Genomic DNA, 288,358 nt, shown 5'->3' on the forward strand with positions numbered 1-288,358 from the left:
ACAAGAGCTTGGGGGTGAAAAGGAGGGGGCAGAATCTCTAGCGAGTTCTGAACTCACACCTGAGTGTTTTTCAGGTTTGGAAAGATTTTACAGAAAACAGATGCAGTATATAATGGTGTAAACTCCATGTTTCTGTGGAAGAGAGTGCTGAGTGTGTTGTGCACATGCTGCCCTTGCTGTTCCTAACTGGAAGATGCGTTTCCGTTATGATTTTGGGTATTGCACTGTCAATGGTGTGCTGTCCTGTGCTCTACCTGCTCATATGTTTTGCCAGTAGCTGTTAATAAGTCGCACAAGTGTCTGTACTGAAGACCACGTTGGTGTTCTTTTGCTGAATGTTTTCTTTTTCCATTACTGTGACTGCAATTATGACTTTTACCAGAGTAACTACACAGACTATGGAAATCGAGTTATTGAGGGCATCAAGTAGCTTTTATTTAGAAATCGCATCCTATGGAGGAAAAAGCAATAATAAGTAAAAATATCTTAAATTCAATTACTGAATGCTTAGCTGAGGCAAAGTGGGAACATGTCATCTAAACTAATATAATAACCAAAACCCATTGTCCTAATTGTCTTGACTAAATTATAACTACTGAAATCTTGCAGTGGAGAGCAAGGTATGTATCCATGATACATCTGAGAACATGGAAAATTAATGTATTTTTTCCTTTTTTTTTTTTTTTTTTTTTTTAGGTAAGTAACCGAAGGGGACATGAAGAATTGACATTTAAATGGCCAGCATGTTGCAAAAGGTATTTCAATTTATATTCAATAAGAAATGTGCAAATAATTAATTTCAGTACATATTTAATGAGTATTTCCCCCCCTTTTTCTTTATTTGCTCTATTGAGACTGTCTTGTCAGAGAAATTAAAGAACCTGGGTCTAGCTAGTTGACTAAAATTATTTTACTTGCTATATAAGTAGTAGTAATAATAATAATAATATGATGGTGATGATGAATGAAATACTTAAGTGTCGTTCTTGAAATCTCCTTTTGCATTGGCCATCACTGGAAAGTCTGTTTAACATACTGATTATAAAGTGATAGATGCATTGCATCTGGTTTCTAAGACCTGATACCACTAAGTAACTCTGAGGAAGCTAAACCCAGATTTGATACCTAAACAGCTCCTTCCTTGGCAGCCAAATGGATATGGAGGTATGTGAGGCCTTATCTTGCGTTGGGAAATAAAGTCTGTAAATATGCTGTGAACAAAATGCCGCTGGTGACGCCCACACAGAAGCATCAAAGAAAACCCAGCTATATTTCATTTGCAATAGCTCTCCTACCAATTATTTTTTCACATCACTGATAATTGATTATGATTTTGTAGAATGTTTGTTGCCACGTTGCTGTCTGTGAAATCCCATGGGAGAGTGTAGGTTGATGGGAGAGAGGTGGTTACAGAGAGCAGTTCCTGTTAATACCGATTAGGGGTTGGTAATGCAAAGCTGTTTGGAAAAATCCTCTCGAAGTCTGGTTAAAGGAAGATGAATCTGGCTTACAAAACTGTCAGTATTTCCTAATTATTTCCATTAGAGTGAAAGTTATACTTCTTAATCTTTTTGACAAAAGGGTGCAAAGAAGAAGATAGACCTATTGATTAGGAAATGTCTGGGGATAGATGTGAGTTTTGATTTCAGTGAGGCAACTGAGATTTATCCCTGAATTTCCTACTTCTGAAAAGATTATGGAGTCTAATGGATTGCTATCTGTTCCCTTTCTATCAATTTTGAGTTAAAACCCCCAGACTATACTGGACACAAAAATCAAGTATTCTCTGACAAGATTTTCAGCTGAAAAACTCTGGTTTTGTCTTTTAGAGACTTTCCAATATTGGCTGCATGTAACTACTTTGTCTTTCTCTGCTGTTTTTCCTGGTTTTCCTTTGTCTGCGCTGGGATTTTGTTGACAAAGAAATGTCATGGAGAAACAAAGCTTCACCTGAAGCTGATTTAGTGAACTGAATTTGGGAATATTTCGGTTTAAGATCAAATCTGTCCAACTGAAACTTTGGTTGTACTTAATTATTCTGATATTAAGAAGTGTTTTGAAAGATGGGGTATAAATGTGTTGCAGCCAAGCAAGAAAACAAGTCAGTTTGTTTCTTTCCTGAAGCTTGCTGCAGTTTTACTGTCTCACAGGTCTTTGTGAACAGAAGCACAAACATACCAATGTGTACAAGTTCTGCTTTTTATCAGTGAATAAGTGCCTTTGTGGGAACTAAAAGGTCTTTTCTATTCCCCAGAGAATTCCACAACATCATTTTGGCCTTTGAAAAGAGAAAGTTCTTGGCTAGCATTAAAACAAAATGCTGCCGCTTGTGGCCACTCTAGAGTTGTTTTTTTTGTGTGTGTGGTGGTGTTTTTTTTTTTTTTAATTTGAGGAGCTAGACACTTAAAAAACCCCTTTCTGTTATGAAGGGGAGGCAAAACTTGCGGAAATGAAGGAGAAACCTACAGTGCAGTGCAGTCATTGCTTTCTGCATGTGGAGTTCTGAGCACTAATAACCCCTGGTTACTTGAAACTGGTAAAAATCTATATAAAATCAACATTAATTACTTGTGCACTACTTTTATATGGAAAGCAACAATATTAGATCTGCTGCAACGCTTAATGAATGCTGCATATATTTGCTAAGTGTAAAATGAATTCAAGTTGGTCCTGGCTACATTTATGTCCCATGGGCTACACTAGGATACATTGTGGGGAAACAGATATAATGGTATCAAAAGATGAAATTAGAGTGATTTGTTTCAGGCAATTTAGTTTATTACATTTGACATCTTATCAGGTCTCTGAAACATAACTAGAAGCTTTCTCTTGGAAACATGTAGTGTCCTGTCTGTCTTAATGATCATCAGAAGTGGGTTGTTAGGCCTTTGCTGTAATTATGTACCTTCCATCAGAAGCCAGCAGAGACTCTGCTGTTGAGGAATACAAAATTCCTTTTTTTTGGAATAATAATATTATGCCTTGGTAAGTTTTCAGAGGTCATTTCAGTAAACCAGGCATTGCTCTGTGAGCTACATCATCACCACCTTGAGCAATATTGATTCTTGAAGTATAGATTGACTTTTTTATTTCTTTATTTTTAGTTGGTACATTACATTTCTGTCCAGCCATATGTGCGACTCTGAGCTGTCAATAAAAGACTTTACCATTTCAGTGTCATGTTGTCAGTTAATTCAGATAAATGCCAAACAACATGCTAAGGTCAGGGATTCACAAAGGTAGGTCAAAATCCTCTAGGCTTTCAGATTCTCTGGGAATTTTGCCTTGCCTTTTAACATCACCAGTTTCTAGCCTGCATGATCATGGAGGTAGCAGTGGAAACGTGGACTGTGTTCACATGGATTTCTCCAGAGGTAGGTGTTCTCTTTTTTCCAATATACCAAGGACTTGGTAATCAAACCTCTGTTTGTGTATCTGTTTTTATATCCCAGATGAAAATGTATTTATTTGCCTTTGGTTGTGCTATGCAGCAGGGAAATGCTGCTATGTCTATTATTCTTCAAGCTTTTGACGAAAGATACTTAAGCATTTTTGGCACCTGGTCTCCTCAGCTTTCTATGGAGTGGGGCAGCAGACAAACGTCATCCATTCTTTCCTCTTGTGTCTCTGGCTCGGCTGTAAGCAGCTGCATTTTTTCTTGCTGCTGAGCCTGAACTGGGGCAATTGCACAGCATCTGATAAAATGCTGAGAGAAGCAGTAATTTTTCCTTGGAAAATTGAGGTGACTGGTGGGGGGGTTGAATAGCCAGCTTCACAAGAGAACTTGTCAGGAGTCTCTTAACATCATTCCTGTGTTTTTTTAGTACTGGAGAACAACAACAAAAAAAGCCTGCAAATAATAACTGACTGGAAAGATCTGATAGATCTGCTAACTGAGAGATATTTATAATGTCTTATGATTTAGATTGTGTGTTTGCTGTGTCTTTTTGGTTTTTGAAATGTCTGACAAATCCTGTAGCTTGCCAATTTACTGCTCGTATTGATGCCAGTAAGGCATTTAAAAGTGATTTTATTTTTGTAAGGACTGGTATTCATCATCACCAAGTAGTGGTGACATGTAGGTAAAGAAGTTGTCCAAAGAAAGGAAACTTGTTTTTCCAGACCTTGAACAGTTGATCTGCTTACCAAATATTTTTGAGCCTGAGTTGTTGTTTAACCCAAGCTGATTCTGAGTTCTTGGCTGTTTGACTGAGTCCCACACTCTGGTAGTGGCATTTTTGTTTAGATAATTTCATTGTCATAGTAATGAAAGAGGCTGTAAGTGGAGGACCTGTGTGCTTGTATTAAGTTTTTTTTCCAGTGAGCAATGGAAGTTTTAGAACTGTCAGAAGGCTCTTATGTCTGCACCTTTATAATATTTTCCTGCTTTAAAAAAATGGATGCAGCATTTTAGGACTTTTTCATCCTGAAGTACATTAACAGTGAAACTACATCTTTGAGATCGGTGTCAGAAATGCTTGTATGTGCGAACATATCTTTAAATTCTCTCTAGATATATAATCATTTTAAGTTGTGTCCCTTGTCTCCCTGTTTGGATTTTCTAAGGAACAGATACATACATCTGGAAAAAAAAAAACAAAACAAAAACCAAAAAACCAGGATTGAATTTCACATTAAGCGCTGTTTTTGTTGGCAGCCTAACAGGACATGAAAATTTAAATGGGCATAATGAATAAATTACTCTTTGACTTTAGGCTGTTCCTTCAAAACAAGGGTGGAATGGTGTGTGGTATGTTTGCATTGCTTTTTGCCTCTTTGTAAGGGGCTCATTTTCTTCATGATGAGTTTAATCTATCACGATCTCCCCTGTACTCATTTGGTAACCAAAATGAGCATGGAGAAGTCATGGTTATTTTCTTTTTGTCTTCTTGAGGTCTGTGAGTATGAAATGGGAGAAATTCCAGAGTCTCTATGAAGTCTTGAAAGTATTTCAGGTTTGCTATTGATTTTCACATGGAATGCGTTCAGATGCTGGGACAATTAGCAGCTGAGCTAAATGCAACTGAGGACAGGCTCTGCTCCACCAGAAACTGAAGCTAATGGGCCATAAAGGCAGGGAGGATAATTCCAGTGTCCAGCACTAGTCTGTAGCTCGACTGCCATCAGAAGGAGTGGGAGGCGGGATGCGCTGGCCAAGGGCTGAATGCCGCACGCGCGGTGACTCAGAATTTGCCGCTCTAAGAGATTGTGTAGCCATGCTTGAAAACTGCTTCCACTTTAGTGGCTGGGAAGGAAATGAGTGTGGAAAGCAGCTCTTGCTTGAAGCAGTCATGGTTTAAGAAGCAGATTTTATGTGGCCCTTTGGTGGCTTCTTCTTCTGATTTGGATTTTTTCCTTCTCTTTTTCCTTGAGCATAAAAATAGAAGGAAGAAGCAAGTTTGTATAGGCTAAAATCTCCCAAGGTGACTTTGCTTTGTTTAAAAAAGAGCCCAAATACTGGGGAAGTGTTTCACATGGTCCAGAGTTTTTCCACAGCTTATTTTCCAGACAAAAAGTAAAACCTGACATGTGAAGTATTGACTGCAAAGATCAACAGGTTAGCTGCCAAATTTTTTAGTCTATATTAACCTTTCTGCCAAAAATCTTATTTGTTTTATTTTACCACAAGCATGGCAGATGAAAGAACGTTGTTTTTCCAGTGAGGGAATGGGTAGTTTTTATCAGCCTGACTTCTTATATTCTGTTTGTAACCATTTGTTCAGAAAACACTCCATTCTAATGCAGCTTTTGCAGTTTCTTAATTGTGCCAGAAGAGATGAAAACGTAGGCCTGGCCACTTTTGCAGAGCTGCTTTTGAAAATATTCTCCTGGCTTTAATATTTCAGACAATCTCAGATAAGACGAAAATGCAGAATATTGTTGCTTTTTCTTTTCTCCATCTGTGTTCCAGTGCTATTTCTGGCACAGGTAGAAGTTGAAGATGGGCCAAGGTACACATCCTTGCCATGATTTCAAACACCACTGAAGATTTGGGAGTGTCGAATGTCATCCTTTTGAGCTTGTGCCTACTTCTAAATGTGTTTGTGTACAGCAGAATTTTCACTCCTAAGTCTTTAAGTGCCTCTTAAAAATGTACATCTAACCTTGTGTCAGTCTGAGTGTTTCATGCATGCTCTGCTCCCTCTGAATATTAGTTTAATTGGCTCTATTTCAAGAGTCAATGGGAAATCCACTGGAAGTGAGATTTGTGTTCAATACAAGTGTTAATGGTAGAAAGTTTTCCACAGACACCGTTGAGGGCAAACTAGGTCAGTCTCATCACTCTTCTTCCTCTAATGGATAGGCCTGGGTTTTTTCCTTCCTAAAGTATCAGTGCCACATAGTTAATACATCTGTTCTCATAAATAATTTGCTTCCCTAGGCTATTCTACAATGGCATGAAATAGTAATTAAAAAATGATAATACCCCCGATTTTTTCATCTATTAGAAGAGAACTAGCTGAGGTAACAAAATCCTCCCCCTATGTACACGTTAGGTTAGGAATGAGAAGCTTTTAATGAACTTCTAATGTCCAGGTAAGTCATCAGTATAATCCCCCACACAATCTGTTGTCCAGGTTTCTCTGGGAAGGAGGAAAAGAGCTGGCATGTATTGTATATATTTACAAAAACACCGTAAACCTGGTCTCACCGTAAACCATGGTAAACTCATGTCTGTAACATCTCCGGGCAAAGGCTGCATGGCTGCAGAGATGGAAATCCAAAGGCAGAGGAAGTGATTTTGATTTGCTTTCTGTACTCAAGCCTTTCAGCTGAAGAAATGGTGAAAGTTGGGCTGCTTTGCTGCCTGCTCTTATTTTGATCAGACTGTAGCATCACAGCAGTTTGTGTCATGAATTTGTAACCATGAGAACAAATTATGATCTGCTGTAGCGGTAATTATATTAACTGAAATGGTCATAAAATGATAGAGAGGAAGCTGCATGTATCAAAGCTGTGCAGTCAGTATTCTCCTCAAACATTTCTAATGAAAAGAAAATATCAGTGTGTGTGCGTGTATATATGCACGTGAGTGGGTGTAGAGTGTGTAAGTGTACGTTAAATAAAACAAAGTCCATCTTCATAATTTGAGATTAGCAAGTGTTAATGAACTTAAAAATTCTCTGAGGCAAGTCGGCTGATGTAGCTGAACTAAAAACTCAAGGCCCTTGGATAAAACCCTGCCAGGGTAGGCAATAGACACTTTCTGCTACATTTAGCTCTTTTCCTTAGGCGTAACCAGATATTTTGTAGATGGGAATTTGGTACAGACTCTTTAGAGTCTGTTTGCAGTTTGTTGTAGAAGAGATTGTCAAGCAAATGCAAATAGTGGATTGAAATCAAGACTCCTAAACAGGGTCTTTGGAATGCTGTAAAGCTGAGGTTGGTGGTTATGGAGCTGCAGAGGGGCTTCAGCTGCACCTTCTGACTGGAGGAATTGCTTGAGGGTGCATGTGAGGCAACATGCAGTGGAAGGAGCTGCTGGGATCCCATTTAGTAACTGTCCAAGGAAAGCAGTGCATGGTTTCTGCACTGATCCACTATTCTTTCAAAATTTAAAATGGAGTAGTAGCTGGAAAACCTGAATTTTGTTTAAGAATTGGAAAAATACTAAGCAAAAGATTGAAGTAGGATTCTCTATAAATGATATTCAAGGTTGGACATGTGTTCTAAAATGTATCGGAAACAGAATGACACAGACTTCCCAAGGAAGGCCTGTACTGTCCAGCAGAGCAGAGGGGGTGTTTGCAGGGGAGGGGGAAGTAGAAAGGACCCTCCTATTAAGAAAAAGGTTAATAAGGTTTGTTTATATCCCCCTGTTAGGAAGGTTGGCTGGGAGCTGCCACTTGTTCCATATCTTCTCATAACTCTACACCAGTTAGTCTGGCTGAAGATTGGGCTCTATGGTGGCCAAACATTAAAAACCACTTAATTCTAAATCCTTTTTCTACTGTGTTAAATGGTGAAAAATTACTTTGGTGATAGTCTTGAAATCATATATAATGCAATTAATTAATGAACTGTTGCCTGCCTTGTTCCTCAGATGGGCTGAAAACCTGCAGTGAAATAAACTTTGGACATTCAGATCCAAACCACATTTGTCATCCATAAAAGCTGCACTTCAAGATCAAACCTGAGAATCTGTTTCTCAGTGTTTTCTCCTCAACAATATCTGCAGCCTGGTTCTTGGGGAAGAATAGGAACAGGGCAAAGCATATCTGATCCTTCCCCTAAATAATCTCCTGGCCTCCAGCTGTTTTTGGCTCAGAATTTCCTGAGCTGGATATTGACTCTGTGATTTAATAACCCTCAGAGACTTTTTCTTTCATGAAATTGTCCCTCCTTGAGCTGAGGTAACCCCCTTCCCCCAGGGAAATTCCTGCCACCACCTCTGTTCTGGCCACTGGGCTGGGACACACAGAGTCTGCTCTCCTAGAATATGGGATGTGTTCTTAGGTCCAGGAAATATAAGGTTTAAAGAGGAAAGTAATCATATTACAGAATATGAATAGTTATTGCTACAGTTGATATATTATTCTGAATACAGGCATATGGTCAAGAACAAGCCCAAAACACTTTAAAAAGAGAATACCATGTACCAAAGACAGGAATCCTTATCCAAATGACGAGGCATTTGTGTCTTGGCAGCGCTTGACTGTTTGTCTTGTCAGTTCTCTTGCTCTCCTAAGTATGGCTTTATTTATAAAATATTAGCTTTCCAAAGGAAGCCATCAGGAAATGAATAACTGTAGTCACAGCTGGGTTTAAAAAGGGAAGATAAAATAGGAAGCTCCTTCCATTTTGTGTGCTGAGTGATGCAGGAGTTTTGTGAAAAAGCTGCTATTGATTTCATAACACAAGAAATTAATGTACTTGGTTTTCTTATTTTTGGCATTACATGTTGTTCCTGTCTTTCATTTCAAACATTGATAATGTGTTTTTTTCCTACTTTTTGGTACCTTCCTGGTTTTAAAGTAACTTTGTTGCGGTATAGAAACTTAGAAAATTCATCAAAAGTGGGCCTTATTTGGCCTTATTCCATGGAGTCCGTTCCCTTTGGGTAGGTCCCTGCTGAGGCAGCACTGCTCAGCAGTTTATCCCACCTTATTTCCCTCCTCACAGTACACCCTGGAGCACCAGGACACATCTGGGCTTTAAGATGCTCTAACATTCACTGTAAGCTGTGGTTATAGAGGTTTGTGACTTGTTCAGCTTTGGATGAATTCTCTTGGGGATAGCACAAAGCCTGTTTATCCCTGATATGGCAGCCAGATTTTTTAAGGCTGTGCTCCAAAGCATGAATATTCTACAGGTTTTCGGTGAAAGGCTGATGAGAATTTTCTTAAAATAAGCTGTTCTGCACACATAGTTTTTTTATAGGCCTAGACTGTCAGCTTGAGATAGATGCCAAGCACTGGTGGGAGGGTTTTAAATCTGGTATAATAAGAAACAACATGCCTGATACTGTAAATCACTGGTCAGTCTGCAAGTGTTGCTCTCTGCACCGCAGCAGTACCAGCTGTTGGTGTAAGAATTTACTCTGGTTTGTCTAGTCCCTAGTCAGGGTCTTTTAAGAAAATGTTTTGCTGTTCTTGAAACAATTTCTACTTTAATTGCAAGTGGGTGGAATTATGAAAATGCAGAGAGCTGAATTGATGTTTAAATAGTTCGGCACATCATAGCGCTGTTTTTTATTGCTATTAAAATAAATACTGCCAAAAGGCATCTGTATAATACCAGGGATTGAGTTTGAGTCATGAGTGGCAGTACCTTTGCATAGAATACAAGTCCAGATATTTATTTAAACACTATGGTGATGCTTGCATTGCTTACTATTCCTTTAATACTTATAAGCTCTTTGGGATATTCTCTCAAAGCTGAGGTGCTCTCTCCAGACGTATAGATCAGTCATAGTTTTTTGTTACATCATTGGGATAAAATCAGCTTGAAAATACCTCGTTTTTGAGTGTGTGACTGTTTTCATGATCTGTCAGTCATTTATAACTTACTAAGAGGTACGGACACAAAGAATTAAGAAAAAACAATGTTTAGGAGTTATTAAATTTTTTTAAGTGAAGTGTCCTGCATACCTTTCTTGAAACAAAATGAAAAAGTTTAATTAGTTTGTGCTGTTTAATGTACTTTATATTTGCCAACCACCAAAGAACAAGCTGTCTCTTACTCATCATTTCCCTCAACTGAAGTCCCTTATTAATGTAGTTGTAGCGTGTAAGAAGCAGTTAAAGCCCAAAGCACACGCAGATCCCAGTTTCCAGGGGAAGCAAAGTTATTTATAAGGGACTGAAGGGCAGCATTTCTCCGACAAAGGGCAGTGTTCTGAAATGAAGGTTAAATGGGAATGATGATTCCCTGCCAGCCTGCTGGAGAGTGGAGACCATGTAATGTTGTCACTAAACCAGGCGACAAGCCAGGGCAAGAAATAGCATTGAAATAATTTTCCTTATCTGTGAACCAGTCAGGAAGCTGTAGCTGGGACAGCAGTGAAATGTAGTTATTTAAAAACACTGATAATTAAGACATTTTAAGTGTTGGTTGCTCTGTTATGCAGCTTACCCTTTAACATTGTTTTAAAAGAATATCCAATATGTAGTTAACAGTTTGTTACCTGTGTTACACTTGAGTTGCTTGTTTTTGCTCGGTAATAAAAAGTGATTAGTATTTAATCAAAGCAGACTTATTCAGAAAGTGTCAACCAATAATTTTATTAATTGCTGCTGAGGGGGGATCATTGTGCCATGATTTATTATTTTAATCCCCTAATCTCAGTGGAGAAAGGGTGTTGATCAGACAATTTCTATGCTAAAAACCCCTGAAATTACAGCTGCTGAGAGAGATTTCTTTACTATTTTGGCAGAACATGTGACTCCCTTACTATGGCTTTTCTGTATATTCATTTTCCCTCTGCTCCTTGTTCTGTGTGTCTTATCATGGTATTTAAATGGTCAGTTTAATTTTTCTTTAAAGAATGTTAATCTTTCTTTAAAGAATGCTCTCAGGTACATGATGCACTAGAATGTTAAATAGTTTGAAATCCCAATTTTATTCTCTTTGCCACTTGGACAACTTTTTATGACATTTAAGTCTGGAAGGCTTTTTAGGATGTCAGATATCTTGACTATTGCAATTTGCTTCATTTTGTTGGTGTTTTAAACCTTGATCTTTTGCAGTGATAGAGAAAATGATGTGTCTATCAAAGGATTTGCTCCTGGGATCCTTTTAGTGGTGGGTGAACAGCGACCAAATCCGTGGCTGTATTTATAGCTCGGTATTCGCCCGGCTCCCCAGCCAGCAGCGCTGCGTGAGATACGGTCCCAGCCCATTGGGGCTGCAGCCAGGAAAGGTTACTTAGCACGTTTTAATCACTGTACAGGCACTCAGGAAGACTCACGTCTGCCTGCTGCGTATCGGCTTCCAGCTCAGGTGATTGATGGGGCACGGAGACCTGCCAGTCCTGGCCATGGGCGCTGCTCGTGGAGCCAGGGAGACCTGCCCTCGTGTTTTGCTTCTCGGTTCTCCTCTGTTCATTGTTGAGGTGGAAAGTTCAACCTCTGCCCCTTTTTCATCCGGCTGCTGTCACATACCCCACTCTTAAGTGATGCTGGTTGACGTGGAGCACCCGTGGTGTATGTGTGAGGGGGAGTACATGCATGTGTAACTTAAATGTGCACATTCCTGGGGTTTCAGCTCTAGGTACCTGTACCATTAGCTCTTAAATCCAAATAATTGCTAGGCAGCATGGTTCTGTGGGCTTTAATTTTGTGTGATTTATCGGGGCAGATGAGGGCCATTTCAAAACCTGAAGAGCTGGGGTTGGTGTCCAGCTGTGGGCAGCGCCTTGGGCAGGTGCTGCTGGCTGCTGAGCTCCAGCAGGGGAAGGCAGGGCAGGAAAAAAATCTGTTACACTCATGTGTTCATGTTAAGAAATATCTTCATTTCAAGTGATTTGAAACCAGAAAAATCTATGCAGAACTTCAAAATAATAATGATGACATGAAACTTGGGAAGAACTGCTTTCTGTGGTGCATGGAGATTAGTCTTTGCTTGTCATGTTAAATGTGGCAACTCGGGAATATTGCACAGGAGGCACCAATGAAATTTTTTCCTCCTCACTGTTTTTTTTTGTTTATTTGTCTCTGTCAGAAATGCGGGGGAGTAGGGCCAATCCTATTTGCCTTAACATCTCTTGAAAAGGCAGTGTGTGCCTGCTTTGCCTCCCTTTGGCCGAAAGAGGGAGGTCTTTGTCTTCCTCAATCCCTCCTTCATGGTTATAATGGAAATGAGCATTTCAGATAATCCTCGAGTATTTGGGAAGTCTCTACAAACCTGTATGAAATGGCACTTTCTGACCAAAACTTAAAGGCTTAACTACAAACTTCAGATGAGCCAGATTTCTCTGTACTTACCTGGTTAACAGTGAAACGTTACACTGAAGTATTCTTAATCTTGGCCAGAGTAAGAGGATGTTTTCCATACACTTTCCACCAGTGCTCAAGAGATTATTTTTTTAGAAATTCATGGGAATATTATTGTATAAAATGTAATGACACTTTTCCACTCTAGCTTTAAGATAAGTGCTCATAATGTAGCTTTTCAGCTGAAGGAGGTACATAAGTTTATAATAACTTTTTATTGACAAATGACACAATCCCCCCGTTTCCTGTAATTTTCCAACAGATGCAGGGAGCACACTGAAGTGCTTATGGTAGTCTTGCAATCATGTCACCTACCTGAGGAGAAAAGTAGACCTTTTACATTTGCTTTTACCCAGGGCTAATGCAGCCATAAGAAATCACACCTGTATCACATTGAGTTTTCAGCGGAGGTACACAATAGACACACAGTGTGTGTGATGCGGTGAGAGTGAGCATCTATTTGGGAATAAAGTGTATTTAGATCTGGTGCTCTATTGCCACCTTCTGCTCATCCATCTTCCCACTGCACTCACGATGCAGTTACGTGTTGCACCTTGCATTAGGGGTGACATTTGATTTTACAGCACGTTAAGGAAGCTGTGCCAAAAGAATGTGTTGGTTCCTCTTCTGGATTCCTCAATACAAAGCCCTGTTTAGATAAGACAATGAAAATACCTTCCGTAGCAAAATGAACAATAGTTATCATCGTTTTGAAAACGAAGATGTAAGCCTTTTCTCTGGCACAGGGCAACTCAGTCTGATATCCATTACCTTAAAAGCTCACAAATCACAAACTGAAGCATCATTATTACTTTATTGCATTGTGATTTGCAAAATCTGAGAGTAATTTTAGCCTTTGGATGCTTTAATAGGGAGTAGAAGCAATTGTAGAAGTAGAATTGATTACTTAAAGTGCATTGATTTGTTCAGAAGGTTTCTACTTGGTGGTCTCTGCAAAGTGTTCCCCTAAATGTTTACCCTTTTGGCATTTATGACTTATTCTATGGTCTAAACAGTGGCTTTACCTCCTGCAGTTCCATTAGGAGCTCAAGAAGAGAGAAATAGAAAATATCAGCTCCCTTGCGATGCCACTAGTAAAACTCTGTTCTTTTTAAAATGATGGAAATAATGTGCTGTTTAAATTATAGCTGAAAGGCATATTCATTCTCTAGTAAAATTCAGGGTAGAGAGGGAACAGGGGAAACTCGATAATGTTCTTAACAGGTAATTTTAGCCAGGAGAATTGGATAGGAAGAGAATCAGCCTTGAAACTTCACAGATTGAGATCCACAGAAGGAAGCAGGTGTATACACTTATTTCTTCTTCCCCTCTTACTTAGAAGCTCCAAGTAGCAGGTTCCTTTTGTTTGCTCAACACCTGCAGTTTGTGAGGGTAAAGAATTCAAAGTTAGAATTGTGGGAGAAGTAAGCCCAACCAGCTATCAGGAAGTATGTGATATAGGGGGGAACGGCAGGTCCCCAAATGCATCATATTTTACCTGTGTTTATAAATAGTGCAAAATAACGGTTGTTTTGCACAAATTATGTGATTACACATCCAGTTATTGGGGTTATCGTATTAGCTTTCAAACTATGACAGTAGCATTCTTTTCAGGAGCTCCTATTTTAGTTTTCATTGCTTTCCTGCTTGGGAAATTTAAGTTTGATCTTTCTTGGATGTCAACTTTTATTGCTTTATTTTAATTTATAGTGCACTAGATAACAACCTCATCAGCATCTGGTCTGTAACTTGCAATGGTCTTCTTAAAGGCTTAAGAATTGCAAATTAGATTGAGGCTAATGTAAAATAACTGGGTGATCACAAAGTGTCATTTTGGTCAATATCTGTATTTTAGTACCATTTAAAAAAATAATTCTGTTGTTTTTAAGTGCAGTATCACTAAATGCATTTAAAAATTTGATCTGGCTTGCAACTATTTTTTAGTGAGTGATTGTTTCAGGGTGTAATGATATCTTGACATTTAGTCAAGCTTTGACATTTTCTGTTAGAGCATGTTAAACCTTCCTTCGTGAAGGTGCATTTCAATAGACCGGATCATGACAGTCAGAGGGTCACCTTTGCTTCTGATGTAACGTCTGACTTTTAGGCAAGAAAATATCAGGATGGAACTTGGTCTCTGTCTGGAGCTACAGGGTGAGTCAAATGCTTCCATGGACTGAAACTCCAAAATGCCGTGTTACTTTCTGGTTTTAGTGTAACACTAAGCTCTAGCGGAGCCAGTGCAATTCAACAGAAACAGAAGTGTTTGTTAATCGTTGTCTGCTCGATGCATTGTGTTGATTTCTGTGGGCACATTCCTGTCAAATTGTTTCATCCAAGTTGTCAGAAAACTCGATTGAGGCTTTCTGCCTGTCTTTGATTGTCTTCTTGGTCACTTCCACAAGGCATTTCTGAGTGATTCTGGAAAACTTCCTTCTGATTATCTAGGCAGAACAAATGGGAATTTCAAGTTACAGAATCTTTTTGCATCATATGAAGAAAGCCAAACCTATAAAAAATGAAATTCTACAAACTATTTTGGGAAGAAGTTTTTGTCTAGGACGTAGAGGAGGTAGGAGAAGTACTGATGAGCTTTTGATGCTCTGTCTTTGGGAACCTGAGTGCCAGCCGATGTATAGAAAATTTGCATACAACTTGTCTCTCTCAATGTGTGGGACGTTGTTTTGTATTGAATTTGGTGTACAGATGCAAAGAATAGGATTCTGCTGTCTTGTTCCCATAAGGAGCTGGTGGGGATTTTTTTCCCTCTTTATCTCATAGAGGCTGGATCCCAGCTGCATTTTTGTGCATAGAAAATCAAAGGTCGGGGGAGGGCATGGTCTGTTTTTGCCAAAGAAGCGTCTGTGACCTGCAGAACAAGATGATTGCCCTTGGACTGGAGTGAGGAGCTGGCTGCCCAGTGTCCTGGTATTTAACCCTGAGGAGTCAGGATCTAAATGAAACAGGCACGTGGTTGGGTGACAGCTGCTGAGCCTCTTCGGGAGGGCAATGAAGGAAAAGGCAGACAAGATTTAGCAAGTTCAGGGGCTGAACTTCCCAGGAATTTTAGACTGAGCATCTTAACCCAGTTGTTCCTCAGATTCCCAGGGTTAAAACCGAAGAAGGATGTTCAAACTGCCTGTTAAGATTAAATTAATCACTGTTGATGTTCAGAGAGGTTTAAACTGCTTGGAAAGTCTGCCTGGAGTGTGTAGCTCTGCCTTCCCTCTGGTTTCCTTCAGGTCACTCTCTACCCCAAGCACTGTGGCAGCAGCAGTCACGCACATTACTTCCTGTGCCGGTTTACACTGGATGATGCTCTTGCACTGTGGCTTGGAAAAGATGGACTTTTTCTTAGTTAAATTCTAGTCTGCCCAACAGAATAGAAATGTCCTCAGGATACCAGTCAGGGATACATCCTGTTAGGTTGAATGAGGTCCTTGTGAAGTGAGGGACAGAGCTCTTGTGTATCAGCCGCAGAATGAAACATCTGCTTGGAGTTTTTGATGAGCTAGTGCTAAAATGGAGCAAATTTTCACCATTTGTCCACGTTTTATTTCAGTGAGCATTGAGGTAACATTTTCCTTCAGTGGAAATTTTGGAATATCTCTTGCTGTTGGTAAGAAACACTGCCAGAAAATCTTAAAGGACTGAGGGTGTCTGATGTAGGAAGTTCTGGCAGCAGATGTGTTTGAACTGCAGCTTGTGTCTTCTCATGTGTGCACTGGATTCCTCATCAGGTCATGGCTGTGTCAGGAGGTAAATGGCCACAACTGCTGAGACCGTATCCTAGAATCTCCTCCTGCGTTTAACTCTTCTGGAGCTATTTGCAAGTGCAGGAAGCAACAGGCTCCTTTTGGTCATCTTTTGGCAAAACAAGCTGTGACAAGTGGATAGATGCATTAGAGCTGTGTTTGATTTAGGAACATGGAACTCGGAATTGAATTAATCAAGGAAAAGACAATAATACCAGAAATAACACCAGAAATGGAGGGAGGGTGTAGGAACGGGGCAAGGAAGAGTGAGGCAAGATAGGAGAAAACAAAGAAAGGAAGATCAGGTAGTGAAAGGTTGACCAAGGTTTGTCCTGCTTACCAGTGCCTTATGGTGGGAGTTGAGGGTCCTTGGGATAACTATGTCCTATATCCTTAATAAAACGCAAAGGGTGTAATTTATACTTTGGGATAATTTAAGATTTCCTGTGGTATCTAGGTATTGGAATCTTTTCCCAAGCTTTATAACATATCCTCAAGTGAGGGTCAGTGCATCCTGATTAAGCATGTCTTTGTTGCAGTGATAAGCAGTACACTTCCAACTTAATTTGTATCTTTGGGAAATGTGCATTATGGATAATGAATGAAAGAAGGTCAGCAGGAAAGTGACCATGGCAACTCAGCTGTCATCAGCTGTTAGAGCACAAACCTATTCCCTAATGTTTTAGTACAAGCACTCTCTTCATTCTGTGTGAGGGAAAGTCAAGGAAATGGCTCCCTAGTTTCATGGATGTGACTCCTGGGTTGATTGGCAGATTGGAAAATCATGTTGCATGCTCTTCTGGGCAGGTAGAGAAGTCCATTAGGAGACCCTGTGTGTAATGGGGCTGTGTACAAGTGCTCATCTCTTTTAGTATCCCAGTGGTCATTCCATGGCTATAGCTGTGAATTTGGCATACTTTCCACGGGTTCAGATACCACAACTAATGGCCAGTATTAACCTCTGTTTGAAATAAGTTGGTGTTTGCTATTGTGTAGATCCCATGTCTCTTCAGCCACAGGGGTGGGATGTTCTAGCGCAGCGTTCCAAACCCTAGATGGATTCCCAGTTGTCAAAAGCACTGATGATGAGTCTGCAGGATCTGCTGAGGGCAGGGGAAGAAAGAAGCTGCATAATTTCATTACCCTTTTTACTCATAGAGAGCACATGCTTTATAACCTCCTCTCCTCATCAATACTAATGCCTGTGGAATCCCTTTGCTGCATTAAACCCCAGCCAGTTGAGGAATGCCCCTCTGAGGCTGCATTAGCTCACTTCAGAGCCTGGCATTAAGCTATACTTAGTTTCTGGGGTCATAATCCCAACATATCTCTGCTTTTCAATTTCTGCTCAGTTCTAGTCTTTAATTGAAAATGAAATGTTTTATCCTTAATTGTACTATTGCTCTTTCTATCCTGTCCAAACTGACTGCTGTTCTTTCTGAGCAGCATCAGCTTTTGGAATTGAAAAATGCTGGACTTTTCATTCCAGTAACTGAATTTTTAGTGATTTTGGAGTTATTCCTTACATGATAACTCCAGTTGTGTAAGCCAGGAGCATTATTTTCTGGGAAGTTGTTGGCTTGCCTTTTTCTCTGCACCATCACTCAAACAGTCAGAAGGAATCTGGTGAGATGATGGCTTTCATTGTCCTGTGGAGCCTTTTCCACAAAAAAAAATGGGGTCTGGTTTAAGTTGGTAGTAAATATGTGATAAGCCAAGAGCCAGTGAAGTTCCCTGCATTTATGTGACCAGTGACACCGTGTTAAACGACTTTGTGGTATGAAGTGATGCCATCCAAGAATGGCATCTTTCCCTTGCTTTTTAAATTATGAATAGGCAGTACTGTTGGATTTGAATGGAAATCTCCGTGAACTTATTTAATTGAAGTTACTGGAGGCTTACAGAAGTGCAGAACATTTTTTATATGCTAATTTGTAATTAATTCATTATTAATGAAATACTTACATTAACAAACCGCGTCTTTATGATTTTTTAATAGGGACTATGTTATTGGAGGCTTATAAATTTCAGGGTAAACCTTGTGATCATGGGCTTGCTTGCTTGCCTTCCTATCTTTATTATAGTAATTTTCCTCTAATAAAGGTTTTTCTTCTCTCCCCCCCTTTGGTAGTGTCTTAAGTCCTTCTGGGTAAACAAAGACCTGCTTGTTTGGGTTATTTGAGGGCGATGTAGACCTAATTTTTCTTCGTTTCTGGTTGTGAGCAGGAGATGGCTGAGTCATTTTTCAAGAGGAGCCTTTTTTTATGTACAAATCCTGACCCTTTATGTTGCTGTCAGCCATTTGATAGCAGGATTAATTTACTCATAATATTTTGCTCTATTAAGGCTCCTGACACATTTTAGAAACATTATCTTGGTGTTATTGAGAGATGCCTGCCAGCCAGTGCAGTTAGCAGGTCTGTATAGAATTAGTGTATTGGGTAAAAATACAAGAACTTTAATGTGTTAGAACTGGTTTCACCACAGCAGTAATCCCAGTCTTTTTCTCTGTATACACACAAATCTCTAAAATTTGAGTATGTATATTTTTTCCCATTTTCTCAATAACATATGGTTTGACATGACTGCAAATTATGGATCAGTGGATCATTTTATTTGCGTTCAGAGGAGTTTCAGTGGTGTTTCACATTTTACATGGGTAAGATTTGCACACAGCAAAGAGCAATGTCCCAAACCCAGATGTTATTTGCTCTCTGGATGCACAGAGTGGACTCTCTGAGGAGTAATATTTTTCAAGGTGTTGGAATTCTTTGGTCTTACTCTTTCATCAGGCTAGACATAGATCTCTGAAAATAATTTGAACGTGAGGCCACAAAAATGATTTTTGAAAGGTATAAGTGTATCTCAAATATATGTGCATGTTTCAGTGATGATCAATATTTGCCAAGAAGAAAGACAGATGCTCTTTCTTCTGTGGCAGCTGAGCTGAAGCCAGTGCTGATGTTCTTGTTTACAGCATGTCATCCTAGAAACAGACTATTCAGAAGATTCCTTGTTTTCTTTCAAGTCATTTGAAGTGTTAATTGTCGTATACTTCAGATTTTCTTGTCTTGAGATAATGGAATCTAATCCTGACATGAGGCAATGGCAAGTACAACCCTAAGATGCTAATGAAGCCACATACTGTCATTACTGCTTGGAAAATTATCTGTTGAGTTGTCACTGACCAGTGGCGTTTGATGTATCTGTTGTTTTGAAGAGGGTTTTTTTTTTGTTATGTTCTTTTTTCTTTTTGCTTTAGATTTGTGTTTTCCAGCCCCTCTCAGTTTGGATGCAAGACGTGCACTGTGGGAGGAGGTAATGAGAGGAGACAATGGCATCTGCGTTCCCTGCTAATTTTAACCTCCAGCTATCTCTCCTCTCAGGATGCTCCATGCACACAGAAAAGCTTGTGGGCAAATAGGGAGAAAATTATTTTCCCCAAGTAAACTAATTATATGCCAGACAGAAGTGATTCTTCCAAAATGACTGATCTCCCTCCAATCATTCCAGGAGATTTTTTTCCAGCTGTCAAGGTGGGGGGAGTAGGAGTCTCATAGGTAGTAGCTGTGTTAGTGGAAGCTCTGGCACAATCCAAATAAGTATGACAGACCTGAGCCTTTAGTGGGTGTGTGCTGTGTAAGCCCTGAAGTTCATTACTTGAGGTTGCATGTTTTGTGGTACTCATTCCACATACAAAGTTCCTAAATGAAATGTACATTTTGGGACAAGCAGGTAAAAGCAGGAATCTATGCTAGGACTCTCATACCTCTGTTTGCAAGTGCCCTGGGTATGTGATTATAGCTGAGGAAGACAATTTCCAGTAACAATTTGCTTGATGAATGAGCCTTCTTTCTTGATTGCAGATTGTCTGCAAACAGATTGGCATTTTAGGAAACTTGTTTGTTATTTATCATAATTTTGTGTATAATAACCCCCCCTTCTCCCATGAAAATTGCTGTTGATAGTGAGATTTACTTAGTGGTCCTGAGAGGATGCTGAGAGCAAACCCTTCCCTTAAAATGTCAAGAGTCCATGAAAAACAGCAACTGTGGCAATGCAGTTGGAGCAGAATCATACAGAAGTCATAGGGATGTCTGCATATAATTTTTCTCATTATTAGTTCAGCTGTAACAGCGAGGGAAAATCGACCCTGCCTAATAGCTGTTCTAATAGGCTGTGTAAAATGAGCCCGACGGGCTCCGGGGAGCTCCGGCAGCCGGATCCCCATCTCTGGGATCGCCTCCCCAGCTGACGTTAATTGACAAGCCCTGCTCGCTGCAGAGACCGAGCAGCGCGCGGCTCTGCAATCTGAGCGGCGTTTTCACGCAGGGTTTGGTTCTTGTCAGAACTCGCTGGGGAAATGCTGCTCAAACAGCACGCCAACTTTATGATACCACTTCTTACTATGCCTGCTGTTATGTTCCTAAGAATGTGCTGTGCTTCATGGATGTTGCTATGGTATCCTTCCTTCTTAGCCATTTCCCTACAGGTGTTGTGATTCTATTCCACTACTTAGCCACTTTCCAGCCAGAATGGAACCGGTGTCTTTTCTGTTCGGTCTGTTTGGTGGGGCTGGGAGAAAATGCCTGTGATTAGAGTGAACTGAAGAGCCTGGAAGGTTTCTGTTTACTGGGACAGCAGAGAGCTCTGGTACGAGCTTCCAGCTTTGACTTGGCAAAGCTGTTACAGAAATGAACAGGCCCTTGAGTTCCTGTCTGGCCTCCCTGCTAGGGCTGCTGACAAGGGCTGTGTTTGTACACGTATTTCTTATGACAGTTCCTTGTCTTGGAGGAATTAGAAAGAGATCACCGGCTTGTCATGGAATAATGACCCTATCCCTGCAGTGCTGAACAAGCTCTGATCCAGCTATCCTTTAGCCAGCTAACAATTTACTGAGCCTTTGTGCCTCTTATTTAAAATTGATAAAAAAATCGTATTCCACATGAGAGCTGATTCTGTCCAAAGGTAGACTAAAAATGCTTTATTTTAGTTCTTTCCTTCACAGTTTGGTTTGCCACAATAGATAACATGAAGTGTAGACTGGAAAGAGGCCAGGAGACCCATCTGTTAAAAAAAGGGATCTTCCTAATTACAATCCAGTCGGCAGAGCCTGGGGATAATGATATACCTTTCCTCCTATGAATATTTTCATGAACTTGCCCATCTGGAGAGATTCCCTCAGTGCCCTGCTAAATTGGGTTGTTTGTGTGGACACGAAGAAAAACAACAGAAGAAAAACTGCAGTAGTACTGTAAACTCTGTATCTTCTCACTCATTAAGTAGTAAAAGGATTCTACTCCAGCTTATGAACAAAACATTGAAACATTGCTGAAGGTCAAGGCATTTTTGTGTTCTATGCAAGTATGTATTTTCATGCTCTGGCAAATTGGATCTGAGACAAAATTTCTTGCATTGGTTGCTGTTTTAAAGTTTTTGGTAACTGACTATAGAATCAAAAAGAGCATTTAAACGTTCCTCCTGTAGTGACTACTGTTGTGTCTATCCACCTTTTATACATTTCCAATGTGCCCGGCTCAGTGTGACACCTTTGCTGGTCTTTAGACCTGATTTTTAGTTTCAAGCAGTTTTGTGGTTGAAACCAAGATGCAGTGAAGCAGTGGGGTCTTCATGTGTGTGCTGGGAAACTAGTGCAAATGGAGATAGTTATTAAAAAAAAAATTAAAATGGCTATTGCAGTGCATATATCCAGGTCACATCCGGACAAATTCACAACAGTGCCATTTTTTTGTTGTTGTTTGGGACAATAAAAATATCTGTGAAGAGGCATGTTGCACACATTCAGTAAAGAACAAACATAAAGAAAAACCCATCTGAGGTAACCTTGCAATCCCATCTTCTATGACCTCTCTTCATCAGTAATTCTGACTGCCCTGATTCCCAGAGCTCATAAATATTCCATTACATCAGCAGCACAAAAGAAATTCCCTTGTAGCATTTCACAGGGAGACCAAGTATCTTATTAATTTTGTAAAAATAATATTTCTCCTGATGCTGAAACTTAAATACAATAACTCCTGAGCATTGCTGTTTGGATTGGCTTTGTTGATTTCCTTAATTTGTAAGTGGACTAAGATGTCTGTTAACTCCAGTGGTTCCTTCATGTATTCCTGTGTTATTAGAGCAATTCTCTTTTTATTGTTTTGCCATTTCACTTGCAGCTGATGACTCAGGGATTGGCTAGAACCTAACCTGATGTTTAAAAATAATAATTTTTTTAAAAAGGAGATGTTATAGAACCACAGCTGTAGCAGAGTGATTTCTAATTTCCTCGTGCTAATGGATCAGATCCTCTTGATACAGAGTCAAAATAGCTAATCAGCTCTGCAGCTTGTGTCCTCTTGACACTTGCTGTGTTTCAGGGCTCTTTTATGTTCATATCTGGTCCTGCAAGATTGCTTATGAACAGGGCTCTGACAGGTCTCTGCTTTTTCACTCACGTGGAGAATAAGTATACCACTAGAGGAGGAATAAAATAAGCAAGTGATTAAAAACCCATTTCAGAGACCTACCCTGAACTTTTTATCACTTTAATGTTAGATAGAAAAATTGAAAGAGTTTCTATTTCAGTTTAGTTTGATTCTGTTTTGATCTCTGTGTGAGACAATGCTGTCACTTTATGACCTTTTAACTACTATTTGCTTTGGTATTTTATGATATGGGTTTCCCCTTATGTTTTTGTTTCATTTCATCATCATGCTGCAAATTACTGTGGGAAAGAAGCTATTCAGTAGGAGGAGTTCTAAACAATTTTTAGCTCATTGGAATTTTGAGGAAGTAGCATTTATTTCAAATTTTTAAGTTGAATAAAAAAACCTGTATTATATTCAGTAGCATGCTTCCACTCAGAGAAATTATTAAAAATGTTTTTTAAACTATATGTAAGTGATGAATGTTGGTAAGGTGTGTAAGTCAGCTAACTGCCTGGGGTAATAAAATTAGCAGAAGGGTTCACCAATGTGAAGCCACTGACCTTAGAGACTTAGGTGGTTTTAGGCAATCATATTCAACAGCTTTTACTCAAACAAGTAATTCTATTGAAACTTTTTTTTTTTTTTACAAACAGTATTCTGTGTTAGTAAGATGTGCTACATCAGACTCCCATGTTACAGGAACTACAACCATTTATAGATTAAAAAGGAACGTAAGGAAATTGGTTATTGTTACATTTGTGCTGCTTGGTTCCTTTGATGTCCTTTTCGCAAAAATTTTTTCTAGACCCTTTCTATTGTCAAAACAGCAGTGGCAAACCCTTTGGAGTATGAAGCAGATCTTTCTTTTAATCCTATAGCAGCAGCTTGCCATCAGGGCTGTTGTAAGGGCATGGAGGAGCTGTTAAAGACAGATTTGAAGACTAGGTTTTGTTTGTGTAGAAAACAAAGGAGTAGAAATAACTTTGAGTGACTGGTACATTGTGTGTCTCCATTTTCCATGCTCTGTTCTGCATCACCAAGAGTTTGGTGAGCAAACATTAACGTGGTGTAGATTTGTCCTGGATTACCAAGGAGTGACCTAAAGCACAACTTAATGGCATTGGATTGAATTCCGTGTTATCACTTTAGCAGAGTTGTGGGTTTTTTTTTAAATAACTGGTGTATCCAGTGAGTGTACATATTGAAATGGAAATACAGACCAAACAATCGTGTATTTGGGAGAGTCTACTTAGAACATTGACTTACCTCTTCTTGCCCACCTTGTAAGCTTTTCAGCTGCTTGAAGAACAAAACATACTTTTAAATGTCAGAGAATAAAAATCTGATATGTGAAGTAGTCTGTTCACCCTGGGAAAAATTCATTTAGCACAGAACACTTAGTTTTGCTCAATTTCATTGGATTTTAATGACACACTTTCCACTCTACACTGAGCTGTACCTTGAGCTGACTGGAGAAAAGCAAATACCAGGTCAGGGAGCTCATAATTTGTTTTACTTTGGAACAGTAACACAGGCCAATATGTGAAAATTGAGCCCAAGTTTGACAGCTGAGAGAAACAGATATGTTAAAAGCAACATGGAATAACTAGACTGAAGGATATCATCTCTGACTACACCACAACATGCTCTGCTGAAAGTTTTTTTGTATTCAAGATGACATAATGTTTTAGTACATGCTGCAATATGAGTGTATAAAACAGATATAAAATTGCTTTTTGGTATTTGATCATTTGCACTTCTGTTAGATAAATGAAGAATTTGAGAAGATAATTTAATAAATGTGCTGTTCTATTAGAGCTCCCAATCTCAGTGTATGATAAAGCATCTTACTGTGGTGCTTGAGTTGGGGTTTTGAAGTTATTTAAGCTCCTGACTGCCATTCATTTCACCTGTCAATACATTTTGTGCACTGGCAGATATCCAGTAGGTAGAGAGACAAGGCATTGAATTACAACCCAGCAGTTTCTAACGATTTTGGAGCTGAGAGCACCTACTCTGAGGGATTTATAACAATACACCACCTAAAGATTGGGTCTGAAAGGTGGAGTAGACCCAGTGTTAAGACTGCCTATGAGTGTACAGGTATCCTTGAATTCCCATTGCAGCACAGTTTGGTTCACGTGATTCAGTATTGCTAGTATTAGTTAAAAATTAAAGAAAAAGCACATTCTGAGGACAGATAGCTGTGCATTAACTTTGCAAGCCTGTGTGTACTGTCTGCCTCAACCCAGCAACGTAAAACATTTATAAAAACAAGGGGGATGAGAAGTAATACAGCCCTAGTTCAGTGTAAGATCATTCGAGTGGGGCTTGAGAAAGCTTAACCTGCTAAGTTTTTTTGTCATAGATTTGGGAGATTTGAATCCAGGCTTCCAACCTTAACCTGGTTGAATAATCATCTTACACACAATACATCTTGTTTCTGCATAGAAGAGCAATGCTTTATAGGTGTTGCTCCTCAGATTTTACCAGTGCTGCAGAGGAGGGGATTGGGTTCATCTCTCTGACTCACCCTAACACATTCAGCCCTGGAGAGCACAGGGGTGCAGCTATCAAGAGGACTTGGATGACTTACCCACTACCCACTATAGCTTTTTCTCTGCCCTAAATTCTTTTCTCTGCTTTGTTTGTGCTCCCACTCAACAGTATTAGATAGTGTGTAGTGGCATTGTATAAAAACGCCTCATTTTTTGCAATTTGAAATGTTGTACTTACATTTTCTTATGCTGTATCTTTTTATTTTGTGTGTTGCTATTTTATGGGTTTATTGTCACTACAAACAAGCCTGCTGCTCTCTTTTTATTATCTCTGCAAAATTAACATGGACTTGCCTGGCTTCTGACAAGCCTTTGAATTTTGGTATCAGCTGTGCATTATTAATATCTCTGAGGCTTTTGTTGTTTTGAATTTTTTTTAGCATGACCTTACTCACTTTATAGTCATGTTCATTGCTTCAATTTTTTTTCCTTGTGGGAGTTCTTAGAGTTGTGAACTTCTTGAAGTAAGGATAGCAGAAGTGTCTCTTCATGCTTACAGAATAGTTACATTATTCTTTTCATATAGATATACTTTATATATAATTCTGAAATTAATACTCATAAATTCGTAAACTTTCAATAATGTAATCACTATAAAAATTGTAAAGATGTGGTTTGTTAATATAAGTATTTAATTCATAATAAATGAATTAATTACAAATTAATATAGAAAATGTTCTGTATCTCTCAGCCAAAGAAACAGCAGAAGGAGATTTGCTGGATTTGAGAAATAAGTGGTTGGAATTTGTGCATATTTACTCCATATTTTAGTGCTGATTTTAGCATGAATAAAAATTAACTTGTACACAGATCTCTCCTTAGGGAGGAAAGAGCCATGGCAAAGCTTGGAGTGTTCTGCAGTGTTGCCACTTTGGACAATGCTTTAATATTTTGAAGTGGAATTAATTTTAGCTGGTTACTCATTTTGGCAGAATTAATGGACTGTTCAAAAGTCTTGTGGATGTGGCACCTGAGAACACGATTTAGCGGTGGCGTTGGCAGTGCTCGGTGAAAGTTTGGTGTTAAAGGTCTCGTCCATCCTCAGTGATCCTAGGATTCTATAATCAGAAGGTAAATCAATAGCTATTGATTATGGCCTGTACTGTTGGTGGATAACCCAAGGATTAGAGGTGCTCTCTCTTTACAGGAGGGATCATTCTGGCAGTGGTTGTCCTCATGATCTCAGCTCATGTTTCCGTTTTCTGAGCATCTTGTCTTTAGACTTGGATGGAGATTCCGAAGTTCGGTTAACTTGAGCTCGCACCAGAATAGAATGGCTAAAATAATGTTTCCTCACAGACGTATTTTAAGTAAAAAGTTTTGCAGGAAGATTGTTTATCAATTTAATAGACTAATTAGAAACAAGTAAATTAGGTCCTTGACCTATTTCTGTGGAGCAATGCAAATTTAAGTTATACACCACAGAATATACTGGCAAACTTTGTTGTTAAAGTTTTAGCTAGAAATTGTTAAAGTACAGCCAGATCAGCCTTTAGGTTATTTATGTATAACTAAAGGAGCCATCCCCTGACAGCTGACATGGCTCAGGATCACTTCAGTCTGCAGTGAGGAGAGTACTGGAGAATTCCTGCTTTTTTTCTCAGGAGTTACTCTGTGTTTCTGTGATAATATAATTTTACCCTGTTTTTAAACAACGTTTCCTTCCCTGAGTTCCCTGCAGCAACCCAGTGGAAAGAATACATCAAAAATAAAAGGAATAACATTAATTTGAATCTCTCATCTTAAAAACACCAGGAGTTCCCCATTAGTATGTACATCTCACTCCAAGGGATTTGAAAATTTACTGAAGAAATCTTTTGACCCTGTCAAATCTCATGTGAACCAAACCTGAATATACTACATCACCCACTCAGCTGTATTTTCAATGAGCCTTTGCAATGTCTTGAGAGAAACTGGAGTGGGAAGAGGAAGCTGGGGGAAGGGAGAACAGGGCCCAATACTCTTGATGAATATCTTTTTTTTTTTTCTGCATGGTTCCTTGAAAGAGCTCCATCTTAGGGCAGGGTGGGAAGGGAGTTTTGCCCTATGTCAGAGATGTGGTCCCATTAATAAAAACTGATATCTACAAATAAAATATTTTCACCTTTATTGACTTACTGCATTGCGTTATTAGGGTTAATGAGCCCTGGAAAATTGACTGGTAAGCAGATGGAGGTTTGGTGAGACTCAGGCTTGCCTGTTTAGTATAGGTCCAGGAGGGAAAGAGGTTGGAAGTTTTGGGACAGGAGGTCCCCGATCTTCCCTCCTTCCTCACTGTTGTGGGGGTGCAGCAGTGGGGTCTTTCCTGACCTGGATTGCTGTGTTGGCTCTGCTGCCTTTGAACTAATCCTGCCACGGGTGCTGGCGTCTCAGCAGGTCATGCCTGCAGGGCATTGAGCTAAATGAGGCATCATCAATGGTAAAATAACACCAGCATTCATTGGCCTGGTGACAGATTTTATTCATTTTCTACTTAAGTTCCAAGCAGAGCAGCAGGCAGTTTCCTAGACACAGTAATATGACGTTTATATGATTCCTGTGACCACATGATTAGCTACATAATTTATTGCCTAATTTTCCTAAACACAGTATTGCCAGTGGTAACCTATTAAAATAATCAGAAACAGTGGCCTGGTATGAGGAAACAACAAATCCATCAAGAGGATTGAGTTGTTGTTAGATTTTAGGCCATCTGAGTTATAGCTTGTTGACGTTAAAAATAGAGCTAGTGAATATTCTCATTACAAACTGTTTTATGGAGTAGCAGTTATGTGGCTTTTGCTTCCCTGTTGGGATTTTCCATATAAAGAAAACTAAAGGCAATCCACTTTTGTTCCCTTTAATGTATTTTCTTAATAGTTGGAAGAATTAAAAAGATTGCAGAAGTGCTGAGTTGTGGTTTGAATGTTTATACGTGGTCTAATAAGGGTATAGCCGGTGTCCTGAGAATTAATTTCATACCTTCTCTCTTCAGGGTTAGCCTTTCAACTGCTTCTTTTGCTTTGTAAACATCTAATTGTCCCACACAATTATTGTTATTGTCTGATTTTCTTTGTCCTTCTAACAAGTGTTCCTATTTCTTACCTCTTTTCTTCCCTCCTCCTCCTGTCATGGCTTTGATGCTGTGGTTACTCCTCGGAACCAGCCTGCTGCATTCCCACTCTTGTGCCATAGCCATGAGCCTCCCCTGTGCCCAGGCCAGCATTACATCTCGATTATCAAGGAGATTTTAGAGTAATTCAGCTAAGTATGTATAAAATCTTAGCCTCTCTCAGCTATGTAGGGCATATCCCAAAAGGGTTTTCATAAAAATCTTCCTTTATTTGTATATTTATTTATTTACTTTGGGTTAGAGCTCAAGGCTTAACAGCTTCTGAAAAACCAACACTTTGAAAATTAAAATGCATAGGAAAAAAAAAACAACATGTAAAGGCCTGGGGATAACCCTATCTTCTCCCTTTAGTTCTCTGAGAAGTATAGTCTGAAAATGTGTTAATCAGGTGCTACAGGGCAGGATTTTTATCTGGTTCCCTTTTTTTAAACTCAAGCACTCTAGACTAACATCACCATCCCAGCTGCCTCCCAAAAATCCAGTAAATAGGTAATTTACCATCTTTTTGCAAACATTGAATGGTCTGGGAATGAATTCTGTCTAGTTTAAAATATTTATTCCAAGTTATAAGTCTATGGAGAAATTCTTATGAGCTCTATATCTCTTATTTTATTACAGCTTAAGGTTTGTGATGGTAGGGGTAAGACTTAACAAACCTCAGTTTCTTTCTTTGCTAACTGATAACAGATGGAGCTACATTTGCAAGTGCGTGTCTTCCAAGGCAAAAGCATGAAGCTGTGCAGGTTTGCAGGGTCATGCTCTGAACATGGTCCTAGAGTTAGGTGCTGATTTTCAGGTGTGAAGTGAGGTGCAGGGGGATGGACTGAGATGATCTTTAAGGTCCCTTCCAGCCCCAAACATTCTGGGATTCTGTGACGTTATGTAGGTGCTCCACTGTGGAGTGTGTGGTGGTCATGTGATGTGTCACCTTCTCACCCCGGCACACAGAGGGCTGCAGGAGCTGGCTGTCTCCTTTCCATTTTTCTTCACCTGCTGGTGACCTTTGCTGCTAGCATATTTCCCACCAGAGTTTTTTTTCTGACGCTGTTTATATTCGTGGTGCACATATTCAATGTTACGTTACAGAAGGAGCTGGGCTTACTGGATTCTTATTCAAAAAATTGACAAATAACCTTTGATAGGAACAGCATTGCCTCACTGTATCACACATGAATTGTCAGAAGTTTGTGAACCTTCCCTTCCTAGTTCTTCTATTTTGCATGACTCAGATATGCTTTAAAAACCCTACAGTGCTGGGTCTGATTTTGCCATCCTTTGATGGGTGGAGTTGGGAGAGGAGAACTGCCCACGAGAGGGATGATGATCTGAGCGTTCTGGGCCACATGGACGGGGTGAGGAGCAATAACAGCTCTGACACTGGACACAAAGACACTTTGTTAGAGAAAAAAAACCCGACAAAAAACAACCGATGAAAAGAAAGAACAGGGCCAAAAATAGAGTGAAGGAATGGTGATTGGATGAGGCATCCCCTAATTACTATTGGATCTTATGGAAAAAAAGACTCTGTTCTATAGTATTGTGATAAACAACCTTGGTATATACAAAAGGGCAGATTCAAACTGTGTAATTCTGGCTTACCTTCTGCAGGAGTTTGTGGAATTGCAGTAATGATGTTCTTTTAGCACCGTTTCTTTCAGTGTGACATGAGCAAATTTGTTTAATGCACCATATGCTACTGGTGGAGAGCTCCTAACATTTTCTCACCTTGAAAAACAGAGCTTTATAAGGAGATTATTGAAAGTAAAGAGGATAAGTTGTATTGGGTCGGTTGTGGTATCATCAGTCTTGTTTTTATTTATTGAAAGCACTTTGGAAAGGTTAAGAAAGGCAAATTTGCTGTCTTCAAGGTAGAATTTTTAAAATATTTCTTTTCACATATTCGGAATGAAAATGTCCAGAATAAATTATGTAAGGGTTCCTCACATGGGGGTCCTGGCTCAACACCATCAAAGTGACATAACTGTGAAAATCTGTCGATTGGCATTTCTTTGGTCTTAAGGAAAAAAAAAAAAAAGGCAAAAAAAAGCTTGTGCATATAAATTGGATACTGCAATATATTCAGCCTTAGCTTTGATTCCAGAATACATTAAGCCAAATGGCTAATATGATATGCTCTGTGGAATCTCTTTGATGGCTGGATTAAATTGCAAATACAATATGTAGGTAACTGTATCGTTTTAGATATTTCTAACATTTCCCTTTTGTTATCTGTGCTTAATTGTGGGACAAAAAACAACACAAGTAGATGTCCAGTGTACGCTCAGAGCACCTGCAACCGCAGGACTCTGCTGCTTGTTCTGTGCTGTGCGAGGAGATCTGCAGCCAGGGCTTGCAGGCGACTGCTGAGAAGAAATCTGTGTCAGCTGTGATTTTCCTTTTCTAGACTAGAAAGCAAAATAATCAGCTATATATAGCACACTTGAAAGAGACCACAAAATCTGTCCAAGTAAATACAACGTTGTCGGGCACTTTGCAATGCTGTATCTTGCATCTTCCTAGGATCCCTCTGAAGAGAAATATGCAGGAAATGGAGAAGTAAAGCATTAACTGATATTTATTGAATTGTCTGTGTGCTACCTAAACATCTGGCAGAAGTCTGCTTATCTTGCACTTGATAAAAGTAGCAAAACTGAAATGTCCAGGTCAATCTCCATTTATTCTGGTATACTAAAGGCAAGCCAGTGTGGTTCTGGAAAATTGTCTTTGATATGGGGTCAAGATCAGGATGTTTGCCAAGCAGCTGTTGTCCTCCTGCGATATTTCTCACAAATTGTAGATTTCATGTGTCAAACTCGGGATGCTTCATTATTACAGCAGGGAACATTCAGAGAATTCTGTTCAGGAAAGGAGCCAAAATTTTATCAGGAGCTTTCTAGTCTAGGAATGCTGAATAACCTCATTTAGTGACAGTCTCCTATTCCACATTTGTGATGTGAATGTGTTTGAGTCCATAATCTTAATTGAGACATGTAATTTACCATAGTGATAGAAAAAAAGGTAATCTGACACTGAGAACACACCTGAAAATTGTCATTCTTTGTTTTTTGGAAATACAGACAAAAAAGACCTTCTAAATGATGTTTCTTTGTGGTGTGGTGCTCTTACTTCAGATTGTGCCATTACATTGCTTGCTGCTTTTAAACCTTCCCTTTGGAGAGACCTCCCTGAAGGTCTGCTTCCATAGAATCACTTAGGTTGGAGAAGACCTTTAAGATCAGAGCCCAAACATTAATACATGCATCGAAACTTGCAAAGTATTTTCTCTTACTTCTTGGGCATGTGGTTAATGTTTTGTAATGGATTATTTGTTTTGAGCGGGTTTTTTATTTTTTGTTACTGATCTTATAAGTGATATGTTTAGTGAGTAGCAGTCCGGAACAGAGCAGTTGGGTCATCAGGTTTTGTGGTGCAGCTGCCAGTCACATCAATTTCCTTGCTCTTGGCACTATTGAGTGCTTCTAGTGGTAGCACATCAGGTTTGGGCCTGCTAGCCAACACCAAGCCCAGAGTTTAATTAGCAGCTGCTCTATCTGTTCCACTTCCTCCTCCACCTCCACTAGAGTAGTATTTACTTCCTTTTTGCATTCCCAGATGAAGCCCATAAAGCTTTACCTGCATGAGGATCCGTAAGCCACTCGATCCTACGTGGAATCAGCGTGAGCACTCAGGCTTTATTTTGGGTTTAGTGGAGGGAAGCCCAGCCATAGGCAGCAGTGGCAGCACACAGCCTCCAACAGGAAGTGAGGGCAGTTGCCAAACACAGTGTGTGTAGCTGGACTAACACAGGTGTTGTGGTTTCCTGATTTATCTTCAGCTGGCTCAGAAGCCTGTTGGAGTACAGTGTGCCTAGTCTTGTGCAATAGAGGCAGTTGTTAATAGTGTAATAATTAACTGCTCCCTTGCTGTGTGGTGTAAAACCTCAGGCGATGTCTTATATGCATCTTCTGGTGGTTTCAAGCACGCAACTTCAGAGTGACTTTATCAAAAACTATTTAACCCAAAGGAATGATAGTGAACTAGGTATGTGTATGAAATTAAGGTAGATTTTTGTGGTCTTGGAACATCACAGGCCCTCACTGCTCCCCTGTTTGTGTCCCCGGGATCTGAAGGCATTAGCAGAATAGGTCCAGCATGACTCTCTCCCCTGCTCAGTGTCCCGAGGCCAAGTGTGCGTTTCATGTCCTCTCATTGGCAAAGCATGTTGTACTGGTGGATCAGGTACACATCCGGTGTGCCTGTGGAGAAGGGACTCCAATTTGTGAGCTCATGCTGCTCTAGTGATTCTGCTGCTGGTCAGTGGGGTTTTGGAAATGAGGTTATACGCAGCTCAGCCTTGGAGGAAAGCGGGGAGTGCTGGGGATGGAGAGTTAGGAGCGGTTGCTAAGAATATCGGATCAGCCCGGATCACTATGGCAACGGTGTTGCCAGGATGAAAAACTTCCCCTGCAATCCATCTGAATTCATAAGTACCAGTGTCTACCTGTGACGCACTGGGAAGTCAACCTCAATTTTTTATTCAAAGGATATCTTTTATTAAATCCTTAAGGATCCATATTCTTTATGTGCTAAGCAGTCTGGTATAGGGGGGAAAGAAAGCATCTATGTGAAGTCAAGGAGTGCTTGAGGGGCCGGGTCAGAGACGCATTTGCAGAGACAAGCATATGAATAATCAGGTTGTATTTGTATTACTCCTTGGCTGGGTGTTCAAGTTTTTCATTCCAGGTGATAAGATGAAGTGAGTCCCTCTTGGTTTTGGGCCAAGGCTTATTTCCAGCAGCATATTCCTTTGGGTCTGTTTTGTGTTTGGTTTTCTTTACTAGTTTAACACTGAGAGATTTGGATTGTGAGCACTGGTGGGGCATGACAATAAGCACACAAACTCTAAGAAATCTTGTTGCTTTACTGTTCACCTCAGATAGCTGTTCTTACTGCAATTTAATTTCACAGACAAAATGCATGGAGAATGTCTAAGTCTGTGTCTGTGCAAGTTGACTTGCCTTTTTTTTTTTTTTTTTGGTATATCTGACTGTAGGCTAGAGTGAATTGTAGCTGAAATTAGCTGTATTAGTGAGTGTCCTGTAGGTTAAACTATTACCTAACTGGTAAAGTATTTCACACCTTGTGATCGATGCACTCTGCTGTGTTATGCCAGTGACATTCTCTCATTGTGTACTGGTACAGTCTCAAAACAGAGGATATACAGATGCATCTCTGACTTATCCTTTTCAGACACAGCTTTTCTTTCTTGTGGCTCTTTTTGCCTGTTGGGGATGGCCACCTTTCCAAGACGCATCTGTCTGATCTGTCAAGACCTGGTCAGCCAAGTCTGTGTGGTGCTGGAGTTCTGAGCTGAACAGCAGAGACCTATGAATAACCTGGTGCCTTGTGGTGCTATCCCTGTGACAGGCCCTTCCTGTTCCAGCTCTCTGGCTTTGCTCTGAGCCAGGCTGTTGTGTCACCCAAAAGAACTGACGCATGTTTAGTCTAAAGAAGTGGCCCAGGATTTATGGTGGGTCCTATTGAAAGCTCTCTAGCAAATTACAGTTGAGTGCGTTGCAACCTTTGGTCCGGAATGGCTTGCAGGTGGTTTTGATGAATGCACGGGTCAAGACAAAGACTGACTGTAAGTGAACAGCTCATGGTAGCAGAGCCTTTCATGAAGTTAGTTTATTTACAGGTGACAGATGGAAACTGCTGCCCAGGCTTGGGGAGAGTTTGCTGTAATTCCCTCTCGGGTTTCAGGATAACCATAACTAAAAGCACGGCATCAAGCCTGAAATTTAAAACTGTTCTCTAAAGGCCCTGTGTTGTTTGAGGTATAAAAAATAGCTTTCAGCCCAAGCGGATTTTCTTTGCCTGGTGACAGGGAAAGTAGGTGATGTAATGATTTGCCTTGACTTGGTGCTGTTGGGTTCACTTAGCTCTTTCAAGCAGCCTGTGCTGTAGAAATAGTAAATCAGAGGTGGAAGGGCTCCTGGGAGGAATCACATTTAGAGCCTTCTGTTGAAAATCACTAGCACAACTTATTTGTTCCTAATAAAGCACAAATTTTCCTCAATTTGGAGCTTCCCTTGGTCTTCAGTACAGGATTTCCCTGCTGAAGATTAAATGTGTGCTCATGTTCTTGAAGCTGTATTACTTTGGGTTGTCTGGGTTCTCAAAAAGGAGTGAATCACAGGCTCATGTATGGAAACATCTTTGGGAAAAAGAAGGGTTTTCTTTTAATTTAAATGCGAGGCGAAAAACCATACAGGGCTGGTACAACTGCCTTTTCCCTTATTAATTTTATTCTTATTCACAAATAATTTCTGTCGTCACACTCAAGGCTGTTAGACACAACATTGATGATGAAATTTTCTTCTTGTGTGTGTGATGAAAGGCCAATGTTAAAATATTTTCTCTGCAATATGTAAAGCTTGTGGCATTTTTTCCCCTTGGAAGCCTTGGGGCTAATTGGGGGATTAAAAAAAAAAAAAAAAGTAGAAGACTGCTTTGGTGGAGAGATGCCCAGGTTCATTGTAACTAATACTGTAGGAGCAGGGAGGGTTTCTGTGGTGGTTTTGTTTCTACATTAGATGAGTCATTATTAGAAGGTACCCTAATGATAAATTAATAGAGAGTGTAGATTAAACACTCCCAGGAATTCTTAGTTAACAGTCATTTGACCAGCCCTGCAGAAAGCTTGTTTTCACTAAAATCCTGAAATTGAAGAAGCGATGATGTAAGCCCTTCAAAGACCAGAGAATAAAAGGGAATTTTTTTCCACCCTTTAATGAAAAGAGGCTTTTGTTAGGGAAGGCAGAGCTCAGAGTGTCCGGGAGCGGGAACATGCCATTCCTTCTTGTTACTGCTGCCCCTCCACCAGGACTGGATTTCTTCAGTATGTCATTCTCTTGTGGAAAGGGATTGATTTTCCTTAAAAAGTGCATGTGAAATTGGTGTGGATGTTAACAGGAATCGTGCATTTTGTCTAGGAAAAGGGGGTACGTCAAGGGCTCTGCTGGGAGCTGTGGATGATGCTCTGTGCAGAGAGAGTGAGCAGGACCTGTTTTGGCCACTGTTGTGCTCCTCTTGGAGTTTCCATGTCAAACACAAAGCTTTGCTGTGTCATACATGCTCTTTGTGCTGTAGTTTTTCTCTTAAGGGTTTGTTAGACAAGTAAAGGCACACAAAGCAAGCATCCAGCATTCTAGAAGTGAGGAAACCAAAAGCACTGGTGCAGTTATTATAATAATTAAGAATGGGGCTGTATGTACTAGGCACTGTATGGATTTAGAACAACAAGCAGTCCTTTTCCTGAAGAATTTGCTGCCTAAATGGATGATTCATACACAGGGCAACAGAAGGCCTAGAACAAACAAACTGCAGGAGGGTTGGTAAACACTCAGAGTGTGTCATTATTAATAAACATACACACACATTTATATGTACACCCACACATATATACGTGTATATATTTGGGTGCAGTTTACCTAAAGGAGGAACTGTGAACAGAAAACACAAGAGAGGAGAAGGAGGGAAAGAAGGGAAGAATTTGTAGGGGAAAAATAGGACAGAAAAAAAATTATATGTAGGACAGGAGGAGCTGAATAAAAGTTAAAACACTTGAAATTACAAACCGAGGGAGGAAGTACAACAGACAACTATACAACTGTATGGAATCAGGATACTATATGGTGGCAAGAAAATATCAAGGCAGTTATCCATCTTCTTGAGAGAATTAAACTTTCTCTTGTGTCCCTGCAGAAGCTCCTAGACATGCCTCTATGGCCCCTTCTCTGAAAGAATTTGTTTGGCTTGAGCTTCCCACACTTTTCTGGAGTCCATGTTTTCAAAATGTATGGTACTCATGGAAATGTGCTGGAGAACACCACCAGTTCTAGACTGGCTCTCCTGAGTCTCTGCATGTCAGTGTGAGCCATGGCTGTCTGGACCCTCAGCACACCTTGGGCTTTCTCTTCTGCCTTCAGTGGAGAGGCCTACTGCAAGTGGATTTTCTTTCTGGAATTCCTCCTTTTCCCAAATGTCAAAATCCCCAGATCCATTCTTCCCTAAAACACTGATCTTGTGATCAGGTTGACCTTTGCAGCTGTGGGCAGGGAGACAGATCTGGTTTATGTTCTGAAGAACTATTGATTAGAGAGATCAACAACCGAAAGCAGCTTTGGAGGGAAGAGATCCTGCTAGAACATAGCGCTGGATATGGGAGAACTGACCTGGCAGTGTTTTCTGTGTGAATTCATTCCAGACCTCTAATAATAGCAGTTATATCTCAGTCTTTGATGTGGTTAAGCTCTGTGTATTATCAGGAGATAAAAATATGTAATGGTAATACTTCTATCTCTATTTAGGATCCTGCTCCTTAATGAAAGGACTTGAAGTTTAATTTTCCTCTTTTGTTGAACACTGGTCCCTGACTTCACTTTAAATAAGTCATATAACTTATGAAACCATAGACAACAATATAAAAATGCAGAGTTTGCCTTCATCTATGATTGATACAACAGACTACACTAAGCTGTAGGAATTGCTGAAAAAGAGAGAAAGAAACCCCTTCACCAAGATTTTGTTTAGTTTTGTTGAACTTTTTATACACTTTGTAAATTGAGCACTTTGACTTCTGTGTTAGAAGCCCTATGTAAAATTATTGGGTTTTGCTTGTTAATGATAATGTGCAGCTGGAGTAATACAGCCGGTTTTATGTTTTAAAAGTAAAATAAGCCAAATTCTATACTGAGAAATGGTGTTTCCCAGTTGCTTTTCACCATTTTTCACCATAGCCTGCATTCCATTCAGACATGCTACCCAGGTTTTATGCCAATGTCAGCAGTGCAAATATTTCCATTAAAACTGAAAACAAGAAAGAGTTACAAAATTGTCTTCTTGTGTTTCTCAAATGTTATCAAAACACATAGTGTTTTTCTAACATTACAAATACTGCAGGGAAGGAACAAAAACTCATCATCAAGTGAGAAATTAATGAAAGTTTTTCTGCTGGAATAAAGTCTGCATATTTGACATTAAATTTTTTCATATTTCAGATATGATTCTCTAGCTCTGTCTTTAGAATCTGAAAACAGTTCTGGGCATACACATCCGAATAATGTTTGTCTTCTCTGGTAGGAAGCAAATCTGTCTTTTGACAACCAATGAGGTTTGTTTACTGTGTACTTGTTTTGGTGGAACTGAATGTCCTTTTCTTGTACCAGATTTTGATTCTCATCCTGCGCAGTAAAAATCAAGAATGTGTTTGTGGAAACAAAGAGTGAAAAAACTGTGTGAGATAAGATGTACATCTGCCACTGGAAGAAATTCATCTGGCAGATGAATAAACTGGTTCTGACTCTGCTAGGATCAAGAAACCAGTCAGTAAAAAGCTGCCTGGAGTGAGCGCCGTGACTGTGGGCCAAGCCTGGTGCTCCCTGGTGGTTTTTATGCTCCCACATGACTAGGGATCCTTTTCATCCCTTGCGCCGTGGTTTCCGGGTTGTTTTGACTATTGTGCTTTCAAGTCTGCTTTAGGCCCTTCAAACATGAACTTATGAAATTCATAGTAGGTTTCAAAGTATGGAAGGAAAAAATACTGCTGAATTTTCCCTCTGTGAAAGGTTTATCACAAAGGAAATGAAAACCTACGGTTACCACTCTGTGCGTTGATTTCCGAAATGACTGAAAACCAGGCTGGTTCTCCTGTAGCTAACTGTTCCCAGCTGTTGTTTCACATTCCAAATTTTATTAGTATTTTTGCTAGCAATAGGAAATATTTTCAAGTCTTTGCAGGATAAGGTATCCATTTATTTTACATAAAATGTTTTGTTTACCTTTTCTGATTATTCTGCATGTGGAAATCTTGCCTGTGTTTCCAGAATGGGAATTCACAATTGCATTTACAGAGAGTTAAAAATAACCAGTTTCCCAAATGCTCTATTAGCTCTGATGTTTTAAATAAGATTGGGTTTCAAAATTGTCTGTGCTATTGTAACTGGTTTTCTGGGAGAGAAGTTGTAAAGCCACTCTGTACTCTGTCTGTGCTCATTAAGAATCCTGACTTTAGTGCAGAAGGGGAAGAAGCCATTATTAATATATCTCTGTTACAAAAATGCAGCAAAACATATACTAAATGTATATTGCCTATTTCAGTGAGAGCTGCTCTGTAATTTTATAATCCAAATTTATTTGCCACCTGTTGTGTCCTCCTTTTGTTGGACTCAAACATTTCAGGCTTTTTCCCAGATAATTACATATGTTAATTGCTGGTTTGCAAAGAGTGTGTTTATAACCCACGGTTTATAGATAAAAGATCTTGCTTCGGAGTTTTCTGGATTTGCTCTGAAGTTGGGTTCTGCTCATTTAATTCACCAGCTTCACGGTGTCTTATCAATTATGGATGAGGGCAGAACTGTCTTTGTGTTTATTTGCTTTCCTCTCTATTTTGTTTGTTTCTTTGCACCAGTAGAATAATTCTTGTTGTGCTTGGACTGACCCCAGAGTCTTCCACTCTCGTGTCTCAAGATCAAGTGGTTCTTGTGGCTGCAGTAGAACTGTCCCTGTGCCACAAAGCTCTTCAGATGGCCTTGTTCCTTCCCAGATTTTATTTCTAGGGACTTTCCAAGTTGGACTTTTCAATCTGCTGTAATACCTCCAGAAATGAGGCAAGATAGTTACTATCCCAAAGTGGTGCTTAAAGAAAAGTTGACAATACCTCACAAGATATAGATGTTTTAGAGTTTTTTTTTTTAATTGACAAAGACATGGACCATTTACCAAAGTATTTGGTAGTAAATAGTGTGTTACCCAAAAATGTGGATTTTTTTGTTCTTCTTCATTTGAAGGCTATTTAAAATGCAATAAGTTTAGCAAATGGTTTGGAAGAAAAGAAAAAATTTGGACTATGATGAACAAAAATAGTAGAGGGGAGGTCACTCTTCCTTCTCTTAAACTAATGTAGCTGTCAGCAGAAAAATGTTTTTGTGAGAAAATGAGCTCTTTTTGGATGAAGGGTGGGCTCAGCAAACCAAAGGTGTGTTTGGAAGAAACTTGGATAGCATTATTTTCCCCAAGTCTGTTTTGTTGCTGCCACTGTGGAGTGAAAGGGTTTTCCTCACAGAAGCAATAACTTCTGGAAAACTTTTCAATCCTACTGTCTGAGAACCAACTCAGATTTGTACTTCGTTACTCCATTTCCCCGAGCAGGTGTCTCAAACTATGGCAACTGTGAACTTTTTCTTTATGGGCAGATTTATCCTACATCATGTACACATCTTCTAGATGACCTTCATCTTCCAGAGCTTTGCAGATGAACATTTCTCCAGCACAGTATTTGTATTCTTTTTAAAATTATAATTATTTTCTTAACTGAAGGGAGCTTCTGGTATGCAGCAGAGGTGTCTCTTCCCTCTAATCCCTCTTCCTGTTTTACACAAATAGGAGAAGATTTCTCCCAGGAGCTGAAATTATCAGATAGTGTAAGCTGGGTCATCTCAAGTACCTATGTGGGCAGCAATGACGCCAACACAGCTCTTGGGGAGAGCATTTATTGAGGAGGATGATGTGAGAATCATCTCTGGTTGCTGTGAGTGGTGGCTCCAGACACCGCAGTCTCCCAAATCCAGGGGGGTCCCCCACCATCCCCAGGCTTGGCACTGGAATTAACAGTGGTTCAGAGACTGTCCTTGCTCTTCACTGTCAGTCTCCTATTTTGACAGGGAGTTAAAAATAAAGGTATTCATTGCTTTATATGCTTTGGCTTAGGGTACTATAAAAGCGCAAAGTGATTCTAAAATCACTTTGTGATTGGGCTGTTGGCATTATGGTGTGTGAAGGAACAACCTGTTTGAAAGCAGTAGAGTAGACTGTGCAGCCATTTCCCTTGAAAAATTTGGGGGGTTTTGCTTTTGTTAGAATGATTCATCCTGTTCCTCACCGTGGGTGTGTTAATTGCTACCTGGTAAGAGCAGTGTCACCTTCTTAAGGTGAATCTGAGAGAGTCAGGCTGATACATGCAGTAATTTTTGTTGGAGGAAGTGTAAGCTATAAAAGATGGTCTCTTCCAGTGTGTTTGCAAAATGGAGCTTGCTGTTGGCCAGCATGATCCAATGTTAAACTGATGTTTTTATTTAGGACTCATCTTTGGTTTGATGATTAAATATAATTTACTTGTAAATTGTTATATATCTTGAGCAAGTTCTGCTCAAGTGCAACTTTGAAAGCAGGAACAGCATTTGTTTCATGCTGTTTAAGAATTCTGACTTAAAAACATTTATGGTTTAAAGATTATTCAATCAAGGTAAAAAACTACAGAGAATTTATGTGCCATTGTTTTGCACTGTAATTTGCAGGACGGATAATCTTAAAGGCTGCTGTGGAAGGTTATTTTATAATTACTCCCTCCAGCATGCATTTTAAGATCATCATGATACAGAAAAGCACTTAAATGTGATTAAATGCTTCACTGAATTAAAAGATCGCCGAATGTGGTACTTGGCTGAGGACAGAGCAAAAGGGTCATCTGAAACTCAATTTCTCCTGTGTTATTTGCTGGAGTAGCTCAGGGCAGCCTCAGGACTGGGAGGGATCTCTTGTTGGCCTTGGATGACCAAAGCACATCCACAGAAAATCCCTGCACAGCCTGGGCCTGAGCTTGTCTTCAGTCCAGCACTGAGGATCTAAACAGCTCTGTGCCCTGAGTGTCTTATATGAACACAAAGAGAACATCTTATGACTCCTATTTTTTTCCTAATATTGTGAAAGATGATATTTTAAAAATATTTTTTTACAGACTACAATACCTGTGGGTGAAAATAAAAAGGAAGCGCTTCCTACTTTTTAAATGTGTATTTCATTAAGTACATATTGGTACAGTTCCAAAGAGAATATTTTCTAACAAGATGGGTTTTCAGTAGAAGAATGTCAGCTTGACAAGCTGAAGTCTTCTTTTACAGTAAGGGAAGAACAAATTCTTTGTTAAACATTACTCCAGTTTTTGTTGCTAAATATATAGACATGCAATTTTTCTCTGGAAGTTGAAGGAAGTGTTTTTTCACTCAAGGCAAGAAACTGACCCAGATATTTGACTATGTCACTTCAAAATGGAACATTGTGACAGGAAAATTGGGGTGCAGGGAGATGCCAGTGTAGTGAGGCATTGAATTTGAAGCTTTTTAGGGGGCAGCTATCGTTCAAGGTCGCAGTACTTTGTGATTCCTCCTTGGGCCTGGAGAAACAGGACTGTGAAACAGCTTGAAGGAATTTGTCATGTAACAGTCATAATAATAATTGAAAATAAAACCTTGTGAAGAGCAGTAAAATCTTCTAGAGATTGTGACTTAGCAGAAGGTTCCCACCGCTGCGCTGTTGGACACGACAGAGCCACTCCTGGAGTGTCAGGGATTGGCTCTGGTGATGCTTGCCAAAGGAGCTGGTGTCAGTGCCGGTTTAAGTTAGAAGAGCTTGTGTTTTGCCTTGCCTGTGGAATATATATTTTCAGTTAATCAACCTTTTCTTTTGCTTCTGAAGTAATTCTTGCAAGCCCTTTCCTGTTTTGAACAACATTCTAATGATAGATTTGACATTTGGTACCTAAGAGTTGAGATCACTGAAATGACAGGGGCTGTCAAATCAGGAAATCTCACTCTCTGATCCAATCTCATACTTGAGTCCTTACTGATATACATAAACACGCTTCAAAACAATGCTGGAAGTAGTTAATGGAGAGTGCAGAGTTAAGAGAGGCTTTTGCAACCTCTGTTTGACCCAGTCATGTCTCAACATCACTCTACAAGCTTCAATTACACATGCCCCTAATACTTTTTCCACCAGCTCCTGCTGCATTTGATGAACAAACTAATGATACACGTTTAATGAACAGCTATTCCACAGCTTGTTTCCCACTCGTTGCTCGATTTTGTGGCCCCAGGCCTTATTTAGAACATGTTGTTTAAACATCCCTTTGAAGACAGAATTATTAGTCCCTCAGGGTTCATCTATCATGCTCGTCAAAGTCCTATCCAGTGTGTGGAAAATAATGAATTAATTTTCATTATGTTTCTGTTAAGTGACGAGATACAATTATTCCTGTTCAGTGGATGGAATGCTGAAAGACAGGGAGATAAATGAGACTCAAAAGTTTTGAGTCTTTGGACCCTTAGCTGAGGAAAACAGGCTTTTTATTTTCCAAGTTGGTGTATTTTATCTCACTGATCCCAGGTTGAAACTGTCCTTTTGACTGTGATTATACCTGAGAGTTTTTAACCCTTGGTGGAAAAGATCACAAGGTGGATGACGAGCGTCCAGAAAATTATGTGAACAGCTTTTTTTTTAAGCACCTGTCTTGTATGAAGCATGAGGGGGGGACAGATGGAGCAGCATGGGGTGCTGTTATCTGCTGTGCTGATGGGTTGTTCTGGCTGTTAAGACAATGTCTTGTTCCTTGTTCTACACTATGTATTCCAATTTCTCTGAATTTATCTGCAAATCAGACACCAGATGCCCTTGCTCTGAATCACCTGTGGATCCCTAGGTGTGGCCGTCTTGGCCCTGGTGAAGTAACAGATCCAAAATTATGTTATGAGGGTATATAGAGCATCAATAGAGGTAGAACTAAAGGTACATGGGTACTTTTGCTAGTTAGTTTTCCTTACTTCTGGAACAGCAGACAGCCATCTGATCCTCTTGACCTTTTCCTCCCTGCTTTTGGAAAATATTAGTTTTAGGAAGCACTGAGTCTTCTGTCTATTTCCCCTTTTTCAACCTCCAGGGTAATTTCTCTGCCCATCCTGTGCCATCAGTACTATTCCCAGATTCAGTCCTGGTGGTTCTTCTTGCCAACATTGTTGGCAATCCTGTTACCCTTTTTTTTTTTTTTTTTTTTTTTAAAATCCAAAACATGTGGGTGTAAAACTTCTAGTAGCTAAGCTCTTTCAGATGAACATTTCAAATTCCTCTTGAGGCAGTATCAAAAACCTTAAATTCAAGAGATGGAAATTTGATCAGAATATTTTACAGGAAAAGGAAAACAGTACCTAATGAGAGAAGGTTCTATGTAGCAATCATATCTAACAGCCATGCCCATAGTAATGGCAGCATTAGAGGCTCATTTGAGCACTTGGAAAAAAACCCCTAATTTTGTTACATTCTACTGAAAATGTAACACATTTCTCTTGTAATTTGTGTATGCTAAATAATACAAATACTGTATTTTATCAACCCATGACACAAAGCTGTGTTCTAATTTTCCTTTCTGTTAAAACAAATTTCAGATTTAACTTCTTGTAGTCTTTTCTTTGCCAGATGAACACAAGAAAAAATTTAGATTATTTTACTCCAAAATAAAACATAAATTAACAGTTATCAGTAGAAAAATAATTGAAGGCATAAGAGAAGAATGCTTTGAGCTAGAAAGTCTCTATGGCAAGTGTCTGGTTACTATAGCAATCGCCATGGAGCATGTGACCAGCATGATAATTGCAGGGGACTTAAGAGCCTTTTCTCTTGCTGAAGTTTGATGTCTTCTCAACAGAGGTGTTACATGAGGTCACATCCCCGCGCTCCTGACTCCCAGATGGATGGATAATGCAAACGATCAATTCGCAGCTCCCACTGGGCAGAAAATGCTGCGTTCAGTTCATGGGTTTTAATTTGTTTGATCTACAGCACACCACAACTGAGGACAGGAATCTCTTCTCCCCGGTCCAGCATGTTTTAAATCTACATTTTGACTATTGGTTTGTGTACTGATTGCTGTGTACGTGTTTTGTGGAGCACTTTGAGCCCGGCAGACTACCCTATCTCTGCAGAACTTGATGGATAATTTTGATGAAGAAGTACAGTAGAATCCCAGCAACCCAAAGGTGTTAATATTGAGGGACAAAGTAGCTTTTTGTTACATTAAAATAACCCGTTGTTTTAAAGTTATTTTTTTCTTTTCACATTTCACATTTACTCCCTGTGTCTAGTGAGCATAGTGGCTTGGCTTCAATAATGAGGAAAACATTGTAGAATTGTCTTTGTAGAAAGAAAAGAATGTCAAATTTGCATTCTGCATTACTTAATTTTTATTTGGTATTTGGATAGGTAGCCTCTGATTCCTTGCAGCATATGGCACTGCTCACTTGACTTTCATCAGTGTTTAAAGGCTGTTGAGAATCCCAATAGAACATGTTAAATATTGATAGTTCCTTGCCACTTTCATGGAATGATGCTTTTCTAGAGGACAGGAGCAATAAGGAATAGAGCCAAGTGATTAAATATATATTTAAAACACATATTCAAATTGTTAACAGTACCAAACTCAGATGTTAAATTTTCATGATTTGGAAATATTTACATTGGAAAGAAGACCCTTTTCTGTAATCCACACTTTCAGTATGACTGCACATTGTCAACCATGTCATATGTGACTGATGATGACAGGGTACTATGACCTATTGTTCTTCACACAAGGATGCAGGGACATCCTTTTTGTTTTGAGGTTGCTACCAGCAACAGATACTCCTCCGAGGAAATGAGTCACCCAAGTGTATTTGCCACAGAAATATTTGCTCTCTTTGTGCTGTGTGGAATTCAGTGATGTGAGATGTTTGTGCTGTGCAGGTGTCAAGGGTCCATTCCCAGAGGCTCTCTCCAGCCTGGCACAGGGGCTGTCCAAGGCAAAGGTGCTGAACTGAAGAGTTCTGAGGAACTATTTTCCTCATAAATGGAGCTGGGAATCCTCATTAATTGTATTCTTACTGGTATTCCTTTTCAAACATGATTTGTTAAAAGAGTGGAAGGACATATCAGATGTATTTCCTGGAAGTTGGCTGCCTATTTTTTGGCTATCCTGCTGTCCTGAGATGATTAAATACCAAGTCAATCATGACCGTGTAACAGAAATCCAGACTTAAGAAAGATCACTTTGTTTTTTGTTTTAGATTTAAACTCTGTAGCATTCCAGTACTTCTTAAACACTTTTTCTACAAGGACAAGGATAAGGGGGAATGGCTTCAAACTGGCAGAGTGCAGGGTTATATTGGGTATTAGTAAGAAATTGTTCCCTCTGAGGGTGATGAGACTGAGGCTCTGGCTCAGGAGGTTGCCCAGAGAAGCTGTGGTTGCCCCGTCCCTGGAAATGTCCAAGGCCAGATTGGATGGGACTTGGAGCAACCTGATCTAGTGGAAGGTGTTTCTGCTCCAGACAGGGGAATTGGAACACGACGGTCTGTAAGAATTCTGTGATTTTTAATGGAAAGCTACGATGTGGTTGGAGGAATCTGCTTATTAGTAATTTATGTTTGTCCTTTATATATTGAGGAGGAAATAAATAGAGAGTTTTACATAACAGTGTGTAAGAATGCTTATTTGGATGATAAGTGTTATTTTACTTAATCATCAGAAAAATAATTTTTCAGATTTTTAAATATAATTAAATAGATGCATAGTTTATCTCTTTGCTATTACAGCTCAGTTTAATGACTCAGTAGTAAACCATAGGCAGCTTTTTCATGCTCCTGTGCTTTCCTCTGTTGTTGCTCTCTTATCAGAGTGGGCCAGATGGAAGCTGAGGTTCAGTTCAAGGTAACCAGCAGAAACCCCTGTAGCGGTGGGTCGATAAAATCTCGCATGTTAATCTGTGGTGCACTGCTGAGTAGACACAGAGCACTTATCACACATGGTATTTAGAGGAGGTTTTATTATAAGCATTGAAGGAACTGAGAGAATATAAGTGTCACCGTTTTAACAATGACAGTATTTGCAATTACTCAGCTGGAAGAGCTGAGTATTTTAATGCTTTTAACAACTACTGTTATGTGACAAATGCAGAGGGTTTGCTTTTAGGACAGGCCAAGTGGAGATGGGTCTCTGGAGATCACAGTCCAATCCTTGTCTTGGGTCAGGGTCAACCAGGGCATATTGCTCAGGACCATGCCTTGTAAAGTGTTGAGTATCTCTAAGGATTGAGAATTCATAGTCTAGCTAGGTGATACGTTTCTTTACTTTAAAGCGTTTCTTTACTTGCATTTCGATTTGTGCCTGTTGCTGGGTACCACAAGTGCCTGTCTTGATCTTTACTCTCTCCCATTTGTATTTGACATACTTATAAGATACCCCTGGTCTTCAGTTTCCAAAATGTGAATGTGAGAGTGTTCTGACTTACTGACAAAATGTATTTTTTTTATATATAGGTAGTACAGGTTCAGAATATGAAGTAAAGTCAGGATGTAGGAAGAAGATGTGGTTCAACTAGAATATAAAGTTCTAATTTTCGTTGAGTAAATTCTGACTATTACAACAAACAACTTAATGGTTCTGCCGCTGTTAAATTCAATGGGAATGGAGCTGGTCTTGTAGGATTAAATTTTTAATCGCGGAAGCCACCTAGAATGCTGATATAAGGAATGACTCTTGGAAATCCTGTGTCAGGCTGACAGCGTAGACATGCCTGAGGTAGTGACAAACCTGCTATCTTGCACAGCAGCAGTGACCCAGCTGCACCATCGCGGTGCTTGGTGCAGGTTGGAGCCATCTGCCAGCAGCTGTAACAAGGACCTTCTCCTTTGCCTTGGGCTTGTATGACAATTAGGAATGAATTTGGGAGCAAGGGTCCTGGGTCTGGAAAGCACCCAAACAAACCTTGGCAAGAAAGCCCCTCTGACTGACCACACTTAGAAAGTTAAAGGTATTCCTGTAATACTGCGGTCCTGAATGCTGATGTACTGCAGGAAGCCTCTGGCTGTGCTTCAGAGAGAATGACCAGCACGCTGCTGAAGGACTTTCAGGGAGCTGCTTCACAGTTTCACATCATTTCTTTTCAGCTTCATAAAGTAAATTTAAGCTGGGGTGAAATCCCCTTGATCAACGCTCTCTGAGGGGAGGTAATTGTATGTTAATCACCTGAGAGTGTGTTACATGAGGCTGGGGTTCAGATGTGGGGTGGATTAAGGTAAGCTAAGCAGCTGGACTTAGGTGTAATAAATACAGCCTGGAAACAACATAACTGATGGGGTATATCTGTGGGAAGTCTCCACGCAGTAATCCACCTGCTCACCTAAACCCTCATTCCTGGGAACTGTCCCATCATTAATCACTAGCCATTGCTCATGGTTTTGTGGGTTCATAGATGCGGTCTGGAGATTTGATATTCCCTGTATTAACTGCTGAGGGCTGATCAGGTATGTGACTACAGCCTTGTTTCAAGTGAGTTAAAAATTACTTTCTGTGTAATTCTCTGTGTTGGACGTTTATGTCTACATATTTTTTCCAGCTAATAAATTTTGTGAAGGAAATGGAATACACATACTATAATATTTTTTTTTCCCTAACTGCTTTAAATGAGTATGAAAGCCTTCAGCATCTCTGATATTTAGGACTTCCTTGGCTGTTTGGGCATTTCTGAGGCAGCTTGTGTGGTTCTTAGGGCTGATTTCATGCTGATATTAGACCTGTTGTCAGTTGACACCTGCTGTGATTCCCTGGCTGGTTAGGTTAGCTTGATTTAGTTTTGTGCTGGATTTCTGGGATCGTGGGGAATGAAGAGTACTGGTGTGTTGCTACTGAGCAAGAGTATTTGTTTCCTTTGGCTACATCTCAAGCTGTACTGCCAAAGGTGAATGCCCAGGATTTGGAGAGAGGAGTTAGGAGCAGTTCAGGTTAATGAGGTTGTCATCCTTCAGCAAACTCATGCCTGTGAATTTGGGGTGGTTTTGTAGCTGGAATACTTGTCACAGCAGGCTTTTCCAGTATTTTGTTTGTGGGCACAGTCACACTGTACCCTTGATTTGCCAGAGTTGTTTTTCTATCAGTGCAACTCCCATGCACTGATAGAAAAAAGGGAAAGGTCAAGTGAGAAATGTGGATGGAAATTGGAAATCCTCAAATGGTCTCTTTCTGTCTCACTCCTCCCTCACACCTTCCAGCCTGCAGTTAGTACTGGCTGCCTCCCCGGAGTGCTGCCCTTTAGCTACTCACAGTGACTCCCAGAGAATTCTTCCTTTCACCAGGCATCAAGCCTTCCATCATTCAAGTCTCTTGGGAAAATCTGCTCATTTCCTGGCCATCATGGAAGTCTCCGGCAATCCTGTTTCCTTGATTTTTTTTTTTTTCAGCTTGAAAACTAAAAGTAAATATAGAATTAAAAATCTAATAAAAAGGCCCATCTCCAGGGACAGAGAAACAAGTGATGGACTTGGCAGAGTGGGATAGTTTATTTTTTTATCCCCTTTACAACATTGCAATATCATGCGATTTCTGGGTTTTCAGAGCCATCACGCACGGTTGTTAGTTACAAGAACCATCATGTGTGGTTGAAGTTTGCTTCATCTTTACACTCAGAAATATCCGTGATTTCATTTTTTTAATAGCGCGGGAAACATTGTAAGAAGAAAACACGCAATACGTAATCCCCACATACCTCAACAATATGCTTAATCCAAGAATCACTTATTGGGAATAAACAAATGTCAGACAAAGACTGTAAGTGACTTAGTTTGGTATGAGAAAGGGCTGGGCAGGGAGATGAATTTGTGCAAAATTTGACTAAAATGAGAATTGGGAGATGACCTCTCTCTTTAAAACCGGCATCTGTGTTTGTAAATTAGAAGAATAGCTGCATCTCCACAGGTTCCCCGAGCGAATTCCGTGGATGTCTGATGCTGATAACAAATGACTGTTGTATGTCTTCCCCAAAATCCTTGCTGTGAGTGTGATTGCAGCTCTAATTATGGCATAACAGATGCAGTGTTGTATAGCACCCGCCTTCTTGAAGATCTGTAGCTCGCCTTACTTCTGCATGAGTTTTCTCATTTTAGTCTAGAATTTACTACTGCTCACAGTAACAAAGAAGTCACTCTTGAAGTAAGGAAAAGAAGAAAAGATTTTGAGATTGTTACACTGCTCACATTGTTGTTGTGCTGCAGATGTTCGTTGTGTTTGCAGACAGCGCGATTGTGGGAGAGTGAATTCATGCCTCACTGGGTCCTTTCCACTTTCTCCAGCCTCTCCTCTGCTGAGTAAGCAGCTAAAGGGAGTTTTTTCTTTTGTTCCTCAGCCTTTGCTACTGTTTGAGAGGGAGGGAGAGTTACTTGGCTGTTTTTTTCAGTTGGAAGTGGAACAGTGTAATTTTTTTTTTTTTCTTTTTAAAGTGTTCCTCAGAAGAAATAGAAGAATACATTTACATGAGAATGTTGTTGTGTTGTTCTTCCAGCCCAAGAAGGAGGTGATTTTTTTATAGTAGTACAAACCAACGCCTTGTGCTGTGCCAATCACGCTGTCATTTTCTGCTTTGGTAGTGACGGTGAATCATCTCTTGGATGTTACAGTTGTGGCCAAATACCTCGCTCAGGTGAATGGATTTGGGGACAAGGAAGGTGTGTGAGCAGCATCTCTTGCGCGTCCAGGGTGCCCCGTCCCTGGGAGTGTCCGAGGCCAGGCTGGACGGGGCAGATTGCTTGGAGCAATCTAATCTAGCGGAGGGCATCCCTGCCCGTGGCGGGGGGCTGGAACTAGGACATGAGCTTTGAGAGTCTCTTCCAACCCCAACCGCTCTGTGATTCCCGCAGCATTTCTCCCCCGGAGCATCGCCCCCTGCCCGGGTGCGCCGTCCCCGCCCGTCCCCGCCCCGCCATCGCCACCACGGCAACGCCGCCGCTGTCGCTGTGCCCGCCCCCGGCCCTGCCCTGGCGGTGCCACCCTCGGCTGGGGCCGGGCGCGGAGCCTGCATGGCACGGCACGGCGCCGGCAGTGCCGCTCGCTAGGATGAACGAGGAGGCGGCCCAGAAGAGCGACGGCGGCGAGAAGTGCAACGGCGGCAGCCAGCGGAGGAAGAGACCCAAGAAGGTGGGAGCGGGAGCGGCGGCGGAGCGGGGCGGGGAGCGGTGCCTGCGGTCGCGGAGCCCGGGGGGACGCTCCTGCCCTGCCTCCGCGCTCAAGGGGTCTCTCCCCATCTGTTTCTATGCGGAATCGATAGCGTTGCGATAACCGAGCCGGATGGCTGAGCCGAGGCGGTTTTCTGTATTTTTTTGTTCTGTTGAAGTTGGTGTCATTTGGCAGTGGATGCTGCTCAACGCAGGTTTCCCTCGGCTGCCCTTAAGAGAGCGGGTGGTTTGTTTTGACAGAAGGTGGTATTGGCTCGTGTGCTGCCACACATCCCTTTTCCTTCAAGCTACAGAGATGGAGCTTTATAGACCTTTGGTTTGTTTTTTTCTGGAGATGTTTCTTAAGGTCATATTGTAAACGGTGACAGAGAGATCCATCGCTGGCTATGGTACCATCCACGGCAATTCAGTGATGCTAATGACAAATAACTGGGTAAAAACGTGAATTTGTCCAGCCACACCCAGTTCCCAGGGCACTTTCTCTCTGTGTCCAGTCTCTCTGTCACAAATGGTTGATTTTCAAGGTATCGCCTGCCGTGCCCGCTGCTTCAACCCCCCGCTTGAGGTAATCTCTTTTTAATGGCTTTATGGCTTTAATTGCAGGCAGCTATTTATTTCTGTTAGGGCTTTCTCTCCCCTTTAGGAGGAGAGATGCCTGTGGTGCTGCATAATTATGACATAAATGGGTTTACACTTATTCTCCCCTCCCCTTCTTTTATGTCAATTGCTATAACCTGAGTTACCCCACTGAAACATGGGGGGCTGCTTACAGGATGAAGAATTATTTAATCCATACACAGCATACACTGATTAATTCTCCAGTCCCTCATTTTGCATAGAATTTGCATTTTAACCAACATTGTACATGAGCAAGACAAATTGTTGCAGATCGTAATAACACGCAGACGTGTTCAGGGATTTCTGTATGGGCTTGGACATGGTGAGGAAAAGCTCTTCTGCAATAAATAGGTGACACTGTTAGGCCCCTTTTAATCACAGAGGAAAGATTCTATACCTATAACGCAAGGGAGGGAGAGAATCCAGTCTAAACGAGAATTTGAACAAAAACACCCTCACCCCACCCCATTGTGCTTGGAATATTGCCTGGATCTCCACACAGTGGGGGATTTTATATAGCATCTTGGCCTTTTATTTAAGCAGAACCTAGTAAGAAGGAAGATATCTGCTTCATCTCACCTCTGAATTTGAAAGGTTTATTTGGGGGATATGGAAATCCATATAAGGAAGCAAAAATCAAATGTTTAAGTGCATAGCCAACGTTTTAATTGGACTGTTAAGCTATCTGGAAAAAGTATTATACTAGGAGAGAGGTTTTGAAGGTCTGAGGAGTCAAAGTGGGTGTTTAGATTGCTTCTTTTTTAATCTCTGTATTTGTGCTTCCTTTTTTTTTTTTTTTTTTTCCCCCATTGTTTTCCAAGTAAAGTAGCCTACAGCCTTTCAAGGTTGCAACAGCTGCCAAATGAATGCTTGGAAAGCATCTCTTACATTGGGTTCCCATATTCAGGGTCTTCCAACAGCTGATTCATCTTCATTTTTCAAAACCATAATAAATGCTTGGGTATCTTATTTTACAACTCTCAGTCTTTTACAACTAGAAAACATTAATGGGGCATTTTCAGTTGGCAAATATTAAGCGAAATTATTGTTAATCCCTGAGTTTGGATGCATTAGATGTTGGTGGCTCAGGTCTGGGTTTAGATAAACTCGTAACGATCTTCACCCTTAGTGACTTCATGAGGAAATACAACTCCTGCCTTTGATATTTCTTTTAAAAGTCTACAAATTATTTTCTGAAAAGCTCAAAATTGGTAACTTTCTTGATGAGGGAGATAGACCCTGGAATAGCTAAGAGTACAAGAATTCCAGGTTGAATTCCTCTGTGTTTTGACTAGGTAGGCACAATTTATTTTGGGAAGAGAGACAAAATTGCCATGTGCAAGAGCTCCAAAATCCCAAGTAATGTAGCCTCTTTTCTGGTCCTGAACTACTTTTGCTGAACAAAGCTGCATTGCACCAGCCAATGTGCCCTCTATCTGTTCTGCGGAAGTTGATCCCTTTTGTGTGGATAATGAAATATTAATTGAGCTTGATGAGTTTGATCTATGTATTGGGGGAGACAGAGAGCAGCTCTACTCGGATACAGCATTCAGCTACATCTTCTGTATTCCAGGAGGGTGTCCTAGCCAGGAAGCCAAGTAGGACTTTCTCTAATTTTCAGCAACACCCTTTTTTTCAAATGTGTGTGCACTTTAAAATAAGGCGGCTTCAGTTTTGTCCTAAGACAGGATGGGAAAAATAGGAATTTTCATAGACTGGGGAAATTTTTTACCTATGGAAAGCCAAATTTAATCCTCATGGTGATGATGGTTGTGGCTTCATGTGTTCTTGTGAGTTCTTAATAGGTTTGTTAATCCAATTGTGTTGTGTCCAATTTTCCTGTGGTATTTTATTCCTGTGATAACTGGGATATGATCAAATTTGTGTTCCTGGGAAGAAAGTCTGTATTCACTCGGTTCTAGTATTGGAGAGCACAGGATGCTGTCATGGACAGAACTCATTCTGCTGTTGGTGTAACTTCATGGAGATTGGTGCTGAAGGGGTAATGCAGTGAGTGATCTGGAATTTGTAATATCTTAGTGTTTTTCTTCTGTCTTTTGCCAAATCTATTGCAAAGGGCTCAAGTACTAAATTCCTAGAATTTCTTTCAAGGAAGTTTTTTTCATTCTAGAGTGTTTCAGATGAAAGCTGACTACTGTTGGTCATCACGTGGATAATGAAATGTGTTCCTATATCTGTATCTGCACTGATGGCAGAGGGACTTGTAGGAGCCACAAGCTCCTCCTAAACTTACAGGTTCTTAATAGACTGCACTGTTGATGGATCAATGCAGGAATAATCCATTTTGGATTATTGCATAATTCCACTCTTGGTACTTGTATTGCTCATTCTTTAAGAAAAATTAAAATCTTGGAATCAGACTCATAGTGGAAGACTTGGAGGAAGTTGTAATGTTGATTTAAAGGAATAGAAATGAGACTTCCTTTTCTAGCCAAAGCATAATGTCCTGTTTTAAATAAAATTGGCTACATAATGTGAAGTACTTCCAGTGGAAGCTGTATGCTTGCTAATGGAATCGTTACAGTGTACAAGATAATCCTTTTATTAATTTCAATCACTTAAGACTTTTAATTCCATGCATGAGTAATTGAGACCCACTTTGGAATACAAGTGTCATGTTGGACACTTATGTTCAAGAACAAGAATCCCAATGTACACAAAACATGCAGAGAGGGGTTGCCAGACAAGTGAGCCTGTCCTAGGCAGAATCCAGAGGAGCTTGGCTTTAGTGTGTTCAAGCAAAGGCAACCTGGGGGGGAAAGGAAATGAGGCTCCTCTGCAGCCTTCTAATAGGTTTAATCAGATAAAAAGCCAAGAGAAACTTAATTATGTATGAGATATGATTTCTCTAACATATCACTGGACTGGGTTCAACTCCTTCGAGGAGGTCCCTCTTGCTCCCATGTTTCTGTGATTTTCTCTGCATCATTTACAATGTCATAATAATACTACACAGCACTTTAATTGGTGCTAAGTGTGGCTATTTAAATATTTTAAAATGCCTGTTTACCTGGTTATTTCACTCTCGCAACTACCAAATTTAGTGGAAAATAGAATGCCATCAAAAGAAGGGTTTGAACCAGTGACCATCTCTCCTGAAACTGGTATGGGGACTGGTAGGACAGCATTTCAAGTCCTCTGTGTGGTGTTTCCCTGAACTGCCCTCATTCCACTCTTGCAAAGTCCCACCGTGCCTTCTCTAGTTGCTGCTCTTTGCCCGCTCTACCATTATTACGGGTGACAGACAAATAGCTGCGGCCACAGTGCTCTTGGCTGTGCTGTTTGGTGACCCAACCAGAATGAAACTAGTGTGCCACCTGAGAGAGATCACGTTCCCTAGCTTTAGAGGAAAGAAGATTTTCCTTCAGTCAATAAGCAGTAAATTGAACAGGCAGAAAAGAGCTAAAGAGAAAAACCACAGGGTTTCTTTCTTTCAGTAGTAGCTAAAAGACTTTATCACAATGGAAAAGTGGTAGTTTCACGTTAACCCAACTCACTGGTGTTCAATATTGTTAATTTTATTGGTAACACAGCTGCTGTAAGGTTGTACGGTCTTATTCTTCTTTCAGCTGAACCAGTGGGAGAGAACTGGAACTGCTTTGCTTTCAGAACAGCTATAATCCAATTTACATGAAAGTAAATGGGCATCTGTATGGTTCTAGATTATGCTCTGTAAAAAGAGGATACACAGAGAAAAAATAAACTTGTTTTTCAGTCATGGACATGTAACCTTTTTACAGATTATGCTCTGTAAAAAGAGGATACACAGAGAAAAAATAAACTTGTTTTTCAGTCATGGACAAGTTTGTTAAGAGTGTTCAGGGTCAAACCAGTTGGATTCCCAAATGTCTGCTCTGTGCTTTAACATGGTTTGCACTATCATTATTCTGATGCAACTCCAGTGCTACTCTTGCGTTATTGAAATCAGGATTTGCTTGTTCCTTTGCCTTTTATTCCTATCACGAGTCTTGCAGCACATTTTGTGCCAGGTGTAAGACTAACATTTTAGCTTCAAATGCTTTGCTGTATTTAGCTTTGGTTGCTATGCATGGTGGTATCAACCCAAAAATGATGTGTATTTCTCCCACTATGAGATAGAACGTCTCACCTCTGTGTCCCCGGTTGCATCAGCACTCTGTGCTTCCATCGCGACAGCTCCATGGTGAGTGACACTCTGGGGAAATAATTTCCATTTACTTAGAGCGACAAGACAGGGAAAATAATGATGTGTGCTAGAGCTGAACATCTGAACTAGAGCCTTTTGTGGTTTTGTGGTTGTTTTTTTAGCATCATAATGTGTGTAAGACAGAGAGTGCACATGGTCTGGGCCCCATGGCTGAGCCTGGCTTTTCTAGCTCCCTATGTTTCACTGTAACAGGGTCAGTTCAGCCATTACTCTGCTGTATTGTATTGATGCAGTGAGCAAGTCTTAGGTCTAACAGGACTACCTGGGAGGTTAAATTTGTTAATTGTGGCCTTTAAAGGTAATATATATATTGGTTTAAAAATGTAACGTTTTTGTAACGGAGTAATAGAAATCTGCAAAGGGATGGAGGTATAGTGTATTAGCAGAATTCTGCCAGTGCTGCATTTCACAGATTAAATACTGTGAAGATAAGGGGGAAATGATCTGGATCAGTGGTGATTGTTACAGGGGGTGGCGTGGCTGGTTGAGCCTGCATCTGCCCGCCACGCATCCCAGGCTCCCGATTTATCATTCACAGTTCCTGCTCATTTTCACCAGTGTTTGGCAAACATCGACTGAGTCAGAGAAACCAAGTCCCTTCTTCCCCAGCCAGCTTCCCTTTCTCCCTGCAGGGTGCCTGGGGCCATCAAGTATCGAACGTATTGTACCGCACTCGTGCATCTCACAGCCTTGTCACACGTTCCCGTTGTGACAGAGGCTGAGCTGGGCTTAAAGCTGGTGTCCTGCCTGTCTGGGCACACTGGGGCCATGCTGGAGGCAGCCTCGTGCTCCCTCTGCCTCGCAGGCCTCATGGCATCCACCTCTCTTACCTGCCTGTCCCGCTCAGGGCTGCTGTGTTTTTGTGGCGCTGTGTCCCTGTCCGCACTGGGCATGCTGTGTTGATGCTTTTGATGACATCTCTGGCTAGGGTCATTTTTTCACTCTGCAAATTGAGGCTGACATATGCAGCGCGTAGATATTTAGGTTAGACACTGGGAACCCTGGAGCTCTGAAATGCAAGGAACAGAGGGAGGCCAAAAAAGTATTAAGATGGCCAGAGGCTTTTCTGTTCTCATTTATTTTCAGGAATTAATTATTTCAAAATCTTTCCTAGCTGATTAAGTAGGCTTCTTTTGTCTTGGTGACAGAAATTGCTGAGCTGAAAGTTTGAACTTCCTGTCATTATGCCTCCACTCTGTAGGAATAATCCAGTTTTTCTGTTTCCAGTAGAAATTTGCAGTACTGTTATGCATTCAGTGGCATCCTAGTAGCTTTTCATTTTCTCATTTGTTTCCACTTCATTTCATTGTTCTCTGGCACCAAATAGAGGAGGGGAAAATTTAAAAGGTAGATGAGGATGGGCTAATGTTTAAGGCTCCCTCAAAGCAGTTCCTAAAATTGCATGAGAGACAGTGAATTACTTCAGGTCAATATTGAGAAAAAAATCATCATTGAAAGGACATGTAACTGATTGTCAAATTCATAGTTCTCTATTTTAAATATGAATTTGGAGGATGGAAAATGTAATATTACATCGTTGCCTTTTACACAAAAAAACAGTGTATCCTTTGGGGCACCGCAAGTCAGTTTGGGAATTGATTTGTCTTCTCCAAGCCTTCTTGAAATAAAAATGTTCCTTGGGCATGCAGCAGTTTAGGGAGAGCAAAAGCAGACACTAACCCACGTTATCTCACCTCTTCTGCGGTTCTTTCCAGCTGGCTGCACTTGGGTTACAAGCAGGTACACAATTTGTAACCTACTTCTGTTCTCTCTGGGTTTAGCTCACACCCCGCAATTTAACCCATGAATGAAGTGCTTTCTGGGGAATGGGATCAGCTCCGAAGGAAAGGATAGAGTAAAGCAGTAATTGCAGTTGGAAATTATTTTCTAGGTTAAACAGCATATAGGTTTCTGCCACAAGCTGAGTGGTTCAGAAGGGGTTGGTTGCTTTTATTTGTTTCATTTAGGCTTGGCTGCTGTGCATTTATTTTGTGCTATAGTACTGGATCTCAACAAGTAGAGCATATGGATTTCAGCTGGCACCAGGAATGCACAGATTCCTGCAACAGTACACTTTCATGATCAATTAAATCTGCTAATTGCTCCACTCCTAGGGCTCCGTTATAAGGAGGGTTTGAGGCACGTGTCAGCATAGTGGAGGCAGTAAAGAACAATGGCGATAGTTTCGAAGTACACAAACAAAAGTGGGAACTGGTGTTTATAAACCCTTTACACCCTTCTATAGGATAATGATTCTAAACCTTGTTTGTCTTTTCCTGTATTAAAAATTGTGCTACTTTCCTGTGATCAAAAGACTCTGCTAGTCCTCCTTTTTAAAACATTTTAAACGTCTAATACATCTGGCAGCTTTCAGTATCAGAGAGCAGATGTCAATGTATAAATGTCAAGAAACAGTGGCAGTTATTCATGGCATGAGCCATTAGAGACCTCGTCTGACTGTGCTGGTGGGGACACTGGTATGATCTAATCAGAAAGTGAATGAATGGGCGTAAACACCGGGGGAAGGAGGCCCTGGGATGTGTGTGTGGTGTGGTGCTATGTCCCGGCCTGTTTGTGTTTTTTTCCAGAGCATGGCAACGGAGCACAGTGGGCTCCAGTCTGTGCTGGATGTCAGCGTGGATTTGGTACAGCCAGCAGCGGGGCCCTGCCAGCTGCCATCAGCCGAGGAGCTGGGCTCTTGTTGCTGTGCACCTCTGACAGAGCAGAGCAGGGTGAATATCAGAAACAGAAGCTCTGGAATGGGCACAGATTTTCCAATCAATCTGTGATTCATGCTCATTAGCTTTGAAATGCTGAAGAAAGGCGCTTTATGAGCTGGCATTTCCATTTGTGCTTTAACTGCTTTACCCAGGCCAAAGACAGAACGACGACTGCAGCACTCGTGAAAACAAGAGGAAGAGAAAGATGGGAACGTGTTTTGTGTCTTGTATGAAGGTCACTGCCCTGGTTAGAGATCACAGCCTCCCACTTAGCCCTTGGCTCTGATGTTAGCTTCTTATTTGGTGTGAAATACAAGTTAAAAGGGGTCGAGTGTAGAGTAGAGTAATTTTCTTTGGTAACTGTTGCCTTCAGAGCTGGGGAGGAAAGGTGTTAATATTCCTTCCTGTACCTTGTGTTCCCCACCTGAAAGACAAGCCGGGCTTTTGTTGTTGCATTGATCTTTAATTAATCTCTTGTAATAGTGCAGGAGGTGTTTCTCAAGGAAACCACGGCCCTTGCAGAGCTTGCAGTTGCTGCAGTTGTGTTTGGAGGTGTAAGTGTGTGAGGGCTTGTGGTTAATTATATGTGATGCTGTGGATTCGTACACGCCTCTCTCCCCCTTGCTCGTCAGCAGAACTGCTTTTTTCACAGCCACGTCCCCAACAGAAGCAGCAGGCGATGGCTTTCAGTTGGAAAACAGCTGCCAGGAACTCATTATGCACTAATGTACACTTTAAGACTCAAGATTGCTCCTTTGCAGAAGGAGCTTATGAGTGTGGCCCATTCAAAATGTGGCTGACAGCAATTAGGATGGTGATGTACAGCATGCCTTTCCTAGAAATCATTGTAAAAACCAGGTATTACCTCTGAACAGAAATAATACAGTCTGGATTCCACTTTTCTGTATGATATCCCAATTTCTTTCACTGATTGAGGAAAGAAGTCCAGCTGGAAATCTCTTCTGCACATTGTAGTTTCGTCTAAATGGAAACCAGATGCATTTGAAAAAACGCAAACCAAACGATTACTGAATGCAAGTGTTAAATGCAGTTAAAAAGACATTCACCTTTTGGATATAATCAAAGTGATGAAGACATGGTTACAAACCAGTTAAGTATGAGTGGGAGTAAGAGAAGCTTCATGCGTTGGATGTTGATGCTGGAGCCTGCAGTCAAGGGATGAGTCACATGGGAAGGCACGTTTGAACTGGGGCCTTTGTTTCTTTTCTCCCACCCGTCCTCTTGGGAGAATGAATGTGATGATGAATTTTATTTTATTTTTCCCAAAGGAGGGAGCAAACAGTTAAGCTTTTACTGAAACTTTCTGAGCAAATGGATGTAGTTGATCTCCCCAAAAGAGAAGCCCTAGACAATAGAGAAGGAAGCCAAATGCCTCAGATTCCCCTCTGAAAAGCCTCTGAAGTCTTATGGTCTCCAAAGGCCATAATGCAGTTGTGACATTTGTAATTGTGTTTAGAAATTGATTGGGTGAAATCCAAAAATCTGAAAGTGAACGTCAAATCACTGAAAGTGATTGGGTTATGAGTTTGGGTCTCTGTTTCCAAGCCTGAGGCCACAGTTGGACAGGTGGTGTGAGATGATGCTGCCACCAGTTGAATGTTCTTCCTGGGAAGCAGAGTAAGAAATTCATCTGGGTTTGAGCTCCCTTCTTCTGCCCTGTACAGGATACAGGGTGGGAAGGGATGGAAATGAGCAGCTGTGAGCGTAGATGAGGTGAGGCTGATTTTTTTTGCGAGGGTTTCAGTGCTTGACTAGATCATCAGGGAGATGTTTTTCACTATTATGTACTTACAAAACCCCTTTATTGGTACAGCTTGAAAAGCAGGTAATTATTTAGATCATTTTTTCTGTCTAAAATGTGATTTGCAGGAACATGAAAGGAGAGTGTGATTTACATTGCTGTAATGCTTGGTTCAACCAACCGAGATTGGGCTGCCGTTCTGATGGTGGTGATATCAGTACGAACTCATTTTCTCAAGCAGCGTTTTTCATTATTGCAGCTACCATGCTTTACGGGAGAAAATTGGTATCACTGCAGGCAGTTGCTTTGCAGTGGTTTGCCTGGGGCAGCTTTGAGTGCAAGTGCCAAAACAGGGCTGAGGGTCCAGTGATCCTCAGCTCTTCTACATCCCTCCTACTCTGCTGGGGGCCATCTCCAGGGGCCTTTATTCCAAATACCTCTTCTTTTTAAAATCCTGCCTCTTCTCTGGGCTCTCCCTGCCCTTTACTTTTCACCCAAAGACCTTCTGAGCCCGAAGTCTTTTCTCAGAGGTTACTCAAAGTTACTCATTTCAGTTTGGATGTGCCATGGAAAGCAGACCCTTAACTTAGCTGTCTTCAGATAAAACCCACAGCTCATTTTTAGAGCCTGAACTTCCTGGAAGGATTCTATTAACTTCAGTAATTTTGACTGCTTTTAATGGCCTTGAAATTCATACCATCAAGAACAAGTTGAATATTTTCTTGTTTACCCTTGATGTTTATGGCTACATGAATAGCTGAATTAGGGCTGGTTTTCAATATACTTAGAACTTAGATAGATAAATTCTGAGGCTAGGTGTTTAATCCTTCTCTGGAAATTTTTGCTTGTTACCTAATAAAATTACTGTCTGGTTTTATTGCCGTAGTAATGACAACCATTAGTCTACATTGGTGTTTGTGGAAAACCTGTAGTACTATCAGTCCTTGTCTCAGCATGTGCCATAAAATCTGTCAGATACCAGTGGAAATATGCAGTTACTTCTCTTCCTGAAGCATTTCAATTCACCTTTAAATTCTAAAGGCTGTTTTCAGCTCTAACCTACTGTATCTCAGCCATAAGGACTGGGTAAGTCTATCACATCCTTGAGGTGGTGAACTTTATAGGTGGATTATTCCAGGTGGCATTACAACAGTTTCTTCTGGAAAGAGTTATTTTCACGGATTTTTTTTTTTTTTAAATTATTTTTTTCCCAACCTTCAGAGTTCTGTTTCTCCAGTTTCCTACAAGCTTCCCTGTACCGGAAATCAGGATGAGTTTTTGGCAAATCAGTTGGTGTTGCTGTTTTCAAAATATAAATGAGGTTCCTCTTTACTGTGCTTGAATCTGAACACTCTGCCAGGGCCCTGTTACATCAGACAAACCCCCAGGCTGTGGCAGGATTGGTGTGGCTGGTTGGAGGGTGACTTCCCCCAGGCTGTTGCCCAGCTCTGCGGCGCTGGAAGCCTATCTCAGAGTTTTGGTGTACAGGCAGTACAGCCTTGAGGATGATCTCAGACGTGGCACATCGTGTCAAATGCGCTCCAAGGACGGCAGGGAAGGTACATAAATAGTGAGAGCATTGGGAACAGCGGCACTTGTGACGGTTTTCTGTCGGTGCTGGAGTAATGTCAAGAGGTTAGGATGATGCCATTGGATGCATGTGCTAACAGAGAATATATTCAAGTTTTGCTTACTGTGACGTGGTTTTGGTGCCCAGAATTTCAATCTCCTGTTGTATGTGGTTGAGAGCATTGGGGAAGGCAATGCAGGCAGTTATTAGCGTGAAATGAGTGCGGAGAAGATGAGCTCCAGAGTTGCACATGCACAGTGAGCTGCTGATACTGAACTACAAACAAAATTCCAGGTGTGGAATACCCTTACAAATAGCAGTAGGGATTTATTAGTGGTTTATTCTGTTTTGATTACTTTTTGTCTTAAAAAATATTTCAGGAGAGAGGTGAAAGAAACATGCTTTCTTTACATTGATCTCATTCAACCTCTGTTGAAATTGATCTGAATCTTTAGGTTTGGCTTTAAAGGTTCAAATGGTTGCTGAAAATCCTTTGTCCATTCCAGCCACTGTCACTTCATGCAGTGCTTGGTGGATTTTTTTCTTAGGTCGTTAAATGCCTGCCATGTATCTGTCTGCTCAAATAAAGAACCATTTCTACTAAATCAAGAAATGTTTCTGTAGCCTCTGGGAACTTATTAACTGCAGGGGTTTCACAACTGGATTGCTGGCACATAATATAGTTGCAGTGGAATAAAATGGAGACTCTCGGAAAATTATGGAGAGGTTTTAGGGAATGCCAAAAAGGAATAACTTTTGAAAAAAGAATTGTGTTTTGATTCTAAAAAATACAGGGGTTTTATGAACATCCCTCTATTCTAGAGACATAATTTTGAAAATACAGTTTATTACCCCTTTCCTTCATTTCTTCTCTTGATATTTTTACAGAATATGCCTAAAACCTCTGTCTCACTGGCCTTGGCTGCCAGCCAGGCATTTTGTTCAAAGTTTATTCAAGCTCTTGTCCTTATGCCACTGGCATTGTCACCCCTATGCAGGTGCTGGGCTCCCTGAGAGGGGGTATGACAGCAGGCAGTGGCAGCCTGGGCACGGCCAAGATTAATGAGAGCAGCTTCCTCACCACCTTCCCAGACTTTAGCAGAAGAGGTGCAGTCCCATTCTTGTCTTTTTGAAAAAAGATCTCATTTTGGTTTAGAATGCAAAGAAATGAACCCTCAATAATTTGTATAGTACATTTTCAGAAAACTTTCAATCTGGGAGCTCCAGACTGTTGTTTCCTCCTGGCACTGGTGACAGGAGTTTCAGCTCCTCCACAATGAGTGGTGTATTTTCAATTGTGCTTAATGAAGCCAGGTGGTGTTTTATTTGAGGATGTGCCAAAGAGGGCAAATAGAATTGGAATTAATTTAGACTGTTGCTTTTAAAATATGGAAGGCTATCGAGCAGCACAGTATTTTAGTTCTTTTGGTATTTAATGAGTAGATAGTTTGAAATGTATCTAATTCTCTCTCGAGTTCCCAGGTTTTTTTGTATTTCTGTATTGGAGCTCTCAAGGTGTTATTGTTCAGAGTAACTTGGGTATGTCACTTGATCTTCATGTCATCTACTCTGTATTTGCATTTGTGTATTAATTTGAAAACCTATACATATTTATTTCTTATCATTTACATTTTAAAAGAGTAATTAATATTTAAAAACCTGCAAGAGTGTTTTCAGAAGGGTTTGTATCAGTTTGGCTGCATTTATTTAAACATTCCTGGGTCAGTATGGGTTTGTGTGTGTGTCACCTCAGAAATGGATAGTTGAAGGTGCTGAGGATGTTCAGGGTAACCTGCTAATCACAGCCAGTTTAAAAGGCTATGATGTCGCTGAGGCTTTCTTAAACCCCAGGCTGCAAGTTTATAATTCCCTTTGGTAAAAAACGTTTCAGTGCTTTTACTGTGCCACTTTAGCATGAGTAGTGCTGCTTTTAAAGTGAATCCTGGAGATAAACTCTGTTCTTTAATGACTTTCAGAGTGAAGAATTAAGGTGGTTATTTGCAGACAAGAAGTGGAGGTGTTGACTTTAGATAGCTGTAATGGAAGTTACAAATAAGGAAGGCTGAGAAATGTTGAGACATAATCAACAGCTCCTCTAAAAAAAGGTATTTAGTGGGGATGGTGTGTGTGTGCCTTTTTCCTGTAGGTGCACATGTGCATCTCACACCGGGGCATTTCAGCTTTAAATCAGCATTTCTCTCTGTGCAGTTCTTTAATGAACATTAAGATTATCAGCTTCATGGTTTTCTGAGATAAATTTTAGTAGTTTTAATAACATGCCCAGAATTAATGGGAAATAATTTTATGTAATTTAATCCAAGCATTATTTTACCCTCATGTTTCAGACTAGGAAGACCTACTTTCTCATTAGGATTATTAAAGCATAACTGGTTGCAAATTAATGAACCTCTGCTGCTGACTTTGATCTTTAAGGCCCCTTCCAACCAAAACCATTGTATGATTCTGTGACTTTGTTACACCCTTTGTATTAACAAAGGAGTTTGGGAGTATGTTAACAAATGGATGGTCAATTTTTATGCTGGATGACAAAGACCACTTCAGATGGTACCAAAATTCACCTGATAAATTTGTAGTTGGTGTATGAATGACACCAGTCCCCATTTTTACTGAAATAAAGTAGGAAAAAAAAAAAAAAAAGACAGAAATGTTAAAATTAATTTCATCCTTTGTCTTATCCATGATAGTCTCTGGTTTGTGTGTTAATTTTCTTGAAACAAGTGTCCAAATCAAAGGCAAAACTTCATAACTAAGTTGAAGATTGGAATTAGTGTTATCTGCAGCAGGCTTGGAAGTTTTTCCTCTGATTATTTTCCTCTGAAGGCTTTTTTTGCACAACCAGGCAATGCTTTTGAGGAGACAAATGGAGTAAGGAGATATTGGTTCTGTATTTGTGCTGGAAATAACAAATAATGCAATTAGTAGATGACTGCATGAGCACTGGCAATTAGACCTGAAGAATGTATGGAATGTGTGAGTGTAGAGCTGTGTTTCTGTATCATCTGTACTGCCAGAAAACCAGAAAATCTTCACTCAGATGGGCAGAATTTTTGACTGATATGTTTTAAACTTTTTTTGTCTAATATTTCCCAGTTCTGATTCTTGAAATTTAAACAAGGTTTTGGGCAGTGTGATGAGTAGGGAAAATCTGACTCCATCCCCTCCTCTTGTCATCGAAGGTGCTCCCCAGGTGTGTTTATTTTCCAAGCTGCTGGAATTTCTACAAATCCAGTATCTCATCTCCAGCACTCACAGTTCAGAGATACATAGCAAAGAATAGGAAACAGCCTCTTTTTTGGTAATTTTATCTCCATCTATTCCATACCAGTTTGCTTATGCAGGTCCATTTGAAAGACCTTACTAAAATAAAACCACTCCAGAAACTGTAATTTATTTGACATGATTAGGTTCGTAACAAATTGACTTTGTCTGCTCCTTCTGATCATTATTCCCTTTATGTCAGGGCTGCTTCATTGTTGTGGAAGTCCTCTGTGTAGTTTTGTGAAGGTTATCCAATTTTCCCTGCAATCCAGTCAGCAGGGAGCCATTTCCAGTCCCGTTCTGCTGAGCCACGCAGGTGTCACCGGGGCAGCTTTGCAGCTGCCGGGGGCTCAGTGGACACACAGCCAGAGCAGGGCCAGCGGGAGCACGACAGTCACCGTGTACCTGGGAGCTCAAAGGGCAGGAATGTTCCTAGGTAAGGCAGCAGGGCCTTGCTCAAAATCCTCACCATTTGACTGCTTTAATAGATTTTTTTCTTTCAGTGTTTTTCTGGGTATCAAAATTTTTGTGGATCAGCCAGGAGCTCTTCTTTCTCTGCTGTCTTCTGCATAGAATCATGGGATCATTTAGGGTGGAAAAGCCTCTAATATAATTGAGTCCAACTGTTCCCCCAGCACTGTCAAGCCTACCACTAAGCTATATTCCCAAGTGTCACGTCTGTACATCTTTTAAATCTCTCCGAGAATGGTGACTCCACCACTGCCTTGGGCAGTCTGTTCCAGAGCTTGACTTTTCCTTCCCTCCCCCACCCCCGCCACCCCATTTCCTTTGTTCCAGAACTTTGGTAGAAATCACAAAATGCAACCTTTGCTGTATTTTGTTGCTTTTGAATTGTAACTGTTTTCCACAGCTTGGTCAGCAACCTATTTGACTGCTACTGTTAATTATACCTTCTAAATATAAGGAAAACAAAGGAAATCAATATTAGTTACAGCTGCTGGTACTGAGCACAGTCAGTTTTTCAATACAGAATCTTTGTCCCTAAGCCTATTGTCACTCTATCATCACCAGTTCCAGTCTCTTGAGATTTTGCCACCTCGGTAACACTGCAAGGGATTATAGTAATTAGCCCAGTCTTTCAGAGAATGCTATTCCATCAGTGGTGTTACCACCCTGGGGTGAAGAAAAATTGCTAAGGTGCTGTATGGTAAGTGATCCAGTGGGTCTGAGAGAGGATTGAAATGATATGGAAAGAAACTGTCCTAATTACCACATTGCTTCTACTGCAGGACCATTTCCAAGGACAGGTCCTCACCAAGCTCTAATCAGCATGATTCCTTTGGCCTGTCCACCAGCTACACATCAGGTGATAACAGAGCGCTGACCTTTGGTGCACTGTGATTTTAAAATAAAGCAAAAATACGTCATAACAGTGATAGCTGCTCGGGTTGTAACATTTACAATAACTTCCTACTCTGTAGCTACCTAAAGATGTAGCTTCACCTTGGAATTTAATTTGGAATGTTATGTAGGTGTGTGTAAATCTTATATATATATTTGTAAATATGTTAATTGTGTGATAAATACAAAAAATAGTTGTATTTTGCACCTTACATCTCATGATGTCTCAGTATGTTTACTGTAGACAGAGACATCATTGTCAGTGATGCCAGTTTCTGGCATGGTAGTTCAGTGGAAAAGTGTGGGAACAGCTTTTAGTCTTTTTTAATAGAGATGTCCTGAGGCAAATCAAGGTAAAAAATCAAAAACAGTTGCACTAGAGCAGGTTAATCAACCTGCAGGTAGACTGCTTCCCAGGTTGTGTGGCTGTTTACACCCCCATGCAGACTGCTCTTCTGAGTGCTGCATGGTCCTTAGCATCCAAAAATAGTTTTAGCTTGGGGTTTTTTTTTCCCTCATCCCTAGGTTCCTCATTAATTTTGAGTCCTGAGTGACAGTGATTGTTGTTGTTTAAAATGAGAGTTTCCTCTGCAGAAATGTTTCAGCAGGGTGGAATTTATTTCTTGTACTTTTCTCCTTTTTCCTTTTCTCTCCATCTATAATAAGCAAAGGCAACTTTTACATTGGAAACTAGATATTTTTATGATCTGCAAAGATGCCTCATTAAGAATGTTGTGCTGACATGCCATTATTCACCTGAAAAAGTTTCACTTAGAAATTTTTTGTAACCACAGACTGTTGTTTTCACTGCAAGTTATTAAAAACGCTCCAGAGCTTCTATGGGAAGTTATTTGATCTGAATCCACACAGGGCGCAAATCCCCATCCTAAGCACCCACAATCTTCTTCTCCTCAGGCACCAAAAGCCTCACACTCAGATTGCTGTTCTGGCTTAGCTGGAAGTGTCAGACTGGGGGCAGGGGTAGGAAGCCAATTACTTTGGGTTCTGTTCTGTGAAGTGCTTGTTTCTGTCTGTGTTTGGAAGGGTTGTCAGTTTATTGTGCTGCTGGAGCCTTGGACAGGCAGCAAGAGGTTGGTTACTGTAATGAAAGACTCGCTATTTTTACAAATATTTAGCCTTGGTATTGGGGAATGTTTAATTTTTGCTAGATGGAATAAATGATTTGAGCACAATTCTAAAAACAGACAAGGTCTTAAGGTATCTGACTTTCTATTAAATTATGTTCATTGCAGGGGAATTGCACCCTTCCAACCCAAACTGTTTCATGATTCTGCGATTTTTGAAGGCGTTTCTGGAGCTGTTGAATCCCAAGGGGAAGAACCCAGGACCCAGCAGTGAACTGTGTCCCTAGATAGGGACATGTATTTTTTGCATCACATGGTCTCTTCTCCACCTCCATGGGATTGATAGCTCAGTATATTGATGCTGGTTGCTACAAAATACTCCTGTAAATTAGAGAGCTTTATTCATTAACCAGATAAATTAACCAAAGTGATTCCACACCTGTTGCTAGAGATAGAATACAAAATCAATGTGGGATACTATTATTTAAAGAGAGTAAAAGAGATGTCTTGTGTTTTGAAAGTACGTCTGGGTCATTCCTTCAAAAAGTGTGTGAAGAGCCAGAAGATGCATGCATTTAGTTTTTAATGTTACTGTTCAATATCATATGTGTGTTTCTGAGAATTTAAAAAAAAAAAAAAAATTTGCTTCAAAACAAAACTGACTTGTGTCCAGTCGCAACACAGAAATGCACAGGAATCCTGCAGAGACTGAGCACTGACACTGTTGGTAGAGCCTGGTCAGCTGTCCCACTGCTGGGCCATGCAGTCTATCACAGTTAGAAAAAAATGTTATCATGGTAAAAACAATTAATTTAATTTCATTTGCGAAATGTAAGCCTCGCTCTTTCTGTCCTGGAGAACTAAGCCATGATACCCTAACGCTGAGGTCACTGCGGTGCGTGTGGGTGTCCTGCCATTAATGGTTAAGGTAAGTAGGCTTAGGTAATGTGTGTGTTAGGAAACATTTTCCTTAAGCCAACTATTCTGGGCAGATTGTTTATTCCAGGTGAGTGATATGGTTGTGCACAGCCAGTGCTTGACCTGGCTCTTCGGGATTGGCTTTAATTGAGCTCTCTGTGCTCCCATGTCACTAATTACTGTGAAATAGAGTTTTCTCCTCACTTTTTGCTGTGAGATAAAACCATCTTTCCTCCACATGCTCTCCCAGTTTACAAAATGGACTCACCAGGATTTCCCCACACTTTGTGTTTCACTTGGCAAAATATTAGCTTCTTATTTTTCCTTTACAAACACAATTCCTGCTGCCATCAGTGAAAATTATAGGGAGATTCTCCAAAGCCTTCTAGGTCAACGGAAGCCTTTCTTTGACTTAGTTGGATTTTAATTTGTAATCATGTAAAAGAGATAAGAAATCCCTAATTATAATTTACTAATGCGTTTTAAGACTCTTGTTACCAGAGGCTTCTGTAGAAATAGAGTTTAATAGAGCTGGTAAGGCTGCAAGAACTCATTTTCTTCTGCACTGAGCCCTGGGTCAATTAGAAATAAGCCTACTTATCTATTGTTCTTTACAACAGCCCTGTACCCCAACTGTCTTGTTCTTTAGTCTTTCAAGATGTCACTCTTTGATGGATCTTCATCCATCCCAGCATTTGCAGAATTGGGTATTTGTGTCTTGAGGTGGGTCCATGACAGGACAAGCAAGCTCCCTGTTAAGAACAGGGGAGGCCATATCCTTCAGGAAGAGGATATTGCACCTCTCCACTGCTTTTTAAACTTTGATCAGTGATTAATTTAGCACAGGCTCCAATCAATGCAAATACAGATGCCTATGTGTGTATAGACAGACAGAAAGTGGCCTCTACAAGTAAAGAAACAAAACAATTTACCCAATATTTAAGACAAGAGAATCCAGACTACAGCCAGAGTCTAAATCAGTATCTAATATCCAGGAGGGTTTCCAGGAATTGCATGCCTTTTGTTGGGATGGTGAGGGGGAAGAAGTTGTGTTGTTAGTCAGTATCAATATCGCAGTTTGTTTTATGGTGTTTCAGTAGTGTAGTTACACGGTAGCTCAGGCTGGTGGTGAGAAAGCAGGCAAAGCCAAGGGAGAGAAGAGACGTAGCCGGTTTGTTATACTGTGTAGATGTTACAACAGGTAGTGTAATGCCTTGGAATGTGTGGATGGAGGGAAAACCCACTTTCTTCCCCCACTTAGGAGATCAGGAGAAAAAAAGGGTGGTGGGAAGTGGAGGTTTCTGCTAAAAAAGGTAATATGCATGATGGTAGGTATGTGGAACTTCAGTTTTCTATTTTTATCTGTGTGCATTAATACAGTAATGTATCTGCTGTCAGAGGTTTCCTACTTTTGTAGACATATTTATCTGCTGAAGTTATCAGTGCTTGGCAAAACCACAGAGAATGTAGCAATCTACACGTTTTTTATAGAATTTCGATGTTTTGCCTGAAGAAAAATAGGAAATCAGCAGATGAGCCAGAAATACCCTGCAAGTGTCTGCTCCCTCTCCAGCTTCTGGACCACAGTCCCTCCCTGCCGTGTTTATTCCTTTTGCTACACCGCTGTTTGCTGCGAGAGGAAGGTGTGCAAAATTTGTAGGAGCGTGGCGCACCTATGCGGGAAAGCATTTGTCGTGCGGGTCCTTGGAATTTGGGAGTCCTTCGAACCCCGTTGGCACATCCCGTGTCCATCCCTGCTTTCTGCCCGGCTGGTGCGGGATGGCAGGCTCTGTTGCTATGGGGACCGGGGCTCTCGGCGGTAACGATGCCGTGCGGTCGCGGGCAGGGAACGCGCACGGAGCGGGCGCCGCCGCTGATCCCTGCTGGCCGGCCCTGCCCTGCCCAGCCTCCCGGCCTCCTGCCCAGCCTCCCGGCCTCCTGCCCAGCCTCCCGGCCTCCTGCCCAGCCTCCCGGCCTCCTGCCCAGCCTCCCGGCCTCCTGCCTTCCCTCCCGGCCTCCTGCCTTCCCTCCCGGCCTCCTGCCTTCCCTCCCGGCCTCCTGCCTTCCCTCCCGGCCTCCTGCCTTCCCTCCCGGCCTCCTGCCCTCCCTCCCGGCCTCCTGCCCTCCCTCCCGGCCTCCTGCCCTCCCTCCAGGCCTCCTGCCCTCCCTCCCGGCCTCCTGCCCTCCCTCCCGGCCTCCTGCCTTCCCTCCCGGCCTCCTGCCCTCCCTCCCGGCCTCCTGCCCTCCCTCCCGGCCTCCTGCCCTCCCTCCCGGCCTCCTGCCCTCCCTCCCGGCCTCCTGCCCTCCCTCCCGGCCTCCTGCCTTCCCTCCCGGCCTCCTGCCTTCCCTCCCGGCCTCCTGCCCTCCCTCCCGGCCTCCTGCCTTTTGTCGGGGCCTTTGCTTTGTGGCAGCTGCGCTGCGGGTCCCCAGCTGCCCCCGCCGGACCCGCCCTCCTTGTGCTGCTGCCGGGAAGGGGGAAGGCGCTAGAATTCAGGAGGGATGAGCTTAAGCAGGCTTGCAGCCGAGCGTTCTGATAGTCTGCAAAACCGAGCGCTGCCTGGAGACTTCTGTCAAAAACCCGGTGGGGAGGGTGGAGCAGGGACGCCCTAGGTGCAATAGGGCTGGGAGAAGGGCTATGGGGAAATACCGCTGTGTGGCAAGGGCGAAGTGATTAGGAAGAGGGACGATGAGACTGCTGCCAAAGGGCATGAGGAGATGTCGATAGGTGACCCTTGAGTCCAGGAGCTGATTTGGAAGGCGGATGCCAAGCTGGCATTATGTACAGTTCTTGCTGATGGGAGGTTATTCCCTTTCTCTGTGTTTTTAAAACTGTTTTATCTGAGGCATGTTCTGTATCTCACCAGTTCCTGGGTGCAGCCTGGTGCAGGTACAAGTGGTGACACTGCTGATGCTGGCTGGTGACACGATAGACTGACACTCGGTGTGTCAGTGCAATGGCATTTCTGAGCATCCAGACATTGCCAGGAGGAAGTCTGAGGACAGTTATGCATAAAGATGAAGAAGTGCTAGAAATAAGGGATGTTTTTCTCTGATGCAAACCTCTGGTGGTGACGCTGTGCTCTAGTTTTCCATGGTAAATGTGACTTTTACAGGGCACAGCTAGACCTGAGTTACACGTGAGTTTAATAATCGGGGGAGGGCAACATTCTTGTTGGGCTGTTTTGGAGATGGGATGTCTAAGATGTGGGATCATGAAGCACAGAGCAGAACTGGACATTTAGGCAATGAGCACTACCCCGGAGTTGTGGATTCTGACTTTGTTCTCCTCGGAGGTCCTGTGTGGTGCTGTTCACATGGGAAAACTTGGCTTTTCAAGGGCAGCCAGTGATTATGTGTTCCTTCCAATCACGGCTTGGCTTGTGGTTCATGGTTTACCTGTACAAATTCTGAGCACCCATTATGGCAAATGAAGCCCATAGAAATGTCACTTTTGCAGTACAAATGCTACATGTCGTGAATATATCCTGAAAAATAAGGTTCAAAGTATTTCTGGATGGTGCAGACAAAATTAGAGGGTACATTTTGCTTTGTAAATTGAAGATTAAGTGCCTTTCATGTCCCAGAGCTGGTCTTGAAAATAAATGCATTAGTAGTTATTACATACATACGTACATATACATATATATATATGTATGTATGTAATGGGCAGAAGTACAGAAAGACCTATAAGGGAATTAATAATTTAATCTTCAGGAATCAGGTTTATTGTGCAGAATGAAAGCCATTCTGCCACCCCTTGAGCATCAAAGAAAAAATAAGTGCTCAAAGCTGTTTTTAAAGTGTGTGCTGCCTGGGCCTGCTCGCTGCAGGGGGCAGAGGTCTCAGGAATATATAGTGAGTGATCCTTATTGCAGACTATCTCACAGGATGTGTGTGTAATGGGGCTGAATAAAGATTATGGCCTTAGGAAATTTTTAGGTTTTAAGGGTTTGTCTTTGCAACCTAAATGTTCTTACACTGTGCGCTGTTTCAAGCACGTTGCATGATGTGATGCTAAAATTGTGAGTTTTCTCTTAGTACCTGTATTAGTCCATAAGAAATTGTTATTAATAGCAAACTGTTCTGTCAATGCCCTTTACAGTGAAGAGGTGCATGTGGACTTTGGATCTGATATTCACCAGGATTTTTTGTGGTGCAGTTGACCCCCTGCACTTGCTGAAAGGCTCCCAAGAAAGAATAGCGAAGAGCAGCTTGAGGGGTCTCATCAAGGAGCCTCATGGCCCTTCATGGCATCATTTGTGCAGTGAGCACTCCGTGTTAGGCTTCCAGATCACAGGGGTTAATTTCCTGTTTGAGCCTGTACTTAGGAGGAGATCAGAGAAGAGAAATGGCTGTAGGTATGCCTCTTTATGCTCCTCAAAAGGACAAGGATTTCATGTTGTTTCCCACTTTCTTGCACATCCCCCTCGCTCTTCTCCTAGGCTACCAGCTGCATCTTCCCCCACATCTCACCTTGAGTGCATTTCTATGAGGTGCAAGGTTAAGTACATATCCCTCCGTTTAAGAGGTAGGAAGTGAGACCACACATAGAACCCTGCCAACCATATTTTTGTTGCAGAATTTCCTTTTCCCAGCATAGGAACAGGTTAAAACAGCGACAGTAAATGAATCTGGGAGAAGAAATGAAAGGACAAAAGAGCAATAATCAGGTTTCTTGTACCCTCCTGTACAGATGGGCAGCTGAAGTGAATATTCCTGCACACACATGCAGTTCAATGCGTGATTAATTCAGAAATAGTCCCCTTACACATGACTGCACAGCAGCATCTAATCTGAGATCATACAGAGCAAAAGCCAGCAGGAGACTTTGCAAAGGTTACTTCTCTGTCATCGCTGGGTACAGTTTTCTGTCTCTGGGGGATGATGAGGATGTGGAAAACACTGTTCTCCAAGGCACCTGTGTTTATGGCAAAAAAGAACTTGTTTTTCATTTGAAAGTGAAAGATTTGTCCCTCCTGTGTGTTGAAAAGTATTGCTAAATCCCAAAGGAGTTTCTGCTGATGGTCAGTGAGAAATCCTGTGATGTTCTCTCCCATGTGGAAAATGTAGAGTTACACCATAGATTGCATGATGTAAACTTCTTGATGCATTAAACTATGGCAGAGCAGCAAATCTGGAGAAATGAGAAAGGTATCATGGTGCAAAAAGCAGGAGGCAGCGTGCTCTGTCCTGGGTAGTGCAGAGAGCAGTGGAAGCAGTGTGGTTCATCTTAAATGCAATGTAAAATCACATGCATCAGGGTCACATGGTCTGTTCATGTCTGTGAGCACAAGTTACACTACAATTTACACTGAAGGGTCTATGTAAGGGATGGCTGTGCCCAGCAGTGTGAAGTGTTTAGAAAGGAAAAGCACCTGGGGAGCCCTGGGTGTCTGCTGGCAGACAGTGAGAGCTCCAGGCAGTAGGTGGGAAGAACAGCACTACCTCACTGCCAGGGGGTCAGAGCACTGCCTGCAGATTTTCCTGAAAATTAGCGTGTTAGAATACCCTGGGTGACATTTTAGAATCATGGAACAGTTTTGGTTTGGAAGGGACTTTTAAAGGCCTTTTAGTTCAAACCCCCTGACACGAGCAGGGACATTGTCAATGACATCAGGTTCATCATCAAGTCGTCTTAGTTTTACAGCAGGCTTTCTGTAAGGAGGAACTCAGGTTGGTTTGCTGTTTCGTTTTCCTTTCCCCTCTTTCCTCCAAAGTGGGAGAACATAAACTGACACCACCTGTCTGCCGTGGTTATGGTAAGAGGAGAATGGAATCAGTGGTTGTAGCGGTGCTTCGGGACAGCAGAATTGCCATTTCACTGCTCTGGAACAGACAATTAATTCTCTTTCCCAAGAGAATTGGTGGGAAAGTAGTTTATTTTTTATTTTAAGCAGTAAGAACCACTGGACAGCTTTTTATTCCTCTCAACGGCACGAAAGCATTAAACAGTATTAGCTGTCAAAGCCTGAGAACACAGTTCAAGGCAGGGTGAGGTGTTGGCTCCCGGAGATCAGGCGCCAGCTTTTCCTGGGACCAGGCAGAGCCGAGGCGGCTGGGGACAGGCAGGGCTGGCGTGCCACCTTGTGGTGCTCAGCAGCAGCGTGGCCAATCCGCTCGGGGAAAGCATTTATTATTAGTGGGGAAAAAAAGCCAAAAAACCCACCCAAGAATTGAGCAAACCTTTCTTTCCCCTCCCCAGGCTCGGCTTTGTGCCTGCACTCCTGGCTCCTCTGCACTCCTGCAGCAGTGCAGGGGGTGCTGTGCTGTTTCAGTATGTAGTGGTTCCTCTCTGCCACGCCTTCCCTCTCTTCAGATCTTGGGTTAAACACTGATTCCTGTTAAGAAAGCCCTCTGCTGTGTTCCTTGTGTCCTCAAGGAAGAGAGAGGATGCCTAAAGGAGGGGAAGGGACTTGTAAATCCTGTCTGCTGGCTGGTTGCTGTTACAGAGAGGGGAATCCTAAGGATGGTGTTTTTCTATTTAGGATTTTGAAAATTTGCCTGTGTTTCCCTTCAGTATGGAAAAGATGATGTCTCAGGATATCTCTGCATTGTGGAAGGGTGGACAATGCAGTGACCTTCAAGCCAGCATGGACAAAGACCAGATAAGCATGAAAGAGCACAAGGCTACAAATCAACCCAGCTGAAAGATGGGGCACAAAGTGCTGAGGTGCCTTTCCTGTTTTTACCCCGACCAGCGCGCTCTGCCATGTGGATGTGTTGGCTGACTCTGTACTCTGACAGCCCGCTTCATCATATGGTGTCAAATCTCTGTCAAAGGCTGCTGGTTGTGGCTTTACTTGGATATTTTGGATTCAGAGAGGTTTCTGAAGTCTCAAATGAATATATTAGTGCCTGACTAGTCTGTTACTTCTTTTTTTGGGAGCTGTTCTACTTTACATAAATAAGTGTTTTAATTGGGCCATTAATTCATTGAGGTGATGGGACACCTTGGATTTTAAATCTAGGTTTCTCACATCCCTGGTGATGTGAGAAATGTTAGCTAGTGTTTGTCTTCATCATCTCTCACTGAAAGTCCAGCTTTTGCCTCTTCCATGCAGGCCATTTGATTCCTACGGTGAAACTCATCATGTGTAGTTTTGCCATCAGCTTTCCGTGAGAGGAAGTCTCAGTCTGGCAGCTCTGTGAGCCAGGAGGGAGGATTACCTCTGTTTCACACTGCTCACAGGTGCTCCAGGAGCATGAAGAGGGCAGAGTGGAATTAAAATGCTGCTGTAATCCAGTGCTGCCTGTTGTGGAGGGAGAAGCTTGTTTTGCTCTTTGCCAGAGCTTGAGGATGATAAACTGAGGGAAAGCCTGGGATGAGGTATGTCTTTGGTCCAGACCGAGACATTTACAGTTCTTTTTGCCCTTCTTTGTAACGTTAAGTCTCTACTTGCTGCCTTTATCCTTTTCCAGTGCAGAGCTCAGCACTTAACCCTTGTGATTGAATCATCTGTTCTTTTGCCACATATGTACAAATGATATGTCCAGCTCAGATTTGAGCCTCTGGCCCTCTGGCAGTTGAGGGGCAGCTTTGCTTAGATTTGTGCAGAAATATTTCCAGACCATGCCCACCTCAGTTCACAATCAATTTAACCCTGATCAGCCAGATGTCTGATTACCAAGTGAGAGCATCCCTTTTGTGACTTTCAGAGTAAGGACAAGGGAATGGGTAAATTGCCATAGTCTCTCTTCATCATTTTTAATGCTGTTGTCTTGGTGAAGCATTAATCACCAAGTGTTGCAGGGATAGTGAAGTGATGAACAGAGCTGAGTTCCAGCAAGGCTCCCAGTTACATCAGACCTGTCGGATTACAGTGTGCTTTTGCAAGGAGGTGTTTTCGATAATGTGTTTCCATGTCTCAGTAACAGTAAGAGGTTGTTTGGGAAGGTGGTTCAGACAGCTCCTTTTTTTGTGAGGTCTTTATTCCCAAAGCGCCCAAGAAGTAACAAAATGTTTTTCAGAAGGTATTCTTGTTAGAAAGATACTACTTTTCGAAGTGAGGGTGATTAATCTCGACAGAGCACTGCCTCTGTTCTGTGAATTGGGAGCCATTCCTGTTAGTTGTTTGAAAAGACCAATTCTTCGTCCTCATCTTCCACAGGAATTAATGGAAGTTGAAGGTGCTTCGGGAACAGATTCATGATAATACGTACTTTGTGCCAGAGGTATGTCCTGATTCTGGGGAATGCTTTGTTTCACATAACTGAAGGCATACTCATATGGACAAGCTCTTTTACCTGATGAGTTCACAATGAAAGAAAATGCTGTGCATCAAATATGTTTTTGTGTGCGTCTTTGAGGAGTTTATCAGTATGTGATCCCATAAACACAGGCCTGGGAGCCAAAACATAAAAATTATACTACAGTATTTCTTTTAGGAAGGACGAGGAAAAAACCTGATATTTGAAAGTGAGATTTGCGTTAAGTTTTTCAGTCATAGAAGAACAAGAAGATACATCCTTCACAATTTCTGAGGAATGTATTTAGCTGACTCAAAAATGACTTTTAAAATTGATAGTACTTAGAAAAGTTCTTTGTAGTAGGTTATGAAATGCTTTTAAAAGGTCCCCAGGCAGGTACTTACTGAAGAGTGTAAATGATCCAAGACCAACAGAAGCTCAGGAGAGAGGCAGGGCCCTTCAACAGTGCCCTGTACCCTGGTCAGAGGCCCATGGCCTCTTGCTGGATTTGGTGTTGAGGTCTGGCTTTCTGGCTTTTATCTGTCATGTAAAAAGAAAAAAAAAAGTCTTCATTACTGCTGCCTTGGGTGTTTGGATCTTCTCAGGTGCTTCCTCTAAAAATTCTGCTGTATCTTTGGACTTCGCAAAGATACCAAGGATTTCACAGTGTTTGGGCTGCAGGGAGCATCTTGTTCTTACCCTAAACCAGGGCTGTGCTTCAGCCATCCCAGAGCTTTGTGCTTGGGCTGCTTTCATACTGAAATATCTGTCACAGGCTGGAGTTTCCAGCCCTGAGGGGCCTGGCACAGGAGAGACATGGACCTGCTGGAGCAGGCCCATGAAGATGCTCAGTGATGGAGCAGCATTGAACTCTGGAGCTGGGCTGGGAGAGTTGGGGGTGTTCAGCCCAAAGGGGCTACAGGAGAGCTGGAGAGGGGCACGTAGCGCTAGAATAACTGAGAAAAGGGTCCTTTTGGACTACATATCCAGGAGAAATCCTTCCTTGTGAGCGGGTGAGGCCCTGGCAGAGGTTGGCCAGAGAAGCTGTGACCGCCCCATTCCTGGAAGTGTCCAAGACCAGGTTGGACCAGGCTAGTGGAAGGGGCTGGGGTAGTGGAAGGTGTCCCTGCCCATGGCAGGCGGTGGGACTGGATGAACTTCGCCGTGCCTCCAGCACAAATCTGTCTGAGCCTGTATGAAATGTGAATCCAAGGCTGCTTTAGCGTTGCCTGACCAGGAGAGGGGGATCGTTTGCCATCCATCCCCAGGCACTCCTGCTGGGGAGCGCAGTACAGACTGTGCTTCGCTTGCCTCCATGTTTCCAGCAGAATCAAGCCTGAGACACAGGAAGCACGTCTGCCTTCCTTAGATTTTGAAACTTTTCAGTGGCTGCAGAGGGGAATCAGGACGTGTCCCTAGCGGCTCCCGAGCCCTCGGCTTTGAGTTCCTGGTGTTTCCCTCCTCGCCTGGGTGCATCCCCGCCCCTGGCGCTCTCCAGGGTGCTGGGCGCTCTCCAGGGTGCTGAGCCAAAGGCACCGGGACACCTCTGCCGAGGGTGCCCAAAGCGAGCACAAAGCTCTTGGCCTTGGGATTCACTCTGTAGCAAATTCTGTGCGTTCTTTTACTGTCTTTTCCAAAGAAATGTCTGCTCTAGGCACTGCTTGGCTGTGCATATGGAATTCAGTATTCCATAGGCAATAATGCTGTGTCTCTATTGGTTTGGTCACACATTCAGACCACTGAAGTTTGGCGGGGGAAAAGACTCCAAGAGTAAAGGAATCTCACCCCCTTTCCTTGGTGAGGCAAAGGTGAAAAAGTTTTAGCTTAAAAAAAAAAAAAAAAAGTTTTATATGTTACTGTGTTTACTATGGTTGTTAATTTGGGGTGTATTTCAAATAATGTCTGAGAACTTTTGAGACTCCTTAGTGCAAAAAGTTATCCTCTTCTTTTATAAACAAGTAGCAGAGAGGTCTTCTCTTGTTAGAAACAGCGGGAAAGTTCACATGTGTACATGTTAAATAATAATTGTGTAAGTAAGAATCAGTCAAGCCTTTGATTTGGTCGCTGTGGGCAGGTGCCCTTTGAATTAGAGGTTGATAAAGCCCATTGAAACATGAACCCGTGTCACCTGGTCCAACGCTGAAGTGTAGGCACGCTTCTACACATTACAGGAAGGTTGCTTAAGCAGAGCTGATTATGTGCAGCAGCAAGGTTGCATCTGAAAGGATTTAAAGTGGAAGAGATGTGGGTTACACTGGCTTAGAGCTTCCAGTGGCAAACAAGTCAGTTTTCCTGTTATAAGCTCTTGCTGCCCTGGCATAATCGTATTTCATATAATTGTAATTGATATTTTTTTTTTTTTTTTTTTTTTAAATTTACGTCACCCTCTTGGCTTTGAGAGAAAACACAATTCTGTTTCCAGATCAACAGATGTTTTTGTTAACCTGTTTATACTACATACAGCACTATATTTCAGCCACGTTATTGTAATGGGATAATTTCTGAATGGACTAAACTACTACATCAGGTAGGGCAGTGGGGTTAGAATGGAGAGCCCTCCTTTTCACTTCTCAGGCTGGTCATTGGCAATATTCCCCTTGTTTTTGGGAAAACAAGAACTAGAACTTTTAAATTCCAAGTGGTAGGATTGATCTGTCAGGAGGACGAGTGAAATATATGCAGATATCTTTCAGCGATTAACTAGCTTTTATGACTTTTCCCCAGATAATTACCACTAAGCTTGCAATGTGTCCTGTATCAGGATACAGGGCTAGAGAAGGAGCACTCCCTCAGGCTGTTGGAGCACTTGTCTGTGGCATCAGGTAGTAGTGGGGGAGCAGCAGGTTGGAAGCAAACCGCAGCAAGCTCCCCTGCTCTTGGCTGTGGGTGACCTTCCAGGTGTGAGTGGGGCAGGCACCAGGCTGAGAAGCTGCACCTGCAGCAGGTGCAGCCCTGCCCCTTTGCAGCAGATCCAGCAGTGCAACTGCAGGGATGAGGGAATGTGAGAAGTGAACCTGGAGAACACAGTATGCGCTTTGGCAATCAGAGCTGGCAGGTCTGAAGCACCTTCATGACCGTGCCTCGGATCCTTTGTGTTAACAGCAGCTTCTGCCCTCACAAGACCAGGACCAAACACAGTAACCAAAGGTGAAAGCAGGTAGGGCAGGAGGGAAGATGAGAAGGCACACTGCAGTGTTGAGTTAAATTTGCAAGGTCCTGTTCCCAAACCCATTGAAATCAATAAAATGTCTGCTGCTGCCCTTTGTGAGCTATTGCAAGAGGCCCTGTTTTACTTAGTTAAAATAGAATGTGACATCAATATTTTCAATCAATATGAAAACAAATACAAGTGGAGCAATATTTGGAGTTAATGCAACTCAGAGATCATTGGAAAACTACAGGATGGGCAGGCTCTAGATATACCTATCTAGTTTATTTAGTGTTCTGATGAAACAAATATGCTTCTTGAAATGCCAGCTTGGATGCAACTGGGATACCTCTATCTCATAATTTGGGTATTTCTTTAAACCAGAGGCATCAGTCTCTGTAGGGCCTCTCTACATCCTGTTCTTGGTATTTGGGAAGTTGGTGTGTGCAAAACCTTTCTTTGCCATGGCAGAGCTTGGGCAGCAGCAAAGGCTGACTGCAAGGATTTTCATGGTTCTATAATGGCAATTATCTTATCTCTATTCCTTGCTGGTCTGTAAATGCTCACCTGGGACAGTGCTACTTTGGATACGTAGTTGAGCTGCAGAACTTGGCCGTCATGTGTTGTGGATGCTGGCAATTCAGAAAGGTTCAGAGAGAAGCTGCACAAGTTTGTAGAAAACAGCCGGTGATGATGGCTGTGGAAACGCCTGGCACAGATGCCCAGCAGTCTGAAACAACCAGAGGCTGCTGGAGTACTCAAAATTATCATCCAAGTTTGTCCTTTTCCACCCTTCGTTAGATACCGGTTTTTGATCACTGTTGGAGCCAGAAGACTTTGGTCTCATCCCACAGTGACTGGTCTTATTTTACTAGGAATATATTTTCTCATTTTCTTTGTCCATAATATAGGAAAAAATAATTTTATAAGAGCAGGTTACTATTTTCAGTAACTCTCTCAAGATGAAGGTAGCTAAACAGTATCTCTTTTTTTTCCCTCTGGGGTGATTATTAATTGCATTTAATGTTTGTCAGTGTTGAGCTGAACATCTCCAAGACAGAAACCTGCTGTGTGTGGGGGGGGATGGTGTTTGAAATATTGCTGTATCATCTGTGACATGTTCTTGGTGATGAACACTAAAGGTGGCAGTGCTGTGATCTGTACTCTGGTGGTCTAACAGAAAAGAAGGAAAAGATGTTAAAACTGGTTTGATTTAGGTCCATTTCTACCTCAACTTGCCTCTTTCCATTTCTTTGGTATTGCTTGCTTTTCAGTTAATAAAATAGATATACCCAAGGTACAGAAAAAGGCAGGACATAGTTTTATATAACATCTTCTCAGTTCCTGTTCAGTGACACTAATTTCCAGCACAGAACTTTGAGGAACACATTGTCTTTGTATATTCAGTAAAATAAGAATGAGAGAATATAGAGCTCTTTTTTCTCAACCTTAATATACTCTCCCTCAGGAAATATAAAATGAAACCTATACAGCATGGATTTGTGATTGCTAACTTACTTCCAGAGTTATTGCCCATTTAGAATGACGTACCTATACAATAACTGGTATGTGATTGGTAACTAAGGGTGTGGGTTAAACGATGAGTGATACAGGAGGCAATTTACACCTGTAGCCTGTGCTTCCATAGTTGGCTTTGTGCTTTTACTTTCTGCAAAATTGCTTTGCTGCTTTTCTAGGAATACATAGCCCTGTAGGCCTTGAAATGGCTGGATATGCTAATACAGGCAGTCCCTCTGAATACTCTTAAATAGTTGAATTAAGTACATTGTTACTCTGCTCTGGCACTTCCAAGTATTTTTGTGCCTATTAAACAATTCCATCATCTCCATCCACGCCCCTCAAGAGGAGGTGTTGACTGAAGAGCTTCCTGAGCAGAGTGAGAAGGCTGCCCACTTTTGCCATTTAGCCTGGCTGGAATAGCAGCAGAGGAGAGGTCTTCATCCGTGCCCGTGGGTGGAGGCGAGCTAATTCAGTGAGCCAGGCCTCTCTGGTTTCCAGGCCACTCGTGGCTGTGCGCACGCCTCCAAGCCTGGCCTAACCTGTCCTGCCTCTCAGGAAGGAGCAGAAGTTTAAATCAGTGCGCAATTTGTAGGGATTTTTGCAGATTTTACAAAACACTTCGTGGATGCACCTGTGCATTATTGTGTACAAGTTAGGCAGGGCATCGCTTTGGAAGGAGCCTAATTCCCCTACAGAATTGTGATCTGCCTTGTCCAGAAGGGTTTTCCATGACAGTAGACAAAATATTGAGTTGTCCAGTTTTCATCCTGGCCAGCTATTTCCTAGGATAGCCCTTTCCAGTTTTTAAGCTCTTTGAAACTGGTTTTGATTTCCAGGCAGTTTCCTGAATGTACTAGAGCTTAGAACTGGAAAAAATAGTCTATATTCTGGCTATAAAGTATGAAAGGTTTCTCCCATTCCATCAGTCTCCCTTTTTTTCTGTATCTTTGGGAACAAATTTGAGTCACTCTTCCTCGGCATGGTTTCTAGGCTTGGTTTTAACTTTGTTTTTGCACTTCCCACATGATTTATATGGAGAGAAGCTCATTTTTGTGACTTGGACCCCTGATAGTGGATATGCTTCAGGAAAGATGACCACTTGTTTACATACTCTCTTTTTGTACTTAATTACTGTTGGGTTTCACCCACTAGGTTTTTATAGGCTGCAAATGCTGATTTGCTCAGCAAATCAAGTCTGTCTGCCAGGAAGCTGGCAGGTAAATCCTGGTGCTGGTCATAGCTGTGGCCATTGCAGCACTGCAGGCACTGAGTGCCTCAGCTGGTGGGTCAGGTCAGAGAACATAACCTGGAGACTGAAATCAGCAGATCAGGTCGGGAGGCTGATGCTTAATGCCAGTTTGTGAACAGGCAAACAGGACCTGGAACTCCAGTTAAGCATCCTCATCTTGGTATCTCATGGTGAGGTTCATCACTCAAGAGTCTGCTGACAGATCACAAAGAGCTCTGTACAGGTTGAGGCCTTATAAGCTTTATTATCCCAAATGGGAATTTGTTGAATCTCACAAGTTCTGTATTTCTACATTCTAGGCTGAGGATGACACATGCATTTCAGAGAAAACCCACCTTTTTTCTGGAACTATGTTCTTCTGTTATTGTGCATCTGCCCACTTTCCCACTGCCCACCCACACACCGTTTGTGACAGTGTCGCTGTATATTCTGCTTTTCTGATGTAGCACCTCCACAATACGTTTTCTATGTTTAGGGGGAAATTTCTCAGTCTCCATTTTTACTTGAAAATGTAATCTTCAGACTGATGTCTGCAGAAGGCTTTGTTTTTGTTAGGATCTGTATATGCAATGAGATGAAAAGCCGGTTTCTATTTTTTTTGGGGGGGAAATCTATCTTAGAACATTTATTTCCTACAGGTACATAAGCTATGGCAAATACTGATCCATACTTTATATTCTTCTCCCCAGACAAGAGACGTTTTTTCCAAAAACAAAAGTCACCACTCATCCCCCCCCGCCCCAAATAATAAAAAAAGTATTTTTGAGGGTAGAGAGAAAATGTTTGCAGAACATAGTAGTGAATTCATAGAGCTGGCCTGAAGTTCTTCCTTACCAGTAATCCTATAAAGAATATTTGCTATTTCATTTGATTTTACTTTGCATCAGTTGTTTGGCTCCAGGATCTAATGTTTTTCTCTCATGTAGCCTGGGTTAGAAAGTACATCAAGTCCTTGGTTAACTTTTAAGTGAGTTTTCTGAAAGAATAATTATTTGATACTTAGGTAATGAGCCTGTATGTATCAATCATCAAAAGACGGCAAATTGTTTAATAATAATGACTGCCATAAACCCTACTGTGTGCACCATGTTTCAGGATTTAAGCATTTAGTGGCCTAGACACCTTGAACCATGATCTAGGGAAATCCAAAGACTGGGATTTTTAAGTGGGGTAGCTTGTGATTTGGTCTTATTTTCAAACTTCTTATTTAAGATCCCATGAAAAGGTGTCAGGAAAGTTCAGTTCTAGACTACCAGCCATTAATTTCTGGTTTACAAAGTGATGGTTCATACAATGTGAAGAAGACAAGGCGTGCCAGAGTCCTAACAGAGATTCCAATTTCCCCCTTTATTTTATTCCCATGGCTGCCTCCACCTGTCTCACTGTTCTGGTGGCTGTTGCTGCAGCCACTTGTGTTTTAGCCATTAGCTTTGTGTAGCCTAGTTTTCCACAAACGGGAGCAACTGGGAGAAAGTCAACCTGTACAAAGAGAGGAGCCAGAAAAAGCTTGGCTGGCACTCCCTGCCCTGCTGCTTCCCATGCCTCCTTCCACTAGGGAAATGTGTTTGTTTTTGATTGAATGCACAGATCACTGGCTCAAATACAAAATAGATCCCTGTTCTAGAGATGCTTTTATAGTGTATTGTAGCTTTCATATATAATCCATGGTAAAAATCTGGCCCGTGTTATTCTCAAAGTGAGACCTTATAGTAACAACGCAAGTCATCAATGAGGACGAATTCCGTGGTGACAGTAAATGTTCCTGCTTCACATGATCTGGAGACTACCAAGTTCTGTGGGTGCCACAGTAATGTGATGGGAAAATTCAGGCTGGTCTATGAGCTGCTGTCACATGAAGAGCTCTCAGGACATCTGTCACTCATGTGATAGGGCTATGTTACAGAGAAATTCATGGTGCTTGGCTCTAGGGACGGTTCAGTACAGTTCCCTGAAGTCAGGGCATATATTGCAGGAGGAAACTTGGCTCAGGGAATTGTTTCTTTGATTTGGTGGGATTTAATGCTGGTGTCCGTGAGCTGCCACGTCCCTGTGACTCTGGGGTGGTGACTGAGCCAGGGATGCAGATGGCTCTGCTGCACTGGGGAGTCACATCCTGCCTCTCCCTCAGCACCTGCCTGAAGAGGCTGGAGCAGTGGTGTTGGAGGGAGCTGAAAAGGGATCAGTTGTCTGCTAGCAACTAATGAAGAATCTCTTCATTATCTACCCATATCCTGTTTTGATAAATAAAATTTGATGCTAATAGTGATAGGAGTTGTCTAGGGAGGCAGGAGTAGAACTTTGATGTGCTGGCTTAACAGGGGGATAAGCAATGAGGAAATGACAGACCCATCTGTCTCAGGTATTAACGCCAGTAATTAGTGTTCCAAACCCAAATGATATTTGGGGAGTGGAGGTGACGAAGTAGCAAAATACGGTCACTGTCTCTTTTGGTCGCTGTTGGTCCACAGGTACAAGCGCTGTCCATCTTCCAGGCAGGTCTTCAGAAGTTGTTTTAGGAAGTGCCCGAGAGCAGCTTTTGGGGTCGAAAAATAACAAGCAGCACCCCTGGTGGTATTATTTTTACATTGGTGGGGTTGAGCTGAGCGGGGCAGGCTGAGCCCAGATTACGCTGCGCGCTCTGTGCTGTTCCTCCTTCGCTGCTGAATGCAGCTCTCCTGATGCAGCCTCACGTGGCTGCAGAGGCACAATGAGGACTTGAGCATTGCCAGCCCTTTCCAGGCGTCTCTCCTGCTGCCTGCAGGTGAGCAGGCTGAGCCTGGGCTCTCCCAGCCCCGCACATATTCCTCCCGGCTTCCCACGGACCGCCTCGGCAGTGAGGGGAGATCGTGCGGAGGAGAGGAGCAGGAAGGCGTGTGCCGGGCTCCGGCACAGCCGGTCGCAGCAGCAGCAAGTCACTAAGTCAGACTGCACCATTTTCTTCTCACCCTGTGCAAAGGCGATGTAAGAAGCTGACGGGAGCTGCCCCCTCCCCCTCGCGCTGGGGATGCTGAAGTGGAGCCCTCCTCCCAGCCAGAAGACGCAGCCTCCCTGGAGGAATCCCAGAAGAGCTTCCCAATTTGGTGATGTGTGTTTAAAGACCGATTTTTCTTTTCTATTTTTTTTTCCCCCCTCTCTGCTATTTTTTTTTTTTTTTTTTCTCCTCCTTCCCAGCTGAGTCTGAAGCCCGCCTTCTCTTGCAGCCACAGCCAAGCTGAAGGGCTTCCAGCCTGCTGGGCGGTGTTTTCCGCCCGCTCCCTGCTCGCGTGTGTGTGGCTGCGGGCTCTTTGGCACACTGCGTGTGTGGACACGGCTCTCCTGCTCCCGAGCTATGGGTGCTGCAGGGGCTGGGGCAGAGCCGTGACCTTTCCTGGGGTGCCGGAGGAGGAAGAGTGGATTACGCCGTGAACTTCTGGCTCTCAGCCAGTGCCCTTGCGGAAAAAATAAATCACCTGGATATCCGCGTGTGGTGGGAGCAGCTTCCTTGGAGCTGGTGTTTTCCTCGCCAAAATGGCTCACGCAGCCGCTTCCATTAAAAAAGTTCGAGAGTCTGAAATCGAAGAGAGGGAGAGAAACCTTGAGAAGGAAAGGAAAAGGCAGCGGAAAATCTCTAGGGCTGATCGGAAACGCAAGGTATGAGGGGGAAAGCAGCCCCCTTCTCCCTTTCCCCCCACCCTCCCTCTGTCTGTGCGGCCCTTCACAGGTGTTCGCTGCCATGTGCAATGCTTCCCCCTTCATTTTCCAAATCTTTCCCATCGCGTTTTGCTTTTGCATCCCTTCCCATCCCCTCTGAGCCCCGCTGTGGACTTAGCCCATCTGCAGTGAGATTAAAGTCCTGCCAGCCATGGCAGCCCACAGCCACACAGGGATCACGCACGTAAAGATGGCACGCCGGTATCGCCACTTGCCCTTCATCCCAGAAGGCCTGGAGCTCCCTGCCATCATTCCCAGGCAGGTGTTCCAAGCCTCTGGCTGATCTGGAGAAGTTGTCAAGGGAGGGAGGTGGCTGTGCTTGTGCTTTGCAGCATGAAGGTGCATTTCTCTACTTCACAACAGCATTTCTCTCCCATTCCCCATTTTTAGTTCCGCTTCCCACCCCCCCAGCAGTGCTCAGTGCTGTGTGTAGGACCTGCCTTGGGGTGCTGGGAACATCAGCTGAGCTGTATTGCAGTTTTTGGGTGTCATAAAAAGGATTTTGGGCTTGCCACTGTGATTTGGTGTATTTACACTGCACACTGCAGGTGTATTTGTCTAGGCAGGGCCTGGCACACAAGTCTGCAATCTGTCGGGTTTGCCTCTGTTACTGATGGCAATTTCTAGTTCTCCTAAGGTATAGCTCTTTAGATGTTTTTTGGGGCGGTTTCTCATAATTTATAACGAACTGTTGTTTTCCTTCTGCGTTAGAAGAATGACAACTCTCATTGTTTTGGGATAAAAAAATAGAGAAGAATAAAAAAAAATCAATAAAGGTGATTTGTTTGCCAGATCACTGTATAGTTTCCAAGGACACAAAAAGTACAATAGTGGAGAAAATACTGAAATGAAGGTTCTCTTAATCTTAGCTTTAGGATTGTGATACATTGGGAGTGCCTGTGTTAATGCCTTCTCATTGCCCTTCCTTTCCTCCCATGTCGGGATTCTCTAGCTTGTGACAGGCATTAACTCATTCCATGTCACACTGTGTTTTCATCCATTCTTTATAAATTTCTCTGGAAGGGAAAATATAAAGAGGCAATTCCCTCCCTCACCTCCTTTCTGCTACACTGCATGTAAACACAGATCTCTGTAAAAAGAAAAGCCTAGAATTCAGCCATGTAATGTTTGAATTTACAGATCCTTTTGGCAGATCTCTAGAATTCAGAAGCCATCTGCTCCCTTGGCATACCTGGGCAGTTTTGAATTTGTTTTGCATTCAGTCTTAGGGCATTTTATATTCTGAACTGCATTGCTTAAATAAAATGACAGAGGCCATTTGATGCCTTTGGGACCTCTGGGTGTGATCTCCATGACTTTTCAAACGCTCACTTTGCAGAGTTCATTAAGTCACATCCAAATTATCTTTATCAAAAACAGGAATGTCATTTCTAATGTACGCAGTGCCTGGATGCTGGGCAGCGCTGCTTGGGGCAGATTGTGATTATTCTCCTAATCCCTTAAATGGGACACTGCAGCATAAGGTAGTGTTTGTGATTATATTTTTGATTGTGGAATCCTCTGCAAAACAGCCTGTTAAAAAATGTACTTAACGTGTGGATGTCCTTGCTGGATGGGCTTTTTTTTGTGTTTGCCCAGCACCCATCTCAGTTACTTCATTACAGCCTGCGTTGTTTTTCCTGATTTTCACAAATCCTATTTCCTCAACATGTTTGATTCAAATGCCTGTTGGACTACTTTAATTAAAGCTGGATAGAATTAATACTGCCCCTTCTGCTATCTCTTTTCCCAGAGTGTTGCACATCCCTGCCTGCAAGCAGGCAGGCTCAGGCCGCATTTTAGTAATCATGCGTGGTGATGCAGGCTCCTAATCAGATTTTTGTATCTGGGGATCACCAGTGGGCTTTGCTTAGAAAATATGGAGAACACTTCAGTGTTGCGTGCGTTTCCTCCTTTTTAATATTCAGCCCCTGCTCCTGGCTCCCTTCTACTGCGGCTGTACCTTGCTGTTACATAAACAAGTGCCTGGCTGCACCCTAAACTTGCCTTCAGTCAGATGGCTGGGGGTGAGTCAGGCTGGGCTTTTCCATCCTGCTCCTGCTGCAGGAGACACACAGCAGCACAGGGATGAGTTGTTTATGTCTGTACCTATACATGTTCGTGCTGTGCAGAACGCAGGGTGTAGAGCAGAGCAGATATGTGGGCATGTATGCACACCCATCATATACACAGAACAGCCCAAACAGAGACTATATGGTGCATATAGTATTTTTGTTTAGTCATGGATCCAAGTGCGATACGTATCTGTGAGGTATTTATGTATCTGTCACTTTAATTCCTGAAGAGCAATAAGTGGTTTTACTGTGAAATGGGATTATCTCCTAGTAGGGGCCCTCCCAGTTTTTGTTGACTTTCTTGGAAAATGGAGGCTAGGAACAAATTAGGAGCGTGGGTCCATGAGAGGCGAAATGCAAATGAATGTGTTTTTGATTGCTCTCAGCGCTTGAAGGGTTTCTGCATAGGGGGAATCTGCTCTAGCTTTATGATTTGTTTGAAAGGCCTTACACTGCAGTGAGTGGATTTTCCCTGCAACAGAGGTCCATTTTGTTTGTGGAAGGATCACTGGAGTGGGGAATATGTTAGGTGTCGTGGGCTGTCTTTCCCAACCCTCATTTGGATACGTGCCGCACACCAGTACGTGCCGAGTGCACGAAGAGCTCATTTGGCCTCGTGATAGAAACTTTTCCTGTGTCCCCGGAACATCCTGATTATGCTAAAGAGGATAAATGAAGGGCCATGGCCTTAGCTCTTCCACCCTGGCAGGATGCTGGGCATCAGTTAGTACCATTCCACCCTTCTCCAAGCTCCCAGGGATGCCGCAGGATGTGGGCTCTTGGTGCCTCTGCCTCTTGAATGTTTTGCCGTGCGACCATCACCTGTGTGGGCATCAGCACCACAAACTGTGGCTGCAGCCTCTGTGCTGCTGGGGTAGGACCAGAATGTTCTGAGATGTCGTCATGGCTGCTGCCTGACTTAGCCCCGGGCCCGAACAGACCCCTGGGCAGCAGCAGAGCTGTGAGCAGGCCTGGCAGCAAGCTGCTCACATCATCTCTTGGCCACCCTTAGTGGTTCTTTAAAGATGAACAGAATTATTCCACGCTCAAAAACTGGGAAAAGCAGTTTGTATGCTGAAGACCTTCTCCCGCATTCTTTTTGAGATTGACTCAGCTGTTTTATAAACCAGTTGACTAGAGGGCATGTCTGCTTATCTTGCATCCAAGTTGAAAATTTTCCCTTTTATGCAGGTGTAACCTTTTCCTGCAAGGTGGAAAAAAGGGTACTGCTGCAAACACATGTATGTAAACAGCCCCCCAACCTTCTGAATAGTTGTGTGGATACCCAAATATATCAAGAGCATTAAAAACCAGGTACTAACACAGGAGGTGAGCAGCTTCAAATATATAGATTTTATTGCAATTTAGGCATGACTAAATTCCATTTCACCTAGATTCAGGATAAGTAAGGCCCAGCTCCGCCTGCCTCTTGGTGTCTTTGGTGAGAGCTGCCTGTGGCTCACCCTTTGCAGAGTGAGGCGAGGGAACCAGGGTGATTCTGTGACGGTCACTCACTGAGTCAGCAGCAAGCTGGAATTACAGCCTGGGAATCCAGCTGCCTAGCCCCTGGCTCTATGTAACACACACTTACTTCTCCTTGGCTAAAGTACTTCTCAAAGCAGATGCAGCTTCCCGTCTCTGCATGTGACAAGTGTTGAAAAGATTTTCGAAAACCCGCATAAAATCCTGAAGAAAAAAACATGTTATAAAAATGGATTCTGCTGCCGTGCGAAACTGGTTTTTGAATGTTACAGATGTGGTAAGCTGATCGCTGTTGCCGTTTTGCCATCAGTCATGAGGACAGAGTTTGACACCTGGTCTCTACTAGACATAGTTGGGTCTTTATTTAGTATTTTAAAAAGGTTTTAAAATATTTTATGCCTTTTTGAAGGCCAGATTCATGAGTCCAGCATCCTTAGCATGAAATGTTCCACAGCATCTGGAATACTCATCACTGTTTGCTAGAAGAGATTGAGAACCAATAGCATCAGGTGAATTTTGTCCTTCCCTCGAGACCCTAAGCACTGCTGAAGCTCACACAGAGCTACTGCTGAACAGCATCTGTGGAAAGACAAGGACGGAGGGATTCTGCTGTCAGCAGAATTCCAGCCTGTGTGGGGAAGAGTCAACATGCTATAAGTGGTTTCCATTATGGAGCTGCAAGAGACAGGGAATGAGTTTGCTTTGTTTCACCTCAACAGCAGAACTTGTTTCACATTACCATCCTCTTTTTCACAAAATAAGAAAATGAAAGACTTCTCATGTTGTAGAAAATGTTGTCAGATTTGTTAGATTCAGGCCCATTTGAACTTCAAGCACATCTTTGGGAGGGAGGGCGGATGTTTGTCGTTGGGTACATTGGCCCTGCACCGAGGCTGGCAGCCCTAAAGTTCATCTCTTTGGAAAGAGTCAGAGTTTGGTGAGGAAGGAGGATTGAGGAGTGCTTGGTGTGCTGGAAAAAGGCATCCCAAGGAGGAGGAAGTCATGCAGAGATCCAGTCCTTTGTTCTTGGTCATTCCTGTGTTGGTTCATGGATGCCAACAACTATCTCACCTGGTGTGAACCTGCTGCAGGATCCCTGTGGAGTTTGTATCAGGGTAAGGAAGGGAAAGAGTCTCTCACTGCTTGACCTCTGTATACCGAAGCTTTCAAGGTTCATTGCAGCCTTAACCTGCTGTTCTTTCCCGAGCGCTGAATATGTCTTCTCTGCTCAGTGTTGTGTTTGTTGCCTTGGCAAACGTCTCTGTGATTCATTAGAATTTCTAGATGTTTCAAATGCCTCTCCAGCCATGAAAAGACCCTTTTTGGTGTTTTGTAATGGAGTGTTTTCATAGGAGGTACCTATTCCTGATGACCTTTGAGCATTTCCCTCCTGTATCTCAAGTTTATGTTTTCCTTATGGAGCTATTTATGGGCATGAAAATAATACCTCACTAGTTTGCTTTCTTGTGAAATGGAGCTTCTTTAGGTGATGTAGCACTTCAGAATAGATTGGGACTTGCTGCTTCATTTTCTCCATGTCCTATTTGAGGGGTGTGATGTGCATGGGCACAAATACACAGTGTTCTGAAATGAAGATTGATGATCTCCAATTCCCTTGCTTCTGATGGGAAAGGAGCAATTGTCAAATTTGAATTTGCTCACTCTTATATTGTTGTTTAATCATTCCTTTATTTATATGTGGTATTTCAGTTAATTTCCTTGGATATTTTCAAAACACAAGATTTATTGATCTTAATAAATCATACATAGACAGTATTTCAAAACACAGATAATTTATCTCAATGTGGTTTTGGTGTTGTAGGAGACTGTGTCCCTTCACAAGTTTAAGTTGAATTAATCCATATCTGGAATATTGGAGAAAAGATTAACAGGGTCTGTCGGCTCTATTTGGTGAGACACTGGACACAGGAGGGGGAAAATACCTTCCTGGAATGCTAAATCCCTTTGCATTGTAAAGTTTGCCGGGTGCAACCCAATGTCAGGGCAGACACTTTGGATTTTATGGCTGCATTAACTCATTATGTGATTGTTTCCATGAAGTTTAAAAGTGTTCAAAATGCCCAACTTTCCATCTCTCACTTTTTCATAATCAGTAAGAAGAACTTGTGCTGAGCTTTTAAAAGAGCAGCATAGAGAGGGAGAGGAGAAATGTCAGCACCTGCCTACAGTGACTGTCCACCTATCCTGGTTCTGCAAATTTAACCTAGCAGGAATGATTTAAAAAAAAGTTGAGAGAGCATTTGCACATTGTGGGAAATCATCCCTGATAAACTTTTCTGGCTTTGGGGATGTTTTTTTTACCTCCTTGTAAAATATTTTGTGCCCTTTAAATTCATTATTTTTCCTGCACCACTGGAAGAATTATTATGTGGTGTTTGGGCAGCTTTGTGTTAAGCAATTAAAAAAATGTTTAATGAGGATGTCAAATGTTAAACTGTGAAGTGTCAAGCTTTTTGAAATCTGGCTTCTGTAATTTAGTCCCTCAGGCTTTTCCACTGAACTCCTGGGGAAAGTTTGGCACCTGAAGTGAGAGTGGCATATGAGCTCGGAGTTGACAGTCTAATGGTGAAAGCTGGAGCCGTGCCCTGGTGGATGTATTTGCCAATCTATAGTGCATCCAGAGGGTGGGAACAGGGAGGATGGCCCTGAGCAGGGTAACAGGAGTGCTGCCATTCCCTGAGATGGTGCAACATAGTACAGCTGGCAGTCAGATGGATTGTCATACTTTATTGACTTGACTGCTCACAGAACATCTTCTGGGTTACTTTTTGAGAATACAGGCGCCACTTCAGGCTTTGTAAAAAAGAATTCCCATTTTCTGCATCGTTCTCAAGCAGTTCCTTTTGTGCACTCGTGGTGCTGGTAGTATTGTTCGAATGTCTGACGAGACCTTCCATACTTAGCTGCATCTTGATGAATGTGCCTGTTAGCAACCTGTCCTTTTAGCCCTAGACAGCTAAAATAATTTTTTTTTTCCCCTGTTCAGTCCATAGGGTTGTTCAGGTAGGATTAGATATTCCCCACTGTTGCACATTTATATATAGTATTGGAGCATATAATATGAATTACTGAAATCTGACAAATGCAATTAAGTGAATTTCAGGTGGTTCACAGAGTTGGTATTTAAGGGTATTCTCTTGGTAATTATTTGTAGAAGTTCCATATATTGTAAATAAATTTAGCGTGTTACTTATAGTTTTTCAGAGTTTTCTTCAAAACCATGTTAACAGTCATTCCTATGCTAAGATCTTCCACATATGGATCAATATGGATTAATTGCTAGCTGCCCTTTTACAAGTGACTGAAAACAAAGGCTGCAATTAAAAAAATGTCTGTAATTACATGCTATTTGTTGATGCTAATGAAGGATTTAGCATGTTAACCTTCCCAAAGTCTAACAGGTTCATTAGCTCCTTAGGGCTTTGGAAAAGAGACTTTTAAGGGAAGTGAGCCAAAGTAGGTTTCAGAGTACGTGTTTCTGTTTAAGGTCAGCTTTTTGTCCTGCAGCAGAATCCTTTTCTGATGAAGACAGGATGAGAAAGAACAGAAGGAGAAAGGGGAGGGAAGTAACACAAGACTTAAAAACTTACCCTGTTTGCCTGTGCTCTGCAACAGCCCAGTGAGACTCATTGTCTGGGTCAGGAAAAATGCACCGTGTTTCATATTTAGCAGATATTAATGTGATGCTGTTCTTGTATGTGACCTGAGGAGGGGTGTGGATTTCTTTTGGCCTGATAATTTAGATCTGCCTTCTCTTTGTTCCTGTATGCAAAATAAGGCAGCATTGACAAGTGGTGTTCACCTGAAATGAGCGTAGCTCTTGTTTCCCAGGCTAGTAGAAAATGAGTTCAGCCGATAGAACCATAATTACAAGCCTTTCTAAGCTGTTTTAGGTTGAATAATTTAAGCTTATTTTTAATTATTTACTCCTTCTGGCCTGTGCTGTGCCAGGATGTCTAACAGAGACGTGTCACTGCTCTAAACCAGTGAGGCTGACAGTGCAACAGGAGACTCGAGCAGACAAGAGCCACTTTGTGCCTCACTGCTCAGGCCATGATTTACTGGGGACTGCCTGGGCCCACTTGGGCCTTCTTGTTCCCCCGCTTCATTTCTTTTTAAAGGCACCAGTGCAGTAGGGAGGAAAGAAATCACGTGCCTTGTGTTGGTTATAGTCTCACTGCTGGAGCAAGAGGAGGCAGTCACTAAGATTTCCCAAAAGGCTCCCATATGCCAGTGGAGAATAGTTAAGCTCAAGAAATCTTGTCTGGTTTTGCTGATGAACATGGTGCTGGACGTGAGAGCTGCCTGAAGGAAAGGAATCATTGCTGCCATTCACATTTCTAGGCCAGGAAGACTCAGTTCCACTTAGCTAAGTCAGGTAACAGTGCAAGTTATCCCTATGTTAGCCTTTCCACACCATGTCCAAACATTTAATATTAACTCTATTTAGTTACTGTTGGGAATCATGGAATCACAGAATGGTTTGGGTTGGAAGAGTCCTTAAAGCCCATCTCATTCCACTCCCTGCCATGAACAGGGACACCTTCCACTGAACCAGGGTGCTCAGGGCTCCATCCAACCTGGCCTTGGACACTTCCAGGGATGGGGCAGCCACAGCTTCTCTGGGCACCCTGTGCCAGGGCCTCTCCACCCTCACAGGAAAGAATTTTTCCCAGATATTCTATCTGGCCCTGCCCTCATTCAGTGTGAAGCTCTGACCCCTTGTTATTAAAATAACACTCCTGCATAATATACATTAAAACCTCAAAACTTTATGTAACAGCAAAAGAAAAAAACAGTAATTTTCCAAATGATGCCTATTTATCTTTATCTTTTTCATGGAAAAGCTTATGAATAGACACCTTTTGAAGGTATTTTGGTACAGTGATATGACTTAGCAGGATGAATTGAGTAAAATCTAAAATGCTGATGTGAGCCTTAAACTGCCATGGCAAGCTACTGTGTGCAGAGCGGGGTGGCTTTCATGAGCACGGATTCATTTTGCAAAACTTGACATTTGCTGGAGACAGAAAGTGATACAGATTAAAAAACCAAAAAAATGATTTTGACTGGTCAGTGCAACTGCTGTATCGCAGTAAAATTTTCCCGAGGAAATGCACGGAGACTCCATAGCAACTAGATGAGATCTGTGCTATATTCTCCATGCTGTTGCTGTGTTTTCTTGGGAGAATCCAGCCATCCCCCACTGCCCCCACAGCCACGGCGTCTGTGCCGTGCAAGCTAACTGTGCTTGGCAAATGGCAGCTGCAGCCACTGGCCACTGACTGCATCAGGGGTATTTTTAGGATCAGGAAAAAAATCCCCCAAGTTGTATTTTTTTTCACATTTTATTTTCTTGACAAGGACAGCACAAAGCCTGCAGTGTTGTCTGAAGGGTAGCTAAACCACTCAGCCACTCCTTTGGTAATAATTTATTTACAGCCTCTCCTTTCCTGGGATGCAGGTGTTAGCACTAGATACTTTAACAGAGCCGTGTGCACCCTCAAGTGGTGCAGGGTATTAGCCCGGTGAATGATGAGGCCCTGGAAAAGGTTTCTCAAAGAAGTGAAATCAGAAATAATTAATAGCTGTGCCCAGAGCCAGCTCTGCATTGCAGCACGAGTTCTCCCAAGCTTAAGGAAGTACGTGCTTGGCTGTCTTCCCCGGATTTCTAAGGAAGCCTAGCACTTAACCTGTGTGGTTTAGGATTTGGCGATGCTCCCCCGAGCCTGCGGGGTGGCTCCGGGGATGGCAATGCAGTGCCGGGAGTGCAGCTGGGTACCAGCACGGGGCTCCTGTGTCCCTCCCAGTTCCGCAGAGGATTTGTGCCCGCAGCTACGGAACAGAGTTCTGACACCAGCCTTGGTGTGTTTGCTCCACACCGTGCTTGGAAATTCATTAAAACAGGGGAGCGAAGGAGATTGGCTGAAGGCAGCTTAGGAGGAACCAAAGTCCTGCCACAGCTGATGAATATGCAGGTGGTTGAAAAGGTTAATTAACACCAGTTTTCTCTTTATTGCAGTTTAGCCATTTTGTACATCATCTGGCTGGATTTAGCAGCACACATTCCATTATTTTGGGCAATAAACCATCATTATGTTGTAGTCTCTGCACAGTTGTAGTAATGATCCTTGGCCCAGAAGCGTGAAACACAGGAAGGAGTATTTTATCCTTTTTAAACCTACTTCAATAGGCAAACTTAATGATACAAAAGCAGAAGGCTTGAGAGGAAGCTTTCTGGAAGAGGTGTTTGAGATGGACAAGGATAATTTACAGAGAGGGAGCTGTAATTAAATATTATAAATGAACACTTGGTTTTATATCACTATATATTATAATCTTAACTCTTAATATAATACCTTAACTCTGAACGGTTTGCCAATGATTTCAAGAGATTTATACTTTTTTCAGCTGATTTCAATCAGGAGATAATTCACTTCCTATTACGTAACCATCTTAGTGATTTTTATTTTCCAATGTAATTTTTAAACGTGTGTGCACTTTCTGTGATATAGCTCTGTGATTGAAGGACATATTATTTATGGTGGAAAATAATGTCACACAAACCTAACTTGAGGTCCAGAATGTTCTTTACTTAATTCCTATGTTCTGTGACCCCTCCTGCTCAAATCACCCTGTTGTTGGCACGAGGAGAACCTTGCTGTTCTGACGCTATTTATAAATTTAATACCCATCTAAAAATAATGATTAAAATAAATAGAGAAGCAGAAAGCGCTGGAAAATCACCAATGGAATTTGAGAGAAACTTGCAGAGGCAGATGGATAAAATTAAAGTGGTTTTTCCCAACACCTGGAACTCCTAGAGATGCCCGTGTGCCCTTTGCAGAACAAGATTCTTCCTTGCAAAGCACCTAGTGCACTTCTAGCCCATCTGAACACAAGTTCTAAATATTCTTCTCTGGTTTTACTTTTGACAGTGATTTGCAGCAGTTGAGATTCTTCCAATCAACGATCCTTTCAGTTCAGGAAAGACTATCTGCAATATATTTTGCTGCCTATTTTTATCCTATATTCTCCCATTACTTCTTAATATATGGAACTAAGAGTAATGCTTTGAGGTTATTAATACAGAAGCTTGGTGGAACTTTAATCTCCTCAGACTTTGTGGAGGTGGGAGACCCCCGTTGTCAGTAAAAACAGGGTCAGAGAATGAAAAAAATCTTCCAAGTGCTGCTTTGGGGCATGTGTCTTTATCTTGGATATTTGTGAAAGTGTTAAAAAATTAAAAATACATGCTTTTCTGCTGTGCAAAGACAGTGCAGCATCAGGTGGTCATTGCTGATTGGGCAAGAAAGAGTCAAAGTTTTGCCATGGAGGAGTTGTCAGACATTGGAACAGACTGCCCAGGGCACTGGTGGAGTCACCATCCCTAGAGGGATTTGAAAGATGTGTGGAGTGGCACTTGGGAACGTGGGTTAGCGGTGGCTTGGCAGTGCTGGGGGGACACTTGGATCTTGCCCATCCTAATGCCATAATTCTGTGGCTGATCAGTGGGGCTGTGGGCTGTAGAGAATCTGGCTGACAGAACTGCTACGGGATTTATTTTCTTTGATTTTCATCCTTGACAGTCCTTTAGTGCTGGAGGGAGTTGGAGCAGTGAGCGAGAGAGGACCTCCTGGCCCAGGAACAACTGATCCAACTGTGATCCAAAGGCAAAGATCAGGCTCACTTCAGTGGGTGCTAGAGCAGGCTCATGGAGAATGGATAAGAACAGACAAATATTCATTTCATCAGACAGATGCTTCCCCTGTGGTGTTGATGTCTCCCCACAAATGAGTCATCTCTGCAGTAATAATTTCATTTGTCACTGTGAATGCAGCAGGACTTTTGGGACTCTCACACGGGACCTGAGGTCTTTTAATATTCAATTGTCCTGGGAAATGGTAGCCTCTTCGAGTATTTTATTTTACAAAATACCTGTATTTTAGAGCATCATTGCTTAATAGATGTGCTTGTACTTATCTTGGGGGTTTGGCTATTGTTTAACTTACAAATTCCCTTTTTCTTTTTCATCCCTATTATTTTTACTCACACTGAGTGTAAATTGCAAATTCACATGGGAATTGTAGCCAGTGTGATGAAGTCCTGAGATGTGGGGTTTTGTCTGTGGCTGTCTTCACGACCTCAGGCTGGAATATTTACATGTACTCTTTCACTTCATCACGTGTTGAATTGCATTATCATATGACTGCTTTATAGGCATTTATACCTCAAATACAAAACATACTTTGCTGTTGTTCTGAAAGATCATCTGGATCATTCTGAAGCTTCAAGTCTTATAGGAAAGAATAAGATTAGTGCTACATTCCACAAAATAGGGAGTGGCTTCCAATGAGATGGGAATCTTGGTTCCTCTTCCCTGTTTTTTAAAGTAATATATTTCCTGTAGTACTGACTAAGGAGCAGTTTGGCAACTTTTTTTCTGTTAATGAGCACTTAAATAAAGAAGTCCATGAGACTTCCCAGCTCAGGCTGGTTGTAGGAGGAAATACTACTCTTGGAAAGGAAGAGTAACAGAAGGCAGGTCCAGATAAATTGAGATCTATTTGTGACCTTGCCTATTACCTAATAGGAGATATATGAATTTTACATTCCATGTAGTTGAGATTTTATATATTTCTGTCCCAGTTGGTGTTGGGAAGATGCTGTCAGAGAGGAAAGATGAAAATCCAGTATTGAGAGAAGGTGTTGGAGAAGGGAGTGGTTTGTGGAAGTTGTGACCGATTTTCCATCTTGTCACTGCCTTGGGGTCAAATTTTTGTGTTGGGCCATGAAGGCCAAATAAATGAGCTTTTAACAGTGACAGAGCGGGGCTGGCAAGTAGTAATGCAGATGGGAAAAGGTGCTCCCAGCTGGAAGAGGGCTGGATGTCATGAGGGATGTCATTCTCTGTAGCTTGTTTGAATTCTGCCGCCTGCCTGGGCTCTGTCCATGCTGGAGTTTGGGACTTTGTTAAGGGTGGGTAGGGGAGTGGTCATGGCCAAGGATTCTCTCAATTCTTGGGATGCTGTAGGGTATATAGGAGAATTCATTAACGTAATGTTTTTGGTAATAATCAAATGTTACATTTATAATGTAGCATAAAATTTCAAATAAATGCTATAGCCCTTTTCTTGCCATAAAAAAATTTTGAAAGAAAACAGCAGGCTTTATGCAAGGTTATTTAGTAAATTTTTCTGTTTCTTGCTGGCAGTCAATCTGTGGGTTTATGTATGTTTGGGATTTTTGATGGTTTGTATGTTTTAGCTGAGGTCCTTTAATGGACCTTGTTAGCACCTAATTTTGGTTCTTATGTAATGATGCTTTTCTTAAAATTGCATTATTGGGTTTTGAGAGAAACCAGGTTTTTGTGTGGATCTGTTCATGCTGCATATTCCTTTCCATAGCCTATGGCTTCCAGGCAAGCCAGATGTGTATTGTTCCTTAGTTATCAGTGTCTGCAGAGAGACCAGACAGAGAAGGGGACAAGTCCTGTTTGCAGTACATTGAAATTTGGGCTTGTGTTGCTCCCTGAGTGCAGTTTTTGGGTAAATCCCATCTGCTGGGTGCTACTGAGAACTGCAGAGGGCCTGTGAAGCTCCTCCTCTTTGAGTTCAGAAGTCTGTAGGGCTTTTTTTGTGAAAGGTGTTGTCCTGTTCCACACTTCCCTGCGTTTTCTAATGTTTTATCTTCAAAACTAATGTTTATTTTATTATCTCTTTCCTATGTGTTTGTTTCACATAAGAATGTGAAGTTCTTCAAACCTTGGTTCTTTTGCCTCCTGTTGAACAGCCACAGGATGTGCACCATTAATGGGCATCTCACAACATCATGAACTAGGAACGGCAGCTGAAGGAAGTTTTACAGCATTCTTAGGATTTCTCTGGAAATAAACTGCTCAGTTTTGTCATTGTGCCTTCCTCAGCTCTCTTTAATTTATAGGTGCTGCTGGTTTCAACAATCCTGACTGACTGTGGTGCCCAAGCACTTGTTTTGTCAGCTGGTCATAATCTCCCAGTTTCTAATTTATACATTATTCATAATTACAGTAGGACTGGGTGCAGACTTGGTTACAGATGATGTGCTCTTCTCGATGACCGTTGGTGTTTCTATTACCTTTATGGAAGTGATCTGTTTTTTTATTTTCCCAGGGTGGCAGGCCTTGAGTAGCTGATGAATGATGTGAAGGTGTGTTTTCAATCACAGGAACTCAAATTGGCTATTTAGAACTGCGTCTGTGGCTGCGATAATGAAGTTTAGTCACTTACTCAGCAGACTTATTTGTTTTTCATGCTATTCTGGCCCTCATCTGGATGATTTATGTAACTATAAGGCACAAATTGCTTGCTTACAGAAACAAAAATTCTTGACTGTACTCTGTTAGAACCCTTTTGATCATAGGCAATTGCTTTTGGAAGATTGTCATCTTTTCTTTATTGTCTACTGCAACTTTGTCAGTGCGGAGAAAGGCAAAATATTAAACCGGAGTGATACAAACCCAAGCTTTCAAGTACTGTTTGTTGACATGTGATGAATAGAGCGCATAATTTTTCCTTTCATGACTCACTCTTGCTTTAAAAATTGGGAAGATAAACCCTTTGGAGCTTGCTCTGAAGTGGATGTGTGTTCATCTGCACCAGAGCCTTGTTAAAGGCAGAGACTTGGAGTCAGTAATGCTGGATTCTGTCTTGTTTGTCCAAGTAGCTGTCAGTGTGATGAGCTGAGCACATAAAACTTGGCTATAATATTGAAGAATAGAAAAATTGCAGTAGTTCAGCTAAATGTGGGTGCACTTGGCACGGGCAGGTTGTTTTAAGCATTGATATAGATATATTCAGTGTGTGTGCACCTGTACCTAGATTGGTGTGCATTAACTCATATTGGTGTGGAAACTGGGCATTAGGTTTAGTTTCTTTTCAGTGGCACTAGTATTCTCTTTATGTTTCTTGTTTAACCATCAAGACCAAATCATTAAAGTTAATAACTTAATATTTGAGATATAAGGATTTTCTAATGCAGATTAATGGTAACTCTTGTTTCCAACAGATGTGTTTAATGGGCCCCAAGATAACAGACAGGCACATGGTGCAAAATAAAATAGAAACCCAGTAAGTGAACTCTGGGTTTTCACTTCAGAACCTGTGATGGACCCCTTTGTATTAATTTCCATCAACGATGCACCGTTACAGCAGCCATTAGTACAATGGGAGAGGAAAAGCTAAAATCAGGGGCACAATGCTAAACACAAGTATGCAATTATTTCAGGATTCCTGAGAATATGATATTTAGCAAAAGCAACTGATAAATGTTAATATAATTCCTCATTGAATTAACTGATTATGTTAAATTACAGTAAAGCAAAAGATGCAACACATGGCAAATTTTATACATTGTATTCCTGTGTATATGAGGCCAACTGTTATATGCTCTATGTGAAATATATAGTCCCCTCACAAACTGATTTTGTATCAAAATAGTCAATACAGGGTCTTGAAAATTCTGGCAATTTCGTTAAGAAATCCAACAGAAGTGAGAATTTCAGAAGCCTCTGCATTTCAGCAACAAGAGCTTGGGAGACTTGGGGTTTTCGGAATCAGCAGTGAGATGCTGCTCTAATGTATTCAGAAGGGAAAATGGGTTGATTTTCTTAGAGAAGAGAATTGTGGCCATACTTGATACTCCTAATTCAGAATGTGATAGCTTCACAATATTCTACAAGATGGTTTAAAGCAGAATTAATATCCAGTCTGTGTTAAGGAAGAAAAATCAGAGCTAATAAAGAGCTAGAGATTTGGTTTAGATTTAGACTGATACAAATAGGCACCAATTAGAGCTTAGTGCCGCAGGAGGATATAAAACCCATGAAGTTCTCAAAAAATGCCTTAGTTCTGTTGAAATGGGGGCAAAAAAACCCAGCTATTTTGGGCATGAGAAGTGATGATTTACTTCATGACTCTGTTGGCATGGGTGGGCCAGAACTGCATCTTAACCCTTTACCCTCAGGGTATTATCGAATATATGTCCTTTTGTGATTAGTCAACAAACTCTGTAATATTTCCCTTGTGTTACTCAGTGCTTCATGTTAACACATGCTTTTCATTTCCCATGAGGTGGAACCAAGGCTGAGAGAGAAAAGACATATCAACTGCAATTTTTATGAGAAAAATAGGTGGTACATAAACTGCTGTGCCCATGAGGGCATCTCTGTGAAATCTGGGGTTGTCTTTACCTGCTTGTGCCACACTTGTCATCCAAAAGCTCCCGTATCTGCTAAGTAAGGATGTATTTTACCTGTGGAATGCTGGAGGCTCAGGTGCATTTTTGTGTACATTTTATACTTTCCTATCCACAAAAGAACTTTTTCAGGATTTGTAGGAACCAGTGCTAGCAGGATCTGTAGCTGCAGTGATTAAACCTCAGGTTGTCTCTTTCCTTTTTTTCATGGAGGCTAAAATATACATGGTGCCACTTGGATTAAGAGCTGTCCGGAGAGGATCATTAGGCTTAATGTGTCAAATGATTCACCATCAAAAGCAAAGCAAGTCCTCTTTAAAATGGCTCAGAATAGGTTTTTGCAATTGATTGGACTCAAAATATTTAGGCTGAAAAGGACTTTTTAGCTTGGTTGTCTGGAGCAGACAATGGCCCCTTTGTGAATGCTGCTTAGGCTTTGGGAATTGCTTATTGTGGTCTCTGTGACCAGAGGAAGAAAAGGCTGAATTTTTGGGAAATAGTGATCTCATCAGTGTCATTATTGTAAAGCATAAAGGGGGACGTAAATGATATAAAGTCATGACTCATCAGAGTTTATAGTCTACATGAGCTCAAGATCTGACCCAAAATAATTGCTTGAAACAGGTGAGCTGAGTTCTACCTGACCTTCCCATAGAAAAATCCTCAGGAGTGAAAGACTTTGCATTTAGGAATAATTTCAAAGTTGGGGGGAATCTCCTAGCAGTATATAGCTGGTCCCAGTGCAATCTCTTTGCTCTCTCTGTGTTTTTGGTTGGTTTTTTTTTTTTTTTGTTTTTTATTACTATATTTAACCATAAAAGTGTCATGAGAAATGGCTCTCTGGGGAGAGATTTAACAATAATAAAAGTGGGGATTTATGTTGCTAACAATTGTTATTTGTCTTGATACTTGGAACTCATTCTGGCCTTGTTTCTCCCTTTTTTTTTTTCTTTTTCTTTTTTTCCTTCCCCCCTCCCCCCCAGTACTAAATGCTATTGAAGTGCGTCCTGAATTGTCATTTTGGTTATGCAAATTGAAACATCTACTGACAAACCAAGCTTTAATAGTAATGGCAAAAAAGGATAAAGAAATGTTTTCCCTGGCAGCAGAGCAGTTTTGCTTCTCTTGCTGCCTACCTGGGTGTGTGTGACTGTCCTCAGCCCTGTTTCATCTTAGAATACTCAAGCTTTGCCATTCTTGGACTGTGGAATGCTATCCCATCAAGAGAAGTTTCTCTCTGGAGCTGAGCTGAGAGCTTGGATTTCACTGCTTCTTGCTTGTTAGTCTTTGAGGTCTTCATTGGGATTTTGCAAGCCAGTGCAAGCCAGTGGGTTTGTACCCCACCTCTTCCTTTGATGGCCAGTAGTAGCAAACTGGGAGTATCTAGCCATTGCAACATTTACTATGAGAATCTTTGGGAAAGTTACAATTCCCAAAAGTTTGCTGAGGGCTTTATAGGTTTGTGTTGCTTTAAGGGTGACAATCATAAGTGCTGCAGGCTTAGAAACACTCAGGGAAGAAACCAGAATATTTTCCCCTTTTGAGGGTAAAGAGGGACCCTGCCTTAGTATCAGTTCTTTAATACATGGGATACTCTCCTTCTCAGAAGCACTTTAAATTTAGTTTCTGAGGTTTTCCTGGGTAAGGAAGTAATTGAGGTTTGGAGTTAATGATGTGATAAGGTCTGTAGGGCTGCTGAAGAGGACTGAGGTGCTTTGGCGTGAGCTCTGTGCTGGCAAACTGTGCCTCTGGGTTTGGTTCCTTCACTGCTGCGGGCTGGGGTGGATTTGCAGCCCTAAGACAGCAAAGAGCATGGGAATGCAGAGATACAGCAACGTGTTCCCGCACAAAGGCTTTGAACCCTCCAACATGTACTCTGTTAGGATACGATGCTGAGTCTGGCAGAGCATGCATGCGTTTGCTTTCTGAGTAATTTGTCCTAAAGTCTTGGGGCACTTGGACAAACAACGGCAATATTGTTGAAAGGCTCTGGCAGAAGGCTTCTCCATCGCTCTCCCTCTGATGGCTCAGATCGGTGCTTTCCACAAGCAGCATTTCCCAGGAATGCCTGGTACTCAAGTTTGGCCACCCTTTCCCCGAGTGGTGCCTTCTGTTTTCCAGTAAGCTATTTGCATATTAAATAGCTTGCTCTGTCCAGGGATTTGTAGTTCCAGTTTATGTTGGAACCTTGGTTTGATGAACTTTGGTCGAGGCAAGCATTTGGTGGGATTCCTTCTCGCATCCTTTTATTTTGATAACTAAACTAAGAAGTTCCAGTGGTGTCTCTAAGCCTTACTACTGTCACAGGGTGATGCTTCGGAAGAGCTGAAGGAAATTGTCATCAACTCATTATGGGAGAGTGATCCTTGCACAAACATTCTGAAAGTTGCCAAGTGCTGGCAAAAAAAAAAAATCTCAAAAAGGCAAAAGCAACAATTTAATTATTCTATGCATGTGTCTATCCAGCATTATCCATCACAGCACCTGAGGTGATCCATCCTCGAGCGTTCATCCACAAGGAAAAATTACAGAGCCCCTTAAAATCTCCTCAGGGTAATTAACAAAAAAGAGAACCTTGTGCCCATCAGTAACCCTTAATGAGGGGCTGGGGAGAGCTCAGTCTGTTGGATCATAACTGGAGCTGCTGTGAGGGGGAATGGGGTGGGAATTGGCTCCATGGAGGGCTGCTGTACAGGCAATGGATTGAAGCCCCAAAGGGAAAACAGTTGGCTGGTTGTTGCAGTTCTTTGAGGATATCTCTGTTCCTAAGGAATCTGGAGCTTAAATTTTCACATACATGCCCCACTCGCTGGGTTTGGATGTGCATGGTGGTATATATTCTACAGGACTTTGACATCTACAAACACTTTGTCCCTGCTGCCTCTGTTACCTCCAGCTGCCAATTGAAAAATTGAAAACTGCCAATTAATTCTCAACTACCTTTTGTTTTTGGTTTTGTTTGGGTTTTGGTGGAGTGGTTCGGTTTGGTGTCAGTGTTTTTTAATTCTGCACCGAGTCTCTTCTGGATAATGGGTAGATTCTAACATGCAATCCTGTACATTGTTTTTATCCTAATGAGTGCAATCATGATAAGTAACTCCAGCGTAGAGTGCATGTTCTTATTCTCAGTTTTGGTGGGATTGTTCTTATTTTCCTTTTTTCCTTGTTTGTCTGTTTGTTTTTGGTGGTTGTTTTGTTTGTTTGTTTTTGTTTTGGGCTCAGTTTTTAATCAACTATTCTAGTTAAAATATTTACACCAACCCTAAACCAAATTGACAATAAAAATCCCAAACGAGACCAAACATGACATAGAGAAGAGCAAAAGTGGTCTAGCATCAGATATTGTCTTTTTTGGATACATTCAATCTCATCTGAGATCGTACCCGGGGGACATATCAATCCAAAGCAAGCTCATCACAGTTATTGGCTACATAAACATGAAATGCCGTGTGAATTGCTGAAATTAAATGGTCATGAAATCTGCACTCACCCACTTTGTCTTGGTTTGTATATATCAAGTAGATGTTGAATAACAGATTTGAATGAATCATATTTTTGAGTTAGAAACTTAGAAGACATTAGCAACGTTCTGAAACTCAGTGCTTTATGTAAGTGCAGTGGGACCGACCAGAGCAGGGAAAAAATCAAACCATCGAAAGGCACGCAGCTGGGTAACTCAATAACCCGTGTGTGTAGGGCATTCCACCCAGTGGGGCTCTGGCTCGGCGAGCTGTGCCGGCCGGCTCCGCGCTGCAGAGCCGTCCCCCGGCCCACCCCACGCCATTGACATGCATAGCTGGCCTGGTAGGTGTAAAAATAGCCGGGCAGCGCCTGAATTGGAAATGGTCACCGACCGCTGCCCGCAGCTGCTGGGGTTTCGGGTTCTCCGGGACTCAGGACGGCTCGGGGAAGGGAGCCCGGGAGCAGTGGCCTGGGAGCGGAGCGCAGCCGGGACCCTCCTCCCGGCCGGTGTCCTGTCCTTCGGCGGCGCTGGGCACCCGCTGCGGTGCAAGGGCCGTCCCCCTGCTCGGAGGGAGCAGAAGAACTGATATGGGCAATGCACCAATCTGCCAGGCTTGTCATTCAGAGAAGGGCTTAAGGACACAAGGGAACATACAGGATTTGGATAAAACTCCTGATTATTATGGATACAACAGTGAAGAAAGTAAAGAGCCTGAAGCCCTGGTAAGTTTTGGCTGAAGAAAACAGGAATCACAGGGAAAAAAATCAGATGAGGGTTGTGCATGTTGTATTTGCAAAGGATCTCTTTGCTCAGAACCTTACTGGATAGCTCGCAGCACTGAGGGATCTGCTAAACACATCCCTGCTGAAGCTTTGCTTTGCTGCCCTGACTGTGATTAAAAAGCAGCGGTCACTGAGCTGTGCAGTGGCTTCAAAGCACTGCCAGCTACCAGAAGGTTGAAGTATGTGAAGAGAGAACCCTGTGGGTGCTACAAGCCCTGCAATGAATGGAGGTTATCCAGTTATCCTGGTTTGCACAACTGCTAGGAATCATCCTGTATTGATCATCCTCCTAACTTGAACTCAGTAGTTTACTTTTGAGCTGCTGCCGGCCCAATACATGATGTTGTTTTCTATGTGCACTCGAGACAGAGCCACACAGGTCCTAATGCAGATGAGGGTTACAGTGAGTGGGACCAGGCACAGACAAGGGGGTCATGCTTATGGCAGTAATGTCAGCATTTGTGCAGCAAACCAGAACAAAATCATTAAGATGTGCATACTTGTTTAGTGTCTGTGGCAAATGAAGTGTCTCTTCTCTTTTTCTTTTATGTCTCATTTTGTTCGAGAAATTCATGTTTATTTCATTTAAAATTGGCAATGGAAATACATTGTGTCAAAACTTTGTCAGAACAGGAAGATCAGTAAACCACCCGTGTCAGTATATCCAAATCTTATGTTCTCTACAATGGATGTGTACTAGAATTGGTCTCAGTTTGACCTGATGCTTTGCACATGCCTCAGTTACTGCAGTGTAGCATAGAAGAATAGGTGAACTGAGCTCCAGTGTTTGTAGGGGAAGAGGAGACCCAAGGCACTCCCAGCAGCAGCTCACAAGGAGTTCTGCATTGTCCTAGAAAACACTCTTGATGCTGTCTTGGCTTTCTGGTAGCACATTTTTATGGCTGGATTTTCTGACTGGTTTTGTGTTTTATTTCACTGACAACACAGCTGGACCCGTTCTTCACAGGATCATAAAATGGTTTGGGTTGGAAGGGACCTTAAAGATCATTTAGCTCCAAATCCTCTGAAATAAAACTTTCTTTGAGCTAAAACATGAAAGTAACCTACTTCTTTGACTAAGCAGAAGGGTTTTTTTTCTCCTACCAAGGAGTTTTTGGTTGAATTAACAAATAATTTCCAGTGTTTGTGATGGGAAACACGCTGCCAGGGGGAGGAAGAGTGGGACTCCTTGGGCTGTGGAGGAGGATGGGCCTGCTTCCTTTGCTGAGGGTGGTTTCACTGGGCATTAGAGGATCTCCCTGAAGCTGTAAGCAAAGGTATGGAAGCCCCTGTGACACAAATAAGCAAACTGAAACAGTTCTCCTGGCATGTCCAGTCTCTGAGCTGCCCTTCGGCATAAGGTCATCCCTCAGAGGAGGCAGGAGTGAGCAGCATGTGATCTTTGAGGCTTCTTTTGCTTTTTATTTTTTTCTGGATACTTTTCATTCAGCCTACACAGCTTTTTCATAGCAGGCAGAGATCAGGCACTTTGATAATGTCTTTGATGTGTTCAATCATAAGATCTTGGCTTTGTGTGACCCTGGTAGGGACTGGCCAAGTTTCTTTAGAATGTCTGTCTTGATTCAGGTTTACAGTGCTTGGGAGATTACAAAGGAAAAGTCCTGTATTCCCCAAGGAAGGTTTGCAGTCTCTCATCTTCCTTATGATTCCACACAAAAGTTAAAAGAAGTGTCTCTAAGTTAGAAATGTCAGTAAAGCTTTGTTTGGCAGAGAGAAATTGTATATCTACTTTTCCCCCAAACAAGAATATGGTATCCAGCGCAGTACCCTGTTAGCTATTATAGATTTCCTCTGCCTTTATATAACTGTAACCATGCTCCCTGTCCCAGCTCATTAAAAAGAGTTGCCGCATCAAGCTGAATATGATGACTCCAGGAGCCTTGTAGCAGATAGGAGGTTCAGAACAGTTCAGCTGATATTCAGCCAACTCAGATAGCAAAATTGCTTTGCTAATCTAATCTTTTCTAAACTAAGAATCAAATGCAGTCTGCTGCTTCAGGACCAGGTATTTCAGACTGCCTAGAACAGACCGCTCTGAGTTTCAACACAGGATTGTCCCAGACTCCTACTGCAGCATTCATAGGAGTTTTTCCTCCCTGCTCAAGGCAGTGGATTTGGCAAGGTGGACTTTTACATCACTGTTGCTTTTCTGCAGGTGAAATTAGGTGAAACTGGTTCCTGTCTCTGCTGGCTAGAGCTGAATTTTTTAAGGTCTAGGCCCAGCATTACAAGACTCTTTCTTTACTACTTGAGTGTTCCTTTTACCTCTCTGTACAAGTAAGATCTCTGTGATGATTCTTGCTGAATTAGAAACTGTGGTAGCACCATTTGTTTACATCTATTTTTGTCCATGGCAAAGCAACATGAAATATTTTTTTCTGTTTTATGGAACCAGTATGTTTGAATCAATGGGCAATCGGTTAATGGTGTTTGGGTGGGTAAAGCAGTTTGACTCTTTGGCATGGATGGTATTAGCACATTTCTTTTATTAGGAAATGTCACTTTGGCCATAGGGGATGAAAAATTGAGAGTGATAGAATTATCTGTCGACAGTCTGTCATAAACTTCACTAACAGCCAGGATTTTTGTTAAGCCTGGTTATTATCCCGCTAGATAACATTTGGAATGGCATCCTAATTCTTTCTAGAGGTGTTCTAGCATTATTACCTCTATTTAGGAACATCATCAGTAATGGGAACTTGCCATGGGAACCATTAGATGCCTGCCAAGTTCTACAGTTGTTACCAGCACCTTAACACATATTATGGTATCTAGAGGATCCTAAATATTTTTCCTTCCTTTAATATTATTCAGTTCCCCTAGAGGAAATCTTGGTTCCATGTCAGTATTTAAGAGATGTCAGTAAATGTGGGTGTCAGCTAGGAGAACCAAGACTAATCATGTGGCTCCTTCTGAACGTATCCCAAATCCTTACTGTTTCAGGAAATGACTAAACGATTCTTTTTTCTCAAATTTCAGCACAAGAAATGTTCCCATTAAACAACAGGATTTTGCACTTCTACTTTTTAGAGTAATGAAGATATTTCTAGGTTTTAGATTAATCAGACTATAAAATCTTTCATTCTTGAAAGTTTGAGGTTTGGTTTGTTGGTTTTCAGGATGGTTTGAGGTTTTATTCCTCTTTATTCTTTTTTAAATACAAAGATTATATTTCCCAGGTAGATTTGAGAGTCTGTTTTTCAGACTTGTGCCAATGGTAATTCAGACACCCACGCATTGTTTCCAAGCTGGGGTTTATACCAAAAAGTTTGTTTTGGAGAAGATGAATAGCCCAGGGGAAGGACAGGGATTACACATGCCTGAAGTTCAGCTAGTACTGATGTGCTGTCCCATATTAGAACCCTGATAACTGATGTTGCTTTATATTGTAAAATCAGTATGGATTAAAATAACTTCTATCATTTCAAGTACTGCCTTTGGAAGGGACTTGCAGCTGGGGAAAGGACTTTTATTCTATTCTTTTATATAGAAAACTATGCAGTTTTGCCTCAGGATTCTCACAAATCCTTCATTGACACAGTACAATCAGAGGCCAGGCCAGTATGGCAAGTTAATGAACGGAGTGGGAGGACTCCTACAGATGTCTGAGGCAACTAAGGATCATAAAAGGTTTATAGAAGGCATTTGCTTCTTGGCCATGGAAGGGATAGTTTTACATTAGATTTCTCTTCCTTTTCTGCTGCTACAGTATTTGCCAATATTGGCCCAAATTCAGGAACAAGGTTAAGTGTGGGTTTAACTCCCCCCCGCCCCTCCCTTTAACAAATAACTTAAATCTGTTTAGTTTGACATCAATTAGACTTAAAGATATGGTAAAAATTAAGCATAGTTTAAAGTGGTTTGCCAAAATATTCTTTTACTATTTTCCTGGTTAAAAACAAAGCCAAACTAATCAGGCATTTGTGCATTCCAGCGGAGAGAAAAGAGTGGCTGGATGGTATCCTGCAAGCTCTGGAATTTCACAGAGTTGGCAAAAGAGTCAAAGGTGTCAATATATAACAATAAGCCTAAAATTAAAGCCATTCCTTGTGAATAATTGAGAATTTTCCTATCAATAATAAGAGATGGAACAGCTGAAACCTGGCTTTACCACTTGTGAAAATTAGAAATGCCCATCAGTATTACTAATTGTTCAGTTGTGTCTGTTTGAAGTGATCTTAGAGCAGGAACTGGCCAGGTGATTCTCTTACCTGGGCAGTTTTCTACTCCTTATGTTGCTCAAAAATATGTTTGTTGGGATAATGTAGCGGCAATAAAAATCTTAGTAAATTTCAAATGCAGCTTTCTGAGAACAGTCTCATAAAAAGATATTAAATGACCAAGAACTGCAAATGCATATACAAATATTGAAATCACCAGAAGCTAATAAAAATATGCTGGACTTGTAATACATTTTTTATTTATAATGTGCATAAATCATAAATCACTTAACCTAGTTTATTTTCTGAGCTTCTTTTTTTGTCATAGTTCTTTCCATCTCCAGTCATACCAATAAAATGAATTTCTTGAGGACACTCTAAATCTTGAATCTTGCTGCACACTGTATCTCCTTTGGGTTGCAGCCTCTTTGTCTGACACAAGAAAGCTTTTACCAGTATATATAATAAATGCAAACAACATTACCCTTCCCACCTGCTCTGGCAATGCATGATTTGGGCTTCTACACATCCCTTAGCAGAGCTAATGAGAGAATATTCATTCTGAGGAATGCAGCATGTACTGAAAAGAATCTGGTCTCCCAGGTTTCTGGGTCAGGGAATAATTTTCTGTGTTTAGAAATGTTTTGATTAGAAATCAAGGATTGTTTGAATCCTGGGTCATATGCAGTGTGTAGCACAAAAGCTTTCTCTCTTCTTGTACCTATTTCACCATCTTGTTATCAGAAAATGTTTTTTGCTGAAAATATTAGCAGTCTTCATGGCAAAGTGTGAGGCCATATCCATGACGTCTGCAACAGCGTGGTAGGGGCAATTCCAGCTGCAGCTCCAGCTCAGTGCCAGAAAAGTGGTGCCAGCTTTTCCATATCCTTCATGATGTTCTACAATTGTTTGGCCTAAGTACTCAAAGCACCTTAAATTATTCAGGTTCATAATATATACTTTAAAGAATATTTTTATTTTTCTGATTTATAACCATCAATATCAACCTAGAGAGAGAGAGAGCTTTGACAGTTAAAAATAATTAATTACTAAATGCTATTACCTTCATCTTGGCAGAGGACATTTAACTTGCTAGTGATTTCTTACCCCTGAAATCTTATCTTCATCTTCACATTTCACAAATCTTGGGATTCTTCTTCTCTTAACAAATATTAGTTTATTATAAGGTCCATTGTGTCTTGTTGCTGGATAAGAACTTGCTCTAGATTATGAGAACATGATGTTTGTTTAGTGAAAGCTGCTATTTTAGAATTGTGGGCTTTTCGGTTCAACTATTCTGAACATATTCCATACAACCGAAGGTGCACAACAGGATGAATCTGATCTGAAATGCCTGTACATGGTTGAATGGGAAAAGCTGAGTGATAAAAACTCTTGTTTTGATATTGAAATAAGAAAATTTGTCCCATTGTTCATGTAGGAATTTAGACACTGAGATTTCTTTAGGAGCCGTGATTTATCTGTCTTTCTTCATCGCCCTCAGTAAATGAATGAGATGAAAACATACATTTTTGGGGCAAAGGAAGTGGTTTTGAAAGCAAAGCGCTGCAGTATTTCTTTTCTTTCAAAAGATGAATGTTATTTCGTTAGGGGCTGGGAAAATATGTTCCATTATAGCTGTTATTATCTCATTTAAGTCATTTATCTGTATTAGATTACTGAGCCTGTGCCCCTCCAAGTGGATATATAGCTGTCATTATGGCATATATATCAGAACTACAGGTTCAGACTCTCCTCTGGGGGTTTAATTAAAAGCAAAAAGTGTAAAAAACTTTTGCCTCTTTGCAGTCACTGCTCCATCTTCTAGAGTGATGCCCTTTGGAGATCAGCAGCACTTTCAGGTCAATAAAAAATTACAGTGTACAGTAGATAAAATGTGAGCCACTGATAAACTTGCTGGCAAGTTTTACAGAAAGTATTCCATGAGGAAAAGCATTATATTTGAATTCCTGTCTTTTACATCTGAATGCTGGTATGGAAGAAGGTTCCTTAATGGGCAGAAATCTGTATGTGATGAGTGAGTTGGGTAATGGTAACACCTGGTAAGTGCTGCTTTTAGAGTTGCACCCAATTAAATGGTGGCTGGTTGGAACAGATGGTTCCAGAAATCAGAGAATAACCAAGCCAACTGGGACAAAATTTAGTGGTTGTCTCAAGGGTAGGAACTTAAACTGTCACTTTAGAAAGTAGGGAATAATAATAATAATAAAAAAGTTATGTGTTTGCATACCTGTAATTTTTTCCTTTTGCATCTTTAAGTATTGAATAACGTCAAGAAACCATGAAAATTTGAGTTTAGAAGGCGCAACTTCCCTTCTGTCATGAGTTGAATTCTCAACTCCAGGCATTCCCTGAATATATTAGCATGATGAGCTACCGGTCAATTAGGAGTTTCTTAATGAGGAGGAGTTCATGAGCTATCAGCATTTTGCTAATTATAGAAACAGCTGTTGGACAAACATGCCTCACAACTCTGGAGTTTTAAATGGCATTAGCAGTGCCACCTACCCCTGCCATATTGACTAATTGTGGCTTAATGCTGGCTTCACCTGCAGCGATAACACGGGATTCACTTTAACACCAAAGGTTTTTTAGCCGATAACAATTTGAGTTTTTTGATTTATGTAAAGCAGGTTTTTCTCACGTCTGATCAGGGACAATATCTTCAAAAGTTATAGCTCAGTAAATTTTTCTCCACAAAATCAAAGCAGTGTATTCCTGAGTCCATGCTTGAAAAGTCTGACCAGGGTTATTACCACTCAGATACACATTGCAGTACACAAACCAAACAGGTTAAATTAAAGTGTGAGCATACTATTGGGATATTAGGCTTGAGTTTTGAATTTGTTTTTTATCAGCACTCCATTAACAAACTGTATTTAGTAGATGAGAAATGTTCAGGGGCCCATAGTGCTGGACTGGGTTCTCTCACAGAGATATTTCTGAGTTGGGATAGGCTGGGATTGTACAACTTACTTGCAGGGGAAAAAACTCAAATCCAACCTGCAGGAATAGTTTTTCTACAGACAGAATTGAAAACAAATATTTGGATGGCTTGGATAACGTCATGATGAAGGCTATCCTTTGAAAACTGAAACCTTGTACTCCCCTAGACTTTCCTTCTTATGCATCAAGCTGGTTTTCACTAGCAAATTTGAATATTTGGAGAAATTTTTATGGGTTCGGCAGAGCATATGACTTCAAGATTTATTTTAGCACTTCTCTCTAAGTGCCTTAGTGAAACAGACATATGCTGTGCGCAGTAAGTGATGTGGTATATAATTGAATAGGAAGGGCAGCTAGAGTGGGGACAGAGGAACCAGAAGGGAATGTCTGAATATTTGATTAAAGTACAAATTTCCATATATGATTTATGTTTCAAATTCAGGTTAAACTGCAGCAATGTAATTAGCAAGAAAGAGTGAGATCCAGTCATATATCCATATAGTCACTTGATAATTTCTTGTATTTCCCTATGCAATATCTGACAGCTAGGCAGTTACAAAGTAATGCTTTTATTCGTGCTCTAAGTGTACTTAAGCTTATACTGATGTTTTTCACATTGTAGATTATTTGTTCCTAGTGGTCTGAAAAGTCTTATTAATAGCTGGAATTACCTATCCCGGTCAGAAGTTCATAAGAAATTTAAAAGATAGGAGATCTTGGTGATCTTTACAAGGTACAATAACAGCAAATATTGAACACAATATTCCTCAAAAGTCATAGGTCTAGGAATGAACCTTCAATGCCATCCAGTTCCACCCCCTGCCACGGGCAGGGACACCTTCAGTAGACCAGGTTGCTCCAAGCCCTGTCCAACCTTTGCATATTTCCAGGGATGGGGCAGCCACAGCTTCTCTGGGCAGCCTGTGCCAGGGCCTCACCAACCTCACCGAGAACATATTATAAATTTACCTTTCTGTCTATATAAAGTACTAGAATTGCGTTGCAAGCATTAAAAAAGAAAAAAAAAAGTAGTCAGTGAGGACTTGCAGTGCTCTCTCACTGTATATGTATCAAGAGCAGTGCATTAGAAAACGTTGGTTAAATCCATAGATGGTGAATTCATCCCATACTACAGAACACAGTACTTTCTAACCCCTCATACCATATTTTTATATCATGTTTATAACGTATTGATTTGGCCTGACCTTAGTGCCTGCACGTACACAACGTGAGCCTTAATTCTGCCTGACTGGGCTGAGGGTGGGCAGAGCTGCCAGCTGAGGCTTTGCCATTAACATGTCAGCTTTGGGCCTTCCCAAACTGCAGTGCTCTCATGTTCTTGTGCCCATGTAGTGAGCTATTCTCCTGTAAATCTTTCCTTTCCTCACTGGTAGAGCGTTTACCATGATCTTCTTACATTGTGTAAAACTCCTAATAAAGCCCCTCACGGGTGTGTGCTTAGGAAGAGGAGATGTGATAAATACCGTATGGCGCACGGGACTCTGGATCTGGGTTTTTGTCTTCTTCCTTGTAAAGGAAGTGCCTTCAAATGACTGGTTCTTGACAGTTTTTCTTCACCAGTCCCAAAACTATAAAGACCGATAAGGTGGTTTCTCGCACTGAGAAACGCTATGAGGGAGCCGTGAGGGCTCTGGGGGACCCTGAGAACCATGAGGGGTTGTGAGGGGCTTTTGAGGGACTCTGAGGGGATCAAAAGGCCTCTCTGAGGGCTGTGAGGGACTCTGAAGGGATCTGAGGGACTGTGAGAAGCTCTGAGGACCATGAGGAGCGTTTGAGGGACTGTGAGGGGCTTTTGAAGGACTCTGAGAACCATGAGGGGCTCTGAGGGGTTGTGAGAGGTTTTTGAGGGACTCTGAGGGGATCAAAAGGCCTCTCTGAGGGCCGTGAGGGGTTGTGAGGGGCTGTGAGGGACTCTGAGGACTATGAGGGGCTTGTGAGGGGCTGTGAGGGGCTCTGGGGGACTCTGAGAACCATGAGGGGCTCAGAGGGGTTGTGAGGGACTTTTGAGGGACTCTAAAGGCCCCTCTGAGGGCTGTGAGTGGATCTGAGGGGCTTTTGAGGGACTGTGAGGGGCTCTGAAGACCCCTCTGAGGGCTGTGAGGAGCTCTGAAGACTGTGGAGGGCTGCATAACAAAATATTTCAAGAGATTACAGAATCCATTGGAAAAGCTGGCATCCAAATTCGTTGTCTTCTGATACGGTAAGACTACAGGAAACTGCTGCTGTTGTTTTACTGAGGGGAATTTGTCAAAATGCATTTGAATTTGAAGTGTGCTAAAGTGAATAAATGTCTGAGACAGTAGTGCTGACAAAAATGCCTTTAAAAACATTAAAAGATTGGGGCAAATGACAAACTAGTGACAACCTACTGAAAAATTAGATTTGGGCAGCTGGGAAAGAAAACAGATCTGAGTACTTCCAACTTCTGAGTCTTCTAAACCTTGTAACATGGTGCTGAATCTTTTATGTATTTTGTGGAACCAGTCTCTAGTATTTATATATGAAACCTAGGGATTGCTGAATTACTCTTTATGTAGACGAGAAATTATTATTCTGTATTATGATCAATATTCTGGTGTATGGAAAGTGTTTTGAAGGGATTTGAAGTGATGTACACTGCAGTAATTTGATTATGAGGTAATAAAATTACGAGTCAAGGAAATGAGAATCTACTTGGAAAGCACTGCTTGTGTCTTCTTAGCCAGAAAAAAATGGCATATAGATGTGTGGGGCTTAGCTACAATCTGAGCTTCCAGCAATAATGGCGATGTCAGCATTTTTAGCTTTTTATGTTATTCTATGTGAAACAAAAACAAGCAATGATTTTTTTCATTCCTAAGAACCCAGAGTTGTAGGTGGTAATTTGTTGCATTATTCTTTCTTAACCTTTTAAAAGTATAAAGCTGATGATTGTAGTTTTGCAACGGTAAATTATTGTTGAAGTAGTAAAACGTGAAAAAAATGGGGGAATGAAGGTAAAATGTGTGTATTATTGAGGGCAAAGATGTTTTTCCCAACCAGAGTGTCCAGGTTTACCCCTCATGCACTCAGTCATTTGTTCTTGGTTAATGTTTTTACCAAGATACTTGATTTTTTCAAGGATATTTAAATATTAAAACATAATTTGGTGTGTTTACGAGCACATCCTCATCCCAGGAAAGGGTGTCAACAGCTATCCTTTAGTCTTTAAAGGGAACTTTCAGATTCCTGTCAAAACCTGCACTGGCATCAAACCTTGTCCAAATGCTCCCCTGACTGAGGCCTGCAGCTATCCAAAAGTTCTGTCGCTGTAAATTCCTGCCTTACCTTCCCTTTCCCCCTGCTGCGTGTTTAGAAAGATGGTCTGTTTCCCTAACAGTAAAAAATGTGGAAAATGTGCTGAAGTTTTCTGAAAGGAATTTAAAAGAGAATATTTTTGTCTTGGCATGTGGCACAGTTGCAAGGAGGCCCATTTTGATGACATCCATCTGTTGCAGATTAAAATAGGTTGGAATCGGGGATTGTGAAGTGAGTTAGTGCAGTGTGATAAGCAGGGGGACCAAAATAAATGCATTGGAACGGATTGGGCAACTGAAATAAGTGGCTGGAAGTGGGAGGCTTTCAGGATATTCTCACGATGTGAAGGAGCAGCTCTCCCCGGCGTTTGTGACAGGGAGGTGGGATTAGCTGAGAACACGCTCAGCTGGAGACGTTCCAGCGGAACGGCGAGTCCCGGTCCGACAGCGTGCAGGCAGTCCTCCACCTCTGGGCTCACACCCCCACAAACAGGCTCTCGTGCTTCTTGACCTGCTCCTTGCACTCGCTCCCACCCGCCTTACTGAACTGGGACGTTGTTGCTGTCTCTGTACGTGCTCCCCAACGCTTGTTGTATAGCACGGCTTTGGTTTGTCTCCTGGTCTCGGGTGTCCGAGGAGCCAATTTGCCTGTGTGGGGGAACATCCAAATCTGGGCTGGTTTCAAGCAGCCAATGCAGTTTTGTGTCACGGACAAAGGCAAGCAGGCTGAGGTGTTCCACGCTCCGTTGCTTAACAGTACATCCCACAACCTGGCTGAAAAATGAACACATATTTTTATAGGATTTTTAAACCTCTTTTTCACCTATGAGCGCAGGCAGTTTAGGGATTGGGAAGTTTACAACATGATCCTGGATTTAGATACTCAGCCTTGAGTACTTCATCTGCTTTGTTCCAAGGTTAGCTACATGTGCAGTGCTGTCTGCTTTGAGCATATATATCTAAAAATAGTAGATCTAAATCTGTAGATAACATCTATACAAATCTATAAACAACATACATAAATACATGAATAATACCTAAAATTATATATATGAAGAGATCACATATTTATATATAATTTCCCAGAAAACTACAGTTAGCAAGTTGATGCACTTACTTTTCTCTTGTTGACAATATCAGTTACTATGATTTATGGTTGGGGTTTTTTTGGTTTCTTTTTTATTTATTTTTATTTTTTTAGTTCTTGCAAAATCTTGAATGTCAGCTATTATTGCTCTATTTTGCTCACTCTGACAGGTCTGCAGTTCTTTTGTGCCATTATTGCCTTATTTAAATATGCTAATTAATGCAGATATAATTCAGACTCGGTTGTTTCATGGTTTTATTCTCCTGCAGCATAAAATGTGGAAACCTTTCACCACTGATGAAGTTCTGCTCTGGTTTAAGCAGGGGCTAATTGGAGAAATTTTTTTCTTGTCTTTTTACAGTCTGACAGCAATGCAAGCTTTCTCCGAGCTGCCAGAGCTGGCAATTTGGACAAAGTTGTGGAATACCTGAAAAGTGGAATAGACATTAACACCTGTAATCAGGTAAGATATTTGATGGACACAAGTTTGCAAGGGTGAATTGCAAGAAACCTGGGCACTGTAGAAATGTGATGTCTTTGTCCTGGTGAACGTGGTGTGCTCAGCCCATGGATTTTCCTTAGCCGTCTCACATGAAGCACCTGATCCCCTGAGAGCTCAGGTGTGGGAGCCTGAGAGTTCTCTTGTTGTTTTTGTGAGATCTCAGAGGTTAGGTAAGCACTTGAGTGGGTGTAGCTGTCACTGCCCAAATAACTCGTGTCCAAGCAGATTAAAATCTTGGCACTCACCTGCTCTGGCGGTGCAGTTCTGGTTACTCTCAGATGGCTAAAGGGTAGCCATGGGCTTTCACCTTGTTTCACAAAGCTAAGTGTTTTTATCTCTGGTCGACAGTATCTACAACATACCATAAAAGGTACCTAAATGTTGAGTTTAATATACTGCCTCTCCTTTCAGGAAAGTTATTACTGCTGTAAAAACAGACTATTAAAATTTCCCCATTGATGTGACTGTAATGTGGTACAATGTTTTGGCTTGGCTCTTTTATAGGTCTGTCATATAAGTTCAATTACTTTGGCTCCATAGCTTAGGGACCTACATTTGCAAGGTTTATTTAAGTGGCTAGAACCATCAAGTTTAATAAGACTCTAGCTGTGACTTAAAATAAATATGCAAATAAGTGTCTACATCAGTTCTGGGAAGTGTCTTGCCTTTCTAGTGAAATCACTGCAGTTTCTTTGATGGGGAATTTGACAGCTCCGGTTTTATGGTGCCCAGCTTTCGCCTAGCTCTTCGCCATAGCTGGTCAGAGTGACCACTAACTGGACAATGGCTATGCCATTTGGAAGTAAAATCCCAGAATTGTGACCACTGTTTCTTTTTGGGTATTAAAAAAAAAAAAAAAAAAGAAAAAAAAAGAAAAAAAAAAAAGCGTAAATGGGAGAATAAGGGATGAAATCACCTAAAATCTTTGCACCTTCCCTGGAGGAAAGCTGCAAATGATTAAAGCAGGCATGTGTCAGATGGAAGCTGGGGCACAGGAATGAGAGCAGATCTGTTTGCCGTGCCAAGGAGTTTAATGATGAGGAGGATAGGAGCTGGGGCTTTTCATGTTCTGCTTATTGTAAACATACAGAAATGTTCTTGTCTTACTGTCTAGGAGAAGGTTTCCTTTAAAAGACTTACTGCCAAGGAAAAACTTCTGAAGTTATATGGGACATGACCTGGCAAACTTCAAGTTACCCAGTTAGGAGAGAGTAAAGCTAGACTCAAGTTGTTGTTCAAATAGGTCCAGCAAGTTTTCAGTTTTTATTATAAGCACCAATATTAACAAAGAGATTCACCGCCAGGACAGAGCACAGTTAATATGTAATTACTTTGGAACATTGCAAGGTTTTTTTCCCAGTTTTCATGTTCTCTTGCTGGTTATGGGAGGAATATGACAAAGGTTGCTGCAGATTTATCTTCTGTGGAAAGTGCTTCCAACTGAAGCTGGTGACAAAGCTCCTCTTGTACTTTGATTAAGTACTAATTTCCATATATGATTTATTTACTGAGATTCCCTGAAATATATGTTTCAAATTCAGGTTAAATTGCAGCAATGTAATTAGCAAGAAGGAGGGAGAATCCACAGTCATATATTCATATAGTCACTTGATAATTTCTTGTGTTTATCTATGCAATATCTGACACTTGTGTTGGTGAGATCAGAGCTTTCACCATCCACTGAGCACAACCAGGCACTTCAGCTTCTGGCAGACTCCAATCCTGGTGCTGTATAAAATTGCTTACAGAGATTTTTGGTAACTTAAGACCCTCGCTGCTTCCACTGATCACTGCCATCACTGGTGTATTGTAAATTTGGTTGGGGGTGGGAGCAGACTCCCTCTGCTAGAGGTCAGGGAATATTGAGTAAGCTGTGGCAGCTGCTACTGCAGCCTTCAAGTTATTCCTCCTCCTCTGTGTCCTCCTCAGGGTTTGACAGGGCTGTCCATGTCGTGGTGTTCCAGCTGTCTGAGGGGAGAAGCAGACACAGTCTGTGCACAATGCAGGGGTGTATTTTATTTTTAAGAGTGAGATATCTCAATGCTTTTTAAAAAATGAAACTTTGTATGTGCAGCGTATTTTTGCCCAGTAAAATGCTCTTTTTAGATTAGATCTCATACATAATGTTAAATATAATCTTTCCTGAATGGAGAGAACACCAGGAGATTCTTTCTTCAGTTTCAATGGTTTTTATCTTGGATCCTGGATTTTCAGAGTGATATGTCTCTATAGATAATCAAAGTATTTTCCCAATGCAACTGTTGCCAAAATACGATGGAGCCTAATGCTTTTGGATATACTGATCACAGAGAGTAGTTAAGGAAACAATTATATAGTTAATAATTAGATATTACTTAAATATGCTTTGTTGAATGCTACCATCATAGCAAGTTCACTTATTATGGAATAATAATTTATTCAAGCACTGTCATCTATTCTGAAAATCATTAATCATTTCTGTTTATTTCTGGAGAGAATTAGATATGTCAGGGCACAAAATTCCCCACTTTCATGAAGAGTCCCTTAAAAAAACCCTGGTATTTTATAGGGTGGATAACCAATAGGCATTGGAAATACCTGTTTCCTTTAAAGCTGTTTTTCTGTGCTACAAATGTAGGGTTTTTTAGGATGTAGTTACTGTTTCTAGTTAATGTAGCAAGAGAAAACAACTTGCTCCTGCATCATGTTCAAAATTATGTTGCTTAGCAAAACCAGTGTTACACCGTGCCTTTGTGCAGCCCAGGGTTCCAGCAGGAGTTAGACCCCAAAGTCTGACTATTCTGAGAGTTCATCAGCTGCCTGCTGAGTTTTAAAACTGAATTGGGGATCCAAAGGCAACATAAAGTAGCATTTCTCTGTCTTGTCTTTGGAGACCTGTCAGTTTTTGGGGTGATGTCTTGGAAGAAAAATGCAATGGGCTTTGGCATTTGCTTTGGAAAAGTCTTCTGTGTTCCTCTGTGAAGTCTAATGCTTTGAACAGATCAGGTTCAAGTATTAGGTAGTTTGGGGGCCCCCAGCTCCAAGGGTTTTTGAATTTCTGTCAGTTTGGCTTTTGCTCTCATTTTATTGGCTTGCATTTAATTCGATTGGTCTCTGTTCCTTTGGTGACAGTGAGATGGAGACCGCTCTTCCTCCCTCCCTCCCTCCAAGTGGAAAGGCACTGCCTCTCCCAGCAGTGCCAGCTACAGTCTGAAGGAGCACTGTAGCATAATGAGGTCGGCAGCACCACGTTTGATGTCACTTTATAGGTTAATTCAGTTTCTTGACTTCCTAGACTATAAAGCAACATAAAGGGAGAATTTTTGTAACTGATAATGTTTTTCATTTTTTCTTCCCCACCATCCACTTAATTTCTTTGTGGTATTTTTAGGAAAAATTTCCACAAATATTTGGACTTCAGAAAGCCATGTCCAGCTCTCTAATGTGCCCTTTCCCAAATCTCTCTTGAAAAAAAGGTTGCCACATGTGCATTTTACTTCCCCAAGAGATTTATTCAGAGGACAGTTTGCAGAGCTATCTGTTAAAGAGAGAAAAGTATTTGAGTTTAACAAAGACTGTGGCACTGATCTCTAGTTTCTGCCTCTGCTGGCAAAAGGAGTTAGTGCCACCATACGGAGTTAGTCACAAAAGCTTTTTAATTTTCATTGTGTTTTGAAGTTATGCTTTGCTATTGGGCTGTTCTCATAGAACCCTTTCCCCACTGCCTTCAAACACTTTCTTTTCCCCATTTCTATGCTTTAAGTTCTTTATCATCTAAGTCTCACCAGCAGAAGGTGAGTCGAGCTTTCTAGGACTGCCAAGAAATTGTCTATACCTGTCACTTAGAGGTGAGCTTAGAGGGAAGGGCGTAAAAACACACAGAGCACTGACTTGGCTGATTTAAAATGTTCTTTGAACTCCAGGCTGATCTGATGCTCTGCCAAGCCATTGCTTTTCCACGGTGTCAATTTGCCTTGGCACAATAGCGTTAGGCAGGAATGGGAGAAGCCATTGGATCTGGGTGATGTCCCAGAAGGAGTAAATGGCACACTTGGATTGATGCTGAACCAGGCAGCGATGAAGGAGCTTCCATTGCTCCGTGACTCCACAACTCAATACAAAGGCAGACGTAGCAGGGAATATTTTTGGGTGATTTCCAGACAAGAGCAGTATCAGTACCTGTCTCATGGGGAATAAGTGACTGACTTTGGACTGGCTTAAAATAGGCTGGTGATTTTTAGGATGTCCAAGAAATCCCTGGACTTTTCCAGGGTGGTGAAAATACCTAGGGCGGCACCACAGGAAGTGCTGTGAGCAGACAGTGGTACGTGCATGTTTGTAGCGCTCCATGGGATACAAAGCATTGACATCTCTACCTCAGTGGTAGAGGAGAAAGAGAATTGAGGGAAGCAGGCACTGCAGGGAAACATTTGGAAACAGGAGCCAGCTCTGAAGGCTTTGTATGATGTTATTTTATGAGAGTTAAAATTACCAGGGACTCTCCAAAAGAATGGCAGTTATGGCATACGCAGGCTTTGTCCTTATGCACACTTTTGCTTAGCAGACAACTAATTTCACCCTCCCCAACTTTTTGGTGGGCAGGGGAGAGAAAAAGGGACGTGTCAGAAACCTTTGTTGTTCTGAACTACAAAGATCTAGTTGACAGGAACGGAGGAGTTGCATTGATTAAATCTGAGATTCCATCATCAGAAGTAGCAGGGATCAGCCACGTGGGCTGGGAAATAATTGCAGCGTTGGTTCTGATTAGGGAGAAAGAGAACAAAAGTTGCTTTAAGGCTTCAGTTGTGCTGGGCCTCAGCATTTAAAGTGCAGGGCTTGCTACTGCTTACTCCAGCTTGCTTTATTTAAGGAATTATGGAATTTGAATGTCTATAGTCCTATTTTTAAGCTAGAGTTTTTTCCTGTAAGCTTTTTATTAGACCTTGCCTAGAAATTTTATTCATGTTGTAATTAATTAAAAAGGAGTTCTGTGTTGCAAAAAACCCTTAATTTATGCAGCTATATTAACTTTCAGGTGCATAATGTAGCACCAACAAATATGCGGTTCAAAGTAGGAATACAAGCATTTTTAGAGATTAAGCACTGGGACAAGCCTTGCTCTCTCCCTATTTTGGCACGTGGTAAACTATGACAGAGGCTTGTGCTCATGCTTTTGCATTCAGAGACATTTATGGGCCATGAGTTTTGCAGTTTCTCTGCTGTTTGTTCCCAAAGAGTGAGGAAGGTAAATAGCATGTCACAGCGATACATCAGCTGTGTACACGGTGAGGAGGACAAGCTGCCCTTCAGATTCCTGTGCAAAGTGTTGATGACAGAATCTATGAGATCAGATACAAGGACAGGTCTTTGTTCTTAAACACTGTGTGTTTCCCCACAAAATACTAATTCAAAGCTCTCAGCCACTGTAGGTTGTACTTATGGTTAGTTGATACTCAGCTGAGATAAAAAATCCAAGAAAGATCAGAGACATGTTCAGTCTGCAAAATATTCCCTGACTTGTGCAGTATTCTTCATCCTGGTGATTTTGGTCAACCTCAGCACATATTTTTGGCCAAGGATTTATCCTTGACCAGGGCATGGCACTACTGCTACCCCTGGCTGTGCTCTTCAGCTCTGTAGCAGGAGTGTTTCCCCTGGCATAAGGATTTTCTGGTTGTTGTAGCTTTTCCCACATTATGGAGTTTGAAACCACATTTCTCATTAACATTTCCTAACGACCAGGCTGCAGAAGGGTGTTTCTCTGCTTTTGGCAGCCTGTGATTGTGGCTTTCCTTTAGTTACTTTGCTTTTCTCATAGTTCCGCTTCTGAATTTCACCACAAAATCTGCCTGTGCTGCTTACATGGATGTGGAATCAAATGGAGTTAGTGTAGAAATGCATTTGGAGTGCTGTGTCTGAAGCCATTGGACCCACTCCCATCAAATATCTCCTGTGAAGTGCTAAGTGCTTTAAAATCCCACTGGGAATTACAGGCTCCAACTGCTTCTGTGAATGAACAAATAAAAGCCAGGAAGTTGCCTGTTTATTTCACAATTGAAATGACTCTGAACTACTCGGAGACAAGCAAAGTGATAAAAATTACACAGTGCTGAATTTGCTGCTGGTTGCTCAAACACCTGAGTATTGCTCTTGATACCTGCAATATGGAAACCAGGAGATTGCTGGAGGGAATGGCAGTATTTGTTGCTGTCACCTGCCTGATGTAGCATGAAAAATACCTTAGGATTGTGAAAAACAGGTTGGCAATTCAGCTGCAATAGACTGCGGTTTAATTTTTTTCCTTGGGTGGAAGGGGGATACTAGGAAGAAGGAGATCAAGTTTTCATGGCAGGAATTTTCACGGCAGGAATTTATATGAGGTAAAGTATCCCATTCCTGTTTAATGTGGAGAAGATTTAAATGCTGACTTTCTTAGGTTACCTTTTCAAAAATTCTAGCTTTTATTTAACTAATTTTTTTTTTCCTTTCTGACTGAGATGGCAAAACCTCAAAGTTTAGTGAAGAACGTGCTCATCAGACACCAGCAGAAGTGCCAGATCAAGGATCAGTTTGCACATCAAAAGCGATCAACAACCATTTTGGCCTATTTGTGCTTTTGGGTTTCCATTTGATACCAGTTATCCCAGAGGAGAGACCAGGGTTGAGGGTGGCTACATCAGCATGGAATAACCCTGACTGAGCAGACACATCATGTGTAAATTTGGCTAAGTCCTGTGATTTCTCAGTATTGATAGAACCTCGGCAGGGCTGTGTAAGGTTACAGTAAAGCAAGGCAGAAATACACTCAAGTTTTGAAATACTGGGCTCCATGGAGACGCCCAAGGTAGTAGTCTGTGGTAATGGGAAGTTATTGGAAAATAAGGAATCTGTTCTGGAGACTCACAAAATACAGTTTGTTCTGATTAATTTGTTGCTATGAGAAAAATGTTACCAGAGAAGTTTGTCCCACAGAACCTCAGCTTAAACAGCTATGTCCAAAGTATCTGACTTATGCAGACAGTCAGCTAAGAGATGTAATAGTATTCCAGCTCCTAATCTTCTCCTTATCCCAGGGGGAGGTAGGAATGTGTATCTGATATTTGTAATGGATCTTGGCCCTTGTGCTTACAGAATGGGCTCAATGCTCTGCACCTGGCAGCCAAAGAAGGCCACGTGGGACTGGTGCAGGAATTGCTGGAAAGAGGCTCAGCTGTGGATTCTGCCACTAAGGTAATTAATGCATGTCTTTAAGCTTATTCAATACATATGAGAAATACATATGAGAAATACAGACGAAACCCCCAAAAGTACAAAAATAAAAGAATAATATAATTACCTCACTGATATTTAAACTGTTATTTTTGTTATGGCCTAGGAGTTGTCTTTGCTGAAGCTCATTGGTAGTAAATGAAGAGGAAAATACAGTTTTTAGTATATTATGGGTGAAGCATTAGAAGTCTTTAGCAATACCAGATTTTCCTTATTTCCAGTGACAGGTCCTCCTTATTTTAAGGAGAATTAGTATAGCTTCAAGTAGTAGATTTTTTCAAATCTATGAAAATCAGTAATTGACTTTAACATATCCAGAGAGTTTTCACCCATGGACACAATGGAAAAACACCTGTGGGATAAATTGTTTTCCTTTTAGCCTTTCCACAGGCAGGCACGGGCACATGAATGCTACAAAAAACCCGCTGATTGAAATGATTCCTGAAGAAGGGTAATAATAACTTGCACTTTTCCCCTCCCTCTAACAGAAAGGGAATACAGCCCTGCACATTGCATCCTTAGCAGGACAAGCTGAAGTTGTCAAAGTTCTGGTGAAGGAAGGAGCCAATATTAATGCACAATCTCAGGTATGATGCTCTTTTCCCTTCTCACTTCTAAAAGTTATTTGGTTGTGCTCTTGTAAGATCTATTAGACACTGCTTATAAACATCCAGGCCTGACAAATCAAGCAAATTGGGGCATTCTCTTATAAGCAGAATAAAAGTAAATACTGATTTGAAGTCATTATATGCTCGTTGTGTGATGCAGGAACTCCTATTGTTGGTGATAGAAAAATTTCTGAAACAATTTATAGAAGCATGGTAGGAATTCCTAAAAGGTTCCAAAGTGTATAAACATGGTATTTGAATGGAATTTGGTGATGTAAATGAAAAAGATAATTTCTCAGGGCTTGATTTGTACAATTGCTTTTTATGGTTATTTTTTGGCTGAAAGTTTGCAGATAACTTAGTCTAGGCTTCCAAACTCCTTCCTTATGTGGTCAGAAAGAATTTCAATCAAAAGTTTGCGATGGACATTTGAACTGGGGAAAATCACCTTGTCCTGGCAGGAAAACCAACTGTAAAAACTGCCCTCTTTTTTCCACTCACATGAAACTTGTCTGGTCTTCCAAAACACACCAGAGGACAGGGTGGTGTCCATTACCTGTTATTTCCTTTGATTAGGATTAAGAACCATTTATCAAATAAATAATTCGATTAATGTTTGTAAATGCTTCAAATGCTGAAACTAGTGAAATAGCAGTTGTCTATAGCTATAAGGGGCTGAACAGATGGTATAGATGACAGAGAAACTGCATCATTCTGAAGTGCTTTGCTAGTGACATCCTCCAAAAAAACCCAAAACATTTTTCCTAGCACTAGCTCCACACCTTGCTTACCCAGACCTGGGAAACTGGGACCTGGAGGGATTCCTGCTGTTTGATTTTACACATTCACTATGGACAGGGTAAGGTAAGTAGAGAGCAGGAGATGAGTAAACAGCTTCACAAAATGAATGTTTTTCTGTTCCTTTAGCACATTTTAAGACAAGAGAAAGAAACTGAAAAAACCTTAAAGTTTCATGACTCCAAGATTCTAAAAATATATTCTTTATTATGCTTTTTGCCCCAAAATGATGGAACAGCTCTCTCAGGACAGCAGATGGTCTGTTCCCATTAAAGATAAGAAACGTAGTTCCTTTGTTCGAATATTTAGCAAACTCTTTTCATAAGGAACAAGCTGGATGATTTCTTCATACATTTATCAGTGTTTTCATAGGTATTAGAAGACAAAAAAAAGTCTTTAATGTTTTGGGCAATGTAAGAGAAATAATTGTTAAAAAATAATACTTTCATGAAACATTATCCCTCAAAAAATCTTCCTAAATGCTTTTCCTTATGCGGAAAAAGAAAATGAGTTTTTCTAAATTAAGAAAAGAAAATCCAATTAGGATTGGAAAATGTGTTCACAGGTATTACTTTTTAGAGTATTCTAGTTTTAAATACATTTATTGTTAGCACTAGATGCTTTGTGTACTGTACACAGAGCTGTTAACAGGCATTTCCTACTTGACTTAATTGAGTTAATCTGATGGAGGGCATTTTCCCCATTACTGCTCACTGGCTGCCTGCAGGCTGGATGGATTGGAACTGCTGGGATACAGATGTCCTGCCTTTGTGCCTTGTTGTCTTAATTAAACAAGTCCTCATGACTTGACCGGGAGTGGGAGTCCTTAATGTGGTGTCATCCAGCTTTGGGGCCTTGGGTTGTGTCTTTCTGGCCTGCTCTGCTTTTCCAGAAGAGATGGATTAGATGGGTAATAGCTGCTTCAGGCAGGAGATGTTCAGATGCTCTTCCTGCCACTGTCAAAGGAGACATTCCAGTGGAAGGTGTCCCTTAATTATAAAGTAACTTTTTTATGCTCCATGAATGGAAAGAAGCCGATGAATGCTGCCTTTCTGCTCAAGGTTGCATTGATGTGTCAGGAATTGCATCATAGAAAATAAATGTTACAGAGAAAAAAAACGGAAACACCAAAATTAATAAAGAATAGACATGTGGTTTATGATAGCAGATGAAGTAAGGTTCAAGCATATCTAACTACAGAAGAATATGAAGCTAGCTAGGAAAAAAGGAAGAAGAAACACTGAACAGAATGTGCTTGAGTTCTCAAAATCTCAGGTTTTTTTGTCTAGAAACATGTCACTAATGAAAAAAAGGAGAAAAATAGGAAAGGGCTTAATTGAGAAAGTGAGAAATGAACAAAAATACAAATTAAAGGTAAAATGAAATACAAAAGTGAGAAATTATAACTGAAATGATCAACTTCTCATATTTATATTTTCCCTCAATTCCATTTTTAAAAATAGGGGCTGCATTGTTACCCTTAAGTCTTTTAGCAGCAGTTGTTGCTGCTGAGGGTGTTCTGCATCTTCTCCTTGATATCTCTGTTATTTCACACTTTATTTTTTTTAGGCCCCTGTGAAATGCCATTTGCTGGTAGTGATTTAGTGCCAGGAGAGTTACTCTGGTTGCTGCATCACTTCCCCTTTAAAGAATTCAGTATCTGTCAAGGCCATTCACGCTTTCAGCGATGACAATTTCCCATAGTGACAAAATTTCTTCTCTGAGGTGAACTGGTAGATAAAGCAGTAGTTGCAACTTGAGCTTGTTCAGTTTATTGTTTTTCCTTTAATTTTCTCCATTAAATTGCATAAAAACACTGGCCTTTATCAAAACTTACAAGCAATGACATCTGAAATACCACACTCATTTTCCAGTTCCTTGCAACAGCAAAATAACAGAATTATCTCAGGAAATGCTATTAAACCCACTGGGTTTACAAACCCCATCTGTGCTATCTGAGGCTGTTAAGCATTCTGGGCTCTGATTTTATACATTTTGGTTTCTATTAGATTACTTTGCTTTGCCCTTCAGTTTTTTGTTGGCCTTCAGAGCTGTTATTTTGTTAATCTTCTTTTAAAAGCTCTGTTTCTTTTGAGCTAGCATGTCATCACTGCTATTTTTAGAGAAGTAATTTCTATTTTGATATGAAGCCTAATTGCACAGTGATTACTAATTGAGTGACTCCACTTCCAGTTGCATGCATGCCGTTTGAGAGCTCACATCTTCCTGGAGCGTGTTTCAGGCAAAGGCTGGGATGAGGGCACACCTAGAGTGGCCAAAGTTCTACTAGATGCTCCTCTTTGCTGGCATACTTACACCTAGAACTGGACAAGTGTGGAATTTTTTGGCTCAGTTAGAAGCGCCTTCTGCTAAAAATTTTAAATAGTAAATATATGTATATAATGAGTATCTGTAAACCCTTTGCTTGGCTGACTCCACGCATAGTTCAGTGAGCTGATCTCAACACGTTATCATCAGGTGAAAACTTGATTTCTGCAATTTCTCTTCTTGATTTGTCCATGACTTTGGTCCTGTGCTGATCAGGCCAGGCTGCACTCGTTGGTAATACAGGGATGGTGTGAACGAGAATGCACAGTAGGTAAGGGATCCACTGGGGTGCTCCAGGCTGTTCCTTTGAGCTTTGTGTTTCCTTGAAGAACAGAACAAGGTCCACCCATGGATTGATGATTGATGCCATACATGCTGAATTATGTATTCACTTGGGTGGGTGATCCTCTACGTACTTCTGAATTTCAGTGGGAAATTCCAGCAGTCTTCAGGGAGCATTGGAATGTTTCATCAGGCAGACTCATGGAAGTGCAATTGGCTACTCACTTCTGTCACATCTACCCACACCCATGTCCCCATCACACATCCACTGAGCCCAGTGTTTCCCTTCTTCCACAGCTGCATCATCTCTTTACCCCAAACTTAGTCTTAGTTGTTGCTTGTGAGTTAGAAAAGTATTTTTTGTGCTCTTCCTCTCAATGAGATCTACATTTTCCACATATTAGGAATTCCTATGTCAGTTCTTGGATTTTCTCAAGGTGGAAGAAATATCACCAGATTTGTCAGTCCAACCCTTTCCTTTGATAAATTACTCTGTGTCCCTGTTGCTTTAAGTCATCCTGCACCATCTGGCTCATGTACAGGCATCAGAGATGTCCGATCACTGGAAATCAATGTGAAATCACTTCCAAATGTGCTGATAGCCTGATTGCAGCAATCCTCGTAACTGAGTGTACCTGTACACTGTCCCTGCAGCAATGATGCTGTGCTATCCTGACCATGCCTTCTTTAGGGAGTGGGTTCATCCTGACATTCTTCCAGTCCACACAAGGTCAAGAAAAGCCTTCTGTGGAGCTGCACCTCCTAGGGATGAGGTGCTTTGACAAATGCCAAGTAATTGGGGTACAAAGCTGAAAAGTAGAAGGCAAAATGAGGAAATACAATCTGCTCCTGTTTGGCAGCTGTAAGGGAACTGTTGTATCCTGGAGTTGCCTGAGAAACAAGTAATTCCCTTCAATTTTAGAATTCCCCGCCACTGAGTTTACAACGGAACGTGTTCCCCATTACTGCAGGTTATATTTTGACCACTGCTTTGTATAGGGGCTCTCATGAAAGGAGGAGCTACCTTTTAATCATCAGATTATTTAAAGTGACCCAGATAGAGAGAGCAAGGATTAAATAAATCAGTCCTCCCCCAAGCTGATTTTGTTATTTAAAAGCCCTCCGGTTTCCTTTCCTAGGCATCCTGCTCTAAGCGCATTGAGAACACATTAGCCAAGCAATATTTTTGCTTTAAGTTTGCCCCTGTTGTGATCACCACTTCCTGGGTCAACACAGAGGAGAGGTTATTGTGACTGCTGGAGCACTCTTATCCAGACCTCTCATTGGATGGAAGCAATCCTTAGAGCAGCACATTTCCAGCCCTGACACGTGCTCCCAAAAGGAGCGATAAAAGCTCCGTGAATGTCCATGTTCTGTGTTACCACAAAAGCAAAGGGAGGATTTAGGTGATTCTCAGAGAAGTGATCAGCTTGTCTCTGTCAGGATGAACTAGGATTTGCTTAACAGAGATTACTCTCCCCACGGGTTGTAAGGATAATCTAACCTTTGGAATGGAGCACATTTTGCAGAGTATTTGCTACTGCATTATGACAAAAGGTTTTAATTCCACCAACAGGGCTTTCTGATTTTATATCAATATATCTAAAGAGGCAGATTTTTAGCTGCTGTGTATCAAGAAGAGTTATTTAGCCACAGCTGGTCATTGTTAATGTAATCATTTTTTCACTGGAGGGGAAAAAAATAGGAAGAAATGCCTTCTGGAGGATTCTATGGATTTTGAGAGATGTAAACAAAGGCTATACATTAAGAAGAATGAAAAAACCCCAAATATTTCAGCAAAGACTGAAAACAAACTGAAAATATTTCCAGTGTATGTCTTAGTCAATTTACTGCTATGAAAGGATGAATGGTCCATGTGGAAAGATTCTGATTGAAACAAGAAGTGTTTTTTCAGTCAATAATACCTGTTCTTAGAACATATTAGCTTTAGGAGGCTGAAGGAACTCAACAGGCCAATTGGAAGGGTAAGGGCTCAGCAAACCAGCACACCATGTTTCTCCCCTGCTGGGATGGCGCAGTGGTGGCTGTGAGAATCAGGCAGTGCAAATATTGGCCGTGTATATTTATGAGCATGGGGATGACTGAGCCACAACCAAATACATAGAAACATCGTTTTGTTTTGTTTTGTTTTGTTTTGTTTTGTTTTGTTTTTAGCGCAGTATTGTCTTCCTTCCAGCCCTCAGCCACACAAAATAAGTGTATGCTTTCAGGACTGCTTTTCCCTTACCATGTTTCAGAAGGCAAACCCCAAATGCAGTTTTGGATGAGTGCCCAGATTCAAATCTGAGAGTCTTCCCTGACTAAACCTTTGGGCCCTTACCTATGCTGAGTATTGAGGTGGTGTTTTCTTGTGCATGACCAATCTGTTCTCGTCCCATTATTCTCCATCAGCTCCATTTCTATTACAGGCTCCCTTGGTATGAAAATATCATTTCCAGAGCATGGAACATCTTGATTTCTGCCTGGCTGTGTTTCAGGCACTGTTATTACTTTGCTGTTCTTGAGGAAAAGAAAATGTGATATTTGAAGCTGCTGAAATAGAATATTTGTACTCTTTAAATTCAGCATCTGGGCTCGAAAGTGACTTTGACTCACACTTGCCCAGAGAGGGGCCTTGCAGTGGGGAGGCAGCAGGTGTCGTATACGTAGTGCTGCTCTTGGAGTCCTGGGTGATCCCTCATGAATGAATTTGCCAAGTTTATCACAGCCCAGGCAGCATCATTTATCCATAGGCTTTATCATTATTGCCATGGTGTAAGTATATAGTGGCATACACTATTTATATTACTAGAGAATTAGTGGGACAGCTGTAGGGGTGGTGCTGTTTTCAGTGTAGGCTTCTGTGTCACCACATGTAAAAAAGAAATATTTATTATTAGTTAGTTTATAATCTGTTGTCTCAAACAAGTAAATAATATTTAAATTTTGGTTTGTTTTATTTTGTTTTATTCGTTGTTGGGTGGTTTGGTTTTTTTTGTTTTTGTTTAGCTGTTTCTACCAGTTTAGGGACCAGCCTCCCTAAATCCAGTAGTCCTTATCTTGTTCCTGACTACTTTTCTTGTCTTGAATCTGTGGGACTCTGTGGGGCTCAGCATCTGCCATGTGTGATGGATGCAAGAATTGTCATCTAAATGATTGTCTGACACTTGCTGGGGGATTTTATGGCAGGTCAGAGTACAGTAGCTTGCTTGCCCCCTTAGGGATGTGCCACTCTACATCCTGCATTTCTATGTGCACAGATAATTACATTTAATCTCTGTGTCATCCTTACCAGCACTTTCCAGCTTTGTTATAAAGGAAATGATAGCCCAAGCAAGTGAATACGTGATGTACTGCTCACTTGGAAGCATGGAGGAAAGATTCTGCTCTGAAAACATGTGGTGCTTTCATCAGAAGTCCACAGCATTTCATTTAGTTGTGGATGTATCTAAAAGGTGTTTTTACTGATACCCTCTCATAACGTGGATATAGGAGCTCTTGATTTGAATATGCCCAATCTTTCTTCAGAGTAGCCCTCTTTTTGTTGACTGTACGATAAAACGATATTCCTTAGGCACCTTAAAATTAAATTATATTAATTTCCCTTTATCTTATCCCTTTATCTCATACCCTTATCTTCACAAATTTTATGGTTGCTCTTAGATTGAATGTAAATATAGATGTCATAGTTCAATTATTTGAGATTTTTTTCATGAAAAAGAGTATGGATTGTCTGTTTCATGGAAAATATATTTTAATGGAAAAGAAATATGAAGGTGAATAATTGTTAAAGTTACTGCTATGTTGAAATCCTGAATTTTGATGTAAGCTAAGAGCAACAAAAAAACAGACTTCAAAAAATTAACAGGCGTACCTTGATCTATCCTTAATTCACCCTTTTATACAGAGAATCTCTCCTGCTCGGATATAATCCTCTTATGAAGAGTTTATTTATAGATTGGCTGAAAATAATGCTCTGAGCGTAATGCACAGAGCAAAATTCCCAGAATTGTGATATTGATGGTTCTATCAAAACAAGGTACTTTGAATTTAGCTTGTAGATTGCATTTATTTGTCACCCTCACATTTCATTGATTACAATTAGTTTATTGCTCGGATTGTTGGAGGATTTTTCACTGAGTCACAGAAGGGCTGAGGATGGAAGACACCTCTGGTTCTCATCTTGTCCCCTCCTCTGCTTGAACAAGGTCACCTGCAGCCAGCTGCCCAGGAATATGTCCTGGCTTTTGAGTATTTCCAAGGATGGAGACTCCAAAGCCTCTCGGGGTAACCTGTGCCAGTGCTTGGTCCCCCTCATAGTAAAAAAGTGATGCTCAGTTTGTGCCCGCTGCTTCTGTTCTTTTCCTTCCCTGCATAACATTCTCCTGTTTGAGATTGAATAACCTTGGCTGGAGGTATTTCCTCTCCTGCAGGGATTCCTGGCTACTGGGATAAGGGAAGCAGTGCCTGCAGGTAGATCTGTTAAGGTGAGGCATAGGTGTCACTGATTTAGACTGGTACCGGTAGAAAATGGGGAAAACAGAAAGATGAATTGTCTGTTGCTGAATAAAAATTTAGATCAGGAACTTACTCTTCTTGCTGAAGGGGAGCAATATTCTGAAGAACAGAAAAAACCCTGAAACAGGTCTTGACCTTGAAAGCCCCCAAATGTTCATGATCTTGCTGCATGAAACAGTATCTTAGCACAGGACCATGAGTCACACAGATTTTCTAATGTGGTTAATAATCTAAGCTTGTCTCACCCTTGTCTCATCCTTCATGTCAATATCTGTTTTTATTGAGTAAAACTAAGGAGAAATTAACATCTGTATGTAAACTATTGCATGAGGTGTCAGTTTTCTTCTCTTTCCTGGTAATCTCTGCCATCCAATATGATCTTAAACAGTTCCTGGGAGCCTATAAAATAAAATAGTTATGTTCAGGTGAGTTTATGGTAAGTATTTAGTCAAAGGATACATTGCTAACTCTCAGGAAGCCCCTTCAAACAGGCAAAATGTAGAGATCATATACCTCTATTTTATCTCTTTTTCTTATCAGTACGAATATATATATATTCCTATATATATGTGGACATAAGATATATGTATATTATCGTATATGGACTCTAAAGCCCACAGCTAACAGTTCGGTACTGCATGCAAAGAGAAACCTTGGTTCCTTGAAAGCCTGCCATGAAATAAACCTCCACTAAGCTACAGAACTGCATGATTTTCTCAATACTCTAATAATCCCTCTGCTTCTTCAGCCTGAGTTCTTCATTAGGGCTTGGGGACAATTTAATGATACAAATTCTGAGTCATATACAGACTTGCCAATTTACATTAATAGCTTGAAGAATCATTTGAGAGCTACTCATTTTCTCCAATTAGCCAGTAAATCAGCGAATGTAGTAGAAAGACTGGAGTATGGAATATAATCTGTTAAGTGATAATTTCTCATTCTGACTTTATATTATAGCAGTAAACATCTTGCAGTACACATTCGTGGGTTTAATGAAATTGGAATAGTCTGTCCTTACCAGGAATACTCTGATTAAACCATTCTCGGGAAATGAATGTTATATATCATTACACAATTAATTTCGATTTTTCTGATGATGCACCAAATCGAAACATACAGACAAAACATGATAGCACAGCTGGGCTTTACAAGAAAGAAAAATGTAGTGCAGTTCTCCTTTTCCAGGTCACAGTAAGTATTCTTCCTTTAATTTTGGGTGTTATGGAACCATAAACTAAAGGGAAATTTATTGAAATAAAAAGTACCCTTCACTGACCCAATAAACTTGCTGAGTCCCATTTCACATGTGAAGGGGAGAGGGCAGTCTCCCTTGCAGTATGGCCATGGAGAATCATTTCCCAGTATGTCATGGATTCAGCAGGAGACACTTTGGGATAGTGAAACAAAAGTCAAGGGAAAATGTTTTCTTTAGTTTGGGGAGCTATGGGATTTTGAGCTTTGACATACCTCTAGAGGCAGAATGGAGGGCTGAAGTATCGGTGTACAGATCTTAGCAACTAAAAGATGAGAAACTGGGAAGGAGATTTTAGGTTGACAAAAGGAAAGGAAATTAAGGGAAGGGTCTGGGTTTTGTGGGCATTTCCGTTCAGGAGGTGCAGACTGAGAGAGAGAAACTCGCTGTGGAGGAGGAGACAGACAGGCACCTCCCAGAAACCATATGGGTGGGAGGAGGATGGAACACCAGGGGTCCAGTGGCCAGGGGAGAAGGAACAGCTCCAGCAGGGCCAGCATGTAATCCCACTGGGCACAGCTCTGCCAAGGAGAGCAGGCATATTGGGAATCCTAAAATAGGAGCTTCCTGGCCAAGGGCCAGGACTGTCGCAGTTGGGGACACTGCAATTAGAAGCTCTGAAACCAGAGCTTCACTGAAAGCAGACTTCTCCCTGCCAGCAGACAAAGTCAGGCTTGACCTTGCCAGGGGGAGAAATTCAGGGGAATCTTTTCCAGCATGTCTGGTAAAGGCAGTTTTGCACGTTGCATGTTGTAATTCCCAAAATGAGCCAGATTTCAACAAAAGAGATAGAGTAGTTTTAGACTATAAATAAAACCTGAAGGAAAACAAAGATTCTATCACTTTATGCAGGAATTCTCTCTCTCCTAATTGCTCTAGTTTCAGGTGTGGCCATAGAACAGGTATGATAGAATGGGCACTCTTTTGGATCTCTGTATAGAGAAACATTTAGTATTTCTTGGTATTAAAAGGTCAGGAAGTCAGGTATGCATTGTTTATAGTCTCCTAATCCAGGATTTATTGTCCTAGTTCTGTTCCAGAACTAGGGACTTGAGTTGATTAAAAAAATAAGATTCTACAAAGCTTTTAAGCAAATTGATTTACTGTGGCTTGAACATTGTCATATTCACCCAATTCACTGGGTGTGACCCTAGTGATATTCTGAGCTAGAAGGATTTTACGAACTGCACGTATTACATTTGAAAGATTAGACTTTACCACTAAAATGCTGATGAGGAGAGTGGAAAATTACTGGGAGTTATCCCTCGTAGTTTGCCACGTTGGTTTTTTCCGGAGTGGGAAGGAGAGCTGGAACAGTGAGCCAGCGTGGTTACCTGCAGGTTTCTTTGTGCTGTTCCCTACAACTGCACTGGAAAAGAACTCAATCTGTTCCTAACTCCCTCTGCCAGCTCATGCCTCTGCTTGGCAATCCCCTGCACCTTCCCAGTTACTCGGTGAACAGCCTTCCTTCGTTCTATGTTATGGTGGGATCTCTTATCTCCCTCTCCCTGTTAAGAGCTGTCTGAGGAGAGCTGGGAGACCAGAGGTCCCTGATTCCCCGGCTCCTGCCCCAGAGGAGACATGGGAGAGGCTGGCTCTGTGTGCTTCCAGTTTGCTGCCTGGTTTTAGCAGTGATTTGGGAGGAGGAAAGCTGCCTGTCAGCCTGACCTTGTTGTTAAGAGGCTTTTCTTGATGTCTAACCTGAATTTTCCCTCCAGCAGCCTTGTAAACTCTGCTTTTTTTGTTTTAGTCATCATGATCATGCAGAACAGACCTTCCCTCTTCCCTTTTAAGACTGTTTTCGTTCACTTTGCCATTTCCAGCTGGAACACCACCCTTTATTATCCTTTTCTCAAAGAAAGGTAGCTTCCCTAAGGAGATACATTTCTATGCCAGTGCAAGGATTTTCTTTATTACAGCAGAATGAGCTCCTTGACCAGTGACCAGTCTCTGGAAGACTGCTGTGACCTTCAGGGCCTTTTCTGTAGAATTATTCTTTAACTTGTCATTCCCTGTGTGCGTAGTTCATATTTTCCAGCAGAAATACAGAAATTTGTGTTTGTCCCTACTAAATTACCTTTCCAGGTCTTTTGACCACAGTTTCAAATGATGATCCTGTGGTGGGATGCATTTGCAGACTATGTTGGTCATACTATCTGTGACTATAACAAGAGTCCATCATTTGAATAATTTCTGAGAATATTGGATAATAACTGACTCCTGTGCAAAGCCACTCAAAATACATCCCTCCCTGTTTTTGGCATTGAACTGCTCTTAACTATTCTCTGGGTGCCACTTTTTAATTCTCTGTCCCAAGATTGTTGATGGAAATGCCAGAATATTAGGCAAAGCAGCATTAAAATTTTGCTGCAACTTTTATGATGGATATCATATAACATCGATGGCATAAATAATGTTTATTGCCTGAACAGTCCTCTGCATTTGTAAACACAGAAGAGGGTTATAAAGACATCAGTTCTACAATCTCTGTATTATCTGGTGACTGAAAAATGAGTTTTCATTTCATTAAGAAATTATTGGAATGTTTCCACAGCAGGTTTCCTAGAAACAGTAATATTGGCTTCTCTGAAACAAGGTTTTTGGTTGTCATCACATATTTGTATTAATTTTGATTGCTTGTGTGAATGCACAACCCTCTCATTCGGTGTGAAAGCACACAAGATACTAAACAATCAAATAAGTTGCATGTTTGAAAGTCTGGTTTATGGTTTATTTTCTAGTTAAAAGTGACATTTCAAGCCAGAAGTATCCGTGATTATGTCCTCTTGTTACATAGTAATCTTCAGAATACTGAAGAATTTTCTAAGGTCTTCTTAGAAATCCTAAAGACTCTTAGAAATAAATTACTGGTCAGGCAGACAGCTCACTTCCATGCCTTTCTTTCATCAGTATTTTGCAGGTAATTAATTACAATTGTTTGCATTAAAATACTTTATTGTGAAGGAAGAACTCACTTTTCTACTGTAGGTTGAATGACTTAGAATTTTTTTTTTAAATTACATTTTATCCAGAGCAAATTCTTTTAATAAATTTAGGTCATTTTAATGTGTGTTTTAAATCAAATGATAACTGTACCTGCTGTATGGTCAGAAATGCAGTTGTTCCTTTGCAAGGCTGAGTTCCTTTATGCTGGATGCTTTGCAATGTTTTATGTATTATAAAATTTTATGTAGTATGTTAAGGCTTTGCCATCTCTACTAAGCTTGTCAGAAGGTATGGACTTCATGGTCTCCAGGGGAGGACGTCTTTGGTTAAGTAAATGGAATAAATGGAGGAATCTCTTGCTTTCCTGTCAGCTTTCATAAAACTTTATTGCCAGTTTTACATCCCTGAGCGTTACCAGCAAGGAATAGCTGTATTAATAATTAGTGTGTCCATTGCTTCCTTAAAATATGTCAGAAGAAAATGAGTGTGGAAGCATGGAGAGTTCTGCGGGTTTAAATGGCATTGAACGTGACTGTATTAAGGGAAAAATACAAGGTTGTTCTTTTTACATTCAGTTACAAGAACACAAATGCCTTTTTTAGCTGTGTATCCATTTGTGGTTCATTATTGTTGGTACATGTCATTTCCAAGTGACATTATTTTCTCCTGTGTCCTTCCTAGAATGGCTTTACTCCTCTGTACATGGCAGCTCAAGAGAACCACATTGAGGTGGTGAAATATCTCCTGGAGAATGGAGCCAACCAAAGCACAGCTACCGAGGTGAGGGGGTTTTCTCATATTTTTCTTTGCCCGTGTGTTCAAATCTTTTGAAGTTAAAACTGTGTGGGCTGTGTCCAGAGGGCTTGCCTGTGTCAATTGGCATCAACAGGTAGTTGTTAGCAAGTTTCCTTTCAGAATCAGAGTTGTTTAGGTTGGAAAAGACCTCTCAGATCAAGTCCAACCATTAACCCAGCACTGGTTCTTTGGGATTTTAGTTTAATTCAGAAGTGGTGAGGCACTCTGTCGTGGTGGGTTCCATTTGGGAGGTCACCTACTCCAGTCTCTTGCTGCTGTTCTCCGAAGTTACACTGATTCTGAGGGTCTCCTGTGACTTGGTATAACTTGAGAGTATTCATTATTGGCTGTGACTGGTGTAAATTGGAAACCGAATGGCTAACAAGGATTGCATCGAAGAGCTTGGCAGGCTGTTTTCTCCATGGATACTTTATTTCTACTGCTGGACCGTGTGTGTAAATAGGCAGAAGGATGGTATTAACTGGAGATCTGGATTGTAAACTGGCAACGTGCAAGCAGGAGAAACACCTAAGTTGGAGAGTTCAGTTCCATCTCAAGAGGAACTGAAACCCACAATCTTCCTTCTGTATATGAGGGACACGTTAGGGGCAATGGAGAAAATTTCTTGGTCGTTAGGACTATGGTCATTCTGTTTCCTCTTTCTGCCAAATGCTCTTTATTCCAGCCAAGGGAGTGAGTGAACAGGCTGTGCTGCAAAGTGTCATCTTCTTGTTTGTTCTGTGGATGTGCCATGAGAAGTAGCTATAGCAAAATTCCTCTCTGGCCAGAGCTATTGCTCATGTTTATTTTTTCTCTCTAGGCTGTCCAGGATTCCCTTTCAGGATTGCCTTCATGAGTGGATGAATTTGAAATGCTGGTGCCTTTATGTTCTCTCTCCTTCCCTCCAAACCTGTCAGTGTTAACAGCTGTCTTACTGTCCCTTCTCTCAGTGGATGTAGTAGTAATTGATGACAGCTCATGAAATAATCCCCTCATAGACATGGTGATCACATTACATGTCAGCTTTCTGAAATACAAAATCCCATCTGATTGCCAGGCAACGTGGCAGAAACACACTCCTGTGAAGGAGCCAGGTGGAACTGGGGCTCTTCATGAGCCCAGCCCTGCTGCAGCCCACTGTCACCTGCTGGCAGCCAACTCCCAGTAATTCTGCTGACTGGGAATTCATTCATTTTACAGGAATTGTGAGGGTGAGATGGTTATAATTTGTGTGGCCTCTGTTGGAATGCTGACATCCACAGAACTCACACTGTAGTCTGATTTTATAAAAAAAAGGCAGAGAGGAGAAAAAATAAAATATATTCCTACTCTGACCCTGATTCCAAATTTGTCTCATCAGAAAGATCAGTTTTCACTCTGTAGCTTGTAAAGTCAAGGCTGTTGACCTCTCTACTGCTTAAGTAGGTCAGTTTTAGGTTCAGGCCTTGCTGAGGTGATGCTTTCCATGATTTGTGTGAGTGTTCCTGAAGAAAGGCCTGAGCCACCATTGCTTTCATATGTGCCCAGAGTTCATCTCATTAATAGGATGGAGAAATGGTACATTCAGTAAGGTGGGATGGCAGCCCAAACTGTGGATGCTGCTGACATACAGGGAGAAGGTCCTTCTGTTTAGCATCAAAGATTGGTCCTCCTCATGGGAGGTGAGGAAATGAAAAGCTGTCTCCAAGCTTCGGTCAGCCATGCTTTCCATAGCCCATAGCAGGGGAATGCAGGAAGAGTTGTGAACTTTTAGAGAAGGATGAAATGGTGCAAATCAAATGGATGAACTTGTCTTTGAAGCCTTGAAACTTGCACTGGCTTTGGATGCATTTCATTTCCTCTCACACTTATATATGTGCAGATAAAAAAGGAGAGTAAGGATGAGCTCAGTTTCAGAGTCGCTAATCCAGGATTTGTTCTCATGTTCCCAGAGGCAAAAGGCAAATGCATTAAGCCATTTCAACACCTTATGTAGCCCCAATCTCAGAATAATCTTTACAGTTCAGCTGTTTTGTCAGCTGTTCCCCCCTTTTTAATTCACTGTACAGAATTTAATCTCTATTACAGGCAGAACCCACAGCAGTATCGCTGTTACAACGCACCTACCCGCAGCTCAACGCAAAAGGGAGAGAAAGTTATTAGATTACCGAGGGAAAAAATTGCCTTGGCAATTCTTCAGATGTTTCTTTCAACATATGTTAGCTCTCATTCCTTCCTAACTTGGCCTTTATTCTTTTCACATCTTTCCATAATCCTGTTCCAAAGCAATGTTGTCCCATCTCTCATGTGGTTCCAGCACACCCATGCTTGGGGAGGATGCATGACCAGAGCGAGGGTTCCGTTTGAAATCAGAATGAAATATCCAGAAGCTTGTCCCTCTTCAGCCAGGAGAGCAAGCTGCTATGTTATCATGGATTTTAAAGCACTGGCCATCCCAGGCATAGGGAGGAAGAACTAATTTAGAGACAAAGTTAAAACTATGAATAACAAGCAGAGGTTTTTTTTCCCCCCAAAAATATAAATAATGTGATGTTTTCCTCCTTCAAATCATGCTCCTAAACATGATCTGGATTTCTTGACTCAGGGTTCGTGTGTACTTGGAATGGGAACAGCAGCAAACACATCTGAAACACTTCCTTTTTGCCAAGATGCGAGATATTCTCTCTATATTTTTCACATTGACGCTGTTCAGTGCTCTGTAAATTTACCAAAAGTGTGCTAAAAATATGCTTTGTGGCCCATTTCAAGAAGAGAAATAATTAAGAGAGATGCTGTAGAATGATCCTTTGCTCACTACTTTGAAGTGTAAAAGATCTTTCAAAGCATTTTGAAGGTATTTGAAAGAGTTAAAATGTTGTGCCTCCAATCTCATGTCCCTGGAGATGGAGTGCAGAGGTGGAAAACAGCTGGGAATGCGCTTCCCGAGTTGGTGTGTACGAAGGGCGCGGTGCAGCTCCCCGAGGGTGTCCGGCTGTGCTGAGCAGCCCTTGTTTCCCACCCTCCAGGACGGTTTCACCCCTCTGGCTGTGGCACTGCAGCAGGGACACAACCAGGCAGTGGCCATCCTGCTGGAGAACGACACCAAGGGCAAGGTGCGGCTGCCGGCGCTGCACATCGCCGCCAGGAAGGACGACACCAAGTCGGCGGCGCTGCTGCTGCAGAACGACCACAACGCCGATGTGCAGTCCAAGGTAACGGGGCGGGCTCCGGGCCCAGGGACAGCACCTTGAATCCCTACATCCTAATGGGGAAACGGAACTGCTCCGGCGGGAAAGGACAACTTGCTTCGCCAGTATCACCAGTAATACCTTTAAGTTTGCAGTGTTAAGTTACGCAGTATTTACAAAGCGCTCATTTTTTCACTTTTTAGTTATGCCTCCCATTTCTTTGGTGACCAGCTTTTTCTCATTATTTGCAAACCAGAAGCCACTGGAACGGAAGCAGAATCACTGCTTCCCTGTTAAATAGGATACTGGTTTACTGCCCTCGGGAACATAGGTTGTGTTTAAAGTTAATGCATGCTTGAATGGCTTTTCCCATAATTAACAGCATAACTCATTTCAGAAAAAGCAACATAGTTCTTCGTTTTGCGGCCAGTCTTTAATATTGTTCCTCTTTTTCCCAAACCATGCTGCATCAGATGATGGTGAATAGGACGACTGAGGTACCGAGAACAACAATTTTTAATTATTCTTTCTGTTACTTATTATTTTCTCTGCTCTTTGTCAATATTTCTTTATTATTTAGCAATAAAAGTGAAAATATGACTTTTTTTTTTTTTAATACATGGAAATTTGTGGCTCAAACCCCCTATTTCTATTCATCCTTTGTCTTAGAATTTCTATTTTTGTCAGTATTGAAGGACATTTTTGAGAATTCACATCAGTCCAAAGGAGTCTGAAGCGAGTAACGGAGCTAAGAGGATAAAGATGCTTTTTTAGTTCAATTTCATTATTTATGAAAATGCGCTCACTTGGCATAACTAAATCAGAGTGTCTGGCTCAGCCAGAATAACGGTAAAATTAGTTTTCCATCTTTTACAATAATAAACATAATCAAATTCCCCAAGGTAAAAACTTGTTCAGGGCATCTGCTTATTTTTACCATTCTTCTTATTACCATTTTTCCATAAAGTTTTGCAAAGCCCTCAGGGCCATTATATACTCAGAATTTACCTCCAGTAAATAACATATTTCTCATATGGATTTTACTTCCACTAAAAATCATGGGGTTGATTGGCTCGGACTGGGATTTTCCCAAAAGATCATCTCCACTTTTAGGAGAAAGAACAATTTCCAAGAATGTGATTGTTGTTTCAATACCTGCTTTTTGAATAATGGAGTTTCTCTGCTGGAGGAGGGAATGAATTATGGATGCATGTGCCCATGGGAAGGTGCTTCCCTCTTGGTGTGTGCCTACATGAGCAGGCTGCCAGGAGGCAGCAGTGATGTGAACTGAAGGGTGACAGCTTTCCTGGGCACGTGCTCCATGGACGTGTTCTTCCCTGAGGGAAACGATAAGGGGTGCCGCAGTGCCTGCTAAAGGAGGGCAGCACGTGCCCCCATTCCTTTGTTCCAGGAGTAGCTTAAAATGGTGGTTTGGATGCTGAGAGGAACGAAATCTAGCTGAGAGCACCCTGTAGTTGAGAAGCCAGAAGTACTCCTCCCTTTCTGTAACAATCAGCAAGATCCAATCAAATCAGTGTAAAGCTCTTCAGGGAAACCTCAAAAGCAAGACCCTTTCTACCTGAATTGCTTACGAGAATAAAAGCTTGCTCTCTGTCCTAGTTTCTGAAAATTTAATCTTTTTTCATGTTGCTGTCAAGCGATTCTACATTTCATAGCTGGAGCAGGTTTCACCTTCTAGTATTCAAAACATAATAAATAAAATGTGGGCTTTTTGATTTATAGATTGTGAAGTTTTTTCAGACCCTTTGCAGTCCAATTTGTACATAAATATATAAATTATTACAATTCTTCTATTATGCGACTAAGTAGTTTCTCATGTAAACCAAACTCTTTAATTACATTTTGAATAACTACTGCTTTCAAAACAAAAAATGAAACCAAAAAACCCCATAGGAAGTGTGTTGTCCATATTTCTATTTCTAAGAGAAGTAAAGTAAGTCCAACAACTTTTGTGGTTATTTTTCCAACCCCAATAAATAGATGCAGCCTAAAAGACCCATGTTGCTTCTAAATGGTAATAAGGAACTTGCTTTATTTTCTTTAAGAATGGCTAATATATTAATATTTTCTGTGATGAAAACTGCTCTTATTGGCCACTGATGCAGGGGAGTCAGTTGGGGAATGAAAGAATGAAGCACTTTTGATAATCTCCCACCTGAAAACTGGTCCCTGTCTGCCTGAAAGGCTGTGTTCTATTATAGGTGGACATGGTCTGGATATAATTTGCACGATGCATTAGTTGTGCAGCATTTTAAACTCAAGTTCTAGTGCACTTGGTGATCTCGTAGGAGAAGATTCCTGTAACGAGGGCTGTTTCCTTTTGTAGAGCGGCTTTACCCCTTTGCACATCGCCGCGCACTACGGCAATGTCAACGTGGCCACGCTGCTGCTGAACCGCGGAGCTGCCGTCGACTTCACAGCCAGGGTACGGGCTCACCCTTCATCCTGCTTCTAGTGGCCTACAGAAATGGGAGGGTTTCTCTGGATAACTCTTAAGCAAGAGCTGAGTGAAGGAAGGAACAAAGTAATGCTAAAGTTCTCTTGGGGCCAAAGATGTCTTTTTTGCAGTAATTCTGAAAAGTTGTCTCTGCGTAATGGCCAGTATTCCCAGCTGGAGGAAGCAGGATCCTTAGGCCAGCTCCAGAAAGCCGATGCTCTTATAATGCATCAACTCCCTTCGACATATCTTTTTGTTAGATGTACTCTGGAAATAGATGTAGGATTGATTGGCTCCCTGGTATTCGATATTTGCTATACCACTGTAATTTGATGTTTTCACGTGTAACTGTATTTCAGAACCAGAAAGTAAAGTATATTGCTGTTACACAAATTCAACAATAAAAGAACTAATTAATCACGGCTAGTCTTTTATGGTAAACAACCGCAGAGGTACATAGTACGGTCTCTTTGCTGTTGCATGTTGCGTAGTTGGAAGTGAAAGCCTCTGGTAATCTCAACCCAGCTCCCAGGTCACAAGTTTGCTGTTTAATTTTGCCAGATGCACTTTGAATTACTTTAGGGTTCTGCCTTCCAGACTGACTCCCTCCTGTTTCCAGTCTGGAGTAGTTGCTAGTATTACCTCTTGCCTCACCCAAAGGTGTTTTCAAGGTCTTTCAGCCTACACAGTCTACACAGCCTACCACTCCTTTATGGTCTTGGCACTACACGAGAAGGTTCCTTTGTGTAGGAGTGACGCATTTGTGTCCTCTGTGTACGTTGCAGTGATTGAAATGCATCAGTGTTTTGTGACTATTGGCTCATTGGGACTCTGATACGTGTTTGTGTATGTGTCTGGCCCTTGGGGCTGCGATGTTTGCTGCTTGGGCAGATATGCTGCTTCCTTTATTCGAGGACCCCAGAACAATGGAGAAGGTATCTTGCTTAGGAAGGAGTTACTAACTCTAGCTTATATGGTGTGTGCCTAGCTCTGAAGCTCTAGTACATTCTCGTTTCTCTCCAATGTGGTGGTCTCATTTTTTGTGATCCGAACCCAAATTCACCCCCATTGCACACCTTCAGATCCATCCAGCTCATTGTTTGTTCTTTTCATGGTGTAGAATGGAATCACCCCACTGCATGTGGCTTCCAAAAGGGGAAACACAAACATGGTGAAGCTCTTGTTGGATCGTGGAGGGCAGATCGATGCCAAAACCAGGGTGAGTCTTTCTATTCCCTGAATATGATATTGTCCCTTCTGGGGAATGGACTGGGATTTTTTCCTTGCTTGCTTTTGGGGATTTTTTGTATGTTTATTTTATGTAGACTGTTTTCTATGGTGTGACTAAAGAATAGCTGGTATTTGCGACAGTAGGAGACAGAAATACTATTTCCTTTAGTCTCCTGTATAACCTGCCTACATCGTACAAGAAAAAGCTGATGAAACTGGTGGTTTTCAGGGAATAAGCCTGGTCCAACTTTACGTGACACAAGATGATGCACAGCAGAAGGAAATGGAAGATCTGGACTCAGCTAAGCATTTCAGTCCCCTGACCCCTGAATGTCTGTGCCAGTCACAGTATGCCCTATGGAAACTCTAGTGAGCTCAGTGCATTTTTATTGGAGAGCTGATACAGGGACAAGTAACCTCCTCAGTGCCAGCAGCCACGTGTCTCTAAACCAGACAAAGCACGGGGTATTAATTAGGTGACTCTCACTGGCTTCTTCCTCCCAGTTGTCCTATTGAAATATCTCATCATCTCTCTGCCCTTTCATTATGGGAGATTTCAGAGTCATTCAGGACAAAAAAACCCCCATAATTTTATATGGGCAGGGTTAATGTTTTCAAATGGTATTTTGGAATCACCTGGGAAAACATTATCATTTATTCAGACTGAGCTGCACAGGGCTCATTCTTAGGAGCTGCTGGTTTCTAGGCAGCTGGTCTGCAAAATTACATGTCCAAGTGATCAAGAGTGTTTTAGAAGACAAAATTTAGAGCTGGACATGGTTTTTGTTTAACCTGATAGGAAGGCAGAAGAAATTGCAGTCAGCTAACCTTGGGGTTGATTCAACCTCTGCAGTTACTTGGATATTAATTACATCAACCATTTGTTGCTTCATATGCTCTGAAGACAGTCATGAGTATTGTGAACTCTTTATGCAGTTGTGATTTGGTTTCTGATTACGAAATGATACCTCACTTTTTTTTTTTAAAATTTTTATAAAACTACTGCTGATGGAAAATCTGCCTCTCAAGCAGGTGTGCAGCAAATCACCCCTGTTCACATTTTCCACAATAAACACCTAAAATATGGAAAAGAGGCACGAAATGCTAATAATATACTTCAGTCAGGATATTCCACATGCCCCTAAGCATGTCATACAGAAATAGTTCATCTGACCTTTGGAATGGCAGTATTGAATTCACCTATTTCCTGTTCAGTAGTCAGATATTGTTCTAGACAAGTTGACACAGATGATTGTGAGGGATGTTTTGGATTTTCAGAGGTCGAAGCGTTTTCCCATCCCTGCTCACCCACTAAGGTTGAGCGTGGTTGTGAACGTATCTGAGAGAACAGGATTTGCCCGACGTAGGTGGGAGGCACCAATTTTACATTCTTCTCATCATCTCAGCTCCCTGCCCTGTGTCAGCTGCTACATGGGTTCAAAATGTCAGTACAAAGATATCCCTGAAAACCCATACAGGTATCCTAAGGCACATGTATCCCAGCTTGCACAGGCTCCCCAGCTTCCTGTCACCTTCACCTTCCACCTTTTCCCTGCTCCAAGGCTCACGGCGGCAGATGTCGGCGTGCGCCTCATGGTGGGGAAGATTCCAGAACTTTGGTCGTGCTGTCCCCGTGTTTGTGTCAGCTGTTTACGTTATCTCGGCGTGTCCCTCTTCTCCCTGTGCTCTGTGCGCTCACCTCGCGTGCCTGGCTCTGGCTGTGAGTGCGTAGCTGTGGAGGAGGCAGGGATGTGGTGCATGCGCTCTGTCCCCGCCTGCCCCGCTGCCGTACTAACACACCTTGCCTTCCCTGCTGCCTTCCCAGGAACACCCGACTACTTCCAGCACGTCACAGTCACCGCAAAACAGCGGAATTAAAATACTAGGATGTTTCACTGCCAAGTTCTTGTGCTCCACAAGAGCTCTTCAGTTTAAACAATCCTCGCTGTTTTCCTTCCGTTTATTTTTAGCTTGCTTTGTTGTATGACATGTGATGCTGCATAAATTAAGGTGCAAAAACTTATTTTAGCAGATTGCAGATGAGCTTCAGCACTTCAGTTCTGCAAAGTTAATCTGTGAAAGCTTTCTCTGTTTGAAAGTGTTCCATTGGAATGATTCTTTAGGGGTCCCTGTGTTGTCTAAAAATATAAATTAAAATGCCTGTTCCTCAAAGGGAGTAAATGATTCATGTGACCTGCTGTTCCACAGTTAATGCAGCATGTCAAAGGAAAGCTCTGCTTTTTGCTGGAATTTTTTTTTTATTTTCTATATATTTCAGCATGCGTTTGTTGAAATTTTACAGCATTTCTCACAGAGCCATAAAAGTGTAGAAATGCTGGTAAATCTCTTGACACAATTACATATTTTAAAATAATATTTTACCCTTTTTTTGGCAAGTTCTACCATTTCTTTTTCCTCAACCAAGTCTCAAATAAGTTTTTGAAGTGTGAAATTCGATTTCGCTTTATATTGTACGCAAAGCAGAAATGGAAGCTCCGTTCTCAAGTACAATAATAGAATACTTTTATTAGTACTCTCCATTAAAGAGAGCATTATAATATTATATAATAACAAAATGTCACCTTTAACAGTAGATAATTATTATATCATAATAAAATATTAAAATATTATTTTAACATGTATTATTATGTAATATCTGGGATACGTTTGTATTTGTTTTCCATTTACATACAAGCCTTCCCTGGACTTTTGTTCACTAAATAAGTAATGGGTAAAATTTTGTGTAATAAAATATTTCATATTCAAAATTTTACTCAACCCTATATTCACTATGTATTCTCTTATGTTAGTAAGGATTTCAACAGCATCATTTTGTTTAACATTTTTGTATTTGGCCAAAATTCTTACCCGTTCAGATTCTGATGATTAGTTAGCATTAGGGCGTCAGAAAAATTGTGCAGAAATTTGTTCTCTGAAAGATGGTGGAAAGTTTAATTTATGATTAATTCACTGTCAGGTGATCAAGGGTAGCATGACAATTACCAGTTCTCACTTCGAGGGAAAGAAAGCATTTACAGGCTAAGGATTCTTACAGGGAGAATTATTGTCAACATTTAAAAGCAATTTTGGCATGGCCAAAATGCATGTATTTCTATTTTAAAAAGTCCTCATGTAATGGAATCATAACAGTATGCACCTTCAGAATATGAAAATGTTGTTGGCTATTATAAGGTTTTAGGAATTTCTTTTTGGATGCGGTTTTTGTATTATCTCTATTTTTATCAACTTTCTCTATAAATTGCATGAGGAAAAAAAAGAACAAGAATATGAGGATTTTTGGTTCTGCTTTTTTTTTTTTTTTTTTTTTTTTTTTTTTTTTTATTTTAAAATAAAGTTTTATTAAAAGGCTTTTACCACCTTGCTGAAATTTCCATTTTTGTGGGAGTAAGCAAACAACCTTCAGAAAGGGAGGAACACTCTCACCTGTTTCAGCCACTGAAGCTGTCACACATTTTGTGTTCTTCCTATTCAGTCTTGCCAACACTGAAATTAGATTTTTCTTGCTCTGGGACTTTTCTTAAGTCTCCTCTTGCAGGCTTTCATCCTGAATATTTACAGTTGATTCAAATCTGTGGAATGAAAGAGAGCATCTAGTCTTGGAAGGGGAAGCTTATTGTGTGAGAAAGTAAGCACGTTGTGTGCCCGGAGTGTGGCAGCTGGAGCTGGAGCAGGGATAGGCGTGGGAATGGTGGGAGAAGGTCTGCTGCACCATTTGGGTTGGAGAAGGGCCATGGAAAGGAGGAGTTTCAGCTGGAGCTGAAAGAAGTGGCAGGTCACTCATGGAGATGAACGGTACCAATGGGAAAACAATAGGAAGGAAACTGTGCGGCGCAGCTCAGATTTGGTTGGTTTGGGGTTTTTTTTTTGGTGGGGGATGTGCTTCCGACACTCCTTAAAACTCATTCTGGAAACCTGCTGAGGTTTATTAGTAATAATATCTCCTTTGGTACATCTGCATCCTGACAAAATAGGCTTGGCTCTGCCATTTCCAGGTGGGAGTGGTAACCATTGTAGCAGGATCCTGGCTTGCCTTGGTACCGCGCTCTGTAGAGTGTTTGTTCCTGCAGTAATGCTGCTGTGACATTTCCTCCTCATCTGCCGACATGCACAGAGCAGTAATAATTCATTGATAGCTTTTGCCGTTCCTAAAGCCGTGTCAGATTATAAATATCTAATCACAATGCAGACATTTCCTATTAAAAATTCAGTGGCTTCATATAATGTTTACACTAATGTGGGTAGGGGTGTTGTATGAATTGTCTAAGTAAGCTATATAGAAAATTATTGTTATTTGGAACTGTTTATGTTACTGTCTTAATACTCAAGTAAGCACGTGGTATATTTTTTGCCATATTTTTCAAATTTGTGCTGATTGGCAGACCTGGAGGAATACTTTACAGCATGTTTAATTATGCCAAGAGCTTGGAGCAAGAGGGAGACTCGCCTCATTCATTTTTAAAGAGATGAGGTTTAGTTGTAATGAAAAATGAACAAATTAAAAGCCCTTTATTTGTCAAGAAAATTTAGACAGTTTTGCATGTTTGACATATGAAATACTAAAATTTTACTTCACCCTTATGAAAATGAGAACATGCAACTGCAGTTCAGAATAATTTGTTGATAATTTAGCCTTTGCTGTTCGTGTCTATGATCAGTTTTTGGTCGAATGAGCACCGAATGTGAGCAACTGTCCTGTGAATGTGCTGCCCACATTAGTCCCCGTTAAAAAGCACAGCTTCTTTTTGTCCCAGTGTCTCTGCTAAGCTGAAAGGAAGCATTTGTGAAACGAACGAATAATTCAACTTTCTGAGCTCTACTGTTAGGAGTCATACACAGAATTCAGAAATAATTTTGCTGCTTAAAAAATACAGTGACTGATTTTCAAGGAGAAAAAGCGCAAGTTCTCCTTATATTTTGAGAACCATTTAAGAGATGATTAGGAGTGATGGAATTTCCTGGCTTCCATGCACACAGAGGGGATTGCATTGTCATTTCTAAGGGTGACCCAGCTGCTGGTTACGTCAGAGTGTGAGTTAGGAGAGTACCATGTGTGGAAGCAGCAGAGCACCAGGTGTGGGACGTCACTGGGGAGATAGAAACATTTAACTCTTCATTCCACACGATCCAGGGCGAGGACATAATTGTTGAACTTCTTTAAACATAAAATTGCTGAAATTCTTGTCTCCTGGCGTGGCAGCCTTCGTGTTTATAGGATATCCATTATCTGTGCTTTAAAGTCTGTGTCCCTCTGACCCCGAATTAGATGTCCTGTCAAATGATGTGCCTGATGTATTGGTCACTGTATGTTCTTCAGTTAGCAGAGAAATGATTGACAAAGTACTTAGGCCAGCTCCTGAAGCTGATTTGGGAGCACTGATGCTCATGGCAAATAGATAATGGTGCGCAAAAAGATAAATTTGGTACACTGGTGTGTCTCTTCGTGTCAGCTTGTCTGCACTGTTTTCTGTATTAATTCCTCTACTACAAGAGCTCTCTCTTTGCAATTTCCCTCATCTTTGAATAAAAGATATAAGCAAAAGAATTTAAAGTATTAAATACGTAAGGATTTAAAATATATATATGCTGTTATCCTCAGAGCAGGAAGAGGAAAGGAAAGAGGGTTCTGTGGGAAGTCCTCAAAACAGCTATGGCAGGCTACAATAGGATAGGTAGCAAACTTCTATCTCTGCTCATAAAGGGAGTTGTAGATAAGAGCAAAGAAAAAATCATGTTTTTAAATTATTTAGGTGTTTGGTTTTTTTAAACCAGGCTTTCTTGTGGAGTTGATGTGCTTCTTAGCTTATATTTTTCTTCTTTTTCTCCCTCTTGGGATTTGTCCTGCTTTTATTCAAGGATTCATGCCTCTTTTTTTTTTTTTTTTTTTTTTTTTTTTTTTTTTTTTTTTTTTCCCCCCCTCCTGTTTTAGTAAATAGAGTAACATCAAAGCCACCATGCAAATAGGGAAAGTGAACCTCCCACATTGATTAAAAATGTAGAGCACAAGAGGTTAGAAACTGGAAAGGAATACCAAATGAATACCTTCCCTAGAAATGAATTTGGAATATATTCTTACCTTTGTAATGCCAGTGAGGGTTATCTGTAGGAATCCCTCTGGTAATGAGATGATTATATACCTCAGTTGGTCAAAGACTTGGTTTAGAGGACTCTAAAGTTTCAGTGCATGAAAACCAGGTAAAGTAGTTCCACCTAATTCTTCACACTGACCCCATCTGCCAGTGCTGAAGGCCACGAGTTCTGTTTTTGGGTTTGATCTTCCATCTGTGGAATTTCAGTGCAAATCTTCTGTGGGATTTAGGGATGCCTCTGAGACAGTGAGCACCCAGACACACCCAACCCCATCAGTGTGTCTCAAAAGCCTCTGGAAAATGTGAATAATTAAGGGAGAAAAATTCCTCCTGCAGACTTCAGTTCCTTGCAGCTGTGGAGCTTTGTGGTGCTACTCACTTGGAAAGGGCTCTGTGCTTTGGGAATGGGGCATGAGAGAGGCTTTGCTTCTTGGAACAGTCTATTGTAGGGTGTTCCAGGGCAGTGTTTGCCAAAATGAGATTGCAGTTGCAGTTGTACTGTGCAGTCTAGAGCACCTTCTAATTTAAAAACAGTGCTGCAGGTTCCCTCCAAACCCCAGCAAGGTAAGCAGTCATGTGCATGAAGCAGGGTCACCAACTCATCCTTAGTGTCGTGTTATTGCAGTTTTGCTACTCTTTTTATCTTCTGAGCAATTCAGACCAGTACCTTCTCCTTTTAATCAAACTGTTAGTGGATTCTTCAATGGGCTCCTTAGAATAACAGCATCGATGTCACACAAGACGAGCATCATGTCTTAAAGGGAGAAGGCTTTTCTTGAGATTAAAAACCATTCCCATTTCGTAAAGCTGCCTCTGTTGAGTGAATGTTGACAACATCTGAGTGCATGCTTGAGCAATACTGAGGGCTAATGAGATGAAAACTTGGCTTTTCATATCCTACCTGTTACCTTTTTTTCCGTCATTCAGTGCTGATATTCTTTCACAACCATTTTTCTAGCCTCATACTGTTTTTCTGCATAAAGTCCAAACTATACAAAAGCTACCTAGAATTCATTCTCCCATCCAAAAAGTTCATCAACACATCTTTTGCTACCACTGCTGGGGTGATTAATAGTAGCCTGAGCAAGTCTTTTGGTACAGAATGGTGTTCTGCAATGGAAAAACTGTTGTGGAGTTGGTGGTCTGACATCAGTATTAGAATAGAATTACCAGCTCCTCAGTGTTCGCCCCTCAATCTCAGAAGTGAAAGATTTGGTTCTGTTTGTTTCTTTCTTTTTCTCTTGTTTTAAAATCTTCTTTACCTTGATGCCTATTTAAAAAGCAAAAGAAAATTCTAGAGAAAATTTTCTGGTATGACCATCACTTGTTTCATCCCTGCATCAAAAGCAATCCAAAGGACATGGGTTGATTTATGGAGTATCCTCAACCCAGCAGGCATTACCCAGGGAGAGGCAGTGCAGTCTCAAAGCCATGCAGAGGGGAGGGAGGGGAGGAGGAAGTGCACCCCCACATTATCCTTGGAGAAGAGATTTCAGCACACAATAGTTTTCCTCTCTCAAACAGTAACCTTAGAGTGTTCTTTACTGGCTCAAGGAAGAACAGGAATGGAACTTCGTGCTGTGCAGCCAGCTTCAGTTAGAAGTTCAAAAAAGGAGCTTTTTTCACATGTGTGGCAGGAATTTTTCTCATTCTTGGCAGGCTGTTCCCCAGAGTGTCAGGACAAACAGTTGGGGATGTGCTCATTTGTTTTCTCTCCTTTTACTTTAAGGATGGACTCACCCCACTGCACTGTGCGGCACGAAGTGGCCATGACCAGGTTGTGGAGCTGCTCCTGGAGAGAGGTGCCCCACTGCTGGCACGGACCAAGGTGTGTGTGTGCCCTGTTAGAGTATGGAACACTTCTGGAACCTCCCACAGAGCTCTCAGTGCCGCTGAGAGGACAAGGAGGAAGACAGGAATGTAACTGTCCTCCCAAAGGAGATGTATTATTGGGTAGAATGATCCAAAATACCGTTTTCTTACATAATCCTTCCCAAATATATGAAAGGTGTACATTTGTTTGTCCCTCTCTCTAGTATCAGACTGAACACATCATGTGAGTGCTACTGCCAGTGTTGCTTCCTGAGACTGTAGCACACAGAGATGTGCAAGCTGGGTCAGTCACTTCCAGAGAGGTGATTCCTGCTATATATTTTCTGATCCTTCATATATGATAACAAGGACGGTTTCTCCTAATTGTTTTTACGGACTATTTCAGACTTGGAAAACTATTTCAGTGTGTTCTTTCACACATCTGGAAAACATACACCTAAATTTAACGCATTTCTTACAAGTTCTGTATCTTTGGTGAAATTAATGAGAGGAAGATGCTTGTATAAAGCAGAGCCCACTGAGCAGCACCTCACAACAAGCGTCCTTCTTACATGTGCCACAGTCGAAGTGGGCGTTACTGGAAGCTGCTGTTCTGTTCTCTTCTGTCACAGAACGGACTCTCCCCGCTCCACATGGCGGCCCAGGGGGACCACGTGGAATGTGTCAAGCACCTGCTGCAGCACAAGGCTCCTGTGGACGATGTGACTCTGGACTACCTGACCGCCCTGCACGTGGCCGCTCACTGCGGCCACTACCGTGTCACCAAACTCCTGCTGGACAAGAGAGCCAACCCCAACGCCCGCGCCCTGGTAAACCTGTCCCACCTGGGTCACGCAACAAAGCTCCCTGGCAGCTCTTGCCAGGAAAGCTGAGTGTCAGCCAGCTCCACAGCCTTAAGCAGATGCAGTAGCCACGGAGGTGTCACACCTGCTGGTTACCAGTGCTGTGCCTTGTATCCTTAGGCCTGGTCACGGGACACACCCCGTGGCAAGGGGCTGTAGTGTCAGGTCTGGAAGCTCTGCAGAGTCCCTGAAATCAGAGCTGGTTCTGGCTGATGGTGATGTATGTTGGTGTTTCACTGAATTAATGGTTCTGTTTTCCATAATGGGTGATGCAGTACACAGTTAACTTCTGGGCTTTCAACTGAATGAGTAAGTTAAATGACATAGGGAGAACATATTAAAAACTGAATATTTCTGTTTTTATCAAATTTTGACATTTTCCTCTATTAGGCACAATTTTTCTTTCTTTTCAAAAAACTTTTTTTGTGCTTATAGGATAGCAGATATGATTCCTTTTACTCACTCATCAAACCATTGCCCCTAACAAGGAGAAAAACATCACATTTGACTCTGGAAACATTTGATCACAGTTTTCTCTACTAGGAACTGTTAGCTGGCTGGGAGTTCATGTACCATTATATTGCATTCTGTCAGGAAGAGAAAGAATCTGTGAACACTTGAGATGCTCCTGCGTGGCCAGAGTTCTGCCATTGCTGGCTGCATTGGGGGCCTCCACAGAACCCCCACTGCAGGGCACTTGGATGCCTTCCCCAGCTTCCTGCCCACAGCAGGACCCACTGTGGTTTTCAGTGTAGGCTCTCCCTGTTGTTTACTTCCTTGGAGCTGACACCCTTTTCTTCTGCCCTCTCATTTTTCTTGGCCTTTCTGTACCCACAAATCCCATAGCCCCTTTTACTTCCTCCTCTTACAGTTTTCTTGCTTTGTTTTTCTCAGTGCCATGCTCATTTGGTCGATCTTTTTTGACACTGTTTTCATCCTTGCTTGTTTTTCTTGCCAGTCTTCAGATTATCTCTAGCTGCACTTTCCTCAGCTACCCACACATACCCCCTACATCTTCTGTCTTTCCTTCCATGACCAGAAATATATCTTCTGTTCCCCTCCCTCCCTGTGAAACAAAAGGAGAACACCCTCGGGCTGCTGCGTCTCTGCTTCTCTTCCCACCAAACTGGTTTTCTCTCCTCTCCCCTTCCCCCCCTCATTTTCTCTCTCTCCCATCAGGGACTTGTCGCCTTTGGCTTGTTCATAGTGTTTAATATATTAAATGAAGCTCATAATTTCTGTTAATGATACTTTTTTTTTTTTTTTTCCCCCTGCCTTCTCCTGTCCCCTGTCAAACGGTTCCTCACTTAAATAGATGTAGCAAAATTAAACCAACTGAGGTGGTGGAATTCAGTGAAAAATATGGAAACTTCTGAAACAGTAAAACTCCCTATGAAATATATTGAGAAATATTGTGTGGGAGGTAAAATATCAAATGGTTTTGATTCTTTCTTTAGAAAATGGAGAAACGGTAATAATATTCAGCAGAGTTCAGTGATGGAATAAATATTAAAAATAATTCATTTTCAGCTACATAAAAAAAAATTAATGTTTGCAAAATGCTTGGGGGATACAAGCACTGTGTGAGTTCTCAGCTTTTTCAATGTGTATATGTTTTAAAGCACTTTCAAATGAGCTAGTAATTAACGTTTCCTTTAACAAAAGCAGCCTGTAGAATAATTGTCACGTGATTATCTCTCCCCATAAACTAAGATTTCACCGCTAGGTTCTAGTTACTGCTGGTTGATTGTTTGGCAATACTGATGCTCTTCATTAGAAAATGCAGCGGATTTTCAACATCATCTAAGAGATGTTACCTGTGCTTTTGACTAAAATGTTCACATGCAGTGAACAATGTGTTTGTTCAGCTTCAGACACACACTTAACCTGCATTAACTGTCATCAGATTATCATGACAGCTGAAGGGGTGGTTCTTTATTTAAGGTACCTCAGAATGTACACACACACACACACACAAATATGGATATTACAACTTAGGCTGATGTATAAAGATAAAAATAAATACACACATCCTTAGCTTTCAAGTAAAAAGACAGATTAAGGTGGAATCTGGAAGAAGTACTTGATTCCGCTCTCTTTCTCAGTTTAAGTGGCTTCAAACTGAAAGAGAGTAGATTTAGGTTAGATATTAGGGAGAATTTCTTCCTTGTGAGGGTGGAGAGGCCCTGGCACAGGGTGCCCAGAGGAGCTGTGGCTGCCCCATCCCTGGAAGTGTCCAAGGCCAGGTTGGATGGGGCTTGGAGCAGCCTGGTATAGTGGAAGGTGTTCCTGCACTTGGTAGGAGGTGGAACAAGATGGGCTTTTCAACCCAAACCTTCTGTGATTCCATGATTCTCCTAGAGATACATAGGAAATACTTTATAAAGGCACTGATTCTTAAGTGTTCACTGTAATTTCTTAGGTTTTCCTTGTGTTAGGCAGTCTCAGGAAGCACTGGGAGTGCTCCTCACAGGCACATGTGCAGCCTCAGGAAGCACATGCACGCACACACACGCGGTCGACAGGACGGGCGTATCTGCATGTGAGGTGTGGAGGTGGAGGTTCCTTTTCTCTCCCCTGCCTGGGAAGAGGGCAGCAGCGCTGCTTCGTTGTGCCTCAGATAGTGGGAGAAGTCTGTAATTTATAACCTGTTGTGCTTAGAGAACAGTTGCTTGTGGTAATCTAACCCTTGTGCTCCCAGTGTGCCGGCATGGAGCTGTGTGGGAAGTGTAGCTGCATGTTTCTAACTAACATCACTGTCTTTTGCACAGAATGGTTTTACTCCACTGCACATTGCCTGCAAGAAAAATCGCATCAAAGTCATGGAACTCCTGGTGAAATATGGGGCCTCAATCCAGGCTATAACAGAGGTAGCAAAATGTTTCATGTCCTGCAGAAACATTCCTTCTCTGTCTCTCTCTCTCTCTCTCTCCTTTCTCGCTGCTTTCTTTCTGTCTCTCCTGTGATGCTCACTCTCCCGTATATTTCATTTAAATGAAGAATTCCACCCCTCCAGCCGTGCAGAGGAGTAAAACTGCTCTTGCTTTGTTTCGCAGTCGGGCCTCACACCAATACACGTGGCTGCATTTATGGGCCACTTGAACATAGTCCTCCTTCTGCTGCAGAACGGAGCCTCTCCCGATGTCACTAACATTGTGAGTATGGCTTTCACTAGAACCCCCTGCTCAGAACCCACAGAAAGTCTCTGGTTACCCTGTAGCTCAACCCAAGGTCACATTTTAATGGTACTTTGTTGCATTTCAGGGCAAATTATTGAAGCCCTTAGTGACGTGGGGAAAGTGAGGGCCTCATGTGTCGTAAGCCATCTCTGGTTTCATGCATTCTACAACAATGCTCGAGTAGGTGAAGTTTTCCTTAGAAAGAGACAAAGCTCACCAAAAAGACCCAAAATGGATTATAAACCAAATCCCACAAAGTCTGTGTTTCTGTTCTGAAGGATGAAATTCAAGTCCAAATGGCTCTGATTTCTGCATGCATAACTTCGCTGGCTGCTGTGAAATTGTGTCATTCCTGTCAGCGAAAGAGCTTAAACCCCAACAATTAAGCAAAAACCAAAACTGGGAAACTCAAGATGTTCTTCTTAGACAGAAAATTCCAGGAACTGGTGATTAAATCTGGAAAATGTGACCTTTGGGATGTAACACAAAATGCAGAACCTGACTTACCATAGAAATCAGTGTTTGTATACCAACAGTCTAGTTACCAAAAAAAGGAAAAAAAACCCCAACAAAAACAACATTCTGGTTTTCTGAGATTATAGTTATCTGTATTTCGTAAGATATTTTACTGTTTGAATTTGTCACAAATGTTCAACTTGGGACCACCTGTACTCTGAAAGCAGCTTTTTTTTCAGTACATAAGGTAATAGGTAAGTGTTCCCAGCAACAAAAATTTAGTAATCCTGGTACACTGGACTCATTCATTTTTCTCAGCTAGAAAAATCTTACATGGAACCCAGTGAAATTGCTAACATGCTGAATTGTTTATGTGAATCATTAAAACAGACTTTTCATACTTTTTTTATGGAAGCAATCTTTATATAAGGACTTTATTGAGAATAAAAAACCAACACAAAATTCTTGTGGAAGCAGTTAAAAATATTGTGTTACCAGGCATTTATGTACAAGGTTTAACACTTTACAATTTCTGCTATACAGGTGTCTTGGCTTTCACTTGGTAAGATGAGGTTCCCTGCTGAATTACTGTTTCCAAAACTTATATTGCTTTGCTAATTCAAGCAATAAAAGGGTCATTGCAGAAATTTGATCTTTAGAGTGTTTCTCACATATTAAACAGCTTATTCTTTAGGTAATAAACTTTACATATAGATGGAATTATTAAGATTTGTAGCTAGGGCTTTGGGATTTTGTGGTTGCATACCTACTACTCACAGCTGGTAATACAATGTTAGTTTAAAAATGACAAGCTAAGTCAACTCCTGGTGAAGAGGGTTTGCTGTAATTAAAAGAGCTTATTAGCAGGCAAGTGAAGGCTGCTTCTTTCCCTACATCTAGACAAGGACAAGTAGTCATGATTCCCGATTCTGATGTAAAACATTTTGACTAGAGTGTTCATTTTGGCAGTTGCAGTTTAATTGGTATTTGAGGGGAGACAGACCTTACAACAAAATATTCTCCAGCTCTGGTGTAAGAATTATGAACAACTAACACAAAGAAATGATGGGTTCTGCTGTGTTCTCATGATATAACAGATGAATTGAGCTCCTGGTTGTGGAGCTGTCCCAGGACTTGATGGTACCAGAAGCTGGTGAGCTACACAGGGACTGTTTCAGTCCACTTTGGGACACTGCACTCAAAGGACAGAGCCCAATTAAACTAGAAATGCTGTCCTCAAGGAATCCTCATTTTCAGCGTTTCTTTGAAAACCTATACAAAAAGTAAATGCTTTGAATAATCCTGATCTGACATACCATATCACTTCAGTCAGCTTTCCAGCATTTCATAGTCTTTAAATTCTGTGAGCTACAAAAGGCTTGAAACAAGGTTGATTCCACAACGTGGAGACAGAGCCACACTGCTGAGTATAGATTTTACATGTTTTGTGTGCTCAGCCATTGCAAGGCCTCTTAATGCTGCCAGCTCCACACAGTGTGCAGGAAGGGACCATCTGGAAAAACATCCCCTTCCATCTTGAAGCTCCTGTGCTGTGCAATCCCTAGAGAGAGGCAGGCTCAGTGTACTCATCTCCTGTGCTGAGAAAAGGAGGAAGCTGAGGAACGTATGTGACCAGGGCAAGTCTATCTGACAGAATTTTGCTAAGCTGGGATTTTCATTCTGTCTCTCAGTGGTTGAAGCTATGTTTGTCTGGGATTGGCCAGCTGGCAAACCAAGGCATTCCCAGGTACAGTGACACATACACCCCGCCCTGGGGCTGAAGCCAGAGTCTCAGCTGGCAAGAAGGATGGGTCGCAGCACCTGTTGTCTTGGGTGGGACTGACACTGGCAAAGATTTTTCTTCATGGACGTCTAGGACACTGAAATGCTTTTGCTTTCCTGCAGCGTGGAGAAACTGCATTGCACATGGCAGCACGTGCCGGGCAGGTAGAAGTAGTTCGCTGCCTCCTGAGGAACGGGGCCCTGGTTGATGCCCGAGCCAGGGTAGGTGTTCTGCTGACAACATTTTTTTTTTTTTTTTCCTTCTTAAAACCATGGCAGAAGGAATCACTCACCACCTACCTCTCCTCCACTACTCCTTTTTTTTTTTTTTTTTTTCTGTTATCACTCCCTATGACTCTGCAAGACAAATGCATAGGAAGGTCTGTGGGGACCAGGGAGGACGCTGTGCTCAGGTTGACTCCGTAGCACTAACGACCCACTCGATTTGAGTTGTAGGAAGAACAGACCCCACTGCACATCGCCTCTCGCCTGGGCAAGACGGAGATTGTGCAGCTGCTGCTGCAGCACATGGCCCACCCTGACGCCGCCACCACCAATGGCTACACCCCGCTGCACATCTCTGCCCGCGAGGGGCAGCTCGACGTCGCCTCCGTGCTCCTCGAGGCGGGCGCCTCGCACTCCATGTCCACCAAGGTAAGGCAAAACCCTTCGCGTCCGTGTGCCAGTGGCACAGGAGCAGCTCTGTTTCGGGATGAGTGTGCTTTCACACTGAGAAATTGAAGTAGTTTGGGCATTTTGTTGTGTTCTTATTTAATGGGCAACAATCCAGTAGACTGGAGTAATGTGTCACAAGTTAATCAAATGTCAACTTACTTTGCTGTCATGTAAAACCGGGTTTGATTGCCACTGAGGCCAAATGCAGATCTTGATAAATACATGGTCCCAACTGTTTTTAAATATTCTTGTTTCTCCCTTTCCCTTTGTCTTATAGGCACCGCTTTTTTTGGGCAGAATTTCCAAAAAAGTAAAGGGGATGGCAATGACATGGTTTTTATAAACAGACCTCCTTTTATTCTTCAGTACCTTATTTACTTAAATAACAAAATAATTCTGCCCTGTGCTAGCTGAAAGGAATGTTCCTAAAACAGGAATCAACATTTGCCTAGTCACATCGAATGCTGGATCTATTTTCAGTGGTTCTAAACTGAGGTGTCATGTGACACAACAGGCCATTTTGTCTGGAATTGTGAAAGAAATGCTCTCCAGAATCACTAGTGGGGTTTTCAGCCAAAAATGGTACCAGTAGATTCCTAACAGAGAGATAAATATGTAAATAGAAAGTAGATAGCTGTGAAGAGAATTATGTGCCGAGATTTCTTTTCCAAATTTAAAGCATTTGATAAGTGAGAATCACGTAATTTTCACTATTTATAAAAGTACCCTTGGTTTTACAGCTGGAGCTTAAAACATGTTTATGAACAATGGTGTTTCTTCTAGGGTTTAAAAGACTAAACCAGCAATTTTCAAATTATAATCCATGGATTACTGGGGGGGCTTGCTGTTCTCCTTTTATCCAGCTGTTAAATCACATTAGAATGGCTAAAAATACACTAAATACTTTCCTAATTTCCCATATTGCTTGATGGCAAATAGTATTGCAGGAACATTGCATAATTAGGAATAGGAGGAGATGGAGCCCACTAGATAATATCTTTATAGACCTGTGATTTGAGAACTGAAAATGTTTGAGATTACCCAATATAAACTCTTTCTGAGGTGGGATTAATGGAACTAAATGATAATGATAATAAACATTAAACGTCACTTATGTGCCAGGCAAATAGGTCATTGCAGCTTCCCAAAATCACTGTCAGACAGCGGTGTAGGCTGCCACCTACTGTCATACATTCATGAGCTTTCCTTACCAATTTTTAAATTAAAACAGGCAAAGAGAAAGTCTCTTTTTAGCTTTGGTAGAACTTTGTGGCTGTTTGAATATACAAATTCGAGTACAGTTTTTCATCAAACCCTACTGGATGCAGGGAATTTGAGTTTGGAGGTTTTCCCCAATGAATTTAATTGGTGTTTAGTTGTTACTGGCAATGATGGATGCAGGAAATACTTGTAAAACTGTCGCCATGCAAGGAAAAAAGGTGCAGCTGGTTTGGGGTGTAAATTGGAATAAGTGCCTTCATTGCCCCCACACAGTGTGTGTTGCTAGTACAGTCTGTATCAGATAAAATGTCTGCCACCCTGAGAGCACATAAATAGGGAAGAATAATAAAAGGGAATGTATTTTCTTGCTTCTCAAAGTGCTTCCAAGGGAGGCTGCTTTTTCTAGGTTCACTCTTGATTCTGAGGTTGAAGAGGAAGTGCTTAACACACAGCTCTTAAACGAGATGTCAGCGTGATCTTTAACACAAATGTCCGTGTTTTGTCCCCTGGAATTTTTCAGAAGGGATTCACACCGTTGCACGTGGCAGCCAAATATGGGAGCCTGGAAGTGGCAAAGCTCCTGCTGCAGCGTCGTGCCTGTCCTGATTCTGCTGGCAAGGTACTGCTGGAGAAGAAAAAGTTGAAAGTGTGTTGGTTTCTTCCTTAAGGAAGAACTGTGTAAAATGTGCCCCCAAGAAGGCTGCAGCTGCATTTGCACGGTGGCCGTGGCTTTGTTGGGCTCGCGTCTCCCACGGGTGATGGCGGAGCGCTGCCACACAGCATGTTAAGTTTGGATCCATGGCAGGAGGGCGCATGGCTGCACTGAGGGCAGGTGTGTGTCTGCGGCTCAGGCAGCACCGGTTCCATCAAGCTGCCTAAATTCCCAATGGATAAACGCAGGGGGAAAGCCCAGGTTTCCCCTGGTGCGGCAGTGACGAAAGCCTGCAGCTGCCACTCTGGTTCTCCCGGTACGCTGCTTCTCCCCACTAACAGCCGGCTGCCTGCCGCGGCCTCGCCGTCCACCCCCGCTGCTCCCCCCGTCTCCTGTGTCCCTTGCACCTGAGCCCCCCTAATCCCGCGTTCCCCGTTCCCGCTAACGCGTGCCCGCCCTTTCAGAACGGCCTCACCCCGCTGCACGTGGCGGCGCACTACGACAACCAGAAGGTGGCGCTGCTGCTGCTGGAGAAGGGCGCCTCGCCGCACGCCACGGCCAAGGTGAGCCCGCCCGCCGTGAGGGCAGCGGCCCGCCGTGAGGGCAGCGGCCCGCCGTGGGGGCAGCGGCCCGCCGTGAGGGCAGCGGCCCGCCGTGAGGGCAGCGGCCCGCCGTGAGGGCAGCGGCCCGCCGTGAGGGCAGCGGCCCGCCGTGGGGGCAGCGGCCCGCCGTGAGGGCAGCGGCCCGCCGTGAGGGCAGCGGCCCGCCGTGGGGGCAGCGGCCCGCCGTGAGGGCAGCGGCCCGCCGTGAGGGCAGCGGCCCGCCGTGGGGGCAGCGGCCCGCCGTGAGGGCAGCGGCCCGCCGTGAGGGCAGCGGCCCGCCGTGAGGGCAGCGGCCCGCCGTGAGGGCAGCGGCCCGCCGCCATCCAGCGGCCGCAGCGACGGCGTAAGAGATGGCTATTCTGACCCGGCACACGGGGAGTGAGCACAAGGGGGTTTCATCTCAGGTTTAGGAGCCGCGTCGTGGTATCGCGGCATCGGTGAGAGCAGCCCTGAGGAGACCTGTGAGGGGAGCCCTGACACTGAGGGGACTCAGTCCCACCAGAGTTTCAGTCGCAGCTGGAAGTCGCTTCACCATTGTACAACCTTACATTGACATTAAAAAATTTATTCTGGGGTTAGGAGTGGCGTTGTGGTATCACTGCGCAGGTGAGGGGAGCCCTGAGGGGACCCAGCCCCCTCAGAGCTTTGGTTGCACCTGGAATTCACCTCAGTATTGTGTAATATTAGCAGTGCCTTTAGAAATGTGTATTCTGACCACGAACACAAATTATTCTAGGGTTAGGAGTGGTGTTGTGCTATTGCTGTATAAAGCAAAAGCTGCTAAAAGGGGAAAATGGTGATCAGATGGGTGCAATCCCAGAGTGTCCTGCTCTGTGCGAGGCTGCTGATCTACAGGCTTTCCAGAAACGGTCAGGGATTGTATTGGAAATGTGGATTCCGTGGCAGTGCATGGAAAGCAGGATAGTTTGGGAAACTCCCACTTATAAATACCTAACAAAACAACCACAGGCCAACCCAACCAAGCGCCCCTCACAGGACCTGTGTGTTAGCACCCGGGATTTTTCCCTCAAAAAATCAATTTTTGATCAATTTTTAACAATTTCTTAATTGGTTTATGACACAAAAATGTTATAAAGCAATTAGGAAGTTGTCTTATTGCCAGAAAATGCCATTCTTCTGTGCTTAAATGGTTAATTTGATCACAAAAACACTTCACCCCATTGCTGTTTCCAGCCTGTGGCTGGCACATGTATCAAAATTCCATGTGCAAAGACATCTCTGCCCACATGCTCTGAAAAAGCGTGCGATGAGGGGTGCTCACCCATCACTCATCACAGGGAGTGTCACTCACCAGTCAAAAGGGATTATTTGCAACATGGGTTGTAGAGAATGTAGGTGTCGAACTCGGAATAATCCGAAGGTATCGGTGGAATCGTCCTGCCCACCCCGGTGAGGGCTGGCTTTGTTCTGGTTTAGGCTGTGAAAATAACAGACGGACAAAGCAACACAACAGCAGGCCCATGTGGGACATGTCTGGCCTTGAAAATTTAATGAACTCTTGTCTCTAATTGCAGCCGTAACATCAATTAATACTGTTGTACGGTGCCTGACTTCTTAGGCTTACGTGGCTGTTGTAGTAACTTTTTTTCCTTTTTATTTCCTGGCTGGTGTCAGAATGGATACACCCCTCTGCACATCGCTGCCAAGAAGAACCAGATGCAGATAGCTACCACTCTGTTGAACTACGGGGCTGAGACCAACATTTTGACCAAGCAGGGAGTCACCCCACTCCATCTGGCCTCCCAGGAAGGTCACACTGACATGGTGACTTTGCTTTTGGAGAAGGGCTCCAACATCCACATGGCAACAAAGGTAACTCACAACTGCAAACAAAGTATCATGAGTGGGAGTATCCAGTGAGATGCAACGTTTGTGTCCGTGGGTGGGTTTAACTACCTGTGCCACTGACCTGAGTGCTCCAGTCTGAAATAATTCAGCACTCTCACCAGCAAAGGCTCTTTTCTGCATGTCTTTGTCCTTCAGCGATAAATGTAAAAATTTACATTCTCTGGTAAATAAGAAAACAACCGTATTACTGGAGTAGACTAACAAAAACTGCATGGGAGACCTTTCCAAAATTTTTTTTTTTTTAATGATTGTGCATGACAGCTTTTTTTTTTTTTTTTTTTTTTTAACAGAAAACAAGGTCACCAAAAAACCAAAAAACCAAAAAAAACCCCTCAAACCCAAACCATTACTGTAAATCTTCATGGGTCACTGGGTTTATCCAGGAATATCTACAAATCTGATTTATGCAGGTGAAAACCCTGCAGCTTTAGCTCATATAAGTTAGAATAGAAAGCTTAGGTATCTCCTTGTGTGGAGTTAATATATTCTGCTAATAGAAACAAAGTGATTTTCATTCCCTATACAAACTTTGTTCAGTGCCTTGTTCATGGGAAAGCATTGCACGTGATCACAGTGAGCTGTCAGTTAAAGGCTGCATCTTTTTCCCTGGCATTTGAATGGGATCTGTTTCTGGAGTTAATGTTTTCATCTAGTTCGTGCCTGCAGTTGTGAAGGTTCCCATTTCTGTCTGAGGAGTGGGAAGTGCATTTTATTAATGGGCTTCTCAGCTTCCCAAATCACGTTATTGCAGGAAATCTTGTGCATTCATGCCTGAAAGTTTTCCTCTATGGTTATGGTGATGTAATTGTTTTGGAGCTGTTTGTCAGCTGGAACAGGAACGACATTGACTCAACTTTGCTTAAAAACACCACCCATATTCAGAAGCTATAGTTAGGATCCGATCATGTTTTAAAGATGAGGAAGTGGGAAAGTCTAGATTTTTTCCTTACATGAAGTAAGTTTTTATTCTTACTTCTATCTGTTTGTTTACTTACTTGTTATATTCCATCTCCAGGCGGGACTGACATCCTTACACCTTGCAGCTCAAGAGGATAAAGTGAATGTAGCTGAAATACTCACCAAACATGGTGCAAACCAGGATGCTCAGACAAAGGTAAATCACAGAGTGGCTGCTGTCTCCAGCATGCCAAAGGGTGCTACCCTTGTCCAAGGAATGTTCCACTGAGCTTGCAGTTTTACTTCTTTGTTCTCCTCCTGTAGCTTGGTTATACACCTTTAATTGTGGCCTGTCACTATGGAAACATCAAAATGGTGAATTTTCTCCTCAAGCACGGAGCAAATGTCAATGCTAAAACAAAGGTAAAGAATTTTCCATTGCTTTTGCTCTTTATTCTGAACATGGCAACCCAGCACTCCCACATGACATATGTGCTTTTTCCCTTGGGAACTCTAACCATGGCACGGGAGGTGTCAACATATGGTAGCTGTAGTGGAATGCCCTCTGTCTGCTCCACCTCATGGTGTGGTGTTCAGGAAAGGAAAGCCAGATAACTCTATGTGTGTGAAAAAATGACACAGACAATCAGTTTCATTGGTTTTTCTTTTTCTTATTACTTGCAAACTAGCAAATGAAAGTTTGTTCCTGATCTCATTTCCACATGGTTTACACCACTGTCATACCACTGTGCTGCCAAACTAGCAAGTAACAATTCAGACACTTTGAGGGTGATGCCAGGCTCTCTCCAATATGCTGGGAGAAGAGTGGGAAGAGTTACTGCTGTTCAGTGTGTGGGTGGGATGGCTCTGGGAGCGGAAGCAGCTGTGGTAAGGGAATGTGGTTTACTCAGGGATAGTTTGGGATTTTCTGAGGGGAATCTGGCTGTGCTGAAATCTGACCAGATACGCTGAAATGGGATTGACTACTCATAGCCAAAGTCTGAACAAAGCCCACTGACTTCAACAGTTTCTCCAGGGATAAACTGGTGGGCACACCAGCTGAATAGGATGCATTTTGTAGCAAGAGCTGTGTGTCTTCTGAGAATACAAAGAGAGGATCTGGTGGCAGCAACAGTGTGTTGCATCCCAGAAATCACCACATTACCATTGTCAGAAAGAGAAGGTTAACTCAGGTACTGTAGGGCTCCAGCTTGGCTAAAGCTGACTTCAGATAATTGATGGCTGCTGGCTACTAGCTTCAAGCTGGGTGTCTTGGGACCAGCAGGAAGCAGCCCACTGATAGTATTTGTAAAATCCTGTCAAAGTCATGGCTTGCAGTCTGCTGGTCCCTCTGGTCTGCTCCCAGTCCCAGCTGGCACCTATGGGATGATTCATTTCTCAAAGTAACATGATTTTGTCACTGTGGTCACAGTGATAAAAACCAGCCAAGTAAATAAATAAAAGATTCTGGCCTATGGGGTCCCTCATGGGATCACCCAAAATCAATGGGCAGGACTCAGGGATTCCAAAAGGACAGGCAATGCCACTAGAAAAACAGCTGATGAGAATTAATAAAGCAGACACTAGCGGGATCCAAACTATAGCTGCCAAGACATTCAGCTGAGGTATTTGGAGGCTAACTTAAGGGACAGACAAAGTTGTGCCTCTTGCATAAAGTCTCTCTTTGTGTTTAAAGGGCCACTGGGACAAATTATGATTCCATTCACCCAGGTATTTTATTTATTTAGAATAGTTTCATTATAGTCATCAAGTTTGTATAAGGAAGCAGTTCTCCAAAATCTCACACCTAGGGACCACTAAAAATACTGGCAATCTGTCAGCTGGTGTTGTGGACTCAGTTTAAAGAATAAACCCTGGATTCAGGATAGGCATGTTAAAGAATGAATATCCCCTGTTGCAGCTTGGGCTTTCACTAGAGAAAGCCTGCACGATGCTTTGTGCAAGGAGCACAGGAATTCTGTTTTGGAAGGACTGTACAGTAAGCAGTAGCTCTTAGCAGTCCGTGCACTCATACCATCGATTTAAGAACAGTAACAGTTCTGAACTTTCATCGTCTAATTAACAGTGCAAAGCATTTCTGGCATCTATTTGCTTGCAGCAGAGATAACTCTCAGAGCACATTTTCAGAGCCTGCCCCAGGCTTTATGTAACGGTAGAGTGAGATCAACCCAGGGTTTTCTCCCGGTTTTTTCTCTGCCTCCTTTCAAAGCCAATTGTGAATAATTTTGTAAATCAATTGCCTGACTGGACTTACACAATACCATCTCAGATCAGGCAGCTTAAGCACACTTTGGTTACATTTCTATATTGTGTGACACGAGAACAAACCACTGGGGCGGATGAGTATCTTGAACTGAGCGTGCTTATTAAGGTAGACACTGTGTACAAGTTTCTGAGTGTAATTACAGCTTTGTCCTCCTTTTGGAGGCCAAGTGAAGCTAAAACTGATTGACATTTGTAATAGGTATATGTCGTTAGCCTTTCAAAAAGCAAATAGGCTTTAATCACTGCTGCTAAAAATGATGTGTTTTTTTAAATTGACTCAGATATTTTAAAAGCAAATCTTGGGCCCTCTGTTGAAAACTAGGATGTGAGAGGAAGAGGAATGTTCTCTGCCTCAGCTATGATTCCACACCCTCAGCATGCCCCTTTAACTTTGCTATTCCTCATTATTCCTTCCTCTGATTTAGAAAATGGGGGAGAAATGGCTTTTCATAGATTTCTTTTATTGTGAGAGAAATTATTTTTGAATAAGAATATTACCCTTCCTTTATATTTTCATTAATCTGGGGAAGGAGAATTATTATTACTGAAGATTTATCATTTTGGGGTCGATTGGTGTCATAATTTATGTTTGAAATATCTCAAAAGGAGCAGAAGAAAGCGAAGTGAAACGTGTGATCTAATGATCGGTTCTTGTTCTTTGTTTGCTTTTGCTGTCCCCGCCGTGGATTACAGAATGGGTACACCCCTCTTCACCAGGCTGCTCAGCAAGGTCACACTCACATCATCAACGTTCTGCTGCAGCACGGCGCCAAGCCCAACGCCATCACCACGGTAAGCCTGACGTGCCGCTGGGAACTTGTTTCCCTGGACAGTTCTTTTCTTTCCTTCCTTAGGGCTCAAGAGCTAGCCATTGCTTTGGTGAAAGTATTCCTCATACAGCTGGTTGTCATATGTGGAAATGTAATTTCCCCTGCTTCTCCTTATCCCCTTAAGGTAGTTCATATCTGACCTAACTGTGTGCTAAGCTAAAAGTGAGGCAGAGAAGCAGATTCCTGAGCTGCAGGATCGGGCTGGCCACAGCTGTCTGTGCCACGCTCGTTCAGTGTCCCTCTGCCTTAACAGTTCTCTCAGGAAATTGGTAACTCCAGAAATTCTCCATAAAAATCAAAGGCAGTTCAAAACTTACTGGTTTTGGCTTTTTTTTCAGACCCAAATTTCTGTCCCTCTATCCACTGAATTGGTTTCAGGTTCTTATTGGGCTCACCTCAGTGAAGTCAGTGAAGTTAATACCTCCTCAAAGACTGTCAATAACTCCTGGCACAACTCCTTTGCAGTCAGCCAGCCAGGAATGTGACTGTCCTTTTCCACGTTGATGTTGTTATTAGTCACCTCTAATTGGGGAATCATTAGAACACTGCCAGAACATCCAAAATTCCTGTCATTCCCTAGAGTGGATCAGTTTTCTCTATGCCTTTAATGTGCGTGCTTTAATCAGCATTGGCACTGTGTTTGGTCCTGGAACAATCACATGGAATAAGCTTGTGTGAAAGTTATCCAAAATTCCAGTGTGTGCACTGGATCATCACGTGAGAGACCACTGTGGTCAGCTTCTGGGGCTGTAGGTACTATTTGAGATGTTCATCTGAGGGTCTCTTGACTTGATTTCAGTCCTCACATTGGGGCTGTCATGCCCAGCTCCAACCCAAGTCCAAGCAGCCATAGGGATGTGTGTTTGCTGCAGAGTTGGCTGCTTCCTCAGATACTCGATCTGTCCTTGTCCACAGAGAGCAACCTCTGGCTTGAGATAAGAGAGAATTTCAACCTGAGACATCTGGCAGGGACATAGGGGAGTGGTGTATGAGCAGCTAATGCACAAGTGACAGTAACAGTCAAATTATTTGTGCTGTGAAGATGCTAATCTGTTCATTGTGTGCTTCTAATCCACAAACTCTGTGTTGCTTCGGGGTGGCTGAACTAAACGAGTACAGAAGAGTTTAAATTGTAGATAACTAGAGTTGTTGCTAAAGAAGAGAGAGCCCTCAGGCTGATAAACCCTGAACATGGTGCAGCAGGGTCACAGGAGAAATAATTTCTGTGCAAAGAGCGGTGCAGTGACAGTCCATGATTCCTCAGGAAGCCAGCATGTTTTCCCTTGTTTCAGTGCAAAATAGTGTGGAACGATTCTGTGTAGAACTCTTTACAAAGAACCACGGAGCACATCCCTTCCTCCCCTCCTCAAGCTCAGTGACACTGGGTCTGTGGCCTGTCAGTGTTCCAGGAGATGAGATGGGGATAAATAGACCTAAACTCTTGCTAAATTATTTTAGTGTCCATTTGATGAATGACATGTCCTTAAACTATGAACATTTAAACTGCAAATAAATGTATTTAAATGAAACTACACTCCTCACCCTTTTGTGATCTGTATTTGTTAAATCATTAACTTTTATTAACTCTTAATGGATATTTATATTTATATTTATATTTATATTTATATTTATATTTATATTTATATTTATATTTATATTTATATTTATATTTATATTTATATTTATATTTATATTTATATTTATGAAGGAATAGGGATATATGTGGACAACACAACTGTAATTTTGTATTCCCCAGATAATGAATTATAGCTGGTAAAGGTGTAACAGTTTCAACTGGGAGTGAAACTGTAAGAAGTTAAAATACTTTTTACTTTTTAGAAGAGTATTTCTGCAAAATAAACCCCAAACTTACGCAGACAAGACACGCTGTATAGTGAAACGTGAGCCCTGAAGGGTTAAACCATACAGCGCTGTAGTATTTGGAATTGCTGGCAGATGTAAGTGTGTTGTGTTACCATGGCAATTGGGGCTATAGTCTTAAAGAAGTTACAAAGGCAGAGTCAGATGTAACGGTAAAAAAGCCGTGATTTTCCTAGGCTGTGCCTTGTTTTGGATGGAAATGCTGGCTCATGCAGCGTGGAGAGTGATCTCATTGGTTCACATCACAATCCTCCCTCTCTCTCAGCGCACTCTCCCCCTCTCTCTTCCCTTCAGAATGGTAACACAGCCTTAGCCATCGCCAGGCGCCTGGGATACATCTCCGTGGTCGATACACTGAAGGTTGTAACGGAGGAGATCACCACCACCACAACTGTGAGTTGCACATGCATTCAAATGCGGCTCTTCTTTACTCAGAGTGTTGTCTTTCTGCTCTTCCCTCAGGCTCTCCGTGCATCTCTTTCCTTTTCTGTTTTGTTTGGGGAGTTTTAGCTTCCACCCCCGCCCCCCTCCCCCCGCCCTCCTTCCCTTTCTGTTGCATTTTTGCTACAGTTCTTTGAGTGTATCTTATAAGCATGTGCAAGTGTGTGCAAAGCAACAGGCTCCCCTGAGCTAGGGAACAAAATCTGTGTGCACACAGATGGAAAACAACAATTCAGAGTAGAATTTGTTTCTAGACCTGGATCTGAGCTGCAAACCCAAACTTTCCAGAAGTTTGTGCATCGTTGTTTAAATCCTGCCTTGCTTTCTGTTTCTCTTTTCACCTCTCGCTTCCCATCTGGCCTTACATCTCCACACTTTTGGCACCTCCTAAGGCTCAATCCTTGCACCATCTCTACGTTTGGGCTGCACTAGCCATGGCCTGGAGCCAAGCCTAATGATGCTCACTGGATGGTTATGAATCACATCCATCATATTTTTACTCAAGTCACTTCCAGTTCAAACAGATCCTATTTTTTCCAAAATGCAGAGGAATCTTTCCTTGTGGGCTCAGTCCTTTCAGTGCTCCACAGTCTTGGAGTCTGTATTTTGACATCAGGGTTTGGGAACGGTGTGCGATGAACATCAGCAAGGTGGTACTGCAGCTTTAAGCCAGGAAAAGCTTATCCATTTGGACACCCTGAGAGGAGATGAAGGTTTTCCCTTCTTCCACTTTTACCTCCCATGTACAAATGTTATAGCAGGTAGGAATGGAGAACATTAGAAACAGTGCATAGTTTAAGAAATTAGATTTAATTTAGATCTTGGTTACTGCATTTATCTTGAAACACTGCTCTGAAGTCATCCTTGTAATTATTATTATTATTATTATTTTTTTTTTTTTAATACAAAATTAGTGGTCTAGAAACCCCATCAGCTCTAGATGACATTTAGGAGCTCAGAGCTGTAAAAATCCGTGGATTACTAAAAAGATGCCACTGGTCAGTCATGGAGGGGATTAGAAGAGAAGTCCAAAAATCTCTTGTAAAGAAATGGGAAAATTATTTTGATTTTGTTGCATGCTGACAGAAAGTCCCATTTAGTATGAACCAAGGAAGATGCAATAAAGATAACATGGCATAAGGTTACAAATAGGATGAGTTATAATTTATTAATGACCTGCAAACATCAGGCTGAGTCAGGTTTGGAGAATGAATTCCAGCGTAATTCCAGAAGTCTCTTAATAAAGTCTGTGTGTCTCTGTTGTTATTACTTCATGTTCTTGTTTAATTATATAGTGCATCACACATGTACGTGCATAAACACATATGTATCTAATCACAAGTTCAGGAAAATAAAACCTTAGAAAATTTTTTGTAGAAACTTTAGTTCTTATATTTTTAAGCTCCAGAAGACATCTTTGTCACATTTTCTGTGCTGTGTCCTGGCAAGGGTTTTTCATTTATTGTTTGATAAAAGCAGCAACTTCCTTTCTCATTTCCACTGTGTTTCAGTGTGCAGCCTTGGACCTTGTCTCATATAAGTGTTAGGTCTTTGAAATTGTAGGAATTGTACTACGAAAAGACACATGTGAGTTATTTACTTGGATAAGTATTTCTTTAAACATTGAGGATTAATGTGTTTTTTCTACCAGATACCTGGGGTTTAGGACTGAATCAAGTGCTGAAACTTACTTGCAGAGTTGACCTTTAGTGCTCCCACATAAGAGAAATCTGAAATCTTGATCTGTGTCTGCATACTTTAAAAGTCAGGTGGGAGCCCTCCATAAACTCATCAGATTCTCCAGCTACGAACTCATCTAACCCTTGTACTTTAGGGATGTATGGAATGGTGGTGTTTGTCAGGGGGATGTTGATTAAACATAATTTCGAACAAGTCCTGCAAAGGAGGGCTAAGTGGCAGGTGCTCCCTGTGGTCAGGTTCTCCAGATGGTGAGGCTGGTGCTGCCAGACCTGAGAGCAGCACTGAGCCCTGAGAGAAGGTGCTGTCACCATAGCTACCTCATTCTCTGAGCTGGGCTGAGCACTGCGCCGAGGATGTCACACAGCCCGATGCGTGATTGATATGCAAGTCACTGCCACTCGAGATGAGGAAAAGGTCCCCAGTGCCAAAGCCTTTCTTTGCTGTAGCTTGGAACAAATCTTCCTCTTACTTGCATTAGTGCTGTTATTAGTGGAGCCACATGAATATACAGTAATAGAGTGAATAAAGTGCACTTTTTTTTGCTGGCCGATTAGAGAGCAATAGGAAATGCGAATAAACTGGACTTTCAGAGGTTTGCTATGCATTTAAGTTTGGGGCCATTCATACAAACAAGCATAGCCTTCCTGTGGATGGATGAATATGCAATGGGCTTTCAGATTGTTTGCAGTATGCTGCTGTGAGTCAGTAATTGGTGAAAGCACATATAGGTTGACATACCTGAATTATATATTGGAATTACTCTATGTCACTCAATGAAAATGTGTTCTTACAATGAAAGGCTCAGATACAGAAGCCTTAAGTAAACTCCATCATGGAATTCTCAGTAGCACTAAACTTAGGGCTTTGAGAAATAAGCACTGAGCAATTTTACATGTGGGCCATTCATGGGGGCTGGATATGGATTTTAAATGTTGAGAGTATTTGATGTGCCTATCAATTAAAAAAAAAGTAATATCACACTAGTAGTTCCTTTAAAAGCATTAATTCCCTACAGAAATAGTTGGGATTAGAATTAATGTAGAATTAATGATTCTTGCTGAGTTCAGTGTTTCAAAGATGGCATTGAAGATTTTCTGTTCTGTAATGTGCACGTGCGCATACACTCTTTTGATTCTCTTTTCTGAGTTTTGTTTCAATTGTTAAATTATGAAGTAATTTTTTTCTTACTGATGGGAAAGCCAGGAAGTCAATAAAGTATCCTTCTTTCCCCATAAATAGATAATAATATATGCAAGCCTTAGAGACCAGGCTGTTTTTATATGGGGGCCTGTAAAAACCTAAGTAACGAATAAATGGATTAGGGTTATAACCTATATAGGGTTATATCGATTGTCCATAAACCTGGTTACTGGGCTGATAGAAGGGTGGACAGTGATCCCCTCTACCTGCAGCTTGTGCTTTAACTTAGCTGGTTGCTCAATTTGTTTGTTAACTCTGGTGTTGAAGAGACAAAGTCAGCGCCACCTGAATGATAGCACCTCCCCATCTGTCATTGCTGGCCTTGTCACCCCACTGCTGCCTGACATTTCTATCCCAGGAAAGCCATGGGAATATGGGACGAAAGTCAGTCCTGGTGGTAGGGGCATTCAGCAAGTATAAACTAATTTGCAACCCTGAACATGTGTTCTGCTGCAACAGAAATAATTAGTTGTTTTTACTCATGGGGGAGAGTGAATTTAGGAGCCTAATTGGGATTGCCAGTTGTGGCAAAGGGCATTGTTCTTTCCCTGTACCTCAGGAGGGTAAACTGGAACTGCTGTCAGAGTTAAATAGATTTCAGAAACATAAAGCAGACTTTTAAAACTAATTTCCAAAGTAATTACTTGACTGGTAACTTAGTTATTTATGAAAGTGCAGTATTTTACAATAAGCAAGAATGCTGGCTTTTTCAGTTTGTGAGAAACAGAGAAGTACGTAACAGGATCAGGAAATAATTACTAAGTTTTGTGCAACAAAAGCTGCTATTGACTTCACTGCTTGATATCAGCGGGCATTTTCCCAAAAGAATATTGCATAAGGGACTCGGGATTTGGCTGATTTAACGATCCCTCCCATGAAAGGCTTTCACTCCTTTGCATGCCGTGTTCATGTATGCACGACGGACGGTATCAGCAGCAGGGAGTGAGCACCGCCTCAGAGAGGGTTTCTCAGGGGAGGCACGTGGCCTCCTGGCACTGCTCTCCATGCCAGAGCGACACCTGTGCTCCCACACATCCTAAAGGGCCGTGTGCTGGCCGTCCTCCGCAGCTCCGCAGCTCGGCTGGGAGGGGCCAGGGAAATTGGTACTTCTTGGCTCTGACCGAGGCACTTCTGATCACTGCTTCTTTTGAAGCCCTTGGCATTTCCCCCCCGTATTATAACATGCTGAAGAGTTCCCTGCAGGCAACTTTTTCACATCTTGCACTTCCTACAGATTCTCTCGTTATGTTCTTCATCTCCTTCTCCAGTGTGAATCTGAATGCTTAAAGGATGTCCCCATTCTGAATTCACCACCCCTGAACATCTTTTGTTTCCTCCCAGAAGTAATTTATGATGATAAAATTATATTAAAAAAAAAGAAACAACAAATGTCCAGTGCTTTCCTCCTCTGTGCTCTCATGTTTAACCAGAATCCTCCCACTATTCCTCAGTCCATACGTGCCTTGATTCACAATATTTTGAGCTTTTAGGTGCACAAGTGTTTCAGCATCTTTAAACAATTTTTTTTTTCCTCTGATATCTGTGTGCTTAGGGGGAATAGACATGATTTATGAAAAGGATATAATTAATATGCACTGTAGCCACCTTTTTCTGAAGAGGGGGAAGAAATGTTTCAAGTGATCTGTGTAAATCCTCCACATCTTTTTTTAGTTTAGGAATTTCACATCATTCATAACTTCATTTCCAAATGCTTTACAATTTAATAATTTCCATATGACCCATACAACTTTCTGAAGCTCTTTTGTAGACATTACCTAATTTGTTTTAAAACCATCTTGGAAACATTGAGCTGAATTGTTCTACATGCACTATTTTAAAATAAATTTTATTTCTCTGACCAGCTCATTATCTTATGTTTTTTTTACTTTTCTGCCAGAAGAAATGTTACCTTATGCAGCACTGAGAATAGGAGCTTCTGGAATAAAGATGAAAAAGAAAGTTAGGGCAAGGGGAAACACAACATGAAATGCCTCAGCACATCCCACTGCTGTCTGTTGAAAATACCCTGCTGTAAGCTTTGCTCCTCTGACTGATTCTGTCTTTGCAGACTGTAACAGAGAAGCACAAGCTAAATGTACCTGAGACAATGACTGAGGTCCTGGACGTGTCAGATGAAGAAGGTGAGTGACTTTGCTAAATCCCTCTTCCATGTCACCTATGTAACCACTTAGATAGGCTCAAGAAGCTGCTTGACTACTCTGACATCTTCATTTTGCTGTGCTTGTAATGAAGTTCTTTTTTTGATGATGTAATCTTTATGGTATTTGTATAAAGATGCCAAAATTTGAAATAAAGCAAAATCCTGAACCCCTACATCTTTTCCAGAAAAAGCTTATCTGAGCCAAATTGACAAATGAGACCATTTCCCAACTGCAAGCTTTAAAATTTCACTGTAGGGCTGTCCCAATGTTGGCTTTGACCCTCCCATAAATAAGAATCTGAGCACTACATTTTTTGGATCTGTGCCACCTGTATCGGATACAAATATCCAGGAATTTTGCCTAATTGGAAACATTTGTGTAAGAAGATGCATAAGGTGGGAGATGAGGAGAGCCCCTTGAGGGAGCTTTTGGCAGAGGGGGGCTCAAGGATACACATGGTGTGATACAAAGTAGCAACACGCTGATGAGTTCGGACTTGGGTTTCAGAGGCCTTTGCCGTAGAGACAGGAGATGTGTTGCATCACTTAGCTCCCTCCCAAGGAAATTTTTCTGACCTTCCGGGAGGAACGATAAAGTATTACACTTTTATACAGCTCAGTATTGCAGAAATTGCCTAGACCCATCCTTTTCTAAGCATTCACAAGTGACTTCTTAGAAATTTCAGTCACAGCAGTACTAATAAATAAAAACACGTTTGGAAGAATTTTCTATGTTCCTTTTTACACTTGGCAATGTTAATATTACAATATCCTATGTGTGCCATTTTATGGTGTTTGTTATTATTTCATGCAAATCATTTGTAGAGTGAATAGTTTCCAGGATGCCCCGGGAATTTGGGAAGTCAGGTTATAGGGTTGGTACTTTTCTTTTACAAAGAACACAGATGCCCTTGTGGTTCTAAATGGTGCATGGAGTTAATGGCATTCATTAATTACGAGTGCTTGTATTGCTTTTAGAAATGGGATTTATGCTGATAAATTAGTACACTCTTGAGAAAATATGATGCTTTAGGCTCCAGATGCAACTTCTTGTTTTAAAATGCAAAAGCAAACAAGTGTGACTCAAAATCAATTATTTTCTGCTGCATCATGACCAGTGAAATTATTTGCTACTTTGCCTCTGATTAAGAAACATTCAACTGCTTGTGTAATTATTATGTTGAATTGCCTTTAAATCGCTTGTCGCCTTTTGTTCACCTTGTTTAGTTTTCTCCTGGTCCTTTGACCTACCATTGAATCATCTTTAAATCCACAAAGCCTAAATGTGTTCCTGCTTCTAGAGGATTAATCCAGGGTGTGCCTTTTTCTTAAACCAATTTGTGTGTCGTACAGCCTTTAAACACTCTGATGAGGAACCCTTCAGTGATGGGGAAGTGTATAGTGGCACGGGTGCCGTTAGCAGGAGTTCGTGGAGTAAGACCTACAGACTTTCTCTTTTTGTTTAACTCGGACTAGTTTATTTTTGGTGTTGAAACAACACGTTTGCATAATTTGGGTACCTAACAGTGCTTCTCTCTGATACTTTTGAAGTGTGGCTGAGTGTGTGTTTCCTGAAAGGTGGGAGGAAGAAGGGAAGCCAGAAAATCTCAGATTTATTACCTATATCTTGAGGGTGTTGGCAGAACCTGAGGACGCTGTCCCGCATGACTAATGATCTCCTGTGCTTTGAATTAACACTCGCTGCAAGAACTCCTAACGTGGATGGTGCTTGTCGCAGTAACTTAAAATATCTGGGGACAGGAGCGCTGCAGAACTTGTTTAATGGAGAGGATGAAACTTTTAGTGGTGGTGGAGCTCCATAAGAGGTTAGCAGCAAAGTTTCTGTGATTTTATGTTCTTTCAACTGACACAATATGTCTCAAAATAAATCAATGTGCTCCTGCAAACCTGCCAGCTGTATTTATATAATTATCAAGTTGGACACAAGAGTACTTGAGCAAAGTATTTCAGGTCCCATTGTGTAGCGTGCTCATCACTGATGATAAGCATTTTGTGTTTTGCTTGGAAGATAGTTATATTGCACAGTTGTACGCTGTCATGTTGTCAATATAGTATTCATATTCCTAGAACAAAATTCACATCCAGTCTTAGCAGTATAAAATAAAAGACAAATGTCTATCAGATAGCTCAGCTTGGTGTGGAAGGTCCTGCTCTCTGTAGCCTATTTTAAAATATCTCAAATGGACCGAGAGTCCCACTAATTCTTCTTCAATTTTCTTGCGGCATTTTTGTGTTTATCCACTGAATTATTATTCAGAATTCTTTAATTTTTATGTTACCACAAAACCAAATATTCCTTTTGAACAGAATCACATTATGTTTTTTTATTTTAAATGGCATTTAATCCCTGTTCATGGGGATTGCACTACAGGCTCCCATAGGCAAAGATGTTAAGCGACGTGGTTTGTGCAATGTGTACCTCTGCCAGCAGAAATATTCGGTGTGGGTAAAGTTGCACTGAAAACCCTGTACGTTTTTATTGTTGTATCTGCCTTGGCTGTATTGCTGCAGAGTTCAGTTGCCTTAAAGCTGTCACCACAAAAGAAGCATTTTGCTGCTTAGGGATCCTTAGAGCAATAAAGGGAAATTACTGCAAAGCATCTTCTGAAATATATTTTAGTGATATCTGCAGAATTGGTGAAGTTAAGCACAAGCAAATATTTTTGTTAGAGCTGAATCTGTGTAGACACACAGGAAAATCTAGAAAAGGCAGGAACCTGGTTACTTTCTTATTTTCCCGTATATTAATATGCTCCTCTGTATTCATTCCATGCCTCACTTTTGTGGCCAAAGAGCTGCACAAACCAACAGTGGTTTATCTTTGGAGACTCCCATGGGAGATAGTGCAGTAAGTGTACTGCTGTAGAGAGAATACAACCAGTAAAGCAGGGTGTTCAAGAGCCCTTACTTGTTTCCCTTTGAGCCTCCTCATCACCAGTTAATGTTCAAAAGTTGTAGTTTCGTTGTCTGCCTGAGATCAAGTTCTGGCTAATGCTGTAGTTGTCAAGTTCTAATCACGCTACCCCACATCCTGCATTATGGCAGCGCAAAAGTTTCACCATGTAATCACCCAGCCCAGAGAACTGATCTGTCTGAAAATCAGTATCTTTGTTTGTCCTGATGAGTTAGTTTCCAGCCAGAAAATAACTTTTGCAGGCAGAAGGGAACAGAAAGGCTGAAGCAGAGGGTGAAACACCACTGTCAGGAGCAGCGTGGCCTGTGATGGCAACCAGGAAAATTGACTCACACCAAACTGTAATTAGTGCTGACACTGCAATTGCAGAGATGGGATGGACAAAGGTTGTCATGTGCAAAGAGTTCACAGACAAGTTGTTGTATCTGTGAGCTACTGCATTGAAGTGACCTTGGATTCTAGGAAGCAGTTCCCAGCTGATCCTACATCTGGCTGCATCAGAGTTCTGATTAGAAAAACGCCCACAGTACTTAAATACAACAATGAATTTCCTGAGTGCCCCCACACATGGCCTTGGGGTAGCTTATGCTGCTGCGTATGTGTGAAAAGTGAACAGCTAAGTCTGGGAAGAATCCACTGCTGTTGTCCATGCACATAATTCTTTTGAAGAAGCACCTGAATTAGTGGGAAAATTTGATTTCCTTAATTAAACCTGGAAGTTAAAGTTGCAGCCAGGAATAATAGACTTTTGTTGCTCTTGCTGGACATTAAAACCCAGTAAATTTAGAATAGCAGCTCTGAGTAAATTCATACTCTAAATAAAGCACTTTGTATCCAGTAGTATAAAATGTAGCCACCAGATGCTGATTTACAGAAGTAAATCTTGGGTGGCTTAGGGATATAGGGGTAGTTTGTTATTTTATTGTTTCTTACCTAGATCCAACGTAGCAACTTCCTAAATACCACAGTAAACCACCTGTCAAGAGCTGCAATTCTTTTTGCAACAAGTTAATATGCAAGAAAACAAAATCAAGGTGTCTCTGCCTCCCCAGAGGTTCTTTGAGAGTAGAAGTGCACTTTTTTGTTTTTGAGATTTGCGTCACCTTCTGCCATTCTATGAGTGCTGCCCTGACATCCCACTAGCTGACATGATGATTCATTTTAAGTCATGTATCAATATCTGAAACTACACGTGAAACCCCACTTTCCTGGCTGGCTATAAATAAATAAAGTGTTGGCCAAGCTGCAATCCAGGGAAGCTTCTAGTGGGCCACTAAATAGAGGATTGATTTAGGGAAGGGAAGGTGTCCAAACAAAGTGTCAGATAAACCCTGCAGTTATGAAATATATATTTCATAAAAATTGTTGTTGCCATAGTTGTCCTTTCTCCATCTGCAGTGCTTCTGTGGTGAGTTTTAGGCTGATCTTCACGCTGCAGAGAAAATGATAATTTTGGCAAACCCATATAACTGTATCTGGCTTTAAAAACATCTATTAAAGCAATTTCTGGCAGCTTGACACAGTCCCCTTTATTATTTTATTTTAAATTTGTCTCTGTGTTTTCTCTATGTTTTGTAAGAAACAATTCCAGAGCAATTCTTGCACAGAAGTTGTATTTTGCAATTTTGCAAATTCATAGATGACCACTGCAAACCACGGAGCATCAATGTCAAGGGTTGTATTTGTCACAAAGTGGTTAGTAAGTGGTGGAAATGTTCCTGGCACTGATTTGATGGGGAAGAAGACGACAGACGGGTTGTTTCTGGCATGATGAAAAAGGGCAGTTCCTGTGTCACCACAAAGCGACCATCTGGTGAGATCTGCCATGTCAGGAAGCCCTTGGTCAGCTGAAGATGCAGTCATTTGGAGTTAAATACCTACTTTTTCTCTCCATGTGCTAGGAGGCACTGCGTGTTTGGGGCATTCATTTCAGGAAGGGAAGGTGGGAGGGCACAGGGGCTGAGGGGGGTTCCCTCAGTCCTCTCCTCTGTTGTGAGATATCTGCGTGGTCTGGTTGCTGTTTGCAGATGTCCCATCACATCAAACACTGCCACTTAACGCCGCTATTGACAACTCTCAGATGAGAGGCCAAAGCTGAAATCAGAGTAGACTTTGGATTTTTTTTTTTTTTTTTAAAGTTTGTGGGTGTGATGAAAGTGGTAAAGATTTTGCCTTTGTTTCTATTATAAATGGAATGCCTGGTGTGATCATAATTATCTAGTTTATTTGAAATACGGCTTTAAATTCCTTTTAGTGTTTGATTAACAGCATCGCCTTAACATCTTCCAAGTTTTCACTAAGCCCTGTGCTTTTTAATGTGAAATTCCCAGGAAACAGGAGGCATCATCTGTCAGAAGACAGGAAATATGAAATGATTAAATGCATTTTATTGTTTTCTGTGAAACTGTGCCCAGTTTCTCTCTCTTAATGTGGGCAGATGGAATTTTCAAGAGTTTTTATTGTTATACCGAAAAGATTCAAGACTCATTTTTACGTATCATATTTGTGTATACATAAAAATCTTAACCCTCCCCCCCAAGTTTGCTTAGATTTAGATGACAAATAATAAATTATTTCCTAGCTGAAATTTCAAGCTAGAAAAAATAGCTTCATTTGCTTTGTGAAAACAAGTATCAAGATGAGCTTCGGTTTGCCCACACAGCCTAGAAAATGAGAAGGCTTGAAGCTCTTGGTGGCCTGGGGTCATGTTGTGTGGCTCTGTGGGTCACACCAAGCCGCTGGCAGGCTCACACTGCAGTGATTCACAAGCGGGAAAATGACTGAAATATCGAGGCAGAAACTGTGGAGAGGAAGTGTCTTGCAAGTGGGAATGAAAAGAAACATCTACATGTTGCTTGGCAATGGAATCTGTTTTGTTAGTCTGCTGGGGAAAAGCAAACTGTGACTTCATATAGACAGAATTTCCTGGGGAAAAGAATTCTGGACCTAAAAAAAAAAGGGATTCAATTTCATTATTCAGAGTATATGCATAAAGGTTACTATGTCAGATAAGAAATTATCATTTAAGCTGGGATTCATTATGAATTACGATCATTCCCATCTATGCAAGTGAGCTTATTTCCAGTTTCTGGATGTTGCCATGCTCTAGAAATATGAATATTGTTGCTGATCACAGAAAGGTGTTGGAATACGGGTGACAGAGCCTTGTGTGATGTGGAGTTCAGACAATAGAGAGTTTAAATTAGCCTTTGCAACCATAAGGCCACAAAAAGCATGTTTTCATCTGAAAACACGTAGATTACAGTCAAATAAGTGGTGATATTTACCTATAAATTGTCAGGCTGGGATACAGCATAGCTATGTCCAGAAGGCTAAAATGAATTAAAGAACAGAAGGACCATGCTTTAAGCATAGCGAAGAAATGAGCTCCTTGCCAGTGTGCGCAACAGCAAAAAATGTATGAAATCTAATCAATTAATCACCTTGATTTTAATTTTATTTTTCAAAATACCTTGCTTGATGTGCCAATTTGATTAAATACATTAATTGCTTGTGGTTTGCAGTGTTTCCTGAGTGGAAAATGTCGTCCTGTTTGTTGCACCATCGAGCTGTTAGATCCTGAGGTGCCAATGGAATCAAACTCCTGTGTGTGCTTATCCCTTGTGTGATTGATTTGCAGGTGATGACACAATGACAGGAGATGGAGGGGAGTACCTTAGGCCAGAAGACCTCCGGGAGCTGGGAGATGACTCCTTGCCAAGCAGCCAGTTCTTAGATGGAATGAACTACCTGAGGTACAGCTTGGAAGGAGGACGCTCGGACAGGTATTTGCCCGGATACATAACTTTCCTCATGATACTTCTGCACTCGTATTGCTCTAAGTGTGTGACGTCCCTTTGCAGGGCCTCTCTGCTTGGGGTGCACTGGTCAGCTCTTGTTGGCATGGTGCGTCAGCGTGGCAGTCACCACTCTGCAGGAGGAAGGTGTGGTCACCCTCCTCTCCTGCTGCCATGGGTCAGGGATGGGTGGACAGGGGCTTTGAGTGTCAGGTGAGCTGGCTTTTTGGAGTGGCTTGCTGGCTCAAGATATCAGGAGAGGAGCAATGGACTAGGTCTTTCTGCACTGGACTGGCAGCGTGTGTATTGTCTGCAAGCACATTCACTCTTTCTTTCCAAATTAGCAGGAAAGAGAATAGTTGTCCTTCTTCTGACACAACTATAGTAATAACAATAATAAAATAGAAAATTAGTGTGTTCAGTCCAGACAATGTACTGATTTGCTTATATCTGACAAGTTGAACTTGCCTAGATGTCTTTTGTCTTTGTGGAATAATAATGCCTGTAACTTAGACTTTTTTGTTTGTTTGTTTTTTGCTAGTGTCATAATAGTCTTTAAAAATTATGGGGTTCCTTTCCCAAAAGGAAAGCCTTCATTAGTGAGCATAAGTGTAGGCTCAAACTGGCAGATTGACTCCCACAGTTCTAGTTCAGAATAGGCGCCCAGGCATTCCCAGGTGTAATCAGCACTTTCTCCAGACTCACTGCCTTTAGAACGGGGGTACATTAAGAGATTAAAAGAAAAAAAGTTGAAACCTTGGCAACAGAATTTTGAAGCTACTTCATTTTCCAGTCTTGGTTGTTATTCTGGCAGCATTTCTGAAGCTCTGTGGAATCATTAGGATCCATTCTGTTTACTTGAATAGGCTGGGAATTTCTTCTGGAACAAAAGATGTCAGGAAACAGTTTGGTTTGCCTCACAGCATGTGTAAATCAAATCATTCAGGTCCTGCAAGCCTGAAGTCTCTGGTGGTTTTTAGACAGTGAGTCCACTGAAAACAAAGTGACTGTGTGGCTTTTTAACTCTCAGAGGAAGTTTGTGAACTATATCAGAATGCCTAAAATCAAAACCTTTTATTCTTTCAATGGTAGCAAAGTTTGCGAGTTTTTTAGGTTTTAAGATGTTGTATAGAAATGGTTGTGCAGGCAAGAGTTAAGTCAGTGTAAGTTAAGCTCCCATATAGAATATTTTAGCTTTTAAATCTTGTCAGTGGGTTTCAGTAGATTCTTCCTGATATGTCACTGATATGGTTTATTTTGTATTGTATGAAAATTATTTCAAATCCTGTATCAAGCAAAATTATACTGAAATGCAGCAAAATTCTAAAGGGAGAAATAATGACAGATGACATCTTTCTAACTACATGGTCTCATTTTCTGTCACCTTTAGGTTACTGATTTTAAGAATTTTCACAGAGACTGCTTCAGCTGTTTTGCATTTTCTTTTAATGTGATTTTCATTGCATTATAATGACTTTGGTTTTTCAGGAAACTCAGTAAAGCAAGATAGTATTAGTAGTCTAGACTCATGTAATCTTACGCATTAAAAAATTTGATTTAAAAACATGTATTTTTAATTTTTAATCATCTTCCCTATTTATTTTATTTCTCTTTCCCCTTCATATTTCTTTTCCATATGCTTTCACTAGCATCATGCCCAGGTAGGTATTACATGGCATGAACACCTGTGGTCTCTATCTCCTCCTATGGCACCTGTCTCTGTTCATCCACTTTGGAGGCCTGCTGTATGCAGAAATTTGAATTGGAGAACCAAAGGAACGATGCTGCTGTTGAAAAACATTTTTGAGGTTGATTTATACAGTTGTCAGTGACCCCAGGGTTTTTTCTCAGCTTCTGAAAGAACATATGTAAATATACACTTACATGTAAACAAGATGTTCAACCAAACGAGAGCTCGTTAGGTCCCTCTAGGCTGGGAAGTGGGTGTGCACTGCAAGTCCCTCAGTCAAGCAGATTAGAAACTTGGCGTGGGGATGCTGGTCCTACTTTCTGGATACCACCAGGGCCCTGTACAGGGCTTAGAGTTGGGCAATATGTGCCTGTGCACACAGGCAAGATGCACTCTTAGGTTCAGGAGCTTTGCAGCATTTCTGGGTTCCACAGTTCTGTCTCTTGAGTGCTATTGGTCCCACAACCCTTCAGACTTCAGATTTATCAACCCCATTTGAGAAGAATCTGCGTTTAAATGCTGGTCTTGTGTCTGATTTAGGTAGGCTTTTTTATATTTAGTAGAATTCCGGAATACTTATATGACAATAATAGACAGTAAATCCCGTGTTCAGTCTGTAAGGAGACTGTCATTTCAATCAGCACCTTTATTCCTAAGCCTGAGCAGCACAGATCGTTTAACTCCTGGTTTTCTCTTGATTGAGCTGGTCCAACACACAGATGGGGCAGTGCCATCCAAGCACTACTTTGGAAATTGAGTGTAGCAGGGAATTTAAACCTGAACCTACATGTAGATCTCAGTCATGAGTGTGCCTACCCTGTCTGCAGGTAAAGCCAATCTCACTGATGTATTTATTAGAGCTTATGTACAAGTCCTACACGGTGAATAGCGCTGGGCTACTCGTAGTGGTGGTAGTAGCAGTGAGAATGGACAGAATCATCATAGGGATAACCAGCCAAATGCAGTTCAGACTCCCTTTCATTTGGTATCTATCCAGGACGTGGTGTTAGCTGAATAGCAGAACCTACAACTTGGATGGTGACTCTCTCACGAGCATTGCATGGCTCAGCAAAATGGTTCTGGAAGTGTCAAACATGGAAATGAACACAGGATAATGATGGCAAATGGGGTCTGCTACTGAGGCTCATTCCTCAACCAAAGCAAAAATGTTCATTTTTGGTTTGCCTTTTTCTCAAGGCATTCTGAAGGCTGATGGTTGCTTTGCTTCTGGTTTTGTACAATCCACCTGGGATGCTGAACAGGCCACTGGTATAAGCTAATGATCAACAGCACTGATTATTCTTCAATGTCATATATTTCTAATAAAAATAAGATAACCATTTGCCTCTATAAATGGATCAAAAAAGTAGTGAGTGAATATAACTATTGTTTAAAAAGGCTGTGGTCTGAATCAGATGGTATTTGATATGCACTTAATGCATGTCTGTAATGAACCCATGACTTTTATTGCTAACTGCTGAAAATGAATTAGCCCTTAAAACTCTGTGGATCTGGATAAACGGCCTATTGTTCTGATCCAGCGTGTTAATCATTATGAACACTACTCATGGATGTGTAAGCCAGGAACACAAAACTGCTTCCTTCAGTTAGAGGTGCGATACTCCTCAAGGTCTACATCAACATCGCAGAGTGCACGCACAACATCTGAAGGTGGATGATCTGGTCTTAAAAATCAGTGTTGTCATGCTGCACCTAGTGAATATCAAAAGGACAAAACTTGTGCTTTTTGGTAGCAGAAACCCCATTTACCTCAATATGTCCTTCTGTGGTGTCTTATTTGTCTATTTTTATTTTTTTTTTCTGCTTTTTGCTGGTGGATACTGCAGCTACATTCTGAGCCAGTGCTTGGAAGCAGCTTATTTACTGCCTTGCAGCTCTCATTGCTACAGCAACCAGTGCTCTGTAGAGCTGTGTACACTTACAGAGAGATCAATGCTCACACCGGGGCTGTCTCCCTGCAGCTGCTGCTGGGATTCAGAGGAAGATTCTGTTTTACACAGGAGCTTGTGGCTGGCCAGACTTCACTTTGCTGTGTGTACCTTCCAGGGGACAATGTCAGGCTTACGGATTTACAGTTTAGGGGGAGAGAGTAGGCCTTAATAAAGCTTCAGGTGGTACCATCCTGGTTTTCCATAGCATTTCACTTGTGTGATGCAGCAGAGAAGTTCTCCAAAGAGCCTTAACAGAAATGAATGGTCTTTGTTATAAGGAAACCATCATGCCACAAAGCCAAATCTGAATAAAAAATAAACTGTCATCTAGATTAATCTCTAGGTTCTGCGTTTGGAAGCAAATAGGTCAGTGCAAAGGCTTTGTGGCCCGTGGTCACACAGGTGGCACAACACAGATGTGTAAAACTGTGTTTCCCCTGACTGTGCTCTGCTGCCCCTGGAAGCTGCATGGTGTTGCTAATAGCACGCTTTTCTCATTCTCCCACTCGATCTGTCATGACACCTTTGCAACATCCTGTGTGCTGCTGATGCATTGCTCTGGCATCCTACCAACCTCCCAGCCTGCGGTCCTTCAGTTCCGACAGGTCCCACACGCTGAGCCACGCCTCCTACCTGCGTGACAGCGCCATGATCGACGACACCGTGGTGGTCCCCAGCCAGCAGGTGAGCAAACCTCTCAATGCCCCTTCTTGGCTGCAGAGATCAGGAAACAGGGAAAGGTCGCACTGCAAATTGTTCTGGTGACACTATGTGGTGTACGCTGCGTGGTTCGTTTGAATACATATCTATTTTCTAGGTGTATGTAATGGCATACTGTGCTGTGCAGTATTGAACTCTATTCCAAAATAAATGGATAAGCTGTGTGAACATAGCACAGGGAGTGTGTTCCTAATGTTCTCCATTTTAACTGATGTTTGAGTGTTGCCAGTACACATCATGCTATGCATTCAGGGGATGTAATGAACTCATAGCCATTGTCCTAAAAGATACTGTCTTGAAACATGGTTGTCGTTTTTTTAAAAGAGATGAAGGAAATGCCTTCTCAGTTAAATCATAGCATTCATTTCACTGAGACCACTAACATAGGATTACCTTAGGGGAATACAAAATGCTACAATAAGGGTTTCTAGTATCTTAATGCTATTAGTACTCCATTTGTTAAAAGAAAATGTTTAAATGCTTTAGGCATTACTGTGGCAAATACATCTTATTTTTGTTCATCAATTGATTTCATTGTAGTAAAATGGAGTTATTTTGCTTCCCAAGGTAACAACTCTGGCCAAAGAGGCTGAAAGGAATTCATATCGCTTAAGCTTGGGCCCTGAAATCTTGGACAATGTGGCTCTTTCTTCCAGCCCTATTCATTCAGGGTGAGTGTATCAATTAGCATTACATTACAAAGTGAGAAACAGAGTACCTGCAGTGACACGAGCTTCAGCTAATGCTTAACTAGGAGCTGTATTTTAATTAATTGCCTCCTGGAACTGCTGATAAATTGTTGTGATCTTTCTAAGCTCTGACAACCAAGCAAGCCTGAGTACCAAGACTGTTCACTGAAATCACTACAAGTCACTGAGCCTTCAGTCAAGTTCAAGGGGAATCAATGTGATAAATGTGATATGTGATAAATGACGCATACACACAGGCATTCGTGTGCATTTTATGGAGAAATAAGTACAATGCCTCTCAGAGTTAATAATAATTAACACCAAGTGCTTAATCACTCCAGATGGTCAGTACCTGCCCTGCTGGTGGGGTAGTTGAGCCGAACACCAGCTTCAGTATTTCCCTTCTAAATTACATGAACAGACAAGCAGCCTAAACATCACGTGTTTTGTACATATTTGACTACTCTCTTCATGTACAACTGACTCTTTGTAAGCATTTGCATTTAGGCAAACTAACTGTCATGGAATAAGGCAGGTCAAACTGCAGACCCAACCAAGACCCTATTTACAAACCTTTTCCTAGCTGACCTTAAAATCTGTGACTGCGTTTGCTCTTACTGCATTTTAAGTAATTTTAGTCTTCACACTGAATTCTACATTTGTGTCCTGCCATCAGATTGGATGGGGAGCATGTAGATGAATTCAGAAGAAACTGGAGTAGTTAAAAAGCATTTAGTCTCTGTGGGCTGTGTGCATAGCATGACTGAACAGCACAGGGGCAAGAATTATTTTTGTGAATCTCGAATGAGTTTGCTACTATCTTGCAGTCTGTGTTTTTAAAAAATAGCACTGGAGTCCTATTTGGAATAACAGGCAGTCTGGATCTAAAGGAGGAACAATATTGATAGATTTACTTACATGATATAGATGAGAATATTGTTTGTTAGCTGATGGTAAGATAGTTGATTGTGACCAGCGCTGTTTGGATTTGCTTCTCATGAGCTCCAAAATTAACAAATGAAATGAAAATACTTAATACATAAAGTATGTATCTGCTTATATATATACTGATACGAAAGCTTTAAAATTGCTTTGGTGTTTTATTATAACCCTAGAGAGTTTGCAGATTTTTCCAAAGGATGTATTAATTTGCCCTTTCTGGAAGGTAGGTCTTTCCTGTGATTGCAGAGGATGAACTAAATACTTTCTAGAAGAGTGGCATTTATTTCTTGTATGTGCAATTATTTTGTAATTTTCTTTTTAAAAATATGAGTGATATTCCCATCTTTTGGGGTGACCAGGATGCTAGTGGTAGGAAAAAATATCTGATTTTAATAGAAGCAACACTCTCTGCAGTCTTATATGAAATAGTGAATTTTAACACAACCCAAATTAAGTTCTTATTTCTATATATACACACTAACCTGACACTAAATATTGTGACAAAGAAACCTTTAATAACAATACCTCAGCCTTTGAAAATTACTGTACAACACTTCATTTTAATCTTGTTTAGATTGGTCTGAGTCATTAAGTTATCATAAAGTGTTGGGGTGCTGTTTTCTTAGAAAAGTACATTGACTACTAGAATTTTGCTTGTAAGACCTTATTTTAAAAGTGAAACAGCTGTAGAAGTTCATTATTGTTGCACTCACTCTGCTGGAAAAAATGTACTTGTGATTCATAGCCCTGTTGTCAGCCACACATGCTGACACACACTGTTACTGGGTTCTTATGAAGCTGCAGCACTGCTGATGTTTAGGGCATGCAGTGAGCTACCAGTTACCTATCACAAAAGGAAACTCTTAGAATTTTCAAAGAAATCCTAGATAAACATTGTCAGTGGTCCTATGCAAGGGTGTGGCCTTGGTTTCGCCCAAGACACTGAAAATGTATTCAATTCAGATGCTTTTTTTGAGAAATAACACATCAGCAAAGTATTGGACAGTAATTTATTTGTTGCAGATGTAGTAAATTTGCATTCTGTACAATCTGAAGAGAGAAATGCCACTTCTCTCCCTGCACCACTCCAGTGATGAACCCCAAATTGCTGTAGGGTTCTTACTAATCTCCTGTTGCAGGGAAGTGACTGTGGTGATCACAGTGTAACAACCCCAGGTGAAAGGATAAATTCATAGAGAACAGTTCTCTCAATGTGGAACTTCACAGAAATGTATTTCACTCTATGCATAACTAACCAAATCTTCTTCCCTGTCTGAAATTTTAGAAGGGAAAATGTTTTAACCATCCATTAAATTTGAACTATAACTATTCCTTCAATATGTCGATAATTTCATCCGCGAAGAAGAAAAATGCGTTCTTTGGTCAGAGTCTTTGGCAACGATTTTGAAACCCCCAAAATATTTCTTTCCTAAGGGGTAATGCTCTTGTGGGACTCAAAATCTCAACAAATGGTCTCCTGGTCATTTTACCCAGCTGACAGTTTCCATACAGATTCCTAATCTGGCTGAAGAGAAAAAAGTAAAAATTTCTGCACTTCAACTCCCTTTCAAGCAAATCAGATTTTCCTCCTCTGATAAAACTGCTTGATCTTACATATTGAGCAAAGTTAAGGATCTCTGAGTACGCCAAAAAGTTTGGGTGCTGAATATCCAATAAGATAGAGTTTTATGACTTCACTGTTGATATTAGGGGATATAATTTATAATTTCCTGCTGGAATGTGAAAGACAGAACTACTGCCTACATAAATGCAAGTATGTTTCACAGTTTTAGTCCCATACCACACAATATCCTATTGTGGAAGAACATGTGTATTTTAATTAATTTGGAAGGAAAAAAAAACCCCAAGCAAAACCGAACTGAAAGATTTACAGCATTTAGACATTGCTTGGCTGTACCATATTTTTGTTTCCCGCAAGAACAGGCATCAATAGTGAAGATCAGGGTGGCTAAGATTTAAAAAGTACTAATGGTGTGCAAAACTATGTTGTGTTCTTACCTGCCTTCTGGTGAAATTAGTTGTATAGATTCTATTTCTAAGAATTTTCCTGTCAGCTGTGTGGAGGCACAGTAGATAAGAGAGCAAATCTGACATGTTGTCAGGATCATGGCGCTGTGAGGAGGGAGCTTTAGGTCCATGCTTTTATATTAACTTGGTATTGTGTTCTAGAGCAAATATGCAGCAGCTCTGCAGGTTTTCCAACTCTGACTCACAGTAAAACCCCTGTTTGATGAAAGATCCTGATTTCTTTTATATAATTTGCTGAAGAAAACCCTGCTTGACTAATGGATGGTCAGAGTGTCACTGTTTGTATCTTGAAACAAATTACACAGTTGGGATATTATCAGTGAATTTATCTTGCTGGAAGTCATTGTTTCCATCAATGAAAAGACAAGGGATTGGGCAGCTCGTACTGTGACAAATAATGTGAATTATCATTCTTAGCTGCATGTCTGCAAAAAAGGAGGCTGGATCCTTGCTAACAAGGTAAACAAAATATATTTCAAGTGTTGTATTTTGAATCCGTAATATTTTTTTTCCCAATGTGAGATTGATTTCCTGGAAATCGTTATGGAAACAGGACCTGGCAGCGACCAGCTGATAGTCATTTCTTAAATCTGAAAGTCTAAATGATTTCAAATTATGCTTCAGCTTTATGGCCTTTGTTCAGAAAGTTACGTTGAGGAAAACCAGTGAGTGTGTTTCATTAATAGCAAAACATGTTAATGGAAGAAAATGGCAAAGGAGATCCGTGTAATAAAAAGGGACATTGGAAAACCAATTGTCCATGTGATACTAAGTGATTACTGAGAGCCTAAACAGGTCAAAATTAGAGTTTGAAATTTGTTGTTTTGTAGAACAAAAGGAGGACAAGAAACATGTTAAAATGGAATGAAGCGGAGGACAATGTATTGATAGAGATTTTAAGAAAAGAAATATGTGATTTATTGTGCTGTCAGGAATTCTGGCTGGAATTACATTAGGTACCTTACCCTTTGGTATCCCACATTCCACATTTTAGATGTGGATTCCTAAACTAAGCAACATTTCCCCTTATCTGCTTCTGAAAGTTTTACTCAGAATCCAGCTGTACATTTTAGGTGTCTGGCTTCCAGAGTGAGACTGTCTGTAGAGAGCCCAGATCCCTCCAGTTTCACTGCTGTACTGTAACTGAGGGTGTTTGCATAGGCATGTTTTCCATACTCACTTCTGCCTTCCCACATGTGAGGAATAGGCACATATGTATATGTTCATGTGTTTGCTTTAGAGATCTGTTTCATTTTTCCAGTATTTCATTTAACTCATTCTTTTTTTCCCCTTTCTGTTCCTTTTTGATGTTAAACCATCTATTCTATTGCAGATGCTCTTCTCCATGTCTTGATCTTGACAACAGCAGGTGAACTTCTGCATAATTTCTTTCTTTGATACATTGCACTTCTCACCCACCCTATTTCTCCTCCCCTCTTACCTCACTTCAGGGTGCTTTAGTGTTTTGATAAGTGCCCATTAGCTAAGAGAAAAAAATAAATCTAACCAGCAGTAATAGTTACGCATGCCACTACCTCTCTGATACAGTAAGTGTCCACTTCTCCCATCTGCTTTGGCATCAATAACAAAACAGTTCTGGACACTTATTAAGCCCATGCAAAACTTCCTAACAAAGCTCCTTATACCATCCTGGCTTGTTTTAACCATTGATTTATTTAACCATACCTTTTCTTTGTTGGTGGCATGGCATAATATTAATATTTAAATAAGTAATCTTCCCCAGGGAGCTCAACACAAACCACAGTAATTATTATATTAATAAGTGGTCCTTTTATCTCACTTGTCTGTATAAAGAATATTGCAGAGCCATTCTCTAAGCCACATTCTCCAAATGGTGCCACCATATTTGAACAGTAGAATAACAGCCCAGACTCAGAATATCTTATTTTTCATGCCACACCTATTTTTTGTGTGACCGACAATTAGTGCTTCAACCACTGGCACATTACATCCTGCACAGAGCACTAGAAGCTGAACCTTCCCAAAGGAGATTATCTGCCCTTGGCAAAACAGCTGTTAATTGGCACAGTACCTGTTCATCTCCTTCAGCCTAACCCTAGAAAGGTGAAAATTGCCTTAAACATTAAGCTCTGAAAAATTATTAAGTGGCTAATTAAACCCTCAAACTACAAACCCATCATTTTAGGCCATGTCATAGAATTTCTCAGCAGCTGACTAATGCAGTGAAGAGAACGTTGTCAGAAGTTAATATTGTAGTGGTTTCCTATGTTAGGATCATGTTTTTTGTCCTCCTGGAATGTGAATTTTGCCTTGTTTCTGGATGGCATAGTTGCAGCCTGCTGGAAAGCACTCTGAGGTAGTTGAATGACTTTGCTGTTGACTTCAGTGGGAGCTGGATCAAGGCCTTTTCTCTGAGTTCCAGCCTCCCTCCGGTTTCCTTCTCCCGCTGAACACTTTCCGATGGCCGAAGCACCCTGATTGTTTGTTTCTGCTTCTTCACACTGCGACTAACACTGAATGCTGCTATCTCCTTGTTTCCCAGTTTCGTTTATAAATTGAGATAATGTGTGCTGAGAAGTTTCTGACTGTGTCTACACCGGGTGTGCTCTGGTTGGAGCTTTGTTCCCTGCTATCTGCCGAGCGCATGTGTGCCTGCCCAGCTCGGGAAGAGCAATCGTACCTGAGCCCAATGTATGGAAGTGGTGGTGGAGACTTTGTCTAGTTTGGTTCCATATGTTCCAAGAACTGTTGCCTGTCCTAGAAAGCCCCCTCACCTGCTGGGTTTGCATGGCTCTCCCGATGACTCTGCAGAATGAGTGCCCCCACGCTTGCAGTTGCAGCCACCTGAAACTCCGCCCCTGCAAAGCTCTTGACACAACAGGGACTCCTCACAAAGCACAAAAGTGGCTTCCTTCACCCCCTTCAGCACTGACACATCCAGTTTCTAATACCTTTGTTCCTCCTGCTGTTATCTTTCACATGAGGCTAGATACAGAATAAACCCAAGTTAATTTTATATGAATAAAATCAGCAAAGGGATAACTTAGGCTCAGATCTAAAATACAAATATTTTGTGAAAATACACCCCAACTTTTTGCCCCTTCTATCCAATGCTTGTATTTTGTCTGTGTTTTGATCAAGTAGAAATCCCGGGAGCTGTTTGCTCTGCTTTCTGTAGAAGGTGTGGAAACATCCTGAAGGATTTAGGGGCCTTTTGTACGTGTACTCAACCACAAGGCCACTACAGCCAGTGTTATGTAATACATCTTTCATATGGCATGCATGTAGTTCTTAATTGCTATAAAACTGAAAAGAATGAAATGGCCTCTTTAATTTATGAGTCAGATTACTAAATTGAGAAAGAATGGATGATGCTTGAGCTGACTGCTGTGTGTTTAACAGAAACATGTATAGACTCCCCTGCAGTCTGTAACTGATTCCTATAAGAGAATTGCTTTTGTACTTTATTTTTCCTTTAGAAAAATAATTCTGATTTCCCCTTCATTCACTTCAACAGAGAGAAGGCAATGCTTTCCCCAAACCTGATTTGTTTCACCAGTTTGGCTACTATATTGTACTACCACCTTGCCAAAGCTCAGGAAATCTCAGTATTGATCCAATTTGCAAGACTGCCAGGGTCACATGGTTGTGTCATGCCTCATTTCTAACAGAACCTTTAAAACTGGAAATGAAATTTACTCAAAAGCTGTCTTAGTACTGAGAAAGATGCAGCTTTTAACCTGCAATCTGCTTTGACTTTGAGTCATCACTTAATTGAATTTTAAATTAAAGTTCCTTTAATCCCTTTTATTAACTGGGTTTTTCTTTCTTTTTTCCCCTCTCTTGAACTCTTCTCCACCATTTGTTCTTCTGTTTAATGATCTCTTTCCCCTTCGTTCTCTGTACATAAGTGGCTGATAGTGCTGTAGTAGTGCTCCATGGAGCTGGAACACAGAGCAAGGTCCGAGTTTGCAGCTTACCTTCAGGGAGTATATGAGATGTTAGGGTTATTCATGTCCTAGTGTTATGCACTAGTTTCTTTTGGCCATGGGAATTTAGCATGATAAGGTGCCACTTCCCAGAATGATGGCTTCATCTGCCTATTATCCCTGCTGGTGTTTTTTGTTGAGTGCAATCTCTTCCTGTCTCAGAGTTGTCACTTGGTGACAGAGTGCAAGAGGAAAAATAATGTGTGTGTGAGTGGGCAACAAAATAATTAGCTTGAATTTTACCTTTACTCTATATTAGTCATACAATTTTTTCACTTTCCTAAACGCACACTTCAGAAAGCATGTTTTGTATGAATTATTTGTATACTGATAGACACACTCCTTCAAAAAGGAAGAGCTTTTCTGGTCCTGGAACAGCAATGGCCCCATCCAGATGCACTATTGTTTAACAAATAGGCAGAATAAGAGGCTGCTGTGATTCAGAACAGGCTTTTGTATGAATTATTTGCTTCATTCTCTTTCATAGCCAAAATTATTGTGAAATGTACTGATTGAAAAAAAAAAAAAAGATGAAAAGAATCAGATTAAATAAGTGGATGGAAAAATTAATGTGGTAAAAAGGTGGGAAATAAGTGGAGTGGTATAGTGGAAAAGGATGTGTTTTTACAGTCAGTGTTTGCAAACTCTGTGTTGGTGTTCTGGCCTTTCAGGGTTATGCTATGAGTCTAAAGCTCAGAAATTTTCCCCTTTGGTTTCTTTCCTTTGTACTATATTCATGCTAGTCCTCCAAAATCTCTTTTCCAGCAATTCCGTAGTGTTCTGTAGCTGGGTTTGGGAACTGGCTCCTCCATAGTTAGTGATAATTGACACTAATCTTTCTGTACTGTCTGAATAACAACCTTAGATCTTCTTTACGATGGAAAACAGCTGGTATTACAGTAAATGATAGTAATAGCTTACTGGTTTTATTCTAGCACTGTTATCTTTGTGTCTGCCTCCCAATGAGGCTTACCTCTTCCTGTTTTTCCACTCCTTGGAGCCATGGTTGGTTCCAGTGAGAGATGGCTGAAGTGAAATAGACTTTGTGATAGATTTACTGACCCATGAGACACATTCAATAAACTCAAATGGAAAGAAGGAGTAGCAACCATACTAAAAAAAGACCCCAGAAGGGTCAGAAGAGAGATTACTTGGTTTGGATCCTCACCTTTGGTGTGTCTGCATTCTAGCAGTGAACAGTGGGTTTAGCATTGCTGAGGCAAGTACGGAGATAAGCTAAGGAGAACATGGGAGAGCAGGTGACCCAGCACTAATATTTTAGTGATGGACAGCAAAAAAACTGTGATCCTGGTGCTAAAGCATACAATCCTGAGTATTACACAAATGATGAAAATAACTGAGTCCTAAATATTGTGTTCACGACAGCTTGCACAATGAGAAATGCTGCTTTAGTTCAGTCACAGCTCTCATTAGCCTCTGGGAGTTGTGGGGGAGTGTTTGTGTTGTTCTTAGCAGTAGCTTTCAAATGAGAAACTCTTCTTCCAGCAGTGTCATCGACTGCCTCAAACACACCCATTGTACTGGAGACTTGGACGTGTTCTCTGAAACATCACGCAGAGCCGTTCTGATAACACTACTTCATGTACTTCAGGGGCAATTGCAGCACAAGCCAAGAGCATTACTGCAACAATTGAGCATTTAGTGTCTCTTAAGCTCTTCTTTCATCTGTGCTCTAATATGTACAAAGAATGTATTTTGTGAAGGAAGCTCCCATTTTTCTCAACAAATCCCCAGACAATCGAAGCTGTAAAATGTTTTCATTTTCTTTTTTTCCCCCTTGTTAAAACCACAGAAACACCAACCTCTAAGGAATGAGCTAATGGTTGTACTACCCAGAGTTTTACCCTAAGCAAAGCCTAGAGGTATCTGAATGGCAGTAGACTAGGAGCCTGCATGTGTGAGACAGACTGGCATCCGTGGTGCATGGTGTGCTTCCGACTGGCGCTTGTGGCTCCTACCCATCGTCCATCTCTGACCTGCACGGTGTGTCGAGTGTCGTGTTTTTACAGCATGTGGAATTCTTGTAGCTGTGTGGACAATGAATGGATGCAATGTTTGTTGCACAGAACGGTCAAGGGGGCAGTGGAAAAATCCCTGTATTTGTTACTCCTGTTATAAGGGCTTTTCTCTATTGCAGGTCCTTCAATAGCATTTCTGCGACTCCCCATTGTGCTGGTTCTATATTAGTGGCTAGAAGTAGGCCTGACACCGTTCTGTCTCATCTACTCTTATTTTCACTTCCAGCAACCTGACATTACCATCCCACATCAGGCATGATCCTGTAATCAAACAGTAAAAAAAAAAAAAAAAATTGGAAATAGTTCTACACCTTTCTCAAGAATGTCCCCAGTCTGTCAAAATCTACCTGTTGGTATATGTGGAACTACAAAAAATTCAGCACAATAGAAAATCCAAACAAAATGAAATGTTTTTCTCCCTTTTAAAGAAAAAAGAATCAATAATTTACCTTGTGCTAGGAGTAAGATCCCTGTAGATGGCTTTGTGCATCTCTAAGTTTTCCAGTAGGACATTGTATTGCTGTGCAAGGTAACACAGAAAACAAAAAATCCATAAATAAACCTTTTATAAAGTGACTCCAGCTCTTCTCATCTTACCAAACTCCCAAATTTGCCTTCAAACCATAAAAATGTCCTGGGGTTTTTTATATAAGTAGGTGATAACCCCACCAATAGAGTATTCATGCATTCAAGAATGAAATTTGATTTTTTTAAATATCCAAACCCATTTTTCTAAGAAAGTATAGTTTATCAAATAACTAGAAAATTATATTGAGAATCTCAAAGAAACACCCTAAAACCTGAGCCATCCAATCAGAATTGGCTTTGTATTTTTGAATCATAAATAATTTTTTTCAATGAGATATATTTGTGAACTATTTAAAGAGTGCCAACTTTAAACGTGGCTGCTTGCAGGTACAGAGTAGTGATATTTGCGCTTTGCAATAGGTACACGTGTTCACATTTATTGGTGTCAGCTGGTATTTTACCAAAGTAGCCTTGTGACGTAAGACTTTCTGTGAAGAACTATTGGGTAGTAGTTGCCAGTTTAATTAATAATGAACTCAGCATGATTTAGTGCTTCCCATGGGAGAAAGGCTTTTTCTCATTGTACCTCTTGAGCAAGAGCTCTATTTACATACGTTGTTTGTACGTATGCGGAATGTAACCGAGGGAGTTGGCGATGTGCTCTGGATCTCACTGTCTGCCCTGATTTTGCAGCTTCCTGGTGAGTTTCATGGTGGACGCTCGCGGCGGCGCCATGCGGGGCTGCCGGCACAACGGGCTGCGCATCATCATCCCCCCGCGCAAGTGCACGGCGCCGACGCGCGTGACGTGCCGCCTGGTGAAGCGCCACAGGCTGGCCACCATGCCGCCCATGGTGGAGGGAGAAGGGCTGGCCAGCCGCCTCATCGAAGTGGGACCCTCTGGGGCTCAGTTCCTTGGGTAAGGGGGGCCGCGTGGCCCAAAGCAAACCCTTGGCCTATTTTTGCGTTTGCCTTGCACTGAAACGGTTCCTTTGGCAAACTTGAACTGAGAAGGATCTCTGTAGCCTGTGGTAACAATGGTAACAAACAGAGCAGTCGTGTGAAATGCAGAGCAGCTGTCAGGGAAGGATTCGCAAAGCTTTTACTCGTTTTTGTTCAAAGTGCGTATTTCAAACATCGGCGCTATGGCTAATGTGCTTCCTTGGATATAATTGTTGCTCAGTGTTGTGATATTACAGTGGGAAAAGACTTTTGCAGCCAGAAAAGGGAGTTCATGCTATATTTAAAAAATTAATAGTACTGTGCTGATCTAACCCCCAAATGTGAAGCCTGTTACCTACACAACTTACAGGAGCTTATTTTAGAGTCTTGTGTTGTGGTATCGGTGATTTGGACTCTCAGCGAAGCACAGTGCTGTTGGTTTTTCTGGGGTTGAAATTGTTAAATTTAACAGTAGGACAACTTTGGATTTTTTTTTGGCCATTTCTCTCTTCCTATGTTGCAAAGCCCATAGAAAGATCATATTTACGTCTGCTGCTGAGCTCATTTTAGCAATTTTCAGCTGAAAGCAGCAGTTATCTGCACTTTTGAAAATTTGTTTTACCAACTATTCTCCCTATCAACTGTGACATCCAAAATTGGATGATCGAAGGAAACCCTTCTAATGCAGTAAATAACTTCATTCAGAAACGGTAAAAAAAGTGGCTGTAAACACCAATAGTTTAAATCCATTTGGAAACAACTCAGCTGCTTTAAAATCCTGTTATAACAGGCAGTCATCAGAGCCACCATCTTTGTTAGTACTACCACTTACTCTTTTCACATCGTGGTCATTTCTAGAAAGAAGGAGAAAGAAATCTAAAGAGCAGAAGGAATACTGTGCTGTCACATGCAGTCTTCCCATTATCTTTGTCACCCACAAATGGATTTTAAATATGTCTCCCATTCTTTTTTAATGGTTTTCCTACCTGATGACAGTGTGTCCCCTGTAAGACAAGCATATAGTGTAGTTTATTTATTCTCAGATCTTGGTGCCCTTCCTTGGAAGCCTTTTTCAAGGTGTTGTGCTGGCAGCGAGATCAGAAAATCACTACTGTTTGCAGGGTTGCATTCTGAGGTCCAGTTCCTCCTCCCATTGAGTACACAGCCAAAACCCCCATAAGAAAGAAAAGATCCTAAATTAACAAAACTTACTTTCAGATCTGGGTCACCAAATTGTCATGGCTAGGACGGAACCTTATTCAGTGTACAGCCTAATTCCACTCTGTGGACCAGACAGTGGCACTGGCGTTCTGGCACAAAAAATACATAAAATTTATTTATGTTCTTTCTTTCACTGCTGCTTTGGATGTACTCAGTAAACTTCATCTGCCTACGGCTCCTCCCCCACTTAATGAGGGAGAAAGCTTGGTCAGCCGAATCCTTCAGCTGGGGCCTCCTGGGACCAAATTCCTTGGGTAGGAGAGACTTGAAACAAATTGATGGATGCTGACCTCCCCATTCTTCTCCTCCTTCTGCAATATGATTTTTTTATGTCATTATGCCCATGATACTGTCCCTTTCTATCATTTGAAATTTTGTACACTTAACCCTTAGTGGACCATTTTTCAACCTTTGTGGTTTGTGGTTTTGTTTTGGTGGTATGTTTGTATCTTTTTCTTCAAGTACTGTGGCCTTCATTTTTGTTTTGGCATGAAGTCTTCCTAGTTCTGTGCTTGATGTCTGTAGCAAAGCAACCTGGATTGGGACCACAAAAAAGAAAAAAAAAGAATCTACTGTAAATTTTAAACTGGTTTTTTTTTTTTTGTGTCAAGGACCGAACAATCAATAAGTTATATGTTGGATACCACCAGTGTTATAGAACACACGGCATTTACTACATATCTGGTAACCTGTGTGAGTCCTCTAATTAGAGAACTGTATCAACAAGTATCTCTTTATCCTCTCTCTTATTTCTAAGAGTATGTATGTATATGTTCATCTCAATATAGATATATGTACACATATGTGTTGTATATGTGTGTGTGTATATATATACATATATATGGGCACATATGCTGGTGCAGAAGTTGACTTGCAAGGCAACAAGGCAAATTCTTATCTCTTATACTGCAATAGTAACCCAGACAATTTCCTCAGGCTTCCTGTGTCTCTCCCAGGGTGTAAATCAGGAATAAATTCATTGGAATATATAGAATTACAAACTGAAATTGGCACAGGACACAGTCACCTCTGGATTGCAATGAAATTATTCTGATTTGCACTAGTATAAGTGAGATCAGAATTTGTCCCACTATTCCTATACATTACAGTAGATTCTCTTTGAAATGAAGTTGCACAGGTTAACCCAGACAGTAGTGACAACAAAAACAAGCATGAGTTTTTGATAGATTTGCAAAAACAATCACCAAATTTCCAGATAAGCACTATTATCTTACAAAATCTCATTCACACTGTGGAAAGAGGTGAATGCACTTTTTCATCTGTTCTTCAGCACTTACTGGGTCCCTGTAACAATCTAGTCTGTGTTAGTGGCCTACTAGTTTAGAATTATGCCGAAGTATCCAAGCCAAATAGGTAGAATTCCAGGTCACTTTGTAGCAGACGGAATAGGGTTGCTGTTAATCCTGTTTCTTCCTCTCTCCTGTGTGCATTTAATGCGCTGTGTTGCTGTGCCAGGCCCGTGATTGTGGAGATTCCCCATTTTGCTGCCCTGCGTGGGAAGGAGAGAGAGCTGGTGATCCTGCGCAGTGAGAATGGGGACAGCTGGAAGGAGCATTTCTGCGAATACACTGAGGATGAACTGAATGAAATCCTGAATGGGATGGATGAAGGTATCCAATGGCACTTGGTTTCTCATTCTGCTCCTGTGCTCCTTCTGTACCTTGAGGGGTAGCAGCTTTTGCCATGGCGCTCACTTCCTTTGCACAGGCTGCTGAAGCAGTGGGACAAGATGTCTCCTTTTGTGAAGCTGACAACGAACTCCAGACTTGTGTTTTCTCCCGTTCCTTCTCAAAGTGTTAAACAAAACGCTTCCATAGCAAACATCTTTCCAAAACAAGGCCATTACCATACTGATTCTTTCGGAGCAGCTCCATGTGTGGGAGGAAATGTCAGTCATGGGTACTCTTGCTTTTTGAGAGAACAGAATGGTCTTGGGCTGTTTAGGAGCTGCAGAAGTTGTTATTAATTTGGGGTTTTTTTTCAGAAAACCTCATAAATCCCAAAGTAAACAAGATAACTCACAACATTAAAACTGAACTCGTATTTTGATACTGTTTTGAAGTTTTGTTTTGTAGGACTTTGTAAATAGGTGAGGTAGAGGGGGCTGGAATCAATCCCTTTGCTTGTTTGGCTGCTGATCTTGGGGGTGTTGTCAGTGTGCTCTGTTTGCTGCCTTCAGTTCGTGGCTCAATCTGTCTGCCTGTTCTTTCTTGGTCGCTCTGGTTTAGCTGAACACAGGGGTGTGTTTCCTTTGTCCGTTATTTCTAGACAAAGTACTTCGTGCAAGTTGCTCAAAACCGTGAAAAGCTTGAGTGCATTTTGAAGGTGGCTGTACTGTTTCTATGAAACTCTGGTCTTCTGACTATTCCCTCTTCTGCCCTCAGTACTTGACACTCCAGAGGAGCTTGAGAAGAAGCGCATCTGTCGCATCATCACGCGGGATTTCCCTCAGTACTTTGCAGTGGTGTCCCGGATCAAACAGGACAGCAACCTCATCGGGCCCGAGGGAGGGGTGCTCAGCAGCACCGTGGTCCCACAGGTGCAGGCCGTCTTCCCAGAAGGGGCACTCACCAAGCGAATTCGTGTTGGCCTCCAGGTACGGTGAAGCATTCACAGAGTTTTGGTTTTATTTTTGGTGACAAATCACCATTTTTGAATGGAGAACCAGCATATTCAGCTCATCGTGTTGTACGTTGTCTAGAGCATTTCTCGTAAAAGTAATAAAAGAAAAAAAATCCATGCAAAAGTCAAAGCAAGTGGTAAAGCTTTGGATTTTCCAGTTAGTTCAGAGTCTTGTCTATTAACTGTCCATATAACTTTGGGAGGAAATGTTGGTGGTGATGCTGATATTAGTGTAGGTCATAGAATTTCCTAAATACTTCTTATGGAAGGCATCAGAGAAGTACAAAGTGCTGCAATGAATAAATGCGCTACTGTTATTAAATGTACAGATTTTCAGTGTGAGAGAAGGAGTGTAACAATTCATTCCCCAGAGAGGGACGTCTTTCCTTTGGTCTCCATCCTGTCCTCCTGCTGCATGCATCCATGATTTACCATGTCCAGGAGACTGTGCTTGTTCGAATTTCCTGGGATTAGCTGAAGAGCACCATAAAACAGCCAGAGTTTGTTCTCAGGGGAAAAAAGTGACCAGGTTAACATTTGCTACTGGCTAAGTGAATTTAAATTAATGCTCTAAAAATCTGATAAGCAGCAAGAAAGGAAGGAGAAAGAAGAAGCAGGCATGGGAAAATTTAAAAAGTGAGGTCTCCCCTTCTCACTGGCAGTCAGTTCTTCTGTCTGCTTATTTTCATGGGGAATTGGACCATTTGAAATTTAAGGGGTTTGTGGGCAACATAAGAACCCATGTCTTTATACATCGTTAAACTGTTTTCAAGTAACTTCTCTGTTATTTCCTGTTGCTTTGGAAAGGCTCAACCTATGCACACTGAACTTACAAAGAAGATTTTGGGCAACAAGGCTACCTTCAGCCCCATAGTCACGCTGGAGCCCAGGAGACGGAAATTCCATAAGCCCATCACGATGACGATTCCCGTGCCCAAGGCCTCCAGTGATGGGCTCATGAACGGCTATGGAGGCGACACGCCCACTCTAAGGTTACTATGCAGCATAACAGGTAGGATGCCAGTCCTAGAGCTCCCATGAGCATCCTGAAACTGTCAGTCCTCTGTCAGGGGGCTGGAAATGCTGAACTGATTATACCCAGGGGATGCTGGATGGAAACCTGACTGGGGAGAGAAGCTGGGAAAATAAGCTACTTTCCAAACAATTCCTTTATACCAGAAATAACATTTGTTGTTTGCACTAACAAGAGATGTGCAATATAATCACAGACTTTGGGTTTGGTGGTTTTTTTGCATTTTCCTTGCAGTTTTTTTCTTGAGAACCAACTTACCTCTGCCTGGCAGAGTAAATATCGTATGGACTTAATGTTGCAGGATGCTTAGGAAGAAAATACTGGAGTTAAACACTTTACTTGCCATGGCTCCAAAGCGATTAGCATCTCCTTCAGCCTCTGTTAAGAGAGAAATGAGCTGCAAGCATTTAATTTAAGTAATTAATTTAATCCTGTGCTACAGGGCTTATCACTTAAAAATAACTTGGACACTTGGTTTTTTCAGGCTAAGCCCATTCATTCCTACTAGCTTTAGTGGAATAATGTGGCCCCAAGGAGAAAACATATCTGGGATTATTGCTTGTTTCATGGCAATTAAAAACTGTAAAGAATTTCTTAGAAGCAAGAAAGTTGCAGACTTGCTTGGTTTTGATTTTATTTTTAAACCTCTGTCATTTCAGGAGGGACCACCCCTGCCCAATGGGAAGACATCACTGGGACAACACCACTGACATTCGTTAATGAATGTGTTTCCTTCACAACAAATGTGTCTGCCAGGTACCTACACAACCAAACAGGACTTTTACAGGAATACTCTCAAATTACATGCCTCTGTTCCACAAATATTTCTGTTAAACTATTTTAGTTTGGAGAGCAGAATGAACTGAGATATTGATTATTATGCAACTTTCCATGGAAACAGAATGCCTTATTTGGGTACCTCACCATACATCTTGTAAGAGATGTTACTTCCAGAATATCTAAAACTAAGAAGTCAGGCAGAAAGGACCTGAAGGTATGCCAAACTGGGGTCTAGAAGCATCTCTTGCAGACATCTGTGCTTGTGATGAGATTTAACTGCTCCCTTAGTGAAAAGATTTTCATTTTAAAAAAAGAATACTATATATGAATATATGTATGCATTTTAGTTTGTGTCCATAATGCATATCACAGAAATGCCCAAAAATCTCCTCCTCTGTAACAGGAGATGCAGTCCGTGACCTGGAAAGCATTCCATCTGGGCTGTATATTCCAGCAAACAATTTAAAAAATCATGGATATTTGCCCATGAAATTCAGTGCAAGCATTCAGTGTCTGGGGCAGTTATTGCTGTTACTTAGGTTTATTATTTATTGAAATAGTGTATTCAGTATTAAAATGAGCTCAGCTCTTGTGGTCCAACCTCCAATTTAACGTTAGGTGAAGTAAAGCATTATTTTTTTATCCTCTTCCAGTTCAGAGCGGGCTGTTTTCCCGTTTCTGTTTGGTGTAACCAAGCATTCCTCTGTAACAGCCGTGGCCGCGAGAGGGGGTTCTTACAGTGCATTCAGCTCAGTGCTGCTGCCGCAGAGCTCTGTGCAAAGGCAGCAATTCAATTTAAGACCCACGTGTGGGAACAAGATGCTGAGTTTGACAGGCCCAAATCCCTAAAATTGTCAAGTCCCCAGCAGCAGGGGACACGTGATAGCCAGAATGAGGGTGACATTTTATGCTCCTACAATCCATATTTGTAGTGGATCTTTCTTAATCCTGATGATGATATGAAAATTACTATTGTTAATGTTCTGTGATACAGGCAGGGTCCCATGTAGAGATTTTAATGGGTTCTACCTCTCCTTTTTAATCTAAAGGAATGTTCAACTATCTATTCTGCCCCAAATATGATTTGAAAATGCTGATACAGTTTAAACAGGGGATTTTTAATCTAATTTCCGGCTCTTTGCTATTCACAGTAATTTTTTATGTCTAGTTAAACATTAATGATGAACAATTTTATCATTCATAAAACTAATTCTGTCCAAAATGAACTTGGGAAAGAGATATATTTGCCGTGTGAATTACACTGCAGAGGCCCAGTATTTGTTTTCCATTTCCTGAGCTGCAGCTTTTAAAAGACTTAATATCTGTTGGGACTCTTTAGCCGCTGGTGTTTGACAGCAAATCACTGAGGCATCTGGTGGTTTCTCAGAGGATGTGGCCTCTCCAGTTGGAGTCCAGCACAGCATAATTCTCCCACGCAGGAAAAGGAAAGGATCAGTGTGCAGAGCCTTTCTGTGGCACACGTGCTTTCTCTCTTGCAAATGTCAGCAGCCTGGGGTTTTGAGCAGTGCATTTGTTAAGCGTTCTAAAGATGAGCACAGCATGGAGTTTGCTGTTACTTGGCTGCAGATGAGTAAGTACCATCACACTCCAAAGGTGTGCTTTGGGGTTATAATACCATGTAATCCACTGTGAGGAATAACACCCCGATAGATCAGGGCAGCTTCTGAGTTGCCTCTGACCTCTCCTGATTCCGCCTTCATCCGCCGGCTGGGAAACTTGAGCTTTCCACCCACACAGTGGATTTTATTGAAAAGAAATGGCATCAGCTCCACAGAGAAACTCAAGTGGTAGCTGGGAAAGAAGGAGGGATGTGTCACTCCTTGGAAAATGCTTGGGGACTAAATTCACATAGGAATAATTTCTGATTCTGCATGCAGCTTTGCAGAGTGGACAAAGTAATTTATGTTCACCTAAAGACCTCAGGTTTTGCTGTTGTACATAAGGAATTGATTGCTGTTTCCTTTAAGTTGAGTGGGAGACAAAAACCAAGAGTGAAAATTCTTTTTCTACTCTACACTGCCTTGTTATCTCCCATTGCTGTGATTACCAGCTAATGCTGCCAGGATGGGGAAACAGAGAATTTCCTTTCTTAAATCCTTCTCTACTGATGGCAAAACTCTTCATTTTCTTTTACAGATTTTGGTTGATAGACTGTCGTCAGACACAAGAATCTGTTACTTTTGCTTCCCAAGTGTACAGAGAAATTATCTGTGTCCCCTACATGGCCAAATTTGTGGTGTTTGCCAAATCCCATGATCCCATTGAAGCACGGTTAAGATGTTTCTGCATGACAGATGACAAGGTGGATAAAACTCTAGAACAACAAGAAAACTTTGCTGAAGTTGCCAGAAGCAGGGACGTAGAGGTACCGTGAGACTTTAAAATTTCTCCATTTTCTAGTTTCTGCTTTGAAACTAGTATTTTCCATCTTCTATCTGCCACAAGGACTGAAAAATAATCTGTCAGCAAGTACTGTTACAGTGCAGTATCAGCAGCCATGATAACATGGAAACTTGGAGCTTAGTCAGGTGTAAGGAAAAAGTAGTGAGGAGACCCTATTCCCAGTCCACAGGGCTAAAGGGAGAGGGTCAGAGCCAAAAACAATGGCTAAATCCCGACTTCCAGTAACCCCATAAATGCACATCACTAACCAGAAAGGCACCTGACAGGGTCACAGTTTGTCAGCGCTTTCACATACCAAGAAGTTAAAGTAGCAGGTTTGATTAATATTGTGCTTTACAAAAATAAAGTCACATTAAATCTGTTGCTGAGCAGGCAGAAGCTTTCCTTTGCGGAATTCAGCAAACTGCCTGCTAAATGCAGTTTTTCTGGCTCTGTCAGCTTCCTCAGAAGGGATGACAGATTGAAGGTGCTTTAACTTACGTGGCACGTTCTGCTTAGTTCAGTCTCTTTTCTGTGAGAATCCCACCTCTGAAAGAATTGTCCTTGCTGCTCCTGATGCTCTGCCAGGCATCTCTTGTGCAGAGCAGCAAGATAAAATATTGGCTTATCAAACTTAATGACAGGGCTGAATTTCTGGGAAGTGAGGATGAGCCATGAATAGATTGGCACTTTGAATGGATCATCTCCCAAACTGCTGATCTGATATTCAGACATGTGGAGGGGCCATAACAGCAGCAATCTGAAGATGTAAGTGGTGCCATTATAGAGAGATTTCAGAGGGGTATTTACCTGAGGCCTGCCTTTCAAAAGCTCTTAGGCCTCTACAGATCCACTTGAAATAAATGGACTCAGTAGGCACACTCTTTGAATTCTGATGGCTGAAGAAAATATTTCTTTGACTGTGGTGATGAGGCCAGGTTATGAAAGTATGCTAAAATTGGAGTAAATCAAAAATCCAAATTAAAATCTAGATTTCAAAGTTAGCCCAGATTTATGACACTGAGTCATATACTGTTGTCATTTAAAGTGCTGCACTATTGTTAATAAATTAACAATCTAGTCTCTTTGGAATTTAATAATCTGAACTATTTCCACACATTTTAGGTCACTGAACATAACAAATCTTGTAAATGCTGACAAGTCCTAACAATTCCAGAAATTTATTTGAACTGTTGCAGAATTATCCTTAAGAAGCGATCCTAATCACCTCATAAGGATTAATTGATGGTTTGCTTTTTTCCTTTCCAACAGGTATTGGAAGGAAAACCCATCTATGTTGACTGCTTTGGCAATTTGGTGCCACTCACAAAGAGTGGGCAACACCATATATTCAGTTTCTTTGCCTTCAAAGAAAATAGGCTTCCTCTGTTTGTTAAGGTAATGTTGATGGCTCCTTTTTTTGGATAGTTTAAGTTATCACTGCACCATATTTTTCGTGAACCAAGGAAAAACCCTTCATTCCTCTCAAATTAAGTACTGCGTTAACCCACTGCGGTCAGAAGTGCTGCTGTCACTGGGCCACCATCACCACCTCTTCTGAGAGGGACATTAGAGAGCACTGGAAACATCTTCCACAAACTTTTCCTTCTACCCGGATATTCTGACTACAAAGGAGGAAACGATTACCTTTATATAAATAACAGTCTTAGAGAAATGATTTATGAATGGAAACTTACAGTAAGAGGAGAAAATCAACCCATTCTGTCATTGAGTTATACTTGCTGTGTGCTGCTAGACAAATTTTAGACTTTCTCTCTCCTTACCAGCAATATTTTGTAAGCTTGTTTTAATTTACAACTTTATCTGTGCCACTGCCTTCCTTTGGCTTTGCAGATTTTCCCCCCTGCTGAATTTTCCACCACCAACATCCAGCATATATTGAATACACAAATACATGTGTACGTACATTTACGAACAGCAGCGGGAGGAAGTGCAAACACATTCTTTTTGCCTACGTGGGTTTTTTCTCCCCATCTGGTCCCTCCTGCTGAATAGTTTTGAGAGACACAAGTAGCTCCCACAGCAGAGCAGCAGGTTTAAATGTGTGTATTTTTACTGTGCCAGGTTCGAGATAGCACTCAAGAGCCCTGCGGACGATTATCATTCATGAAGGAGCCAAAATCTACCAGAGGCCTCGTTCATCAAGCCATATGTAATTTAAACATCACTTTACCCATTTACACAAAGGTACTGTGAAATTATACCCAGCTATAGGCATCAGCATTATCATACAAACAAGAAATGAGGAGGAGGGCAAAACAGGGTTAAAGCTCTTTTGGCAGGGATTTGAAGGAGGAAAAAATTCCACGCAAGGGCTTTCCGTGTCCTGGGTTTGGTACTCCTATTGGCAGTGTTTGAAGGCATCATCAGGTATTTCCTGAGGACTCAAAAGAGATGAGTGGGAGAGCCCTCAGATATTAAACACTTGTTTCCTTAGAAAGTGTCAGTTTAAAACTGACTCTGAAAACACAAGGGGTTTTTTTTCTTTCTTGGTCACATTAAAAGCTGTGTGACTTTTAGGAATGTATTTGCCCAAAATGGTGATCATTTTCTTCTCAGCATTTTTAGAATATAACAAATCTTTATTATAGCATTTTAATATAATTTTTAAATAGAACATCTCAACATTTTGTGACTTTAAATGGTAATACTTCTTGAATATTTTAAGTGTTTATGTATGCTAATTTATGGCTGAAAAAGCGTGTCTATATTTAAAGTTTTGGTACAAATAAGGATCAGTAGATGTCTAACTTTTCTGTTTATGTTTTGCTCCGTTCTGTAGCGTCTTGTGTTTAAATTGACAGTTTAGTTTTGCTGCATTTTCTTCTTTTCCGTTAAATGTTGTGGGAAGTTAACTTTTTCCTACTCTCTTCTGAAAAAATGCCTTTTGCCTGCTCTCTTTCCCCCTTCTCTTTTTGCATGGCACTTTGGGACCAAAAGGAATCAGATTCAGATCCAGAACCGGAAGAGGTAATATTGCTAAATCAGCATGTTCTTGCCTTCACACATTACTCAAACACAACTAAGGGACACAACTCAGAATTGATCCTTAGCTCAGTGCTACAAACACAGCAAAGAGGGCCTTGCACAGACTCACTTTGGGAATAGACAGAGTTGAACTTCCCCCACGTTAAAATGACCAATCTTCTCCATTTATAACATCTGGTAGACTGGATGTTACAGGTTACTGAGCTGGATGGCTGACATCCAGTACAGAATCAGACTGTTAACTCGGAAGCAACAAGTATAAAAGGTTTAGAATTCTCATCTTTAGCATGAACTAAATTGTATCAGCTGCCCCCTGCGCTCCCAGCTCTGGTTTGGAACTTAAGTTCTGACCCCTACACTAATGAGTAACATTAGAAAAGCGTCCTCACATTTTGATGATGCCCAGCTGTTGGAAAAACTGTGAGACTAGCCCGCTCCCCAAAGATGATGGACATCTTTTCCATGCACTGCACAGCAGGTCTGTGGCCTGGCTTGCAGTTTCCTATTATCATTACAAAAATATTTACCACTCCTATGGTAAATATGACTTCTATTTTTGTATAGGAATCTAAAGCACCAAAAGACAAGTTCATTGATGGCTAAAAGTATTTTAAACTATTTTTTGTTGACTCCATTAATTTTTATGCTAATAATATTAATTAGTATGCTGACATAAATCTGGACTGATCTGGGAGAACTGAAAGTGGGAGAAGCTAGAACATCGTAGGGATGCAGGGTTACCATGTAGGGCGTTGTGTGCATCGGAGGAATTCAGGCTATCATGGCCCTGTTACGCACACCACGGACTGTGAGCTGTAATTACATGAACCTAAAGGATTGCCAGGCATGGACAAACATGCACGTGCGGCCAGGGATTTCCTTCTGTTCGGTGTCAGCTCATGGAAAGGCAAGGATTTCCTAACATCTTGGCTGAGACAGCATATTGTATTTATCTTTATAAAGAGTAGTTTGAACTATTTAAACCTTTTCAGCACTCACTAAAACCTTGGGGGCTTTACCATAACACAGTAACTTGTACCAGCAGTACTGAACAGCTGATTTGCATTCTTCACAGTTGTCCTACCCTTACCACAAGTTTGTATAGGAAATTAAAGCTTCAATGCTACTTCTAACTTTGCCTATTTTTCCATAGCCAAATTTAAACAACATGTGCTGGTGTGGACAAATGCTAGCAAAATTGAAATAAACTGAAATTACAAAGCAACCTCAAAAATTTGCTGCTTGGATTTTCATGGTCTGGGCTTGTGTTTTGTTTATTTCTTGTTTGACAAGGACTGTGTTTTCTTTTGAATAACAGTAAAATTGTATGGCTTTTTTGATCTGTACCCAAATAATTCTGAAAAAAATCAAAAAGGGTGCCTGTGAGGGCCATCACAGCTTCCATTTAAAGGCATCAATAGCTATTAGGGGCATCCAGCCCCAAGTCATGCTTTGGGCAGTTCTGCCATCGTTGGTGAACCTGCACTTCATCATCACTGAGCACAGAGGCAAAAATGCAATTCGTGCTCTTGGAATGAATGTGTCCAAGGAACCACAATGCATGAAAACTCATGGTTGCCTTCCAGATGGACCATATGCCTTCACACCACCGTATTGGACTATTTTGCTTTAGATGGGAAAAAATAAATTGAGGGCAATGCAACCAAACTCCTGGTAATGCAAACATTTAGGTCCTCCACACTTGTTCAGAGCATTTAAAGAAAATACACTGCAACATTTTCCATCTACTGTTGATCATAACTATAGTGAAGTAAGCAGTTTTCTGGTATTAGACACCCTAAATAAATTAAGCCATGTTTTACTGTTATTTTAAATTCATTCTTGATTCCATTTAAGTCTACGTGTCTCCATAGAATTAGCACTTTGCCTGTGGCTTCCGTATAGCAATTATATTTGAACTTTTAAATCTTCTTTTTCCTTTTCTAGGTTGATATGACTTCAGAAAAAAGTAAGATTTTATTTTTTTTCTTGAGAATGTCATAATGCAATTTGTATGAGAGATGGTTAAGAGTAAAGATAAGCATGAAAGAGAGCTAAGTTTTAACTGCTATTGCTAATAACATCAGTACTTTAAAAATGTAATAAAAGCCAATTTAATATCTCAGCAGCTATCCAATTTAATACACTTTAACATGTAAATTAACAAGTAATACAGTTAAAAACGGTTCATCTAAGCCTTTACTTTCCTTTGACATCCCTAGTGAACCTGCTATTGCTATTTTGCTTGTATGAATGCTCATCCCTCCATTTCTTTTGTTTTCTCCATTTGTTGACACACATTCTTGCCTCATATTTGAGACAGATGACAGTATCACTTTTAATGAAAATCTAATGAGGACTCCAATCTATTTCATGAATCTCATGGAATACAACCATGCCAAAAAGTGATACTGTCCAAAGGAATCAGGCTGTTTAACCCTCCCTCCCTTGCCTTGCCCTTTACTGTGGTGAAATATGGCTGGAAATCTGATGTGACAGCTCGGCACAGCACAAGCATCCTCTGTACACGCACAATCAGGCCGTGACCATGACAGACCACGGGCGATGGGTTTACAAACGCCTCCTTTATGGGAGAAGCAAATCAAATGAATCTCTGCACACATGGAAGTATCTCTAATGAGAGCTGCTTCCAAATGCAGCCATTTCTTGGATCTGTTCAGGAAAAGAACGACATCTGTCTTGTTTACAGTTTGGAGTGCAGCATCTCACCTTGTCTGCAGTTGAAGTGCTATGTCTCGCATTGTCCTCCTGCTTCTTCCTCACTGCTGAGTCCCCCAGGGCCCCAGAGAACCCCAGTGAGTGTTCCTGCTCCACTCACACACTGTCTGGATACCACTTCCAATTTATTTCCCACTGGATTTGCTTTGCTTCAGGCTGATTAACTCAGTTACTGGCCAGTGAAATAGTCATGCATTTGATATTTATGAAAGTACATATTACAAATTTACAAAATTACTGGCTGGCATTTCAGCCTGCACCAGACAGTTCGTTGTAAAGCAGCAGCACCAAAAGACCACATTTTCAGCAGCACAATACCCTGCAGCAATCTGGTTGTAATTAATATACAGCACAAGTATTTAGCATTCATTACACTCAGGAGAACAGCGTAGCAAAATGCATCTTTTTTACAAATAAAGACAGCTAATCATGTGTTGCTTAAGGTCTCCTTATTTGCATTAGTTCTTTGACTTTCACTGGGGTGCTGAAATGTGCAGTTCCATGTGACGTGCTACCGTTAAAGGGAAAATGTCCATCTGTGGTTCCTAAGCATTGTGTTCTGTTTGTACCTTGCTTCAGCTCTCCAGTGTTTTGTTCCGTTCAATATCCATTTTCTGCTAGTCCTTGCCGAAATGAAATATTACCAGCAGGCATAATGGGAATTCTCTGCAGCCACCTTCATGTATATTGATTGCCAGATTAGACAAATATATTTCACCACAGTATGTTTTACAGTATTTTCATGTACCTTTAATTTATATGAATAATTCTTAGAGCTCTTGTTTTTAACCAAAGCTACATACCCAGCAGCATTTGCAACACCTTTGCTTTGCATGGAAATAACTTGCCTTACATGAATTGTACGTATGTGTCTAGTGTGACTGTCTGTGACTTTGGGTTGCCACACATTACATTTTTAAAACTCTGAAATCACTTCTAAGTTGATTCACAGTTTTTTCTTATTATCTCTCCTTTTCTTCTCTGTCTTCTCTTTCCTCAGTCAGTTCATTAGTTGTCAATGAGGATGTTCCAAGGAAAGGACCATGCCTCTTAAAACAAAAGCGTGTTTGTTTCATTGTGTAGGTGTGAAATCCCCTTAGATGAAATGCCGGTTTGCAGCTGATTCAGATCTCTACGTATTTGATCATATTTTAGACTACTGCAGAATTACTTTTCACTTTTTATTTTGGTCATTAAGAAAAACAAAACTGTTAACTCAATGTTATTCTGACAGTTTGCTAACACTGGCTTTCTCTTAGAGGAAATTGACTTTCAATCAGTTCTAATGCTTTCCCCCTTTTTTCTTGTTTTTCTTTTTATTTCAACATTAATCTGTAACATCTGAACAATCTTGAGATGCCTCTCTCCGTGTAACTTCACTGTGTTTCTTCTGGTTTTGATTTGAAGTTTTGTTGTTGTTGTTTTGGGTTTTTTTTAGTGGTGTCCTGATTTGGTTTGTTCCAGCTCTGATACTGTATGTGTGGTTGTGCTCTGGCGATAAAGTGAAGCAAGTTATTTCCTGCCATTTTCCTTTTCAGTTGTTTCTTTTTCCCACCCCCGGTTAGCTTTGCTTTGCTCTTGTACCCTCAGATCTTGTGGATCCACCATTCCCGGCCCATTTTGTTGACCTTCCTACCACTACAGCCAAAGACTGTCATTTTCAGTCCTGATTACATTTTCCAATCTCTATTTTTGATTTCCATTTTACTTTCAATGTTTTTCATTCGCATCAAAGATGACGAGACAGAATCTACAGAAACATCTGTCCTGAAAAGCCATCTGGTTAATGAAGTCCCTGTACTAGCCAGTCCAGACCTGTTGTCTGAAGTTTCTGAGATGAAACAAGATCTGATCAAAATGACTGCCATCCTGACAACTGATCCTTCTGATAAATCAGCCTCCATTAAAGTGAAAGATCTTGAGAAGTCTGCTGAAGAAGAGCCAGGAGAGCCTTTTGAAATAGTCGAAAGAGTGAAGGAGGACTTAGAAAAAGTAAATGAAATTCTGAGAGGCGGATCCTACGTCAGAGAAGAACATGTTTTGCAGAAGTCCCTTTCCAGACAAGAACCCTTAGAAGAAGAATGGATCATTGTCAGCGATGAAGAAATTGAAGAGGCCAGGAGAAATGCTCCATCAGAAGTCACAGAGCCAAGCCGCGTAGAAGTCAGGGTAGACAAAGGGACAACAAAAAAGGAGGAGTTGGATGTGACAGGAGCGGTAGATTACCTTGCAGAGGATTTCAAAACATCTGCTTCTCCTCATGAGGGACAGCCACAGGCCTTACAAGAGGAGGTAGCGGATGAGAAAATCAAAGCCGCAGTAGTAAGCAAGGATTCTGAAAAAAAAGGAAAAGAATCTCCGAAAACTGGGAAACCAAGTTCACAGGAGCAACAGAAAGCAGCCTCAGAAGTTAAAAAGCCCCTTAGGGCAAAACTAAGAGAAAAGCCAAAGCCAAAGGAAGGCAAGGCGCACAGCAGCGGGGAGAAACTGAGACTGCCTAAGCTCACTGCAGATGAGGCACCAGCTGGGGAGCCTGGCCTAAAGGTGACAGGTGCTCCAGAGCCTAAAGCCGTGTCCCCCGTAATCGAGGAAACTCCCATCGGCTCAATAAAAGATAAAGTGAAAGCTCTTCAGAAAAGAGTGGAAGATGAGCAAAAGGTACGGTCAAAACTGCCCGTCAGAGTTCAGGCAAAAGAAAGCCCTGCTGAAAAGGCGCCTAAAAAACCCACACAAGTCAAAAAGCCAGTAACACACAAAACCCAGCCGCCTGTTTCACCTTCTTCTAAGACAGAGAGACTCGAAGAGACCATGTCTGTTCGGGAACTGATGAAAGCTTTCCAGTCAGGGCAAGACCCATCCAAGAATATTTCTGGACTCTTTGAGCACAAATCTGTCAAACAGAAGCAACAGGCCCCTGAGAAGGAAACTCCCCGCAAGAAAACAGTTCCTTTGCAGAGTGAAGCAAAGCGAGTGTCAAACCTCAAGACAGACAAACAGAAGGACAAACCAAGCATGGTATCAAAAGCAGAGAAAGAGCCACAATCAAAGAAAGGAAAAATGCAAACTTCCACCATTGAAACTGCCAAGAAAGGTGGTGGCAAAGACCAAGTAAAAGAGCAGACCAGCAAAAAGCCAACCGAACCTCTCCCTCCAGTAATAGTTGCTGAAAGTGCCAAAGAAACAGTGGCTGGGAAGGGTAGGACTTCTGATGATCAGGGAGATCCTGACTTCCAGATCAGCCCTGACAGGAAAACCTCAACAGACTTTTCTGATGTCATTAAAGAAGAGCTGGAGGATAATGACAAATACCAGCAGTTCCGACACCTCTCAGTGACAGAGGAGGGAGAGCTTAACTTGGAGCAAGTACTGACCAGTCCTTTTGGTGCTGCTTTTCCCACAGAATACGGGAAAGATGGATTCCTTCCTGCTCTTTCTCTGCAAAGTGCTGCCCTTGATGGGAGCTCAGAGAGCCTTAAGCATGAAGGTGTGGCTGACTCTCCAGGCAGCCTACTTGATGGAACACCTCAGATCAGCTCGGAGGAAAGTTACAAGCATGAGGGTCTGGCAGAGACTCCTGAAACGAGCCCAGAGAGCCTTTCATTCTCACCAAAGAAAACTGATGGGCAAATTGAAGATGCTAAAGGAACGGCTCAAGCACACACAACAGAAGAAACACATTCTACGAAGGAACTCTCCTCAAAGGAAGATGAAAAAGGTATTACTGAGAGGCAGCTAGATGCTGTTACCAAGACTAGTGAGTCTCATTCTGACCATGTATCAGAAGAGCATGTACCTCCAGCCTCTGAAGAAGGGGCTGATAAACTTAAAGAAAGTAGCTCAGCTTCCATTATGAAAGATATTAGCAGGGATAAAGAATCCAGAACTACTGCACATTTCACTAAATCTTCTGAAACACATGACACTGCTTTAGAGAAAGAAAAAGATGTAGCCTGTGAACGCCGTCTTACAGTTAGAAGTCCCCAGAAATTGGAACTTTCACTTGCTAGCCATGATAGCGAAGGCTTTAGCCCAGTTGCAGATGACTCTTTGACTATAAGTCATAAAGACTCCCTGGAAGCAAGCCCAGTGCTAGAAGATAACTCATCACACAAAACACCCGACTCTTTGGAGCCCAGTCCTATGAAAGAGTCCCCCTGCCGTGATTCCCTTGAAAGCAGCCCCGTAGAACCAGCAGTGAAGGCTTGTCTTTTGGGGCAGGGTCCTCTTCCATCTGTTCTTAGCAAAGCAGAGGCCTGCCCAGAGCTGGCATCGGTGCGTTCCAGGATTCTCCGTGACCCTGAGGGAAGTGCTGATGATGACAGTCTAGAGCAAACATCCCTCATGGAGAGTTCAGGGAAAAGCCCTGTTTCTCCTGAAACTCCTAGTTCAGAAGAAATTAGCTATGAAATCACACCTAAAATGGCAGATATACCGAAGTCAGCAACCATCCCCGAAGTCAACGAAGAAACGGAGGAGGATTCGGAAAGCGAACCGAAGAAGAGATTCACCCCCGAAGAGGAGATGTTTAAAATGGTGACCAAAATCAAAATGTTTGATGAATTGGAACAAGAAGCAAAACAGAAGAGAGATTATAAAAAGAGTTGTAAGCAAGATGAATCTTCTGTGGTTGTCAAATCAGAAGCCTTACATGAGGCTGAAGCATCAGAGTCAACTGCTGTAGTAGAAAAAGACATACCCACAGTGGTGATACCTGCTGCTGAATCTAGAAAGAGCTCTTCCTCTTCCGAAAGTGAGCCGGAATTGACTCGGCTCAAAAAAGAAGCCGACTCAGGCCTCTTAATGGAGCCTGTGATCCGAGTGCAGCCGCCCTCACCTTTACCATCCAGTATTGACTCCAGCTCTAGCCCTGATGAAACAGGTTTCCAACCCATTGATTCCCAGCCATGCTCTGTCGGGATAGGTGAGGTTAAAGCACAAGGCAAAGGTGACAAAGAGGAGCCGCTTATCCTCGGGCGCAGCTGTAAGCCTTCCACAGGCACTTGTCCTTCTGATGGTTGTGCATCAGGAGAAAGTGTGGAATCAAAATGTTGCGATAGTACAGGTGACTGTGAGACCGTCAGTCCCGACACCCCGGTCACGCGATCTGGGTGTTCTCCCTGTCACTCCATTGGTGACAGGTCTCAAAAAGAGGTTCACACTGAGTCTTCTCTAATAATGGGGCAGTGCGATGCTACTGAAAAGGATGCCAAACCTGTGGCCCCCTTACCATGCCGCAATCTCATTGCAACAGGGGCTGTGTCAGAGGAGGCAGATGGTCTTTCTCATGGACACGGTACCACCAAGTACTCTGTCCCGTGCAACAGCAAACTGGCCAAAGGTGACAGCACTGACCATTCTGCTTCAGCAAGGGATTCTGGAAAAGTAGATACAGGTTGTGAGACATCTCACAGGGCTGGTCATGCTGAGGAGCCCTTACCAGAGTATTCGTCCCTAAACACTGACACAGTGGAACTCGCCGGCTGTGCAGCAGATGCCACTGATTGTAGTGCTCCATATATAGTGAGCCCTTATGAAAATGTGCCTTCTGGACATTTCTTCATTGACTCTGAAAGTGAGGTAGGGTCTGGTAGAAGTCTGCTGTCTAGGGAAACCTATTCTATTGCAGAAGGGAAAGATCAGACTGGTGAAGTTTTACTTAGCAGAGACACGGGCAGTGAATATTGCTCTTCAGAGGAAGTGTACATGGAAATAGAGCCCAAACCAGAAGATGGATTTCAGGCAAAATCACAAAGGTCTCCAACCTCAGATTCAACAAAATTATCTGAATCCACCCTTGAGGATACAAGAGATGAAACACAGAAACTCATGGGTCAGGTTGTCATCACTAGAACCGATGTGGATTCTGACATGTGGAGTGAAATACGTGAAGATGATGAAGCTTTTGAAGCTCGGGTGAAAGAAGAGGAACAAAAGATATTTGGGTTGATGGTAGACAGGCGATCTCAAGGCACAACCCCTGACACGACACCGGCCAGAACACCCACTGAAGAAGGGACACCACTCAGTGAGCAAAATCCTTTTCTTTTTCAGGAAGGCAAGTTGTTTGAGATGACTAGAAGTGGAGCCATTGACATGACCAAAAGGAACTACCCAGATGAAAGCTTTCACTTCTTCCAGATGGGGCAGGAGCCTCAGGAAGAAGTTTCTTTATGTGAAGAAGTGAAAGAAGCAGCAGAGGCAGAATCTTCAAAGCTGAAGAGCTCACTGAACCCTTTTGCAACTTCAGAGTCAGAGGAGTCAGATATACCAGAACAAGATGCATTGAAATATTCACCCCCATCACCCGAGTCTAGTGATAGATCTGAAGAAATTATGGATGAAGGTGCCAGTGCAGGCACTGCAAAAGCAGATCTTAAATCCAGAATTCCAATTAAAATGGGTATTTCAGCTTCTTCAAAATCACCAAAGAAAGAAACTGCTGCCTCTGAAGCTGAGCCCTTCTCCAGAATGGAGACCGACATGGTCGATAGCAGTCAGGTGCCTTGCCCCGTCTCTCCTGAGCAGTGTGTTGTAGAAGATGAATTAGATTTTTCTAAAGTCACTCAATTGCTTAGTTCTGAACAAGGTGAGGAGTCCCCAGACTCTTCCCCAGAGGAACAGAGATCTGTGATTGAAATCCCCACTGCTCTAATGGAGAGTGTGCCTTCTTGTGAAAGCAAATCCAAAATCCCTGTAAGAACAGCTGCTGCCGCATCGCAATCCTCACAACAGTTGGAAAACGAGAGCCTTTCCCCGGATGACTTCTTGGACAGTTCACAGTGTGAAGGAAAAGATGATCAAGTGAAACCAAAGTCTAAAATTCCTGTGAAAGCCGCTTTCCAAAAAGCTGAACCACAACACTCATACGTGGACACATCCGTCCACAAGCCAGAGTCGCCCAAAGTGCTCGACGTGGCGAGCGTAGTCCCTGCAAAACCAGACAGCCGCAGTAAATCGGAATCTGATGCCAGTAGTCCCGTGGACCCAAAGACCAAACGTTCCATCAAAGCTAGGAGTTATGCTGAGGCAGAGGCAGAGGCCGGGGAGAGGGAGAGCGAGATGAAGTTTGAGCTAGACTCAGATGAGGCAACAACACCGAGATCGAAGGTATTTTCTTCACGGTTGCCAGTTAAAAGCAGAAGCGCTACAGGCTCCCGCAGTGCTTTTAGTCCCACAAAAGAAAGTAAGGACCATTTTTTTGATCTTTACAAAAACTCCATAGAGTTTTTTGAAGAAATTAGTGATGAAGCTTCTAAATTAGTGGAAAGACTCACACAGTCAGAGAGAGAACAAGAATTAGTTTCAGATGATGAAAGCAGTAGTGCCCTAGAAGTTTCAGTTATTGAAAATGTGCCATCCAGTGAGACTCAGCAGTCAGTTCCTGAAGACATCTTTGACATCAGACCCATTTGGGATGAGTCTGTAGAGACTCAGATTGAACGTATCCCTGACGAAAATGTCCATGACCGTGCTGAAGGTATTTGCCAACGACTGGGATTCCCTGTGCAACGCATGTCATGAATTAAACTCTTTTGTTTTTTGTTTTCTTTGGTGTGTGCGTGCGTGTGCGTTTGTGCACAGGCGTAATGCGTGTGGCATTTTCTTTTCAGCTTTTGGTGGTTAATTGTGGTTTTTGTTTTACCTTGTGAACTGTGTTTGGGTTTTTTTGTTTTGTGTCTGTGTTTTTGTCTGTGAACAATCTCAAGATTGCAAACCATAGATGCTTATAGGAAGTGTTACCTTAATAAGCAAAAACACTTCTAGAAATATGTATGGTTTTGTCATTAAACTGATTGCTTAGGTCATGCACGTTTTGGCTTTTGACTTTCCCTGGCCCTATTAGTAGCTATTAACTTCTACTAATAATAAAATGCTTGGACATCAATTGAAAGCGAGACAGACAAATTTATAGGCTTTTGAGCTGGTACACAAAGATCTGCAGGAGTTTTAAAGAATGAAGCTTTTTATGTTCTTTCTTTTTTGACAGTCTGTGTCTGAAGAAAACTCTGAGTCACCAGTAACTTTAGTACACATTTTCTGGTGCTTGGTTTTCCTCTTGCCTACCTGTGTGCTAGTACTGAGTAGCCCTAATGGAAATCAGGAGCCAGAATGACATGTGCATATCACAAACCCTAAGCAATTTCCTAATTCGGTGTCACAATCCACATGTGCATTCAGGGAAAATCAAAACTCAAATTCCACCATCCTCAAATTAGCTCGGGGGATGGGAGGAACTGTCAGTCCCACCATCAGTGAAATGAATGAGGACTGATGAATGACCATCTGATTTTTCCTTGCCTTCGTTGTCGGTATTTTGTCTCACTCCCCATCCAAAGGGTCAAAGACACTGAAATTAACAGTATCTCAAATACAGACTGTCATCTGAAGTGCTGTATGGACTCTTTGAACAAAACTTGTCTTACAACAGAAAGAACATGATCAGAAGCACTGGTCGTGATGGATTCTTCAACCCTGGCATTTACTAAGGAGGCATGGAAAACTATGGCTCTTGACTTAGTCAAAGTCTTCAAATGAATTTTAGAATGAAGTTTTAGAGTCAAATGCCTGGCCAAAATAGACATAGTAGGTGCTTCAGTCCTAGATTGTGTTTTCACATGAACACCTGATTTTCAAATAGAAAAACTAGATTGTCATGTGCTTTTTGAAAAACCTAGCTTTTTGTTTTCATTTTGAACCTAGGGATTTACAGGACTCACTTGAGCTATGCAACCTGTCCATGTTTAGACACATTTAGTTAGGAAAAAAACAGTGCTTTCCCTTCTTGGGCTCTCTCTCCTATGGAAATGGTTTTTAACTTGTAAAAGGCAACTTGCAGCTCTCTTTGACCTTTAGATCAACAGGATGATCAGGAAAGGACAGAGGAAAGACTGGCCCACATTGCAGATCATCTCGGATTCAGCTGGACAGGTAAAGTGCACATTGTCTGCTCCAGAGAGAAAGGTGGGGAATGGTCCACACTTCTTTCATGTTTATTTTGAATGATTTTCTGATTATCTAAAACTGCTTTATAAAAATATTTCAGAAGCTTATTGTCTTGGGGGTACCGAGAGTCCTAAATGGATGGACAAGGAACCTGTTCTGAACAATCACTTAAATATTGTGGATTTAATAGACTTGAGGCAATGAACAGTAGTTGGAGACAAGTGAAAGTAACATGGAACGAGATCAAACATTTTCTCAGGTTTGGGGGTTAAACTGTAATTTACAGACATTTACTTTTCTTTGAATGAAATTAGACCAAGGGAGAAGTAGTAGCAGTAGCAGACCTCTTTACAGAGGTGGATTTCTTTTTCAGAGCTAGCAAGAGAACTGGACTTCACAGAGGAGCAAATTCACCAGATCCGAATTGAAAATCCCAATTCGCTTCAAGACCAGAGCCACGCACTCCTTAAATACTGGCTTGAAAGGGATGGGAAACATGCAACAGGTTTGTTTCCAGTTATTGTGTGTAACTCTCTCCAATCTGCTAGCTGAGGTAATGGGTGTGTGTTGTAATCACAAAGAAAATTTGAGGAAAATTTAGGCTACAGAAAGGATGACCACAGATTGTACTCAATGTTGTTTCTAGTCTTGTCTGTATAACACAGCAACCAAAAAGAAAAAAAAAATTAAAAGGAAAAACCCAGAATGCTAGTTTTTATAGGCAGCCAGCTGGTCCTTTTTAGATTTTATGCACTGCTTCTAAATGTGTCTGTAATCTATATATGATATGGGTCAGTTTCCTATATATGCCCTTCCTATGGAGAAGGGAGGGAGTGTGCTTGATTCTTGACTGAGCTGCACGATGTTGTTCCAATGGCACAGATACCAATCTGACCCAATGTCTCACGAAAATCAACCGCATGGACATTGTTCACCTGATGGAGACCAGCGGCATAGACCCCATGCAGGGCCACGGCACGCGCACGTACGTGGACACGGAGCAGTCCTTGGCGTTGGACCACAGTGAAGGTAAGCGGCTCCTGACCCAAACTGCCCAGGGTACTTCTCTAATCATCACTCTGCTCTCAAGGGTTGGCCCAGGCTCGTCTGTCAGCTCTCGTGACAGAGCACAGGAATCCCGTTTTGAAAGCACAGACAATACAGATGGATGCAAGCATGGCATCACAAGAGTCATATTTCACCTGGTAGAAGATCTGCACTTTAGCTGATTCTTCAGAAGCAAACCCTGTGGCCAGCAACATTTGCCCAGTTTACCTTGGGGTTTGGGTTTTTTGCTTAAAAAAGTGCTTTCATGAAAGTTCAGAAGGCTGTGTTAGAATTTGACCAAGATATTAAAAAGGAAAACTACTCCGAGTTTTGACAGAAAACCCCTTTGGATTTGAGTATCCAGGTTATTGTAAATATGTTAGGATGGTATTGCATTTCTTAAGTGTGAAAGTTTAGTGGATTAGATCCAGTGGTTGCAAACTGAAGAAACACCTCCAAATTATTTGGCATAAAATCCTCTTTTCTAGAAGTGATACTTTTGTGTGCCTAACTCAATATTGAAGCATACTGGACAGCTGCAAAGGTACCAGTATTGAAGAGCATGTAGGAATAGAAGGCTATTACAATTAGCATTCTTGTATCACAGGCATGTAGTTTTAGAACGTTAACCTCTGTCCAGCTCAAATTCAGTACAAGCTTTTCTGTTTCCCCCCAGTTTATTCCTTGGAGTTCACTAGGTTTCCGGTGAATATGGTACATCAATGAGCTACTTCTTGCACCTAGCCTTCTATGAAGTGTTTTTGTCTTTTTTTTGTATGGGTCATTTTCCTATAAGCAGATAAATAATAGATATGAGGAGGGACAAGTCACTAAAATCTATCCTAATCAGCTGGAAAAAAAATAATCTATTGTGTATCTTAGAGGGCTTCAAGCATAATTACTTGAGGTAAATTTCTGGGTCAATGGTATTTTGCCTGTAACTGTCCAAATCTGGCCATAGTAGTGGCAATCCAGCATTCCTTGGGCTACTCCTAGAGGCCATGTGCCCTCCCACTCAAGGTGTTCAGGAACTTCACGTGTTGCGCTTGGGGATTTTCAATGCACGCGCAGCCTGAGAAGGACTTCTGTATAAATATATGAATAACAATATTTCTCATCTCTGTCTTCGCAAGGGTTTTCAGCACTGCAGGAGGAAGTGTACAGCTCGAGACACAAGCAGGAACAGCAGAGAATATCTAAGGATGGCGAGCCAGCCGAGCATCCCCCACTGGTCTCCGAGGAAGATGTGTCTGTCAGTTATTCCCCATTCCAGGACAGTACTCCCAGGAGCGAGGCAGAAGTGTCCATGGCTGAGCTTCTGAGACAAGCACATAAGGAACAAGTAGAAGCCGAATTCTCAGGGAAAACTCAAAATGTGCCAGGGAAACCATCTGCTTCACAACAGGAATATTTGTAAGTGCCAAGAGACCAGGATGAAGCCATAGGGAACAGGTTCTCTTTTCTTTGTGTAGTAAGAGGATTTTACAGTTGCCTTTGAAACTTATGAACACACTAGAATTTTCCTCCAATCATTTTTAATCTGTGTGGAGGAAGCCTTAATGCTGAGGAGAGAAAGTCAGTTTGTCACTGTGAACACAAAGCAATAACTGTGTCTAGTGCATAGGAAAGAAAAAGGTTAATATGGAAGTGGAGGGTGTTTTAGGTATATTTTTCATGTTTTGGATGATGAGTGATGCCATATTAATGAAATCCTAAAGGATTCAGGGTGGCTTTTTCAATGGAGGCAATTTTTTTTTCAATTTAAACATTACTTTAAAAACTCGTAACTACCTCTTAAGAACTGAGCTTTTAAAAGTGCAATTCAGATGGCCAAAGGAACAGAAACAGAGTTTTACAGAGGCAAGACACGAGCAATAACACGTGACAGAGTACACATTTAGAAGACCTGCACAGCAAAAGCTTGAATTCTGAGGTGGGGCTATCAGTGAAGTTGGTGTCATTTGAAAATGATTTTGAAATAGATCATGTTTAATTCTCCATAGCTTCTCTGATTTATGCCCATGCTGAGACCTCTCTGCAGGGTAGAGTCTGATATTAATGCCAGCAAAATATCAAGAATCCCTGTTTAAAGAAATTATTTTCCAGAAGGTGATTAGCTTTTATGTGGAGACATGGCTCCCATCCATCAAAGGGCAGCTGAGTCCAGCAAATGGACTTTGGGGGATTATTTTGTTCAGGATATGCTGGGAGAGAGTGTGGAGTGTGGGAGACAGAAAATACCATCTTGGAAAGCTTCTGTTGCAGTGTTAGGCAAAAATACCAATGCTCCCTTAATGATCTGCATCAAGAAATGAATGTCTTTGAGGAACAGAGAATACTTGTGAGACAATACTGCCAACGCTACACGAGAGTAATGACAACAGGGGAATATCACTACACTGAAGGTCAAATCTCAGCTAGGTGGAAAATTGGGTGAGATTTAAATATCTTGTTAGGAATGTACCCCAAGAGGAATTATACAACAATATTGAAGGTAGAGATGCTTGATGCAGATGTATTTCCTTTAGATATGTGTTACATAGTAAGATATATAATAGTAGGTTTAACAAACTTGGGGCACTGATTAATCATAGCAGGGTTCAACCATGAAAATACCATTACAAACAAAACTGAACCTCTACTAAATGTCTATTTGTTAAAGCTCCAGAATTCTGCATGAAAGTTGGTTTTTCCCACTTTGCAGCTGCACAGCTTGTGCTCAGTGCTGTAGGCACCTCACATCCTTCTGTAGTGATCCAGGCTCTCCCACTAAAAAAATAAATGGTAATATGTAGAGATGTGAAGGCACAAGTGACAGCAAAGCTCTCTGAAATACTTTACAAATACCAGGTTTTGCAAAATTGCATGGAGGGATTGGATATCCATTGGGACGTTTGCTCGGGAAGATGGGTGGGATTCCCAGCCAGAGTACTCTGTAGTTCCTGTCAAGGAGTATCAGTTATTTCGAGATTTTGCTGGAAGACAGACAACATAACAGTATGAAACTAGTGCCTGATGTTCCGTTGCTGGAAACTGGGAAGCAATGCATGGCGGTGACTTGCTTGGACCTGTAATTCACAGTGTCACAACTCCAGGAATGGAGCAGTCCATGGGAGCTGGAAAAGCAGCGAGCGGAAAATCTGCGCACCCAAGCACGGCAAAGGGAGATGCACAGAGAGCGCCCCCGCAGCCTCCATCCTCTGCACAGAGAGGGGACTCCCCCATCATCCAAGAGCCTGAGGAACCCCAGCTCCACCAGGAAAGCCTCTGTCCAAGGAGATCTAGTCTCGTGATAGTGGAGTCCACTGAGGAGCAGACAGAGAACTCTGGAAGGGGCTGTGAAGAGGAATCTTTAGAAAAGGTAAATGAGCAATTTTTCCTCAATGTAATTGACGCAATAAACCAATTCTTATGTCTCACTCATTTCTTAAGATAAGAATATTTGTAATGAATTTGTATTTGGCAGAGTTTTTCTCCTTTCTTCTGTGGTTAAAAGGGTCAGGTAAAGGCTTTTCTCCTGAGGTTTTTAAAGTTGAAGCAAACCCCAGATCCGAAAGTCTAGACTGGTAATTCTGGTTCTGCTCTACCCTTCTTTGTCCTTCGGCCTGCGACAGTTACATCTGTGCCAGAGAGAGAGTGTCAGTAACAGAGGCAGAAACAAACTGAAACAAATGTAATGCAGACCAAAAAGTAAAAATAAAGCTCATAAAGAAAGGCAGGGCTAGCCCAGAGCAGCATGAGAAATGGCAGGAAAGGTCTGTAAAGTCAGTGAGATGGAAAAGAGACAGCAGCAGTGCAGAGCAGAGTACTAAGGATGTACTGGATGAATGGTGTTTATGTAGCATGCAGGCAGTAAAGAGATACAGAGACAGGAGAGTGAAGAGGATATCGAAAACTGTACAAGGTAGGTCTTGGGTTGTGTGCAGTGAGGGGATGCAGCATTCAGCGAGGAGAAGACATCCACCAGTAAGGAAAGAGATCAACCGTATGGCTTTTTGTGGAGAATTAAAGTTTCCTGGCAGATGAAGGTTTGAGAATAAGCAGCTTGCTTTGCCCATTCTAAGCGGAAGGAAAGGAGAAGCCATCCCTGGGCAGGAAATTAGCATCATAAGCCAAGTTAGAGCAGATAAGGTGCAGCTGTACTGAGGAAGAAATTGCTTCAACTTTGCATTGATTAGAAACGAGCCCTCTCTCTTTGCTACTATCTGGCCAAAGGTATCACCTCTTTAATGAAGGGTTTCAGAGCTTTGCCTCTGGGATCGCAGAGAAAGGTGGAATTTGAAGTGTATGAGATGACTGAAAGAGTATCTATGGCAGGACTCAGTATAAGGGCTACTGGGGACTGGCGGCCCGTGAAATAATGTACTGCTTTTCTCCTCCAGTTCTTTTACTGAAGTGAAATGACAACAGCAGCTGGTACCACCAAAAATACGCCCTACCCCCTCCAGCCCTCCTTATTTATTTTCCTCTTTATGTTTTTATACTAGGGCTATTTCCCAACTGATCCTTTTCAGCCTCTCTTTGCATTCTGATGTGTTTGTTTAAATTTTTAGTTCTTTCTTATGCAGGATAGATAAATTCAGCACTTGTTACTAATGCCTTCTGATCTTTCTGAGGTTACTGCTACACTGTCCTGTAGTTAAACTGTTCAGTCCTGCTGTCTGTACCCTGCACTCTGTACTTCCCCCATGTGGAGGATTAAAAGGCTTTTGTATATTTTTCTGTGTAATTAACCCAGAAAGCATATGCAAAATGTAGGAATTGCAGAGCTGGTGCAGGAAGATGCAAGCTATAGCTACTGCTAGTACCACATACAGAGTCCTGTTTCCATGCTTCCCCTAGGAGTTAGCAGAGGAGTTAGGTGGGCTGGAGCTCAGCTCGGATGAGGACGAGATGGTCACTACCAGGGTCATCCGGCGCCGGGTGATCATTCAGGTACCAAGTGTTGAACGACTGAACAAGCCTGTGCTGCCTTAGGCCCTAAGCTGGTGTTGCTCCTCAAGCTGGGATGCTCCCAAATAATGCATCTCCACTGGATAAGCCATTGCAATAATTTAGGATTACAGTAACACTGCTAACCCCGCTCTAAATCCCATAGATGCCTCGGTAGGAGGAAGATGAAGGCTTATCAGCCCCATAAACAACAAGGTCAACTAATTTATCTTTGCCTGTGTGCTGTGGCATCACTTTTGTTTGCATGCCTTTCTAAGGATTTATTTGCAGAACAGGTTTTTTTCCTAACATTGCTGAGTTGTTGGTTTTTTTTTCCCCATTCTGTAACCAATTAACTGATTTTGAAATGGCTTATTTCAAGACTGACATGAAGGCCTCACTTCTACAACTTTGTTCTTTGTCGTACAGGCTGATAGTATGCCTGAAATGCCACCAGAAACAGTCACAGAAGAGCAGTACACAGATGAACATGGCCACACAGTGGTAAAGAAGGTATTGTCAGTTCTGCCCCTTGCTACCTTCCTCCTCTCCTGTAAAAGGAAGGAAAAATCATCCACAGAAATGCCAGACTTGCTGCTGTGAAGGGGCATGATTTGAGGAGTAGACAGCGGAAGGAATGAGAATTTCAGCTCATGAGAGATACCAAATCTTGAACAATAGTTTAGATTCTCAAAATCATGCTGTGTTACAGTGTATAACCTAACACGATGTAGTTTGTTAACTTTCATTTAAAGCCAAGGAAAATTCTGCATAGGTCTACATGCTTTAGAAGAAAGCTGTATATTTTTTTTAAAAACCCCACCAGGAAAACCACCATAATCTTATCTGAGATGTTTGTTTGTTTGCTTGTCCTAATGACAGCAAGGGCTGGGTCTGTAACAGAGTCAGATAAGCCCAGAGTCTAGATCTTCAAAATTTGCTTAGAAAAGGAAATTCTGCACAGTATGGAAGTGAAAGTGGAACTTCTGGGCTCATTTCTTTATCTGATAGCTCAGTGATTTGGCTTAGGGCTTGGCTGAGCTGGGCCGGTGGCAAACCCCATGTTCCATCTTCTGAGAAGGCATCACACCCCCTCAGCTGCATAGGGTGGCTCTGGAATCTGTTTGGATTCCTGACAGAGTAAACCACCCAGGCAAAGATCCCTTGGTCTCGTTGCACAGGGATGAGTGTGGCAGTTTTTGCGGACAGGTCTGTGCCTTGAACCATGCCACATAAAGGTTTGGATCATCCACAGGAGGATGCACAACCATCATCCTGAGCAATTTCACTTCTTGAACCCTGTAATTCTCCTCCTGTTCTGGCCAGCCAGTGCCTTGAGAGCTTTAGCCCCAGATGAGTCTCTTGAGTAGGTGTTGAGGAATAGAACAAGGAACCATCTACGCAGGTTCTTTCATATAGGACAAAATGCCCTTTGAGTAGCAAATACTAGGTAGAGAACAAAGAGGAATATTTTACTGCTACTTCTTTGGGGACTAAACTCCATTCCTTCAGGTGACTCGGAAGATCATCCGGCGCTACGTTGCTCCAGATGGCATGGAAAAAGAGGAAGTGCTAATGCAGGGAACACCGCAAGCCCCCGTCACTGTGGAAGAGGGAGATGGTTATTCCAAAGTGGTGAAGCGAGTTGTGCTGAAGAGTGACAGTGAGCACTCAGAGGTAGGGTGTGCTTTGCCTGCCGTGGCACAGAGCAGCAGCACCCCAGCAGGGCTCTTAGTCCCTGCAGCTTAGCGTGCTCATTCTGCCACTCAGTCCTAGGACCCCACGGTTACAGTAAGTTTACCTTGCTGGCCTGTTCTTGTTCTGAACAGGCAAAAACATCTATAACTTAAACAAAAACTGTTTCAGAGACAGGTAATTAAAAATAAAAACAACCTGAAAAAGGTAAGTGCCTTCCTGCCACACTTCACTGTCTGGCCCTACAGGCATTTGGGTCAGCCCAACCGAGTTGTGATGGTGGGCCAGAAGCTGGCAATGGGGTGTGCTTTCAGGAGTGCTGGGCCAAAAGCAAGGTGTAGCAAGCAGTCATTGGAATTGTGAAAAAAGTCACTGATACTTTTGCTTGGCAGAATTAGTCATCAGAATTAATTCTTTAGGAGTAAAGTAATAAGAAAAAAAGAGTCTTCATTTTGTTTCCTTTTTTTCTATTTCCTTTTTTCCAGATTTTTTTTCTTCTTTTCTATTTTTTTTATTGTTTTCCTTTTTTTCTGTTTCCCTAGTTTTTTCTCTTTTCTCATTTTTTCTTCTTTATCCCTGTTTTTTCCTTCCTTTCCCCCCTTTTTCCTGTTTTCTTTTCTCAATTTTTTCTTTTTTTCTCCCCTTTTACTTCTTCCCTCCCCCCCCCCCTTTTTTTTTTTTTTTTTTTTTGACCCTAACATGTCTACACTTTACCCTGTGGAACCCATAGATACAGAAGATAATTTGGCCAGTGAACATCCCAAAGCGTGGAATTATCTCCAGCTTACTTGTGCTTTCTAACCTTGCAGGTGACCCTGTCCGAACCGGCTGTTCTCTCTAGTGCCTCCAAATTCCAGTCTGAACCAGTGGAGGGCCGGAAAGTCAGCAAGGTCATAAAGACCACTGTAGTGCACGGAGAGAGGACAGAGAAACACCTGGGGGATGCCAGCCTGGCTTCTGATCTTCCATCAGCCAAAGAGGACTTTGAAGAGGTAAAAATCACTTTTTTTTTTTACATTTACAGAATTACAGCAAGCGTCGCCATGACCTCAGGGACAAAGTCTGTTCTCCTGAAAGGTTTTTTCGGTGGCCCAGCAGACTGAGCTGGCAAGCCCTAAGCTGGGTGTAACTCTGTTCTGATACTCAGCCATGTGACAAAAAGATGGATCTATAAAGAACATGTAATGAAATCTGACAGTGCAGAGTTAGGTAAGAAACTTGTTAAGACCAAAGGAAAACATCATGGAGGCTTTGTGCGAAGTTCTTAGAGCACTTAAAATTCGTTAATATGTTACCACTCGTGGAGGTAATTATAGGAGTGGCTGCAGTAAAGCCCCCACCCTGGATAAATGGATGTGTTCCTTCCCTGAATCCAGTCTCTTCTCCCCTTGATTAGCATGTCTTAGAGGTTGAAAAAATACCTAAAAATAGATAATTAGATAAAAGCTGTCCAGCAGTAGGTGACGTGGGTATACGGTTTGGGTTTTGTGACCAGGAAGGAACACTTAGCTCCCAGCTACCACCTCAATAAGTCCAGTAGTCTGGAGCCACTACCGCGACAAGCTTTGGTACGATCATTACTGAAATGAAATGGCCCCATAGGAGAAACTGTATGTGACATGTCTGCGGGAGGGAAGGATGCTTTAAGGGATGCAGTTGCTTCTTTCAGGTGCCTGTTCAGCATTTTCTCAGCTTTGGGCTGTGTGAATATGAAGGATAAAGGTAGGAAGAACTCCAGGTGATTTGGGTGTGTTGTCATTTGAAGTTTATGTTTTCATTGGAGGCTTTGAGCTATACAGGTCACCACGTGACAGTGCAAGTCCCTGCTTTGGTAGAGAAAGAAATCAAGAAAGACGATGGATCAGTAATCAAAAGGTTTGGCTTGGCAAATTGACGAAGTTAATGCAAACACATTAACACAGTCACAGGAGTGGATTGCAGTGAGTGCCTGCAGTGGATGCAAAGCTTCAGTTGCAGTGGTACTAAAGCAATGACTAACCTGGCAGCAGTGACAGCACACAGAACACTGAAATAAAACACTTGGACAACAGCACTACAGGCTGGTCTTTCTTGCAGGCCTCCAGGGCCAGATATGGGAAAATGCTCATCTGCACTGGGGTGAAGAGAGTTTGATGAGTTTAGCAAAGTAGCATAGTTCTAATAGAATGGAGACTGGATGGATGGAGAACGGATGATGGCGACTGAAGGAATCGTGGATAGATGAATGAAGACATGGATGAATGACTGGGAATGAACAGATGATGAGTAAATGGATGGATGATGGTGAATGGACAAAGAGGTGGATGGGATGAATGAATGGATGATGGAGGAAAAGATGAATTATGGAGTGTGAATGAGCTGAGGGAATGACTGAAGGTATGAATGAATGATAGGATGATGGAGAATGAAAGAAGAGATGGAGCTTGTTCTTGTCCTCCTTCCCCTCCGCCTCCATAGGAAGCACACCCAGCATGATGCATGCAAAGTTTTATTAAGTTTGCATATCTGACAATGGCCCCAATTTAAAGCACACCCACTGAAATCATTCTAGTACCTTCTAAATCCACCCCCAGCTTGGATGAGGTCTCAGCCCTCATGATAAAAATATGTCTCAAAGTGCTGATTTAACCTTGATTGCTAAGGAATGCCAAGATAGCATAAGAGTCCTGGAATGTGTTTTGTGATTCTGCCTAGGAAAATACTGAAGCTAAGTTATAATAAGACGCTACAAACATAAGTGTAAAGAATACAGAGACTATGTAAAAGAAAAAGTGTAAAAATCCATATGAGTTGACTATTGCATAATACTTACACATTGGCTGTGCCTTCTCTCCAGCATGTATAACTGTGCCTTGGAAAAGGATGAAAAGCACAATTCTCTCAGATCTCCAGAACTGTGGCCTTTCTAAGTCAGGTCTCTCCTCTTTTTGGTTCCAGGACACTACTAAGTAAAGCCAGCACACAGAAGAGGACTGTGATGAAGGACCGCTATGGAAAACATGTTCACATAGAAGAGCTGGAAGATACCCCAGAAGCGCTGCCCAGGGATGACCTCCAGCATGACCTCCAGCAGCTTCTTAGGCACTTCTGCCAAGAGGACTGGACTCAGGAGGCCAAGTGAGAAGCTGCCGCCCCTGCACAGCGCCACGTGACCCATCACCGTCCCCGGGTAGCGGAGTCGTCACTGCCGCTCCTACCTGCGCAGCTGCAGTCAATTCATTTCTCCCCGTCCCAAGTTTCATTTTGTGCTGTTATGATTTTTCACCCCGTAAGCTAATTTGTGACCAAAGATAGCATCCTTCAGGCAGGATGATTTATCCGCCGCGCTGGCTCCCAGTCAGCGTCGCCACTTGTCCCCGTCCCTTCACTCTGGCGCTCGCTTACTGACACGGCCCTTGCCAAGCAGACTTCATCGACAGGCCTCTTCCACTGACTGTGTACATGCACCGTACAAAGGAGTTGACGTGTAAACTGTAAATAGCAGAGTATTTGAACTCACGAGACCGCAGAACACTCACTGCCCCTTGGCGTCGTGGGTTACGAGGTGCAGTGAGCCTGCGGAACGGTGACCGGTCACAGAACGGCACCACCCGGACTGCAAACGCTGACTGACCCAGGAGGAAGCGCTGCAGAGCTACCGAGTACTAAGACTTACTGTTCAGAGATCCGGTCTAGGCAAAGGCTGCGAGAGTCAGGCAAAAGGCAGCTGTACGCTTGAATCACAGCTGACTGTGGCCATTAATAGTGCAGACACCTTCAGAGAGCCACTGAAACACTTCCAAAAGAAAAAGAAAGAAAAAATTCCCCACTAGGTATCCAAGTTGCTAGCAGCTCTACCTGCAGCACATTCGCATATGGTATTAAATCCTATAGATCTGGACCCGTGGCGGGGTGTGTTAAACAATCCTAACTCCGGTAGTTTCCCGTTTCCATCACTGCTTAGCCGACCTCACCGACTGACTGGGGGTGCTTCCTGCTGGCCACTGCACTGTAGATACCTACGGGACAAAGACTTCCCCACTATACAAGGAGAATAATTAATTCACCGTGTTTTATCGAGATTGCCTCTTAGCCGATACACGCATGCGGCATTTGAAGGTCAAACCCAAACCCTCCTAGAACCATGTCAGCTTCTTGGCCCTCTTAGCACTGAGCGAGCAGTTTTTATCTTCTGATCAAGTGTTTTTTAAAGAACAAGTGCTCACAATCCTCGACAGCCGGTTTCTGTTCATATTTTGTTATGTAACTATATATTATAAATATATATTTCTAAACCGACCCTCTGAAAAACCACATTAGCATGTCTGCACTTTTATTTTCCAAAAGGGGAATGTAGGGAAAGGGGAACATAGGGATCTGGCATTTTGGGGTGTTCTATACCTTGATATTTAATGGAGGGAGCTCTGTAGGGTTTTAGCATAACACACATACCCACCAACTTAACACTTTTAAACAGCTATTTCATTTTTTTAATAGTAGACTCCACAGCAGATTAAAACCCTCTCCTCTTGGAGCAGTCCTTTGTCCAAGCTTATCTGGCCTTCTACAATTATAGTGTTCTTTGGGTTTGGTTTTTTTTTTTTTTAATGACTCACTCAGTGCTCAGACCAAGGGCACTTCCTCATTAAGGTAACGATGCCAAAAGCATGGAAACATCTCTGGAGTTCTGGCTTCCTGTGGGCAGAACCACCCAAGGTGCCATGCTGACACTTTTTGGGCAGGCAAGAAAGGAAACGAAAAGAAAAAAGTGTTTTGGCAGCCAAATCGAATCAGACCCGTGATAAAACATCTCACAGCACATCATGGCTCCCTGACTGTCCGAGACAGCACGGGAGGGTCTTCAAGGATGGGGCTCTCAAGAAATGCATTTCTGTTGTGTTATTTGCGGTGCAGATGATGTTCTGTGTAACAGCATAATGGTTATTCACCTCTTATTTTGATTTTTTGCTGTGTTATCAGAGAACTTGAATACTGTGAGAAGAAGTGAATTTTAAGTTGACGAATCAGCATCTTGTTCCCATGGTGATAACACTAATTGAATATATCTATGAGGGCATGTATTAGTTAAAAATTAAAAAGATACAACACTAACAATACATAGCTGCAATGTGTACAATGGCTGATTTAACTAAATAAAAATGTACAAGTGTTAAATGTAGCAACGGTGGCTCTCTCGCTTTTATTGCTGGCGTGGTGGGACCAGGGACAGTGCCTGTGCGGGGACCTCAGCTGCGCTATCAGAGTCCCACTTCCTCTGCCCAGCTTGCTTGCTCACCGCAGACACAGCAACGCCTTGTCAAAGGCACCACCTAAGCCTAAAGCTCCTCTTTCCTCTCTTCCTCCTCCTTTTCCAATGACAGACAACTGCATAAACGAGTCCAACAATTGAAACAAATCCAACTCAAACCCGCATGCAGCCAGCGACCCCAGCTCAAAAGACCGCGCACGCCCCTCCAGCACACCACTGTCACGCCGGCCTGAGGACAAGCAGGTAAAACAGCTGGGGATAACTAATGGGGAATTACAGAGACCACGTGCCTGGGTGAGCCTCGCTGCCTGTGCCGGAGGGCGTGGCAGTGTCGGGGAAATGGGGGACACGACCGAGGTAGGCGAGCAGTGGTGCTTACGTTTTTAAATCCCAACCTGTGCAGCTTCACCCAACAACGCCACTACTCCCAAACAGAAACATTATTTTGCTGAAAGACATCGGCCACTTTTCCTTAATACCTAAAGTAAACACCTTTCCTCTAGTCACACTCATTTTTTATTTCTTTTTACAAACAAGTCATTAAATCCAGGGACTGACTTTGCACTTGATACACCCTCACAAGGAGCAGCAATAATTCAAGTACTAAGTTACTCTTGCTTTCCACCTTGAGAAGAACAAGGCTTTCTTTTTTTTATTTCTGTCTACAAATTATATGAACCAGAACCAACTAAACTTTTTTTCTGCTCTGAACATAACACAGCTCAACACTGGGTTTCATTAGCAGAGCCTGTTACATCCTGTCTCTCTTCCTAGCAAACCCTGGAAGATGCTGGTGGGGCTCTATGACCAGCAGAGAGCTGTTTGCTGAATTCCACCATCCCTGACAACCTTAGAGGTAGGTACCACCAAAGGGTGGTAGCTGTCTACTTCCATTGATGACTTCCTATTTTTACTTAACATTCTATAAAATTGGACTACAAGTGGTGCGGCATCCTGGGGGTGCTTCCTAGAACACAAGGATTCATGGCACAGAACACAGTGAACTGGAAAACACAGACAGACTGAATTCTCTGCTGACAGGTCATGCCTTGCATAATCAGTGGATTTTGTAGCTATAAGCCGTATACTCCACACAATACAGCCTATAACTTCAGGCCTTTGATAGTGGGCAACTTCCAAATCCAGTTTCCCATAGGAAATAAACTCAAATGGCTTCACCTGCACCTTAAAACATCCACCATATCCCAGGTCTGACTGCAATTGCTACAAACGCTTGGCATGGGAAAGCAGCATTTGAGAACAGCCCGAAGCTACAACAGTTGTCAGGTCTCAAAATATCTGGTAAAGAGGTCACTGGCTGTGATTCTTGTCAGCACAGTGACAACGCCAGGAAGAGCAGCTGTATCCTCAGCCTTTGCTGTGTTTCCCAGTCCCCTACACAGAGCCGGCTTGTCTTGCGGAGCCTAACCCTGTCCTCAGCTGTGGCAGCAGGCACAGGCACAGTCTTGCTCTGCCAGCAGGAGAGGATTATGCATCTAGGAGCCTGTCGAACACGGGGGGAGTTACTTGGGCCTCTGCAGGTAAAGGGAGTAAGGTGAGCAGTGAGAAAATGCATTTCTGATATACGGGAAGGGTGAGGAGTAACCTTCATTCTACTGCACACCGCAGGGCTATAGAGACACAACGCTGAACCCACAACTCATTCCCTTCAGCTGTTCCAATAACAGCCCAAACAAGGACATGCAGCCACACAATCGCCCCCAGACCGGAAACCTGCTCACGTTTCCCACCACAGACCTGAATCCATTTATCCCGTTGAACTAACAGGACATTTCCAGAGCATTGAATATTTATAAATGGGTGAGGGCACTCATTTACTTCCAAAACCAACTGACTCCTTTTCTCTCCTGCTTTCTTGGATCTGCCCCATCAAATCAACATCCTTTTTGGTCAAATTAAGTTTTTGGGGGGTTTTTTATTATTTTTTTAAATTATTTTTTAATAAATCCAACACCTCCTTTGTCTAAATTGATACCAAGCGATCAACATGTGAGGCCCAACATGGCTGTTGCTGAGCTTAAGCCTAAAGCTGAGCTCACCTGTCACCTCACTTCCCTATAATTAAATTAAAAATAAATTTAAAAGAACAAATAAACACAAAGTAATATCTCAACCAAATTAATTAACTGTTGTTTCCTCTGCTTCTATTGTTCCAGCAGCTGGCTGACTGTGAGGATTATCTTTTCCCCTTGGTCCTATCATTTCAGATCTGTGTTGCTATGTCCATCGGATTCTATGGGAGCTGTCAGCATAATAGGATTAAAGTAAAAAAAAAAAATTAAAAGTGCATGTGAAAGCTACAGAAGTGCTACAAATCTCTCTGAAACTCCCACGCTGCCCACAACAGCCTCTTGCTTCATGAACCCCAGAAGGAAATATCAGAACTACATCCTGAGTAAAATGGTAGGGTCTCCTAACACACCCTCCCCAGAGCATGTGGAGATGCCTCCCCTTGAGTGGGACCTCCCCTCAAGGTTATTCCTCAAGGCTGAGAAACAAGATAGGCCCACAGCTGTTGGAATGGATGAGCAATACTCATCTCTACTTACTAATTGGTTTTACTAGCTTTAAAATCATTGCTTCAGTATTCCTTCTGAAACAGTGCACTATGCTAGCAGTTCTAGAAACCCTCACTGCATACTAAATAATTTTGATGAAGATCTTTTAGTCTATTTATTATCATAATAAATCATTTCCTGGTTTATATGTGCAAATGTAGCTCACCACCCTTAATCCTGCAGGGTAAAGCTTCAATTACACCTGTATAAGCCCTTGGACACAAACCATGGACAAAGTCAGGATGTACCTGCACCCAGACCCTTCTCTGAGGAGAAGTTTAGAAAGCCTGGGGGCCCTTCTGCAGCTCTGGATCCTTCTCCACTAACGTTGGCCTGCAGCTCCCACTCTGCCCGGGACAGTCCACCCATTCCTTGAACCTCAGAAGAAGATGTTGATTACATTTGCTCCAACATTAACCTAAGTTCTGAAGAGGATGCGGGGAAAGCTACCTTGGAGACAGCCTGTTCTTTTCCAAGGTACACAGAAACAACTGCTGTATCTGCAGAACACCTGTGACTTCAATTGTTGTGTTGCTGGCAAGACAGTAGAGTCTTTCCAGCCGTTCATCCCAGGTAAGGACACAGGCTGCACCCTATCCTCCCTCCTCCATGCCATGCTGCCTTAGCTCCGGGTTGCACAGTATCAGGCTGAAGGGAAAGACATCTAAAGAAATATGAGTCCCACACACCTAAAGGACCGTTCCTTGAAATAATGCAAAGTAGTGAGTCAGCTCCAGCCTTTTTATTGTGCAACAACAGTCTAAGCTCGACAAGGAAAAACCACCAATGCTAATCAGCCGGGCTGAGCTAATAATATTGTGTATTAACCCAAGTCATAACTAGCAGAAAGGACAAAATCCCCATTCTCTTGTCATCCACTCACCCCAAACACGCAGAGAATAATACAAGGAGCATCTGAAAGTACTTATTTCTGTTACTATCTCCAGTGCTAAAATACAGTTTAAAAGAGCTGGTTGAACTTTTGTGAGGTCAGACAGAAAGCTTTCTTTGAGCAGAATTGGCCTCACACAAGATTCCTATTAAACACCACTAGAGTGCAGCAAACGACCAGTATTTCATAGGGAAAAAAAAACAAAACAAAACCACAACCCACAAAAAACCCCCAAAACAAAAAAAACCCCAAAAGCCCCAGAATAATACTTCCACAAGTTGGGGTGGTTTTCTTTTGTTGTTGTTGTTTTTAAGCCAAACACTATTGGCACAAAACTTCCCATCCCTTATTGCAAATTTTTAGAATTTAAAGAACATATGTAATTATTTACAGTCAGAGTACTTCCACGTTGCCACCCTTCACCTGATTCTAAGGACTGCAACTGCAGAACATGAGGAGTCCGTGCTCCAATCTGTCTAGAACCACTGGCTGCAACCCTCTGGGGTTGGGGTGTTTGTGTAAGAGTTTTGGGTAGGTCTTTTTTATTTCTAGCACTTTCTTCCTATTCTGTAATGCTCCCCCAAATTTTCCCTTTTTAAAATTCATTTATAGTCACACTAACATGTTCTCTGGCCAGTGAAGAATGTTTAACAGAAATAAAGAAAAAGGGAAAATGTTAGCGGTTTCTGCCCTCCTATTTCTACCGTAGCTGACTAAACCCAGAGAAGGTTGGAAAGGTAAGGCACAGGCTGGACCACCTGGGGGCTCAGCCCAGCCTGATCCTTCCAAAAATTTCATACCAAACCCAAACTGATGCAGTTAATCTGCTCAGTGTTTCCCCAACCACCCTGGGAAACTGGACTCAGAGATGCTGTATTGAAAATCCTCATTGACTGTAAAGTTAAAATACATTCCTAAGACTTTTTCTGTCTTTCTACAGCAGTAAGAGCACTTACACAGAGTTACATAAACTGCGAAGCACACAGAGAAGCCATTTGCAGTTAAAGTTTGGGAGACCAGGTTACATTTATACAGATTTGTTACTTTTCCCTTTGTAGTACAAATTAACAGGCTAATTGTCAGTGGAGGCTAAGAACAGAGTCCTTAATTTCATTTTCCACAAAAATATCTTTCATAGAAATAGATTTGTAAACAGCCCCAGCAAAATTGTGCGTTACATAACAATAGCCTTTTCTGATACAAATTCAGCTGGTACTCACAAAAATGCCCCTTTTTCCTCATACACCTCTGCAGTACATGATAATCACATCTTCAGTAGAATAACATCATGACCATTTTAATAACGTTTTTAGTTTCTTTGAGTTTGTTAGAACAAGATCAAAACAGTTAATTAATCAACACCACTAAAAACCAGTACCATACTTTGTTCAGTTGGTACTTCCAGACTCTTACCAAACAAACCATTTGAAAATAAATCAGAAAAGGGAAGGGGTACAACCCCCAGCATCACTTTCCCTTCCCCTATTTCCTCCCCACACGTGAAAACCCCACAATTACAGCTTAACACTCACTTTTAACAAATAACTTTTCATCATTTTTCTTGCAGTCTATGAATCATCGAGCAATATCAGATTCTTTTCAGTTACAAGGCTGAAATTAGGCAAACATAATTCAAACTGCAACATATTTTTGGTTACTTATCAGATGGAGGGAGAAACATGACTCCTACGGCACTTCAGTGGTAGAGACTGCAGCACGGTTCATCTGCTTCATCCAGGAGGATTTTAACAGGCCACAATCTAGCATTTCAATTTTATTGGCAAAGCAAATTATTTGTTCAAACAATAAAACCCACATAAGCACACCTCACTCTCGTGCACATCTGACAAAACAAGTTAAAAACTTCAATCAGAGCTAAATTGTGGCTCCATCTCTCCACAGTGGTACTGGAATAGCAGAGACTGACATGCCATTGTCGGCAGAGAGAAGTTTTAAGTGAACCTCACATTAAACCAGCACAATTTCATAATCATTCCGACACAATTAAATATTTCAGCATTTATCAATCCATGAAAAAATTGTAAGAAAACAAAATTTACTGTTAAAAGCTATTTTCCATAAAGAATAAGCCACAATTATTAGTCTGATACTGAAACAAAGAAAGGTTTTCACACTCTTGTTTCCTTCTAGTGCGATCAGGATGAACAAGAACATGTGCAAATAATCAACAGCAACCAGAGTATTTACATAATTTCTTTAAGCTCTACAAACACTTACTCTAATCAGCACCTTTTAAGAACCACAAAAAACTCCAACAGCTCCATTGCTTTTATTGAGGTTTGGACAGTTCTGAACATACTGAAAAGTCATCAACATTAAAATCCTGGCAAATATCCAGTAAAATTCCTAGGAACACTAAACTCCGTTACCCTCCTTAACTATATTTTCATAAAAGAGGAATGTTAGCAGCAGTACTTTTATCACAAAAGGACACCTAACTCCAAGCCTATGAAAATAAACCAGCACATTTCACTAAGCTGCTCTCACACTGTGACTTGTACATGCTTGAAAGTTTCCAAAATATGAAACACATCATTTAAACAAAGGCCCATGTGCTCCAATTGAATATCAAGAGCAGCTGTGTCTCAAAACAGGTGGAAGCTTGCCTGGCAAACCGATACTCCATTTTCTAGGCATAAAACGCACTTTTAAAACTAAAGCTTCTTCCTCACAGCACAAGAAGCAAAACGAACCAAACCAGATTCACTGGCAGATCCCCCCCAGGTTCTTTTCTTTGCTGTGTGGGACACAAGGCCTCAAGCCACGTGCACGAGAGCCCAAACCCCTCACACACAAGAGGGCCCCCCTAAAACCCCTCACACACGTGAGGGCCCCCCTCCAAACCCCTCACACACGTGAGGGCCCCCCTCCAAACCCCTCACACACGTGAGGGCCCCCCTAAAACCCCTCACACACGTGAGGGCCCCCCTCAAACCCCCTCACACACGTGAGGGCCCCCCTCAAACCCCCTCACACACGTGAGGGCCCCCCTCAAACCCCCTCACACACGTGAGGGCCCCCCTCCAAACCCCCTCACACACGTGAGGGCCCCCCTCCAAACCCCCTCCCACACGTGAGGGCCCCCCTCCAAACCCCCTCACACACGTGAGGGCCCCCCTCAAACCCCCTCACACACGTGAGGGCCCCCCTCAAACCCCCTCACACACGTGAGGGCCCCCCTAAACCCCTCACACACATGAGGGCCCCCAAGCTCCCCCCACAACAAGGCCCCCCCAGCCAAATAAAACCATAAAACGCCACAACTTTAATCCAAGTTTTTACAACAGAGTAATCCCTGCACAACAGGATCAGACCCTTGTTTTCCTACCAGGAGCTGAGATCATGCAGAAGATAAACTCCAGCTTGTGGTGAAAGGCCAGCCTTGTCTCCTCATTGCACTCTCCCAAACACGCTCTTTGCCACGCCATATCCTCACGCAATGTACAACAGGGCCACTGAGGCCGAGACTCACAGTTTGTAGACCGCTCACAGGAAAATTCATTCCCAAGGCTCAAGCATCCCAAGTTCCACAGCAAACTCCTGGAAGCTTCCCCTCAGAAGAGTACAAAGCAAATCCCACAGAATAGGTGACCGTCTCCCTCCAGCCACCCTCAGAGAAATCGGGCAACTGTGCTCCCTCCTGATGGGAAAGGAGGAACACCTGGTGCCTTACCCAACACTGCCACATCCAGGTGAAGCCAATCCTCTAAACGAGGGCCAGGGCTAAACCACCTTCAGAGAGCCAACCCAAACCCTTCTATGATGTCAGTGCCAGGTGCAGTTATGTTTACTCTTTGGAATGGTAAACGAGAATAATAAAAAATAATGAAACACCCCCCTCCCCCGCCCCCCCCCCCCAAAATGCATATACCTGTAAGGTCACTGCTGCTAAGGAGCTACAAGAAAGCTGGAGAAGGGCTTTTGGCAGGGCTATGGAATGACAAAACAAGGGGGAAGGGCTTAAAATGGACAGAAAGCAGATTTAGATTGGATATTAGGAAGAAATTCTTCCCTGTGAGGGTGGGGAGGCCCTGGCACAGGTTGCCCAGAGAAGCTGTGGCTGCCCCATCCCTGGAAGTGTCCAAGACCTGGTTAGACAAAGCTTGGAGCCACCTGAAATAATGGGATGTGTCCCTGTGCATGGCAGACGGGTTAGACTAGATGAACTTTAGGGTCCTTTCCAACTCAAAATTTACGTATGGTTCTTTATGAGTCATTTCTAACTGGTGCCCCAGGATATATTTACTCTCTGTGTTTTGCTTCCACGAGCATGGGGTCATTCACTTGGACATTCAGTGACTTAATTCCTCTTGGACAGGAGGTTTGTGGCCTGGCTGCTCCCTGTGTACAGCTGCAACCACTGTGCCGCAGATAGCTGCCGGCAAAAACAATCAGTCACCCTTTTCTAGGCACCCCATAATAATAACCTTGTTACAGCTATTATTATTATTACTATTGTGATTTCCTCTAGGTAAGAGTATCAGAAATACAAAGTGTGGCTATGGATGTACTACAATTAGGATCATATAGGAAAAAGTCATCAGGTTATTAATTCAGGAGGGGACTGAGGCAAAGCAAGTGAGGAAGTAGAAGGCAAAGCAAGTAGAAGGATGGCAAAAGAGTGGGCCAAACAATGGGAGAAGGGATAATACAGGCATAGGAAGGACGCCTGGGCTCAATCACAGCAGGTGGAGAAGCACAATGAAACAAAACCCCTGCTCCTGACCAAGGAGTCAAACCAGCTTCTGTGTCCAGGAGGTCCAGAGGGGAGGGAGGAAGGCAGACAGGATGCATCCCATTCCAAACTGGCAATGGGCAGACACACGGGTCACGTTATCCTGTGCTACAGCCCATTCCCAGCCCGATGGTTAGTGGCCACGTCTTCCCACTGCTCTCACCCTTGCTCCAGCACATCTAAAGGCTCTGGACTTGGGCTTGGCATTCCAAGCTGTGCTGTCAGGCCCAGCACGGTGCCTGAAAGGCAATTTAGTTGGTTTAGGCAGGCCACAGATGACGCCTCCCTCGTGGGCGAGGCAGAACACTCTGTCGTGGCTGTCGTGAGGTGTGGAGTATTCCCACCGCCAGCAGTGGCACATTATCCAAACCTTCTCAGTACCAAGGAAACTGATGAGAAGACAAAGCTTGGGCCCTTGACTGTCTCCTCAAACTGTTTCTAATTATCAAGGTGGATTGGAGTGGCCCCGAGCTGTGGGGCTCTGCTTAATAGCATTTTATTGATAGCCCTTGGCAGGCAGGCGTGATTTTCCTTGCTCCCATCTCACCAAAAGCCAGACAGCTCAGAAATATGAGTCTAAACGAATGAGCCATTAGTGCCAGCTGGCTATTTCCAATTGAGTTATATCTTTTCTGTATTATGTTACATTGTTGCCTAGAGGTCTTTGCTTCTGCACTAAATTTCCCTAGCTCACTTATTTTATTATCTGAGTATCATGACTAAAGAGCGTACAGCAGGTTTTGTGCATTTACTCCCAACATGCTGAAAAAGAAATTGCCATTTCTCTGAGGCCTTTGAAACAGAGAATCTGAATTACACTTTTTAGAGGGTGGCATTTATGGCCTTGCCTGACAATTGAAAGGTACCACAAAAGCTGTTGCAGATTCTGGACATTAAGTCACTGGAATATTGAATGGTCCTCATTGGTTTCTGGCTGGTCTCCTGGACAAACGGTATTTCAGTGTTGAAGAGAAAGCCCTGAGTGGGAACAAAACTTACAAATAAATACGTTGCAGAAACAGTAAAATGTCTCACCCCATAGGATGTGGAAACACTTCTGTAGGAGGAGACGAGTAAAATTGCTTATGGGAATTCAGACCCAGTTTGATAGTGACAGGAACTCTATATCCCTGACAGCTTTTAATCTCTAGCCTATGTCTGCAACCATCTTCAGCATCATTTCACTATCAGACTTGAATTATATTAAACAGATTTTTTTTTTCTCATTACAAATCACCAAGTACAGCTCCAAATTTATACCAAGGATTACATCCCTCAGAGTCCAAATCCCTCAATGTACTAAGCCTGTGCCAAGTCTTTGCACCACTCACGCTCAGCACTTCTTTAACCTCCCCATTCCACTGATTACAGCATTTTATCTACTTGTTATGATTTCTGATGCTGCCTGAACAGTTACATCCATCATTAGGAGAATTTTTACCCTGTAGGTTGCTATTTGCCTGTACATGACACATTCCATGCACACCTTGAAGCATTGCCCAAGTTACAAGAAAATAATAAACCTTAATTGGGAATAGAGATTAAAAACAACCATGAAAAACAGCCAGGTGGTATTTTTAGGATATGTGAGTGAGAAAAATGGTCAGACTTTCACACCAACTTAGGGAATGCACTTTCACTAGAAATGTTTCTAATATCATTATAGGTGTCAGAAAATGGCCTTCTTTTGCCAAATGGAAGCTAGGTTGGTTTTATTTACAATACCTATAAACTGTGTTATTCTGGAGCTTTCCTCTGCTCATCAGGATGTAAGATCCTTCACATGGTTACGTGCAGCTCAAAGAAGATATGTGTAGCAGAAGAGGATGGCTAAGCCTACGCTGTGTTTGTATCATCCCTATACTCTCACCTGCCACTAAATTCCCATTTTATTTTTTGACTGCAAAGGAGAAGGAAGGGGAAAATTACAGTCTAAAGAGGATATGGAAGACATATACACAATATTTCTCTCCCTCATGCTCCCATTTTCTCTCTACGTAACTGCTGCTTCATTCCCTGAAACCAAACTCTTATGAGAAGCTGTAGCTCATGCATAAGAAGTATCCCAGAAACTTCTCAAATGTTATCCTGAGTTATGAATCAAAAGTATCTCATTCCTCACTCGTCTGACCTACACTGACTCCTGGGGGGAGACAGACTGGCTGGCAGCAGTGAAGCAAAATCAGTGTTTCTTATAAATACAAATAGACATTTTTCTAGGTTGTACTCAGATTCTTCATCATCACCATCATCGTCACTGCTGACAATAGTAAATGGGTGCTCCGATAAATCATCACAGAAATGACGAATGACTCCTCTGGGGTTATTTCTGTTTGATGGCAGGACACCTGATCACATCAGCCTCTTGCTACAGTGCGACAAAAAGTCTGCATTATTTTATGAAAATGAGCAGTTCTGGTTAAACCCATTTGTGCAAAGCCCAAATGACCTCACGGCAGCTGTATGAGCTGTGCTGTGGACATCTCAAACTGTCAATCATCTCAAAGAGACTTAGACCCTAATAATATCTGCATTGTAAATCCAAACCTGGTTTAGCTTATTTCCCATTTGCATCTTTAAATTTGCTTTGAGGGGCAACAGGAATAAAGTAGACCTTGATTTTCTTCCATAGCTCCCACAAGACCATGTGCTCCCTGAAATGTGATGGAAAGCCCAAACTGAAGAGATTTATTTCATGTCATGTGTAGGTAATTTCTGCCTCCTGGAAGAAGGATGTAAGTGGAGGGAACTGACTCCAAAATGTAAGAATAGACATGAACTCTGTTATCCAGTCCCTGTTCTGAAAGGCAATAAACCCCCAGCACTGACCTTCGCAAGCAGATGCTAATGCAAGGGTGATGAATATTAGTTTTTACAATCCTGAACTCCCCTTTTCCATCACAGTTAATTACAAGCTGAGGATGCCACTTACCTGACAGGTCACCTCTGTTGTATCAGCACACCATGGGTTTTCAGCCCTTGGAACAGACCAGGATCTCTTTGTAACCAGGGCCAAAGGACAGGCTCTCACAGCAATGAGCTGGGAACAGGTTGCCCAGAGAAGCTGTGGCTACCCCACCCCTGGAAGTGCTCAAGGCCAGGCTGGATGGGGCCCTGAGCAATCTCATCTAGTAAAAGGTGTCCCAGCCCATGGAAGGGGGTTGGAACTTCTAGGTCCCTTCCAACCCGAACCTTTCTGGGATTCTATTATTCTGTGAACAATACAGATATTTTTGTGCTCATGGACCTGGAGCAGTGCCTTAGGGTGACTTAAACAGACAAGTAGCTAGTAGCTCCCAGAAATTCTGGTATCATCTCCTAGTAGAGGTAGTGGAACCATCTTGGGCTAGCCATTAAACTTCTTACCCCTTTGTCAGCCCTTAGGTTCAAAAAAGTCACCCCTGCAAAAATATATAACAGGACCTTTTGTTGTGTCCCAGGCTGGGTGCATATGCTCTGTAGCATGACATTCAAACCCAGTCACAGTAAAACCAAAACCTTGTAGTTATATCTTCTCCATCATTCATCACCATCTCAAACCTCCCTTTGCCTAATTGCCAGCTCAGAAAAATTCATCTAGCATCTAAACATCAGATCAGGTTCTTCCTCCTTTGCTAGGTCAGTATCAGTGGCAAAAATAAAAAAGAAACCCTAGTATCTCTGGGGCTGGTTTTTTTCCTGGGAAAGATTTTTGGTGGTTGTCCTTTTTTTTTTTTCTTTGCCTTTTTTTCTGAATGTACAAAGACAACATAGTGCTAATATTTAATGGCTGTTTTACCTTTGAATTGCTGAGAAATGCAAGAAGCCAGGTTTAGCTAATATAATTAACTAGTGTGACATTCAGATCTCCCCGGATATTCCTGCTCTGTGAGGACAGTACTGCGGCTGCTGCCCTCAGTTCGAGTATTGCCCTTCCAACAGTGTGATGTGCCTTTCATGAGATTTGGGAAGTGCTACAGAGTTGCAGCTGCCAATGGATGTGAACATGGGAACTGCTGCAGAGTTCCAGCTGCCAGGATGGATGTGTGGCTTTTCAGAGGGAGCTCACCTGGGACTAGGGCCAGGTAGCGAGCAAGCACGAGACTCTGAGCTCTCCCTATAATTCTGGCCATAAATCCTTCACAGGCAGCCTGCAATCACTGTCATTCAGGGAAGAAAACTCACCTTTGGACCTAGAAAACCCTGTCATCCAACAGTTTTGTGGCCTTGGGCAAATTACACACTGCCGGGATTTTAGGCTGAAAGCAGGGAGACGATGCAGTGACATCGTGAGGAGTAATTAGGTGATGCTTTTAAAAGGCTCCCAGTCAAACACCAGGGCACGGCAACTCTGCTCCCAGCAACACTGCCTATTGTCCCAGGTCACGTCCTGGGAATGGGTCTTAGATAAAAGGGAGACACAAAAGAGAAGTGGGAGGAAAGAAAAAAAAATAAAAAAAGAAAAAAGGAAGATGGGGAGATGGGGGAGTAGAGTTTCAGACATTTCAGACACAAATGGTTCATTCTAAGGAGTGGCACATATTGTTTTCAACGAGATAAATGCCATGTGGTAAGAACCTCAGGGTTTCACGTGGGAGGTAGATGAGAAGGTTGGGAAGGGAAGGAAGGTAGGGCAGCAGTAGGCCAGGCAAGAAGCGAGCATCCGAACGGAGGGACACAGAGCAGCAGGGGGGTGTTTGGACAGAGCAGTGAAAGGATCTATCGAAGAGAAACCTCCACCTGCTGTCTCCTCTTGCCACCAAAATGTTTGGATCTTTGTGCCAACTACTCCTCCTCAGAGATTAGTAGAGTGAGCTGCTGAGACCTCTTAATGAAAACTGTACTCCTCATCCCCCGGCTCTTCCACTCTCCCAAATATCTCCCTTACATCCTTTTGGCAGGCAGTGTAAGACACGTGGGATGTAAAGTAGCTCTGCCTTGTCATGTGTGAAAAGCTGGTCTTAACTGGGAAGCTGTTTACAGAAAGGTGTGAATGTGGTGAGACACAAATACTAAGATCCCCATTCAGCTACAGAGAGAAGAAACACTCTCCGTGCACCTCAGAGTTCCAGCCTTGAGAACCCACTGCAAAGGAGATACTAGCAAAGCACTGGGGCTTAGCTTTAAAGCACTGGGGCCTTTTAAACCTCAGTTTTTCTATCTGTTCACATACTGAAATCCTCAAACACATCCATTTGTTTAAGAAAAGAGACTTGTAATGTTTCTTGCTCTCAGTTTTTTGTTAATCAGTCCTCGGCATTTTTTAGCTTTTGGGGCACCTTCACTTGACAGATGCAAAGAGGAAGGGATCCTTCCTGCAGTTGTCAGGCAGATTTTGACCATTTTTAAAAACGGCATCCACACAAAAATTAGATCCTTCCTTACTTATTTTTCAGTGAAAAAAATGGACAAAAACTGTCTCAGATATTCACTCAGTAGTTACATCACTGACCTTGTACAAGGAATGCATGCTCAAATTCCTGGCCTGAATGCAAAAGAGCAAAAACCTCCTACTCACGTCTCCCAGATCCCTGTCAGTGAATCTAAATCCAGCCCCTGAAATCAGCCTACTTGCTGCTGTGCTTTTCTGTCTCCATCACAGAGAATTTAACTATTTATGCACAGTGCTTTGGTCCCAACAGGAGATTGAAACGGTGCCTCCAAAACCAGACCCCACAATGATGTGCCAACACCCTCTCGTGCTGGAAAGTAGTTAATTTTCCCAGGTTCTTCAAAGTACTTACATGGAGCATATTTAAGTCTTTAAGAAAAGGTAATCTTGTCCATTGTCACAGAACCCTTGAATCCACAGTTTCTCCAGGGTTTAGAGAGAAGGTGTGACCATTACCCACACAAAGAATAGCAATGAAGGGCTGGAAACGGGAATTGCCACATCAGCCGTAAGTGTGCGGATCGACACCGTATCCTCAAGGCAGGCTGAGGCCACCCAGAGGATCAGAAACACAGCCTGCATACAGGAGGCCGACCATGCAACAAATCCCTCTTACTGTGTGCAAAGGTGCTCTGCGTGTCCAAAAGCTCATTTAGAATAATGTTTCAGTAAGATTAGATTTATCTTTGATTAGTATGTCTTTGAAAAGTCATGGAGAGAAGGAGCAATGGAGGAAAGCCAATGTCACCCCAGTGTTCCAAAAGGGCAGGACAGGCCAGCAGGCTGTGCTGCCGTTCAGCCAGACCTGGACAGGCTGGAGAAGAACTCGGGGAAGATCAACAAAAGCAAGTGTGGGGTCCTGCAGCTCAGACAGAATAACCCCAAGCACCCATGCAGGTGAGGGCCTGACCTGCTGGGAAGGGGCACTGTGGAGGACAGAACACTGGCAGGAGCGGTCCAGAGAGGCTGTGGAGTCTCCTCTGGAGATGTCCAGCTCTGCCTGGACATCACCCTGCACAACCTGCTCTGGGCGAACCTGCTATTAGCAGGGTTCTAGGTGATCCCCAGAAGTCCTTTCCAACCCCAAACATTCTCTTACTTTAAGGATTTAAGGAGTGCTGTCTGTGGGGGGTTCACACAGAGGCTGCTATGAGAGGAGATTGCAAAGCTGTCAATTATTCACCTAGAATCATCTCTCACTAATCTCCTTTCCAACCAATTTCCAAATTACTTTAATAAACCCTCTTTCCCATTTACTAAAATATATTACTTAAAGTATCTACTTTTGATCAAAGCCAAAAGAATGCCTATATGATGGTGTAAATGTCCATAAGTTAAATCCATAGGCATTCCTGTGTTGGTGGAGGATTGATTTGAAAAAGAAATGTGCACATTTACAACTTCTGATTGTCTCTGTCTTGGTTAGGTGATCCAGTAGCTAGATGATTAAGAATTTTGATGACATAGTGGGATATAAACAAGACTTTTTGAATATACTCGTTGTGTTTGTTTGGGATGTTTTTCTTTGTAAAGATTTGCTTGGAGTTGAGGCATCCATTTGAGAAACTTCATTCATTAAGGTCTTCCATAACCCCATTTGCTACAATGAACAAGGCAGGCAAATTTTGGCATGGCCCCACTTTTGTGCTTTACTCTCTAAAGTTTTGTTTAGGAAAAAACCTCCAGAAATCACCACTTGTATTTAGGGAGTAGATGTTCAGGTGCCTGTTTTGTCTGAGGAATGTACCCAAGTACCTTAAACTGAACTCTTGCTTCTTGCTCTGGTACTTACCTCTTCTTGGTGCACAGGACACGGCAACGGTTCTATACGATGTTTAATTCAGTTGATGTCTTGCTCTAACATGACAGAGGTGGCTGCTTGGGAGCATTCTCTTCTCCATCCCTACTAAGGGTGTGATTCGTGTTTAGGTACCAATGTTTAGTAAAACCTTTATCAAATGAGCTGTGTGGCTCCCAAAGGCATGCTCTTACCTCTGCTCTCAGGCTGGCTGTTGCTAGCAGGGTCCCTTAGCGTTACTCGAGGTCCTGTGAGTGTCACCACCCTCAGCAGCTGTTCTCTCTGAGAGCTGGCCCTGGATGCCTCAGCAGGGTGGGAAAAGGAGTGGCGAGAGAGCTGAGCAGTCTCTTCTTCCCCAGGGCCCTTCTGTTTGCCGTGAGATCTCTCCCAATGCAGTGGGCTGTGTATTAATGGATTCATACCCCGCTCTCCCCTGCACCAGCTTGCTGGCTCCTGGGAATTACCTGACAGAGAGCGGGGGACTCAGTGACAGACACTGTTGCCAGTCCTGCCCTGACATGAAACAGCACCTTTCCATTATGGGCTGACTTAAGAGGGCAGCTGACGTAAGAGCAAGGCCCTCAGCTGTAGTAAGGTGTGTCAGATACCCGATAAATGCTGTGCTGCAATTTAACACAACCTCCCAGAGGGTGGCTACACACACTCAGCCCTCGCTATTCTAAGGAAGCAACCCTATCTCAACCACTTGTCACATTTAGCCATTTAACTTTGTTAACTGCTTAGAGGTCACTGTGATGAAAAATATTATATGGGCCTAATTCCCAATTAGCTCCTAAGATGGTCCAGCCCCGAAGCTGGGTTCTGGCAACAGCTTTGAAGAAAGAATGTGACATTTCTGTAAGACAGAAATACTGCTCTTCTATCTCTCTGCCTTGAAAATCCTGTTTTCTATCAGCTCGTCTTTTTTTTTTTTTTTTGCACTGATTTTCTTCCCCCCACATTCTCATTGAATGTTCTCCTCCAAACTTACTATCTGCAAAGACTTTGGCCTGGGCTGGCTCTGGACAATAATGTGCTGGAACAGGCAGCCCTGGCACTGCCATTCTGAGGCATGTGAGCATGCAGAATTCCTGCCTCCTCCTCCTTCCACATGCACGCTGCCTTGGAAGCAGATCCTGCAACCTGTCCTGCTCAGCTACAGGGATCTGTGCTAGAGAGGGAGGGGAAGAGAGGGAAGGCTTCTGGTCTACTCTGTGTAGCTTTCCTTTCCTCTGAGGCCTGGATAGGCGGCAGAATTACTGTGTCTCCCTTTTGTAAGGATCCAAACCTCCCTATACTCCTGTGCAGGGGTGTCAGCCTCTCCCTGCAGGAACCAGGGCTTTAGCAGTTGGACCTCGCAGCACTGAACTCCAGTTCACCCACAATCTTTCACCAATAGTCTGTAAGGAAGAAAAAACTGAAAGTCCTGAAGCAGTTTGGATCAATTCCTCCAAGTTAATTTTTTGACTAATGGTGTTTTCTTACGATGGGTTACGTATAAAGTATGACTGCACAAATTTAAGAAGAAAGAAAAGCCCTGAGAAGTGTGAAGTAATTCTGTTTTCTGAGAGAATAGCCCAAGGAGATGATAAATTACCAAGGATTAATAACTCACTGAAGAAACAGTAAAGTTAATCCTAGACACAAGGAGCTCTGGATGTAATACACAGCCCTAGGAGATGTTACTTTTCTTCAATGTGTCCTGGGAGGCCATTTTTAGAAAACAGAATTAATCTGATTACTTGAGGTATATATATAGGATATATTCAAGACCCAGGAAATGGTAATTTTCAGGCCCTAAAATATTGTGTTCCTTACTCACATTAAAAAATGAATAAATGAAAGCACTGGGTTCCCTTCTGTGCAGAACAAATAGCTTCTTCTCCTGCACTCTTAAACAGAAAACAGTACTACAAAGCCACCAGGAGGCAGCAGATTAAAATATCTGTGATATAAAAGAACAACCATTAAAAAACTCCAAACCAGCCCCCAAACCCTGCCCCCTCTCCCAAATTTTCAGTCTGATATGAAGGAAATGGGTTCTCCCATGCCCCTGCTGAACATTTTGCTTGATCCACTGATCTCTCTTCTCTGCGTACCTGAAATCAGTAGCAACTTCACTGCTATCAAACAGCTTTATGCAGGAGCACAGTTAAAATGGAAATCAAACTGATTTCTGGAATAGCACTCACTGGAAAAAAATGAGCAACAAAAGTCAGTAAAAGTGATATGACAAAATAAAAGACCTCCCAACAGACTAAACCACTTTTGCTCCCTCTGGGGTTTACTGAAAAATTCCACCCCCCTGATCTCTCTCCTGACTACCTTTTTCTGCTTCCAAAATGCCACCCAAAAAGAGGCACTGGAATTGTGACCAACCCAGGACAGGCTCTGGCTCCCTGCCACACCAACGCCGCTGCTCCAGCTATGCTGTCCTGGTCCTGCTCCAGCTCTGCATTCCCTGACCCAGGAAAGCTGCAAGTTGTTTCCTCTCCTTTGTCCTTCTTTTCTGCTGGTGTAAAAGACTGTCCTCAGTTGTGGCTCAGCATGGTTTAATACAGCCTGAAATCACTACAGACGTATATGTAAGCTTTCAAACTGGTACGTTATTTTAAATCCTAATTATATATAGATGTAAATGCGCTTTATATTTTTATATATGTTTTTATATTGCTATATATATATTATGGTATTATATAGCATACAATAACTGCTCTTACAGAGGCTTGTGTTACAGCCTGAGCATACATATGAAACAACAGAAAGGAAGCAAGGAAGCAACAGAAATTTTGGAACTACCTAAAACATTTCTAAATATGGCCCTATGAGCACAAGGTATGTGCACAGTCCACCAACAAAGCAGAGCATGAGCAGTGTGCAATTGGCTCTGGTTCGGAACCAACCCAAGGACAAACCACAGCAGATACTCATATTTTCAAACTAAAACTTCAGCTCCTAAGAAAGTGTATTTGTGCCTCTGGTGTCTTAATTCAAACAGACACTACACATTTTCCACGGCAAAGATCACAATTAATTGGGAAATTAAAACACAAGCACAATGTCAGCAGAAATCACAAATTTATTAATCCTTAAATATATCAATCATTTACCATTATGGCAAGAAATATGTACACTGTGTCCCATGGTAAACTGCAGTGTTCCAAAATGACAGAAGTGTATAATTCAGTTGTGGTGGAGAGAACAAATCACAATTTCCTCACGTCTTGGTGTGGAAGACAAACTTGGTCTACAGTAATACGTCAACACCACATGCTATGTTAGAAGTATAAAAAAACCACCCTACACCTAATTCGTTAATTTTAAATACAGTTATGCCACTTATAGCCGCTTCACAAAAAAAAAAAAGAAAAAAAAAAAAGAAAAAAAAAAAAAAAAAAAAAAAAAAAAAAAAAGAAAAAGAGTAAAAGAAATAAATGAGAAAAAAATGAGGCCAATACTTTTTTCACAGATCCCATTGGCAGGTTAATATGGCTCAACACATTTATTGTAGATGCTTACTTTAAATATATATTTTTAAAATCATGTAGTAATTATCAGAGAAGCTTAAGTCCATCTACCATACATCCACTAGTAACAACATCAACATGTTTAAGAACTGCTTCTGATTAGTAATCAACACAGAAAGGTGAAATGAAACAAATTAGGAAGCCTTCTCATTTTAAAAAGTTCCGGCTGCCAAGTTGTAAATTTTGGATGGCTAAAAAGGTCACTGACTGAGATACCATGCACTGTACAGCGCTGCGGGGAGCAGGAGCCTGCTGCTAACAGAACCACGGGGAGAACAGGAGCAGTCCAGCCCGGGCTTTCCTGGAACAGTGGAAAGGAAGGAACTGAAATTCTTGTGCGGGTTTATTTTTACAGCAAGGTGAGGGAAGGAGAACTATTCCCTGTTGCAAAGTTTGCGTTCCGCACTGCCAGCACGGCGTTCCTCCCTGGGCCCGGAGCCGGGACAAACCCATCGGGATCGCTGCAGGGATCGCCAGCTTCGACACCGAACGCTGCCAGGGGAGCTTGAGAAACCAAGAGCGCATTGAGGGGAAGAGGGGGAGACACAAACCTGTGGTAAAGTGTTAGGGTCCCATGAAAAACCGGTGTCTCCGTAATTCATTTCCAGAGAAGCAAGAGCAGCAGTGTAATGTAAGTAAACTCTTCATACTTAGCTTTAAGGCCTAATATTTCTCGAGTATATTACCCACACAACTGGTATATACATTAACCCACATGTTATATTTTTTAAAGCCTCCTTAAAAAATTTACAGTACATCCTAAAAGCGGTAACAATCTTCCTCTTTCCTTCCATTTTAATCCTTTAAAACTGCCTCTCAATTATCACTTAGTTCCTCATAATTTTTAATTTTGCTTAATCATCCAACAGAACCTTTCAGTTAAGCAAAGTAAGAAAGCAAAAAAGACTCAAAAGAAAAACGGAAGCTGCTGACTCACCAGAACACTGACAGTTAATTCTGGGGTGGCCAAGCCAGCAAATGAGGAGATTTTTCCAGTTTACATAAACTAATAAACTAAGTAGGCTGCAGCTGATCCAAAGCCAAGATATTAACACTTCCACATTTACCACTGATTTTGTCCGTCTACGATGAAAGTCTGTTTTACAGTAATGGAGCTGCCAGCGGAAATCCTAACCATTTCTACCAGAACCAAAGCAAAATTCTGGGACTCAGGAGAAAAAGAGGAGTCAAAAAACAGTTCTTAAAAAAAGAAGGTAAAATATACTTTTTCTTTTTTTTCTTTCTTTCTTTTTTTTTTTTTTTTTTTAATAAACACAATAGATTTTAAAGTTGTCTGTCAAAACTTGGCATAAATGGAGCAAGTGACAAATGTATTGTGTGTCTACTGCTGTCCATCCAATATCTCGTTTTGTCTTTTATGCCTTGTTATTCTCTATTTGCATGGAACATCACCTTCATCGAAATGTTAACAGTGTACAGATGGAATATACAGCAATATGGTGCATCACAAATGTGTTACATGAAGAACCTTCACAACTTCATGCACTCAGAAACATGCATGAAGAGAACGGGATGGCCAAGATGGTAATCAACCAGGTGCGTTGGGTACAGAAAATGCAAGAGCGGCACCGCTGATATTTTTAGCTAGGAGGAAGGAGAAAAAAAAAACAGATTTCCATTACTGAGGTAGCATCACCACCACATAACAACACATGCTTAACTGTTAGCCAATGCTATTGAAAAAAATCCACCTTGTCGAGATCATTTAACATGATACTGGGGAAAAAACGGGAAAAAACCTCCACTCAGGCAAGGAGTTTTCTTCTATTTTTCAAACCACTTTACAGACATTTTCCATCTTTACAAGAGGCCAGAGAGGTTGTTTTAAAAAAAAGGAAACTGAGGCAGGAAGCCAAAGTGCCTTAAGGGATTCCTTAAGGGACGGAGGGCCGAATTCAGCCACAAATCTCTGGGTGTAACTGGACTTCCTCAGCATGGACATCACAGGCACTGCCATGGACTGAGGCTCTTGTGCAAAGACTGGACCAAGTGACAAAGAAGAATCAGGTGTCATTCACATGCAAGACATGCCAGAGCTGAATGCAGACACAGAAGGAAGGGAAAGGAGCTGGAAGCAAGTATGGAACTAACTGAGGTTGCAGCATCATTTGTATTACCGTAGCATCTAGGGGCTGGAGGCATGGTGGGATCCCTCAGCACTAGGCACTGCACAAACACAGAACAAACTCTTTTACTCAGCATTCCTGCTCTCTGGCACTGCGCTTATCGAAGTATAAGAAGGTGTGAGCTGTGATCAGGGAGGGAACATAAGCCTCATTGAGGCTGAAGTTAGGTTAGGGAGTCGCTTTCAGGCCCAGCAGCCCCTTGACTGCTCGTATTGGGCAGGTGCACTCTCCAAGGACAAGCAGACACAGCTCTGCAGAAACACATTAGCACAGGTCCCTAAGAACATGAATACAGAGAACAACCTCCTACTGTCACTCCTATCACTCAGAGAGAAACAATGGATGAGACAGAAACCCAAGTTCGCCTCATCTCACTCACAGCAAAACTACAAATAAAATTTATTTATAAACTACATATTTGTGTTTATATCCTTTTTCAAGTATGTTCTCCACCACAAGGAAATATTTCCCTATACCTACAGCTACCAAAGAGCTCAGTTCTATCCTTAGATTTATGCACACTCCTTCCTGTAGTCCTGAAAACAAGGGAGCTACTGTGCTTGCATCAACTGATTTAACATTATTTAGGATACCGTGGTCTGCAGAAGCAGATCATAGCTATGACAGTCTTTGCAACTTTAATAGATTTTAAATTCATCTTCTGACATAATGTGTAAAATACTTTTTTATTCTGGAAACGCCATCATTAATTACCACGCGTTGGTAATAATTAAATAAGTAGCTGTAGACTGCATACACTTTAAATAAAGGAAGGATTAACTAGAACAACAGGTTAATTAAGTCTCTTCTCTAGTTTTCCAAAATGGAGTTATTGCTGCTCTGACTCGGAAAAGCAAAGGTGAAATTTGAGACAGTGTAAAAATGTTCGGGATGCGTTATAGGAGGTGATTCTAGCTTGGTGCTCCACGGGAATCTCCCAGTCAGACTTAAGAAGATGGGGAATAAAGAAAGAATGTCAATGTTTGTGCTGAAAGGGGAGCTATCAGCCTAGAGGAGACTCGCTGGACCTGAGCACAAGCAATAGGACTGATCTCACGTAGCATACTGACACTTAGGTGGAAGGCACTATAAAAAGAAAAGAAAACAGGAGCATTGTGCAATGAGAACCAAATAACCTTGGGGGCTGGGTAATCCAAAAATATTACATGGAATAATAGGAAGTGCAAAGCGCTGTAAAAGTTTCTATGTATTCACTGGTTGGAAATGAGAGTTGAAGATAAATAGGTGGCTGTCTCAGACGTGCTGCAGATGAGCAAAGTGCAAAAATCCTGCTAGAACAGAGCAGGGAAAAGAAAGATATTGGGGAAATAAATAAAGCCCTGACCACAATTGGATAGAGCATTTCAGAAGAAGCCAAGCTAACGGAAAGGCAAATCCCAAACAAAAAAAGACAGTGAGGAGATAAGGTAGAAGAAAATGGAGATCCTATCAGAGAAAGCCATTTGGGATAGTGCTGGCTGTTTATTCTGTGGAAGTAGAAGGTGGGAATGATCTGATCAGCCTTCCTACAAACCAATTCGTGTCTGCAAACCTAACCAGTGCTGGAGAACAACGGTGACATAGAAGAACCAAGGATAAACTGAAAATTACTAAATTTTACACTGGGAAGTAAGGCTCCTAACCATCAGACCAGTAATATTTTGGAACAGTGCTAGGAGCGAATCCAAAAACCTCCTCTGAATTCAAGATGAGAACTAGTTATGGGATTTATGTGATATTGTTGCCAGTGCTACACACGTAGGGCTATGTTGCTAACTCAGGGAATCTCTCCTTAATCCTCAGTCCGGCCCTAAGACTCCTCTGTGACCCATTGAGCTTGGACTCCTCACAGTCCTGAAATCTCCTCTGTCTGACCCCATAGGCTAAAAACATTCAACAATACAGAAGCCACCCTGCAACCTCAAAAACATTACTCCATGGTGATTTTTCTTTTCCTTTCACCCTTGGCAGTCCCAGAAATCCTTATTTTTATTAGAGAGCATAAGCAGCAGTAAAGAACCTCCTGCAGTATCTTCCCAAAAAGAGGTGAAAATAAAAATCAGAGGAAAAGACTAAATGATTCCCTAGTCAAATTCATGTAATTGTGCTGTAAACACTGACTGTTCAGGGTGCAGTGGGACAAGTGAACCTGCTTCACTTGGGCTTTCTGGCTCTACACACACCCAGCTCAGAGGCCTTGACAAACACTCCTTTATGAAAACCTCAAAGATTTACCTCACACTGCATTTCAAGGAAGTGTAACTGCTCTTTAAATATTATCTGTTGAAACACTGGCACAGCTGGAATGTGAGAAACAAAGGACAACTTGGCTCCTGTTTCCACTGGTTTCACATTTTGAAGTAAAACAGTTATCACTAAGTAATAAAATTTCTTTTTTCCTAAATTAAAAAAAATAATACAAAATCATCACCATGGAAGTTTAACACTTCATTCTACCTTATTTGTTACTTCATTGACTGTTATTTCATATAGGAGAACAGTGTTGCAAGAAGTAAAATACGAGACATGATGAAGTTCAAAGGTTGAAATCTAAGCCCTTACCATTCACACCAAGAAATTCAGCCACTCTCCACACTAAGACACCTGACACAAATGGAACTGTATCTTACACAGTGGGCTCACAACTGAGCAAAGCCAGGCCTGGACCAGTGCTGCCTATTTGGGAAACCACAAGTCAGTGAGGTTTGGACTCATTAGCAGAGGCTGTTGAAGAAGAAGAGAAGCCAAAGGCCTGAGCAGCACCTCCTGAGGAAGCTGTGACTCTTTATCTTGTTATTGCAGCCCAAAGTGTGCCGTCATTAACCTTGGTGACAATGTGGCTCAAGGAGCCCGGTCACTGCCTGATTCCGAGGACGTAGCAGGGCCCGGATGAAGAGCAGAGAGAAATGCTGATGGGAGAGATTGCGAGGCTGTCCCACGGGGATGTTGGAACTATCCCACAGGAGATACTCAGCAGTTACGCACGGAGAATGTGGGGAAAGAGATAGGAGCACAAGAGGTATTGGGATAGCTCAATTTACAAGGTAAATGTGTAAACTGGCTCAAACCCAACTTGCAGTGAACATACCTAGGCCTGAGAAAGTAGAGGTGGCTGGAAACCACACTAAATACTAGTCAAATTTTAGTTTTCCCCAGAAGTGACACTTTTTTACTTGAAACTTTCTGGTCGGCTCTCACAGCTCCATGTATCCTACTGCTTTTTATTTTTCCAGGTTTTCCAGCAATTATAACCCAGATTTCCCAATCCTGTTTTGTGTGACTTCTATCAAGCTTTATCTACACCCAAACACTTTCCTACTGTTCAAGCTGTCAGTTCAGGGACAGAGTTGGATCGGTGGGCATCACAATAGAAAACAACAACCAAAAAAGCATGTTATTTTAAAAAATCTTCGCACCAATACTATGCACACCAGTGGGTATAATACATAATAAACAAGCACAAGGAATGACACTACCGGAGGACGGCTCGCCGTTTTTAAGGCCCAAAGCAGCTACTGGACTATGTGGTGTGCCTAGGAGGTGCGAGCTGGCGGCGGGGCTGTTCCTTACTTGATGGGTACGGTGGGCGAGCCTGAGCGGTGGAAGTGCACGTTCTGCCACTTGCCGTCGCGCCGGTGCCACACGCGCGTCTCCTCGGACTGCATAGTCTTTGGCATGCCGCTGCCGTCCATGTACTGTGTCAGGCGGATGTACGCGATGCACGCTGCGTCCTCGCCCACCAGGTGCACGTGCGGGTTCAGGATGATCGTGTGGATTGGCTTGTTGCTTTTGGACAGAGCTGCGACACACACACATGCACGGGGGTACACACAGGAGAAATCACATTTGCCAAGATATCGTTAGGGTTTAATGATAAACATACCTGACAACTCAAATACTTTGTAGAATCAGCACAATCGCTTATTATACACTATGTAATAATTAAATACGTTTAATCTGTGTATATATATGGATTAAAGTGGAGGGCACCACTTGGAGTTTCCCAACTTCTCAGTTTCACTGTTATGTCTAATAACATTTGTACCTATTATTTTCAGTTAAAATAATTCAAATCTTAACTCTTCCTTTATTTTGACTTTTTAGTTCCAAACATCTGAAACTCTCCTCTGTCCTCTGAGGTGCCCGGTGATGTATGAATGAGCAGAACAGAAGCAGACTGAAAAACACCTATAGCAGAACACTGAAAAAGTAATTCTCCCTTCCCTTGTCCAAGTCAATTAACTCCCACCCCAAAAAGTTCATTAGATGAGAGACACACAGTCACAAGGAATGGATGAAGACTCAGAGATGAAAAGGGAATATTTACCATTTTCAAAGTAAAACCGGTGAAAGTCCATCCCTTCTACCAGATTACCCAAAGCTTCAGGTTCAAAAGATGTAAGGCCTGGATCACAGATTTTTCTATGGAAAAGAGGAAATTCTGCAATGAGCACATGAGGCTAGAGATCACAATTTTGGAGAGATAATTTTTAATTGTTTCTTTCATTCCTACCAAACATTTCACTTACTCATGCCATCACACTGGAAAAGAATAGAACTCAATGTGAGGAGAAGGCATGGAGTCCTGGTTTCAGCTCCATCAGTAAATTTGGCAGCTTACTTTAAGTGGACTGCATTTCATATAAATCATCTTTTGACCAAAAAAAGACCCACAAGTCAGTATTATTACAAATAGGAATTTTTACTTGTGATGATGAAAACTGCGGCTATGCAATGCAAGGTGCAAGGGGTTTTTTTATGGTATTTTTTAATCACATCATTATGTAAACAAGATTTAAGTTCTTTCTTCTAACTACACTGGAGTTAAACTAGCAGCTCTTCTTAAACCGGTGGTGTGTGAAGCCAGAGCAAAGCAGCCATGCACATATCTTGTGTTTTGTTGGGGGCATCTGGGAAAGCAGTACATAACTCCAAGCACAGGCACTCACATGTAAACGTGCATTTTTACACAGTGTCAAATACCCCAGCTCCCCTCACTCCCTCCAAAAGGAGCAGCTTACGTGTAAGCTTCGAAGTCCCCGTTGTTGATGGCTTCAATCAACTGCTCAGTCACCTTGATAATCTCCTGCTTACGAGCTGGGGAGAGACACAAACCCAGTCTTACAGAGGAAGGCAAAGTGGAAGGTGACAGCTGACAGGTATTCTGTTACTCCCCAGCTGGCACAACAGCCATCACTTTTCCTTTCTACGACCCAAGGACATGATGTTACATTGTTGCTTGACACTGATTTGCCTTCAGTGTCCTCCTGCATCCACAAGGAAATTAAACACAAGTCAAGATCAATCCACTTCCCTATCACACTTCCAATTATGTTTCCTTCACTAGGGGATCTGCTGTTGAAAAAGCAAAACAAACCAAGCTCCAACTCTAAATTTCAAACTCAAGGGCGCTGATTATTGTTTTACAGCCAATCTGGCTCTAGTAGCTCTCTTGTGCAAGCAACAGTTGTAATTCCCCAGTATACTCCCACACATGGATTTGACCATTAACACAAACATGCCTGGAATGTTAAAACTGAAAGTAGTGAGAGAGATCACATTGCTCTTCAAAAGAAAATGCTGGGGAGCGCACAGAGAAAGTAACTTTCCAATGCCATACTCAAAACTGGCACTGTAGTGTTAATCTTTTCCGAAGAGCACGCCTAAAGCATTCGGGTGAAAAGGACCGAAACCAAACCAGCAAGGAAAGATGTGATGGAGAAAAAAAATTATATAAAGGTCTAGCAAAGCTTTTTGGGAGCAGCCCTTGACTGTTAGCACTATGGCTAAGAATATTTCAAGTATGAATTGCCTTATTTTTCACAAGGACTGTGGAAAGAACAAAGACTTTTTAATGAAGAGGGCAGCAATGCCTCCTTTATCTTCAGTTTGAATAACACGGGCCAGATTATGGACACTGCATGGCATTGCCAGCACCAGCCAAGTGGTGGGATGGCTGAGTCAGAAATAATGGTGCAGCCTTACAGAAGGCTGGCAAAAAGAAATCCAGAACAAGCAGACTTCGTGCAGTGAGGAAATTACCAGTTCTGCATGCAACATCTCACATACATATAGCTGAGCTAAAGGATTTGATTAAATAACCCAGTAACACATCTCAATCAGAGATGAGGAAATTACAGACCATTAAATCAGACAGTGGGAAATGAGGTAAAAATCTCTGATCAGTTGCTACATAATCATGAGCTCATGTTAGTGGATAATGATATAAGCAATTAATATGTCTACAACGGTACTGTAGTTCCCACACACAAGACACACAAAACTGCATGGACACATAATTCATTGTTACTTGGCTCAAGACAATTCCTTTTTTCACTAACATCAGTCATGCCTTTGCCGAGTTTTACCACGGTACCTCTGATGTTGAGATACACAAGATATAATTCCACGTCAACCCCAGAAGGGAGAAACTGAACCCTGTTGCCAGATTGCTGGTTTTCCTGGTTTTATTTCCAAATTGAAATTGCAGTGGAACATATGTTTTCATGAAGCTTTCTGACAGAAGCCACCTTATATTACATAATATGGTTTCAGCAAAATTTCTCTGAGCTGTACTAACATCCAGGAGAGCTGTGTCTGCAGATGTATCCGTGGGACGTGAAACATCCATCAGGAAGCTCTAGAGGCCAGCAAAGCCAGCAAAAGAGATTACAGCACTTATCACTGGCTCCAATCAATCACCATCCAACTCCAGCACTGGTGTCAGCACTAGTGGAAAAACTTCAAAGTTCCCAATGCAGACTGTTAGGACCAGGGAGATGTTGCCAAATCATCTGCCTTTCAACTCACACCTCAATTTTTCTACAAAATTACAGGCGCTACATGAAACCATGAAAGCCACTATGCTACTCTCACTTTTCAGTGACACACAACTACACGCATATTAGAAAATTACATTTCTCCCTATTTAATGATCTGATATGCAGTTTCACCGGCAGCAAGCCAAAGGGAGAGCTGGAGCTCCAGAACTGATTTATCCTATTGTGCAAAACTCTTTGCCTTGTTCCTAGCCCTCACTCAATACAAGAACAAGGCAGTGTGAAATAACAGCAGACATCAAAGACTAATTCAAATACTCAGGAGCCACTGTGATTTTACACAAACCTCCTCCTCATTGTTTTTAGCTTTTACGCCTTCTCATGTGGGTATTTGTGGGGCTGCAGGGAGCCAGACTACAAATAGAGACCAAAAGTGTTTCTGCTTCATTGTTGTTGAAGCAGAGGTTTCATCTGAAAGGAAGTAAAGAAGAGAAAGGAGATGGGAAAACCAAAATACAACAAGTAGAAAATTGGAAGGAGACTAGAAAGCAGCAGAAAGAAAACACAGCTACGACTTGGTGGCCATGTACATCCAGACAATTCCTTGCACTTACCCTTAGCGCAAAGGATGAAATAGGGAGGGCACTGGAGATAAACTAAGTTGAAATGGTATTGGTAGAAACAGTGTCCTGCTACTGCAGACAGCAATCTGATAGAAATAATTGGCAGTTCTTAGAGTGGTAAGAAAATACCAAATTTTCATTCTGAGTTTGATGGACTCCACGTAACATGTGCTCTTCAATAACCCCCTTTTTTTACTATACAAGGACAACACAAGGCATTATGGAAGAGGCATCTGGCCAGTTCCCATCTGCCAGATAACTGTCACTTACAATCACCATTTGCATTTGACTTTTTCATTATTTAATTTTTTATCCAACAGTAAACGTGGCTTGTATTGAATTCTAGGACAATTAAGCTGTTTGATGTACAGTGTCAATTTCATGCTATTATACTTTCCATTTGATGTGCAGTGAGGATTCCCTAAATAAAACGACAGAAACTAAACTTCCTAAACAAAACTGACAACTGTAATGAGATTCTGGTAAAACTGGTTCAGCTACATTTTCCAGAGTGTGGTGAAAGTCAGTTCCAAAAGTAAAGCCTGACCCATCTATAGTTTTTTAGAATATGAGAACGGCTTTCCACAGCATAAAATTATATGCTCTGTACACAAAGGATAACTGAACAAAAATACACCTGTGTCTTTAAAACAACTGAGGTGTGAGAGAAGAACACTGTTGACAAGTCAAAGGTGCTGAGCCATTTTCCTGAAAACCAATAAAGAAACAGACTGCAGACATAGCAAACCTGTGTGGAGAAGATGGTGGCTTTGACATTCTTTGCTCAGAGTACAGGTGAAGTAAACACATTACAGAAAAGACCACGGACCTGTTCCTTAAACAGCACCTTTTCCCCTGTAGGGTGAGTGAGTTAAGGTAATTAAGAGGGGTTTAGCAGTTAAAAAAAAAATAAAATCCCTGCTTTGGCAAGTGAGTAGGTATATGACTAATACAAAGGCAGTTCAAACAAAAATATTATGAAGAAGAGCTATAAAAAGACCAAATAATAAGAAAAAGAACAAACAAGAACATTCCCAATCACTGGCTAAAATGTTTTCTTCAGCACTGCTGTGGCACATCTGTTAACTTTAAATGAGTCAATCTCTAGCTATATTTCACTACCTCTTTTCCTTGCTCAGCTACAGGGTGAGGGATAATCTTTCAAAATTAAAGACCACCATTAACACTAAGATATAAACAACATAAAATGAGGAGAAACACCATTTAAGCAAAAAGCATCTAACTCTGTCAATACTTTCGACCGACAAGGAGAGTTCCCCGGGTGGTGAAATCAAATATCACAGGAAAACAAAAGTACAAAACAGCAGCAAAAGCTGTTTTTCCAGCAGGCAACTCTGCGGCTTTTCTTCCCTTCCTGTAGCTCCAAGAAATATTTATAAACTCAGTCTACAAGAATCACACAGAAATGACAGATATTTTGGTATTTTGATTGCAGAGAGAATGTGCACCATAAAAATGACCTCTAAATATGTGAAAGTAAAGCCTTCAGAAATATCTGTACCTGAAACTTCACGTTTTTTGATGCACAAGAAAAGAGCACTTGTAACTCACTGACCACCATATTACCCATCATTTTTTAAAAAATTGCCACCAGCGAAACCAATAATTTAAACTGCCTTATGCTTCATGCAGATATTGGAACATCTTTCTCCTGCCATCAGGTTCCTGACTATGTTATCACTGTACTGCAATGGCTAAGCACAGAAGCACCTTTCCAGAAGAACAAGGTAACCTTGTTCCAGATTTGCACATGCACTGGGAGAGGATTAAAATGATTTTGCTTCTGACTTGCTCACACATTGTTTCTCAAGGCAAAAACCCTTGAAACTTTTCAACTGGGTACTCTTAACTACTTATCTCGGTACACCTCAGATTGGATTAATCTCACAACATTTTGGACACACATAAGTACAGACAAATGAGTTTGTTCTCTCACTCCCCTCCCTTGCAGGCAAGGGAGAGAAATCAGCACTTTCAGGCCGCAATCCATCATATCCTAAAATAGATTTTTAAGACAAGTGTGACTCATCTGACCTATTTGCATTGGCTAAAGGGAGTCTAGACAACCAGCTCAAACACAGGTATCTATACAGTGGAGGAAAGTTAAATCCAGAGGGACAAATGCTCTCCATTTTGCTGTTGTTTTAAAACAGGACAGTTGGTATCAAGGTGACAGCGGTCTGCTAAAATGGAGCGGCACAGCAAGGGGAAACCAACTTCACTTCCCCTCTGAACATTGTCCCAACAAACACCAGTAAGATGGAAAGCACACAGCCAGTCAAGTTATTTCTATGCTCTGGAAATAACCAAAGTCTGAAAAGAAAGAGGAAGATACTAGAAATTTTATCCTGTGTTGTATAACAAGTTCTCGCTGTGAGGACGTACCAGATTTCATGCGGCTTTACAGCATGGTCTGTTAAACATCACACCATGTTCTTCCAAATGATTCTCATGACACCAATATTTGAAAATTCTCTGCTGATAATTTTTCTTACAATTTCTGCCACAAATATTCCAATTAAATAAATTCTGAATAGAAAACAAAAGAATGGGCTGCATGAATAAGCGACTTACTAGGTCTCAGATCTACATAAAACCCACCTAGACCGTCAGATGACAAGGCATGCTCCAGGGAACTTCTCATTTAAGAAGTCTATCGAGATTCAGCGTACAGAACACCAGTGCTTATCTCTTAACCCACACGTAAGCATTGATAGGGATGAAAACATTGGAGTTGTCATCTCACATTGTACATCTTTTTCCGAGAGCCTGCTGATTCCAAAGACTCGATCTGATTCATCAAATTATGAAATGGATAGATGATCTGCAGAATTTTATTAGGGTTACTTGGTATCTTTCACCTATCTGAAAACTGCTAAGCCTGCTACTGCCCTAAAAAATATTAAATTCTTTAGTTATCTAGGCAAATATCTGAAAAATTATCCCAGAGCTTTTCCACCCTGTACTGACAAAACAGATCAAACAAAATTAATGCATCTATTTCAATTAATGTTAAGCAACCTGTCACATGCCATACATTGTATATTTTTATTTATATGGAATCAATTATGTCTAAAGATGCTCTCTTTATGTGACTGTACTAAAAAATTACACTGATATTTATAGAGTGCAGCAAATGTTGGCAAATGTTTATTTTTTAATGACAAATCACCTAGAGTCTCAGACCAAAGCTGCATCATGGTCATAGCACTTACAAGACACTGCACTCTGGTTTCCCAAGCAGGTTACTTTAATTGTGGACTCTGGCTGCTGTCTCCAGAAATGGTGTCTGAAGTCTTGATGAGTGAGACATTAACAAGATTTGTTGCCGTGTATATTTTTATTTAAACTGTGCTCCTGCCTAATCACCCAACTAGTTCAGAGAAAGAAGACACTTGAGGCCACCAGCATTCAGATCTGAAAATGCTGGGCATGTAAAGGATATCGTGTGGGTATGCATCATGAATGGAATAAAGCCTTATGGCATGTACTACTGATGTGTCAACTCTCTGTGTTACACAGCCCAGGTCTCTCCTATTAACTCCTCTCTTTCCTCAGGCTCTGGGCAGTTTGTGCTGGCAGTATTTGTCCTAGTTTGATACACATTCACCCATATATTGACAGAGCCTGTCCCACTTCTCCCTTAGACTGAAGCTACACTTTCAGCATTACCCAGTGACAGCTGTGACCAGAGATGGCCCAACCTCTCCTACAGGACTGGCTCCTCTCATCTGCATTAGCTGACCCCACCAAAAATTCCTCTCATGTTTAAAATAAGGCTCAAATACACACAGCACATGTCCCAAGGGCCTGCCTGGGTCTCACTTTTACCTGTGCAAATGCCCGTTCTTACCAGTGTATCTGCCCTGACACACACTGGCTGCAGGATCAGAATCCGGCAAGCAGAACCCTCATTCCCAGGAAGACATTCCCTGTTTCAACTCACAAGATCCCACTCCTCTAAGGAATTTCCGAAGAATTCCTGAGTTCATTTACAATCAAGAAATGCTCTACCCAGATCTTTTTCATTCTACCAACACAGTGCCTTTGTGCTCTCATATTTTACTGGAGATATTTACTCTCATATTTACTGGAGATTTCCTTCTACGGTCAGTTGGTCACTGATCTCAGACCTCCTGAGCAGGGGAAGACATTTCCCAGTTGTCCTATCAATGCTGCAAGTCAACACCTGCCACAGCAGCTTCAAGGCTGGTTTATCAATGGGGATGCTCAAGAAAGGAACTTGATATAATAAATGTAACAGGTAATTAATGCTGAGGCCCTATCCAGGATCCAAGCAAGAAGTGAGTCAAATCTCTCTCCCTAAGTTGAAAACTACTGCAGAGATTACTCCTGCAAGATACAGTTTTCTGAAATACAGACATATTTTTCCTGCCGTTCCAGCTGATGAAAATATTTTTACAATTAATAACAAGAAAAAAAAACACCTATAAAATTTTACTTTAGTAAAGGCTAAGCACAGGTCATTCCTAGATCAGGCAGATCACAGCATTGACCTTTTTTGAGCTTCTGTCAGATGGTGGGGAGGGAAGAGGAGAGACAAAGGAAATCATCTGACAGATGAGTCTCTCAACTTACATAGTACAGAGGAAGGAGTGGAGTGGGAGAGCTCAGACTCAAGCGATTGACTCTCTGAGTTTGCATTTCTCATGGACTTGCCCGCTGAATTGATGGAAAGAAACACAACATATGAACAAACAAAGATGAAGAGGTAGAGTGTGATCAGACTCCTCAGCAGGCACTGGCAGCAGGAGCGGCCTCTGGGGCACGGCAAGGGTGGTGACCAGTGGGATGAAGAAGCAATGGAAGAGGAGGAGTGGTGGGTGGAACTCAACCTCTCCATGTCCTCCTCCTTTGTGAAAGCTGTGTGAGGGTCAAGTACATGTGAAGGAAGAAAAAAAAGAAGGCCAAAAGAAAAATAATGATAATTTAATTAGAAGCAGCAAGAACTTAGAAAATTTTTGAGCACACAAACAATGTTAATGATGAACTTTCAGGGGCAGTGTGGGTGCCAAAGAACAGTTGTAAAGGTTGTAGATGTGAGTGACTCTGTTCAGATGCCAGCGCAGATTTACCCCTGTATCCGGTACTCAGATACAAAGGGCTTCCAAAGAGCTTTGGAAATATTGTTCTTAGAAATTTGAATGATTTTTAAGGGATGTATATTCCAAAAGAAATAGTTTAAACTGCTTTCCTTCTAATGTTAAAAAAAATTAGCCCAACAGGTATAAAATTAATTATAAATATATTAAATATTTCAAAGCAATGCACTTTCCAGAGGTATTAAGTAGCACAGGTATGTCACAATTTGTCAAACCTGTAAGTACCTTACAACTCAGCAGTTTTCCCCACTGCCAAGAATCATTCTTACTAATGCTTTTGTTAATTTGTCTCCAGGGTCAAAAAGATGCCGTGAGAAATCCAGATCTGCTGTCCATGGTAAGTATAACAACTCACCTTGCTGAAAGCCTAGGAACAAAAATAATGGTGCTACTCCATAGCATTACTTGAAAAAAATCAAAACAAAAATATCAGAGATGCTGCCTAAAAGTTCCAGTCTCATTACTACAGAAAGAAGAAATCCCACAAGCAATCCCAGAAGGTGGTATTGCCTACAGTCCAGTTCTCAGCATGTTCTTCCTGTCCGCTCCTGTCATGTTTAGGAGGGGTCACTGTCATGTAGATAAGCCCATGACTGATGGTTAATGTCAGAAATTTATCTCAGCAAGGAACTTGAACTACAGCTTCAAGTCATTTCAGACTCACATGACATAATTAGCTTATTTCTTGAGTTATTAAAGCTCACTGTTGTTTGGCAAGCACTGTTTCTAGAAAAAGAAACACGTTCCAGTCCTAAAAGAGGTAAGTGTATATATAAACAAGGCAAAGTTAAAGACACAAAGATTTCCGGTAGATAAAAAATGAAAAGTAAGCCTGATTTTACTGTCTTCAAGTTAAATACCTGCCTTCAAAAGTGAAAACAGGCTGAGATCCTGGCATGAGAGGATAATGCTCCATGCTGGAGGAGAATTTGATCCTGAGGATACATTGGTGATAGGTGATATAAGACATTTTTAATTGCTCCCTGTCTTAATGAATCCTACCATTCATAATGCTTGGCACAGACATGCACGTGCACCTGCTCCCACAGCGCACATGAGACACGAGCACGCTGGGGATGCTGTACCCCGTAACAGACCCCTGGGAGCCACATCTCTGCAAAGAGGCAAATCGACACCAAAGAACAAAGCCCTTGATGCAGAGCTGCATGTTTTCAGCCTGTGTGGGCTGCAAAGCAAGGGGCTCTGGCCTTGGCTGTGCAGTGCAGACACGGTGTTGGGGTACCAGGAGCAGGAATAATGTGCACAACCCGCAGGTCCCTGCAGAACCACTCCCTGGGAGGTGTGGATCACACTGCAATGCCATAAAACACACACTAATACTACTGCTCAGTCACAGCCACGGCCCCCTGCTCCTTCCTGGGAAGGACACAGCCTCTTCCCGTGCTGTACTCCATGCTGCAAAGGAAAGTAAAAAGGTTTTAAATGTTCTTTATCATCTAAGGTGCAAAACATTCCTTCTACGTCCCAAACGTGGTGACAAACATCTTGAGCATATGTGTAAGGACCTGGAGAACTCTCTCTCCTTCCTCTAAAATCCATTTGTCCCTATCAGCATTTTATCTCCAGTGGCTGTTGCTGACAAGAGAAGTTTCTCACTGTTCTCCTACAAAATATACATCCAGGAGTCAAGTTTGGTGTGGGGGGAAATAATCTTTCCTAAGTGTCTTGCTACTGCAGGAAGCTTGAGTTTATAATGGGTGTCGGGGTTGCAGGACTGCCTATTCCCTGAATCATTCTACAAATTAGACCCTGGGGGCACCGTTAACTTTAATTTATAATAAAACAGTATGAACAACAGCCTCCAGAGGAAAGATGGGAAGTGGGGGAGGAATAGTAAAAAGTGAAAAACATGCAAGTTTATGAGCAAGTAATAAGAGGGAGATTATATTTGTCTTTTAAATAAACAGAAAATGAAATCCCTGTACACAGTGCAGGGAAAGATACAAACAGGATCTTGTTCCTCAGACCTGTGCTTACTGCAAGATCCCCTTTTCTGGTTTAGGAATACAGTATATTGTGGTGTCCAACTTGCCCTTAACTATGATACTGCAGAATCATATAAAAGAATTAGGCAAAGTACTTTCATTGTTATTTTTTCGTATAATTGCATCCCCCTGAGGTACAAGTCTGTGCGCTAAACTTAAGACAGAATTTTCTAAAATAACACTATGTTACATCATCATGCAGAGGCCCTGTAATTAAATTATTCATTTCATAAGCTTAGTTTTTAAACTGCATCAAATAGGTGGAAGGAAGAAATAAAAAGCGCTATGATTAAAGGTAAATTGCACTGCATTTTCCAATGCATCAGCTGCAGACCCCTATAATTGTTCTCTCCTTTCACAATAACTCAAACCACCACCACTTTCTTGCATCCATTCTCCCTGTTATTTTATCTTATTATCACCTCTGGCCCATGTTTCACCAGTAAATATTTTGTGAATCAGGGATACACAAACCCAGTACTCCCTTTTTCAAACCCTTTGCACTTTAATACATAACACTATTAAAGTAGGAATGTGTAACATCACAGCATAATGTTTAGAAGGGGAAAAATGGGAACGAAAATATTATCTGTGAAGCTACAAAACTAAGTTGATAAAAAATATTTTGATGTCTGTTTTTTTTAAGGAATAAAAGAAGATTAAAATAAGTGTATGGACAGAACAGAGGGAAACAAACAAAAAAAAATACACTGGCATCTGAACAGTATCAAAATAAAAATGGTGACATGAAAAAAAGAAAAACAAAACCAAACTCAAAACACAAATGCATGCTAAACATGAACTAACTAAAAGCTACAAAGCACTGACTTAGACTTTTGTAATCTACTTCTATTATTACTGGAACTAATATCTTAGTTAAAAACCAGTAACTTTATACTCTTAGTCCCAAAACATCATGGGAAATGGTGTTTTGGGAACTGAAAAGTTAAAGTTAAGTCTGAAACCCATCAAAAGTAATTTCTTCTAAAATAGGAAAAACACTATTCTCTCGTAAGATACATTGGGGGTTTCTGTGTATAATGGCCTACTGAAATACAACCACGAAAACTCACGTTACTGCTTCTCCAAACATTTCAAGCATAAAATCATACCTTTCACATCCTCATCTTCGATGGTCGTGTTGGAACTCTCTGTTGATTCCTGTTGAGAAGGAAATATGAGTCGAATGCACAAAACAAGCCAAGCCTTATTTGCGTGCCTTGGAAAATGACAGGATTAGTTACAGGAATCATGCAAAGCCTTGAAGCGGGGTGGGATGTCATTCACAAACAAATGGTCACACACTGATTGAGACATTTCCACCTGAATCGGATGTCAAACATTGCCATTCTCCACAGGAAGGAACAGAAACACAATTCCTGCACTCTGATGCTTTTAGTTCACAGGAACGTACAGGAAAGTTTTCTTTTCTTTAACCTCCAACTGTACAAAGTCCATCTGAAATGTATGAAGTACCTCAGCCAAGTAGGAGAGCTTGCCATTTTAAGCTTAGTGATTAAACCAACTGCGTAAAATAAGTCATTCCATTCCAATTCTACCTTCTAAATCTGCAGGCTTCTGCAAGCTACAATTTACAACCGATTTCCTGCTCGTGTGACTTACCCAATGTATATTCAGATGAAGTCCCACAGTGATCCGAAGCATATTGGATCAGATTATCTTTTTTATATTGGCTTTTGTGCCCTTTTTTTTTTTTTTTTTTTTTTTTTTTAAGGAGATGGAGAATTGATGAATGTATGATAAGAACTTTGACAAACTAAGGCATCTTTGTGACAGTGTTCTTCAACCAATCAGTCATACAGAGGAATGACTCATCTATCAGACAGTTTCTTAAGCCATCACACTTAAAAAAGGCAAGGATGTTGTATCTCAGTCTTTCTTAATTACCAGAAGCATGAAATATAATGGGCAAATACAACAGGGCACTGCCAAATCTAACATCTGCAGAGAGCTGGGAAGTTTTAAACTAGATGGTTTTTCTTAACTCTATACTTTCCTGAGAACCTTTTTTTTTGTTTTTTTTTTCCAAATTTGCAGCTCAGTAACGAAAAAGATTAACTGAACTGTTTTCATCTGAGAGAGAAGAAAGGACTGGTATTGTATTTAATTCTTTAAAGGATTTTACAATTAAATAATGAAAGGTAAATTTGCCAGTGCCCTTCGTTTACTGTGTCCTCACAAGGCTGAGCCAAAGGAATGTTCAAGAGGGCTAATGCATTACTCAGACCTTCAAAATCCAGATGTACATTGATAAGTCAAACTAGAGGAATTAATTCACACACAAACAAAACTGAATGAGCCATCATGCTGTCCCTGCCCTGGCTGTGTTAGACGTTCCACTCTACGCGGAGTATCATGCTCTAGCACTTCAAATATTACATAAAGTACTTACAAGTGAACAAAAACCTCACACAAATACGAGCTGTAAACATCATGCAAAGCTCACAGGGCAGATGTAGCCTCTAACACTGAAGCATCCACTCCAGTTGCCATACTACGAGGATCAGTCTTTCAGATAAATTTAGGAGGAACTCTCCACACTGAGTGGTTTGTTTGTTTGCTATGACCTTTTGGGACATTGAGTATCTTAGTTGCTGCGATTATGTAATAAAATCAAGTAGATGTAGTCACGCCAATATTTTATCTGGGTTTTCTGGGCTTTAGTGGACTTCAGCGATAAAGATCAGCCTGCTGTTCAAACACAGGCTGCTCGTGGCCTGTGGGTTTAAACTTGGGGAGCTGAAAGAGTAGTACCATGAAAACACAAGTTCTGTGCTGGACAGATGCAGGGGACATAAAAGATTGGGACACACAAGCACAACACACGCCATCAGCACTTCCATGCTCGAGGAATGTCTGCATGCATTTTTTCATCACTCAGATCCACTCCTTCTCTTATGAAATAACCACAGGGAGTTAAGACTAGATAAATGGGACGTGAATTAAGTCAGCACTGCAAACAGTGAAATTCTTGTTGAAGCGTAAATTCTTTCCAGGAAACCTAGGAACATGTGTTATATGTAAATGATGGTATTTCCTGGCCCTTTTCAAGTCCATGCATGAAAAAAACAAAACAAAACACATTTTAAGGATCAGCTGCCAGACGCAAACATCACAATACACGAGAAAAAGAAAAGAGCATGAAGAAAACATGTAAAAATCAAAAGACCTCTTTGTCACTTGAAGTGTGAAATTTTTTTGGAAATTGAACAGTGATGTTATGGAAGAAAACCAAAGTCCTATGCAAAAGACATGTCACGACACAGTGTATAAGCATGCTGAGAAACAGCAGATGGGATAAACTGAAATGACATCTTTGACTGAGGTGACGACTGCATGTAAAACTTGCAGAGATCATCTCACCACACTCTGAGACCAGCACTCTTAGGTTTCCCTTAGACTGCAGCAGTTTTGGCTGAAATGAGAGAGACCCCCTGCTCCCCGAGCTGGGCTGCACAGGGCATTGAGCTCTGCCCATTGCTACTGACTCCCCCAAGAGCTTCAAGAGCTCAGAAGCAGCAGGACGCACGGAGCTGATGGACACAGATGAATACAGGCTTGAGAGACACTGGGTGTAACAAATGCAGGAATGAGATTTTCCTTCACAAATTCTTGGAACGGCCCTATTGTGCTGTGAAATAGTGGATGCAATGTGTGGTGTGGAAAAGCAAGATGGAGTTGATTCTTTCTGAATACCTTATTTCCATCAGGGTTGTGGATTACTGTAGTTTGGGGCTCCTGAGCAAGAACAAAATAAAGAGAGAAAGAGTTCTCATTGGTAAATACATTTTCATTGGTGTGAGGGAGTGCAAGAAGAGTCAGCTCACAAATGCTGAACACTGACAAGAGTTAAAACAAATGTTAACTGTCGCCAGGGGGTGAAACTGGATGTCTCTAACACAGATTTCCTCAACAGCAAGCCAGCAAAAAAGGCCATCTCACCTAATGCAGCAGCATGCAGAGACCTTATTCAGGACCAGGGTGTGCAGGGCTTTGAAGCTCTGGGGACCTGCCGAGGCTCTTCTGGACAAGGGCAGGCTAAATGCTTCTTGTGCTTTCCTGTCTGAACCTTGACAGGGAGGGCAGCCACAAATCTTGAAGCTTTAAATAACTCTTCTCTTTAATCATGTTTGCTTGTATTAGCAGGAAGTGATCAAATTGAAATACAGCGGAATTGATAAGGATTAAGGATGACTACCCTTGGATTGCCCTCAACTCCTGTCTTGGCAGAGCTGCATTAAAAGCAAGTGAGAGAGATCTTTGTGCCATTTAAAAGTGTAATTTCCCCAAATCCTTTCACCTTAAAAAAAAGGTTTGATAATCTTTGAAATGGCCAGCAAGCTTTCATCATGGGCCATCGGGCACGGCTCCGTCTGGGGACAGACTGCCATAAACTCCTGCATGCAACCTGCTGGCTTGGCCTTAGGAAGAACTTACTGTATGCCTCAGTGCCAGCTGCTCAAAAGAATTCCAGAGGAAAAATGCTTCCAAATGCATGTGAACTACCCCATTTTCCAAGTTTTGTATGCACACGGGAAACAACAGGTCACAACATGATGTACTTAGGCACTAGCATTTACATTGGTGAGCCCCGTGACATACAGGTGCCTTAGAAATAGGGCTATTAATAAAAGCAAGACTGCAGTAAACATCCAGGAACATCACTTTGATTTGTAATATGTCCTTAGCAGAGCTTATTAATGAGTAATGTCTCCTGCTGATTTAAATGGAAGAGAAAGAAGCAAAATGTTTAGCTCGAGATGCCTCTTGATCCCAGAGAAGACTTGCAAAGTCCTGCTGAGTTTCAGGAAATATGGAATGAAAATCTGAATAAGGTCTGTTTCATGGCAGCCTAGTAATAATCCTGTTAGCTCTCCTGGATATCAATACGTAAAGTAAGACAAAGCCGAGAAAATAACAGAGCCAGTTTTTAAAAATTTTGTTGGTGCAAAAGGTTAAGCGTTAGAAGGTGGAAACAGTCATCAGGCAAAGAGCTAAGAGCAACACCAAGCGCATTCTACTCACTTTCTGGCACAGCATGCAAAAAAATTCAGCTACAGTTACAAATGCTATGACTCTACCGCATCCAGCTTCCATTTAACATTTTCTGTCAATAAACACGCTCTAATGGATTTCCTCACAAAAAAAAAGACAGCATAATTCAAACAAAAAGGTTTTCCAAAACCTGTTTTTAGAAAGCAAACAGAGTAAATGCATGAAAAAGCAAAAAAAGGGGGAAAAAGAGAAATTAAAAAAAAAAAAAAAAAAAAAGGAAGAACAAACAGAAGACAGTCAAAAACTTCCAGATAGCATGAGAAGGAAAATTCCAGGTATACCAGCGCCGGGGTAGGAATATTTTCCTTGGGGCTGGTTACCACGTTGGTTTTGTTGTTTATCTGTAGGTATGCAGAAAACAGAAACAGACAGGCCTTAGAACTCGCGGTAGGCACCGTATCTATATCTCTGCACACAACATCTATAGACAGGTATCGGTATCTATAGATAGATATAGATATGGAAATAAAGAATACAGAAAGATGAACTTAGGAACTTGCAGGAACACTAACAATAGCTCTGGGAGCTGGCTGGCAGCTCCTCCCCATGGGCTGCTGGACCCCTGCACCAAGGCCTAGATAAGGCACAGATGAATTGAGCTGAGACACTTAATAGAGAGCCCTTAAGTAGCAGCTAAGCACATCTAAGAAGAATAAAGAATTAATACGGGTTGGAACAAAGTCCTAAATAGCCACTGCCATTTTCTGACATGCAACGGTATTAGGTCATTGCACCCAATAGTTCTTTATTTCTAATGAATTATCCCTTCCATAAATAATATTTAAGTATTCATAGCGCTCCAAGATTCCGTAATTTGTTCTACTGGCTTCTGATTCCACTTTGGAATAACTATGACTGATGCTAGAAAGAGACTGGTCCCCCTTTAACTTTTCTGGTGCTATTTTTAGCAGAAAATCATTGGCAGCTTCTCAGTGTTGGTACTGTGACTTGGAAGTGTGAGGTTTCCCACTATGTAGTCTTACCCCAGCCATCAGCACCTCTCTGTTTAACTTTACGTATCGGTCCTCATGATACTTTCTAAGCTTAGCACAGTGCTACACCTTCTGGCTTTTATTTGTACAGAATATAAATTGAAATTAAACTGCTCAGCAGGAAGCTTCAAACTATCTGATCCTTTAAATCAGTTTTTTAAGATTTAACTTTCATTAATACCATGGGGTATAGAAAGAACAGAAACACTAGAAATAATGTAGCAAGCCACTTTTTACATGCACTAAGAAGCAAGATTCAAGTATTGTAAAACTGGCTTGAAAGATGTATTTTTCTTCTCAAACAATCATGAGGAAAAAATACTGTGTATATTTTGGTCATGTCTAAATTAACAAGGGTGGTCCAAAGCATCATGCAGGACTAGGTATATAGATACAGACCATCTGAAAATACTTTAATCCAAAAAATCAAGTTCTACTAAACCTTAGTACATAGTAATAAATGAGCAAAGCAAAACCAGAAATGCCTGGAATTGTTTTGTTAATGAATTTTCCTAAAAATACAGTTAACTTTATGGAATGAAAAGAAAAGAAATTCACAGACTCCATGTCCCACTTTTTGATGATTATTTTACTTTGGGCCAGGTGCAGCAGCTGGCTTGTGGATTTCAGGAACTGAGGCTGCAGGTGAAATGAATCTTACTTTGGATAGGTTTAAATTATGGAAATGTCCACAGGCTTTGCAGTAATGAATTACAGACTGTAAATTGTCTAATTTTTAACCAGCATTTAACTGGCTTTGAAGAGTATAAAATATTTTTGTTAATTAATCAGGGAACATTATTTTGACACTAAATGTTATTTAATAATACTTGTGGAAGAAACCAGTTTCCTCCATAGAATAAAAATAATCTTTGATTTAAAAACAAAGTTCCTGATGCTCTGCAGCAGGAGGATGAGGAGCAGTTATTTTTTAAACAATGGTCTTTCTACAGAAATTGTCATTAAGAGAACATATGAGTCATTATTGAGTTGCAAGTGATTATGCTCTGACTTGGCTTACTTATTGTCAAATAAATTTCATTTCTCTACACAATTGCACCTGTAAGCTGTAGAATTGTCTGAAGTCAGGAGAGGGAGAGAACAAACATCTTTGTGCATAAAGTCTTTCATGGGGAGATCTAAGATTGCTTGCTTTGGTATTTATGGATTCTGAGATGGGCAGAACCCTGAACTCCTTACTCAGGAAAAAAGTTTAAAGAAAACCCCATCCATTTCAGTAAATGAAAGTTCTACTGGAGATCTGTGGAAGAGTGGTAACACAAACAGGGCTGCTTGACAGCAGACGAAACCTTTCAAGCAAGACAAAAATTGCACATCAAGCTGCATAACTACAAATTCACATTTTTGTGACAGCTTGCTCATTGAGAGACTACAATTAAAAAGACCCTAGCAAAAAGCAAATAGACATAAAGGAAAAAAAATAAAGAAAGAAATTAAGATTTCACCAGATTTCATACAGTCCTATTCAGTAGCAGTTTAATGCAAAAACTCAAGTGGTATCTCAGATGTGCGCTCTTGGTTGAATACATATGGAAAACAGGTTAGTCAAAATTCAATTCCAATTTTGCCTGAGTAAGGAGAGCAGGCTTGAGTCCATACTCCCTTGGTGGAAGCCCTATGAAAATTAACAATATTCACTACAGCTACTGCTGAAAACTGCAAGAAATCTATTCAAAACTTCTTCAGTGAGATATTAAGAATTCAACATTCATTAGGAACAGAGAAAAAATATGATTCAAAATACAGTTAGCTCTTCCTTGTAAACAGAACTTGGTAAAACCCTTTGAAACTGAGTGAAAACAGCAATAAGCTGTACATGTTTTTGCTCTCACAGAACAGAGACAATAACCTACGAACACATGGTGCATATTGCATGCATTTTTAACAGCAAAGGGAAATAATTCCAAAAGGATTACAATATTGTCATATGAAACAGGTACTTCAAAGTTGATTTGTGCTTAACCAGTGACCTTCTGTTTGTTGTGAAGGAGAATGTTTTATTGCTGCATTGCTTGCAAAAGGTCACTCTCTAAGGTGTGACAACAGTGCAGGACAGACATATGCACTCCGAACAGCTGGGCACGACTGCAGAAATCATTATTGGCCTCTTTTTCTTAGAATATGAAAATATTTTAACAAATACAGCCTGTATCTTTGGACTTTACGTTTCACACGTTATTTCTGTAACAAAAAGTTAATGCACACTTCAGGTTTAGGATCCTGGCAATAACCACACTGCACCTTTGGATGCTGTGGCTCCCGTCACTGGAATTCTGCATTCACCCCAAGGAACAGAGGATTTACCTACTTAACTGCATGGCTGCTGGCAGCTGCCCACCAGTTTTTGCTTTCCAAGGAGAGTAGCTTCCCAGTGAAAGGTGTGGATGGGGCTGTTTGCTGTCTCTCTGCCGGTAGCAGCAGCAGGCAGAGCCCATCCTCACCAACACCTCAAAGGTCACATTCAAAACCACCATAAACAGCAACAGAGGAAGTTACCATGTGGGGTCACCGAGGCTGAATGAACACAAGACTGGAGAGCAGGTTGAGGAGGAAGAAAAGTTATTGAGACTGTCAGCTGGGACATCTTGGGACACAGCCCTGAGCTGCAAAGGAAGCTAGCTGGGAAACTCTAGAGTAAGAAGGCTGGGAAATTGACTTTTTTACTCCTGAGCATTTAGCATGGCATCTTGGGCTACCGTGGCTCAATTAATGCAGTACTGTATCACTGTGCAACGTGTTTTGTGTTACATTTAATGGTATTAATACTATTAGCTTTTAAAATAAGGAGGTTTTAAAAATGAAGAGAAGGCTGTTACAAGATTACTATTTTGTTACTATTCTTATTTACTAAGAACAGCTGCATTGGCTGATGTTACATCTACTTTTTTGGTTTTTTATGTCCCCAGGTTAAAAAAAAAGTTAAGACTTGCTTGAAAGAACAGCCGAACAATTCACTGTGGATGGCATAGAGCAACTGCAGGCTTAAAATTCACAAGGTTGCACTTTAAAGTCTTGCACTTCTCACGGTATGTTAACAAAGCTAAATGCAACTGTTTGATTTCTAAGTGTGAACGTTTCACAGGAGGAAAAAAAATCTGTCGATAAAGATCCTCACCATCATCTGAACACTCGAACTGGACTTCCTTTTCTGAATTGACCAGTCAGAGAGAAAGGAAAAGAAGAAAACGTGACTGGTTGGATTTGCAGTATCAATGCATGGAGTACAGTATATTTCTCTTTTGGCTTTTTTTTTTTTTTTTTTTAATAAGAAAAAGACAGCTACTGCTGTTGGAAGGGGTGGAAAAATGCTACGGAGTATCTCAATAACAGCATCTCAATAACAGACAGCAACGACAGACTTCCCCAGATTTACATTTACTCCCTTTGCTCCACATGACCATGCAGAATAACAGCAGACACATAATGTGCTGAAAACCAAAGAACTGAATCCCAATAGGTGCAATTTAGGCAAAATTTTGGCAACAATTGTTTCCCATATTATAATTGAGCTTGTGATAGAAAAAATAGCATCGTAGACCTGTAGGAGGAATGATGTTTAAAAAGGAAAACTGGTCAGAGGAAGTGCATAAATTTATCTATTCCACAATGAAACATGTTCAGGATTTTCCAGCAGTGATAGAATCATTCCAAATGTGTGCTCCTCCATGTGACTGGGATTCCACTGCTTGGCAGTGAGAAGCACTGAAATGGTGCCGTACTCATTTCTTTGTAGGTCAGGCTCAGGATTTTTTTGATTGGTAAAGTGTGCATATGTCAGCCAGCAGGCACAAATATACTGTGAATCTGGTATTTAAGCAAGTATTTATAATGTTTTGCTAAAGTAAGATATTAAGATCAAATAGAAAATTAAAACTCAGGTCAATGACACCCTTCTGAGTAAACACACAGCACAGAAGAATATCTTTTGAATCTTATAATGAAAGCTTGAGGCATTATATTAGTCTTTAAGAATCCTCTGAGAAAAAAAAATAAAATACATTTTCTGCTGAGTGATTTTTTTCCCTGTTGGGTTTTTTTTTTTTTTTTCCCCCAAGTATTTATGCTGAATGTTCATTTGTGAAGATCTCTCCTCCTGCAGGGTCTGGTGACATGAGAACAGGAGCTCTAAATCATGTACGAAAGCTGCCAAAATGTTCCCTTCTTAGCAAGGTCTCTTAGGATGAGCTGATCTGAGACAGTAAACCCCTCAAGTTCTGCCAAATATAGCAAGTACATCTGGCAGAACACACCTCATGTGGAGCCAAGCCTACCCGTACACTTTTGTCTTCCACTAAATCTGACGGAAAGTCAAGGGGAAACACAGAGGCAACAGAGCTGCACATAAACACTGATGCCTAAGAAGCCCACCACTAAACCATTATTTACAAGTTAAGTGATTATTTGATTATTTTGCGTCATTACTTACATAATCATTCTTCATTAAAAAACCAAGAAAAAGCATTTTCTCTAGTAGCTTTCTAACTTCTGCTTATTTAATGCTGGCTTTTCAAGTATTTGTTTTATTTCCCTTTTAAGCTTCACCAAATAACTTTAACCACTCCAAATAGCTAACAGATTCTATGAATGAAAGAAATAGCAACAATCAATTCTGGCAGAAGTTACAGATGGGTGGAGACTAAGAACATATCTTTGAAATGGAAAGCAAGTGTTTAACCTACCTTAACTCCATCCGGCTTTTTCAGTAAACTCTTGGCTGCTGTAAAATGAGACAAATAATTTCAGTGTCAGGTGCTTTCCCTAAGGTCACCCAGCTGTGCAGCAAACCCCCAGTGCCTCCCAGCTCCAGGTATGTTCTCAGCTTTTATTTCCTATTTTTGTTTATCTGAGCACAGGGAAATAAAATATTTAGGAAACCACCAATCCTTAGGATTATCAAATGTCTCTTTTTCTGTTGACTAAAGCCATAGGTTGGCTGTACTTCTAAAGAAGAGAGCTCCTTGGGCGGCAGAGAGGAAATGGAAGCAGGGCAAGTGTAAAAGCAGCAGCCTTGGATGTTTCCATTTTCTCAACTGCAATACATTTCTATTTGATGATAAGGCTGATTTGACACAACTATGAAAAGGTTTTGTTTTGATGGCAGGGACTTGGACCAGGTGTCTGCAGAGCCCACTGGTATCTCAGTGATGGCACCAACGTGCACCATCCCCCTCTGGGGGCTTCCCACCGCGACAGCATCAGCCTCCTTGCGTGAAAGGGCAGCACAGTTGCAAGGAAGAGAGGAAGGACGATTTGCTAGAGAAAGGCTGTTTTGGAGCGTTGCTGCCCGTGAGGCAATAATAACAAATCCTAGGCTTTGCTTCAGCTCTGAATGAAGAAAACATGTTATTTTCTGAATCGTGTTGTATACTGATCAAATTTCTTCAAAATTTCATTTGCCATAATGTTATTCACGTGTCGGGCTTTAAATTCCACCGCTGGCATCAAATAAGTCCAATTTACTAAATTTGGAAGGCTAATGTGCAAACAAGCACAGCACAGCTCTGAACCTGAAAACATTTGCAGCAGAAATACGTGCTGGCTGACTTACCAAATCCATATAAACTATTCACTAAAGCGTAAATGCTTCATGAATCACTGCCAAAGACTTGAAGAATAATAAATTACATAACGAGCCTGCCGTTATTGGGGTTTTATTGTTCTTTATGACCCAATCTTCCCACCAGAATGTGTTTCACAGCTCAGGTTGTAAGAAATTGCTGTTCTGTATATAAGGGAGATAGTCTCGATATGGAGCTCCCATCACTAATGGCATCCTTAGCTTAAAAATACTCCAAAACCCCAAACCAATTGGACCTTGCAGGCCCAAGGCTGCTCAGACTGGCTGAGGATATTGGAGTTACTGACTATGTGGATTACGTTTAAAGCTAATTCTTGTAATTGTGGCTTATTTTTGAGCTGCCTCTGCATTAAATGCTCATTTTACAGCACAGAAAATGTAGGATCACCTATAAGCAACCGTACATAAAGGACTAATGCCCATTATTGTGTAGTTTACATGAAATAAACCCTGGAAAGTGAAACCAGGTTGATGTCTCTAACTTCATTAATACATTAGCCCTCCAAATGCAGTTTAGAAACTGTGGACATCAGCCAACACTACCATTAGAACTCCCACACGGACACGTCTTACAGCTAAAATGAACAAAAATAAGTTTGCCTGTATTGTGAAGCAGTACCACTGCATGTTTTTATTTAAAGAAACATGTAAGTAAATATTGAAACCAAATTGTTCTCCACATACTTTGGAGATCGGACACTCCCTGTGGCAATGTGTGCTGTCAGGACCTGAGGCAAGAGTGCCTTAGATTTTACATTACCACGAATACTGTGAGCACTCCATTAACTTCCGGAATTTATTTAGGGAAAACAAAGGGAAGGAGATATTTCTGAAATCTAAGGACAAAAAACCCCAGAAGTTAATAACTTTCAAAGTCTGTTTTATAGCCTTAGCCCTTACAAAAATAAGGGAAAACATAAATGAATTCTTATAGACTGGTCCTTTCACTAAATTTGTGCATGAAACTTCTGGGTTCTTTTGATGCTTGACAAACACTACATGTTCTATGTAAACAATTAAATGAAAGGCAGTAAAATGAGGGCACCACAAGCAGTAACACCAAGTGTTTATTGCGTGTACAGCACTGCCGGCGTGTCCTTCGGAACGTGTCCAGCATGGATTACTATGCACTACTGCATGTTACAGAGCATATTCCGCAGCTCTGCTGGGTTCAGCCTGCAATGGATTTTTAATAGTACTTGGATTCATCTTTCTTTAATCACAGATACTGCATACAAATCAAATATTTAAAGAATTTGCAGGAGCAAAGCAATCAGCATATTCTAAATTAAGCTCACAATGAGAGATTTCTTGCAACTACAAGCAAGAGCTATAAATAAAACCTAAGGCAGTGCTACTAGGCCAGAAAGCAGACTGGAAACAAATGGTTTGTGACAACATGGAGAAATAAAAGTGATTGAGGACAAACAGCAGTTTGGATTGAGAAGAGAAAAAAGATGTTCCTTTCACGTGCTGAGGGTCTTACCTCACAAGAAATATACATTCCACATAAAAGGAAGAAAAAAAAGGAAAATAAAACACTTTTATAACCACATCATTATGGACGAATGACCTTCATAAGCATGCTTTGCAATGAAATACAATGAATAAAGAAATCGAAAAATAAAATGTCATCAAGAAAAAACACATGACTATGGGTGTAAAACAAGAGATGACAGGTGAAAAAAATCCAAAAAAAGCCAAACCCCCTGTTTGCTTCTCATGCTGAAATACTGCTTGAAAAATACTTCAGCTTTTTTGATTCATGGAAGCTCAATTTGATCCATACATATATAGACAGTGACAGTTATGAAAAGAGGTGAGGAATGTTTTGTTTGTTTGATATTTAACAGTAATTCACTTTTACAAGAAGTGCAGCCTACAGCCTTTTAAATGAATTGGCAGACACTGGAATTCATTAAGCACTAACTCATGGTAATTTAGATAAATGCAGTCCTCTGTGTTTAGGTGTGTATTAAAGAAGGAAACTTAACTAAGAAAGAAATTGTATTTCAAGTACTATGCAAATTAAACAAGCTGTTCTTGCATTCATGATTATGTAATTTTTTTGGATGAGTCAGTGCTTATTATTATTCTAAACATGCCCAGAGCACTATCATGTTTTTGTCTGTACAGTAATTTATGTTACACTCCAATAGTTACATCACACAGTAGGAGGATATGTAAAATCACTCATTTTTAAATCTGGTGTTCTGTTTCACTATTCACTGGAAATCTCAAATGGCAAAACAAAAAATTCAACCCAGCATCGATATTATGGCAATTCTACTACTTTGGACAATTCAAACTCTGCTAACAGCAATTTTAGCTTTTGCTATTTGAATTTGTCTAGTGTAAGATCTAAATCTCCAGAGTCGTCAGGACAAAATTGTTTCACAAAGAGGAAACAACTCTTCTGACATCCAGCTAGGCATTGCTGGGCATTAGAAAGAAAATGGGGACTCATGTTACTACATTTCTTACTCCTTAGCAAAGCAATAAAGAAATGAATGTGCACTGATGTTATTTTTAATACAGGATGCAACAGAATTATGGAATGACTTTTCATCTATAAAAAGATGTAAGTTCTAAATGTTGTTCAGTGATACTTGTGCATGTGGAGCTATATGCATAACTTTCAATTTGCCTGTGCCAAAATAGGCATGAAAATGCTGCCTGCCTTTGACAGATAACAGTCAAAAAGCAGAGAAGGAGCTCAAATTCTACAGAAAAATCAGATTATCACCTATAAGAGAATTTCTTTGGCCCAAAGAAATTAAATTCTTGTTGGCTTCATCACAGCAAATAACATGATATATATCATACTTAGATGCTCCTGAACAAATCCTAATTAGATTTCAGCCTTCAGAGACATCAAAATATAAAGACTGCATTAATCTGGAGCTCAATGAACATACCTGAGAAATTTCTGGTAGCCAGCATTGTTGTCAAAATGGCCCCCTGTGTACACACACATTTTCTCAAATTAGCATCACGCTTGTGTAAAACTCTGAATGCCAACACAACATAATACAGTGAAAAGGAAAATACATGAGTAAATGACACCAATTACTGAATTAACCCTAAGAGAATGGATTATCTGTGCACTATATCTCATATGCCGTGTCATGAGTGAATAAATTGTAATTTAATCTTAATTACACACCTATCAGTAATCTTGATATCTCAAATATTTACCAGCTGTCAGTATGTAATGCATGAGCCAGGAGTATTCAGAGGCACAGCAATTATTCAAAATACATAGATGAATATGAAAGAGACTTTACTATTGCTCTTAGATTCTTTTGTTAAGGAAGAAGAAAAGCTTATTTGTAATGTACACATTAGACAAGTTCATATCTGTGAAGTTATCATGTCTGGTCAGGAAAAAAAAAAGCGCATAACTCAGAAGAATAACTGTAAGGATTTTCCTTCAGGAAAATACTTTTAGTGTGTCTAAATTCAGAGGATTGCTATAATTTTGAATTAAAATAGAAAAGCTAAATTCTGTTCACTTTCATGAAAAGTTTAGAATCTTCAAGTCAAAAGCTGACCCTCTATCAATAGGTCACTTAAGAAAAATATTTAGCAAAACCCTGCACAGGGACCATTTATTTTGCACACCGCACACAAGCATAAGTTTTCATTCTTACCTTTAGTTTTCTTCTTGCATTGAATTTCTTCAAGCAATCTACAGTCTCTTGCCTGTGCATCATAGAGGCAACAGTAGAACGTTGCTGAGAGAAGAAGAAAAGAATTATATTAAGGCACCCAGCGAGCTGTTAAGCAGTTGTTTACTCTACAACACACATATTACAACCCATGGTCTCCAGCTTAGGCCTTTAATTTCTACATTGCCTGACCATCCCATTGCGCTCCTTTTACTCAGACTTTTCCATGTGTAAAGTCCACTTGAAAAGTCATGGTGCAGAAAAGGAGAAAAGTCCCGGATCCAGGAAAAGGCAGACAACCTCTGCTACCTGTAAAGAAGCCCCTTAATTCCCTGCCTGCATATTTCACACTTATCTGAATGACTTCAGGGAAATGAAAATGCAAAGCATTATCTAATACAAAGTTACTCTCCTGCACTTCCTTCTCATTGAGAATTTCAAGCAACACTCTAATTTTCAGGGACAACACAGTCAAGACAAAGGAGATAAATTTGCAAAACTCTTACCCTAAGCTGAGATCTCAACACAGACCACTACTGATCGTATCTGTGTAATTATAAATTTACAATTTACATGAACATGCTGCGTGAACAAAAACAGAAGTTATCTTCTAAACCCATTCACTATAAGCTGAAGCAAACCCTAAACTGATTTGTCTGCCAAGTGATCATGTTGAACCCGTGGAAGTTACTTACACAGATCCATGGATGCTTTAGTGCTTCTGATGCTGTGATACGTTTTGCTGGGTTGATGGTGAGCATTTTGTTGATAAGGTCTTTAGCTTCAGGAGTCACCGTGTCCCATTCTGGTGAGGGGAACTTCAGAAAAAAATACACGTGTGTATATTGTCTTGTACAATCTTTACACAATTTTACCTAAGGATCCAGTACTGGATTCAAATAAGAGCTTAAAAATTATGAGCCTCTGCCTTTACCTCATCATCATTTACAAATTACCTAAGTCTGAGGACCAACAGCCTCTTTTCTATTAAACATAATACGATTAGATGATACTGCAGAATTCATATGCTACCATCTCATCAGTTCTTAACTTTTCCCTCTAGGAAACTCCAGCTTAGAGGTACAATTCTAAATAACTGATACGACAAGAGTATGGTACATACATCATAAGCACCAGCCTTGATCTGCTGGTAAAGCCTGTGCTGGTCTTCATCCCAGAAGGGAGGGTATCCCACCAGGAGGATGTACAGAATGACTCCTGCAGAAAATTCACACTAGTGTTAAGGGCTTTCAAGGAACAAACTCCAGAAATTCATTTTGCACCCAACAACCATGTAAAACAAAAGGCTCCTGACTATCATCCCAGCCATTGGGATGGGAAAAATACTGCCCCTTCATACTAGGGAAAGCAGTAGAAGTGGGGTTGACAAGGTAACCTCTTATGGAAAACATGGGCAATAATGGGCATTTGACACAACATCAGATCAGGAACACAATAAATGCTTCTCTAGTTGGAGAAATAATTATTCCATGGAAAATCCATTTTTTACTTATGGCTTTATCATGGCTTATACTGGTGTCTGCAAGACGGTGTTATAAATATTCTCATGCAATGCAAATTTGGGAAGCTCCAATTTCTCTGTATTTTGTCAACAGGAAATTGAAAAGACCACCTGCTGGTCTGACAGAGATGATTCCCTGTGACTGAAGAAAAGTGTTTTCATAAATACAACCACATACTAAGTGTGGATAGAAGTGAAATAAGGAAACCAGCCCCTGTTTTCAGTTGGGGAGCTGCCACTTGCCAGTACCTCAGAAGACAAGTTTTGAGAGCTGGATGATAAAGCAATTGCTCTGTGCTCTGTACTCCAGTTCAGAAAACAATTAATTTTGCAGTTTATACCTGCAGATGGGGTATATCGGTCAGACAGAATTTTAGGCTCCTTGTGAACCAAAACTAAATGTCCAGCTCACAGTATGAATAGCTGTGTTTTCTAACTAATTAGGCATCATACACCTGCAGCTATTCTTTTAATACTCTTTGAAAGTACTTTGTGTAGACATAGCCAAGAATACCATGAAAACAACTAAGTAAATAATTTTTAAAAAAAGCTTGTAGGGTAACAAAAAATCCAATGACTTCTACTAAAAATTAATACTGAATTTTATTACATACCTATTTTCTGATGCACAATATAATGTACCCTGGATATAATTTCTCACCCTTAAGACACTTTACAGTGGACTGAACATGACTTTCAGAATAACTTCTTACCACATGCCCACATATCCACAGGTTTTCCATAAGGATCTTTGCGTAACACTTCTGGAGAAAGGTATCCTGGAGTACCAGCAAAGCCTGTCAAAAGGCAAGGCAATTCTGGTTAAAACCTGGATGTGCTCTGCAAAAAGCAAGTAATTCTCATCTCAGCCCACAAGACCCAGGACAACATTTCCCAAGTCATGGGCATGAACTGCCCCATTTGCCCATTTGTTTTTTACGGCACATGACATAGAGGTATTGCTCACATTATGGGGGACCAACCAACAAAGCAGAGGGGCAGCTACTGTATCATATATATAAGGAGATGTATGTTGCACAAAATTAGAGCTACATCTAATATGCTCTTTCCACTGCAGAACTCATTTCTGCCAAGTCATTCCACTTCTGGAAACCTCTTTACAAAAGTTTACAGGAAGCATCTCCAAAGCAGTCTGGCCTTTAAAATTTATATGTTCTTCATCCTTTATTCATTACCAGCGGTGCTGCTTTCTCTGAGCAGAAATGCAAAATGTAGGTATAAATATTACTTTTCTTAGAACATGCTAACGGATAAAAACTTAATGACCACTAACAGTCTGCCCAATTTCAGTGAGTATGTCTGCTCTTTCAGGCATCTTCGCCTAAAATAATCGCTTGGGAATTTCCTGAGAGGTGAAAATTTGGTGGCTTTCATGAAGGACCACAGGCCATTTGTGCAATACCACCCTGGATTCCACAAAACTCGTGAGAGACAGTGATAACATATAAAGTGTATACCTACAGAAAAAAAGAAGCCTTTGCCCTGCAATTGCCAATTATTTTGGAGTGGGAGGAGGAAATGAAGGAACACATTCTGTAAATTCTACTGAGAAAAGAGCTAAAATATGGTAATGAAAAATAAGCTTGTTTTTTGCAGGCTCCTGATATGGAAGCTATGAATTGTTAAGGAGTACTATCACACAGGAAACACATCTTAAGCTCCTCAGAGAAGCTGAAATATAGATGTTCTAAGTGGCTTTAAACAGAGTGCTGTTTCATATCTTTTCTTGGGTTCAATGCTCATTTTAAAGAGGAAGCAAAGTTGTCTTGACTCTAAAACTTACTACAGCTCAATGAACATTACTATGCAAGACTTGAAAATAAACTTTAAAGCAAAAATAGATATAGTACTTAGCTAACCTTTTCTCTCAATGAAGACACAAAATAGATCTAAACTGAAATAATCGATACAGTTTTAGTACACAGAACCACAGAATTGTTTGGATTGGAGAGGACCTTGAAAATCATCTTGTTCCAATGGCCTGCCATGAGCAGGGACACCTTCCAATAGACCAGGTTGCTCCAAATCTTGTCCCTGGCCTCGGACACTTCCAGGGATGGGGCAGCCACAGCTTCTCTGGGCATCCCATGCCA

The 288,358-nt window shown here is 41.6% G+C and overlaps 2 protein-coding genes across 31 annotated transcripts in view; one reads left to right on the forward strand and one right to left on the reverse strand.

Annotated features, from left to right (window-relative positions):
• The first annotated feature begins 49,986 nt into the window (after nt 1-49,986).
• Nucleotides 49,987-233,672, forward strand: ANK2 (ankyrin 2). Of its 3 annotated transcripts, XM_058420498.1 has the most exons (51): nt 49,987-50,124; nt 117,428-117,529; nt 124,679-124,777; nt 125,305-125,403; nt 138,233-138,331; nt 141,352-141,537; nt 141,987-142,010; nt 143,861-143,959; nt 145,092-145,190; nt 153,038-153,136; nt 153,753-153,950; nt 156,755-156,853; nt 157,040-157,138; nt 159,524-159,622; nt 159,857-160,054; nt 161,817-161,915; nt 162,413-162,511; nt 164,186-164,383; nt 165,435-165,533; nt 165,641-165,739; nt 168,296-168,394; nt 170,608-170,706; nt 175,724-175,796; nt 177,170-177,250; nt 182,392-182,536; nt 186,772-186,874; nt 187,478-187,581; nt 191,924-191,959; nt 197,822-198,046; nt 199,446-199,544; nt 200,767-200,921; nt 201,696-201,907; nt 202,741-202,945; nt 203,626-203,722; nt 205,904-206,132; nt 207,422-207,547; nt 208,235-208,357; nt 209,111-209,140; nt 211,106-211,127; nt 213,633-219,374; nt 220,751-220,825; nt 221,214-221,345; nt 221,723-221,869; nt 223,021-223,300; nt 224,969-225,248; nt 226,730-226,822; nt 227,249-227,332; nt 228,332-228,496; nt 229,324-229,506; nt 230,298-230,389; nt 231,452-233,672. In XM_058420498.1, the coding sequence occupies exons 1-51, from the start codon at nt 50,044-50,046 to the stop codon at nt 231,633-231,635; spliced, it is 11,994 nt and encodes a 3,997-aa protein (XP_058276481.1). In that variant the 5' UTR covers nt 49,987-50,043; the 3' UTR covers nt 231,636-233,672. The 3 variants fall into 3 exon arrangements, with proteins under 3 accessions (XP_058276481.1, XP_039919573.1, XP_039919574.1); XM_040063639.2 differs by lacking the exons at nt 177,170-177,250; nt 191,924-191,959; nt 226,730-226,822; ... (1 more) ...; nt 228,332-228,496; nt 230,298-230,389; XM_040063640.1 differs by lacking the exons at nt 49,987-50,124; nt 141,987-142,010; nt 162,413-162,511; ... (2 more) ...; nt 199,446-199,544; nt 213,633-219,374 and adding an exon at nt 105,331-105,475.
• Nucleotides 233,673-252,219: 18,547 nt separating this feature from the next.
• CAMK2D (calcium/calmodulin dependent protein kinase II delta) overlaps nt 252,220-288,358 on the reverse strand; it is a 116,643-nt gene continuing 80,504 nt past the window's right edge. For 3 of the 28 annotated variants that reach the window (XM_058420553.1, XM_058420552.1, XM_058420567.1), the window contains 16 exons: nt 286,958-287,041; nt 285,846-285,940; nt 285,418-285,540; nt 284,705-284,788; nt 283,970-284,012; nt 280,153-280,190; nt 278,589-278,621; nt 274,742-274,801; nt 273,102-273,143; nt 270,497-270,545; nt 266,855-266,938; nt 259,854-259,929; nt 259,160-259,254; nt 258,403-258,631; nt 254,824-254,872; nt 252,220-254,290 (listed from right to left, as the gene is read on the reverse strand). In XM_058420553.1, the coding sequence (XP_058276536.1) occupies nt 254,866-254,872; nt 258,403-258,631; nt 259,160-259,254; nt 259,854-259,929; nt 266,855-266,938; nt 270,497-270,545; nt 273,102-273,143; nt 274,742-274,801; nt 278,589-278,621; nt 280,153-280,190; nt 283,970-284,012; nt 284,705-284,788; nt 285,418-285,540; nt 285,846-285,940; nt 286,958-287,041 (1,142 nt within the window). In that variant the 3' untranslated portion in view covers nt 252,220-254,290; nt 254,824-254,865. Of the gene's footprint in view, nt 254,291-254,823; nt 254,873-258,398; nt 258,632-259,159; nt 259,255-259,853; nt 259,930-266,854; nt 266,939-270,496; nt 270,546-273,101; nt 273,144-274,741; nt 274,802-278,588; nt 278,622-280,152; nt 280,191-283,969; nt 284,013-284,704; nt 284,789-285,417; nt 285,541-285,845; nt 285,941-286,957; nt 287,042-288,358 lie in introns of those variants that run through there. The other 25 variants (XM_058420554.1, XM_058420556.1, XM_058420558.1 and 22 more) reach the window with 25 other exon arrangements.

Source organism: Hirundo rustica, chromosome 5 (genome assembly GCF_015227805.2).
Source record: "Hirundo rustica isolate bHirRus1 chromosome 5, bHirRus1.pri.v3, whole genome shotgun sequence".
Taxonomy (NCBI): Eukaryota; Metazoa; Chordata; class Aves; order Passeriformes; family Hirundinidae; genus Hirundo; species Hirundo rustica.

Excerpts from the sequence above, each read along its gene's own strand:
- ANK2 (XM_058420498.1), top strand. The coding sequence starts at position 50,044 with ATGAACGAGGAGGCGGCCCAGAAGAGCGACGGCGGCGAGAAGTGCAAC. Across the intron at positions 170,707-175,723 it reads AGATCACCACCACCACAACT|ACTGTAACAGAGAAGCACAA; the intron begins GTGAGTTGCACA and ends CTGTCTTTGCAG. Across the intron at positions 227,333-228,331 it reads GCCACACAGTGGTAAAGAAG|GTGACTCGGAAGATCATCCG; the intron begins GTATTGTCAGTT and ends CCATTCCTTCAG.